This window comes from Xiphias gladius, chromosome 2 (assembly GCF_016859285.1).
Source record: "Xiphias gladius isolate SHS-SW01 ecotype Sanya breed wild chromosome 2, ASM1685928v1, whole genome shotgun sequence".
Classification (NCBI taxonomy): domain Eukaryota; kingdom Metazoa; phylum Chordata; class Actinopteri; order Istiophoriformes; family Xiphiidae; genus Xiphias; species Xiphias gladius.
Genome location: NC_053401.1, coordinates 18,103,866 through 18,392,223, shown reverse-complemented (window position 1 = coordinate 18,392,223; position 288,358 = coordinate 18,103,866). Strand labels below are relative to the sequence as shown.

At 39.4% G+C, this 288,358-nt stretch overlaps 5 protein-coding genes across 22 annotated transcripts in view; all 5 read right to left on the bottom strand.

The window, feature by feature from the left end:
- Positions 1 to 3,385, bottom strand: part of caprin2 (caprin family member 2) — a 23,511-nt gene extending 20,126 nt beyond the window's left edge. For all 6 annotated transcript variants that reach the window (XM_040147567.1, XM_040147576.1, XM_040147594.1 and 3 more), the window contains exons 1-4: positions 3,259 to 3,385; positions 2,342 to 2,597; positions 2,184 to 2,246; positions 1,989 to 2,075 (exon numbers count right to left, since the gene is read on the bottom strand). In XM_040147567.1, the coding sequence (XP_040003501.1) occupies positions 1,989 to 2,075; positions 2,184 to 2,246; positions 2,342 to 2,584 (393 nt within the window). In that variant the 5' untranslated portion in view covers positions 2,585 to 2,597; positions 3,259 to 3,385. The remainder of the gene's footprint in view (positions 1 to 1,988; positions 2,076 to 2,183; positions 2,247 to 2,341; positions 2,598 to 3,258) is intronic.
- A 26,227-nt stretch (positions 3,386 to 29,612) lies between these two features.
- On the bottom strand, positions 29,613 to 46,682 carry LOC120803156 (SIN3-HDAC complex-associated factor-like). The gene is made up of 6 exons (XM_040151529.1): positions 46,350 to 46,682; positions 43,621 to 43,748; positions 41,735 to 41,834; positions 41,488 to 41,602; positions 35,848 to 35,998; positions 29,613 to 33,146 (listed from the first exon to the last, which is right to left on the bottom strand). Exons 2-6 carry the CDS (start codon positions 43,746 to 43,748, stop codon positions 32,897 to 32,899), a joined length of 744 nt encoding a protein of 247 aa, XP_040007463.1. The 5' UTR covers positions 46,350 to 46,682; the 3' UTR covers positions 29,613 to 32,896.
- Positions 46,683 to 56,959: 10,277 nt separating this feature from the next.
- Positions 56,960 to 161,713, bottom strand: dennd5b (DENN/MADD domain containing 5B). Of its 6 annotated transcripts, XM_040141440.1 has the most exons (23): positions 161,409 to 161,713; positions 128,910 to 128,969; positions 123,546 to 123,655; positions 115,723 to 116,413; positions 107,783 to 107,970; positions 99,404 to 99,982; positions 97,499 to 97,730; positions 91,704 to 91,854; positions 91,461 to 91,554; positions 91,068 to 91,178; positions 88,651 to 88,782; positions 87,569 to 87,721; positions 87,030 to 87,111; positions 86,834 to 86,915; positions 85,709 to 85,837; positions 83,239 to 83,360; positions 79,699 to 79,844; positions 76,194 to 76,312; positions 73,373 to 73,560; positions 72,806 to 72,888; positions 67,814 to 67,940; positions 62,253 to 62,427; positions 56,960 to 61,447 (listed from the first exon to the last, which is right to left on the bottom strand). In XM_040141440.1, the coding sequence occupies exons 1-23, from the start codon at positions 161,515 to 161,517 to the stop codon at positions 61,264 to 61,266; spliced, it is 4,047 nt and encodes a 1,348-aa protein (XP_039997374.1). In that variant the 5' UTR covers positions 161,518 to 161,713; the 3' UTR covers positions 56,960 to 61,263. The 6 variants fall into 6 exon arrangements, with proteins under 6 accessions (XP_039997374.1, XP_039997332.1, XP_039997339.1 ...); XM_040141398.1 differs by lacking the exon at positions 91,068 to 91,178; XM_040141405.1 differs by lacking the exon at positions 91,068 to 91,178 and having other exon boundaries at positions 91,461 to 91,551.
- A 7,084-nt stretch (positions 161,714 to 168,797) lies between these two features.
- Positions 168,798 to 180,112, bottom strand: LOC120798680. Of its 5 annotated transcripts, none has more exons than XM_040143197.1 (5): positions 179,637 to 180,078; positions 173,166 to 174,506; positions 169,470 to 172,778; positions 169,265 to 169,321; positions 168,798 to 169,103 (listed from the first exon to the last, which is right to left on the bottom strand). In XM_040143197.1, the coding sequence occupies exons 2-5, from the start codon at positions 174,457 to 174,459 to the stop codon at positions 169,066 to 169,068; spliced, it is 4,698 nt and encodes a 1,565-aa protein (XP_039999131.1). In that variant the 5' UTR covers positions 174,460 to 174,506; positions 179,637 to 180,078; the 3' UTR covers positions 168,798 to 169,065. The 5 variants fall into 5 exon arrangements, with proteins under 5 accessions (XP_039999131.1, XP_039999140.1, XP_039999121.1 ...); XM_040143206.1 differs by having other exon boundaries at positions 173,205 to 174,506; XM_040143187.1 differs by having other exon boundaries at positions 169,470 to 174,506; positions 179,637 to 179,729; positions 179,983 to 180,057.
- Positions 180,113 to 241,951: 61,839 nt separating this feature from the next.
- Positions 241,952 to 287,862, bottom strand: ttll12 (tubulin tyrosine ligase-like family, member 12). Of its 4 annotated transcripts, XM_040146599.1 has the most exons (14): positions 287,683 to 287,862; positions 286,958 to 287,133; positions 284,988 to 285,186; positions 279,401 to 279,560; positions 278,790 to 278,923; positions 274,883 to 274,959; positions 270,874 to 270,990; positions 264,276 to 264,470; positions 264,006 to 264,117; positions 260,114 to 260,265; positions 255,220 to 255,301; positions 254,687 to 254,755; positions 254,148 to 254,286; positions 241,952 to 242,469 (listed from the first exon to the last, which is right to left on the bottom strand). In XM_040146599.1, exons 1-14 carry the CDS (start codon positions 287,821 to 287,823, stop codon positions 242,318 to 242,320), a joined length of 1,905 nt encoding a protein of 634 aa, XP_040002533.1. In that variant the 5' UTR covers positions 287,824 to 287,862; the 3' UTR covers positions 241,952 to 242,317. The 4 variants fall into 4 exon arrangements, 3 of the variants coding, with proteins under 3 accessions (XP_040002533.1, XP_040002553.1, XP_040002542.1); XM_040146619.1 differs by lacking the exons at positions 278,790 to 278,923; positions 279,401 to 279,560; XR_005708990.1 differs by lacking the exons at positions 241,952 to 242,469; positions 254,148 to 254,286; positions 254,687 to 254,755; positions 255,220 to 255,301 and adding exons at positions 255,308 to 257,006; positions 257,141 to 258,343.
- Positions 287,863 to 288,358: the final 496 nt, after the last annotated feature.

The following is a 288,358-nucleotide window of genomic DNA, read 5'->3' as shown; positions in this document are numbered from 1 at the left end:
ATTTTGGATTCCACAAAGTGGATTTGATGGTATTGACTCACGTGTATCTTTAGCTCTGTGTTCTTTACTCTTTAAAAGTGTCTTAATGAGCCAGATAAACTGGCCACCAGAGAAGTTTAACATCAACATGCAAAGAGCCGACTTCCATCTTGTATTGCCGACTTAGAATTGACTTTTAAGCTACAGAAAAACCTCCCAACGTCATTGTCATTTCAGTTGACAGTTGTTGGCTAAAAATGAGACGCTGCGAACATTAGCCTCTTCGGGGTAATCAAGCACCATGCTGAACTGCTATTTGAACAAACACCAAACCTATAGAAAATTACAACAGGTTATTACAAAGTAAATGTGAAAGTAAGATATAGATAATACAACATTTTTGGATTATGTATCTCTGACCATATCTTTCGTTTAATTTGTGTTAAATCAGCATGTAGAATGTTTCTTCTCCATGCGAAAACTATTGGCAGGTCATTTTATGAAATTATTACCAAATTATTGGTCCAGGACCTAAGGACAACCATCTAAAAACTCGTGGTAAGTTTTAGGAAATCGTTCGTAATATGTCAAATATTCTGACAGATTCTAGTTGTTTTCAAATTCATTTTAAGACAATATTCATGCACATTTCCTGTTATTGGTCACTAATGACTTCTCCTGTCCATACTGTCTGAAAACATACACCAAATCTAAAATTTAGCAAAAGGGTTCTGCAGTCAAAAGGTACTCAAGTCTAACTTCGATTTGCCTATTAAACTCCAATACCGTTTCCCTGCCAAGCTGGGGCAAAGTATACCTGTACATCCTGGTAGTTGCATTCAAGTCTAAAATATTGTCCTTTAAAGAGTGGAACTTTAAAAAATTACATCATTGCATCTCACTACTCAAATCTGTATCTGTTCAAAACAAGCAGACAACAGGTGGTATAGTCACATTTCAAAAAAATGCCTTCTGACACATATAGTTCAGGTCACACTACATCCCTGTTTTACCTCAGTCCATGTGGGGCTGCAGCTAATGTCCATTGAGTAATCTAATGAATGTCTTGATTCTTTAATCTAAAAATGTCTGCAACAAATTGCTTAAGCTCAAGGTGATGTTTATACATTGCTTGTTTTTTTTCCCAACCAACGGTCCAAAACCTTAAAATATACAGTTTACCATCACATACATCAAAACTACATGCTAACCAGCAGTTGTTTCTAAGCAATTTCCAAGCTGCTGCTCTGCAGCTACTAAAATCCTGATATTATAACTGACGTCGTCTGACAAAAATCACCATACGTATAAGTTAAAGACAAAGGCTCTGTTGTGATTTCGGCTATATTGTAAAAATGACCAGAGAGAAAGTTAGAAGCTCATTCAGATCTGTCAATTGCCCTGCTGACAACTGAATGAAACCAGAGAGGTGTGCACTTGCGAGGCAATACTGGCAACTCTTCTACGGGAAGTAGCTAAAGTTTGTCCAAGAAGTCAGTTAGATTTGTTGCTTGGTTATTTTGCGAAGAAAAGTCGGTAAAAGGCTGTCAACAATCGGTAAATCTAGGGACAAGGCCACTGAGTTTGCAAAACCCCCTGTACACACCCCCCTGATGACACAATAGAAACTTTTTCCCTATTCATTTTGGTAAATTTATACCATCGGTCGTTGCTCTATCACTCAGTTAGTCAGTAACTGTCATTCGCATTTATATGGCTGGCCCCGCTGCAGCAGTTCAGCATAAGATAAAAACTGTGCGCTGCATTGCAAAAATCCAAATACTTGATTGCATATGTTCGACTAAGCAGGTCTTTGTCAGCCATTACATTTTTTCCTGTTGGAGCAATATCCAGGGTACATTTTGAACTTTTTGCCAACTATAAGATAAAGCTAGCTTAACGATACCTGATGCTCCTGACTATACAGTTGACCTGTCATTACAGCAAAAATAGTCTGACTTTTGCCAGGACACAGAAACCAAAACTATCCAATCACCAGTGACTCTTACAGTCTGAGTCAAGCCATCCAGGGTTTTGTGTAGCTCCCGAGCAAATTCCAGGTTATGTAACACCTCCTCGTACTTTTCCACAGCCGCCTGGAAAACAAAGGAATATCGGCAAAAACCCTATATGCAGACCACAAACATTTGATATTTATATTCATGAGATCATATCTTTGTAGCCATTGCATAGCCAGGTCTTACCATCTGATCCTTGTTTAGTGCCACGCCCCGGTTCAGCCTCTTCTTGTAGTCTTCCAGTTTCAGCTGTGGACACACAAAAAATGTCACAAAATCCAGGTGTCTGCCTCAACCTATCCAGCATGGAAACCTGTTATTCTCTCTCCCCTGATACATCCTACCTTCTTTTTCTCCAGGTTGCGGACTTTGTGTTTGAGGCAAATTAGGCCATCTTCTATGTAGGTTTCGTAGCCATGGTAGGCAGTGGAGACCTCCAGGCTGATCTGCAGAGCGTTCAGTCCACCGGGCGAGCCCAAATTTGGGCTACCAGCAGTCACTGGGTCCTCGTTTCTTTCACTGCCCTCCTCTGAGTGCTCAAGCGGGGGGGTGACATCCAGGGTAGGGGAAGGAGACAGCTGCACCATGATGAGCTCCACACTAGAAGGAGAGAGACACATTTCAGTTGTCAAAAATGCAAGCCGTGAGCCATGCGGTTTCTGTGCCATGCAGCTGCAACAGAGAAAAGATGCTGCTGGTGCCAAGCTGAGCGTTTGAATAGAGATGGAGGTGGATTCAGCCCAGTTTGGGCAGCCGCCAACCCCGTGACATTGCATTAATACCGGCCACTGAACAGCATGCTTTCTCTGGATGAATCATGAAAGCAGCAGAAGCAGAAAGCATCAGCTCAAAACACGCACAATACAAACACCATGCAAGAAAAGAGCCCCTTTTTTTGGACATTCTGCCCAGGAATAAACATGCCTTCCTGCGTGCCTCCTTTTCCGCGAGTCATATTTATCCTGAGGGTTGGGTGGGGACTAATATTAGCAGAATGGGATGTTAAATAAAAATGAGGGATATGAAGAGCAATCAAGGCTTTAGGCACGGGAGTATTTAAGCTGAAATCTAGTCCTGAGGTCATGCATCCGATTAAAAACCCACCCAAACTTTGCTTCAAATGCCTGTTACAAGACAAGACACTCGTTTATGGTAGCAGAATCCAAACTTTCGCTCCATATTTTAGTGATTTGAAGTTTAATCGCCACATACGTCAGCATTTTTATTAAAAACGACACGCCGACAAAAACAGCTGACCCACCTCGTGTCTTTGGCTCGTGCGCTTTAAATCCTCACAGGACAGCCGCTGGACATCCGAAAGCCCCGAAAAAAAAAACCGACCCCCTGCCTACCGTGACGTTTAGCTCGCAGAGGCCACGCCGGTGTCAGCTCATACCTTTATATACCCTGCCGGCCACACACAAGCTCTGCCGGGGGCGAAAAAAAGCCACCACATCCGGTTCTGGCACCTGTCGCGGTACGCACACACACTCACGATCCCGACTAAAACAATCACTATCACATTCCTATAATAGTCCGGCTCTGATTAAACGTTTGTTAGTGGTGCGGAATAGTGAACTTTGTAAATATTTTAAAAATAATTTTATTGTCTCACTATGTGAAGAATACACTGTGGGAATGAATGGTATTTATGTCTCTCATGGTTTAAAGCAGCATCTATAGATTTTATTTATTTATTTATTTATTTATTTAACTACTTATTTTTGACCACGTTTGGGGAAAAAAACAAATTCAATATTCACTCTCCTATAAGCTCTTTTTCGGTCTTCATCATGTTCTGAAGGATATTTGGCTCCTTACATGCTAAATGTGCCACAATTTTCACAAGGCTAAATTTGTCCCTCTGCTGTTTGATGCTGGGTATGTACCATACATAGGGGTTTACTGGAGCCCCCCCCACCCGAAAACAGCTGCATGATACAGCTGGAGACAAGCAGTTTACAGGCCCAAAAACCAAAACAATGAGCTGAAAGGTGCTAAAATGCCCCACGGAGCTGCGTGGAGTTGGGTGGCAATTCTCTGTTGGATAATCACTATGGGCGACACTTTTTACATTAAACACAGTCACATTAATTCCTTGTTAATATTAAAAAATGTTGATTTGTAGAGCCTTAAGTCAGGAGTCAATAATCAATAGAGAATTTACATTAAAGGCACAATCTGTGGTGTCCCAACAGTAGCCTAAGCAGTGATGGTGGAATTCTTGAAATATTTCTTCATTGAACCATTTGTCACTGTACTGAACATGTTCAATAGCAACATTGCATTGCCATTTTGTTTACACATGAATACAGTTGGCATGACAAGCTAAAGGAAATAAAATGTTGAAATGTATATTTTGCCTGTCTATTACATCTAATCTTAGTACTTGTCTCTCCAAACCTGAGCAAGGTACACATCCGATCTCACGAAAGGCCACATGTGCTTGGTATAGTCCACTGGAGTTTTATTTTTATTTATTTATTTATTTAACTACTTATTTTGACCACGTTTGGGGAAAAAACAAATTCAATATTCACTCTCCTATAAGCTCTTTTTCGGTCTTCATCATGTTCTGAAGGATATTTGGCTCCTTACATGCTAAATGTGCCACAATTTTCACAAGGCTAAATTTGTCCCTCTGCTGTTTGATGCTGGGTATGTACCATACATAGGGGTTTACTGGAGCCCCCCACCCGAAAACAGCTGCATGATACAGCTGGAGACAAGCAGTTTACAGGCCCAAAAACCAAAACACTGAGCTGAAAGGTGCTAAAATGCCCCACGGAGCTGCGTGGAGTTGGGTGGCAATTCTCTGTTGGATAATCACTATGGGCGACACTTTTTACATTAAACACAGTCACATTAATTCCTTGTTAATATTAAAAAATGTTGATTTGTAGAGCCTTAAGTCAGGAGTCAATAATCAATAGAGAATTTACATTAAAGGCACAATCTGTGGTGTCCCAACAGTAGCCTAAGCAGTGATGGTGGAATTCTTGAAATATTTCTTCATTGAACCATTTGTCACTGTACTGAACATGTTCAATAGCAACATTGCATTGCCATTTTGTTTACACATGAATACAGTTGGCATGACAAGCTAAAGGAAATAAAATGTTGAAATGTATATTTTGCCTGTCTTTTACATCTAATCTTAGTACTTGTCTCTCCAAACCTGAGCAAGGTACACATCCGATCTCACGAAAGGCCACATGTGCTTGGTATAGTCCACTGGAGTTTTATTTTTATTTATTTATTTATTTAATTTATTTGGATACCCATTAGCCACTACCAATCTAGCAACTACTCTTCCTGGAGTACACACAATGGGTAATGGGAAAGGGGAACATTCACATGTGTATCTGTACCCATCACAGATGTTGGTATGAATGCACACAAAAACACACACATAATAATCTTCTGTTTTTACTTTATTCAACTCTCCAATTCTGATTCTCCTCCCGACATGTTTTGCCCTGCAATGCCCTCAGGTGGTGGAAGGCTGCTACAACATCCTGTCGGAGTACAGCTTCACCAAACATAGGTCAAAATTATTCAAGAGAAAGTGACCTGTTCTCTGTCCACTAAAACAAGTATGGCCACATGATTAGGTAATAATGCAGTGGATAGTGTTGCAACATTTCTGACAAATGTGCAGTTAATTAAAACTCACACACAGTCAAACTGAGGCTTTTTGGGCCCCTAGGAGTCTGAGTCCCTGGTGGAAGAAGTAGATGCAGATCGTTTAAGTAAAAGTGATACTACACTAGCACTCATTATTTAGAGTGGGCCCTTTCATACAGTAGTGCCAGCTATATCATAAGATTATTATCACTGATGCATTAACATCAGCACCGTTTTGTTTTGTTTTTTTCGGTTAGTTTAGGTTATTTGAAACACTACATTGATGGGCAGTTTAATCTACAAAACCTCCAAATATATAAAAACATTTCTAGCTATAAATGAATCGTAAAAACATTATTTTAGAGTGCAGTCTTAATATTTCAACCTTGTTTCAATTTAAATGTTTAAAAATTTTCTAGAAATGAGTCTGTATTTTGAAACAAGCTCTAGAATGATGAAATATTTTCTAATTAGTTGAAATATTCCTTCTAGATCTTTTTCACTTTTTCTATAAGTAAATAAAACATCAATTCCAGATTAAAATGACTAGTGAAGGGTAATACAAATCTAATCTAAGCCTATCCAACAAACTGCAAAAAATGTTAAGGAACCAGTATCTACAGCAATCAGAAAAATGTACTGCAGTAAAAAGTACAATATTTCTCTTCAAAATCTAGTGGAGTAGAAGTATAAAATAGCAGAAAGAGACATTCAAGTTCATATTTGACTTAATTATTGTCGACACGTTAAACAGAACACCATTAATATATTAATATAGACACCCCCACAATATAAAAACTAAAAACCAGAGGTGTAAGAAGCACTCAGATCTTTTACTGAAGTAAAAGTAGTAATACTACAGTGTAGAAGTACTCGATGACACGTAAAAGTCCCAAATTCAATTTTTTATTAGCATTAAGATATATACTTACATTTCCAAAAGCAAAAAGCACTTAATATTCAGAATGGTCGATTTCAGAATAACATACATTATATTATCGGATTATGATTAACGTGTACATCACTGTAATATTGTAGCTGGTAAAGGTGGGGCTAATTTTAATGACTTTATATACTGCTGGGTAGTTTGTGAGTTTTCCCACAGGAATCGACTTATCTTATCTTCACCTATAATGATACATCATATTTTATTTGTTCGTTATATTTTGTATTACTAATCTAAATCAGAAACTGATCAAGAAATGTAGTAGAATTAACTGTATAGTATTTGTCTCTGAAATGTACGGAAGTAGAAGTATAAAGTACCAGAAAATGGTAATACTAATACTACTGGAAATAAGTGAAGTACAAATACCTCAAAACTGCACATAAGTACAGTACTTGAGTAAATGTACTTAGTTACTTTCCAGCACTGCTAAAACCGAACTTATAGCAGACAGGAGTTACTGGATCACAATCAAATCATTTCGTCATAGTTGCATATCGATTTGGTCTCTTGCAGGCCGATTGGATGAAACTTTGGATCACATAGGTGAATTCTTACTGTAAAAACACATGTACAAAATGGACGTGGGGGATTCCGTGGTTGCTATATTTTGTCTCTAGATGCATCATTTCTATAAGCTCCTCATTCAAACACATACAAAACTCTCAACTTTTAAACTTTTCAAATAAAGATTTTCACAAGTTTCACTTGACGATTTCTTCCAAATTGACATTTCTATTAAGACCTTTTATGACAAGGACCAAAAACTCACAAAAGGAAAATAACAAACGTCCATTATGGAAAATGTGAGATTTGAACACTTTGGAAGTCTGTGGTGTTTTCTATGTATTTTATAATTGAGACTTTCAGAGCTGTCAGAAGTCAGTGATCTTTTGCCAATAGGCTCTGCCTGAACACTACCCCACCCTGAGCGTCATGTGGTTCAGAAAACACACAGTTTCAGTCCAAAGCAATCCAAAATAACTCTTTTGCCATAAAGTCTAATTTTATGATGCCTATAATGTTCAGTTTTTGTTGAAACTGTTATAGAGGTGTAAATTCAATTATATATTTTAGCACCGAGATCATAGTTAGTGGTGGTGTTGAGCTGAACACTTGAGGTGTGTCTAATATTCTGAACCTGTCATGTCTGTAAATAGGGGGGACAAAAACTTATAAACTGCTCTCAATATAATGTAATCCAACACAACACCAACTTTAACTATGACTTCAGTCATAAACATATACTTTAATATACACTTTTCTGACAATGTCAACAAAAATGGAACATTATGAGCTTCATAAAGATAGATGCTATAGTAGGGTTGTTGTATTTGGACTTTATTAGATTGTACAGGTGTACTTAATAAACGGGCCACTGATTCCATTTTGAAGAGGAAATCTGGATTAATAAATGGAGGGGTTATATATATGCACGCAGGTGTTATAAACAATGTAGGAGAAGGTCATTTTTACTGTAATGATTCACACTGTGAGAACTGGACTGTACCTGCTCCATTTATCTGTTACTTTAAAAAAAAAAGACCAAAAATGCACATAAAAGAATTAAAATCATCGCCTTACTGACAATAATGTCATCTTTTATAGATCTAATAAAATAATTTATTTCATACATTTATATCATTCAGCTCCTAGAGGGGATAAATAGAGAAATTGTGGATTAGACTCTAACCATGAGCACAATGTGAAGTACTTAACTAAGTAAATAATTCCCAGCAGACATGTGACATTATATTTTCATACAATATATGCCAATACAGTGGATTGTGGTAACTTACTAGGTAAATATCTGACCTTGAACCCCTGTCTTGAGGAGGTTTTAAAACCTTCACAATGGCAATTTTGTTCTTACATGTTGCATATTCCTAAATACATTAAATGTGTTCAGTCAGATAACTACACACTAAATCTGAGGTCATGAGCTTTGGGGCTTGCCAGATTTGTTCATGTACCAAAGTCAGACAGCAGCTTGTCAGCCTCTGGATATCACGTGCTATTACTCTTGCTTCCCTGTAGACTTTAAAGAGACTTGCTGCTGCAGTTTAGTTCAGATACACAACTTTTATTGCCTGTTAATGTGAATTACTGTTTTGGATTTTGATTTAAATACCCTTATCATCTTCATGTCATTTCTTATTTCTGTTACTGTCATGTATATATGAATTGATATAGTTTTGTTTATTTACTGTAAAAATACACAAATAGCATCATCACAATATTATCGCAGCTAGTGAAGTAACACTTACTGATTTAATAAATTTTCTTGTAACCTGCAGCTTCATTGGGAGGATAATGAAGCATTTTGTTTTACTTCGACTGGATACTGACATATCATGTTGCTGTACCCCAGTGGCCTGAAAGGTGAGCAGCACCTGACACTGGAATACTCGAAATACTTGATACATTTAGAGATTTGCACCCAGTATACACTGAGGGGGAAAAAACACCTCAAGATCCTGGCACTACCTCCACCTGTGGAGTATGGCAGACGGCTTCGGCATGAATCTTCATCTACAGCCTCTCCCAGCAACCTGCAGCCACCACCTGCAGATTCTGGCAGACCGCTGCAGGTTGAACCTCCACCCATAGCCTTTATCAGCAACCTTCAGCCTCCATCTGCAGATTCTGTCAGACAGCTTCAGCCAGAATCTCCACCTACAGCCTCTGGCAGCAACCTGCAGCCGCCATCTGGAAATTTTGGCAGGCACCTGCAGCCCAAACACCTGAAGCCTGATCCCACACCTACAGCCTTTTCCAGCTCCTGCCTCCAGTCTACGCCTTCAACTTGCCTCTCTCAATCTCCATCCTCTGCTAGCCAGGTGAAAAGTCCCACTGCTCCTGCAACCTCTACTCGCCTCCACCACTTTCTTAGCCAGCTTCAGATCTAGCCTCTGCCTCCATCCTACAGGAGTAATCTCTTTTCATAGTCCATGCGTGCACTCATGGCCTCCAACAGCAGATTCAGTTGTCCCATTGCAGTCTCTCAACTACCATCAGTCAGCTGCAGCACAGGCCTCCACATTCAGCCTTAGATATATGCAGCCTCATTATCTACGTCTACCTACAGCCACAAGCCAGCTGTGTTCCCAGCCTTTACCCTGCAGTTTCCTACATTCAGCTGCAGCTCCATCTGCCACCTTCAGCCTCTGCCAACCAGTTTCAGCTCCAGACTCAACTTGCAGTTTCCGACGGACGTCTGTTGTCCCCTACATGAAGCCTAGCCTCTAACTGTACCTTGCTTGCCACAGCTGGAGGGAGTCTATGTTTTTATGAAAACACCTGAAATGTAGAAATAATCTCTGCCCTCCTGATAATGACAGGATTATTATTATTACAGACCAGCAAACTTTCTGTTTCCCACTGAGGACAGATACCCTTCCATCTCAGTTCCATCTCCAACAGTTTCTCCTCAAGCAAGAAACTGTCTGTAATTAGCAGTTTTAATGAGGAATGCAACAAGTGATCAAGAGCTACTGTAATGGGTATGTTTAAATGTATAAGGACTAATGTACTACGCTGTAAAATATTTTTGACATAAATAAAGATTATAAGATGTCTGAAGTTAGAAATATAAATTATCAGCATTTAGAGTAAAACCAAGGCTGTCTCTTACTTCAACAGGTCTTCATACTATATAACTTTCAGCTCGGATTCAATTCAAACTGAAAAAAGCATGTATGAATGTAAAACTAATTAAACAAAAACCTGTGGCACTAACATTAGCAGAGTACAGCACATCAATCAATAACTTTCACTTCTATGCTACGCTAGCTGCTGAAGGTACACTGAATGTATACACATGCTGCTTTTGCTTTTTAATTATTTTAACAATGAACCTACCCTGCCTTACAGGAACAGTGTTGCTCCTTAATTTCATAGTCTGTGATGTGGTGGTTAACTTTTACATTGTGATCTGTAGGCTTTAGCTTCTATCTTTAACTTTTTAACTTGTTTTTACTGCTGAGTCAGTTTGACATGCTGGATATATCCCTCAAACACATACTGTGGAGCCTTCTGTCTGTTTCTCTCTGAAACTGCTTTTGTTGTTTTTCCAAAAATTGGATAATATTTCTTAAGGGAGTGCAGTTAGTGTCAGTGTGGGCGCTGACAGCTTGACAGACCAGCAGCAGCTAACATCGAAGGGGCAAGGCTTAGTGAAAGGTTGAAAAGGTATGTTTCACACAGAATACTTTATTTGTACCTGGTACCCTGTCTGATTAAAAAACTTTTACCCTTTACCTGACTGAAGTTTCTCACAGCTCCCTGTTTACAGCTGTACTTTTGGCCACTGACGAATATTCTGAGACCCTGCCTGACCCTGTATCTCTGGGAGCTTCCACCTACCCCAGCATCCCATGTCCCTGAAGTATCCTGCACTCCATCGGCCACCCCAGCAGCCCCGACTTGATCAACAGGGATCAAGTTTCATTATTTACTTACTTTTAACACTGGTTATGTAATTGCTTTTAATTTGTAATCACTACAGAATGACTATGCTAACAAAAATATGAATTTGACTACTTAAGTTACAGTGATCATGAATGCTTTTAGAATGCTTTACACACTAAGGGCTTGGCCTTTCTACCTATGCACGCAAAAGATAGTCTTCCTGACTGAGCTTTTGCTGAAGCTGCATGTACAGCACCTATAGTATATTTAGCTATTCATTCATTTACTGTTGAAACTTAAAAGGAAATGGCTCTGCCAAGAATAACTGAGTAGTTCTTAACAAAATAGCCTTTGTTTTATTTTGAAGAGGAAGAGAAGCAGCCGGTTTGGGTTTCAGAGTCAATAAGTAGGCATGTAAGGCTATGTCGTACTTCCAGGGCACATAACCAGCGGCAGAAGAAAGGTAGCCTTTAAAGACCCCCTGTACAGTTATGGTCTGTTGGGCTGATTTATTGGCACTCACTCTCCTCACATGTTGAAGTGCAGAGATTTTCTCTTCTTCCAGTCAGGCAGGAGCTTCTGGCGTGGTGTTCCACCTCTGGAAGTTGTGAAGGGCCACTGTTGCTTTCGCAATGGCATCCACATCCGCAGGGCTCAATCTAATCCTTCATTGTGCAGCACGGATTCCCAAGGCATTCTCAACAACTTTCCCGGCTCGGCGGAGGCGGTAGTTGAAAATCCTCTTTGGTTGGGAGAGGTTAGGGGCCCTTAGGACAGTCTTTCCTTGGAATAAAATGATTAAAAAAAAAAAAGAGGACATATATAGATACAGGCAATAAAATTCAACAATATAAACCAATGATAAAAGATTATAAAGTTTAACATAGTGCTGTACAAAAATATGAAAACAAGTAATCAGACAGAGAAAAAAGCAACTCTATAAAAATGTGATGATGCAAGTGATTTAAAAATACAGACTATTCCTTAGATGAAGGCTGCTCAGTCATTTCAGAGGAACCAAGATAGATAAAATTCTTTGACACTGTATATATAGACACTAGACAATGTAAATCCTTATGTGTAACTATGAAGACTTGAGGCCCCAGGTGGTCAGCGCCTGGGAGAAGAGTATCTTCTTGGAGATCCAGCAGCAAGGGTCCCTCCATCAAAGTTTCCGTCCATGAGCTCCAACATCCACCTCCCTGGACAGATACTTAGCATCCACAACTGCCAGAAGTAAAACAGAGTATGTTCCCTTGAGATTAAAATACTGGGAGCAAGCCCATCCATTACTCCTACACAGTTGGGGAAGCTCCACCTCTCATTGAAGCTCCAGGGTGATCTCCTGCCAAGCAGCCTTTGGTACAGGCAGAAATTCCTACACCAGGCTTTCCCAGATGGCCTTGGTCACATCTGGCACAATGGCCCAATCCCAAACCAGCCGCTACCCACTACCATTTCACCACCAAGTGTCACTCCAAATCAAGTTACACTAGCAGCTGTGGAGGGCACTTATAATGAAGGGGGAGGGTGTAAATGGATACCCAAATAATGGGACACCCTTGCCACTCTACCAAAACAAGGAAGCAGCAGTCACCATGGGAACAGATAGTCACCATGCTTGCACGGCTGTTATGCTGTTTCACAGTTTACGATAGATGAGGATACGCAAAAGCGTCTACAAAGTGTTGCAGTGTTGCAGTATCAGCAAGAGGTAACTAATGCATTGCAATCGCTGTTGTGTATGTCATTGAATAAACCTGTTAGTTAAGGTAAAATGTGATTGTAGAGACACCTCTCAGTTACACACAAATCGCAATGAGCAGGCATCCTTACCATTCCACAAATATCTCCCAACTCGCCGTAGGCTGTCTCTCCCCACTGCAACATATCTGAATTTCCACATTTCTGGTATCATTCAAGTTTTCGCTATGAGGTTACTTGAAATGATGAAGTGATGATAGACCAATAATATATACATATAACTTGGCTTTTGTTGACATTGCCATTATCCCACAATTTCTATTCACATCTCTGATGTAGACTACATTATCGATACAGCAAAAAAAATACTAATGAAAATATATGTAGCAATGGTTTATTATTATTTAAGCGATATACAAAGTCAAATTGTCACTCTAGTGTATATTAGCTGTTTGGATTCAGAAACTGACATTCAGATATAAAAAGAATATGTCCTGTCTTTTCCCGGGGAGGTGAGATGCAGCTGAACCCAGCAGTGCCTATTCTGCAGGTGTACAATAACCCACAGGCTTGCTTGAGGAGAGATTTTTGGCTCACCAGGCAGTCTGTGGCATTTTTGCAGAGGCCGATCCACAGTCCAAGGGACTATGGCTGGGGCCACAAGTTGTAAGTCCTCATTTTTCTCTACAGCCTAGCACATAGGCTTTCACTCTCAGTGGTGTGTTGTGCATTTGGGGTCCCCTGGTCCACTGTGCACCGGGTGATCCACAGAGTAGCTGGTGAGATCAAGGCAAAGCTGAGCACAATGATTTCACTGCCAACTCGGGATGAACTGCCAAACATCAGTCCAGGATTCTGCCAGCTTGCACAAAGTCCAGTCTTCAGCAGTGTGACTGGTGCATTTGATGGCTATCACACCCACATCAAACAACTGCGTAATCTGCATCAAACTGACTACATTAACTACAAGTTGTTTCAGTCCATCCAAATGCAAGCCATCTGTGATGCAACAGGCAGATTCCTTGACATGCTTGTGTGATACCCATGGTCTGTATATGAGGAAGTGTCCTGAGGAATAGCCCCGTCCTCATCCAGGCACCCCGATCAAGCTTTTTCCTTCTGGCAGATGGTGGATATCTCTGCCTGTAAAAACCATCATCATCACAGCCTACAATATTCCTCTAAGAGGACGGGCCCAGGAGCGGTACAATTGTCACCATTCAAGGGCTCGTTCAGTGGTTTAATGTGCTTTTTGGATAATGAAAGAATGATGGAGGGCAACACACTTCAAGGCAATGGAGGTCAGTCCAGCCTTTGCCCCAGATATCAATGCTTGTTGTTCCTTCTTACACAATCTGTGTCTCAAGATCAACGACATCATGGAGATAGAAGACGACTTAAACCCTGATGGAGATCTCCCGGTTCCTCACCATGACGCACCAGGTACACAGGAAACAACTGGGAATCACATTAGAGACAGGATGACTGCTTTCCTGTCTGTGCCTGCCCTCCTTCCACAGCACCTGCAGGAGCACGACTACCTGTGAACACTTTAATGTTGCTGGATTAACTGGGTTTCCCTTTCCTCTTTCTTTTTAGTCATATTTTTGTAACTTTTTGTTTTTGCCACTGTTTCACAAGAAGTTCCCATTTCTGGAAGTAATGTAGCCCATAATGTGCTCTGATGTCTACTGATCCATTTATATATAGATATCCAAGCTGCCACTTTGACACCTAGACCTTATTAATCTATGAAACAAGATCTCAGTGATCTCAGAAATACAGTGCGTTCAGAAAGTATTCAGACCTTATGCTAAAATAAAAAAAAAAAATAAAAAAATAATATATATGTATATATATATATATATATATATATATATATATATATATATATATATATTCATATATAATTTCCCTCAACAATCTAAGTTTAATGCGCCATAATGACAAAGCAAACACAGATTCGTAGAAATTTTTGCACATGAATTCAAAAGGAAAAACCGAAATATAATATTGACATAAGTATTCAGACCCTTTGCTATGACACTTGAAATTTATCTCTGGTGCTTCCCATTTCTCTTGATCATTTTTGAGATGTTTCTACACCTTAAGTAAAGTCCACCTATGGTAAATTCAATTGGCTGGACATGATTTGGAAAGGCACACACCTGTCTATATAAAGTCACCCAGCTGACAATGCATATCAAAGCAAAAACAAAGCCATGTGATTGAAGGAACTGCCTGCAGAGCTAAGATACAGGATTGTATCGAGGCACAGATCTGCGGAAGGCTACAAAAAAAAATTCTGCTGCATTGAAGGTTCCCAAGAGCACAGTGGCCTCTGAAATTCTTAAATGGAAAAAGTGTGGAAAATTCCAGGACTCTTCATAGAGTCTGTTTACTGGTCTGTTAAAACCAATACTGAACTGTTTGGCGTCAATTCTAAGCGTCATGTCTTGAGGAAATCAGACATGTTTGTCTTTGGTGTAAGTACCTAGTCCTTTTAAGTGAGCCTGGCATACCATGACCCATGAATTAACTTGATCATATTTTCAAAAAACTGGGTTTACAAAGTGAGAGATCAACTTCATTAACAAATAGGCTAGAACTACTTACTCCCATGCCTCTTTGGCAGCATTTCTCTTTAATCTCTCTTTAATTTTCCATTCGCAGCCTTATGTGCTGCCTTGTCTTTTCCACTGACCGTGTGAACACATAACATCTAAAACCATGAGAATGAATTATGAGGTAAATTTGATGTATTTTAATTTATCTTTATGTAGGCTATGCTTACATACAGGCCTTTGTGGGATTGGTACAAGTCAAGCGATCTTAGGGACAGGGTGATATTATTCTAATTTTTGTTTTGTCTTTTTTTGTATTATCTTTTAACACCACAAATTCTATGATTTTGTTTGAGACTGTGAAGTCAGTGTGAGGAAAACAAAGCATGCTTGATCTAAAATACCTGACAAAGTATTCTTACTTTGTATTTTGTTTCCTCCATTCTCCTGTGTACTCGCAAGGGGGGGTAGGGGTTGGTTTGGGATTGGGCCAATGTATGGACTGGAAATGCCCACCCGGTAACTCTAGGCAATTACCTTATTTTACACGGCCGGCCTTTTGAAATCGAAAGCGAAGCTGAGGTGGGTGTCACCCAAAGTGGAAACCTGGAATCAATATTACATTCAAACAACAATGGCTTGTACAACAAACCTTGAGCTGATACCATACTTTATCATGAATGATATTGAAAAATGGGCTGAGGAGGGATGTCAAATACCCAGAGCAATTTTGTTGAAAGGATACAGCAACTGGATAGAGGGATACATTACTGATATCAAAGGTAAATTAAGGATTTTGCCAACTGTAAGCCATGTGTCGTGCGCTAGCTAATCAGCAAACATCAAAAAATTGTTAACTGCGTGAACTGCTGACGTTAGTTATAAATAAGCTTCATTTAATTATCTAAGTTTGTGGCAAACTATTGTTACATCGCAAAAAAAGCTTAAGAAATAAAATGCTCTGAATTTTGTCACAGTGACATTACATTTTGTGTTAATCAACGTTAGGTGTTATATTTCTGACAATGTAATCTAGCTTAGGCTACCATGATTTTCCAATCAGGACGAGTGAGGCAGGCTGTGTTTTGAGGGCAAGGTCTTTTCCCTCATTGAGAAATAATATAAGTATATACTAAGTTTGAACTCAGCATCTCAAATTCAAACTTTACTTTTAAACTTTTACCAGTTAGCAATACATCATTGAAGGAGCTTAAACTTGTAGGCTTATTTTACTAGTTTGAAAAAAAAGACAAAAACAAAAAACTAACTGACAGACTAAGCATTAAAGTAACGTCAGCAATTTCCAAAGAGATTCAAAGGATTATCAACCTAGTTGGAAAATGAACAATTCCATGATGTTGATCTCAATTTAATAAGGAGCATGTATCATATTCTGTTTTGTACTTCCTCAAGGCACAATATGTAGTATAGAGAAGGAAAGTTGGAATGTCCTTTCATTTTCTTTCTTGAAACTTTAGCTCTATAAACATCATTCTAAAACTTAAGGATGTATCTTATTAAAATAAACATTTTATGGCTTGTTTACCTTGTTTCTTTTCTGTCACTGTAGGTGAAGTTTCCACCTACCAATGAAGGCCCCTTCATTGGACAGTCAAAGTGCATTTGCCAGAGATATGGCATATTCCTCCATGTTCATTAGGCCTCACTCAAAAACCTATTAATACATTAAGAGTCTCAAAATTAAAGCCAGCTACTATAAATCCTTCCCCAATGAAATATAAAAGATGTTTTAATGGTACCATACCCAGACTCTGTTGCCCTGTTCCAGTCCGCCTACAAAGTCAATCTGTTCATGACCTTAAAAAGAACCTTGCTGATATTGGAAGCAACTGTTAAATGTATCTGTCTGCTAATATCAAATAGACAGGCTCTTGCCCTGCCCACTACCAATACCACTGACCATCTACCACTGTTTACTCTGACAACACAGACATATAATTATGCCACTGCTCATCAAACTACTGTGGCATAACTGTCACCCTTTCTGATGCAGAGTTGATGGGGATGGAAACAAGGGAACAGAGCATGAGCGTAACCATGGCACAGTGTCTGCTCCCTGCGTTTGACTTAATCAGTTTTCAAAAAGATTGTTTGAAGGATTGCAGACTTCGGCATCTTAACAGCCAGTATGCAAAGACAAAAGAGGGCTGTGCAGACATGGACAATGAAAAGGGGGCTAGAGATGGAGCCTATTGCAGTGGCACAATATGAACAGGTAACAGGAAATCATACATTACCTTGTGGATACATCATAAACCCTAATGAACCTCATTTAAGTGCCTCACTTGATCATAAGGTGGTTGACAGCGCTGGGCTTCTTCAGGGGCTTCTGGCGATAAAGTATCCAGATGTGGAGAGTTTGGTTGAGTGCCATTACCTTTTTGCAGCACCAGATGGTGCTTCTGCCCTTAAACCAAACCATGACTACTATTATCAGGTAATGGGACAGAGGGTCATCACAGGGATAATGTGTGATTTTTTTTGTCCATTGTACCAACGACTACCAACTGCAGCAGATCCATTTTGATGTCGGGAAATGGGAGTCTATGAAAATTAAGACGGACATATTCTTCTTTGAGTATTTTCTGCCCGCCCTGTGCAGATGAGATGACCATAGATATAGGAAGCACACATACATACACATACCTGGCATCATTCATAAATAAAACCACTGGTAATAGTCACGTTTAACTTTTTGACAGCTTTAAGACAGCTTTAAGAAATTTTTTTACAAAAAGTAGCAGAATGAGTACGTATGTTTACATCAATAATGAATTATGATAATAAGGATAATCCAGCATACAAATTGTCTTAAATTCATGTAATTAGAAAAACTTGTTATCGTATTTAAATCTCTTCAGTTCAATAGACTTACATAAGAGCTGAACTGCCAGTGTTGTGGTACGATAAGATTAAATTTTTCTCAGAGGAAGAGGGATTGAACAGCACTTCAGAAATCCACTTTGATGCATTTTTGAGGAGAGAAAAATCACACTTTGTTATTTTAAATTGGAGAGTTTTTGCATTTAAAAAGAAATACAGTAGGCTCAAAAAATAATACTGAAATTTTGAAAAAAATTATATTTTGTGTTGATAGTCACTGTATTTATGAACTACATAGATTGTTAAGAAAATGCAGAATGAATTTTGTATAACCTCTTTCAAATAGATGTTACCACAGGATTAAAAGAAAGGTCCAGGAAAGGTAAATAGAGCACAGACAGTCCTCAGATGGTTAACTGAACCACATAGTGAAAGAGGCATGACACCGTTAAATATATGGTATTCTTTGATGTGCCAGATTCCCTTCTCCATGTGAATCGTCAAGTGAGCAATCTCTTTTGTGTATGTAATTTCTTTTTAACTGAACTGTGGCTTGTGATGTTTTAAACCGCACACACAAATCCAGTGAGTGAAAAACCCTTGCTGCACATAACAAAGTACCAGGAGGAACTGGTTTCAGTGGCATAGGTGTTGCCCATGAAACTCAGCTTTCACATTGTCTTCTTCTGTTTGATTTAGATTTGCATTAGACTTCACCTAAAGCTAGACTCTGCTGTAGCTTTTAAAGCTAGGAGGACTGCTTTGAGGGGTTCATAATCTCTAAATTCCAGTGTAAAACATGATCAACTTCTGCCTCACACTGGAAGCATTGGAGATGAAAATGCTCACTTCTCAGGTTTTGATTTTCTTCCTCCAGACAAGCAATCTCCCTCTGTGCTGCATCAAGCTGTTCTTCCACAGAGAGGGTCACCTGGAATTACAAAAATGAGAGTACAAATGGGATTGCAAAAAAAAAGAAACATACAAAGCAAAGTTATTGTATACATAAGGCTGACACTTTCCAAATATATTTATATCCAATAATTAAAAATAATGCAAGACTTTACAACACATAATAAAAAATAAACTAATAACTAAACAAAAGTAAAAATGGTCCCTAAAAATTTTGAAATTATTGTATAATTAATTTTTCAAAATATTTTCTTTTACCAGATTTTCCTTTTTCACACCTTGTCAGGCAGGGAATACATGGCAGTAGATAAACTATTGCCACACTTCTCTAAAAAAGATGTCCTTCGAAAAGTTTGAATGCCGCACAATGTTAAATTTGTCACACATTGGTCTTAAGGCAGATAAGGCAGTTCATTAAAGCAAATTCTAAAACAACAGACTCAAGATATTACTTGGCTGAGTTGAGGACCCATGTGAAGAAGAAAATCCGAAGACTCAATGAATATCGTGCCATTATTCTAGATAAAAGTTTGCAGTACACCGTCATTCTATGATTTCGCTACAATTAGAACAATTAACTGATTGATTGACAAATAAATGTAATATAATTTTAATAAAGGATTAACCTATTTTTTATTCATGAACTAAAATACACACACACACACACACACACACACACACACACACACACACACACACACACACACACACACACACACACACACACACACACACACATTACATATAAAATGCTAACATTGGCCTAAAGTACTATGGTGCATACCATCATAAAATTTATACCCTGGAGGTTATCAGACATCACTTTAGACTTGAACTAACACGTTATGGTGTTGGACCATTATTTTTTCACATTTTACAGATAAGATACGCAATTAATCAAGGTAATAAGTGATAGATTTATTGATTAATGCAATCAGTGTTAGCAGCCCTGCACATAACTGGTAACTCACTTTTCCTCCTCATTCAGATTTGAAACATCCACTTCTTCCTCTTCCTCATCACAGCTACCAAAGTTACTAAATCATAGCAAAAACACTATTTTTGATTATCTCAGTTCAATGATCTCAGGCAGTTCCTATCTGTATAGCTAAGGTTAAAAAAACATAACTGCAAATACTCACAATGGTTCCCTTTCTGATCCTGATGTTGATCGTCTTGTCCCTTTGACACAAACAGGATCCCTACACAGACCTGATAATTGGGGACAAATTCCAATGCATTTAATATCTTTTTCATGCTGATACACAAATGATTTGGCTAATGTCAGATGACAATTACCTCTGGATCCTCTTGAATTGTCCCTCTGGTCTTTGGCCAACACCATGTAAACAGAGATGGCACACTCCTGTTTTTCAGTTTGTGAGTGATATTACTATGCAGACCATGGAAAAGTGTTTGGAGCACACTCTTGTATTGCCTGTGATGTGAGATGAAAGATTTGTTAACGTGAGTGTTGACGTGTAAATTCATCTTTTGAACTTCTGGGAATTATTATCAGGGTAAGCTTACATTATGTTAACTTTTGCTAACTTAGACACTAGGTTAGCTAGCTCTTTACATTACCTGAAAATAAGGTCCAACATCTCTCTTTATCTTAGCAATCTACTGGTGAGGGTTGTCTAGGTTATTCGGAAATCGATGGTAAGACGGGCCTTGATCACATTCTTGTCTTTGATAAGATCTACAGCCTGGTACACAACAATATGCCATACTAGCATCAGCAGCTCAGCTCACTTTTCTGCTTGATGTAAACGTAAGTCCTACAACACTTCAGAATTCCTCCCACCTGAGCCTCATTTTTGCGCAGGAAATTTTCAAAATGGCCATTGACTTGATACAAGTGAATGGTTGTGTAGGAGTCATAATGCTATCATCAAAAATAAAACTACAATCAATCTAATTTAAAATACAGTTTTAATATAACCTATTGTCAGTCAAAATCCAAGTATTTACAAATATAAACAAGTCAATTAGCTAATTGTTATTAATACAGAGTTAGGAAGCCTAGGCAGGACAAATTCAATTTATGTCTAGTCTTTCATTCCGCTTATGTTAGCCAATGTAGTTACCTTGCTATAGATACTGCTGAAGGCTAAGTTAATGTTAGCCTAAAAAGATTAAATATAAGAGTATTTCCTAGTATAGTGATATCACATTTTATTTTCAAAGAAAACCTACCTCAGACAAATTGCCAGACATTCTGATGGAAAAACTGGCTATCGCAAAAATGACACACAGGAAACCACCTTCCCTATCAATGAACATTCAACAAGGCCTGCTAAACTGGAAAGAAATGCGTTCTTGTGTAACCAAAACTGAATTAAGCAGTACAATGGACTAGCCCCCAATTTGTTATGACCTGCTCACAGGCCACAACAAAGAAGGGAAACGCACTGGCAACTTAACCATAATTAAAGAGAAGTAAACATGGAGTGCGAGGATCAGAGCATGTGGTGCAGTGTGCTGCATGGATCTGTTGCCGTGAGTAAGGCACTTGTTGTAAGTTCAAAACAAAAGATAATGCAAACAAAAGACTATGCTTGGCGCATGGTGTGGAGACATGAACTGGCACACAGAGAAACCCATGGGCAGATGGGGTTCAAATAATCTTGCGGGATACTGGCCAGGAGGTCCAGTTTACAATCATTTCTCCTCAGCTCCATTCAAAGGAAGCCCTTCAACAAAACAACACACAGCAACACAGCACCACAATGAAGAGGACCTTTTAGCTGTTGTCAGGATGATTTGTTTTGTGTTGACACTTCACATACAAAGATTTCAGTGAACTATCACAATATAACTCAGCTTTACCTAATATTATAATACTCAAATTGTTAAATACTGTCTTATCTGAGATGGCTGATCAGTACATGAATTCAGCTCAAAAGAAAGTCAGTGGTGTACAGCAACAATGAACCAAAGAAGGAGATGTTCCTTGTGATGAGGGTTGCACTGAAATCAAACTTTGGGAGTAGCCAGAGAGTCAATCGACAGGAAGGGACAAATCTCTGCAAGCCCAACCAGAGGACTTTGGGTTGTATGGCTTAAGGACGGAAATAAGTACAAGGCTCTTGATGACCCACGTGTCTTTCTCTTTCTGCAATTGAAGCCTCAGAAGGTGGGGGTGTTTGAGAATTATGAGGAGGGGTTGGTCTCCTACAATGACGTAGATGCTGCAACTCTCATCTACAACTTTACTGGCTATAACATCCCTGAGAAACTCTACCCCTTCTTTGGTCCTTGTATTAAAGGGAAAGTCAGCGATTCTAATCTAATACACTTTTTTTCAAATTAAGTGAATATCTCCTCATGGTCTGCTAGCAGTCCGTTCTGTGTGTGGTAAAAATAAATCCAGTGTTCCTATACAGTCCTGGCTCTGTCAATGGGAAACAAACAAAGTGGCTCAGACCGAGCCACACAACACAACACTATAGCCAATCAGCAACAGGGGGTGTTTGTGCTCGTGCATAGGACAAGGTAATGCAGAAGAGGAAGAGAGGAGATACGGGAAAGGGCAGTGTGAGTGAAAGATAGTAAATCTGGTACATGCTAACGGGCTGAACTCAACGACATATCCCCTTTATCAAGAAGGAGAGATGGCCGAGAAACAGCAAAAGAGAAGAAGGTCAGAAGACCAAAAATTGAAAATTAAATGATCGGGCTGATGCGTGGTCCTGGCAAGATCTCCAAGAGTTGAAAGGCATGAAAATGTATGCAGCAGTTGCTCTTTTTCTGCATGTAAGGTGTGTAACATTAGTTTTGCTATGTTTCACAGAGCCTAAAGGTCAGTATTGTTTTGTCCTATTTGCTAATGTTTGTGATAGCCAATCCCAACTGATTATTTAGCAAGCAGGTACCTGTGTTGCATTTGTGTCTCCGGTAACTTTATATTACTTGCCCACAGACATTTAGTTTACTTTCTAGTTTGCAAAGATATGTTGGTTGCTGGGCCCGATGGCATCAGCCCAAGGATGCTCAAGGCCTGCCCTGTCAGGGAAGAAGATGACTGCCATGCGGGTCGATGCTCCTCTGGTGTCCTGGATCATGGACTACTTTACCGGACGTCCTCAGTATGTGCACCTTCAGAACTTTATGTCAGACAGAGTGGTGAGCAGAATCGGAGCTCCACAGCAAACTGTCCTGTCCCCTTTTCTTTTTACCATGGACACCTTGGACTTCAGGTATGACACGGGGACCTGCCACTTACAGAAGTTCTCCAATGATTCTGCACTTGTTGGATGGTTCAGGGGGGAGGATGAGTCAGAGTACCAGAGGTTGGTGGACAGTTTAGTAGACTGGTGTGAGCTGAACCACCTGCAGCCCAACATCAGCAAAAAAAAAGGAGTTGGTAAAAGTTATCGAGAGCTCAAATCTCTTGGGGTCCCCAAATGTTTATATGGGATGCCTTTCTTTTATTCACTGTAAAATTGCACAAAACAAAAATAATACATTAATCTTGCTCAAAATTTTGAAAAGAATGTTTCATCTTTAACTTTATGCCTTTTGGAGATCAGCTCATCTTCTACTCACTTAACTATTCACAGTAACAGAAATTTTGACCGGGATGCCCAAACGTTTTCATGGCACTGTACTGTAATAGAGTAGTTAATTAAGTGAAAGATACAAATGTACAATGTGTTCACTGTCATTTTCAAAAATTAATGAATATTAAGCATGTACAAAAATTTCTGGGTTTGTGTGGGTTCAATTTCTGCATGAACAGCTCCACAATAGGGGAGAAAAAGTAGACAAGTACTGTGATGCTGAATGTGAAATTTGTATTTTGTTTCCTTCCTGTCAGGGTGGTCAGATGATATCTCCAAAGCAGCATCTCTGGAATTTTGTGTTAATTGTTCTACACAGGGGGACTTGAGCAAATGACACGTTGTTGAAAAGGACTTGAAAATGAAAAATGGTCATATGAAATGACAGACCTGAAATTTTAATTGGGCTAGATGATGTTGCTATAATAATCTTGAAATATGTATTTTCAATGAACACATTAATATTGTGAGTATAATGAGAGGCAGGGCAACACTGGAGGAACAGGATGAGCGATCCAGCATCAAACTCTGGCAGTGAAAGTGAAAGGAACTGCTGTGCTTCACAAGAGAAAAAGCCCATCTTACTCCAGAGGAAATAAAACTCCCTTCATCAGGCCTTACCAAGAAATACATCAGTCACACATATACACAGGTGAGTAGAGTCCATAATATTTTAATAACAGAAATCGATGAAACAATTGGAGCAGCTGGTGGGGCGTCACCTTTTGCTGGGCACCTGAGAAGACTGAAATCCTCAAGAGCCCGAAGACCATGCTTTCTCCTGGGGGTTCCAACATGAAGATATCCCCTGAAAATGGCTAAGCAAGTCCCAAGAAAATCCCACTGCTGGCAAATTGTTTATCACTTCCTTTACAAAATGTTTACCATGTTAATGCACCAGGTCTTACAATGCACATTCCATGTTAGTTGGCACACTATGTATCCTTCAAGAACTCCTGGCAATGCTGTTCTAAACAACGCCACCTTAGCACTGCAAATGGTGATTGGTACTTGGGGCAGTCTTTAGACATGGGTGAACTAGGGCACCTTCTGCTGGAAGGGCACAAAAGAGGAGAAAGAAATTTATTTGAATTCATTCAGTTCAGAGTGATATTATAAAACCACTTAATATATGACAATGAGCAGTGAGTGATGCGTGAAGAGCTCCTTTGGGTTCTAAAAACAGCTATTTAGTGTTTATTTCAAGGACATTTTGCAAGTGAACAACACCTGTTAAGTGTTGCTGTTCATTAAAACTTCAGTATTTTGTTCATGCTTGGACTGAGGGGAGTGTGACTACGTTCTTTTCAGACATTCCTGCCACAAGAGATCAAAACATCCAGATATTATACAAAATATCACAGGGCACTATACATAATATTAAAAGTCCCATATTGTAGAAAATGGGATTTCCATGTTTTTTTATTATTATAAAGCAGGTCTAGGGGCTATATAAATACTGTGAAATTATCAAAACGCTCAATCCAGTAATGCACAGTCCATATTCAGAAACTGTGCCCATAAACGTGCTGTCATGACTTCTGTAACTTTGTGATGTCACAACTATACAGTCACCACCCTCACCCATGCCCCCAGCACAGCCCACTGTCCAACCTTTTTTTGTTGTTTTAACTTTATTAACAACACAAACCCAAGCGGTCATTCCCTTGGAGCTAGCAAGCTACAAGACAGAAAAAACGCTGCACAACCTTTGGTGTCAGGGAACCAATATATCATTGCACAACCTTTCCTAGGATAGTAATATTCTTTTTTTTCTGAAATACCAGATCCTTTTAGTCTGAGACATGGACATGGAGAAACTGAGCACACACCACCAGATGTAGTTGCTAGAGGCTTCTCACAGCATCATTCTGCATTTTGTGTGCCCAAGAGAGTTGTCTTTCCTTTTCTTGGAATGTTATGCAGGTAAATAAACCATCATCATCTCAATACTTAAGGGAATGTGTACACTATATATATATATATATATATATATATATATAAATATATAAATCTCCCTCTCACCCCCCTCCCATAGGGGGTGGTGGTGTGTCTTCCTCGACCAGATGCCTGGGAATTTGAGGGTTCTGTGCAGTATCTTAGCTGTTCCTCGGACTGCGCTCTTCTGGACAGAGACCTCAGATGTTGTACCCTTAATCTGCTGGAGCCATTCTCCCAGTTTGTAGCTCCTCTTTCACCCCCTGGTATTTTTCGATCTTGATGTTGCTGTTGCTTGGGATTGCTACGTCTATCACTACTGCCCTCTTCTGCTGTTTGTCGATCAACATGATGTCCGGTTGGTTAGCCATCACCAGTTTGTCAGTCTGGATCTGGAAGTCCCACAGGATGGGCCTCTATCTCCTTCTTTGGCCAGCTTATTATACCAGTGGGGTATCTCATGACTAGCAGGGCGTACGTGTTGATGGCCCGTATCTTGTTCTTCCCATTCAGCCAACTTTTCAGGACCTGCCTTACTCTGTGTAGGTATTTGGCTGTGGCTGACTTCCTTGCGTCCTCCTCAAGGTTTCCATTTGCCTGCGGGATCCCAAGGTATTTATAGCTGTCCTGAACATCTGCAATGCTGCCGTCTGGTAGTTCAACCCCCTCCATTCTGATCATCTTCCCTATCTTTGATACCATCTGACCACACTTATCTAGTCCGAATGACATTCCGATGTCATTGCTGTAGATCCTGGTGAGGTGGATCAGTGAGTCGATGTCTCGCTCTTTCCTGGCATACAGCTTGTCGTAGAGGAGGTGACTGATGGTTGTTCCGCTTCGGAACCGGTACCGTAGCCACTCTTTAAGATGATCTGGCTTAGGGGGTTCAGGCCTATACAGAACAGCAGCGGGGATAGTGCACCACCCTGGTATATGCCGCACTTGATGGTAACTCGTGCAATTGGGTTTCCACAGCCACATTGAGTTCTTGATGAAGGCTCTTAGTGTCCTGTTGATGTTGTACATTTCCAAGCATTCCAGTATCCATGTGTGTGGCATTGAGTCATAGGCCTTCTTGTAGTCAATCCAGGCGGTGCACAGGTTGGTCTGCCTGATCTTGCAGTCTTGGGTGACTGCTCTATCGACCAGTAGCTGGTGCTTAGCACCCCTGGTATTACTACCAATTCCTTTCTGGGCCCTGCTCATGTATTGGGCCATGGGCCTATTCATCTTAGCCGCTATGATGCCTGACAGGAGCTTCCATGTTGTACAGAGGCAGGTTATTGGCCGGTAGTTGGATGGGATCCTGCCCTTCTGGGGGTCCTTCATGATCAGGACTGTCCGCCCTTGGGTTAACCACTCTGGGTGCATCCCATCCATCAGCAGCTGGTTCATTTGTGCTGCCAGGCCTTCATGGAGTGCAGTCAGTTTCTTTAGCCAGTAGGTGTGGATCATGTCCGGGCCCGTTGCTGTCCAGCTCTTCATACCTCACACACGTTCTTGGATGTATGCCATTGTTATGGTTGCTGGATCTTGTTCTGGGAGATTGCTGTGGTCCACTTTTAGATCCACTAGCCACTGAGCACTGGTGTTATGTGATGCCTCCTTCTCCCATATGCTCTCCCAGTATTGTTCAGACACAGCCCTGGGAGCATCTGTTCTCGTGTTATTACCTTGCCACTGAGTGTACACTTTGGATGGTTCAGTGGAGGACATCCTATTTATTCTCCTGGCTTCTGATTCTCCTGTGTATTTCTTCAGGTGGGTAGCCAGAGCTGTGAGCCTTTGCTTGGCAGTCTCCAGTGCCTCAGTTATAGACAGCTTGTTGTACTTCCTGGGTATCCCTTTCATCCCCACACCTTTCTGTAGCTCTGAGAGTCGACTAACTTCTCTCCGTGTTACCTTGATCTTGGCCTCCAGCCTCCTTCTCCATGGGGGGTAATGCTCTTTGTGGCTTATGGTGTTCATCTTGTAGCCAAGCATCTTTAGGATCACTGTTGCTGTGGTGTATATCAGCTGATTGGTCTCAGTTACGGTCCTAGTAGGGATAGTAAATAGTGCTACATTCACATCCTCTAGCAGACTTTCAGAGGGCACTTTGTCACTTAGCCTTGGTATTCGGCTACGGGGGTGCCAGGTGTCCAGCTTAGTCATGATAGTCATTCTTAGGTTAGTTGCCCTTGTGTTAAGGTCGTAAGGGCTTGTTGGGGCTTGGTATCCAATCTCGGAGTGTGGGGAGGATGATGATATCTCCCCTCTAACCTGTCAGCCTGGCTCCCCCTTGCCGTAGCATGTTTGTTGTACCTCATCAATCTATAGTTGTGATAGCAGTTGCCGTTTGCAGATGTTGGAACACTGAGCTAGAAGTTTTTTCTTTGTCAGCTTAGATGTTGGGTTTTGAAGCATCCATATATCCCACAACCTCTGCATGTAGCCCCTCTCATCCGGGTTACTTGTATAGTAGCATTACAACAGATCCCTATTCTCTGCCCTGCTCCATCTATGTCTTGTTCCAGTAGCCCATTTCCCATCAGGGTGTCCTGGTTCCCCAACACCTGACGCGGACCTTGTTGACCCGGGCGACGTCTGAGTTGTTATGACTCTCAAATTTGCAGTTTCACTCAGGTACTAAGGTAGGCCAGCAACATCAAGGAGCTTGCCTGAGGGTCCACACTGGATATGTGTTACCCGTCCTGGCCGGGATTCGAACCCCCGACCTCCTCCGCCAAAGTATGTATGTATCTTGCTGGTCTGGAAATGCTTCTCTTTCCTGAGTCAAAGCTTCAGAAGGTGGGGGTATTTGTGGATTATGAGGAGGGACTGGTCTGGTTTTATGATGTAGATAATGCAGCTCTCATCTACTCCTTTTCTGGGAGTAACTTTATGCCATTTTTGGTCCCTGTATGAATGTTTGTCTATCATATATCACATATCCCGTGATATTCAGATTCTGGTTAACAGAGTTATTGTTTAAAGGTTTATGACCTCTAGTTGCACTGTGGAGCTGTTTTTCTATGAGTGGGTCCCTGTTTTGTTTATCTTGTGTCTGCACAGGAGGATGCACATGTAAGCAGGTGATGGAATACACATTCCTGCCAATACTTTCACACTATTTCACCCACCTACAGGTGGTGGTAACATGCTGAGATGTGCAGCAATGCACTAGCGAAGACAGGGAAGAAAAAGACTGCAAGCAATATGAATGTAAACAATGCTGGATTTAAAATACTGAAAAAGTAGGTTTGAAAGTTTTTATGAAGATTGAAATGCATTTATAGTTCTATTATAGTTCAAGGATACATACAATGCACTTTGGTGAGTGACACTGAACATAAACATAACTTTGGTTTATTTCAAAGAGAACTCCACAGGGTACCTTTAATTATGTTATATCCACTAATATTATGCAATTCCTTCATTTTTTTCCATGATGTATTCCAGTACAAACTGATTCAGTGACACCTTTATATTGACTAATTCAATCATTATTTTTAATGTAGACTAATGTAATCTAGACACTTGTCAATAGTCATCTACAACGGTGTCAGCATAAAACACAATTTCAAAGTCAATCAGAAGCAGTTGATTTTTTTTTAATTTGAAAGATTAAAAAACTACATTAATAGGGTAAAACTTGTACATATAATAGGTGCTGGATTTTGAAATCCTTTTACAAGGCACATAATGCAAAATATGTATTTTTGCATTCTGAGAATCTCATATGAAGACTTGATGAGACAAATGTTTCATTTGAGTGTATCAGTTATTTTCCTGTATCTTTAAATAGTTTGAACATTGACTGATTAAAGCTTGAAAAGTGTTTTTATTCTAAATGATGAATAATGAGTGCTTTCTCATGCATTGAAAACCATCCCATCCTATCCTAACTTAATAGTAACTGAACTGTCATTTTGGCTGGTGACTCTAGTTCATGAAGAACAACCCTTTCTTTTTGGATTAGTCTTTAAAGGTCAATTTGAACTCACATAATACAGCTAAATACAGCTTCAAGTGCAGATATAAAGCTACTGTATTACAATCAGTAAACAATATGTCACATTATTAGACAATACTCAATAATGATAACTGAGATTTATTGAACAAGTACAAATTACAAGTGTATATAAAAATACATATGTTGCCTTCAGAAATGAACTGTAGTGCATCTCTCTCTGCAAAATAATCATATAGACACAGACTACAAAAATATCTTCTAGATTAAGTGCAGATCTACATCACATGCTAATATAATTAAAGACAGATAAAAAAAAAAAATCTGCATTCATGTGGCATTCCTACCTAAAATATCAGGAGTACAAGAATCTCTCTAATCTAGAACTGGTAAATGCAATATTAGATTTAAAAAAAAAAAAAGGGTTTAAATAAAATCATATGGACTGTTTTCAGTCTAAATGGCAGCATTGTGCAGGCATCCTGAAATTTATTTGTGTCCAAAAAGGTTCCAAATTTCAGTGTAGTGAAATTAAAATATTTTAAGGACAATCAATAAATAAAGATTCAGTATTGAGAATAAGGCTCTGATACTATTACAAAAGCCACCGTCGTCTACAGTGCTACAGGCAATTTTGTTGAACAGACTACATTAAATACATTGTACATCATCTGTACTGGTCCTCAACGACCAAATAATTTAGGGGCAGCACTGAAAATACAGTTTGATGCTGTAAAAAACTTAACAGTTAACAGTGCAGTTACCAACAATGAGTATGTGTCTGCTGACATACCAGAAGGTCTGTGATGTTACCTTCTGGAAGGAAATACGAAAGTTTCTGATATCTGGTGTCATTGAAAATAGAAAACAGCAGCAAATTGTTCTAAATAAAAAAAATAAATAAAAAAAATAAAAAAATCATCTTGAAAATACCTATATTTGAGAGCCAAAGCAAATGCAAACAGTGTGTTGTGTATCCCTGAAATCTGAATGGACACACCTATAAGGTGTGGATCTACCTGAAATTTCTATTCTGTAATTATTAATGTAAATTCCGTGACATGATTGAAACGCAGGACATTAAATCTGTAACTGGACAGATGCTTGTTTTCATTTAATTACTTTATATACAAAAATATTATTCAACTGTACAACATCTTATCGACAAGGTACATCTAACCAAAAAATATGGTGTGGACAGCTCACGCAAAAAACTCCTAGCTTTGTGTAAAATGAGCTCTGGAAACTGCCACAAAGCTGCCCCAAAATTTAATTGGTTCTTCGCTGGCCCAAGCCTCACCCTCACCCAGGTTTGGTGCAAAGCAGTTCGGTACTTTTTGCGTAATCCTGCTGGCAAACAAACCAAGAAACAGACACGGATGAAAACATAACCTCCTTGGCAGAGGTAACAAAAGGACAAATCCTCACAGCCCTTTTGGTCTGCAGAAAGACAGGACTTCTATTATATGAGAGAGCTACTGAGCCCCTGCCACCATGACAAGAAAAGCTGCAGAAGAATGGCAGCAGTGCAGGAAGTGCCTCCACTGCGTTTCATTGTGTTGTTGCTACAATTTTCCTGAGGGTTTATTTAGCTTATAATGGTTCACTTAACAGTATTACAACAACAGCTGCATGTGGACTGGTGCTGAGAATTGGAAGCCTCCCTGAATATTTGTTTGTGCTTTCTATGCACACCATGAATCTATCCTTTGTAGCAACAATGATTCATTATTTACAGGCTTAATAAGGACATCAGCACTATGTACAAAAAGGAAACTTCATTAGTTTTTGGTAAAGAAGCACCAAACTATTACTCTACTTCTATCAACCAGTGTTACCTTTAAAAATGTTTGTGTTAATCCAGTACATCATTAATGCTGATACTTAGCCATGTGGGATTGGCATTTGTGTGTTCTTTCTAGAGTGTGTCACATGATAGCTATCAAATTAGCTGTTTCACTGTTTTAAAAAAATTACCTTAGTACAGGTGTTTATGAAAGACTTGAAGCTCAGTCACACCACTAACGATAACGAAAAATTTTTAGACTGAAATCAGGTAATTTAGATTGAATTATTGCATCAGTTTCTTGGAAATACACATGAAGCTTCTGCATCAACTGTTTTAGTGCTGACCTTTGAGGGAATGGAGTCCCTAGGACTCCAAATTGGGGGCAAACTATCACATTAACTGTGTTGCACCATCCAGTTTTATATAACTCTCCTCTTCCAGACTATTACCTTATCCACAAAAGTGATGAGGTAGGATTTGCAGAACTGCGACAGGAGCTGATGATACAAATACAGTATGAATCTTGAACATACTTTTATCTTATTATCCAGTAGGGTTGTCACTTTATGAACTGATGTTCAAATGTTGGAAAATATTAAATGTTCAAATTCAAAATCCATAGTGTATACAGTCCAACCAGCCATGCACTCCTATGGAAGGTGTTCTTAAAATGCACTGTACGTCGGATCCATTGTTTACCCTGTTGCTCAGTAAGCTAAGCTATTATTGTTGTCATCTTTTAGTATTGGACTGCCCGGGTTGTGTCTAAATTACTTTTGAACAAATTATATGGTTAGTCCTCATTTGTTCAAACTTACTTTTTTGAAAATTGAATAATGGGGTATTGTGACTGACTAGTGCTAGCATGTTACCAGTTAGCTCTCCATCAACAGTGGCTTGCAAAATCACTAAGCTTCCCGCACATTTTTTCACAAAGATGTATGAAATAATTTTGCTGTGGCCATTTCTGGTCTGATCAGGCTATCTATCTGCTTTATACCTGTGCAATTACTGTACTTCTCCTAATGCATATTGGTATGGGTCAACATGGGTGTGAAGATACTGGTTATTGTTACTGGCTTCTAAAACCCAAAGCCAAGACACTGCCACCACAACATATTGGTAATGTATGTACTCTGCTTTACATAAAACCAGAAATGTATGGATTGTGAATAGACAATATCAGTTCCTATTTTAGAGAATGAAGTATAAAAAATAATTAAAGCAACATTTGAGAACAAGCTTGATGAGTCAACAAGAGGAAAGGCATGGAGCACAAGGCTGCTTTCCAATTCATGGCTCCCTCCTATGAGTAAAGTGTGAATTCCAGAGGTCTCCCGGTTTCCATGCAGCATTCATCAATCCAGCATTACAGACAGAGAGCAAAATAAAGTATTTAAAAAAAACACTGAGTCTCATAGCAAGCCAAGACACTGAAAACTGAAACAATCTGAGGATCCAGTCCAGGTGGTTATCAAAGATATAAAGTATGTTTGGAAGGGTTGGAGTAGACTGCAAAAGATGGAAAAACTGAGGTTTGGTTTAGACCATTTGTGTTACTGTATGTTTGGTGGAGTGTCATACATCAGTGTTTCGAACGGTTTGTCTGTTCATTGAGAAAGACTATATCAGTCTGGTACTGCCTTCACAATGCTCCCTCACGCAGCTCCTCTTTCTCCTGCACCTCTTCTTTTTGTTTGAGTATGGGGGATGGTGACATTCTCACAGCATTTTTTCCTGCTGCCTGCACTTCCTCCTCCTCTTCCATCTGCCCATCTTCTTCCTGTTGCTGGTGCAGTTTTGGTTTTCTCTGACAGCAGGGCTTATACAGGTGGGGATCGATGATGACTTCTCCGTAGCGTCCTTTGTACACGATCCCACAGCAGACCTTCTGCCTATAACAATCGAACACACTTCTGTCAGTGTGAGTTTGCATAAATTACAATACAAGAGCACTTTTGGAAAAGGACTGAGTTTTGTTAATATTTCAGTCCAATGTTTAAATGAAGAGCCCACTTCCATGAATTTGTTTTAGGGCGGGGAAAAAAAAGCACATAAAATAGCACATAAAAATCAAACAATAGCCCTGTGTCACGACCTTTTCAAGGTAGGTCACGTAATACATAATATACCCTCAGTTGGCAGTTTATTAGGTTCACCTAGCTAAAACTAATGCAGTCTGATACAATAAATCCTCCTCCATTAAGGTTCTAATGATCAGTTTGTGTTTAAACTGTTTCAGAAAGGTTTTGATTCAACTTTATGACCATTTTGCAGGCTGCAGCTTGTGGTGGTGTTGAATTGTATCTTATTATGTGGACAGGTTTTTCTATTATTTGTCCACCCCATTTATATCAACAAGGGTATTCTTAAACAACAGGCACACCTCTTTATATAATGCAATACAGTTCAACAGCACCACAAACTACATCCTCCAAAATGATCACACAGCTGAATCAACACTTAACAGTTTCAACAAAAACTGAACTTATAACCTTCAAAAAGGAGGATTTAGTGCAGGACTGTTGTAATAGACTGCATTAGTTTTAGCTACGTGTACCTAATAAACAGCCAACTGAGTCTGTAATGCAGTATGTATTACTGAATTCAGGTCATTTCAGCCACTTTTGACACACTAATATGCGTTTGTCATAGAGGATGTCTGTCTGTATACCCAGTAAATGAAAGCTGGCATAGACAATGTGCAATGAGTTAAAAGAAACAGATATAATGGAACAAAGCCACAAAGCTTAATTCAGAGTCACCATGCTTAATTATTTTTACATTTTTGGAATGAACAATTAGTTGTTTTTTTTTAAGCATTTCTTTCCTTCAAATGAAATTATACAAAATGAAATCAGCCACTAAAATGAGTCTATTTTTTATTCTCTTTCCAAATGATTGCCATCCAAACCACAATACACATTAATTCAAGAGATTTTTAACCACTTAGTTCCATTTGTGTAAGAAATAAAGTATTACATAACATCTAATATTAGCCACTTTCTGTTTCTGCCTAGCCCTGCAAATGGCAGTGATACAAAGGAAGGGAGAAAAAAATAAAATAAATAAAAATATCAGCCAAAAGCAGCGGTCAAAAGCAAGAGAGCATGGTTGGCTAAAATTTAGGCTGTTGCCACTGTTTGTATTGACTATTCAATATTTGAATTGCTGTAATTATCAAAGGAGCAGTAGCAAGCATATTAAAACCAAGTCAAAGCAATATTTTTAATTTTGGATATGAAAAACAGGAATGAATTCAGCATTTACAGTGGGGTACAAAAAGTGGTCTCAGACTTTTTGACCCCACTGTATGTTGATTTAAAAAAAAAACAAACAAACAAAAAACAAACAACATTTTTTTCCAAGTGCAAGATTTGTTTAGTTTTCTTGATGATGGGAGTCTTTGTGTACCAAGCTAGAAAACATTATTATTATTGTGTAAGCAGAAGCCCTTCTTGCCTGTAGCCCCATCTAGATAAATAATCACCAGCCACCTCTGACGTCTACAGTATTTAGTCTAAACTAAGGGACAGATTTACTAAGGTTTTTGCACCAGTTTCTTAGATGAAGACTTGACTCATTGCACCACAGAAACATTCAGTGTATGTATCAAACAAACACTAAAAGGTGGAGTTGTGTTTCAGTTTGCCTGCCCTTTTAGTGCGCAACTCTCTCCGTGCATATGCATTTGTATATGCAGGGAGGATCCCACAACTAATAGATGGAGACATGTTAACAGGCAAAGACACAACTTTGTCAGTTCAAAACTTGTGTGGAAAATTCTTTGCCTCTGAAAACCAGAATTAAAAATAGTGCAGATATCTGTACTTGCCACGAGGAAGGTGGTGGGAAATAATACATGAATTAGCCTTTATTCTACAGAAATCTCAAAGATACCAGGCAAAAAATGAGTACATAACAAAAATATCAAGTAAATGAATAAAATAATATAAATAGATGACCTACTTAAAAATCAATTATTAGAGAATTAGAGAACAATAATTATAAATGTACACAATTATTATTTGGTAATAGCAAACAAACTGGACAAGCGGTTGTTGAATTTGAACTTGATGCTGCTCTTTCAATTACACAATTGTATTTACGTTAGTAATCTAATGAGACAACCGCATTAATCCATTAATAAACTCCAGCCCCTATTTCTGCACTTTGAGCTGATGGATCAGCTGTGGTTTATGTATATTTTGTGCATCTTTATTATTTTTTGGGTGGAGTGTAAGTGTGCCTGAAGTAAATGTTTCAGAATCAAGATCACTATGTTATCATTTCTTTTTCTGAGGTTGGTTAACTCATAGAAATCCTACCTTTGAATTGTGGCTGCTGAATTCTCTACATTCACAGTTCACCCACAGGTCAGTCCCTGTTACAGTCCAGGAGCTGACTGCGTAATGAGCTGTTGTGTTAGTAAATCAGGCACTGAATAGATGCAGATTTTGACTGCAAATGAAAGAAAACCGCAGGACAAATTCATGCTGCAACATTTTCCAAGTAAATTTGCTCCTTAGTACCATGTTTTTAAGTGACTGAGCTCTATCTGTTGCGTGAAGTGAGTCTGTGGATGAGAGCAGTTACCTTTTCCAGTATTTGAGGTCCAAGAAGGAAAAGGCTGGGGAAGGGATGGTCCCAGGTGAAAGCTCTGTGTCCGAGCCCTCATCTGATTGGTTGCTGTAGCTGGGGGATTGAGCAGGCGAGGCACTGGAGGTGGTGCTGTGGGCGTCTGAGTCTGGGAGTGACACAGAGCACTGATCAACACTTCCTGATCAACACATTAAAGTAGCTTTCATACATGCACTGCAAGCCTGAACTTATCTAGAAATGAACTGGAGGAGCTGTATGTGAGAACACAATTGTCTGAATCAGTTGGACCAAACATTAAACGGACTTTACCCTGCCAGCTCCACAACACAAAGTCCGTGTAATGTCCGATTGAGCCAATGTGTGAATAGAGCAGGTAATTGTCCGAAGAATTCACAGTGAGCAAGTGGACGTGTATGGATGTTTCTATCCTGCCTCCTGCACGCTCGACCTAGTCACAACCCCTCGCCTAAACCAAAAGGACTATTTCCAGTAGGTGAGATGCCTCTCATACGGACAATCTCCTGTTGTATTCTACATGTGTGAAAGGGCAACTCCGGACAATGTTCGGATATTCAGGTTGTGCTTACATTGTACTGTTTACAATAATAGGGGAGTATTTTTTAAGTATTTGCAGTTGTTCTATCTTTTTTATTTTTGGTGCATGGACTAGTAGAACTGTGATAACAGTGTAAATAAAAGTATTTCTTAAGAATTGTACTTGAAATAAAAAAACCTGTGTTTATTAGTGTGAATGGGTCAACACGTGTGATGTGATGTGACTGTGTAACCTTGCGCTTGGGAAAGTTTAACATGGGCTTGACACTGCTCCACTTTTGTATGACAAGGTGAACATACATTTCTATAATAATCATTAACATAGTTACTTGTAACCCTTTATTGACTATGAACCTATTAAAGTATATATTCTCAAAAACGTTACTAAATTCAGCTTGTTTCAGTTGAAAAGATTTAAAATGACTGTAGTCTGCAAGTTGTAAGACAGAGTCACAAAACACAGAAAATAAATCCTACATAATGTTTTTACATCGGATTGTCTGAATACTCCAACTTCTTAAATCTTCAGTGTAAAAACAATACTACAGTGACCACTCAATGACTTACACAAAGCCTTATAGAAATATAACGGTGATGTATTCGTAACTAGAGCTGTATTCCAGATCTTGGTAGAATGGAGACAACCACGTGTTCATTTATGATGTATGAACATGTGTATGAATAGTCAAATGCAGATGAAAACTGTGTTCGATATTCCTCAAAACAACTGCAGTTTCTGTGTCGACACTGCATTTGTGTGTGGACTAGGTTTACTTGTGTGATGCAGGGCTAAATAAAGATGGGGGTAAATTATCAACAGCAGATTATCAACTTTAAGGTAAAGTGTCCTTATTGAGTAAGCCTTTCTAATCTAATACACTATTTGTCAAATTCAGTGAATATGGTCCACTAGCTGTCCATTCTGTGTGTGTGCTGGAAAAAAAAAAAAAAAAAAAAAAAAAAAAATCAGGTGTTCCTTCACAGCCCTGGTTCTGTAAATGGGATATAAAAAAAGTGGCTGTGACCAAAAATTCCAGCCAATCAGCACCTGGGGAATTTCAAGCTCGTGCACAAGAAGGGGAAGGGGACATAAGGGGGCAATGGGAGTGAGAGATGGTAATTCTGGCACATGCTAACATGCCACAAAACAGAGGAGGAGAGGTGTCTGATTAATAGCTTAAGAGTATAAAGTCTGAGGAACAGAAGTTGAAAAAGAAGGGCTATGATCAGGGGGAAGACCTGTGTTAACATCGGTGAGGCTTTCCAAAAGTGGAGATTGCACGTTTGGACTGGGAAAGAGATTCAACCCTGGACTTATCTGATGGGACCTGCTCCGCACCCCGAATGCAAGGTACACAGAGAGGACCAGTAAAGAGACTAATGGGGCCAGTAAAAACTTTAAAAGCTTTATGGATTTTGTAATGGTCCACTGACCCACTGATACGGCAGCTCAATTGACGGCACACTGGGATTTGTCCCGGTAGTTCAATGTCCAGTCCAAATCTGGAAGAGAGACCTCTGAGAGTTGAAAGGAATGAGGATGGATGTGGAGGTTGCTCTGTTTCTGCTTGACAGGTGTGTAAAACATTACTTTTGCTATGTTTCACAGAGCCAGTAGGTAGTGTTTTGTCCTGTTTGCTAATTTTTGTGATAGCTAATCCCAACTAGTTAGTTAGCAAGCAGGTACTGGCGTCACATTTGTGCGTCCAGCCACGATAAATTACTTGCCCACGGACATTTGGCTTACTTTCTAGCTTGCCAAGATATGATGTTGGTGAGATGATGACTAAAAGTAGCAGGAGAAGTGTGAATATTGCTGTCCGCAGCTGGTATACTGGCTATGGGGAACCTTCTCGTCCTCTCTGCATGTTAGCTTCACAGCAGCAACTGTAGCGACAGTTACCCTGTTGTGTTTTGGATACTGTGTTAGTTTGATGATGTTTCATATTATGATGTATGTTTTTGAGTATTCACTTCCATGCTGTAGAAGACGCTGTGGATTCCACAGTTTTTTCATTGCCTTGGCAATGTATGTCCATGAATTTGGGGGAATAGGCACTTCTGAAGGAGCACTGAAGGGAGGATTGGTATTGTTTTGCTGTTGAGTTCAAATATCAACAGTCTTTCTCCAGAATCGCTTACTCTTCCTTTAATAATGGTGAAATGAAGTTTTCTTAAGTGCTGAGGGGTTCTGAAAAACTGTGCTGGAAATAGTTTCAAAAGAAAGCCTTGTAATAATAATACTAATTGTGCTACTACTGCTACTACTACTAATAACAATAATAATAGCTTCATAGGAAACAGTGCACATCGTCATTTACCGGTAAAATAAATGTGCTGCAAATAACCTGGTAGATAAGTACTCTACAAAGACAATGCTGTAGTGTGGTGCAAAAAAGGTCCACACAGAGAAACAGATCCTTCACAGAACCAGTATCAATGTCTAAGATGGTGTTGGCTTCTGAGCCTACTACCTGCCTCTTTGACTCTCTACCAGCTAAAATTACCAAAGATCTCTGGCCAGTTTTGGGACCTACAATAATGAATTCTGTTAATTTATCACTTACATGGCACCATCCCCATTACCTTTAAAACTGCTGTGGTTAAAACTTAACTTAAGATATCACACCTTGATCCAGGATCTCTTAATAATTATCCACCAGGCTCTAACCTTCCATTTTTTTAACAGTACTAGAAAGAGATGTCTCTCAGCAGCTTTCAGCCCACAGTAATCCTTTCGAACCCTTTCAATCTGCTTTCTGGGCCTGTCTTACTGTGGATTTAGACTCCACTTCTGTGCTTCTCTTACTGAATCTCATAGCAGCTACACCATAGATCATTGTATACCCCTAAACTGATTGGAAAACCAATTTGGCATATCTGGCCATGTCTTACTTGTCTGAAAGAACACAGTTTATTTCCTACAATAATACTACATCAGTATTGTCTGATGTTTAAAAGAGGCCTTCTTGTCTGCTGTGAAAATCTGGATGTCACAAAATTTCCTATTCCTAAATTCAGAAAAAACTGAGATGCTGGTCATTGGCCAAGTCAAACATAGACACCAGCTTGATCAAGTAACAGTAACCCTCGACCACTGTGTGATTTCTCAAAGTCCTTGGTATTGCATACAATCCAAACTTAAAACTCATCTATCTGCCTGGTTCCTATTACCATTCCCCTGCCAGTGGGTGAGTCTTCATCTCAATGAATCTGTGAAACCTAGTACGTACAGTATAGTCAATGTGGTCCCGCTGATGAGATTACTGTAAACTTTATGAAAACAAGTGCATCTCTCTAACACTCAGTTTGTTCATTTCCTCAAGCAAATGAGCGACCAGGCTTTCTCTCTCTCCCTCTCTCCCTCCCTCTCGCCCTCCTTTTCTCCAGGTCAACGGATCAAGGTCACAGGTCGACCGATCGACCTGGGACCTCTCTCTCCTGGATGTTGGTGTTTCACTCCAGATGTTTTGGATCTGGATCTTTGCCCTCCAGGACTCCCAGCCTCCTTGGCTTTGTCTCTTGTGTGCTAGTGTAGTCTTTCCTCTTCCCAGGTCTTCATGGTGGAGAGGAGGTTCTGTGATTCAGGTTCTATCTGTTTGTGGCACCTGGGAGTTGCTCGATGTCCTCTCTAAACATATTCTTCGTTAATGTTTTCAATCGATAATTTTGTCATCCTGATATGTTGATTAAAAGGTTTTTTTTGGGGTGATTATCCTTATCCGATTATCTTAGGACAGAGGGTGTCATATGCTGTACAGACTGTAAAGCACCTTAAGATAAATTTGCGATCTGTGATATTGGTCAATATGAAAAAAATCTGACTTGACTCAACTTGTTCCTCAAATTTGAAGTTAATATATCTTTGTGACAAAATCCCTGACATGAAATGTTTTCCTTTTTTTTTTTTTTACTAAATTGTTCCACCAGAAATTAAGTACTGGACTATTTAACAGTTAGTGATGGGATGATGTGTTTTTCTCAATGTGATTTGATAAACAGGCTTGTTTGAGTATTTCTGTATTTTCACACAAAACAGTCTCTAGAGTTTACTCAGAATGGTGGGAAAAATAGAAAACATCCATGAGCAGCAGTTCTGCAGATGGAAACACTTTGTCGATGAGAGGTCAGAGGAGAATGGCCAGACTGGTTGGAGCTGACAGAAAGGCTACGTAACTCAGATAACCCCTCTTTACAACCGTGACGGGCAGAAAAGCATCACAGAATGCACAACACGTCAAACCTTGAGGTGGATAGGCTACAACAACAGAAGACCACAAGGGATTCCACTCCTGTCAGGTAAGAAAAGGTTGCAGTGGGCACAGGCTCACCAAAACTGGCCAGTTGTAGCCCGGTCGGATGAATTTGGATTTCTGCTGAGGCGCGCTGATGGTCGGGTCAGAATTTGGCATCAACAGCATGATTCCATGGGTCCTTGTTAACAGTCCAGACTGCTGATGGTGGTATAATGGTGTGGGGGATGTTTTCTTGGCTCACTTTGGCCCCTTTATACCAATCAAGGTTTGAATGCCACAGCCTATCTGAAAATTGTTTCTGACCATGTGCATCCCTTTATGGCCACAATTTATCCATCTTCTAATGGGTACTTCCAGCATGATAATGCACCATGTCACAAAGCAAAAGTGGTATCAAACTGGTTCCATGAACTTGACAATTAGTTCAGTGTATTCAGGTCAGTCACAGGGGACACAGAGGACAAGTACTTTTACTTTTGATACTTTAAGTAAATTTAGCTGATATTACTTTTATACTTATATTTAAGCAAGATATTGAATGCAGGACTTGTACTTGTAATGGAGTGTATTTACGTCGTTGTATTGGTACTTAAGTAAAGGATCTGGGTAATTCTTCCACCACTGCTGTGCTTGTACAATAACAAATCACGTCTGACACTCTTGAACTAAAACAAATAGTTTTTGTGTCACTCGGTGAACTGTGGAATATTAAAATACACCTCACAGCTCTGGTATCAGACATCATTAACTGTAATATGTCATGTATTAACAGTTTTAATACTACAGTCCTACATGCTACACCAGCACTGAATTGGCAGCTTACTGTTTCTCTTCAGCTTGCTCTGTACCCGATTAATCTCACTTGGCTTAAGCTTCTTCTTCATCTTCTTCGTTCTCAGCGTGGCCTTCATGTTCGACCCAGCTTTTGCATCAACCACCTGAAATCACACAACAGACAATATTCAGAGATTTACAAGATCTAGCTAAATAATGTGACCAAAACACTCTGTGTAAAGCTAGGTGTTTCATAAAAGGTCTGTGAGCATAATGTTGCTGAATATTTTCCTTACATGATTCCAGTTCTTCTTTGATCCAGCTGGAAGTTTTTTCCATCTCTTGACTAGTAGGACACAAGCGTTACAAATGTCCCCACAACGCACCTCACACAACCTGCAGGGACAGGAAGAGTCATACCAGCTAAGCAACACACAAATACAGACAATCAACATGCAGTATCAGAGATTTATCAGCTTTATAGGTTAATTTTTACAGAAATATTCTGGTATCCACTACAATTGAAAATAAATGTAATAAATGTCAAATATGGTTGAAGAGATTCATTTCTTTGCCTCAGCGTCTTCTGAAACTATGTTGGCATCAGTGATGTAGGTCTGGATTGGTTCATCTCCTATCTGTCCCACAGATCCTTCTTTGTTATGCTCCAAGATGCTTACACCGCTCACACTCCTCTTTTGTGGGGTGCCCTAGGGGTCTATTCTGCCTCCCCTTTCATTTAGCACCTACAAGATACCCCCAGGCCAAATCATGTGTAGACATTATGTTGATTTTCATTGCTAAGTGGATGATACACAATTGAATGATTCCAAATCAGAAATATTTATAATTACCCTTTCTGGACCACGCACAGCATGATTAACACTGTTGTCTAGTCTGGCCCCTCAGGTATGGAACTCCCTGTCTGAAGATCTCAGGCAGGAAAACTCAATATCCTCTTTTAAATCTCTTCTTAAAACTCACTTTTATTCTATGCCTTTTTTTGAACTGTTGGTTATTATTCTTTGCTTTATCTCTATCTGCGGGATAATCATGTTCTAAATTTTCGAACTTCAGTTCCCATCACACTTTGGGGGATTTAGATGAGGAGTATAATGTTGCCATGGATTCAGTGAGTTGTGCTGTGGGCTACAACCAGCGCCCTGCTTTTTCTAGCCTATAATTTTTTATATTGTGGTAAGTGTCCCCATTAAAAATGTGGTGAATTAGCAACCCCTTGATTAAGGAAGACGTCTCTTGCTTGTAGACTTTGACATTGATATGCCTGTATCCTCGAGAGTGTTCCTGACCTGGCTAGATTTTGTGAAGGATTTTTTTTTCCCCCACCAAGGAAAGAATTATGTAAGCATCCACTTTCATCGTCTTCCGTGGTCTTCCAGGCCTTCTGGTGTTGCTGTTTTCGCCAGTGCATTCCCTCCTTTTAAGAAATGTTGATTTGGCCACTCCTAAAGTTTCTGCCATCTGTCTGATAGGTTTGTATTGTTTTTTCAGCCTAATGATGGCCTCCTTCATTTGTATTGTTTTTTCAGCCTAATGATGGCCTCCTCCATTTGCATCGACACGTCTTTGGACCACATATTGAAAATTCCCATGAACAGCTACCAAATGCAAATTCAACACTTGGAATCAACTCCAGACCTTTTATCTGCTTAATTTGTGATGAAATAATGAGGTAACAGTCCACACCTGGCCATGAAACTGATAAATTGTCAACTGTCCAATTATTTTTTGAGCCTCTGAGGTTCAGGCCTCAGAACCATAGAGCCCCCCCTTGTATTAAAGCTGAAAGTCTACACTTCAATCACATCTTGATGCCTTTGTTTCAAATCCAGTGTTGGTGTAGAGAGGAGAAATTATGAAAATTGTACTACTGTCCGAATACTTATGGATCTAACATTTTGTGCATCATGTCACTGAGCTTAAATCTGACTGAGTTATTACTCAGAGAAGCAGAAGCTTAAGTACTTTAATTCCTCCATAACCTATGTGTCACAGCCACTGCTGCTGCTGCCGCCTCAGTTTGTAAACATCTGACTGAATAACAACATGTCGATCCTGAAATTCTACAAGAATAGCACCATAGCAGATACTTGAGTTAAATTCTTTTCTCAGTGATCCCTGAGTCAACCATCTGGATCAGTGGAAGGAGATGCTGACTCACCCAAAGCAGCTCTTGAAGTCTGTCTCGTAGCGCTTGCTGTCAGTGAAGCGGGAGCTGGATGATTTGGCTCTGCAGATGCAGCAGCCATCTATGCTGCGGTACATCTTCGGCTTGTGGAAGCCAAACATCTAAAGCAACACAGGCAGACAAACATACAAACAATCAATCAAACGATAAGGATTCTGCAGCTCTGAAAACTAGAGTAGGAACACTGCTGTAAAAGTTTCATTTTAATTCAGATGCCTGCAAGTTTCACTAACTAAATACCAACTACAATGGAAAATGGGCCAATTTCATCATTTAAGAATGCAACTAACTTAAAATTATCAATTAGTCTTTCAATTACTTTTTAAATTAGTTGATTTATTGTTTGGCCTTTAAAATGGTGAAATTTATCCATCACAATTTCCAAACTCCCATGGTAAAGTTTTGTCTGAACATCTGCCCAAAACCCAAATATATTCTACTTACACATGGGTGAAAGAAACCAGCAATTTTGGAAATTGGTAAGCTAGATCGAAGAATTTTTGGCAGTTTTTACTTGAAAAATGTATTGATTATCAAAACAGTTGTTTATTTCTCTGTCAATTGATTAATCACTGCATCTCTAGATAAAAACTTTTACAGCTAATCAAACTAATTAATATCACCACAAGAACACAATTCTGGACGAGGGGAGGAGGAGGAGAGGGTGTGTGTGTGTGTAGTGAATAAGCCAAATTATAGGGCTGTGCATAACCGAGCAAGCAACAGCGTGGCCCGGCTGCCGCTTACGCAACCGTGATGCTGAAGCAGCTGGAGGTTCGAGATGTGTATATGAGCGTTGGTGATCAACAACCACCGATTAACCAGTCTAATCGCCAGCACTGAGGTTTAACAGTATGGCACACTCAATTTACCTCTTGTACTTTATCATCCTTATGTGACTACTGAAAAATGGCATGTTCGGATTGTGATTACATTCAAAATGTCATCTGCGACGCCGCGCGGTGATGCAGGCAGTGGTTATGTAATCCTGTCCTGACTTAAGCCTGGCACATGGCAGAAGAGTGGAAGCAGGGGTCGGCGTGTTGCCGCCTAATGAGTTGGAGTGCTCTGCCTGCTACGGTTCCAGGCTGCCAAACACCCTGGATATGACTGGAAAGTGGACAAAGTTGACAAAAAGCGTTCACACAGCAGATGATTAGCGCAGTTTGTGGATTTATTATTTATCCGAATACCACGCGAGTCGGTAACTGTTGACAGTGCTACGCTGTACATCCTCCAGACTTAATACTGTCATCACCTGCAGATGGAATATGTTGCTACAGACGTACAATACCCAACAGATCACTCTGCAGAAGAAAAAAGTAAATACTGCTCGCTCGAGGTGTATTTTGTTCATTTAGGCCACTCTTCCTCAGATCACAACGTTGGAGCAGCCCTCCTCAATGTGCGTCCATTATCGGACACCAATGTGTGTTCACCTTCTCCTTGCTTTACCCGGCGAAATTATGGCCGGAGTTATCCCTCAGCAGCCAGTCTACTGAATTCAAGCAGGTTTGCTAATGTTTTAGTAACCATAAACAGTTCGGAACGCAAAGTCGACATAATCTCTGCGGAAAAGGAGCCTCCTACTGCCAGGTGTTACACAGACGCGTATGGCTGCTCGTTCGTCTCGTTTCAGGGATTTAAAATATGACTATTAGGGTGACAAATCGCTGAGGAAGGAAGCGGGAAGTGTCGCCAAAACAAGAAAAGTGTATGCTGGGGATTATCCGTGATATGGCTTCGATGTACGGGGCATCACGTGACGGTACTGCTAGATTTTTCACAAATACTGATTGGCAATGCTAAAATCTCAAAAGAAAAGAGCTCACTTCGTGTCCGATAATGGATGCAGATAAAAGTCTCCAATACTGGCAAGACCTTCACCACTTTTTCACCGCACTCTCTTTTGGAAGACTGTCAAATTATAGGGCGACAAAAATGTAATTTTACAGGTGGAGTTGTAGAAATCACTAATCCCCACACTTAATGTCATGCCTGTGTTTGAAATCTCGTGTAGTTTAAATGTTCCTGGGGGGTTTACACTGACGCAGTAAACACACCCACCACTCCAAAACCAGAGTGGAGCTAAGCTTTCTACTCAGTAGGTTTTAGATGGTCGCTTTAATTTAACGTTTACATTCGTACAGCAACTTTCAGCATTTTTAGATAGCCTTATATTTCGATGTTATTTCGTTTTGAGCAGGTATCCAGACAAGGAAAATGAGCAGCCAGTTGGCTTATCCGCTTCGACAGACTAATGTGTGTAACCTATACGAGGAACGGCATAAGAAAAACATAATAAAGTTAATTTATGGCGGATTGTTAGAGTTGAAGCAATATTTAATGAACTAACCGAGTAATTAGCTAACCTTAACGTTAACCAGCTAACAAGGTAAGAGCATCGTCAGACGGATAGACACCATGGATGCACAGTCGCCTTTTCAGAAAACACAGCAGGAAAAGAAGCACAAAACCACCAGTGTTATATTAACTATCACCAACGATTTGGTACGGATAAACCCCAAACTTTATTGTACTAAGGGTCAGCGCTAGAGTTGTTGGAACTGGCTCACACAGCTGGTTATGGTAACGCTATATCGAGATGTGGAATCAGAAGCAACACACTCCGATAACTTTACTGCACACCGAGCTAACTAAAACACCTTTTTAATATGTATAAAGCCAAAAAACACCCTTACCTTTTTTCAGTGTAAAAACCAAGCAAATCACACCTTTGTCATATGTGGTAAAAGACCTTTTTGTAGAAGTGGCTCTCATTTAACGTTCAGCAACTATGCCGCTGTAGACCATCGGTTCTAACGTTGCCCGCCGAAGCATCAAGACACGCGAATAAAAGAAAATACTTTCCCTTCGCAGTTTCAAATTAAAGCTACCGCCACGAGCACGCCTTTCGGTCATGTTCTGGAGCAACGACTATTCACTTATTTTGAAGGCAATGTCATTGAACTTCTGGTCGTACAATGGCTATCTGTAGTAAACTTGATGCAGACACGGTGCTAGTAGTGGCAACAGTCACGCAGGCGCGATAAGCGGCTCGCGCGCCACCATTTTCTGATTTTCGTCAATCAGCATATTTGCATACAGCTGTGACGTATGGTTGTTGCCATGGAGAGGTTGTGGGGGGGCGGCTCTGTTACACTTTATTTTATTTATGCTTAATTTAATTTTAGATTTATTATTTTTCTCTAGCATGGATTTTCGTTCTTGACCGTGGGGTCAGTATGTGTGACAAAATAGTCTTAACTCAATGTCCACTCACCATAATACACTATATTATTCTATAATGACTTTTACGTGCTTTCAACCACATTGTACAGCAATTTTTTTCATTTCTATAATAATATTGTAATGTACATTTTTCATTTTATTTATGTTTATTTTGTTTGGTCCCCCCCTATGTTTCCAGTTGTTTTAGAAAGTTAGACATCACAATATAATGACATACAGGATTCCAATGAAGCTGGTAGTTAATGTAGTATAAATACAACTATTCACCTACTCATTAAACTTCCAATATAAAACTCAATACTCATGAGTTTTTCATGAATTTCCTGTCTAACTACTGTGTTTGATACACTTTTCCAATGACCTGTGATGCCCTCTTATCACCTGCTCTGTGTTCCAAAAAGGGGAAAAGGTTTCAGTATATTGTAACAAGTCAGAAAACAAATAACTATAAGCATATTATGATTCAATTCTGAGATGCACTGTATGCAATTATTATTGTATGTATTACACCACCTTCTGTTTTCTTTTGGAATAACAACTTGATAACAAATAGAAATTGTTCTGCTGTCAGCAAAAACAACTGCAGATAAACAATAAATGAACTAAATGATGTTGAAGTGAAACATACATGTTTCTCACTGAAATTTGGATCTTGCTAAATATAAAGACAACTTGAACACTTTGTTTTTAAAAGCTGCAACAAAATTCTCTTTTTTTATGTGGGTTTGTAGCTGTAGGAATCTTTTGTGACTAATATAATTAACGTTTTACATAATAGTGTCAGTCTGCTATTTCAATACAAATGTCTTATATGAAGTGAGGAAGGATGATCCTCTTGATTCCAAAATCTATATTGTATACGGCCAGTTACAGTATTTTTAAGTTTTGAAATATATTATGTGAGACAATCACTCTCTTTTATAAGAAGCAGAAGGCCTCTCCAGCATGTAGTTATCTTTCACACAAAAAAATGTAATGTGTTAGATTTGACTGTTCACATTATAAATTGTGATAGGAAAAAAAGCACCCAAACTATTTCCACCCAAGCTATTTGGTATATTCTTAGCTCAATCTGTCAGAACTTGATGATTTTTTTTTTTTTTTTTTTTTTTACAGTGTTTATATATTGTATCATTTACATTGCTGTATTTTAAATGTAAAAACAAATAAAAAAAACTTAATTGTCCCATAATATTGGGCAGAGCTTTATTTTATACTAGCTTCCGTTACTTCTCATCACATAAATGTCTCCTGTGGAACAATAGTAATATTACCAAGATTACCAACTGTTTTTACCAGCTTTTCTTTTCTTGGATGCTCAACTATTAAATAATGAACAACAGGATTTTTCTATTAAGTAGATCTATTAACAAACATTGTCCCATCTGGGAAATGTATCCTCTCTAAGTTTGAGAGATTGTTGAGATTGCAGGGACACTACTTTCATTATTGTGGCTTTAGCTGACATAGGTAAATAATTTTATGCAACAGATAAATGTAAAAATTCATATACATATTTTTATATAATATTTCCTGATACAAATGATATCAGAAACTACTTGTAAACTTTTCTTTAAGGTTGACAACTATTTCCAAAAACATTTAAATAAAAAAGATGAGACTTTATAACATGAAACACATTTCCCATGTTTATCAAATATTTATCAGCATTTTCACATGGGAAATATTCATCTCAGATAAGTAAGTTTTAGAAAAATATTATTGTCAGATGTTTTACATGGGAAAACATACATTTTACACTGAATATACAGTGGCTTCAAAAAGTATTCAGACCCTTTTACTTTTTGCACACTTTATTGTGTTGAAATTAATTTTGAATGGAAAAAATTACTGTTTTTGCCCATTAATCTACACTCAATAATCCATACTTACAAAGTGAAAACATGTTTTTATGAATTTTAGCAAATCTATTAAAAAATCAAAAATGGAAAACTCATTTACAAATGTATTCAGACCCTTAATTCAGTACCCTGTAGAAACCCCTTTGGCAGTAATTACAGCTTAAAGTCTTTTTGGGTAAGTTTCTACAACTTTGCACACCTGCATTTGAGCAGTTTATCCCATACTTCCTGGCAGATCCTCTCAAGCTCCCTCACAGTGGATGGGAAGCATCTGTGGACTGCTATCTTCAGGCCTCTCCACAGATGTGCTATGAGGTTTAAGTCTGGGATTTGGCTGGGCCACTCAAGGACAATCAGAGACTTGTCCCCACGCCACTCCAGCGTTGTCTTGAGTGTCAGCTGTCTTGGCAGTCACACTCCACTCTGGAGCAAGTTTTCTTCAAGGGCCTCTCTGCATTTGGCTGCATTTATCCTTCGCTCAAATCTGACCAGTCTTCCTGTCCCTGTCACTGAGGAGATCCCCCATAGTATGATGCTGTCACCACCATGCTAGACTGTAGGGATGGTATTAGCCAGGTGATGGAACAGTGTCTGGACATAGTGCCTGGAGCTCGGCCCTAAGAGTTCAATTGTTGTCTCATCAGGCAAGAGAATCTTTTTCCTCATGTTCTCAGAGTCCTTTACATGTTTTTTGGCAAAGTCTAAGCAGGCTGCTACTCAAAGTGGCTTCTATCTAGCCAGTCTACCATACAGGCCTGATTGATGGAGGGCTGCTGAGATGGTCATCCTTCCAGCAGGTCCTCCCATCTCTGCAGGGGACTTCTGAAGCTCTTTTAAAGTGACCGTTAGGTTCTTGGTCATCACAATTATTGAGGTCACTGTACTCCTGGGAACACTCAAAGTTTTAGAAATGTTTTTATACCCTTGCCCCTGGTCTATGCCTCCCCACAATTTTATTGCAGTGGTCTACAAAGAGTTTGTTGGACTTCCTTGCTTGGTTTTTGTCCAGACATTCAGTGTGAATTTGTCACAAGAAACAGAGGACCCCAAATGCAAGGCACTGAACACTAAGAGTCACCACAAAAAATAGGGAGTTTATTGAGATAAATTAATGTGGAGTGGGACTTTTAGGCTGGGGAGTTGAGGGAAGGTGGCAGTAGGCACGTGGGGTGCGGAAAGAGAAGCAACAATGGCGGGAGTCGTGATTGCCGGGTGGATGTGGTAGGCAGAGTCTTGGAAAGGCTTGATGGGTAGCAGGCTGTAGATGGAGGAAGACGCCCGGAGCTGAAGCAGGGAGAGTTGCAGTCTTATGTGGAGGAGATGATATGGAAAAGCGGGCAGGCAGGTGGAGGAGGAGAATGATGAAGCTGGCAGAGGTACTGGAGCGTGGCACTCGACAGGAAGAACAAACTGGAAGGCAAGTCGTAATCCTGAGCACAGGAAGAAACACATTAGTCATACAAGGAAACACTAGGAAGAAACTTAGGCTCATAAGATTAAACAGCCTGAGAAGTCTACTGGTCTTGTGAGAACAACACTCTGGCGAAGAACGGCTGTAGAACCAGGGAATATAATGCAGTCTTGATGAGAAGATGAGAGGCAGTTGTGCTGGCTGATCTGTGGCAGGTGGCTGAGTGAAAGAGAGGGAGAGATAGACGGAGGAGCGCCACATCCCCAGATAGACAAGGGAAACAAAACAGAAAATACAAGGGAAAGGGGAACATAGGAAACACAAAGAAAACCATGAGTCATGGCCGAGGTCATGACAGAATTGTGGCACCTTATATACACAGTTCAATTAAATTAATTTAAATTTTATTCATAAATCATAAGAATCAAATAAATCATAACAGAAGTTGTCTGAGGGCACTTTTCATATGGGGGGGGGCAAAGGAAGATAGAGCACAGGTTCCACATAACCATGTATAATAATAATTATGATAAGACTAATAATAAAACTAATTTGCCTAATGTAATTAATAAAATAATAATTGAAGCAGTGCGTGTTGAGCAGGATCGTGGGGGAAGTAGGTGGTTTGCTGTTACAGATCCAGACTCTGCAGCTCCAGAGGCAGAAAGTGACAGGAGGAGAGAAGAGAGTTACGCAAAAGCGCAAAACTACAGGAGAGAGAAGAAGCCAGGTTAGTAACAAGCATTGGTGCGATATGAATGCGTACAGATGAAGAGGGAGAGGAGGAGAGAGGAGTTTGGTGCATCTTGGGAAGTCCCCTGGCAGTCTGGGCCTATAGCAGGAAATAACTAGGGGATGGTTAAAGAAAAGCCTGAACCAGCCCTAAGTATAAGCTTTATCTTAAATGTGGAGAATGGTTCTTCCTCCCTGATCCAAATTGGAAGATGGTTTCACAGAATAGGAGCCTGATAACTGAAGGCTCCTTCCCCCACTCTACTTTAGGAGGTTCTGGGAACCATAGGTAAGCCTGCGTTCTCGGAGTGCAATGTTCTACTGGGGTAATAGGGTACTATGAGCTCTTTCAGATATGATGGTGCCTGACCATTAAGGGCTTTGTTGGTGAGGAGAGAGATTTTAAATTATATTCTGGATTTCACATAGAGCCAATGCAGTGAGGCTAACACAGGAGAAATATGATCTCTTTTCCTACTTCCTGTCAGTACTCATGCTGAAGCATTCTGAATCAGCTGGAGAGTATAAAGACTTTTGTTGGGACAGCCTGAATTACAACAATCCAGCCTAGAAGTAACAAAAGCATGGACTAGTTTTTCTGCATCTTTTTGAGAAGGGATTTGCCTGATTTTTGCAATGCTACTTAGATGAAAAAAGGCAGTCCTTGAAGTTTGTTTTATGTGAGAGTAAAAGGACATATCCTGATCAAAGAGAACTCCAGGATCCCTAACAGTGGTGCTCGAGGCCACGGCAATGCCATCTAGAGTAAGTATATCATTAGATAATGTGTTTCTGAGTTGTTGGGGGCCAAGTACAATAACTTTGGATATTCACTGAATTTGACAAAAAGTGTATTTGGTGGTGAGAACCAGATTAAGACAATAATACTGGGTTCTGGATGATAAGTGTGATGTTCAGGTGGCGTCTGTAAAAACACCCATGAAGCAGTCTTCCTTTTCCTTTTAAGCTTTCTTTATTTTTCCAGTGTGCTTATATGGATACTTTGTATGTGTGATGTCAGTAAAGGAACAATAAAGGAAATAGTCATTATCATTGTCTGTGTATTAACACAGCCATTGCTATCATACCACCTGAAACAGTATATGTTAAGATGGGAGTCATAGAGCACTACACTGCTAGTGTAAATTAGCAGATTACCGTGGATGTTACACCAAATAGATCATATAACTCAAATCATACCCACATTATAAACTCTTAACACATCCAAGACAAGTAAGGGTGCAGCCCTCACCATTGTTAATGAATGCATCATAGCTTTCTATTGCATACACTTGGCAAGTAATGTACATTTAGACAGCACACTAACCACTAGCATGCTAACGGCTAGCATACTAACCTCACAGTTTTTTTCCCAACGATGAACTTGACCTTAATTAACTAATTTCGTGTTCACACTTACTTATCATCATAGATGCACGCAGTTCAGCATACAGCACAGACCACTGGCAATTTAGGCAATGCACTTCAACAACTACTTGTTAGTGTATTGAGCGCACTATTGCACTCTGAATCCGAACTGCACAGCGTGTGGCGAAACTCAGATGACGGAGCCGAAGCAGCCATGTCATCAGACAGGGAGCCTTTCATACAGTATTATATTAAATCTCTTACTCTACCTTTAAATGTGAAATTGCGTGATAATTATCTAATATCTTACTATCTTTACCTGGCTTTGGTATGACTGTAATGATGCCTTGTTTTATGCTAACTGGTAGTGAGAAATTAGTTGTAGCTTCTCTGAAAACTTGGAAGAGAAAATTTCAAAGCAAACCCCAAAAGTGTCTATAAAAGTTTGCTGCCAGCCCGTTGAGATTTATCCGATTTAAATACTTTTTCATTAAAAAGTGTATTACTTTATAAAATGCCAAAAAGTATTCTTAATTTCTTAAATCTTAAAACACTTAAATCATCCCTGTATGTTATAAGTTAATTGAAATGTAGTATTCCTGAATTCCTTTATAGGCTTATAGAATACACAACTACTCTATATAACATCTATTGCTGCTATTCATGCCTCACATACAAAGTTTCTCTCTGCCTGACCTAAAGGATCTAACATAAGCTCGCTTGTGTACAACTAACACAGCTAACACAAAGTTAGCAAACTGTAGGTAACGCCAGTAAATAGCAAGTGCAGCAAAACACAATATGTGTAGACTTTTTACGTTACCATGGAATGAGATGTTAGCTCACCCAGGTTTTATGTAACCGTTATTATTTTAGCTTTACATTTGAGCAATCAACATCTTTACAATCACCATCATCATCGTCGTTTATTTAATTCTCTGGTGAAATTGGGGGACAGACCTTCATTTACAATGCTGCCGAGATTACAAGGCAGGATTACAGTGTAAAAGAAAAAGTTGAACAAATATTAAAAAACTGAAATGTAAATGTTATTTACATTGTAAACTTGCATTTCAAACTTGTGAGCTATAATAGACTGCAGTCAAGTGAGGCTTGTGAAATCATGGTCATACAAGCTGATCATTGTATTCTGCTGGGCCCCTAATGATTTAGCAACTGTAGTCGAAGGAGTGTAAGTAGTTGCAGTATTAGCTGTAGTACTAGTAGTAATAATTTTGAAGTAATGTAATAGCAGTAGTAGTAGTACTTTCATAATACCACAACTACAGGTTAATAGTAGTGATTCTTTTGTAAAAGCAGTATGCTGCACTGTATAATATGTCTTTTCCTCCCATTTTCTGTGTTAAAGGCGTGTAATACCAGTTAATTAAGTTTAATAATACCACAATAGCTTAATATGAGTAGAAAGGGTATCATAGTAGTGAAAAAGTGGTGGTGGTTGCTCTATATGAAAACTGCCCTGAGAAAACGTTATGATTTGGATATAAATAAATGATATAAATAAAACTGACTCTACTTGGTTTCTAGGATTTTGCTAAGTGGTCATTAAGGACTCCTAGGTGGTTGAAGTAGTTTCAGTTGTATTGGTACTGGTGGTAATATTAGTATCAGCAGTAGTAATAATAGTAGTACTAGAGGTCATGGTAACTAGACCATGGTTTCAAAAGAGGTGGCTCATTTGATCACAGTTTGATGCACATGGGCTGCAAATACTTTAGTTTTGGAAGACCACATTTTCCCTATTTGAATGTAGTGGATACTGGATTTGGCTTTTTCCCCAGAGCTGTACTAAATTATCTAACGTGAGCTACCTTGTACACACCTACCACAGCTAACAAAAAGTTAGCACGGCACACTCACCCGAGATGTTCCACTTTGTCTTTCAACTCTTGGTTGAAGCCAGGTTGCTATCCTTAGGAAGGTGGCCAGAAGGCATCCTGATCAGATGCCTGAACCACCTCAACTGGCAGTGGCTCTTGTCCAAGTTCACTCCAGATGTCCGAGCTCCTTACCTTATCTCTTAGGCTGAGTCCAGACACCCTATGGAGGAAACTCGTTCAGCAACTTGTATCTGAGATCTCATTCTTTGGTCACAAAACCCAAAGTTCATGACAATAGGTGAGGGATGGAACGTAGATCGACTGGTAAATCGAAAGATTTGCCTTCTGGCTCAGCTCCCTCTTCACCGTGTAACGGTCCGGTACAATGTCTGCATTACTGCCTACACCAAATCATTCCGCCTGTCCATCTCACACTCCATTTTACCATCACTTGTGAACAATATCCCAAGATACTTAAACTCCTTTGCTTAGGGCAGCAACTCACCCACAACCCAGAGAGAGCAATCCACCATTTTCTGGCAGAGAACCATGGCCTCAGACTTGGAGGTGCTGATGCTCATCCTCAGTGCGTGCTGAAGGTCATGATCTGATGAAGCCGACAGAACCACATCATCTTCAAAAAGCAGAGACACAATTCTGAGCTTCCCAAACCAGACACTATCCTCACCCCGGCTGCGCCTTGAGATCCTGTCCATGAATATTGCAAACAGGATTGGAGACAAAGGGCAACCTTGGTGGAGTCAACACCCACTGATGTTTGACTTTTTGCCAAGAATACGAACACAGCTCTCACTTTGGTTATACAAGGAGTGGATAGCATGTATCAACGGTCCCTGTACCCCATACCCCTGCAGTAACCCCGGCAGGGTCTCCCGTGGTACACGATCATAAGCCTTCTCCAAGTCCACAAAACACATGTAGACTGGATGGTCAGACTCCCATGACCCCCTCAGCAAGGGTAAAGAGCTGGTCGACTATTCCATGGCCAGGATGGAATCCGCATTGCTCCTCCTGAATCCAAGGTTCGAGAGTTGTTCAGAGCCTCCTTTCTAGCACCATGGAATGAACTGTCCCAGTGAGGCTGAGTAGCGTGTTACCCCAATATCTGGAGCACATCCTTCAGTTCCCCTTTTTGAAAATGGGAACTACAACCCCAGTCTGCCACTACACACGTACGTTCCCTGACCTCCACATGACACTGAAGAGGTGTGTCAGCCAAGATAGCCCAACAATGTCCATAGACTTCAAGATCTCAGGGTGAATCTTTTCCACTCCTGGCGCCTTGCCGCCAAACAGTCTCTTGACTACCTCAGCAACCTCTGCTGGAGATATAGGTGAGGCTTCCCCCAAGTCTTCAGACTCTGCCTCCTCCACATAGAATGTGTTGGTTGGGTTCAGGAGCTCATCAAAGTGCATTTTCTACCACTTGACAATATCCCCAGTCCGGGTCAGCAGTTGTCCTCCCAGGCTGAACACAGCCTGAGCCAAGCCCTGCTTTTGCTTCCTGTCGACGAACGGTTTGCCAGAACTTTTTTGAGGTCAACTGAAAATCCTTCTCCATAGCCTCTCCGAACTCCCCCCATACCCGAGCTTTTGCTTTCACGATTGCCGAAGTTGCAGCCCTTTTGGCCTCCCAGTACCTATCTGCTGCTTCAGGAGACCCCAGGGCCAACCAAGCCTAAAAGGCCTCCTTCTTCAGCCTGATGGCCTCCTTCTCTGCTGGTGTCCACCAGCAAGTTTTTAGGTTGCCACCACAACAGGCACTGATGACCTTTTGACAACAGCTCCTGCTAGCTGCCTCTGCAATGGAGGCTTTGAACATGGCCCACTCGGATTCCATGTCCCCAACCTCCCTTGGGGGGCACGAGAAATTCTTGAGTTGAAGACTTCATGGACAGGGACCTCCACCAGACGTTTCTAGTACACTCTCACTACACGTTTGGGTTTACCAGGTGTGTCCGGCAGCCTTCCCTGCCATCTAATACAACTCACAATCAGGTGGTTTATCAGTCGACAACTCTGCCCCTCTCTTTACCCCAGTGTCAAAGACATACGGTTGCAAATCTGATGATATGAAATATCGGTCTACAACACAATAAAGTATGCAAAAAGTGAAATTTATTTTCACTTTTAATACAATTATTTGGCATGTGATAAATTCACATGATAAATTTACCTGTTATTTTCTGGTATTTCTTATCAGTCTAGGTGTTGTTTTAATGCACATGTGATAGACAGGTGTGCAGTAAAATGAAATAATGTGCAAGAAAGTGTTGAACTCTAGTAAACTGTTCTTTTAAATGTAATCTTTCTGTCATGGATGCTGAAGATCCATGACCATCCTTCAGATGTGAAATGTAAAACATTACTTGAAAATAATATACCATTATTTCACATGATGAATTCCCATATAACAGTGACAAATAGGAGTGTGTGTACAATTTATACCTCTATTGATGTAACTTCAATACATTATACTCCCCAAAACCTGGAAACAGACAGATGAGGAAAATTGGTGGGGTTCTGATATTAACTTAAATTATGTTTGTAAGTTCTGAAACTGTCTGGAAATCAAAACTAGACATTTTAAATTGATTTAACTGGATAGTCACAAAATCAATATATTACAATATATTAAAGATATTAGTTGATTCCACCAAATTCCCGTGTGTTTACAGAGTAGTATTAGGAATGCTTCCTTGTAAGAATTTTTTTTTTCACTTTTCTCCTACCATTTATAGGTGGACACACTGTACATGCATGAACTGTTTAGTTTATGAGCATACACACAAACACCTGGAACTTTTACCACACTGGGTGTTTTTATTGAAATAGGCATAATAAATATCAGAACAGAGTGGTCAGTCCAAACCAGACATGAAAGTCTATTTGTCTGGTGACACTGTTGCCATGAGCAGGACACACAACCACCACAGTCATGGCTATCAGTAGCATTTCCTGTTTGAGCAGATCCACTCGGGGTTAATACCACTCATCACACTACATGTTAACGTAACAAATCCACCCAGTAAGCAAATTGTGTGGTAGTCTAGGAGGGAATCTCAATGGTCCAAATTGCATGTCCTCAGCAAACAGTTTGTACACAAACAAATCCAGTTATTGTACTTTGGAGCTGTGGATAGTTCCGCCGGTGAGGCATCAAGAGTACAGGAGCAGGAGTACAGAGGGTTAAACCGCGGTAAAAACACATGAAGTGGAAAAAGTGGTTACTGCATTAAAGACGTAAATGTTTCCAGTTATTCCACAAATTTAAAATTACCAGTGTTGCTCTCAGCCTACTACAGATTAATATTAAATTAATAAATACATGAAATCAAGACATGTGAGGCAAACTATGATACACCATGTCCTTCCCAGACTCAATACGGGAAACAGTTAAAATACTACAAGAAACTGGGGTTGCAAAGATGACCACTTTTTGTCCCCTCAAAACTCACCTTCCATCTAGAATTCATTAGTGAGTCACAATAAAAACACCTCAGTCAAAATGTGAACATGCACTAATGACAATATTTACAGCTTCTCAGAAAGGATTCATTTAGACAATGGTAAGTGGCAAAAGTAGCAAAATCTCTCATGCAGCAAAAGAATAAAAAATTTGTCTAAAGAAAAATGAATAGGTCAAGGGTGCCTGAAGGTTTCCGACCATCTTTGTTGGGTGCTACCAACGCAGAAAAAAATATGCAGTTTTTGTGTGTTTGGAGGAGATGGGGGTTGAAGTCTTTAATATAAGGAATAAAACATAAGACCCTATTCCTTCCTTTTATATTTGGAGGAGGTCACGTTGTATTCATGTAATATAGGAATTAACAGTTTGAACAGCTTTCTTATAACAATAATATATTAATAAAAATATTATATATTTTTACTGTCAACAAATCCCATATAATGACCAAAACCAACAATTAACTGATCCTACTAAAAAGTACAAAACATAACAAACAAACAAAGAAAAAACCTTTCATGCAGTAAATGCCCACTTGTCCAAATGCCCATCAGTAAATCAACTGTGTATAAATGCGTTGCTTTAAAAACTCTCTACAAATTCTGTTTCCTCCTGTTTGAGTGAAGTGCCCAACAGTTTAAGGTAATTAGTAAAACTTTAAAAAAAAAAAGAAGAATTAGCTTTATCCTATAAATGTCCTTTATAAACCATTACAGCTATTCTTTTTTTTCCAAAACTTAAACATTCCTGGCCAATGTGAGTTTGAACTTCCATGGTGGAAAAGACACTGACATCTGCTGTTTCCTTATCCTTGTACAAGCACTAGAAATTTTTCACTGTGCAGCTTTAACAAACTAATGTTCTTTTGGGAAATATTTATTGCTTTCTTTCAGAGAGTGAGGTGAAAAGAACAGTATCAATCTCATGTCTGTGAGTAAAGGATGTAGCTAGGCTAGCTTAGCATACAGACTGAAGGAACAAGGAAACAGCTTGCTGGCTCTGTCCAAAAAACAGAAATAACCCTACAAACAACTTTAAAGCTGTTATTTTTGTTTGTTTTAAATCAATGTATCAAGGTATCTTTTTTTAGCCCATACATAAACAAAAATGTAAATATGACAATTTGTGGTTTAGGGCAAGTGATGCTGTGGACCAAGACTAAGCTACCAACAGCCAGGTGCATTGAATGTATGCAGCTTCCTGGAGTTTTATTGTCCACATCGAGATTGCAAGGTTTGGTACCACAGATAAACTGATGTTAGTGAACATTTTTTCTCTTCAGACAGAGCAAGGTCTATACTTATTGCAAAGACATGAAAAGACAGAGAATGAGTGTACTCCCCAAAATGTTGAACTATTTCATTAAAACAAATCCATGATGATAATCTGTGTCACGTACAACAAATAATTTTTCGTATCAGCATAACACCTTTTAAAAGTAACGTTTCTTTACGCTGATGTCCCATTGTGACATGGAGTTTGAGAAAAAAAGACCAAGGCATATTGATTTAAATAAGGATCATTTTTGCTTATGAGAGTAAAAGTTCATTCTTAACCTTGGGAATAATAGTTTTACAAAATTATCTGAAATCGAGGTCCATTTACTAGCTTTTGCAAGAGCTTTCATCCACAAAGTTCCTTACTTAAGTCATTTGATGACAGAAAAAATAATAAATCAATCCCCTCGTGAAGATCATTAGCTGTAGCTGAAATCTCTGGAAAAAGTTAGTAATTAGACTTAGTTCATATTATTTTATTGAGCTGTATTGAAATGACAATAACGGCAATGTGAAATTATAAATGAATGTGTGAGGCATACATGAATCACTCCCATGCACGCACCCAGGCACAATTTTTTAGTAGTACACTACAGAAACCAGTAGATAACTTTGAAAATTTTAAGATGGAAGTTATAACAATCAATGGAGGGCATCACACACCAGAGCACACACATCCTTGGAATATCTCACACACACACACACACACACACACACACACACACACACACACACACACACACACACACACACACACACACACACACACACTTGGATAGAACATTTAAAACAGCCAGGTTGATACCTGTACTTTGGTAGGACTGTCCATGCAGCCGCAGGTTAACCTCCTGACTCTGAGCCACATCACTGAGATCAGTTTTTGTGTTCATCCACAGGCCAGGAGCAGAGGAAATGCCCAACACGAGTCCAGTGAATTAAAAGAAAGAGAGGCACGGAGAGCTGGCAACTCCACAGCACTGCACTTTATCACAGTCAGTAGGTTCCAGAACAGAACTCCATCATCATCATCATCACAATTGTTTTTATAATCCTCGTTTCATTGTGTCAGTGATCGCTCGGTCTCTTCCTGAGGTTGTCTCTTCTTTCCACATCGCATGGGCATAATAATGCAAACTACGGTGTGAAGATACTGATAGTTTATCATACAGTTCATCTATTTGTGCCTACTGGAGGAGAGCTATGTTACACAGCTAGCAGACAGGAAAAGGTCTGCTGCTGCTACTAATATTTTAACCATGCCAGTGGTTTTGCAATCTTTCACTCCCTTTATCTTCATATCAGTATGTATTACTGTCAGCAATTTTAGACTGATTTCCTTCCTTCCAGACTGTTTCAGTTCATTCCAGTACATTATGAAAATCAACTTGCAAAAACATTAGCTGATCATTGGCTTGTTGTTGTTTCACATGTTAATGTGGTTTAGAGAATGGACTGCTTTGAAATTATTTCTTGTTTGTGTAAATTAAAGTATGTCTTTTTTCTTATTGTCAAATGAAAGTGCCAAAATGTCTCCTACTAACCAGTATTGTTTCTGTATCCAAAGCCTGATATATGTTATTTCCCTGTGCCATAGAACTCCATTGTTGTCAAAAAACTACTAAAAACGCATCACTGAGCCACACTGTTTCACTGGGTGACATGTTCCTTCATTACCATGGAAAACACACATTAATTCATTTTGATTCAATCCAATATAGGCGTCCTGCTATAATCCACCAATGTGGATTCATCCAATGCTCAAAATAGTCCCAAACAAATTCACAATTTCTTCCTGTTTGTTTAGATAAATACTACAGAGACCAGTTGTTTTAGAAAATGAATGAGCCTTTTTTTTTTTTTAAATTAACAATATATTTATGAGGTGTTTTTAAAGATTTATCTTCAGTAGGAACCAATGGGCTTGGAGCTGAGAGCCACAGACAGGGTAGGGAAATCAAACAGTAATGTGATTTTCATAGTGTACTGAACTGAACTGAAAGTAAAGGCTACCTGCTAGGTAGGAAGTCAATCTGAAAACTGATGGTATGTTTAGAAAAATTGTACACAGTAATGTAAAGTATTTGGGATTTGTTGTTAATGAAGGAAAACATGATAAAGCAGTGGTTGTCATTTATTAAAAAGAGTCTAGAGTAGGGAATTAAATAGCCACAGATGGGGTTATAATACCACATCCAAGTTTATGGCTGATCCATAGCCCTGAATTCTCACATGAAACAGTGGAACATTTTGCTTTGGAAACTAAATGTCTCTTTAATTTTAATGTCCCTCAACTGTCCCTCATTTCCTCCTTCCCTGGTAATCTAATTGCAGAGCCCATTGGCTAAAAGAGGAAAATGGGTGGCTGCCAGGTTGTCCCCTCCTGGGGCTAAAGGTCAATGCCTTTGACCAGCGAGGATTCCAGTGTAATGGGGAAGTCGTGAAGTGTCTCCAGGACTCCGATGAGGGCGTTGACAGTGGTGCGGTCTCTGAGCAGGGCCGTATCCTCATACATCCGCAGGATCACTGGGCACTCCACCAGCAGGGGAAGCCACTGGGGCAGCAGGCGGTCTCTGCAGAACAAAAAGTGGGGATGAACTATGACAAGATTTTGACCACACAGAAGAATTCCTGCCGGCCAATAACTATGCAAGGTAAAATTAACTGTGAATAATTTAAAATAATGACAGCAGATTAGATTTATCTTTATTTTCATTGCACACAATAGGTACCAAACAAAATACAGTTAGGCATCTAACCAGATGCTTAACTGCAAACAGTAGCAAGGTACATATGTACATATATTAGTATACATTATATAGAGAGATATATAACGTGACTACTATATGTCCAGTATGAACAGAACGTAATAAATAGTATGTGTAATAAAATGGGCCGGGTTATGTAATTTACAGTATGAATAGCAAGCAGTTAAGAGAAAAAAACTACAGTTGAATATGGTCAGGGTTAAATTTTGTTGGTTAAATATAGACAACCAACTGAGGGAATTATAAATAAGGGGCTGTATTCACACAAAATCCCAAGGCTTGCGTAGCTCATAACTGGCTGAGTTAGAACAAACTCCTAAAGTCCTAACTTTATGACCTCTAAATTCTTGGTCTCAGAGTAATTCACAAAGCCTTTTAGCACTATAAGTAGAGCATAAGTCTGTTAGAAGTAAGAGGCAGTCCAGAGGTCTCCTACATCCCTGAGACCTGCTCAAAATCAGTAATGTGCTACAGGTAATGTGTCTCATTGCATCAGCTTAGGAGTTCTCTTTTTTTCTTACTAAAAGTTGGTCTCGGCATATGGACACAGAGATGTACAAGGTAAGTAAGCTTTGACTCAAAAGGACATCAGTGTGGTCCTGACACTTACCTAGCTCCGAGACAGACCAGCAGCTGGAATTTCCCATCCTTGCCGATGTTCCTGGGAGTGGAGTTGATCGAGTTGATGTAGTGACAGAGTGATTGACAGGTCATCCCCAGGGGCTCTGCAGTCTCCTGAAGGTCTCCCATCTGGTCAGCTGACTCCATGTAGGCAACAGCCCTCTCTGCATAGGGAGGAGAGGACATTACAGAGTCACAGAGCAGTTATAGTGGCCATCAGTCTCTCTGAAAGTTTGTCTCCTTTTGCATGTCCTCTCTGTGTTGCCTTTTGTGTCTTGCACAGAAAGCCTTAGACTGTGGTTTAGAAGCCGAACAAACTGTTAATACTTTTAATGGACTGTGGGAAATTTAGTTTCATATACTACTGGATGTAATCTAAATGTAATCATTATTTTCATATATTACTGATTGTGATATTTTTTTTTATTATTGGGTGTATTCAGTAAGATACCATTATAAATAAGAATCTGAGAATTAAGAATGCTGATTCAGAGAAACCTAGGGAAGAATGTGCCTGTGTTAGAACATAACGGTGTATGTAACCAAGTTGTACCAGGATGTATGTATATACCGTTATTTTCCGGAAAGTAACTAAATATAGTGGGAAGCGCCAGAGAGATGAAACAATTGTGTCTACAGTCAGGGTCGGGACAAGGAGGTGTGATGATGGGAGTGTACTTACAATTAGGCCCACAGTTGGCGGAGAGATTCGTGCTATAAAAACAAATGTACAACTGAGATAATTCAGTAATCGTCCCTGGATCAGCTCAGTTTATTGTATTCTGTTTTAACATACAATAAATTTACTTCATATTGAACTCTGAAGATTGCATAGTGTATTATCACTGGCCCTGGTGAAGATTTTCTCCTGCCTTGAATTGGCGAGCCAGCCAGGATAAGCTCGGACGGAGCTGCTGCTAATCAGATCAATCAGATCAATAGCGGCTGCAAAATAAGGTAAGCAGAGCCTTCTTCCAAAATCTGCACACTCTTGTTGTGTCTGAGTGCAGTGTTCATCCGCCAGACCCAAGGCAGTACATACCCTCTCCTCCCAAGAATCTAAATTTGTGGTAAAGGAGTTCAATGTGATATTATGTGTATGTGTTAAATGTTGGTATGAATGGATGAGTGATTAATTAAATATTGACTCTAACTGAGTTAGAGTTAATTTGATGTAAATTGGGGAGAATAGTGTTAGGGAGTATTTAAAGTGTGTGAAGATTCCTGTGGATACTCCTTCTTGTCTTTGTGTAAAGCAGTTAAGGGAAAGTCTGAACAGGCATGTAGTTATAAGTAAAAAGACTGCTGTGGATACCGCTATTTGATGAGGACAGGTCTGCACAGGTAGATTGTCTCTTGTAGGTCTGCTACGAAGGGATAAAGACAATTTGTGGATACTGCTGTAAGAGAATAGGTCTGAATGAGCAGTAGATCTAAAGCGTATGCTAAGGGGCTTACGAGACAGCCACCCATTGAAGGACTTGCTAAGGGTCCTTAGGACAGCCACTAGAGTCTCTAAAGGCCTATGGGACAGTGACCACTGGCCTGATAGTGTGCATTTGATAGCAATATGTGTTTGAGTGAGTAAGGAGTCTTATGTCTTGTAATAAGACATATTTGTTAAATCAGCTGAGAAAGTGGACATTTGAAAAAGAAAAGCTGCAGCAGGCTCCAGACAAAATTTGGAGCTACGGTACAAAAATAATAGTGCAAGACAGGGAAGATTATGAAGTGAATGCAGTGTACTTAATAAGGACAAAGGTAAACTTAAAGTTTGATGCAGAGATAATTCTAGAAAACTCTCAGAATGGGCACAATAGGTAGAAGAGCAAAAAAGAGAAAACAGTAGATATTATAAGGATTTATGTGGGTCAGTTAGTTATTTGGATGTTTCACGGTGCTGAAGCTGAAAAAGAACTGCTTTTGCTGAAACTTGGCTACCTAAAAAAGTTTTGGTTTGATACAGAGAAAATACCCAAAGGACCGTTTAAGTGTTACACCCAAAGTTTTTACAGAAAGTGCATAGCGGCAATAGTAGGATTAGATTGCTGTGATGCTTAGATTGAGTGTCATTTGTTGTGGTGTAGATGGTGGTCATCACCCGGATGGGTCAAATTATATGGGGCATGTAGAAAATAAAGAAACACAAGGAATAAGAGCACATCTCTGGCTAGAACGAACCTACATAACTTAAGAGGGTTTTGAATGCTATCAGAACACACCGCTGATTAACCTAAAGCTCTGGCAAATTACTATGTAATTTGGGACAAGTGCAAGCTAATTTTCCCAATGTTCTGTGGGTGCCATTCTTGCAACAGTTGTGGACTGCTGAAACTTCACAGCCAATATTAGAATAACTCTGTCACGATCCAGATAGAATAGCAACACTCCCCCTTAATGAATTTTTTGGGGAACCAGAAGGGTTTGCTCTTGAAGGTCCAGAGAGTCATCTGCTTATTCCACAATTGTGTCCCACTGTTGAGCCTCGAAAAGTGAGGTGGGAGACAGGCAAGTGGGGTGAATTAATCAGATCTGCCATTAGACCTGATGGCTCAGAAAGGTTAACCCTTGAACTAGATTCAAAAAGAAAATATAAAACAGCAGAAACAGCAGGGAAAATAATGTGCTGATTAAAACTAAAGCGACAGACGAGGAGCTAGAAATACTTAGATCAAATCCAGAGAGTACATGCCAGGGTTGCATCGGAAATCAGGATGGTAAAATGGAGAAAGCACAGCAAGCAAAGGGGTGACTACCCCTGTGGAGGTCCACCCCAGAGAGGAGGATGGAGAGGTCCACCAAGACAGCAGCAAAGATACTCGTACCAAGGACCACAACAGGATCCAATCCAAGAACAAATGCAAGTTTGTAAATAAGGGAATGACAACATCTGCTGGGGACGCAATCAAACTTGATAAAGGAGAAGTGACTGCCCAGTTAAACCATGGGTAGGACCTACTGCAGACTGGAAGCAATAGGGGTGCCTAGAGGAGCCAAAGGGGGACAAGATGTTACCAATCATCCCAAAACATCCACAAGATGAACCTACAATAAGTAATCATCCATCATCGCGGACATCCTTTCATGGTGGATACAGGTGCACTTCTTCACTTCTATTCATACAAGGTGCATTGGCAAGCAATGGTCAAGTCTCCCCCTCTCTGCATCATCTATCAATACTATTGGCTTCTCTGGGAAATTACAAGTGGTACCCCTTACAGAGCCTATACCAATGCTAACTGGTGGAAAAACAGCTAGCAGTGCTGCTATACTCAGCAAGCTCCCCAGTGAATCTCATAGGAAGAGACATACCATGCTCCCTAAAAGCAATCTATGTGGGACCACATGGGGCTGCAGCAGCCATCACATTGACAACTCTGCTGCAGTGGTTCCAAGTGACAGACTCCACGCCTCATACAGCGTCGATGATCGTAGAGGGACATGGGCCACATGAACTTCAGTGAAAGGAGCACTGCAGACACAAGAATGGGTCCCCACAGACAATCCAAAGATCCACAATTCAGCTGACAGACAGTTCATCAGAATAACAAATAAGACCTATGTGATCAGGGTATAGCTGAAATGGTATTGCTAGATGATAGTGTAACACAAGTGTCACTCACAACTGAACAAACAAGACTGCTACAACAGGTGCCAGATAGTTTATTGTCAAAACACAATACTGATGTAACCCATTCAGGGACTGCCCATGCATGTGAGGTGCTCAAGGAAAGGGAAAGTAACTATAAGGGTTAAATGACTGAAAGACCAGTGTATCAACTTAGAATTGGACACCTTTATGACAATTGACTGAGCAAAGCATTTAGTAGGGGTATGGAATAGCAGGTAGCAAGGTATAATTGATATACCAACATGCACAGTGCAGCTAATGGGACTATAGTGCAAAGACCTTTTTGGTACCGAATCATTCAAATGGTAAAAATCCAGTTGCAGACATATTTTGGTATTGTGACAAATACATGCAAGTCAAGACTTGGCTAGAAGAGGGATGGACTGGTAAATGTGCACCAGTTATGTTAACTGGACTGGACTTACCAACCAAACAAATAGGGTGAAAAAGGAAGATCCAGATCCTCAAAAGGAAGCATCAGATCCTCACATCTGGCTTACAGTTACTGGATGGCCATGGGGAATACCAACAGAACACATGGCATGGTGTCTCATGCTTGAATAGACTATTTCACGAACGCAAAAAAAATCTCACTGGATTGTTTACTTTTGGTACAACCAACAGAGATTTATAAATTACACACTATTGGCCATATATTGCTCTAGGGAACAAATGAATGTCACCAGCACTATGACACTACAGAACAGATTCATTCCTGACACTATGTTGGACGAAGAAAAGGGAGTATATATGTGCATTGGAAAAGACTGTTGCACAGTCATGCCAATGCACATAGGACCAGATGGAGATATAACAAAAGCAATGAATAGCTTAGCTAAATTAAGATATGAAAATGAAAGAAACACTCAGATACCATCGCAAGTGCAGTCAAGGTGGAATTGGTTGTTTTCCACATCCTGCAGAGCTATTCTAACACAATTAGGGACAGCTGTTGCCTTGATAATTATCTTGCTGATGGTTGTGTCATGTCGTGTGATCCCCTTAATTCAGTCAGTTATAAGAAGAATGGTGACTACAATAGCTGGCCAATATGTAGTGTTTCCGCAGCTGAAGGTGCTTAACAGTTGCAAAGATGGAGTTGCTGCAGATAGTGATTTTTGCGCAATGGAACTGGTGAGGCAATTGCCAAAAACGTACCTAAAATTCTAAACTTATTGAAAAAGAAAAGTTATTGGATAAAGATAAATATCAGCCTGGTTGTTTCTCGAGAGGGGACATCAGAGGAAGACCTCTTGGTTGATGAGTTTGGAAAATGGGAGTTAGACCCCAACATCGGTTTGCCAAAAAAAAGCATAGGTAGGCCCTGGTCAGTAAGAGCCCATACTTGGATGATTGAGAAAAAAATAATAAATTATAATTGTATAATTGAATGCTGATTCAGAGAAACTTTGGGGAAAATGTGCCTGCATCAGAACATAATGGTGTATGTAATCAAGTAGTACCAGGATGTATTTGATGTGTGGAGATATCAGCTCCTGAGGAATGTAGACACCATTATTTTCCAGAAATTAACTAATCATAGTGGGACGCGCCCCGGAGATGAAACAATGATGTCTATAGTCAAGGTCAGGCCAAGGAGGTGTGATGACGGGAGGGTACTTACAATTAGGCCCACAGATGGATGAAAGATTGGTGCTATTAAATGAATGTACGACTGAGATAATTCAGTGATGCTCCCAGGAGCAGCTCAGCTTACTGTATTCTGTTTTAACACACAATTAATCTACTTCACACCTTATGCTGAGCATTATACAGTGTATTATTACTCAAGAGAATCTCTTGAGAATTACTAAAGGGAATCTGAACCCATCTGGCCCTGGTGAAGGTGTTCTCCCGCAGGACCAAATTAAACGGTTCACTTTTTACTGAAGCAAATGGTGCTTCAGCGCCAAACTCACCCACAAAGTCCCACACAAACATAGTCTTCTGGAAGAGTCGGGAAGACTTGAAGCCGTGATGGAAAAACTGTTCTAGAGCGGCCACCAAGCTGTTCTCTCCACACAACAGCACCGTCAGGCTGCCCCTCTGCATGAACACAACCAGGAGACGAAACATCAACACATAAAACACACAGACAATGGAAATTAGAATGATGAAGAAAAACAACCGAGGTGAATGGCAGATGCCAAATGACAGACAAACACAAAAATACAGACAATAATTTTGGAAATACCGAAATAAATAAATTATATAAATGTTTGAATAAAAGAATGGTTAAAATGGAAGCACCTGAAGCTGACATATCCTTTTAGTCCCAAGTATGAAAGAAAAACACATCCCATAATCAAATGGTGATAATGTCTTTTTGTTGGACACTACCTACCTGGAAAACACCAAAATTCTTTTTTTCTGTAAGTAAAATAATGACTTGTAAAACATATTTTAGTTGGCATCAGACACAACTGGCATGTTGTTACAGTGATATATTTTTGACAAAACAAATTATTCGTTTTATGGGAATACTGCAGTGCAAAATTTAAATTTTAATCCAGTGAGGGCCATAAAATCAGCTTATTTATGTATTGCAGTTGTTGATTATTTAATGAAATTAATTCGCTGCTGAAGAAATTGGAATCTAAGGAACATTTTTGGTTTGATTAATTATTTGGCTGGTTTATCAATGATGCAAACCGTGGGTGTATTTTTCCACAATGCTGAAATGGGGTTTATTACCTACACCTGCCAACTAATTACATGGACATGCTGATGGGCTGTTAAATGTATGGTCTAATTTTTCGTTGTCAGTGTTTCTGTGTTAGTGGTAGCGTATTTTGTTGCTCTGTCTCAAACCCAGTTAATTTTGCTATATTCTGCATTATAGATCCTTTTTACTTATTGATTTATTTTAATTAATTAATTTTTTTATTTAATACAGGTGAATAACACACATGATAATATGGTGACATGGCAGCAAGATATCACAAACAAAAAAACAACAACAATTGAACAAAAAGTAAAAGAAGAAAAAAGAATAATAAAAGGATAAATAAAATCAATAGGATCTCTTCAGTAATAATTGGCAATAAAAATGCATTTTAGAACTGAAATGTACATATGACAGGTAGAGCACATTTACAATTTTCTATTCTCCCACTCTTCACTAGAGCAAAATTTTCCATTTCATATTGTGTTGTGCTACTTTGTAATGGTTTGTGGCAATTATTTTTTCCAAAAGAAATTGGCTTCACAATGTGTTTTTAAAAAAAAAAAAAAGTTAAGATTCAGATTAGTTCTTGATTGAGCTTTAGATATATATATTTTTCTGGGGACGGTTTTAATCCAGAACCCCCAACATCACATTTAAAGGTATAAGTTTAAAATAAATGTTAAGTGGCCCTAACAAAAATTACACGAGTTCTGGTTAAGCGCTCATAGGTCTCTTTCTTTTAGAAACTTTCTTGCTAATCCCACAGTTGATTACACGCTCTTCAGATCTGCTAGTTACTTTGACTTAGCAGTTAGCGATGGCTTCTCTCTCTCTACTCCTCTCTCTTGCTCAGGTTGTCTTATGTTTAGCTATTCCTCTGCCTCCTTTAGCAGTAATGGTACATGTAATAAATGTAGTTTGCAATAGAATGCTTACTGGGAAAAACTCCCATTTCAGACATGTATTTATTTAATTGTTACTAGTCACAATTCTTATCCAAAATGAAAAACCTTTCTAGATATACATAATGCATTTTTGAATTCCCAAAATGCATTGGGACTAGTAAAAATGTCATTACCAATATCCACAATTCGTATTATGACTTGTAAAAATGCAATTTCAGAAATCTACAATTAGAATTATAATTAGAAACAATTAAATTGCTGATATCCATTAATGTATTACATATGCAATCTAACAATTAAATGTTAAAACGACCACTTATATTTTGTAAGGATTTTAAGATATCTGGAACTGAATTTTGACAAGGAGAAATAAAGTTGTAGATATCTTGTTATACAATTTTTACTAGTAAGAATGTGATTGTGGATGTGTGTAATTGCCATTCTAACTATTAAGAATAGTAATTTTGACTACGGGAAATGCTATTATGGATATCTAAAATATAATTGTGGATTAGCAATGAACCTTTTTTTTATGTTAAAATGGCATCCTATCTACCCATCAACAAATATCCAAAATACATTGTTGTGCTCTCCACTTTGAGTTGCACAGATTTTGATGATCCCACCATCACCCCGCCAGTCTCTGAAAAGAACCCTGCTCAAACATCAATGACAGGGCCATTTCAGAAAAGGAAAACAGATTTTCTAAGAAGAACGTAGACGTAATGACATGTACCCAAATGTATCCAAATCTAGTGTATTTCTACATTCCACCTTGTTGAGCCCTCTGCATGTGCCCGCTGGCACTGCAGCAGAAGATGTGAGTCTGAAAAATGACAAATGCATAAACCAATATTGGTCGAGAAATTTCCACATCAAACAGACCTGCCCACTGTGTAAACACCTGCAGGAGTATAAAGAAGGTTTTGCTGTTTTGCATAAATTGTATGTAAAGGGCCTAGTAATTGGTGTGTCTTCAGCATCATGTGAGAGTTCCATTTCCACAAGGTCACGAGTCCCTACCCCTTATCGTCACCACCATGTTTTACATGACAGAAGGAGGAATTTGGTGATCTTGGTCCAGGAGAAATTAATAACAAATACCTTAGACATGAATTTGTTCGAATTTTTGCCAAGGCAAGTAGGAAGACTGATTTTGAAGGTAGGTAGGTAGGTAGATAGACAGTGTTGTGGAAGAGATAGATAGATGGATAGATAGATACATAGATAGAAATAATATGATATGATATGATATATGTACTGATATACATATATCTTTGGGATAGTAGTCTGCTTCTCTAACCTCTGGGCTACCTACCGCCCAAGCTTCCCAACTATTATTTCTACCAGCCCACACTGATAAAGCAGGCTAAAAATAAAGCAGCCCTTTTGCCCTGGCCTCCAGAACCACTGTAAGGAATCTTCAAGTTATCTTTGATCAGGATATGTCCCACATAAAACAAACTTCAAAGACTGCTTTTTTTTCACCAATGCTGCAGGCACATCCTGTCTCAAAAAGATGCAGAAAAACTGGTCTGTACTTTTGTTACTTCTAGGCTGGTTATTGTAATTCCCTATTATCATTACCCCAACAAGTCTCTAAAAATGCTTCAGCTGATCCAGAATACTGCTGCACATGTATTGACAGGAACTATGAAAAGAGATCATATTTCTCCCAATATTAGCTTCTCTGCACTGGCTCCCTGTAAAATCCAGAATAGAATTTAAAATCCCTCTCCTCACCTACAAAGCCCTTAATGGTCAGGCACCATCATATCTTAAAGAGCTTATGAAACCCTAATACCCCAATAGAAGACTGTGCTCCCAGAATACAGGCTTACTTTTGGTTCCTAGAGTCTCCAATAGTAGAATGTGAGGCAGAGCCTTCAGTAATCAGGCTCCTCTACTGTGGAACCATCTTCCAGTTTGGGTTGGGGAGGCAGACACCCTCTCCATGTTTAAGAGTAGGCTTAAAACTTTCATATTTGAACAAGCTTAGGGTTGGCTCACGCTTGCCTCGAACCATCCCCTAGTTATTCTGCTGTAGCCCAAGACTGCTGGGGGACTTCCCATGATGCACCAAGCTCCTCTCTCCTCCTCTCCCTCTCCATCTGTACGCATTAATTTCCCATTAATGCATGTTACTAACTCAGCATCTTCTCTCTCCCGTAGTTTTGTGCTTCCTTGTCTCTCTTCTCTCTCCTCCTGTCACTTTCTGCAGGTATTTCTGCCTCCGGAGCTGCAGAGTCTGGATCTGTGATTGCAAGCTAACCACTTCCTTAATGATCCTGCTCAACACCAATTGCTGCAATTATTATTATTAGTCTTATTTTTGTTACTGCTATTAGTTTTGTTACTAGTGTTATTATTGGTCTCATCATTATGATTATTATTCTTATTATTATACATCTTAATGTACTTTATGGACTTTACATGGTGCTATGCCCCCGCCCCCCGTTGATGTTAGGTCTCTGTAAATAATATTATAACGAGTATGGTCTAGACCTACTCTATATGAAAAGTGCCCTCAGATCTCTTATGATTTGGCTATAAATAAAATTAACTTGACCTGATTTTACTTGTCAATGACTTATGAGTAGATTTTAGTGACTTGTGATCCCTCTGGACTACCTCACTTATGACCTAGTTTTAGCACTAAAAGGCTTTATGAATTACTCTTAGACCAAAAACTTAGAAGCCTTAAAAGTTGACACACCGCTTATTTTCAGGAAAGTCTCTCAAGTGCACCAGTAAGGAGCTACTTTAGCCTTAGAACGTTGGACAGCCCCTGAACATTATCCTGCAGTTTGAGCTGGTTAACAAAGAAAATCTGAGCAGAGAAAAACTGTACATGCCAAATCCTGTAGGATTTTACATCTTGCAGTTTGCTCCTGGCCTAATTGTGGCTCATTTTCCCAGCTTTGAGGAGAGAATTTATTGCAGCCCTTCGAGGAGAAAGAGCTGCTGATTACATGAAACCAGGGTTGTCTGGTTAATGACCTCTTTCAGGGCTCCATGACTCACTTGCCACACTTTATTCTCTCTCCATCACTCTTCTGATTAAGGCCACTTAAAGTGTTCTGGATAATATTGGCATCAGTCATTTGTACATTTGTTTCTCCTGCTCTGCATTAGAGCGGCCATTAAACAATACATTACATACTAAAACATAATGAACACAGTCACTGGATAGAGTCAGAGATGAAAAAATCCATACTGTTTAGTCTTGTGAAAGGTTCAGAGACAGTACAGCAGTGATTCAGCTCATAAAGAAAGGGGTTTATTCATTATTAAATAGAGAAATTCAGACACTATTGAGAATGAGATCAGTCACTAACCTCTTTCTCTGGCTTGTGGAAGTGTTTGACGATGTTGTTCACTGCCTCCCCGATAGCCTCTTGGATTTGGGCTGAAGTTGGTTCTGGAATTAGGAAAAAAGCGTCATCAATATATAAATTGTGAGAACATCTGACATCTCATTAAAAATCAAACATTGTGATTGTCACCAAACAACTTTTTACTGCTGATATTGTACTGGAAATTATACTGTTAACAGGGCTGTAGCTATCATTAAAGATACTGAGGTCATGTCATGTACATTTATATATTTATTTATTTATATTTAGTCATAGGAGATGTGGGGGGAGTTCAAATTCTACACTTAATTAGTTACACACAGTAAACAATAACTGCTGCTTTACAAAATAAAATCTACAAAAATACAACTGAGCAGCTAACTCAATAGATAAAAAAAGAAAAATCCCAATTTACTTAAAACATTTTTTGTGTCGAGTGGGGTGTTGGCAGGACTTTAACTCATGGCCTCAGTATTTCTAAAATCCTGGCTACATCCCAGAATGTATTTTCCTTGATCTGACCAGTTCCTGGCCCTGACAGATACTGACTGTATACTCGTCCAGACAGTGATGTGATGCTGATCCGTCTGGTCTGGGATGGTGAACGCTGCGGTGGGGGTGTACGGCAGCCTCTCCCAGAATCCTCCTCTCCACTGGGCACCACTAGCTCACCGATCAAAACCCTCTCCAGGCTGCCATCACCCACACCCTTACCAAGCCATCTACCACATGGGAACCTGGAAGGGACAGAGAATATTTCATGTTGCAGAGGCAAATCAACACTGATTGTCTCCAACTAACAAGTATTTTGTGTGTCTCAAAAGTCTGATATATCTTATTCCTCTTTGCCATAGAGCTCCATTGTTCTCCAAAAACATTGAAAAAACACATCAGTGAGCCACACTGTTGTACTGTTGACATGTTCCTTCATTACCATGAACACACGCACTATAGTTTATTTTGACTCAGTCCCATACACACTGACCAAAATGATGTCTTCAAATTGCTTGTTTTATCAAACCAACAGTGAGAAACCCAAAGATGTTAATTTTACAGTCATGGGAAGCTAGAAATCCAGCAAATATGGACATTTAAAAGGTTGGAAGCAGTCAATTTTGTTTAAAAAATGATTAATCATTTATCAAAATAGTTGTTGATTACTTTTCTTTTGATCAGCTAATGGATTAATCGACTATTAATCCAGCTTTATATATATGTGTGAGCTGTTTGATTTATGTCTTCAGTAGGAACCGATGGGCTTGGAGCTCAGAGCTCCAGGGGTAAGGAACGCAGAAATTGTTGAGAAATGGACGAACACAATGTTGGTTTTGGTGTTTTTATATTTAGCAGAACCAGGCCATACTGTTAATATAAAGAAATTAATTACACTCCCTGAACTGGGTGCCACTTTCTATTTAAAGAAGGATTTATCCAAATTAATCAAATTACTTAAATTAATCAGTCTTATAATCAGAAGTAGTTAAGCTCTAAGTGCAGGGACCTCTTGTTTCTGCCTCAGGAGAACACACAGCAGCATCTGCTGGCTTCTGAATCTGGCTGAAGCTGGTGTTGGATAAGCTCTGATATTTACACTTTCTCTACCTCGACTCATTAAATAGTCGTGAACATAATGTAGCTGGCCACTCAACAAAACTTCGAAAATACTACAAAACGAGACGCATTGAAGTACAAAAATAATAAATTTGAGCTCATTCAGTTTGATATTGAGGTAGCCTGCAAGCTGAGATTGTTTTCCACTTAAGATAACAGGGCACACAGCCTTAGGTGCAGGGGACGCGCACACTTCCTTGGCACTATAGCCAATCAATTATGATTATAAACAGAAATTATGTGTAAATTCATATTACAAGGAAAATGAAGAAAGGCCTATAACCATAATAACAATAATACTGTGTAGTACATCAAGGAATATTCACTCAGCAACGTTTGCTGAGTAAGGTTAACAGGACTGTTGACTACTTAAATAACAGATTCATGCTAATTTCAAATAAGTACTTTAAACAAATTCAAAAACCATTAGGATGTAACTTTGGTATGCCTAATCCAATTTATGACAAGTCTGTAAAGCCCTTATCAGAAACTCACATAAAGGGTCTGAGAGAGAGTAATGAGTGTTGATGTGTGTCTGTGTCAATGTGATGTGAAAGAGAGAGAAAGAGGAAGACTGCTAATCATTTTGTTTTTACTTCTGATAATTTACACTTTTTTTTAATTAAGTCTCCGTTTCGGTTCCATGAGCATTGTTATCTGGTCTTGAAAAATAAACATGAAATTTGCAGCTTTGGTGGCTCCAAAAGGTCTTAAAGAGCGTTTGTGTCCTTTCGTTAATTTCATTATCAGATGAAATCATCTGCCGTGGATGTCTTCGTCTTATGTTACTTTTGCCACTTTTATTGTGGAAGGTGAGGAGATGAAAGGAAAGGTCCAGTGAATCTTCTGAGAAAATTTGCCACTTGGCAACCCCCCTTATCTTTCAGTGGAATGCAAAAAAAGGTGAAAACAAGCCTTCACTACCTGTGAAGTGAAAAGGCCAGCTTGGCAGATCCTTAGGGTGCCTGAACTTTATTCACCCACCACTGATTTTCTTGTGGAATTAACAAAAAGGTGATGTGTCATCACTACGCATGGAATTTGTTAACAATAAGGAAAATACAGAATAACTGGCCTTATCCTTTAAATCCTATACACCGATTAGCTGATTAGTTGGATTACTTAGTTTGGTCTCAAAAAGGACCCTGGGATTTGGGCTCAGCTAAGGTACTTTTGCCCCCTGTCCTGCTGCTCTAACACTTTGCTTTTTTTCCTCACTTCATAGCGTGAGACATTACTAAATAATTTGTATGTTTGTTCATTCTGTGACTTAATGCCAAAATTAGAGTATCCAGCCTAAATCTCATGAGCTCAGTTTTCACAGAGGTTTTATTCTAGAAAACATTCACTGAGAATGGATTGTAAAGCAGACCAATCAGCAAATTAGATTTGTGTTTAGACGATGTGACTCACTGCCTTGCCAAACTCCCAAACACTATGAACAACTTTTGAAGTTGTTCAGACATAAAACAAAACATGACTCTGAAAATGCTTGCTCTATTTTTTACTCAAACTATTTCTAAGCTTATTCTGGCAGACAGGAATCTCTGCCAAAATTAAGACCAATGTGAGTCTAGAAATGGTGTGTTAGTCTAATCAAATGTTGGAAGACTTCACATTGATGTTTCAGCACAAAGAGATCATGACCAATCAGTCTATTTGAAAGGACACCTGTGATAAAAGACTATATATGAGAGAGATGAGAGTTACATTCAATTAAAATTATAAGAATAAAAGAACTAATGAGAGACACACTCACCTGTATGTGTGTCCTGTGATCTCATTGCGTACCATGACACAGTCCACCAGCCATTTAGCCAGGAGACCAGCGTTATCATGACCCAGCTGCACTGTGGTCAGCTTCCCCAAGTTCTGACACTAAACACAGACACAGACACACACGCACGCACGCACGCACACACACACACACACACACACACATAGACCAGAGATAAAATCTAGTTGATGCAAAGTATTTTTTTTAATTTTCAATTAAATAAAATTCATCCTTCAGTATTAAATCCTACTTTATATAATCCCAGTACAAACTGCTACTCTACAACACTATTACAAGCATTGCTATTACTGGTGCAATCTTCCTGGAACATAAAAGTGCCAACTTCCAGACTGATTTGAACCAAACCAAACTAAAGTAGTTGAATGAAGCCCTTAATCCTTTTCAAGGAGGCTATACTCCAACATCCACTGCACTGATATTTCTGTTACACTTAGTAACTCATAACATTTCACTACATTAAACATTAATCTTTATTCCACTTTTCTTAGTACTTTTAAAATTTTAAACCAATAATTACAGTCCAGGCATGAAATATAATACAGAGTAGTATTTAGAGTCAAGGGTGGGACTACATCTTAAGTAAAAGTGGTGTTCTATTCTGGAAATACTTTCTAGCAGATAACAGACCAGTTATGACCCAATACAAACTAAAATAAGGTTGACTGCAAGACAACGATGACTACAGCAGAAAAAAGCTACAGTACGAATAGAAAAGAAGTATGTCAAAGAGGGAGAGAGGGGGGAATGGAGCGGCATCCTCTAACCTTGAATAAGGTGGAGATGTGTGTGTGAGGCCTGAAAGCAGACTAAGGGAGATGGAAACACTTGTTAAGACACAGTGGATGGACAATAAAAATGGCAATGTGGTGATCACAGAACCAAAACAAGAACATCATCCATCATGCAACAGAAAGAGAAACTTCACCAGTGCAAACATGCACCCACACAGAAATGCAGTGTGAGAGGGCAGGAAAAAGACAGCATATCTTCTATACCAGTTGTCACCCTCTGTCTTAGTTAGTTCCTCAGTCTCTGTGCAGCTCATTTAATCATCACTTTGAAGGCTAAGAATACAACAGCGAGTCCTGCAGATGTCCACTAATAAGCATTATCCTAAAGGTGCAAAAGTAAAACTGGAGCTATACTAGAGAAAACTATAACTATGTCACAAGAGGAAGCACAGCTGATTTGTGTGCCTTTAAGAGCTACGGTGTGTGGGTGATAATTATGTGCTTGGATGGGTGAACTGTGTAAACATATGATAAACAATAATATGTAGGAAGTCTTATTGTAAAACTGTCTGAGAACTTGACCTACCTCTTGAATTCAATTTTTAGTTTAATTTAGTTTAATGGACATTATCTATATAAGTATTTCTATGTGAAATTTATTTATTTATTTGGATTGTATATTGTTTTCCTTTCAATGGATAATTCTTCCTGTTTATTGCAACTTGGGTTGTATTTTTTTGGTTTATCAGATATAATGACAATGTACTCACCATGTTGATTGCTTAGATCTGGGAACATGGTAACATTGCTAACCCACTGTCTAACCACTTGCATTTGCTTGTTTTATGCATGTAGTTGCAACATGAATCATAGTTTTATGCCTTTAAGTCTATTTCCCCTTTGATGTGTGTAAAAACTGACTATTTTAACATTCTACCATTCTCTCTATATTGTACTTGAAAATATTTTCCTTCAAGGATGAGACGTTGTAGTCAGTTGCAGAAATTTTTCACTCTGCCCAATTCATACCCATTTCCCCATTAAAGGTAGAGTAAGCGATTTTAATCTAATACACTTTTTGTAAAATTCAGTGATATCTCCTCACTGTCTGCTAGCCGTCCAATCTGTGTGTGTGCTGAAAAAAAATATGGCATTCCTACACAGCCCTGGCTCTGTGAATGGGATACAAACAAAGTCAATTTCAGCAAATAAGCACATGGGGGTCATCGTGCACCCGTACAAGAGGGGGAAGGGGATAAAAGGGGACAGTGGGAGCGAGAGACGGTAATTCCAGCGCATGCTAACAAGCTACCATACAGAAAAGGAGAGATGGATGAGAAACACTTTGATCAGCCGAGGGGGGACCCGCATTAACATCGCTAATGCTTTCCAACAGTGGAAACCGCACGGTCGGACTGGGAAAGAAATTTAGCTCTGGACTTATCCACTGGGACTGGCCCACACCCCGAATGACAATCACACAGAGAGGGCTGGTAGAAAGACTGATGGGGCCAGTAAAAACTTAAAAAAACTTTAAGGATTTTGTCATGGTCCAACGGTCCACTGATGCAGCAGCTCACTTGACATCCTGCCAGGATTTGTCCCAGTAGTCCCAATGGTGAACTGTAGCAACAGTTTGCTGTCTCTCTGTTTGCTCTATATCATGGTATTTGTCCTTAAACATGCAAGGGAGTTTATAGCCATGAAGACCGAAAAACACAAGTTTGCTAGTACAGTGCAGTTATTTGGATTGATGCATAATTCAAAATGCTATGCCACGTAACAGTATCTTCCTTGTTAGCTTAGCTACGAACCTATGGTCCTCACTTATGTCACTTCTGTAGTTTCATAAAAACAATCAAAACAAGTAACTTTCGCTAGTTTTTACTCTGTTACTGTGTTTTGGATGCTGTGTTTGTGTGCATGTTGTTTGTTTGATGATGTTATATATTGTAAGGTTTTTGCTTCAGCTATGAGAAATAGTACCCACTTCCACACCATATAAGACCCTCTGAGTTCCACCATTGTGTTGTTGCTTTGGCAAGTCAGTGGGCTACTTCGTACATATTTCCTAATCCCACAGACAAGCTTTACAGATGGCATTCATCCTCCAGTACTAACTAAACCACTAACTAACATTGGTGAAAGTCATCTGACTGCTCAAGTTGACTGTCCCAGTTTCTCCAGGTTCCACATCTTTGGTGGTACAACATCATAACAGATAGAAGTGATAAAACAAAAACCAGGCCAGAACAAACCAAAATTATCCTTTAAATGAAGCAGAAAACCCTTGGTATGGAAGATCTGTCTATGTATTTATACATTGAGGAATTTAGGGCCAGTACAATACCTACCCTGCAAGTATATTTATATGATTTAAAGTATTCATTCTAATATTGTATTGTTAATGGACTTTCAATATGATGCTTGACCCATTTGGCCCATCTTTGGTTCTGCACATGGGATCTGAATTTGAGGAATCTGAATCGTATGTTTACAAATGATGTTTTTAAACTTTTTTTTCCTTTTGGAGGTGAAAGTTAAACTACTGGCATGCTGTTAGCATGCATGAGTCTGATGTTTCTCCAGTGAGAGAGGAGGTGAACAAAAGGGGTAGAACTGAGGATTATGCCTAAGTGCCTGACAGACAAACACCAAATTCAACACCTGCATACCACATCCCAGTGACTGACTGTGTGCTCAGCTTGTGAGATGTCAAAAGTCACACTACTCACATCAAAGGTCATCTCCAGGACATTCTTGGGGATCTGCATGATACCTGAGTCTCCCAGCTCTCCTGACACACACACCCAGGGGTTGGAGGTGGTCATGGCATTGCTCAGCTTCTTGATGGGGATGATCACGACTCGATACGGGATCACTACAGGGATAAACGTCAGTGAAAGAACAACGAGATAAAAAACAACAACAACTACAAGACAACAACAAGGCTGAATGTAGCATGTCTACCTGGGTTAATTTAATTGTAAAATCACAGATTCAAATACACTGCAACAGACAGGAAACCGAATAACAGAACAGATATTACAGTAGAGACTAAATCATCAACCTGTGGGTACAGTTAGTGTACACATGGTTGTGTGCATGTCTACATTTACAGTGTGTGTACATGACATGTAGACATGCGATGAACCCTGTTTAATTTTTATCTATCAGGTCTTCAATGAAGTTATCTTGATGAGGCTTAGCTGGACTGTGTGCAGAAACTGAGCTGAATAGTACATTATGCTTATTTACTAAATTTTTTATTGTTTTTATATGCAAGATTAGAACAAACACATGAGCTCAATAACGATACATATATATATATATATATATATATATATATATACACACACACATATACATACATATACTTACACATACATACACATATATACATATATGTATATATATATATCAGCATATATATTTAAATGGAATTATACAATGTTTTCCCAAACAACAAATTGTGTTACAATAAACTAAAAAGAACTGAACAAAAACTAACTTCCATGCATGAGGAGAAGTTTTTCCTTCCCTCTTCCCTGTCTGAGGGTAAAGAGTAATTGTGTGTGGCCCTATATAGACTTAAATTCCTATATAAACGCATTGCTCTCTCTTGGTTGGCTCATAGAAATTATAAAACCATAAAGGAGAAAAAAAAGATGATCAGGTCTGATATTTAGTTCCTTTACTTGTTCAGTTGCATCTGCACTCTGCCTCCCTGTTTGATACCCCGCTCTAGTGTCCTGCATCTGGAATATTGATCCAGTTGCTGTGGTCCTTCATGTCCAGCACTGCTTCTCTGGCCATCTCATACATCGTCATTATGCTATTTCAGTGGATCTAGATCTTGGTGAGCGGCGTTTGGAAGAATCTTTTTAATGCCAGAGTAGGATTTTCTTTTCTGACCAACTTAACTGGGGTAGCTTTGGTCAAATACAATGCACTTTTAATTAATATCTAATTACATATTATTGGTGTCTTCTTTTGCCATGCTTTTTTTAGAATCAGCTGTTTCATCAGAAAATGTAAAAGGTTTACGACAACTGACCTCGCAGTGGAACCTGGGCTCAGTTTCTGATCGAGTGCTCAGTGAGCTTGTTGGATCTGCAGTCGGGATCCTTTGGGTAGTACCAACTCTGTTTTCAACACATGGTCAATATAATTTATCATAGTGGTGCCTTCTGCGCACTTGGGTAGACTAAAGGGCCGCATGTCGTTTCTTTGTGATCTCCATTACAGGTTGGTAATTTTATCTTGCATCCGTTGGGTGTGATTGTTTGGCATTTACAGCATGCATTTCGCCTCAGTACTCCACTCCCCCAGCTCCGCTAAGCACACCTGGGCTTCAGTTAAGCTTGCCTTTTTAAACTAAACATTGAAATCTTGATTGACTGGTATGAAGGGGCCCAAAGTGTGCCAAGAAAATGTTTTCCAGACCATTACACCATCACGACCAGCCTGGACTGCTGACACAAGGCAGGTTGGTGCCATGGATTCATGCTGTTGACGCCAAATTCTGACCCCACCACCTGCATGCCTCAGCAGAAATGCAGATTCATCAGACCAGGCTACTTTTTTCAGCCTTCAACTGTCCAATTTTGGTGAGCCTGTGACCACTGCAGCCTCAGATTTCTGTTCATGGCTGACAGGAGTGGAACCCGACACGGTTTTCTGCTGTTGTAGCCCATGTGCCTCAAAGTTTGATGTGTTGTGCATTCTGAGATACTTTTCTGCCCACCAAAGTTGTAAAGAGTGGTTATCAGAGTTATTGTAGCCTTTCTTTCAGCTCCAACTGGTCTGGCCATTCTCGGACCTCGCTCATCAACAAGGTGTTTCCATCTGCAGAACTGCTGCTTACTGGAGGTTTTTTTTGTTTTTGGCACCATTCTGAGTCAAATAGAAACTGTTGTGTGTGAAAATCCTAGGAGATAAGCAGTTTCAGAAATACTCAAACCAACCCCTCTGGCACCAAAAATCATGCCATGGTCAAAGTCACTGAAATCAAATTTTTTCCCTATTCCTGTTTTAATGTGTACCTGAAGCTCCTGACCTATATCTGCATGATTTAATGCATTGCACTGCTGCCACATGAGTGGCTGATTGAATAACTGTATGAATAAGCAGGTGCACAGGTCTTTTTCTACTGCTTGTGCTGGGTGAGGGTATGCACATATCAGTTTATGAGACATCCTGACCACACATCAAATTTTTTCACCTATTAACATTTTGGAAATAAGAAAGTAGTGATGAATTAGACAGAAGTTACTGACACGATTCAATCTGTGTGTACAAATATTTCAGCAGCAGCTCTGGTGCTCTGTCTGTGTCTACACAGGATGCCTTCCGGCACCTGTGTTTTTAAAGTGCTCAGAGCCTAACCCACAATTACTGTAGTAAAACCAGAGTTGTTATGTGGCCTGCATAGACAGCTAGACTGATTTAAATAGAAGCATATCTGTTCCTTTTTACACACGTGAGACAGATGACTGAAAAAACACAGCTGAAATGCCTTCTTCATTGGCATGGTTTATGAGCTGTATACAGCTCGACCAAAGAGCGACTCTCAGATTGCTTTATTTGAATAGTTTTTAAAGGCTTTAAGAGGTAAAACTACCTCTTAAAGAAATACTGTGTTTTTATTTATTTAATTTCTCTTATCATGTCACAACCTGTCAGAACCTTATAGCCCCGTGAGGAGGGTCCAGGTTTACAAGATGTTACAGTGGATTTATGTAAACCGTTCTGGTATTTCATGTTGTGATGCCCCATGGACTCTGTTACCATGCTGTGTAGCGGTACTGCTGTCTTCCTGTGACTCTGAAGGGAAACTGGTGAGTAAGTAAGTGTTGCAACCAGTAAGAATTATACTCGGTATAAAAACCTACTGCTGTTAATACAACTGCTACTTGAGTGTTGTTCATAATATTCAATGCACAATTTTTAGGCCTCAAACTGAATGAAAAGCATCTGCATGACAGAAATTCATTTATACTTACCTTTACTTTTAAATCATGTACGTCTCCTCCTCAGAATGACTTGCCATGATTAAACTGAGATTTCTGACTGCTTTGTGGAATTTCTTACCATGTCAAATGATTCGTCTTATCTGAATGTCTGACAGTTGCAGCTGATCCCCGAAGCAACATTCTGAGTCACTCCAAATATACTGTATACTGTATGGTCAGCCTGTGACTTGTGTTGTCATGAAATTTTCATGTGAATCTGAACTAATGTCAAGGGTGATATGTAGCTAGGGGAGAACTCACTGATCGTGGTGAAGACGCTGGTGAAGCAGAAGTAGTCGACAGCGTTGAGAGATAGCAGGTGGAAGAGGAACTGCTCCTTCTCCTCTTCACAGCGCAGGAAGGCATAACGCTTGTACAGATTCCTGTGGGCAAACCACATACAGCTCAGGTCATGTTCAAATACAGGAAAACATTATCATTTAATGTTTTATCTGCTGATCAAGTCCATTGTCTCTAAAACACAGAGAAGCCAGTCCATCAGACTGACATTTATGACTTGGGGTCACAAGAATGAAACAAATGTTGAGATCATTCAAGTGTTGTCATTCAAGTGTGGGCTTAATATGTTGTAGTAACAGATTCAACTTCAATAAAATAAAAAACTCCATCCATATTGCTCAATGGCTGCCATATACTATTAGACAACTAATCATTTTTATTTGTTTAAAATGTGTTTAAAAAATGTTATGATAAAAAGAATATAGTTACTTTTTTGTAAAACTCCAAATACCTTTGAAGATATTGAGATTATGATGGAGGACAGTAGTGCTGTACCACCACAAACCGACCTGCCACACAAGGAAAGTACTGGATTTACGTACTAAAGGCAACATTTCATTTGGCTTTGATCGTGATATTTAACCCAGGGTACTCAGTTGCGTGTTACTTTTCTATTGTTTCATAGGACACCATTACATGTAATTGTTGTTAGTGTCATGTGATTGTTCATGTATCCCCAGGGCTGAAATAATGCAGGAGTTGAGGACTGAACTAGCCCCCTTTCTGATCATCTCATTTTTCATGCCGTTCTTTGAAATTTGAGATTATGAACCCAATATTTGTGCTTAAGATGCTAAAAACATAACCCAGCGTGCTGTAGGCTTCATGCCAGACAGCAGACGGACGATGCCTGTGGTGCATATCGCAACCCGTTTCAGAAAGACAAGAACACATAATCGTTCCTCAATTATTATCTAAACAGCATATGTGTCATAATAGGCCTACTATTGTTAAATGATTGCCAGATAAGTCCAAAAGGTTGCAACGATGATATGAAAACAAAAAAAATACCCTAATTCATTGCAGTGTTTTTTCAAAGTAGCGTGGCCATGTTGCTTATGGCTGTATGCATACATATACAGCCATACTCTTGCTATGCGACAGTTAAAAAAAAGGGCAAGAATATTTTCCATAGACATATAATTATGCCCGGTAAGGAGGCACCCCACAGAACCCAGTCCCTCCACAAACCAGAGTGGAGTAGTTGACTAGGGACAGATTAAGTGGCCCCCAGCTAACAACCGGAGTGAATGGTTGCAGTTTGACAAAGGCGTAACCAACATCATTCAGGCCACAGCCAAAGGAGATGCAGATAGTCGACTCCAAACAATGACTGCCATCATCGTCAGCTACACATCCAAAAGATGTGGCCATGTTGAAAAAGGCAACACCAAGCCCACCACCTACACCAAGGGCCACCAAAATACATTAACTTCGGCAGGAGTTTGAACTCACAAAAAGCAATAAAAGACATCCACTGAAGAGGAGAAGCAAACATTAGCTGACCTGCAAAATATCCTAAGGAAAAGACTTATGATACTCCGCAGAGCAGAGTGGCACAGGAGAAGGGGGAGAGAGCCAGGAAGCGAGCAGCGTTCATTACCAACCCCTTTGGCTTTACCATACGGCTACTTGGGGACAAGTGCAGTTGCCGCCGCATGTGCTCAACAAATGAAGTCAATTGTTTCCTCCATGACACCCTGAGTGAGCCAACAAGAGAACGGGAGCTTAATCCCAACAAAGCTCTAATCAGCCCAGCCCCCCCAACAATCGAGTTAAATCTGAGGGGGCCGGGTCTGATGGAGGTTGAAGAGATCATCAAGGTGGCATGTTCAGCCTCTGCTACAGGCCCCAGTGGTGTACCTTATGTAGTATACAAGCACTGCCCAGAGCTCCTCCGACACCTGTGGAAGATATTGAAGGTGATCTGACAGAGGGGGAGAGTTGCCTACCAGTGGAAGTGTGCTGAGGGAGTTTGGATCCCCAAAGAGGAAAACTCAAAAAACATCAATTAGTTTCGGTCAATCTCACTGTTGAGTATCAAGGGGAAGGTGTTTTTCAGCATAGTTTCCCAAAGACTAACAGGGTTTCTCCTCAAGAGCAGCTTCATCGACCCCTCAGTGCAGAATAGGGGAATTCCCGGAGTTCCTGGTTGCTTGGAGCACACTGGTGTAATCACAAAGCTCATCGGAGAAAACCATGAAAACAGAGGTGACCTAGTCGTCCTGTGGTTGGACCTGGCCAATGCCTATGGTATACTGCACAGACTGGTCGAGTTTGCACAACCCCGCCACCATGTTCTTAGCAAGATCACTGATTTTTTTCTGACATGGAATAATATTACTAGTGCTGCCTCTCAGACAAGTAAATTTGAATCGATCTTGTTTATCAAAAGCACAAAGGGAGTGTGTGTTGGCTAGATCACACTCACTTGGTTAAGGCTTGTCGGGACAGCAGCTGTTTGAGGTGCTGAGAAAGCAGCTTCTTTTCCAGGGACAGTCGGATCCAGGCTCTAGCTCGGCCCACATCTGTCTTAATCTCTGACATACTCTGGATATGCCTGAAGAGCCAGAGGATGGAGAGAAAGAAGACAGATTGATGAAAGCTCATTAAAACAGGAACATTGAAATATAAAATCCACCCTCATCGGTCTGATGTTCACTGACTCCCAGAAGTTGATTGATGAACTACTGTAATTTATTTTCAGTTGTTCCCACTTCCATTAACCTGCTTTAACTGCTTTTATTTCAATTACTGATTTCCTACATTTCCTTTGTTGTGTCCCTATTCTGTGCCGCATAAAAGTTCTCTATAGAATGTACAATAAACTAATTATCAAGGTAGATTGCGTTTGCAGCTTGTATACAAACATATTCACAAAGGAGGGATCTTTGAATCGACAACAATTATCTTTTCCTCCAAAGACACTTATCAATAGCAGGTAAAGATAAAACCTTCTGTCTCACCACAATGACACTTTTTCGTTGGCGGTTTTGCAGTAAATCTCTACAGGGGTTCCAGGCAAATCTTAACTTTATGCAGTTGAAGGTTTTCATGTTGGTCATCAGTCACCTGGATTCCCACAATGCCTTGCTAAGTGAATTGCTCATGTCCCACAGAAAATGAAACAGGCTTTACCTTTTTAGATTATCACGGAAAACCAACTTTTGCAAGCACCTCCTCCAATCTTTTGTGTATGTGGTGCATTACAACAGCTCTGCGTGGATGTCTGCGATGCAACAAGTGCTAAATTTGTGGAACTTTGACCCAAGCTGTAATGACCTCTGTGGGTTCAGCCAATCATTGTTGAGCACTGTTTGAACTGAAAATCAATGAACACTTAATTAACTGTGTTTCTTGTGTTATTACTTGTGTTGAATTTCCAGAACTGTACAGTAACATATCAGTCACAGCCACATATCAGACCAGGCATATTCACTTGGTGAAATATCACCAGAAGTGTGAGTATGTCAGCTATTGCAGACAGTGCACACATGGACACAGAGGAGAAGGTGTGACTTTCTTAATATGTCTAAAAAAAAAAAGCAGCATGTACCTCATATCCTGTATAAGAGACACACGCAGAGATGGCATTGATATGGAACAATCAGACTTCCTCCTCTCAGGAACATGCAACACTGTTAAAGAGAAATACATGATATGATGCATGTGTTACATTCAGAAATGTGTGTTAGAAACACAAGGAAACACAATGTGTGTGTGTGTGTGGGGTCTGATTTTGAATGTTTTACATGGTGACTCAGTCTGCTGCTGGTCCAGCTTTTCCTCTCGGGCCTGGTAGTGCAGCAGGTGGGACCAAAGGGCCGACTTCCCCTGGGAGGTCAAAGTATTGTGCATCAGAGAACCAAATTTACAATAAACACACCTGAACAACAGCTAATGCATTCACTGAAAAGGAAAATGGGAAGTTATCAAAGAAGATTAATCAGGCAATGACCTCTTAGCCTCAACATCCAATATGTTCATAAATACCTGATTAACCAGAGTGTGTTTATACTGACAGCACGTATCATCAGATTTGCTTTATCGTAAATCTGATTAAAAGACAGCAGACTTAAACAGTATCATTTATGCTTCCCTGTGTTTACATGTTTGTGTGTAAAAGTCCAAAAAAATATCCAAACTTATCCATTCAAGCTCTATAGTTATCTTAATATTCCACTGATTATTCAAACAGTGTGTGTTTGTATATTGGTGTGTTTGTGCGTGGGTGTGTGTGCGTGTGTGTTTGTGTGTGTGTGTGTGTGTGAGCACTTGCGCTTGCGCCAACCTGTTTGACCTGAAGCCCGTGGCTCCAGATCCTCTCCAGCAGATCACACAGGCTGGCGATTAGAGTGTTCTCCTCCAGTCCGGTGATGTTGGCCTCACCATGGCCCAGCTCCACCGCCTCCCGGCCCATCTTCTCCACCAGCATACGCTTGGTCTGAATACACAAACACACACACGAGCGCACACACACACGCACACACACCAAGATACAAACACACTGTTAGAATAATCAATGGAATATTAAGATAACTTTAGGGCTTAACTGGATAAGTTTGGATATTTTTCTGGAAATTTTTTTGTACCAAGTATGCCAATGAATACAGAGAAGTCTGACAGGAGAATATCGCATCAGACATATGGTATGGAAGATAAGAAATAGCTGTTCTATCCTATTGTGAAGGCTTTAAACTTACTAATTCAGAAATGAATTGATGGATAAATGAATGAATAAAATTGTACTAAACATAGTGAAAACAAGATAAAGAAGTAAAGAAAATGCGGATGCAATAAAGTCTACAATTTGGTAATTTGATATGCAAATGTAAACTGTAAACTATTAAGACAATAGCTGCGTCTATTAGTGGTATGCTTCTCACCTGTAGAAATGATGGCATTATCACTATAAATCACAGTAATAAGTTATAATAATAGTGCCTTCAATTCCTTTGAGTTCCATTGGTTCCAGTTATAAAGAGGATATTTCATCTAGGAGTGGGCTGTGTCTGTCCCTTTGTCTGATATCTGTCCTGATTCAAGTCTTAAAATGACAGCGACTGGCCTGAACAGAGGGTGCTATAATTAATAATCAAAATTTTTTGTATCTTAGATGGGAATTCTTACTTTGATGATCCCAAAACATGGAATAAAGAATGTCTAATGTTGATGAAACATGAGTGATTAACTTTGTCACTCCCTGCATATCATTCATGAGGGATGGTACCTCTCAGAGCTTTGAGGTTGTGAAAACCACACAGGGGCTGTGCATGATCAGGAATGATGTCAGGAGGTATCATTGATTGACTATACTAATGAATTCCAGGTCATTTCTAAGCGCAGGAACATTGCTGTGGTTGTATATTTCACCTTGATACGACACTCCTTGAGCAGCCCCTCCACAAACTTCCAGTTGGTCTGGGCGATGACGGCAGGAGATAGATCAGACAATTTGGGCTGTCGCAGGTTCTTCCCCAGGCTGCGGGCCTCCTGCATGTACTTCTGAACATCAAACAAAACCAGTTAGTGTGCTCTGTATAACACACACTCTGATCAGGCATGAATAATATAGGGAAAACCTAAACCTTATTTTAACTTTTAATCAAGGAGATACTGTAACTGTAAAATCTTCTATAACTTGTAGAAGATTTTTATTGCATTTGGAGTAAACCTGAAAATGAGGAAAGGGTTATCACTTTTAAGCGTTTATTTATATTTATTGCACACGCAAAAAGGTTCAAGACATTAATCCTCACGGACACATAATTTTATCTGATTTGAATCAGCTGTATCTCACTTCTTTTCCTCTGTTTCCTTGCTGTCATTATAAACAGGACAAATGATGCTCATGATCAAATTGTGACAAAAAACTTTAAAAAAAACTTAGTGACCTGATTCCCTTTTTAACATAAATTTTCACATATGATGGTCATCTTATTTAAGAACAAAACTCTTCATATCATTGTAGAATTAATGGCATTTTCACTATTAATTATCATTAAAACAGCTCACAATTTAAAAGCATTGCTGTTATGACTACAGAGTGTGATTATATTATGTGAGAAGCTGTGAAAATCCAACACTTCAAAGGATGACGTCCATGTGAGGTAATAGGAAAGGTTGTGATACAGGAAAGGAGTGAAATCCAGGGCACCCTTTAAGAAGGTGAGTGTATGTGTGTGTGTGTGTGTGTGTTTTGGGGTGTGTTGGGAGGTAAGCAGGGTTCCCAATAAAGCCATAACTAAAGTTCTGCAGATTGTCCATGATGTGCCATAGCACAGAGTGCTTTCCTGAAATAAAAAGGTTCTATCTTCTTTGCTTTTGGTTAAATTTCTCATTTGATCCAAAGAGAGTGAGAGAATGGCGAGAGAATGGCAAAAAAATAGTTATAAAGCTATAGCATATCCCAGTGATGTAAGAGGCAATGTGGTCTACCTGATCTTATTTACAGGCAGAAATTATGTCAAAATCTTTTTACACTAAGTGCAAATAAAGGTTGATATAACTACGGTAACCTTCGACTTTTATCCTCTCTAAGGTAGGCTTCCAGTATTTTAATATGGGACTCTCGCTCTCTATCCCCCTCTCTCTCTTTCTCTCTGTGTATGACATTGGCCTAAATGTGCTGTCTCGCAGAATTAGATCAAATGAATGATTCGTAATCGATATGTTATTCGATAGCCTGGTCATTTTTATACAAGTAATATTTATCTGGTTTAAATAATCAATTTGATAGTATTTCCCATTTTTGCTGAGCAAGAGTTTTGTGCGAAAGGAATTAAAGGCCTGTCCAATATAGATAACTATCCCAAATATAGGCCAGTTGAGTTCAGTGGCTGAAGCAAATAAAAGCCCAGACTATTAATTGAAGTTTTATGGTATTGCTTTTACACGAGTTAAACTTTTGACATGCTAATCTACATCGCTGTAAAAAGTCCTGGCAGATCCCACATTGCCCAATTTTACATTTTACATAAACTTCACCGCAAAAGAGATGTGGCATGGTTTACAGTAATTTATGTGCCCTTTCCCCTGACTGTTTTAACTTATTGCGTGATTACTGACTAACAGTTTGTCCACACTTGGCAGGCAAATTTTTTCTCTGTATTTCAGAGTCCCTCAGCTTTTTATCAGCCTGCTAGTTAACATGTAGTATTTATGAGCTGCGATCAAATAATCATATTTTGTACTTTCTTAGATTTTTGACAACAGAAACAAAAAAACAAATAAACATGGCAACCATCTCTATATTTTGAATTTGGCTGCATTAAATCACAACTTTGGTGTTCACAGAGACCAAGAGGAGACTGTACCAAGATATAACTAGCCAGATATTGTTGTAACAGCATTGAGTGTAATACTTGAAATTCCCTAAACTATTCTTAAAGTATAAAGTATTGTTAAATATATTCATGAAATCAAACCCCATTTTCAGAAAATCAGTTTGAAATATTGAAGCGAGTAATGGAACAGTCAGGAACAGCCACACTGAGCTTTTAGATGAAAAGCTGCAGGTGACAGGCTGTGCATACACACTGGCTGCACTGCGAACAGATACATCCGCTGCTCTGCTGTTGTATTCCAAATAAAATAATGACTCAATCAATGTTTGCTGCACAGGAAATACTCTGGACAGAGTGTTTCAGTAAAGAAGTTTACAAAACCAAACCCAACCTTAAGGAAAGGTGGGAACACTGGCTAAAAGTGTAAGGAGTGATCAGGATAGACTGGGGGGTGGATGGGGACTGTGAAAGGTAGTCCACAACACAGGCAGCTCCTCCACATACCAGGCAGGATGTAGAGGCGGATTTTTTAGGTGGTTTGATAGGCGGAGGGGACGCATTGTCCCACTCCCAAAATGCCATGGAGTTCTGCAAGACCAAACAGCCCTCCACCTGCTGAGGAGGAAGAGGGGTACGACCGGCATGGAACAAACAAGCACGCAGGAGAGGACGGAAAAAAAGGAAAGAATGGAAAAGAAAGCAGAGAAGGCAGCATGCACACAAAGAAAGAAAAGATAAAAAACAAAGAAAGTTCAAACTAAAATCAACAAGAATTCAGTTACAAAACAAAGACAAACAAAAATAAGACACCATGAGAAATACAGAGAAAATATATAGTTGTAGAACAGAGAAGGGGGAGAGAACATGAAGAGGGCAGTTTATGATGAAGTTTTCTACCTCTTTAAGGCCATTATCAAGGTTCAGATGCTCTGTTTGTTGTCTGTGGCGGTCTTTCCTTCGCTGAGCTGTCGCTGTCCTATGAGACCACCTGCTGATCAAAAATTAGACTACTTTGAAATCTTGTTTGCCCCTTGATTGCTGAAACTCCACAACAAGCTTCTTCACTATGTGCTCTTGCTAGTCACTGGTTATGACAGTATTCTTGTGTCCAGTTCAATGATGAAAGGAAGGTTGACTCACTTGTTATTAGTTGGCCCCGTGTTGAGCACGTCGACCTGCAGTTTGGGGAAGAATCCCTGCTCGTATTTTCCCTGACCGATCTTCATGTCCAGGAGGTGTGGGTGGATGGCTGTGTGGTCAATCTTCATCAGCCTCTGCTCAATGGCCTGAGCTGCAGGGGAGACAGAATATGTTTACTGCAAAGTTCTATTATTAACCCCATTCAGGCAACACTGTGAGTAAGAAAACTTAAAATTGAATATGGTCATAGTCAGAATAAGCAAAAGATCATGTTATAGTTACATTACTGGAGGGAATATAAACCAAATACATGTGACACATACACAGATGACACATGCTGTAATATCTAAATCTAGATTCATTAGAGCTGGAAAAGAACATCTTAAAGCTATGCTGAATGTCATCAGTTATTTGAAAAGGTTTGGGGTCCCCAAGTCAAATTCCATATTCAGTTTATTTTCGAAGTGAAAGGAAGTAAATCTAACCCCTGCAGCAAACAGACATTAAAAACTAGGATCCACTGTTTTTGGATCTAGGATACGGATGGGGTTTTTCACCCCATCCCTATTCTCGGGTGAAAAACCTGCCACAGGGACGGGCCACACACTTTTGGTCTTTCCTGGCGGATGTTCATAGTGTTGCACATTGATGTACACAGTCACTGCCTACTTTCTCACCACCACACTTGGTCAATTCGGACGCTGTTTGATTATCTGACAAGCACATGAACACCTTCTTGCTAACACTTTACTCCCCAAAGTAACTGCTGAGATCTGGGAACATGGTGTCATCATTACAAGGTCTGACGGAGTAACAAACACGAGCAGTCAGATAATCAAACAGGTTGTGAACAAGGCCCCCTGGCTAGGCAAACTTATTTGGAAGAGAAAATTAAGCTAATGGTAAAATTGTTATACAAAACGTCCATTGCAAACATCTGTTACCTTAATTTTGTTAAAACCTGTCTCCTGCTTCTTGCCAGGTCAGGCTTCTTTTTAGATGTCACCATGTTCCCAGATCTTACTGAGAAAATGAAGACCTGATTTGTAATAAACAGGAATTATCCTTTAATCAGAGAGACACAAGCTGATCACATACATGAGGATGCAGTGAAAAAGACAGGTGTAACCATGGCCTATGACATCTGTGATGGACAACAAAGTGCTTTGGGGCATTTCAGATGCTAAGTACTTACGGACAATGAAACAAATTACATACTTCTGCCTGTGTACACCACCACAGTGGATGTGAAACAAAGCCATCAAGATATGATTGAAGTTTAGACTTTCAACTTTAATTAAAGGGGTTAAAAAAAATATTGCAATAACCGTTCAGGAATTACAGCCATTTTTATACATAGTTCCTTAATTTTCAGAGGCTCTAAAGTAATTGGACAACTGACATTTGATCAGTTTCATGGGCAAATGTGACCTGTTCCCTCAGTATTTAATGACAAAGCTGATAAAAGGTCTGGAGTTGATTCCAAGTGTTGAATTTGGTAGCTGTTCATGGGAACTCTCAATATGTGGAGTCGATGCAAATGAAGGAGGCCTTCATCTGGCTGAAAAAACAATACAAACCCATCAGACAGATAGCAAAATTTAGGGGTGGCCAAATCAACAATTTGGTACATACTTAACAAAGAATGAATGCACTGGTGGCCTTGTTGACACCAAAAAGCCTGGAAGACCAAGGAAGACAACTAAAGTTGATGATCGAAGAATTATTTCCTTAGTGAAGAAAAAGACCCTTCACAACATCTAGCCAGGTCAAGAAAACTCTTGAGGAGGCAGGCATATCATTGTCAAAGTCTAAAATCAAGAGACGCCTTCAAGTGTAAATACAGAGGGTTTACCACAAGGTGCAAACCATTGGTAACACTCACGAAAAGAAAGTCGAGATTAGACTTTGCCCGAGAACATCTAAAAAAGTCTGCCCAGTTCTGGAACCAGATTCTTTGGACAGATGAAACCGAGATGAATTTGTATCAGAATGATGAGAAGACTATGGAAAAGAAAAGGTAAAAAAATAAAGAAATGGAATATTCTTCCATGGCCAAGTTAATCACCTGACCTCAACCCAAGTGAGCATGCTTTTCACTTACTGAACACAAAACTGAGTGAAGAAAGACCCACAAACAAGCAGCAACTGAAGGCAGCTGCGCAGTAAAGGCCTGGCAAGCATCTCAAGGGAGGAAACTCAGTATTTGGGGATGTCCATGGATGCCAGACTTCAGGCAGTCATTGACTGCAAAGGATTTTCATTCATATATTAAACATAATCCTTATATTTATAATTATGTTTGTTTGTCCAATTACTTTTGAGTTTCTCTAAAAGGTGGACTATGTATAAAAACGGCTATAATTCCTAAACAGTTAATGCAATATTTTTGTTAAACACCTTGAATTAAAGCTGAAAGTTTTCATTTCAAATCCATGGTGGTGGTGTACTGAGGCAAAATTACAAAAATTGTGTCACTGTCTAAATACCTATGGACCTAACTTTATGTTGCCCTCTCTGCCCATCTTTCTCTCTCTCTCTCCACAGATCCACAAACACACTCAGACTGACTCTTCCCTCTGTGTCCTTCACCTGCTTTATCTTCTCCTCACATGGCAGTAACAGCAAACACACTACATCGTCATCTGTCATCCGGGTTAAGTTGCCCGTCTCGGGCACTGAACTTGTTTTGTGTCAGACTGAATTAGTCTGATAAGAGCTGCAGTATTATTCTCAGTCCTGGGGTGAGCATTGAGAGGAGGCGCTGGAGTGAGTTGCCGCAGTAGAAGGCAGGTGAAGGGAAAGACTGCCTATTGTCTGGTTAATTGGGTACACCATCGCCCCCAAATGAGCTCACCCCTGGCAATTAAAGCTTTACATCGCTCAGCCCATTAGCATGAATGGTTTGGGTCACAGACAGATGACAAGTACACATACACACAAAACGGTGGAGAGATTGCAGTGAACATCTCTGGGTGAAATGATAATTCTAATCATTCTTAAAGAAGATAATGATCTAAGCTACCAAACTGAGAGTACTGAGCCAAACTGAAAGTTGATACAGACATTGTCTGTTCTGACACACATAGTTAGTAGCTGTGTTGTCTTGAATTGTCATAATATCTCTCTGACATATCAGTCCAAGGCAATTTACACAGCTGTTTTAGTATGACTTCAAAACATTCCAAAACACCATATTCTGATTTTTTTTAGTTCATTAGGTTGATAGTAAATTTGGAACCCTACTGGTTCAGTCAGCACTGAAATCTGAAATATTTCAGATGGACAGCTATAATTTGTGGAAATATATCTTGTAACACTGTATAAAATTTAATAAATAAGTAAACCTTTTGAAGATAAACACTTATTTGTCTTCCTTCTGAAAGTGAAATGAAAAGACATCGATATTAATGTCATGTCTCTTGGTTAAAATTGCACTAATCAGTGCAATATTAAGTATGGAGAAAATATTTCTGTCTAATGTGAAAGTATCACTTAAAGTAATTAACCCAACTCCCCTCAGCTCTACAAGTTTTAGAATCTTTTAGCTAATTGTTTGGGTTTCACAAAGGCAAATGTATTGTTCTGGTTCAGTCTCGCGGCTCCCATTAACGTTGTTTACAACCATAGCAGCAACTGTTTTCAGCGAAAAAAGCTCAGATAAAACCTTGTGCACTACCTGTTCAGCAGCAAACAGCAAACAGACACAGCTAGCAAGTACCTGGTGAACATATTGGCGCATTTAGCAGCTAAAGGGCCAGATATCTTTTCTCAGGAGTTGGAGGAGATCAAACAAGAGCTAAAAGAATGTTAACATTGGACTTATGCTCAGCACGTTGCCAGAAACATGAATGCTGATGTTGCTCTTCGTTCACTGGCTTTGTAAATAGGAAAAAATTTGCTACCACTTTGGCCATCTTTACAAGTTGATAATATATCAGTGTTATTTTTACAGTTTGTTTCTTGGGCCCAAAGTCAGCAAAAATCAGTCAAGGCAGGTTTAATTACAGAGCTGGAGTCAGGATTTCATTAGCTTAGCTTAGCATAAAAATTGGAAGCTAGCCAGGCTCTGTCCAAAGAGAAAAAAAAAAAACCTAACAACATCTCTCCAGCTGGCTTATCTAATCCCAACGTAAAATATCAAAGCAGCAATTTGTGGTTTTAGAGAAAGTTACATGTTGGGACTTCTTCTTGATAAACAAATAGTTTATCCATCCACCCAGTACTCCTGTGTCTCCAGCCATAGCACTGGTTGTTGGGTATGGTAGGTAGGGTGAAGAGCGTTAAATGAGTACTCAGTAGTCATTATTACATTATTACTTGAGTACTGAGTATGGGTCGGACCACACGATCTTCGAACTCGTCCTCCAGTTTCATGAATGTATCTTGCACGGGTGTGACCGTTTCACAGTGACAAAATCTGTCCAAAGACGGACAGACAGACAGACAGACACCTGCCAAAGTACTTAAAACCGCCTCTCTGGTAGTTCCCGTTACAGTAGCTGTCTCCAGGACCAAATTTTGCAATGATGACACACACACACAGTCACACACACACACACACACACACACACACACACACACACACACACACACACACACACACACACACACACACACAAAGAGACTCATAGGGTGAAAACAACACCAGCCACACTGTCGCAACTAGTAAAAATCTACCCAATTTACATATTCTTAAACAGCCTTTTAATCAAGCGTCATAACAGATTTATTGATTCTTCTTCTTATTATTATTATTATTTTACCTCTTTTATGCTTCACTGTAAACAGGTCATATATTAGCAAGCTAATGTTACTTTTGTCTCTTGGTTCAGTCAGCTATGTAACAGTTATACCTGGCAGTTAATGGGTGTATATTTAACAATGAATCTCTAGGTAAGAAGTAGTTTGTATGGTGCAGCCTGTTTAGAGATGCGTAAATCTCCACTGAGCGAACACTTACATTACAACTTGGCTAAAATTAAACTTCTGAACCAACCTGCTCCAGCTCTGTCCATAAATGCACAGGCAAGACATTGATATCAATCTTCTCATCCCATACTCAGAAAGTAAGCAAATTAGCTTCATGTACTTTTTACACAATCAGACATACTTGCCCCTGTGGTTCTTAATTTCGAAATACACAAGTGAACCTGTAATCCTTAACTTTTACAGTTTTATGCACATCAGTGAACCACAAAACAGACACATGTATCCTTACAGATTCCTTGTTGGCCACCAACATTCTGGCTCACCCCTGAGTCTGACCTCCTGCTTAACACTGTAAATTCAGCACTAATTAAAGCCTTAACAAAGAGAAACACAGGCAACACTGATTGAGTAAATAATTTAAAAAAAAACACAGCCTGAAAAAACACTCTTGCAGTAAGACGGTATCGGAGAGTGTGTGCTTGTATTTGTGTGTGTGTGTGAGAGAGAGAGAGAGTGGAGTGTTTGCTGTCTCGGGATGCAGAGAAATGAGAAGTGGGGTTTTGTGATCACTGTTGATAGCTGAGTTGATTCCACACAAATAAATCAGAGACAAAAGGGGAGGAGGAGCCAGAGAGCTGGATGCAGAGTGTTTATGTGTGGGTTTTAAATTGTATGGCACAGTGCAATCCTGTCTGACCCCAGCTAATGTACTATTGGTACGCTTTGAAGGACAGATAGACTTGTACAGCAGCTGATCAACAAACTCCTTTCCTGCTTTTTTTCCAATTTTAATCATGTTTATACTGAAATAAACCCTACTTTTAACATATTTGAGCACTCATACCTCTCCCTGCTGAGCTTACCAGACTCCCTAAGGATGGAGCATCTCTGGTAGCTGGAGGACCGTAGGCTGGGAGCGCGGACGTTGTAGAGGCGGGCCTTGTCGATGCGGGTGTCAAACACATGGAGCAGTGGCTCCTTCTCCTCCCACTGAGACATGATCTTGTTATCAATGAAGGTGGCGAACATCTGCGTCTCAATGAAGTGGGAGAGGAAGGGCAGGTAGGGTTCTGGCTGGTCTGACAGGAACGAGGCCTGAAACAGGGACAACCACAAGCAAGGAGATAAACAAATATACATATTGTCAATTTTCAAAAATTAGCCAGAAACGTAGGCAAATAAGGGCTGGTCCAAAATAAAAGCAACTTAAACAAAAAAGTACCTGCCACTGATAGTCATTGTCATCACCTGTTTGCTGTGTGTTTGTTAATGCAAACAACACGTTAATTGTTAATGCAGCTGCTTCACTGTGAAAGTCGTCCTGAGAAAAGAAGTTGTAATATCCACTGAAACACTGGAAAACCTTTCCGGCGAAGCAGATACAAAAAGTCTGCAGCGTGCATTGAAATTACATAAACAATATAAAGTATGGCAAAGGGGAAAAACATTTACAATATGTCCACACTAGGCCGACATTTTGCTCTCTCAGAATCTGATATTTTAGTATCCATGATGGATGAATCTAGAAAAGGCCAGTATTGTGTTTTTGTTTTTGGAAAACCAGCAGTGAAGTGAGGAAGTAAACTTTGTGTTGCCTCTACACTCTCGTAATCAGTTTTTTTTTTTTTCAGTATAGTTGATCACATAGTAGCATAGCTTTCTACACCCAGTTGACAGCTTAGTAGGTCAGACTAGCTGAAACTAATGCAGTCTAACACAAAAGTCCTGCAGTAAATCCTCCTTCATGATGGTTATAATGTACAGTTGTTAAAAACTGTGTTAAAGAGGTGTTGATTCAACTTTATGATCTTTTTGGAGACTGCAGTTTGTGGTGCTGTTGAACTGTACTGCATTACACCATTCATCCACAACATCAAACCCAGTTACCAGTTTTAATGTTGTGGCTGATCGGTGTCATTAAAAAGTGATCTTATTGACATAACCCATGAAATACTGTTTGCTTAGTTAACAGGAGGCAGTATTTAGGAGCTGCAATCAAATGTCCTGCTTAATCAGTTGTCTGTTGACAGAAAGAAGAAAAATATGTAAATGAGAAAGACTAAATTGTTTGTTGGTCTGTATTAAAGCACAGTATAAATGGGCACAGAGAGCAGGAAGGAACTGAAGAGAGGTTTAACCAAAGACTGGGCTGTATGTCCCACTGCTGTGGCTGGGATGCACAATTTTGTTATTTTCCTTATTAGTGCGGATGGAGATCTTTACAAAAATGGTCTTATTTTAAGAATCAAACATTACTAACATTTATAAAATATACTACTGCAAAAGGTCAACTTAGATATAACAGCCTGGCCCAAATAAAAGCCTGAATTTCTCTTAAGCTGATTAAATACTGGTGTGAGAATTAAGGGTACAAATATTCATCTATTCATAACAGCTGACCCATTTTCCATACTGTGCAGTAGATGGCATTTCTACAATTCACTAAGGAAATGTACTGCATGTAGTGTAGAAACACGGTCATTTACAGTCCCTAGACTGCTCTGAATATGGGTCATAATCACACTGAATGCAAAAAACTTTTCAAACTGAAACTGTTTTTCAGTATAACACAAATAATGCAAGTACGCCCTTAAAGAATAATAATAATTCAGATGACCAGGTCCAAGTTCTACTTTCTCCCTCTTTTTTTGCTGTAAGACGACAGACACACAGAAATAAACCTAATCAACAAAGACAAATTTGTTGATGACTAATGACTTAGAAACCTAGTCAGCAAAATCTTTCTGCATTTGTATTAATTTCATCACCTTGTCAAAGTTGTGCATCTGCTCCCTGTTGGTTAGCCAGGACTCCAAGTCTGGGGCACTCTGGATGACAAAGGCCTCATAGTCAGCAAACATGGTGGTGAAGCGGCTGGCGAACACCTCTCTCAGCTGGACATTAAGCTTGGCATTCCTTAACTCCTCTTCTTCAGCTGCTGTCCGGCCCCCTTGTCTTTCAGTTGCCTGAGGTTTGACTCCAGCCCTCAGGGCGTCGACACGGGCCACTGTGACCCCGGTGCGTTTGGTCAGCGCCTGCAGTCTCTCTAGGGTGGCATTTCCCTGCAGCAGCTCCAGCACAGCAAGCTCCTCCCCTGCCAGGTTGCCATTACGCCCATCGTCCTCTAGCTGCTGGAGGGCAACAGTCTTACGCTCCCTACTCGGTGTAGAGGGGCTGCTGCCGGGACTGCTGCGGGTCCGTGGTGGGGCTCCTGTGTTGGCAGTAATGCCAAAGCTCAGCAGTACCTCGCTGAGCTCCTTGATGAACTCGGTCTTGTTGGGAAACTGGGGAAAGTCCTCTGGAAGTTCGATGTAGTGGTTGTCGATGTCCACAAAACACAGGTTGGCCTGGGACAGGGAAAGATATTAATAGTACAACAATATTACTCAGAAATAGACAATGATCCCTAAAAATTAATATTACTGTTTCTGGTAGTGCAAAAACAAAATCTCAATCTCTGCATTACAAACAGAAGACAAAAGTCCTTTGGGTGCTGTTGACAGCAAAAACAGGAGGAGGGTGTCCTGGGAGCTGGTACAGGCACATTCATTTTGATCTCAACAACACACCTGTTTCATGTCTGTATCTTGATGGTGTTTGTATTCACCTGATGAATGCAAGTCAAATATTCACTCTCCTTTAAGCACAGTTTTGGACTTTACAAACTAAGTAGTTGCTAGCTGCTAACTTTATTGGTCAGCTGTTCAGTGTTGCAAAGATAGTGTACTGTGGGTTCATCAGAGCTTTCATTTACTGTTTTGGAAAAGCAGTTGAAGAGAGAGGAATGTATTAGCCGAACAAATGAGCTGAAAGAGGACAAAAATTCCATAGAGATAAGGAGAACTGCAGAGGGCGGAATTTCTCTGTGGGTTCATTACTATGAGTCACTTCTTTCACATTACACAAGTTCTTTATTTGCTTATACTTGTGATCTCTACTAGATATGTCAGAGTCAACTCTGGACACAACAAAGGTCAGTAACCAGCACACTGTCATATTTGTTCAAACTCAAATTTCACTCTTCTTCACTCTTGTCAAAGTACTTTTGTCACTGAGATCTCGGAATTTAGTTTTTTAGTAGCAGTAAAGACACTACTGGGAGTTTAAATAAACCTGAATGACATATGATATTAGCATCTCTGTCTGACGCTTTGCACAAGATCGCTCTCTCAGTTCTGGGCAGCCCTTTTGAGCCTAAATGATTGTTTAGTTGATAAACTTAATAAAATTAATCAGGAAGTGTTTTGATAATCAATTAAAATTACCAAGGAAATGCAAAAAATCTTGTTTTAGTTGCTCTAATGTGAGGATTTGTTGCTTTTCTCTGTAATATATGATAGCTCACTGAATATCTTTGGGTTTTGGATGGTTAGTCTAAAAAAGCAAGCAATGTGAAGATGTTACTTTGGGCTTTAGTTAATTGTGGCTAGCATTTTTACTATTTTCTGACATTTTATAAAGCAAATGATTATGATTAAGCAATTAGTCAAGAAAACAATCAGAAGATTAAACAGTCATGAAATTAAGTTTGTGGGAGTCCTACATACATATTAATTCACCTAAAAGGCACCTTTAAGTAGTAAAGCCTTACTTAAGCCTTAAGTAATTTAATACACTGCTCTCTTCTTTCCATCTTAACTCAAACTCAGATACGCTTGTGTCCAACTGATGAAATTCTAATATTGACCCCCTTTTTGCTCTGTTTTTGGTCTCTACCCACTCCTCAGGGAAATATCTGGCGTTCTATCTGCTAAATGCTCCACCATGTTCACGGGATATTCTCTAACTGTGTCTGTCTGCTTCTGGCTGATGCGCAGGTAGTATATAGTGGGTTTTTACAGCTTTTTCACTGTAAACGGCTACAGCTGAATACAACACTATGAGAACAGTGAGAGTGAACCAGAAAAGTAAGTTAAATCAGTAAACATTGAGATGAAACTTACTATAAAGCTCTGTAAAGCAGTGGGGAGCTGCAGATTAGGCTGATAATTCTCTGCAGGTTTATCACTACCACAGACTCCTTTGACATTGTCAAATTGCCCTCATTGTCTATTCATATACTCACTGAGCACTTCATTAGAAATACCTGTACATCTGCCAATCACGTGGCAGCAGTGCAATACATAAAATCATGCAGATACAGGTCAGGAGCTTCAGGAAATATTCACATCAAACATCAAAATGGCGGAATAATGTGATCTCAGTGACTTTGACCATGGCATGATTGTTGGTGCCAGACAGGCTGGTTTGAGTATTTCTGAAACTGCTGAATTTCACACACAACAGTCTCTAGAGTTAATTCAGAATGGTGCCAAAAGGTGGAGACACATCAGATGAAGTCCAGAATGGTGGCTTAGAAAAGAGCTCTGCAGGAGGTGAATGCTATACACCCCTCTAAAATGAACTTAGTACATTTATAAATACCCCATTTGTAAGCCTAATATTCATAGGAACAACTTCAGAATATACCAAACGAAGAGACAAGATAATCCACGGGAGGGACAAAGAAGGATGAGAAAGAGAGCATGGGGTGACTGGGGAGACCAAGTTTGACACAGCCATGGAGCTAGCTAGCATCAAGATCCTGCTACAGGTGATAAAATTGGAATGAAAATGGACATTGATTCTCTTTAGACTACAGTTCAATAGCTTGGTAGCAGAATTACTGAGGCCGAAACTCGTATCTGCATTCTACAAGATGGATGCAACGGTGTGTGGCACAACTTCAGGAGAGGGTGACATATCTGGAGGGTGCGGGATTCTGTGACAATGTATGTATAGTTGGTGTTTTGGAAAACTCAGAGAAAAGAGACATGAACGCCTTTGTGCCTATATTATTGAAGGAGGGCTTAGGCTTGGACATCATTGGAGATTTTGAGATTCAGCAAGTGCACAGATGTGGACCTAAGCCATATTCAGAAGCAAGTTATAGGCAGCACATCCTGCGTAAATTCCTCAGATTCAGTGTGAGAGAATTGGTGCTGAGAGCCGCCCAAGAGTACAGAACCTTTAGACAGTACCTGTCTAAAGACACGGTACAGAAGTTCAAAAATATGACCAAGTCAAACGCTAACTCTGAACAATGAAGGACATTTCATATGCCATGTTGCATCCTGACACACTGTAAATCTCACCGAATAACAATCTCAATCTCTTCATGACCCCCAGGGAGGCGCAGGCTTTCATCTCCACACTGAAATGACAGTTACTACAGAGGGATGATAGAGGATAACTCCTATCCCTAGGGACTCAGATTTAAAGCTACCAGAGACTAAAGCCCCTGGTAAGAAGTAGTTCCTTCTTACACGAAGATCATATACCCTTCATTTTGACCGACTAGTTTTAAACATTTATATAGTTTTCCTGAAGGGACAATACTTCACAATTTTCGGAATTTAAGACTTAATTGGTTCTAAAATTTGTTATATCTTCTCTTTCTAAATAGCTCCAGGATGGTGTGATATTATTTCAATTATTCTCAGGTATGCTGATAAATGTACAATATAACATATGACATAGCTTGGAGTACGTTGTGGTAAAGGCTATTTGATAACATCGTGGGCAAGATGCTGAACCCCAAAGTGTGTCTGTGAGTGATAGAAAAAGCAATGTATGAATGTGTGTGTGAATGTGGCTTTTAGTGTAAAGTTTGGTATTTTAATTTTGATACAACATTTTATATTTCATTCTATGTTGTATATATTTTTTTATATAATTTTCAAATCTAGGGCATAATAATGTCATCTGGGTGATTTTGTGATAGATAGTGCTGCACCAGCGGCACTTGTACTAATGATTGAGCACCTCAGTTTGATCACCATGTTTGGTCTAAGAATTTGCAGTGCCATGTTACATAATTGTGAATATCTGGGGTTAGAAAAGTAACTAAAATGTGCTGCATTTGCTAATTTCATTTTCATAAATTTGTTGTAGGCTAATGCTGAGATTGATGTAAAAGGGCATCACATTACATTTAAACTAGATTAACCTGTTTTTAGTGTGAATGGATGATGCTGGTTTAGCAGACCTATGAAACAAACTTTGCACATGAAGGAAAAAAAATCATAACTAAAATAGTTATAATTAAAGGGAAGTTTCCTAAATATAGTCAGAATTTATATTGATTGAGTTTTGCTTTAGATTTAGCAGTATTTGTAACATATGCAAAAACTGTCCCTATTTTTTTTCATATGAAAGAAAACAAATGAATCCTCCCCAAAACAGTCGTGATCTCTCTCTGCTCCATTTTAAATGAAGAACCAGCTGGCTGGTTTACTTCGTCAGGCTTTAATAGCCTTGTTCTGTTCTTTGTAGTTGTCTTCTTTTTTTTCTACAGTTGTTTAGCATTTTCCTTTTTGCTTGGCTATTTGGCAGCACCACAGGTCTCTTTTCTTGTAGGGACAAAGCCTAAAACAGACGGGGAATTGGGGATATGTGTATTGTGATATCAGAGTAGGGTTCTGAATTGAACCATTTTTATGGCAGGAACATTTAAAATAGATATTTGGAATTTCAAGGGGCTAACCTAGCCACTAAAAGAAGGAAACTCCTTATGTAGCCTAAACAAAAGAACAAAGACAAAGAGGAATTTTTGGGGGCAAAAGATCTCCTGAACTGCTCAGTCCTGCAGTGCAGTGAGATGAGCAGCCCGCTGCAGCTGCTCTTTGCCTGCCAAGATGTTGTGAAGGGGATGGCTAAGATTGTCCAGGATGGCCTGCACCTTCCTCCATGTGCATATTTCCACCACAGCTCCCATTGAGTCCAACCACTGAGGACACTTGCCACCACCGACTAATGAAACGTGCATCATTTACTGTTGAAGGCTGGAAAAATATAGTCTTGTCTGATGAATCTGGATTTCTGGTTAGAATTTGGCATCAAAAGCATGAATCCATGGACCCAACCTGCCGTGTGTCAACAGTCTAGGCTGCTGGGGTGTGGTGTAATGGTGTGGGAAATGGTGGTGTAATGGTGTGGGAAATTTTTTCTCGGCACAGTTTGGGCCCCTTAATACCAATCAGTAATGGTTTGAATGTCACAGCCTGTCTGAACATTGTTGCTGACCATGTGCATCCTTTTATCACTATACTTTACCAGCTTCTAATGGCTACTTCCGGCATGATAATGCACCATGTCACAAAGCAAAAGTCATCTCAAACTGGTTTCATGAACATGACATTGAGTTCAGTGTTTTTCAGTGGCCTGCCAAGTCACCAGATCTGAATCCAATAGAGCACCTTTGGGATGTGGTAGAACAGGAGACCGGCAGCAAGAATGTGCAGCTGACAAATCGGCAGAAATTGACATGGAGCAGAATCTCGAAGTAATGTTTGAATCAAGGCTGTTTAGAGCAAAGAGAGGCCCTACCCAGTATTAGTATGGGGTTCCATGGGGTTCATAAGAAATGTGAGAAAATGTAATTTCTTTTCATCTCTTGATATACGGACCTAAAGCTCTGCGGTGTGAAGTTCTTTTTACTCTTGGGTGACATTATTTGTGAATGAAACCCATCCACAAATGGAGTGGAACTCAGTTCCTCAGTTCTACACTCAGTTGTCAGTTCATCAGGTCCAAAAAATCCTCCTTCATGAAGGTTATAATGTTTTTTGTTTTTTTTAAAAATTGGTTTAGAGAGGTTTTGATTCAACTGTATGATCATTTTGGCGGATGTAGTTTGTGGTGCTGTTGAACTGTATTGCATCATACAGAGAGGTATTTCTGTTGGCCTACCCTCATTGATATAAATGGAGTGGACAAAATAAAAGAAACACCTGTCAACATAATGCAATGGACTTCAACAGCACCATAGACTGCAGCTTCCAAAATAATCATACAGTTGAATCAGCAACTCTTTAACATGGTTTCAACAAATACTAAACATAAGAATCTTCATGAAGGAGAATTTACTACAGGACTACTGCAGGCTTTAGTTTTAGTTAGGTTTTAATAAACTGACAAGTGAGTGTATATTCAGAAAGATAAAAGAGGAGAAATATATGGAAAAAAATGGCAATAGTGCCACATAATGTCCTCTGCAATGCAAATAAAACCAATGATATTTGACATCAGGACAAAAAGAAGACCTAGATTAAAGTACAGAGTTCAAAAAGGCAAACCTTGTCTCATATTAATTCACCAATTACATCCATAGTTTCCTCTGTCATCATCATCTCTCTGATTCACTTTAAGCCATTCTTTCATCATCAGCCCATTTCTAGGTTACCGCCACTTCAAAGAGATTCTACAGTCTAGGCAGACGGGGGACCCCTTGTGGAGGAGGAGGAGGGGAGAAGAGGCAGACGGGCTCATGCATGCTCTGCGGCAGCATTCTGTGCTGGCTGGGATAATTAGAATCCATATGTAATGTGCTGGATTAACAAGCGCTGGGAGTCTGGGGGAGTAAGCAAAGCCGGAAGCCAGTGAGCCTAGATGTTCCGCTTTGTTAGGGCCTTATCTCGCCTTAACACATGAATACACACGCACACACATTAACTGTAACACTGAATAGGGATAAATACTGGCTTAAATCCAGTGCACATTCAACTCTTTCAACTTCATTCAACTTCACTCTCCACTGTCTGACAAATGTTGGGGCTGAAATAAATAGAAGAATGGAGAGATGAAGAAAATCCACTTCAGATTCACTTTGTCCTGAGGTGAATTCATAGTTCAACAATAGGTAATTCCCGGTCCAACTGTGCATGTGTGTGTGCATGTGGCTAAACAAGCGACAGGGGTTTGCTTGTCTCAGTGTTTTTTATAATTTCCTGTCTGTCTGAACAGGAGCCTGTTAGTCTGTCTCTCTGTGTGTATGCATGCGTGTGGACAAATTTTAGTTCGTAACCATTGTTGTGATGACATTTCCACATTGTGAGGACATTTTGGCCGGTCCTCACAACTTCAAAGGGCTGTTTGAGGGTTCAAACTTGGTTATAATCAGGTTCAGGTTAGGGACAGGGTAAGAGTTGGGACTAGGCATTAGGTTGTGATGGTTAAGGTTAGGGTAAGGGGCTAGGGAATGAATTCTGTCAAAGAGTGTCCTCACAATTATAGTAAAACCAACATGTGTGTGTGTGTATGTGTCTGTGTGAGTGTGGCTCTTTTCAATGTTGGCCTGACATTTTGTATTGTCAGCAGCACTGAGCCCTGACTGCAAAATACTGCAGCTTATGCATGCACACACCTACAACACTTCTGTCACTATACTTGCGGGAGCCTTATGTTGTAGTTTACACCCTCACCAAGCCTTAACAGAGCCTAAACATGAGCCTAACTCCAATCACAGGCAAAAACCCAAATCAACTCATAGGACCTTTAGGACTTGCAGTTCTTAGCCATGGGCTGACCTGAACCCCTGAGAAAGCCCAGGGCTAAAGTCCTCATTTCACACTTGTAGTAGCCCCAGGCTTACCAACAGCCCAGGTTGAAGATTCAAATTTGAAAACCCTGGCCTAGATTTAACATCATCACAAAAGTCACAGTATATATACAGATGGTTAGTGAATTAAAGGAAAAACCGGAATAAATGAGTGTAGAAACATAATAAATACAGATGCTTCCATACAGGTATATGGGCTCACTGAATGTTTCATGTGTGTCTGTGTGTAGAACACACCTAGAGTCAGAATATGTTTATCTTCGCTTGGCATAAAGACTGTTAACAGTGGGGAAAAGCTTGCATGGCTCTGTCGAGAGTTCAAAAATACACCTAAAAACACCTCTAAAGCTCACCTATGTGCTTCCATAATATCCTTATGCTAAGGATATTACCATATCTTTTCATGTAAAGACAGCAAATAAGCAAATTTTCCAAAATGCTGAATTATTCCTTTAGGTCTGCTCCAGAACAGTGTTTAGTAAGTCCTGGGTTAAAGGTAGGGATATCCTGTGGTTCAAGTGTAACTGAACTAATGGCACTGTGAGGGCTGAGCTAACAGCAGTTTTAATCCAGGGCTAGGTGAAATGTAACAACTGCTAATTAAGACTCAGATACCGCTGTTATCCAAAATAAAATTAAAAAAAAATCTCAATTTGCTCCACGGAATATTATTTTCATTGGGGTAAAAATAGCTCCGAATGTCTCTGGACCTCTCTCAAAGTGGACATATACAGTATAACTATTTACAACACATAGATTGGCTGCGTACCTCCTGAGGAAGCTCTAGTTTGGAGCGGTCAGTACCCTCCTTTGATTGCAGGCCCATGAGGTAGGGAACAGGAGCATCCAGGAAGTGGAGGAGGGAGGCTGGCAGGATAGGAACATAGACATGCTGCCATTGAAAGGGAAACAGCAGGGTGGTGATGCCCTCTGCCACTGTCATCAGTCGCTGGTAGTCTGAGAAGGAGAAGGCATTATGATGAGGTAAATATCTGAAGTGACAATCTACAAGTTCTGTAGTTTCATCTTATTGGAAGGAGAAACACATATTTAAAAAAAAATCTGACAAACCTTAGAGAGAAGAAACACTCAGTGTGCTCCAGACTGAGAAGCTCTTTATCGAAGGTCAAAATGTTGAACTTGAACCTAATGTCTCTGACACCTCTGAGGTGTGCTTGCACAGTCAAAGAGTGAAACAGTTCAAATTTCAAAGGTCGCAACAGCTACATTACTTGACTGATTTTGACAATGTGGTTGAGTGCACTTTAACTATCGTGTTTGGGGTTTCAAAATTGCACTATAATGAGCCTGATAATTAAAGGTCAAATTTCAATATCAGATATACATTTTTTTTTCATTGTATGTTTATATGGACTATGTTGCTCTATGGCAAAGAGGAATAAGATATCTTGGACTTTGGATACACACACAATAGTTGTTACTACTATACATTCATTGTTGTTGCACATGGGATTTGCTGATTATAAGAAAAATATAGAATTTCACCAGACTTATGTTTTTAAAACAAGATGTACTGTAAATGTGTTTTGCAATTACACTGCAAGGATGATTTTATTTTGCAAATAAAGCTTGACATAAAGCTAAGGTAATGATCCATATTTAGATTATTAAATAAAGATCCTAAGTGTTGTTAAACTGCATTTGAAAATAAATAAAATAAATTGTATATGTTTTGTCTTCAATCATGTAAAGATGATTTTATTGTACTATTGTACTACGAGAACGACTGAGTGGTTTATGAACTACATATATGATGAGACTATTGATATGCCAAAGGGACTTTAATCAAGTGATCCAAATTCAATCACTTGTATTGAATTGGACTGAAGTGAGTTAGGGTTAAAACAAGAGGAACTATAATTCTGATAGACCCTTTTCAATCACGTTTCCACATGTGAGTGTATGTGTCTGAAAGTATTGTCTCTCCTGTTCCTCTCATTGGCTGTGTGCTTGCATTGATGTTGAGTTCAGCAGCAGTTTCATGCGGTGTTATTATGATGGCCAGAGTGAAAAGCATGCGCGATCTCCAGGAAAGGAAAAAAAAGAATAATACACGACAGAGTTATACCAATTTATCCAATCAGCTACTGTCTTTGTTATTTTCTTTCATTCCATCAAGTTCAGTCAGTGTCCTCCTGTCTGTATGTGCACATATGAAATATTAATGGAATCTGATTTATGTTCAATCAGAGAAATTGGACAAGAAGCAGCTGTTCTGTTTGCTCACTTCTTGGAGTGATTGTGTGTGTCTGTGTGCGTACACGTCCATTAAACACACATATTGGCAAAATACTTGTCAGAAATGTCTCTATGCTTTACACTAACAAAATAAGTTGATAAATGCAGGATACGTGCACACAGCTACACACACACACACACACACACACACACACACACACACACACACACACACACACACACACACACACACACACACACACACGCACGCACACACACAAACAGGACTGGGAAAAATGTCCTATACTTTCACAATATGTCCTAACGTGTGTGTGTTTGCGTGCGTGCGTGTGTGCGGATACAGTATGTTTAAGTCTGCATTTGCTTTAACTCTCAAGTCTGAACAGGTTCAAAGTTTCTCCCACACACACTCCTCTGTGGGAAACGCACAGTGTGACTCAAACACTCCTGTTTCTTTTTTCAAGTTACAGCAAATCCCTTCCAACCTGTTCCCCTTCACGCTCACATACACCAGGACAAGTTTAGACTCAGTCTCCTTGCTGGCTTTGTCAGCACTTGGTGTTATAACCCATGTCTCAAAAAGTGCCTGTCTCGAGCAATATTCTTTCACACCTAATGAAATTCATTCCTCTTTCCTTTCCTCACACTGAAACACATCAGAGCTTACACAGCGAGGCCTAAAGAGGAATAACAAGAAGATGATGAGAAAGGGACAGTGAGCGATTTTATTTTCTCCTCTTGCTAAATGGAGTTTAACTGTATTAATTCATAATTTTTTCACACAGAAGTGATAGGTGCTCCTTTCAAAAGGGCCATTCATCTTTGACAACATTTGCTACATTGCCAAAGAAACTACCCTTGAAATATGACAAATACAAGTGCCTTTGATATGTGACTAAGCATATAATTTAAAAAAAAGAAACAAATCTGATATGGCAAAGCCTGGCTCTGCAGAAAGCCCCAGCAGAGATGGGGCCTAGGGATGCTGCATGCTGCTGAAAAGCAGAACAGGACATGTCAAGTCATTGTGAAACTCTAACAGCTCATCAGGTACTGATAAACACCGGCAGCTTAGTCTCAAAAGGAAAGAAGGAAACAGTCTGTGGTGAACAGCTGACATTAGGTGATCTTAATGCAGACATGGTAGACTTCAGCAGATGTGCCATGTTAATTTTGTGGTATAATAAAAGAGTCAGAGAATTACTGTGTGGAGGGAAGATCAAAAAGAAATCAAAATGAAAGAGGTTTAGAGAAGCATCTCATCCGATGATAAATCAAAGAAACAGGCGAGGAAATCATGTAATCAAGTACTGGTCAACTGACCTGGGAAAACACACTATAAACACTGACATCAAACTTTAGCCATTGGGAGAGTGAGCATGTGACAGTTAGAGGCAAAAGGCTTTGTGAGTGTGTCTTGGTGTGTCTTCAGTGTGACTGTCAAGAATGGGTAGCAGAATGTTGATGTTACCTTAAAGGCTTGGTTCACCCAATCCCAATGACGACCGCCTCTACTAATAAATTTTGTGGGGGAAACCCTGCATATGCTGCTATAATAGCTTCAACTCTTGTAGTTTTAGGTTTTCCACAGATGTTGAACCTGGCTGTGGGGATATACTCCCTCAGAGCCACAATATCAATGAGGGCTCAGCATGGTCTTTTAATCAATGTCTGCAACAAATAAACATGTACTCATGTTCATACTCGTGCTATCTTAGAACTTTTACAATGACTGCATGTTCCTATTGGACGGCACATTTTGTTTGATTTTTCTACACGTTTCCTTATTCTTCTCGGCTTAACAATACAATGGCTATGTGGCTGCCAATGTGTTTTTAAAGATGATAGGGGAGGAAGTAATTGGGTCAGGTGTGTTTTCCCGATTTTTGGTTGTTCACAGTTGATACTAACTACTCCTTGTTTAAAAGAGGATTAGTTCAACATTTTGGGAAATGTGCTCATTTGCTTTCTTGCTGACAGTGAGATAAGAAAATTCATATCAATCTTGTATCCGTGCATCAGTATGAGCTCGTGTTAGTAGGGTTTCCTGCTGCATTTTATGTGCCCCACCTGGCTTGAAATAAAGAACTGCTAATCTAGTGTCAGGAGAAATTACTAAATTTTTATGAAATATATAATGAGGCTTATTAAGCTTCAGGAAAATCAAGCACATGACATTACATCACACAGCAAATGTTCTTCATTTAATGAGTGAGGCGATGGCTTAAAGTGTCATAAATGCACTAGTCAGGTTTACATCCTAATTTCAAGCAAATTTCAAACAAATTTCCAGAAGATGCCAATTAAAGTGTGTTCCGGTTGAGTTGAGCACATCAGGAAACAGTTAGAGCTATTTCTGTAGTTGGTGTCATTAAATTACTGTAGAAGAAGAGGACACCACTAGGTGACATAATTAAAAGAGCTCTAGTCAAACTTAAAAGTGCATCACACAGCAGGGCTTGTGTGCTGCAACTATTTCTTGACCAAGTTTAGCCATCGGATTAGTGTTTCTGTGCAGCATCTCTGGCTCTATGCTAGGCTAGGGAGCACAGCTTTTGTTATAAGTCTCTGTAGATGCATGATGGTACAAAACCTGACAACCTGACTGTGACAGCAAGACTTTAGGAAATCACAGTCCCTATGCCCAGCTGATGTTCACCAAAAACTAGTTCTAGTGTGTAAACAAAATCAAAAAATTGTAATTTCTACATGAATTAAATAAAGATTATACATGTTAGATAGTGAGCTTTGGAAGGTGCTGATAGGTGTTTTTGAACCTTGGAAACAGCAAGCCTTTTGAGTCAGGCTAGCTTCCCCTGCTTCCAGTTTTTATGCTAAGCTAGGCTAACCATGTCCTGACTCCAGGTCTGTACTTAACACACAAATAGGAATGACGATGATCTTTTACTTAATTTCCCAAAATGTTGACTTACTCACACTTGATTTGACAATGTTCACTTTTACTGGTGCTGGAAAAAAACAGAATGAAATAAAAAAAACATGAAAAAGTCACTGCCTGTGTGCAGGATGATTTATCCCAGAAGATAAAGTTTGGAAAATAAACTCTTTCATTATTCAAAACAGATGTTTCTTTATATTGCAATGTCATAGAATAATGCTAAAATGCTGACTTTTCACAGTTTCTGTGCAGTTATTAACAGCAGTACCCCAGTAATACAGTATATCCCACTGTAGCCAAAAGACAGTCTGTCCTGAAGCTGCTTTCTAATCTCACCCTTGGCCTACTGATAACTCAAAATCACTCCCTCTGAGCAGCGCCACTGTGCTGCAGTACAATACAGAGCAGTACAGTCAGCCATTCAGATTACAGCATCTAATCCGCAAGTCCTGTGCTGCCATTACAAACCTGTGGGTCCAGAGACACACCATTTCACAATCTGTTGTGCAGACACAACACAGTGCCTCACCAGTGTGCATGACAACATGAAAACAATCCTGAACTCTTGGGGATATTGAAGGGGGTGTATTTCAAGCAGAAACCTGAATACCCCATAAGACTAGAGTGAAATCAACATTCATGTTTACTAACCTGGCCAGACTGTGATGCTTAATGCTTCATGAAAGGCAGTATTTTAATTTTTGTCAATCTGCAGTTGAATATAGCACTGAAAGAAAATATCTCTGTGACAGGCATGACCAGAGTTTCTCAAAACAAAAACACTAAAACTAGTTTACCAGTATACTGATAAAAGCAGTGAAGATAAATGAAGATGCTATACTGTGATCATTCAACATGAATGTGGAATCCAAACTTAAAACAGTAAGCTATTAAAGGACTGGTTGACAGTTGGGAAATACTGTTTTTTTTATGTTTTATTTTGTTTTTTTCAGTATGTAATTGAAGTCAGGAAGCAATTAGGTTAGCTTAGCATAAAGACTGGAAGTAGGGGGAAACAGCTAGCCTTGCTGTGTCCCCCTCTAAACTCTTATTAAACTTGTACACAAACAGAAATGTAGAAATGACAAGTGGTGGGTCATGTGGAAAATCAGCAAATAGGCACACAGGCACCAGGATCAACTCCAGTTTGAGTTTTAAGGCTAACCAGCCACCTCAACATTGCACTGCCCTATCTAGCCACTGAATTGTGAAACGTTATCACAGTGTGGCAGTCATGTCTTGTATGTACATAATAGGTAAATGTTCATGTTAACCTATCTTCATTCAGTTTTTCTGCCCTGGTTTTTAGCTGTGTGTCTTATTATCTACCTTCTGAAAATTGTTCTTGGAACTGTGTGTAATTACACTGAGAGCAACGAAAAACTGAAGTGATATTCCTCGTATGTGTGCACAGACTTGGCCAACAAAGCTGATTCTGAGTAACAGAGTAACAGAGTCACAGATGCCAGCATGATGACACAATGTCCTGCATACCATATACCATGTTAAACATGTCCATATTTCCTAAACCAAAGCAATGAAAAAATATTGGTATGGTATCAGCCAGTATTATTACCAATGTTTTTTGGGCTGTAGTTTCTGATTTCAGCTGGCACTATTTTAATGTAAGTTAATTAATTATTTTTAAACAGTAGCAAAGTGATATCATTTGTTTACATTTTGTAACTAGACTGCACCAAAGGAACAGGATCATTTACAGAATGTGCATCCTGCAGAATAATTTAGATACAGGGTTTTATTTTTGGGTGGTGGATCTGGTTTGCGTGCTAACCTTTTTATATTTACGTGACTCATCCTGCTCAGGAGATTAACAAGCTGCAGAGAAAGTGTGTGAGAAGAGTGTGCTGCAAACTGGAGGAGGCACCGAATGACACTGAGAAACAGTAGGACAGAGGAATGTAGGACGAAAGGTGATCTCAGTCCATAGAGTAGTTCAAAGTTGCTTCTCTGTATGTCGGGTTAACACAACCAGCAACACACACTCCTGCGACAGAGTCTCACTGCAGTTTTAAATAACGGGTGAAGGGAAACCTAGAAGGAGGAAAATCTAATCACTGTGCATGTCAGTTAGTCTGATATGTAGCTGGGGCTTTGGAGATCTTAAGAGATTTTTCATGATAATTTAAGACCATTTTCTTCATTTTTGAACAACTGAGTTTGAATGGGACACCACAGTACTAAGTTTTCCTGCCTCATGCCATAAAAGCACATAGAAGAGGACAGCCTGCCTCTACATTTAAACAAAACGTCTCCACTGAAAAGTTAAAACAACCACCCACAACTACTTACATTTTAAATGCACTAGAAAAATGTGCTGTGAAGGAATGAGTTCCAATGACTAAAAAAGTCTCATATTCTCATATATTTTGTCTTCATCAGAGGTTTGTGTTGTAACTTTCTACTGCAACAGATCCAACTGCTGTGTAAACAAGGTAGTCTGATTGAAATGAAGGACATCTGCATTGCACAGCCTACGGAACAGTCTGCCAGCTAATCTACGACTTATTCCAACATTAAGTTAACATAAGAGCCACTGTAAGACATTTTGTTTAATTTTGTCTTCATTTTGTATTTATATCTATGTAAAGCACTTTGAACATGTATGAAATTGTAGCTGTGGGCTACAACTTGAGTCCTGTTTTTTCACCTATATTTGAGTACATCTAGATTTGTTTACCAAACTGGCACCATAAAAGATATGCTAAATTGGCTCTGATCAGCTCCTGTTTGCAGTGTACCCATGGATGCAGAGAAAACTATAAGTGGATTACAGTGATACTGAAGACAACCTAAAAACCTGATGATTCTCAGGCAAGTTCTGGAGTTGTAAGTCCTCTTTCTATGATTTGAAGAGGTTTATTAATCTTTCATTTTTACAATGGACATCAGAAATAATGATATCCCCAGGCATGTGCGTCAACTGAATCTAAAAATGTATGTATTATGTCTGTGTTCAGATTTGACTGAGTTATGACTCACAGAAGTAGTTCTAATTTTAATGCAAATTTTGGCAGTCTAGCCCTTGTGGTATTAAAGTACCATAAATGTCTCTATGAACTGTGCGTCACAGCTACTACTGCAGCTGCTGCAATTGCCTACAGTGTTGATAATGGCCAAATCAGTGACCAAAAAACAATAACTTCCTATTTTTAGAACACAGGCACACGCCTGTCCCTTTCACCTCACATAGAGGTACACCTCACAGTTTGAAATCCTCTGCTTTATGAAATACTAAAAGCCAAGTTACCATTTTGTCAAGCCTGCAGTTACATCATGTGGAAAGTTCTAGATATGTTGTGTTACATTTTACACACATTTCCCAGGAACTCCGATATATTAGGTATTTTTTAGGCATTCTTGGTTCATATCTGTTTGAATAGCACACGACATGAATTTGTAATAATGGACCCCTGATGGTTCAGATATGCTTGACAGGCATACAGGTGTTTGTGTGTGTGTACAAAAATGTTAAAATAGCGCTAAGAGAAGAATCTTACTGCCTATAATTCTGACCTTATTTACATGCATTCTAAAAATAATAGCAACACATTAAGTGTAGGTGGACTTACCCTGTGAGTACAGGAGGATCTGCATCTCCAGCAGGGTGCAGGTGAACACCTGGACCAGGTTTTCCACTCCCAACAAACTGAAGGCCTCTGCGAGGGGAAAGTCAGCCAGCGGCAGCTCTCCCAGCCCGGGCCGCTGGCAAACAATGGGCGCATATACACCGTGGAACTTGAGCGTGCGGCCAGGGGCGGGCAGCGGTACCTCATACAGGATGTTGTGAACGTAGCTCTCTAGCGGCAGTGGGGGGGCAGTGACTGCTGTAACAGCCCTGTGAAGCTGTGACAGGAAGTGGCGGCAGGCGTGCATAAACGGCATGGGGGTGATCAGACACAAAGCTTTGGACACGTAGAGGGTGTCTTGTGATGAGTCATAGCCGCCTGCTGCGCGAGATGAAGATGAGGCTGATGAGGAAGTGGGGGAGTCGGCCTCGTCCAAACTGCTGGCCAGAGAGTCCATGCTTGAGGAGGAGGAGGAAGAAGAAGAAGGGGGGTTGGCAGAGGCATGCTCTGCATTGTGCATCTGGTAGAGGGTCTGCATGGCAGAGCAGATCTGTGGGCTGGTTACCTCCTCATAGAAGGTGTGGACAAAGCCATAAGTTCGAGAGCCATCCTCCTTGGTGATGATGAAGGAGTGAAACTGTGGATCACGCTGGTCTGCCTGCGTCCGAAATGACAGCCCTTTAGGCATACACAGCTGCAGGAAGAGTGGAGGGAACAGCAGTCAATCATCAGTTCAAAGCAGATTCAGATTGTCAATTCTAATTAAAACCACATTTTTTTAATGATTATATAATCTTTAAAATGATTCTAATAACCTATGATTTCATTTGGACCCGCCCAATAAACACGAATGTCCAAGTGTGAATGTGTGAGTGAATGATGAAGTTACACCATTGACTAGCCCAATGCCATCTGACTGAGTGCTGAAGTTAAACCATTGGTTGGCCGGCCGAGTGCTGGAGTTTCTCCATTAGCCATTGTTCTTTTAAAATGATTTAGCGCAAAGAGTTTCTTTTTGCATGGTCAGGGGAGGCAGTGTTGCCAAAGTAGTGCCTTTATTGCAACATTTGCCGACTTTTCAGACCCCTTTTGCGACCCCCCCCCCCCCAGCCTAGCAACAAATCTAGTGACTCTTCTGACAAACCTTAGATACTTTCCATAGAAGAGAGTCTCCACTACTGCCCAGCAAGTGTGAGGTTGGGCTCACCCTCTATAGGAACACCTCTAAATGCGTCTCATTCATTTGACCTCATGGCAGCTGCATAGTGATCATTTTACAAGTAAATATAGCCAAAATCACAACACAGCCTTTGTCTTCAACATATGTGTATGGTGATTTTGTCAGATGATGTCATGGGTATAAAATCAGAATTTTAGCAGTGCAGAGCAGCAGCCTGAAAATGCCTTGGAATTGACTGCTGGTTAACGTTAGTCTTAATGGGCTGCGCTTCAGTCACTATTTCATACTTGTTCTGTTGCCTGATAACAGAAACAGAAACAATGTAAATGAGAACAGCTTTATTGGGAATTTGGCCGTATTAAATGACTGCAAATGCAGCGCAGACAGTAGGAGAGAAGCAAACAGAGAAAGAGTGGTCCAGCCACATACAAGGTTTTGACCTAGTCTTGTTAATACTACTTCTGGAGGGTGCCACAGTTTGAATTTAAACTTTAAACTACAAAAAAAGTACATTTTAAGATATTCAGTTGTTTTACAACTGTGTGTATTTACAAAGAAAAAAATGGAACCTAAAATAAACTCTTAACTGTTCAAGTTTTTAACTTGACAAACTTAGGAATTGATACTGTTTTAATTTCGTCAAACTATAAACTTTGGCTTTCTGAGAAAATGTAATATAAGGTAAGCAAGATATTGATTCAAGAGTGCAGAAGTTCCCATCTCCCCATTTTACAGACTGACAGCAGGATCAGTCAATTGTATTTAAGTGATCCAGATGTGGACTTTCCAATGGATGACCACCATTTTTTATTTAAGTCACATTTTTAATGTTATTTTATCCAAAGAACAAACTCTGAAAAAAACAATAAACAAACACTAACAGTTATGCTTCACCATTCATTCTTGACCTTGGAAACACGGTTAACAGTTACACAATCTCGCATCAAGGTCGATTGCCTGTTCTGGAGCTTTCGATCACATCACACCACATGATCTACAGTACATGAGCTAAGAGTCTTTAGCTGATGAAGATCATGTGATATGAGCAAAAGCTCCAGAACAACTATAAAACAGACCTTGAGTTGAGATTGTTACTTGTCAAGTAGCAGTTATGATTAACTTATGGGGGTGTATAGTTATGGCATGGACCTTCCAGTCCTTGTACAAAGTGAGAGCTGAGTTCATGAATGCTGGACTCCACCAAGTATGACCCTTGTCACCAACACTTTTTATGATTTTCATGGACATATAGAATCTTGAAGCTCAGTCAAGGAATAGAGAGTGTCCAATTTGGTAATCTCAAGACTCAATTCCTGCTTTTTGCTGATGATGTACAATAGTTATGTTGGTTTCATTGACCTGTGACCTCTGTGCACTTGAGAAGTTTTCAAATACTTAAGGGGTTGGGATGAAAATCAGCACTCACAAGTCTGAGGAAATGTTATTCTGCTGGAAAATGCTGGATTGCCCATTGTTACAAACAAGTTAATGCTTCAAGTATCTGGGTCACCGCCACTAAAACCCGGACCGGTATAAATTGCAAAAATGGATAGATGGATGGATAAAAGTTATGGAAGCTGCAACTTTGCTTGTTGGAGAAAAATTCGATACGGTGATATTCAACTTGATAACTTATTTTTAATTTCTTTCCGACTCACCACAGTTGATCTTCACTGACTAATCAATTAGTTGACTGAAAGGTAATTAATCAGCAGCTACTTTGATAATTGATTAATCACTTAAACAATTTTTAAAGTTAAACTAGAATGAACGCCTCAAGGTTGTATGCCTCTGCCAACCAGTCAAGTTGCAGTCCAGACTCATATAATATACTGGATGTAGTGAAGAATTGGAAGGACTTTAATAAATGGTATTAAGTGTTTTTGCTGAATTTTATGATGTCAAGCTGACCTTTGACATTTTGGATATAAAATGTCATCTCTTCATCATTTTATTCCATTAAACATTTGTGTGAAATTTAGCCATAATTAGCCTATGAATTCTTGAAATATGGACAAAAACATTTTTTGTGAGGTCACAGTGACCTTGAAATTTGATCTTTGACCCCGAAATTCTTATCAGTTCATCCTTGAGTCCAAGTGAATATATATGCCAGATGGGATGAAATTCCCTCCAGGCATTCCTCATATATTGCCTCTACAAGAATGGGACGGACTGGGAGTCAGTGACCTTTACCTTTGAACACCAAAATCTAATCAGTTCATCCTTTAACCAAAGTGAATCTTTGTGCCAGATTTGAAGAAGAGATAACACGTTCATATCGATTGGACAGCCGGACAGACGGACAATGCGAAAGTGTAATGCTTCCAGCTACAGCTGTTGCCAGCGCAGAGGCATACAAATACAAAGATTCTCTGCTTCCAGCTTCTCAAATGTGAATATTTGCTGATTCTATCATAGCAAACTGAATATCTTTGGGATTTTAATATAGTTCAGACAAAACAAGACACCTTAATATGATTTGGGCTCTGGGAAACTCGCATGGGCTTAGTTTACTCTTTTCTGACATGGTATGGACCAAGGGACTAATTGATTATTTTCAAAAAAAATTATCGACGGTTTAATCTGTAATGAAAATAACTGTTAGTTGCAGCTAAAAAAAAACGATATTTACAAGTTTAAGTAATGGTACGACTGATATTGCCAGTTTGTGTTTGTGTTTGATTCTTTCACAGCCAAACTTTGAGTCAAACACCGAGAATGTTGATATAAACACTCAGTCAGCAGCAGCCTGCAATGAATCTGAATTAGTAACCTCATTACATTGATTTGGCTGATAAGAGCTGAACAGGAACTGACTGGAGACAAGAGCTGCTCTGTGGCAACACAAAGAAACAAGTATGCAAGTGTATTAGAGCTTACTTATCAACAAACAAACTCATCAAATACATACGTATGAGGTTTAGTCTGGACACATGAACAAACAAATATATTCACATTAACATGCTTTTTTTTACATTTATACTTATGCAATGTTTTACCCAGTTTTTCTCGTTAATGAATTTTTTGTCTTTGAAGAGAATAACTGAGATACACACAGGCCTGGTGACCTGTTTGGATTATGCATGAGTCATGTGTCTCTCTGATCAACACTGACAGATTATCTCTTCTCCATACCCAGCCTGCATCTGACATCAGTCATCACCATGACCACATTTTTTAAATTTTTTTATTTCTTTTGTGGTCCTAGAAAACAATTACAGTAGAGTAGTAGTAGTGGAAAGCGCTTTGGGTGGTCGATAAGACTAGAAAAGTGCTATATAATTGCAGTCCCTTTACCATTTACATTCCATGTGTTTCACCTCAGTCTTGCCAAACTTAAGAAAGTGATAAAATCAAACAGAGCAGTGAGAAACAGGCCATGTAATTTGGCAAGCGTCGCGTCAAATAACAATCGACTCGCTGATTGCAGAAGGAGCCAGGGCTCGTTCAGAATAGCTGAAAAACATTAATGAGATGTGACAATGCGACAAACCAGATGTGATGTTCTTATATGAACAAATATACATCTGATGTCTATGATTGCAGGAGTCACAGTACAAGTACTGATTCAACTGTTTTCCTAATAACATTTTTGAAGTGAAAAAGAAATGAGGACAACAGGAGCAGTGGAGGTGTAGATGATTTATTGTTAACATTGCAGAAAAACTTCTCAAGCCTTTGTTTAACAGTAAGAAGCTTTTTTCAGATTTATCTGTTGGTTAACTGGAGGTTAACTGGAGCTCTCAGTGTGGAAATGTGGCCCAACAAAACACGAAAAAAAAAGGTAGATATAGATATTCAGTGTCTATTCAGAATCTCTTAGTTCTCCTTAGACCATCTACTGAAGTGATTCTGTTTGTGGTGACTGAGCCATCAATATGCTGTGAACCCAAGATTTCAAAGGGGAGAGGGGGGAGACTGAATGTGTGTGTGTTTAATGGGATGGTAGATATGGTAGATATAAACACCACTACATTCATCATTGACACCTGAGATATTTGAGCAGGGATATTTTGGGAGAGAGAGAGTAGTGATCTCAATCAGTCTCCATGAATAATCTTTCAGGTAGAGACATGCCCCAATTACAAAGTCAGAGAGGGCTGAATCGGCATTAAGGATGCACACAAACACACACACACACACACACACACACACACACACACACACACACACACACACACACACACACACACAAACAGAGTAATCATTCTATTTTACTATTATGCAAAACCAAAAATATGCATATATGCTAAAATAAAATAATAAAAGCTGTATTACCTATAAATGCATTGACGAAACAGAGAGAATATAGAAATGTATAGTGGAAATAGAGAGGGTCTGTGTTGTGGCGGGGGCAATATTGTATGATTTTTCTTAAAAAACTGGAGGTTGTGACCGTAAGTTGCACGTAAACCATATTGCATTATTTATCCACTTTGACTCTGATGAAGACAGAGCAGCGTTGAAACATTAGCCTGTTTTGCACAATTAGAGGCTGTGAATTCATTGGTGTGCTTCAGTATTCCTTGTCCTCAGGAAGTTTTGCTGTCCCCGAGCTGAGAAGAACCTAGTTCAGCTACATTTTGCTGGAAGATGTGTGGCGAACCCTTGTTTTTACGAAGAACAATGTGTGTTTGTGTGTGTGTGTACATGTCTTTCTAGGCTTGTTTGGACAATTTTCTGTTCAAAAACATTGGTGTGAGGACATTTTGACCAGTTTTCACAACTTAAGAGGGCCTTTTGAGGGTTAAAACTTGGTTTTATGGTTCAGGTTAGAATTAGGTAAGGGTTTGGGTTAGGCATTAGGTTGTGGTGGTTGAGGTTAGGGTAAGGGGCTAGGGAATACATTATGTCAATAAGTGTCCAGGGATGAGAGCATTCCAGAGAGGAGGAGAGGATGATGGGATGAGCGGATGATGGAGGTATGATGGAGGACGTAGAGAGGGAAATATGGGGCTGCAGCAGTCACTAGACATACAAAGAAAGAGAAATAATAGAGTTTCCAGAGAATGTCTCGTAATGTCACCCTCGTCAGCTCACAACCATCTGGGTGTCAGGTTTCAGTTGCAACACTGCTGCATAGTGGCCTGTTTCTATTCTGATGTAAAGAGAGAATTATTTAGCATTGCTGACACCAGAGCCACACCGCTCTCTCTCTCTCTCTCTCTCTCAGACACACACACACACACACACGCACAGACACACAGACACACACACACACACACACACACAGACACACACACACACACACACACACACACACACACACACACACACACACACAAACAGACACACACACAAACAGACACACAACTTGTAGATCTACATGGGGAATTTACACTTGTTCCTATTAGGGTCACTGTTCTGACAGTTTGGCACCTTCAGCAGAGCATCATTAAACAATGTCACTTTCCCAAAAGAAAATCAAGGACTTTTCAATAACTCTCATGGCCTTGTTTTGTGAAATAAGGACTGAAAATTGATGTACTTGAGGGTAAGTCACAAATTGGTCAAATAAAAAAAGAGGTCTCATTAGAGGTTTCTATCATTGAAGTGTTTATTATTAATTATGCATTGGATTAATCTCTGAATGTCATCTCTAATCATGGTTATTCTTTTCAGGATGTGAGACAGTGATAGATCCAGACAGATCTTTGATTTTTCACTACAATTTTAAAATGAGAGGGCCATTAATTTGAATCACCTTGCAAGGTTTTTGTTTATTTCTATCTAATAAATTTTTGATGGATGTAAACCAGTGATGTTGCAGTTAATGGTCAACGCCTTAAATCATGAGCCACCATGGTGTCCCATTTTTTTAAGAGTGTTTGAGTCCCCAACGTTAAATACCTGTTGATTTCAAAAAATATTTGTATTTGTACCTGTTATCAGATTTGCACGGAAACTGTAAAGACGCTACGCTGGGGTAGTTTAGACTGCATCATTTTCTCTGCTAAATTGGTTTTTACTGCTATTTATAAACTGCATATGTATCAGTTTATCTGTTGACAGAATTTCTAATATTTGAAGCAAATTTATCAAATAATAAAGCATGAACTTTATTTAACCCCTGAAATCGGAAAAGATCTTTGACCATTTTGCATGCACTTTAAAGATGGTCCCTAACTTCAGCTCATCAGTTTTTGTCTATTGTTAAATTGGAAAAAGATGCCAGGCTTCAAATCAGGAGGTAAAAAATAACAACTGTGAAAAATCAGTCAAGCTTTCTCCTTTCACAGCTAATCCGGAGAAAACTGATGATCTTATTCAAAAGTTATTGATGATTATACATTTTTGGCTATTGTTAAATATAAAACTCAAAATTTACTTTTTTTTACATCTGGAAAAAATCCGATAGTAGGAGATTCTCTGTGTGATTTCTTTGTGGATTTGTGAACATTTATTTTCCTGAACATGGAAGCTAACGATTACTCATTGAGTTCCACTGATTGTAGTGCATATTTGATGTTTGTGTTTTTTGATATTCTGTTTTTGTTTTCTCAGTATCCTCTATTTCCTCTGTGAAGTTCTCTCTATGCCCTGCTGGATGTTTTGTTAGACTCAATTTGTTCTGTTTATCCTCCTTTATCTACCTTTTTTCCCCCTATAATGGTACTATCCATTTTCTCTAGTGGCCACCTACCATGTTGACAGCATCCTGGTCAAAGGGGTTCCACTCCACATTCTCAGGGTAACGTGCCAGAACTTTGGACTTGAATGTCCTCTTCAGGGGACTTTGGTCAAAGTTTTCACCTGGAGAGACGAGAAGACAAGTAAACAGGTGATTTGTGGGAAATTATGATACATTTGTAACGTGTATGTATTTTTCTGGTGCAAATTATCAGGAAAGTGTCAGACAGAAAATAGCATGAAAGTATGAAGCTGCGTAGAATGAAGAAGATTGGCTGCATAGTTTGGACAGGGACAGAAAAGACAGCACCTCCTGTTCAGTATGTGACTCTCTGGATGGAGCTTGCATGCAGTCACTCTTATTGCATGCATGAATACACTGATGCATGTTTCCCCATCCTTCCTATCAAAACACACCTCAGTGGATGCACACACCCTTAATAAGATGAATGTCTCTCCTTCAGTCTTTTCCTCAATTTTGTCAACCTTCAATAAAACTACAGAACTACGCATAATGATCAGCTTCTCTGGAGTTCAAGATGTTCTGTAAACAACAATTCCAACAACAAGTAAACATGTCATATCCTATATATTTTCACACACAACTCTAGAGTTTACTGAGAACGCAGATCCAGTAGAACACCTTTGGGATGTGGTAGAACAGAAGATTCTCAGGATGAATGTGCAGTTGACAAATTTGCACAAATTATGTGATGCAATCATGTCAACATGGACAAAATCTCAAAGGAATGTTTCCAACATCTTGTGGTATCCATGCCTTGAAGAACTGAGCCCGTTTTGAGAGCAAAGAGAGGTCCTACCTAGTATTAGTATGGTGTTCTTAATTAAGGGCTCGATGAGTCTACAGTATTTCTTACTCCTTTGGCACCCCTCCAGCTGACAGCACCCTATGTGACCGCTTAGCGAGCCAATGTCTAAAAACAGCGCTGTCTTCTTCCACCTTCTGTGTGTGTTTGTGTGTGTGTGTGTGTGTGTGTGTGTGTGTGTGTGTGTGTGTGTGTGTGTGTGTGTGTGTGTGAGAGACAGTTGTCACAGCAGCATAACAGAGACAATCTGTGTCTAATGAAGGACAGCCATGTTGGTAGTCACATGTCCAACAGCTGCTCAGGACACAACAGGCATCTACCAGAGCTAGTTCTCATTCAGTCTTTCCCTTCCACTACAACTGACTCCATCAAAGGAGTCCCACTTTCTCCACTGCTTCCTATGTATGCACCACTGAACTAAAGTCACACTAATGCTCTTGGTGATTGAGTAAAAGCGGCTCATTGTGCTGCATGACTCACTGTAAATTGCTCTGGATTGCAGGAACAGCAAAATGCTATACATGTAAAATGGAAACATCCCGAGATAAAGTGTTTGAAAAATTAAAATTGTTTCCTTCAGCTGTGTGATGACAGGACGAATTGATACCGGGGAGCGAAAGGAGAAGCACAAAAGCACAAATGTTAACAATGTAGTTACAATATGGCTTCATTTCACCACCTTACCATTTGCGTTGCCAATTCCCCGAGTCCAAAAGGTTTGTACTAATGGGACAGGGTTCCAGTACGGATGCGCACATTTTCCCGTTAAGTTTGTTTTTATAGATCCCAACTTTTGTGTGGGAATTGGCATATGCCTCTTTCATGCCCTGTTGGGTGTGTACGCCATGGTTATAAATGAGACCCCAGATCTCCAGCAGTTGTGCTACAATGTGGAGACAAACCTACACTGATTTCAGATAAGTGAATGGGAGGGCTGGTGTATTGACTGTAGGCAGTCTGGGCCTTTTTATGATTAGAGAGAGGTCAGAAGGTTAGAGTGCAGGATAAAGGAGGAGGGGCAGACTGATCATATTGAATATTTAATCACTAATCATTCCAGATCAAGGTTTTATGAAAGGTTTTGTTTGTTATGGCTAACATGATGACTATAATTACTTATATAAAGTATAGAGGCCTTTATTTGAAACAGGCTTATGTTATACAGTACCACAGACCTTTATTCCTAATTTCCCCCTTTTTTTTTTTTTTTTTTTTTAAGAATAGTGAAGTAGAAGTAGCCACTGTCGTGCCAACCCATAGCACTCATTCCCATCATGATGAAGTGCTTTGGGAGAGAGGTCAAGGACCACATAACATTCAGACTCTCTGTGACGCTTGACCCGTTCCAGTTCGCATACCGCCCAAATCACTCCACTCACGACATCATGTCATCAGCACAGGAATGTCTGATGCTCTTCATAGACATTCCTGTGCTGGTGTGTGTGTGTGTGTGTGTGTATATGTATATGTAGCAAACAATGTTTTACAGGCTAGGCTGAACTTCCTCCCACAGGTTGATTTCTCATCAGCTCTCTCTGTGCTTGCATACTACGAATCCTACTGTATGTGCAAAATGGCCTCAACCTGTTATCAGCTACTTCATATTGTCAACATACTGCAAACATACATTGGGTCTCACCATTTCTTTGTCTCTCTCTCACACACACATACAAATACACTCAAACAGACATAATGATGTCGCTACTTGGTGTACTCCAGCAGGTCCAGGGCTTTGTGATTTCTCCTCAGCATGAAGAGGACGAATAAAGCCCCATGAGGTCCTTTTTCTCAAGCCCTTCATCCTTTACTTTTATTAACTACCGTAACTATAGAGTGCAAGTTGGGACAGACATTAAAACAAACAATAACCTGGAGGCAGAGAAACAGGATGAGTGAATTTCTTTCATCAGGGTTCAGATGAGTAGCGGGTTGACGCGGGACTGATCTGGATAACAAGCTCAGAGAAAGGTGACCTAAATACTGTACAATGAAGAATGGAAATTAATGTGAGTGAGAGAGAGAGAGAGCGAGAGAGAGAGAGAGAGAGAGGCTAAGAGGATGAAATGGTTTGAAGGGGTGTAATCCAGGTGGAGGTTGTGGAGACAGAGTGATACACAGGTACACATAGACGATAGCAGTGTTGTCAGCCTTACACAAACATAATATGAAGTGATTTCTCTATGGGGAGAATAATTGGGGTTTTGATTCAGCTTTTCTCAAAATCTAAGCCTGGATAGCAGGTTCACTGCAACTAGTTCTATAAGTTTAATACTGTGAATAAAGAAGGAGAATAGAATGCATGAAAGGTTGTTATTGTGCATCAGGCACTATCATCCTCATACCAGATGATCAGCATTTTCACAGTGGCATTTTTAACTCTGTGGAATACAACAAGGAATATAACAATTATGTATATAATATGAACTTTATACTGTGAAAATACTTCATCATATGGTTTGTTCTCCTCGCTGTTCGCGACACAAGTGACAAATGAAAGGAAAACCTGAATAAATGTGGAGAAATGTATGCATCAGCCCTATTTACTGATAAATCCAAGTTTTGGATTATGGCAGTGACAGAAGGGTGTATGTAAGGAGACAAATAGGAGAGAGAATGATACTGCAGTGTATCAAACCGACAGTGAAACATGGTGGTGGGAATATTCATGTGTGGGGGTGTTCTGCCTACTCTGGAGTTGGACGCCTGAACCAAGTTGACTACACGTTGTGACATTCTGTTACATCACAAGAAGCTTTTTGGAACATAGTCAAGTCATGCTGGGATAACATCATCAAGTTTTGCACAAACGTGTGGAGTCCATATCAGCTCGAGTGCATGCCGTTATTACAGCAAAAGAAGGACATACCAAATACTAAGATATTTGGTATGTCAGCCAGTGCTGCTTAACATTTCACCGAAATTGTTAAGCTGATATTTTCATTTGTAATGAAAAGAATTATATTACATTCGAAACAAATGAAAAATAGAATTTTCTTGACTAGCAGTCTCAGACTTTAGGACCCCGATTTAGGTAGATATCCAGTATAAGAGTGAGGACAATTGAACTGTATATATTTAATTTTTTATAATATGCCGAAAATCTTGATGTGATATTCCACTCAAGGTTGTAGCTAACAATTGCTTTGATTTACTCGATTAATCCATTAATCATTTGGCCGATATAATGTAAGAAAATAGTGAAAAATATCCATCCCTTTTACCCGGAGTCCAGGATGACAACTTCAAATGTATTTTTTGCTCCAGAGAATTTTTGGAATTTTTTCTTGAAAATTTACTTAAAACAATTAAATGATTAATCAATTATCAAAATAGTTGCAGATCAATTTTCTATAAATTGACTTAATCGACAAATCATTACAGCCTGAGTTGCACTATAAATACACATATAAAGTTGTAGCAGACTCATTATTTTTATTTGGCAGTGAATGTTGCTTTTCCCCAATTAAATAACAAATGTTTGTTGTGGCAGATTTTTATCAGCTGTAGTTAATTAATGCTTATATTATACAAACTCTTGGCTGTTAGGTTCCTGGTTAATGTGTACTCTGGAGGCCAGTGTCTGAACTCAGCCAAAGGTTGTTATTTAGGAAAAGGAACACCCTCTACTATTGCAAGTGGACTGTGGTTCAACAAAACCAACAGAGTGGTGAGCCTTTTTTTGTGGAACAATCTCACTGATTACGTCATGTCAACTTCAGCAATCAGAATCTCACAGATGAATTTTTATTCATGTAATGTCAATATTTTTATCTTATTAGCTAGTTCTGAATAAGGACCACCCTTATTTGGAACAATGTGCTTATTGAGAATGAGGTGTGTAAACGCAAGTATAGATCCTAACTTTTCTTTCAATGTGTCAGATAGATAATCATCATTTTATATTTCATGCTGCTCATCTCATTTTCATACTTAAGCTACAAGTTCTTAGATCTCTAGTGTTTCTTTGTTGTTGGACTACAGGAGGTGATTACAGGACTCACCTGAATCATTGAAATGAAGTTATTTTCAACTTAACTTACTTAGAAATGTTGAAAGCTAAATGAATGTGGACTCAATGAGGGTTTTGTAAGGATTCAGATTGGATAAGTGGACTCAATACTGGATTTAGATTTGATTTAACGCTATCACGCTTAATTGCAAAGGTTAGGGAGTGCAACTCTAATGACATTCAGTTGTATATTACCAAACAGCATGACTTGCAACCCAGGCCTTAGAAGTTGGGGCTGCCTACTGAGAATGGCCACACACATAAATGGACCCAGTGCCATCTGAGACAAAAGTAGGTTTAAACATCTAAGTTTGAAAAATTTGATAACGCAGTATGTGTCTGAAGTGATTGCGTGAAAGTCCTATTAATTTTCCCCACTGTGCAATCATTTTGGAACTGTAAATCTATACTGGGGCAAGGCTGATGTCAAGTTAGATTGGCTTATAAAGTGTATCTGGAGAAATGAGTAGCTGACTGAGTAAAAGCTGGCATGCATGCAGACAATTTGAGATGTAGCGCTCTGTTATGAAAGAGAGTTTACCTGTGGCTGCAGTATCTGGATCCCTGCCCTGGCGGTCTGCTTCTAGCCATTGGTACAAAGCTATGGATGAGCCACATGCAGAAAAACATGGAGCAAAAAACAAAGAAAAAAGCGCAATGTCAAAACAAATGCACACAGAAAAGCACATTAATAAATGCATGAGAATGAGTAGAGCATGAACATGACACATACAGTATCAATATAACAACAGAGCATGGCGTGGCATACGACATAAAACACATGGGGTTCAAAGAGAATATTAGCATTCTGAAACAGCAATCTTTACTTTTCCATGTTATTTTTATTGGTAAATAAACTGTGAATAGTCAGTGCAATTACTGAGGTTGAATGGCCCAACAGCATTTTGGCCTAAGGAGGCAAAAGCAAGTGTCACAAAATGCAGACATATGCAGTATGTTAGATACAAATAGTGGGTCATAATCTGAAAAAAGTGTGACATGCCTTTTTGTGACCTCATGAGACTTAAATAATATTTGGTCTTTTGGTGAGTAAAAAGTGCCATTTCAGGCATGCAAAACTCAATGAAAATGTTTATATGCATGTCAGCCTCGGCTTGAGGTAGTAGCTTGTGTTTTAGTGTTAGTGAGCAGCCGGCTCTTTGGAGTCAAACCAAGCAGGAGCATTTCCACAGCAACAAACACTTCCAGGAGCAGCAAATCACTTATGCTTTATTTAGATCACAGTCATATTCCAGATGTTTTCCAAGCAAACAGAGACCACAGACATATTAAAGCTCACATCTATAATGTTATGCGACAAACTGCATGAATGGAAAGGTGGGCATTTGTGCTTGCTTGTGTATCTTTGATTAAGAACCTCAGTAACCCATCTGTCCCACAGTCATTATAAACTTATGTTGTACAGCCCAACTTAGTTCAAACACACAGAGCTCAATTTTAAATTTGAGAAGACATCCCAAGGTTTCCAAAGATACTAAATATATGAATTCAGGGAAAAATGCGTCTAAAATGATGCAAGAGACATCTAAAATATTTCTATTTGACAGAATGGTCCGGCCATAAAGAACAAGAGTATTGAATTTAAATAGTTCACTCTATAGAAAAAAAGGAGAGCTTCAATGAAGCTCAATTGCCATTCACCTGTTTGCTTCTCTCCTACTCTCTGTGCTCACATATACAGTAGTATAATATAATGTAGCCAAATTCCCAATAATGCTGTTCTCATTGACATGTTTTTCTGTTTCTTTTTTTAGACAACAGAACAGGTATGAAATAGTGACTGATACGCAGCCCATTAAGACTACCTGTTAACCAACAGTAGCTTCCAAGCCATTTCAAAGCTGCTGTTCTGCTAAAATCCTGATTTCATAACCACAACCTCGTCTGACAAAATCACCATACGCATAAGTTAAAGACAAAGGCTGTGTTGTGATTTTGGCTATATTTACTTGTAAAATAATTACTTAGAGAGAACATTAGAGGCCCGTTCAAGTCAGCGTCAGTTGCCATGTGGTCAATTGAATGAGACACATAGAGAGGTGTGCCTGCGGAGTGGAAACCCGACCTCTCGCTTGCCGTGCAATACCAGTAACTCTCTTCTACGAAAAGAAGAGAAAAATTATACAACTGTTTTCACAAGGTGATTAGTACTGCCTGAGACTATTACAGTGATCTTGGTATGTGAAAATGATAGCATTCCTCTTCAAGACACTGTAAATGTCTTTATGGTAAATAGGTCAACATTGTCTACTGTAAATGTCTTGATTACACCAGAACACAAATAAGATAATCTATCTGTTGATGGATGGACTGTGAGAGTATATAGAGAGTAGGCTAATCCGTGCGAGGGCATCTCTGCTGTTGTGATCGGAGTCACCAGGCTAAAGATTAGAAACCTTAATCAGTTCTCTTCCACAAACAAGACTCCCAAGGAAAACCAGGGCTCTTTAAACTTTTAACACTGCTCGATAAATATCTATATCCAACGTGTGGTTATACAGTTTTGAGAGCAATTTTGAACACAAAAAATGGTAGAAATTAATCTCTAATCCTGCCAGTGCTGGCCATGTATACACATCCAAAATGGTGAGCCAAATTTTCTCTTATATTGTAAAAAATAAAATGTATTATTGTGCAGTAATGTGCAAATAAATAAAATACACTGAGATGTGCACACTGTGTCCAGGTGTAGGTGTGTTGCTTTATCTTACACAAACTGCAAACACAGAGACAGCACTGAGTGGTTTTTCTCCATACTGCTGATCTTAATGACAGATATACACACACACACACCTCTTAGTCAGTATTATGTAACTCTACATTTATTAAATCTCTTGACTCTGCAGTTTCCTTCTCACTCATCATTCTGCTCTTCCTGTCACACTTTCTCATCTATGATTCTTCAACCACCTCAGTGACTATCTGTTTAAATGTGCAGTAATTAGCACTGCACTACTGACCTTAATGGCCAGTTTGAATAGAGATTTAACTGTAGCATAATCTGCCCTTCAACAATCACAGTTCTGAAAGAAAACATGTACTTTCTAGGTTTACTCAAGTACAGTGTAATTAATGTTTTGGGTTTTCCCCAAAAAAGACAGCTGACCGACTTGGCTATAACATTACTTTCGAGGATAATTAACTTATTGAAAGTCTCTAACCTTAGATGAACATAAAACATCACATTCGGATTTTTATTTCTTATTAATATTACACCTGACAACACAACTCTTTGCTATTACCATAACTGGAGCCAGCTCTGTTCATTGTTATCCCCAAACTTTAAAGGTATGGAAAACTCATTCTCATTCTCATTCTCATACCCATAAACCTTATGGGTATAATGACCCTTGTGTTTTGGGGTCATTTTCCCATAGTTGGCTTGGCTCGGACTCCATTCTCACTTAGCAGATGCAGTAACGTAAAGCTGAGACAGTAAAGCTGAGGTTTTTAATACCCCCACATCCAAACAGCATGTATGGACAATTCATTCCACTCAATGCCTGGAATGAATAGGCTAATTAATCACACAGATGGTAATGTGGTGAAAATGAGAAAAGCACCATGATATACAAAACTGAAAGGCCAATTAAAAAAGATTTGACCTTTCTGGAACTGAGTAAAGCAACAAAAGCAATTATATTAGTGAGTCAGTGTAAATCCCAAACCTAATTACCCTCTAGGATGCTGCATTGATGCAGGGGATCGACTTCTTTAGCCAGTTTCATTTTTATTATGATACATCCATTACCACCCTCAATTCCCACTGGGATTTCACTACCTGAGCTGAGCAAATTCAATTTAATCTGATGTCTTTTTTCCATTCATATTTTTTTGTGAGGTTTTTGTGAAGATTTTAATCCTGTTTGCCCAAATTCTGATTTTGTATCTCATAAATAATAATCAAGACGATATTAATTAAACCCAACAGCACTAAACTCAACACAAGACAAACAGACAGCCTTGATATCAGTAACATAATACATGCCACCATTCATAATTAACCCAATTAACCCTGTTACTGTGAGCATTCATTAGATCTGTAATAACAACATGTGTTTTTTTATTGTCCGTGGTATAAAAGAGTCATTTTTGCTTTGTGTACTTGATTTGTTCCACGTGAGCTCTGGATCCATGATCTTCACTCTCTAATGTAGTCATACACACACACACACAGAACCACACACAAACACACACACACACACACCAAAAAAAAAACTAACACACAAATTCATTGATGGTATCAAACAGAGCAAAGCCTTGCAACAATAACAACCATTGTTCACCAAAGTATACATAATAATCTAGTACCCAGTTAAACACTGAGAAATTGTATGACCGTTGTCTGAACGTCCCTTCAAGATGTCCAGTAATGGATCAAAAATAGTTCCAATATGAAAGTTGAACCAACATCCAGGACATTACCTTGCCATCCTGCTTGGATGTTCTAGCATAGTTGAAATTAAATTAAATGTTTTTTTTATGTAAAAAAAAATCAACAGAAAAACGTGCATAGATGTATTGCACAGAGAATTTCTGAGGGTATTTTAAGTTGAGAGTTTGAAGTCAGTTCCAATAGGACCATCACTGGACGTAGAAAGGATGACACCATTTGACAGTCTGCTCATATCTACTGAACAAGCAAAAACAAGACCAAACAGTCATTAGAAGGAGAAAAGGAGCTGTTTTCCAAATATGTGCACACATAAGTCAAAAAGCAATTTTAACTGATTTTCATGATTCAGTTTTCTATGCATGTTGAGGTTTGTGCTGTCCAACCAGGCTGGGGACACAAGGTCAACATTCAGTGGGTAATGACATCTAATTAAGCAACCAAGAAACCACACATACACCATACACTTAAACCCTTGAGTTAGAATACAAAATAACCTGTTTTATTTCCAAACTATCTACAATTATTATACAATGATCTAAAATCGATAAAACAAACAAAATCTCACATGTCACATGCTGTAACCAGCAAATATTTGTCATTTTTTGCTTGACATATTATTTTAAAAATTAATTGGTTATCAAAATTGCTGACAATTTTCTGGTGGGGCGGTTAACCATACATACATTTGCACAACCAACCAGTTCTTCTTCCTTAGTCCTTTCTCTTGAAAAACTGAAAAACTAGGGAAATCTAGAAATGCTTACATGGGGACTGCCTCCATGCAGTGACACCATCTTATCAACAGCCAAGGCTAAGCATGTATACACAAACCTCCAAAAACTACTAGAAGGCCCTGAGAAGAATTTGACCTTTGCATCAGGAGGGAAAGGGGAACAATTGAATGTCTGATTTAGCATGTGCCAGTTCCTGCTGTGATGCTGTGATATCATTTTATTGCCACTTGGAATTAGTTGCTTACAATTTTTTTTTTTATGAAGAAATTCAGAAGTCCGAAAGTCTCTATTCTCTAAGGCCTAATGGGGTAATTAAAGAGCCTGTTAATCACACATTATAGGCCAGAATTCCACAATAAGAAACCTTTCTTGGTTCATAGTTGTTCAAAACACTTAAACTAAAAAGTAAAACTAATACAACCTAAGGAGCAATTAAACAATTAATAATAGACAATTCATGATTCTGACCATGTTTTCTATACCTTTCAAGTTTTTGCTGTAGCCATCTATACCCACCTCTCTCAGACTGAAACTAGCATTTGGCCACAACAATTTGATTTCTACTGCCGTTCTTCCTCTGTATTTCTGGTGATGATCACAATAATGAGGTCATTTCCATCAAAAGACATTCACACAGCCAGCTCAGCAATGCAGGAGGGTTTTCCCACCTTGACTGTTAGGGGTGGGGTAATATATAACACACAAAGCATTATTAGAGCCACAAATCAATAAAAGGCACCTATAATTACATGCAATAGGCCCCAGGAAGACATATAGAGTAGTATCTGAAAGCACACACACACACACACACACACTTAAACCCTTGAGTTAGAATACAAAATAACCTGTTTTATTTCCAAATTATCTACAATTATTATACAATGATCTAAAATCGATAAAACAAACAAAATCTCACATGTCACATGCTGTAACCAGCAAATATTTGTCATTTTTTGCTTGACATATTATTTTAAAAATTAATTGGTTATCAAAATTGCTGACAATTTTCTGGTTGGGCGGTTAACCATACATACATTTGCACAACCAACCAGTTCTTCTTCCTTAGTCCTTTCTCTTGAAAAACTGAAAAACTATGGAAATCTAGAAATGCTTACATGGGGACTGCCTCCATGCAGTGACACCATCTTATCAACAGCCAAGGCTAAGCATGTATACACAAACCTCCAAAAACTACTAGAAGGCCCTGAGAAGAATTTGACCTTTGCATCAGGAGGGAAAGGGGAACAATTGAATGTCTGATTTAGCATGTGCCAGTTCCTGCTGTGATGCTGTGATATCATTTTATTGCCACTTGGAATTAGTTGCTTACAATTTTTTTTTTTATGAAGAAATTCAGAAGTCCGAAAGTCTCTATTCTCTAAGGCCTAATGGGGTAATTAAAGAGCCTGTTAATCACACATTATAGGCCAGAATTCCACAATAAGAAACCTTTCTTGGTTCATAGTTGTTCAAAACACTTAGACTAAAAAGTAAAACTAATACAACCTAAGGAGCAATTAAACAATTAATAATAGACAATTCATGATTCTGACCATGTTTTCTATACCTTTCAAGTTTTTGCTGTAGCCATCTATACCCACCTCTCTCAGACTGAAACTAGCATTTGGCCACAACAATTTGATTTCTACTGCCGTTCTTCCTCTGTATTTCTGGTGATGATCACAATAATGAGGTCATTTCCATCAAAAGACATTCACACAGCCAGCTCAGCAATGCAGGAGGGTTTTCCCACCTTGACTGTCAGGGGTGGGGTAATATATAACACACAAAGCATTATTAGAGCCACAAATCAATAAAAGGCACCTATAATTACATGCAATAGGCCCCAGGAAGACATATAGAGTAGTATCTGAAAGCACACACACACACACACACACACACACACACACACACACACACACACACACACACACACACACACACAATTGCAAGCATTGTTAAAGCTCACCCCTTTCCTAGTATACATTGGAGGAAAAATGCCGAATTCCAGCACGCACACACAAACACACACACTGCTCTGCTCTGGGTGTGTGTGTGTGAGAATCAGTGTGTGTGTGTGGACGCCACAGTCAAGGGAGCATGAATGATTAACAGGCTTTGTTGTATCGCTTCGAGGCCCTGCAGATCCATGTCACTGTGGTACGTGTGTGTGTGTGTGTGTGTGTGTGTGTGTGTGTGTGTGTGTGTGTGTGTGTGTGTGTGTGTGTGTGTGTGTGAGCCGTACAGCAGAAGACTGAGCAGACAAACAGAAAAACAGACTTGGCAACAGCCAGCCAACTCAGAGATTAATCTGTCAGTTCTTCTACAGCAGCATAAGGTACAGACGGTGTATTCGCTTCATAGTGGGGCCCTGGCCGTCATTATTCACAGTCCCAGGGGCTTGCATGTCTTGTGCTGTGTCCAGACAGATATCACACATTTGTCTATGTTCTTTTCCCCTTTGGTTTCTAATGCGCCGTTAAGCCAGTATATATGTCTCCCTCTTGTCTCAAAGTCAGCTAGTTGAGTGAACGTCTTGTTCTGTTAGAAGTGTTTTTGAGTAGAGTTCCGTTGACCTCTTTTAACAGCCCAGTTATTTACTAAACTTGCTTATTTTCATACATCTGTATTTTTGGCATGTTCTTGGGTGAAATAAAAACGATTTTTTTGAAAAGTAGACCTGTGCCTGCTTATCCTTGACTGCTTTGTCCCTAACAATTCCCCATAATGCAATGTGGTCGTTTTTTGTCTCTGAATTCTTTTTGTATCTCAGTGATGTCATTTGTTTCTCTTTGTACTCGTTTTGTGTCTGTGCGGTTGATTTTTTCATCTCTGTGAGTGCTTTTTGAATCTCTGTGAGGTTGTTTTGTGTCTTTTTGTGCTTGTTTTGTGTCCCTTTTTGGTCATTTTTGCATCTTGTGTCTCTTTTTAGTTGTTTGGTGTCTGTGGTCATTTTTTGTCTCTTTGTAGTCATTTTGAGCCTCTTGAGCCTGTGCCCAGTAGGCCCATTCAGTAACCCATGCATGATTTAGGCTGGGTGCAGAATAACAGATTCAGTGAAGGAGAAAATGGACAGTATCTGCACGCTGAATTAGAGCTCCCAAAACTTTTGGTACAAAAATCTCAAAAATAGCAGTAATAAAACATTAGGTTTAATAATAATAGGTTTTTAATGCAAAACATCTGAAAGACGTTTCATCTGAAATCTTTTTGTTGATAGTAGCAAGATAAACTCAGAGCAGCAGAGTGGTTATTATAACATGATTCTGTTGTTATACTTTAATGGGGAAAAAAGGTGCAGAACAGCATTTTCACCTTCAAAATAATCTTTTTCAGCATTTATAATTTTAAAGTCAGGATTTCCACATAATGCAGACCAACAAAGATGACCCCCATCACCGCTATTACTTGCAGCTCTTTGCCCATTAGGCAGCTGTTAAGAAAATAAAATTATCATTCATGGCAAACTCCTTACTACAAGTCAGCAAGAGCTGATCTCCTTCTCCCATAATGCTCATTCATTTTGCTTCACCAATACATTCAACCACCCAGTGCTACACCAGCAGCACCGCAGCACCTGCTTCAACGGAGCACTCAGCCTGACCAAACACACGCTCACAAAGCATCTAAAAAGCTCATATGTGCACAAAACACACACTCAACCGCCTCATTCTCTCTAATTGGAGCTAGCGCATGCTGCACTGAACTCTACTGCCAATGCCAGGCACTGGCTGGGTGAGAGCCACGCCGCATCTGTCTCCATGGCAACAAGACAACTAAAGTTGGAGGCCGTTGTTGCTGAAGTGTAGGGGGGGACAAGAGGTGGGGTTAACACCTTTTAATCTCTTAATCTTTATGAATTATCCTTTCATGATGAGGATCAAGGCTGCAGGGAGCCAGGCTGAGTCAGAATGAAAACACAGGGAGTGCGTGTGTGTGCGTGTATGTGTGTGCGTACGTGTGTGTTTGTGAGTAGCTTAGTCACAAAAAAAATCAGGCATTTTACATGTCCAAGTGCATTCAACCCTTATTTCCTTCGTCAGAGGGAGTGTGTGCGCTCCCAAGAAAGTCCTTTTAAATTCAACTGATTGTCTTCCTCCTTTCTGTATGTCACTGGCAATGAAAGTATGCGTTTGTGTTTATGTTTGTGTGTATGTCAGTGTCCCAGTGCCTGGGCTAAGCTGGCTCTGTCGGCCCTATTTGGCACTCTATGGCCAGTCACATGACGCTACTGTGGTGATGTCATCTTTCTGTCATACTGTCAAACGCTGCTTTGTTCTTTTATTCACTTTAAGATGGTGAGGAGAGAGAGAAAGAGAGAAGAGGAGGGAGAAAAGAAAGAGAAGAGGCAGGAAGAAGTGAGCTGGGACAGGAAGTTTTGAGGGTGGCCGACTCATTTTCATTCAGGCACATGCTCTGGTTGCTCCCCTTGGGGCTTCCATATTGAAGGCTTTTGTGTCTCTGTTTCATGACTCACTGTCACCTGAGTGTATTAGCAGATTAGCAGCTGCTGTTTATCTACACCTTCTTATGAGCTCTCTGAGAAGTGACTGATGAAAGGATCTCATATAACCCTCTCTACACTGGTTGAAGTCAGCAATGAACACAATGAAGGAGGAGGTGTTTGCATATGCAGTGATAAAGGCTGAAAATGCATTGTCACGTCTGTGCACTGGGGGATTTGGAGGGGAAAATGCATCCCCAGAAGTCCTTTTGTCCCAGTTAAGCTGTGGTTGCCACAGTGGCAAGAGTCCAGCATTCTTTACTCATGACACAATCATGTCAGCCAGCTGCCAGTAGGATGGGTGCAAGGAAGAGCTCTGCTGCAACTTCACACACTAACTAAAGCAGTTCCAATTCTATTTATCTTTCATTATTTTCAGTAAGAGTAAGTTTGTAATTTCATACAAACCTACTCAGTCTAGCATTACATCTACACACTAAAATTTAGAGATAAGTTATGAAGGTGTTTCATTTGTCAGCAAAACATGAATCTGTAATGAGAATAATGAGAATAATAAACCAATGCCATCCAGCCAGAGGCCTAAACTGGTGACTGTTCACAAGGTAAACGATATTAACATAGAGAGAAAAATGCCAAAGAACATTGCATAAGCAATAAAAACACACAACATAAAATGTGAAATATATATTTTTAGGCAGTTTTATCATACAGTAAGTAATATGTTTGTGTACACAAACATATTTTAAATTTAAATTTTAAATTTTAAAATTTAAAATTTCAAAATTTACACAATTTATTTATTTGTGCACATGCGCCGACATGCTTGCAGCCTGTTGTAGTTGCTCCTGTTCATTTTCTTATTTTCCAACTTTTTAGATTTCTTCTGCTGTCAAACTTGTTAAAAATGTTATTAATAACTTATTTAAGCTGTGCCCTCACTAAACATACCAGTAGATAGATGTCTGGTCTTTTTTTTTCACAGTGGAATTTCTTCTTTCATTAAGCTACCTTTTTGAATGCTATCATTCAGCAATGCTACCATTGCACTGCAATTCAACAGTCACATTGTTTACACCGGCGACCAGCTGATCACGCTGAAGCTAGCCAGCATGGTGACCAGAACAATGGACTTCCCTGCAGAAATCAGGGGAGGACACACAGAGGATGCAGTGGAGGAGGGAAGAGAGCTGGGTCCAGTCAACACAGGCTGATTGGAAAGGAGTATGTCTCCCTTCTATCATCAAGGGCAACGTGAGATCACTAAAAGGATGGTCTGTGTGTATGTGTGTGTGTGTGTGTGTGTGTGTGTGTGTGTGTGTGTGTGTGTGTGTGTGTGTGTGTGTGTGTGTTTGTGTGTGCCATAGAAATTTCGAAACTAATGACCAGTTAATTGGAGACGGCTTAACCAATTGGGAACAAAAAAAGTAGAAGTGATCAGAATTAAGAGGCTTTAAGAGGAATTATTAAGCTTTTATGTTGAACTTTTTTTTTTTTAAAACTGGGTTGAGTTTCATTAACAGTAGCTTAACAGTGTTTGGAAAAACAGTACAAGCTACTGAAATAAATTAGTGAACAAAAACAGTCTTTCTGTCAAAAAGAGAAACCGTAACTTTCTGAGACATCTTGCTAACAGAGACAGGCAGACAGGGATGAAATCATGATCTTTGTTGGGAGGGATGACAAAAGCGATATCAACCAAGCCCATGGTTGTCTGAATGAATAGAGAAGATATAGGGAGAGTGTAACAGGCATCACATGAAAAGACATAGAAATCCACAGAGTGGGATGTTTTGCAGAGACGGAAAGACAAATCAGAGATACTGAGAGCCTTGCATTAATGCTGGGGAACAACGAGACGGGTGACAGCAAGGTGTGGGAGACAAGCATGAAGCCAAGGGCACGAGAGCTGAGATGAAATCAATGTGAGGAATACAAACAAGACTGCCAGAACAAGAGGAAGCAAGAGTAAGAAAAACTGAAGGAGAGCCGACAGCTGTGGGGTCGGCCGAGCCAACGTTTCATCACGCAGGACAGGAGCAATGCTGCTCTTTAACAACTGGCATAGCAACATGGTAACTGAAGCTCCACAACACAACTGTGGTGAGTGAACCCTACGGTCAAAAAGTATTCAGACCCCTTCATTGTTTGAACACTTCACTGTATGACATGTATAACATGAAGTCGTGATTGTACGACTAGAATAAGTGCTAAATCTACATTTTGCTGAATATACAGTACAAGTAGTTCCACTAATTCTAAATGTTTTTTGCCTGGTCCTCATTAGTGACAGGCCTTTATGTGATAAATGTTTGTTATTCCACTCTTTTTTAAAATTTTTTTACTCTTAAACTACCTCTTGAGAGCATAAATCCAAAACCTCGTCTGGTGTAGTCCACACTCCCTGGGCAACACAACAATTTCACAACCTCAACCGAACCAAATTTTAACATTTAAACACATTGTAAAAACTTTTCAAATTTGATCATTCCCCTTTTACCATGCTGTGCAAAAGGCATTCCAGCTATCTCAGGCCATGCTACATTAAAGTAGGTAAAGGGAAGATTCATTTAATGTAAATTAATTATTTCAACATACATTGATATTTTATTTTCAAACATATCAATGCACTGTGATAAGTTTATTTGAATGTGCTTGCAGGAGGATTGAAGGAGTAAGCAGTGAGAGGAGAGGTTTGACTCAGTCTCCTTTGACATCCACTATGTACAATCAAAGCTGCAGAGATAGAGAAGGCTTTCCCACCTCTGCTCAGCAAGATGCACACACAGGTTTAACAGAAAATAAAAATATTCAGTTGGATGCAAAAATCAGGCTCTACTTACACATATTTGTTTTTCAAAGTCGTACTTTTAGCAGACTTGAAGAGCCTCTTCAAGCACTGCAGAGCAGCATCACTCCTACTGAACTAGCTCAACAAGCTTGTGGCGGACATCTTTGATCTTTAGGAAACATAACTTTATGGGGCAGTTTGAGGGGGCAGCAGTGAAACCAAGAAGTTGTCTGTGACTTTCAATAATGAGTGTTTTCATGACCAGAAAAAGTGATTCTCCCCAGTTTGTTACTGGCACTCCCTCTTATAGCTTAGATCTTGATGTTAGGCCTTTACTTAAAAATTAATTTCCTCTTTAACCTGCTGATTAATTGAGCATTTACTCTATAAAATGCCCATCACAAATTCTCAGATCAAATTGACTGACACAGAAAAAAAAATCTGCAAATCCTCACATTTGAAACTTGCACCAGACAATGTTTGACATAAAAACGCATCAGTGAGCCACACTGTTGCACTGGGTGACATGTTCCTTCATTACCACGAACACAAATACTGTAGTTTATTTTGACTCTGTCCCACAAACACCGTCCTGCTGCCCCAAATACTCACTAGGGCATCAAATATGGATTAATCCACCTAACATAGTTCCCAAATAATGCACTATTTCTTCCTGCTTGAGTAACGTTTGATTAAAACTACAATGAGCAGCTGTTTTAGGAAATCAATTAGCCTTCTTCAGGAGGAACCAACGAGCTTGGAGCTGAGAGCAGAGTTGTTGGGTGCTCTCTATAGCTCATCAACCCCCTTCAGTGATTTGTCTTGCTTAAATGCTTTCTTGTCTCCATAAAAACCCCTCAGCATCCTGTAGCACAAAGAAAAGGCTAAAGGGCCCTTGTTAATGGAGGATATGTCATTCCATTTGAACCCAGGAACATGTTAATTGCATTGCTTCCAAGCAGGCCCTTCACAGGGCTACCTGAGTGCATGGCAGATGATTGATAAACAGCATATAACACTAACCCTCTGCTCCTGCAAAATCCAGTGGATGTGATGGGGCCTGAAATTTAAGGTGGCTGATTGGAAAAGCCTTGAGAAGAGATAAAAAAAAATACAAAGAAAGAGTAAAACAAACAACTTGCATATTTCCTGCTGTTTGATGACTTTGATGAACAATAATGACACTTCATTTACACATCTTATCGATATAAAAAGGTAGGGAAAGTGTATTCATTAATCTAAATAACTGGTATGCTTTGGAATATGTTTTACGGTAATACAAATTAATTGTATGAATAATATGCAAAAACCTCTCTATGGCCGTTTAGTGGATGATTTAATACAGATATCAACACAATCAATGTGAGGACAATTTGGCCGGTCTTCACAACTTCAAAGGGCTGTCTGAGGGTTCCTACTTGGTTTTAGGGTTCGAGTTAGAATCAGGTTTAGGTAAGATTTAGGGTAAGGGTTGGGGTTAGGCATTTAGTTGTGATAGTTGTGGTTAGAGTACGGGCCTCGGGAATGCCTTATTTCAAAAAGTGTCCTCACAACTATAGCTCTAGAGGTGCTTTGTCAAGTTTTAGAAAATAACCCTGATGATGTCATGGTAATATAATCTGGGTCACCTCATTTTAGCTTTGTAGCCTACAAAATTATAACACAAAGCCTGCATCATAAATTTGGGGTGTGGAGTTCAAAAAATTTAAGTGATTACCAGGCATGGTGGGTATGACAAAAAGATGCTATTTGTTGCATTATGGGAAAAATAAAGTTCAGATTATCCTTCCTCCATCTCTCACATTAGAGCACCTACTCTTCCAATCAGTCTGTGCTCCTCTCTGATTTCTCATTTCTGCTGTCCTGTCACGTTTTACCCTTCACTCTGCTGAGATAAACAATCCAAGTGACTGGTTCAGAAATAGCTGCCGATTTTCTCTAATCTGCCTTGACAAGTCCACCAGTGTCCCAATTACGTAACCTGATGTTGTTTTCAGGGGAGGAGAGAGGGCTTTGTCAGGGCCAGGAGTGAATGTGACCCAGACTCACACACAAACACACACACACACACACACCCACACACACACACACACACACATATATGTATATGTATGTATATATATATATATATATATGTATACACACACACACACACACACATATATATATATATATATATATATATAAATATACACACATATATATCCATATATATATAGACATATATAGATTCAGACATTGCTGAGGGCAGCTGCTACACTGATGGTGTTTGGGTTTCTTTAAGGTGAGTGCTGTCCTCCACGTGGGCTGGTAGTTTTTATCTTATTATTTGAACACCTACAAACTTCAGAGCTTCATAGAATATAGTAAAATTATTAAGTGTCTTGAATTAAAAATAAATTTTACAGAGCTATACCTGTTTAAAAAATATGTTATATTGTAATGTACACTGAGTTGCCAGGGCCCAGTGTCAGGCTTTCAAAACCCCTGGATTATTAGATTTGAAATGACATGCAAACGGGTTAAAATGCAAATACCCTTGAGTTTCATTCTTCAGATTAACACTGATTTTTTTCTAAACATTCAGGAACATTCAATACCCTGAGCCAGGGTTCATTTCTAATTGTCAGACGAAACAAACAGTAGTTAACACATTCCACTTCATTACAGACAAGACATCCCAAGATTATCCCTCCTTCACATCAGTTACACTGAGAGCATTACGCTTTGGACAGATATGGCTGCCGGCGGTACCTCTCATCACTCCTGCATGTGTGAGCGCCACGGGGCAGCTAATAGCCTATGCTGGGCCACCCACTGGCAGGTATCTAAATGAAGCCCTGGGGGGCTCCGTCCTGGAGGTCACGACTCGGTGGCTTCATTACATACATCACTGGTTCACTAAATTCACTGTACTGTGCAGTCATTCAGGGTGTTCAACTTAATGGTATGTACTACCAGCATGGGGAAGATGGAAAGACGGTAGAGAAAGGTTGAAAGAATGAGGTCGACACCAGAAGCCACTACAAAGGTAAAAAGGAGATCATTCGATCCATCCTCTGGCTTAAAACAAATAAGTAAATAATAAACATAAGTTTGGAAAGAGTTGAGTTGAGAGTATAACATGGACTAGTTTATCTGATAGCAGTCACGCTTTGTTTACCCGGCTTTATCACATATACCAGAGTTCAGTGGATGAGTTGGAACTTAATCATTAAGAGATCAAAGTCCAATTAACCAGCCAGCAAAAGCGCATGCGCACAGACACACACACCAGACAAACACCATTTTTCACAACTGCGTTCAGTAATAGGTTTGTGGTTCAAATACATACAGTGACTCAAAATACTTAAATGTTACTCTGAAATGTTCTAGACATCTCAGAGGAGTTTATTTCTTCTGTTGTTTTGTTTCTGGTTAGTGACATTCTGTGGTGGCTGAGTTGCTCTGTCTGCTTTTTCCGGGTTGTGGAAAGCCTAAGTTACACTGCTGCTGTGACCAGAGATAATGTATATCAGTGATTAAATCCTTTGACAATTCCAATGACAGTAGTGTATATATATGAGCGCTTACTAAAAAGATATCATAAAGTTTCTTAAGAAAAAGAATAAAGTCAGAAAAAAGCTTCTGACTTTACTCAAAATTCTGAAGTCTACAGTGGGCAGACACTGAAAAAGTAATGTGCATTAAATGTGGGACATCATTATTAGTGTACAGCTTAGTTCACTACTTATGTAACCACCAAGTCCTCACACTTAAAAACCAATATGATGTCGTTTATTGTTTACAGCTCATTTCCACTGGCCCTCAGAAGCCAAAATGATCAGCTAATGAATGCTTAAGATTTGGCTAAGTTCATGCTACTAAAACTACTTGGTTAAAGTTAGATAAATATTGTAGTCATTGATAAAAGAAACTTATACTGAGTGTTGGTAGGAGATGGGATGCAAACCATGGTCTCCAGGGTCAGATGCTTTGTGCATCCAATCCTCAACCCTGATCTCCTCCCTGTTACCTAAGAGGTTTTGTGCTACTTCTGCCTTTGCATCTGAGAGATGGCGCTCATTATTCACAGAGCAAGAACAGGACTGTATAGGACTGAGGAATGTAAATGCTAGTTTTTTTAAGCACTTGACCAAATAACCAATGCTGTCATTTGTTTGGTGAGGACTTAACTCAAAGAGGCAAGTGTGCACACAAACAGTAACAATATCCTGAAAATAAAGCAGGGTTTCCCACAGTGTTTTATAGCAAAAGTGGAACACCACGCCTCAAACAAAGACAAGCTCTGCTAACATTATAAAACATAACCTTTAAGAAAAAAGAGTAGAGGTTCTATTACTATTTATCTACTAACTAAATTGATCATGAGAGGGGATGAGTCATGATATGGGTGATTTACCACCTCAGCTAAAGAATTTCCTGATTTAATCCGTGTACAGAGTAGCTAGAAGTAGCATTTACACCGTTCAGCTATAACATTAAAACCACCTTCATAATATTGTGTAGTTACCCCTCGTGCCTCTAAAGCAGCTCTAACCTGCCGAGATATGGAGTCCACAAAAACTCTAAAGGTGACCTGTGTTATCAGGCACCCAGATGTTAGCATCACATCCTTTAAGTCATGTAAGTTGCAAGGTGGGGCCTCCATGGATTGGACCTGTTTTTCCAGCACATCCCAAAGATGCTCAATCAGATTGAGACCTGGGGAATTTGGAGGCCAAGTCAACACCCTGAAGTCTTATTAATGTTCCTCAAACCATTCCTGAACAATTTCTGAAGTGTGACAGGGAACATTATTCTCCTGAAGGAGGCCACTGCCATCAGGGAACAAGGTTTAGGAAGGTGGTACATGTCAAAGTAAAATCCACATGAATGCCAGGACCGAATGTTTCCCAGCACACCCTGCTTCCACCAACTTGCCTCCTTCCCATAGTGCATCCTGCTGTCATCTCTTCCACAGGTAAATAACACACACGCACCCGGCCATCCACATGATGTAAAAGCAATTTGTGCCACAGTAGCTCTTCTGATCAGACCGCATGAACCAGCATTCACACCCCACGCACATCAGTGAGGCTTGGGAGCTCATGAACCTGTCGTCAGTTCACCAATTGTCCTTCCTTACATCACTTTTCGTAGGTGCTAACCACTGCATGCCAGGAACACCACCCCAGACCTCCTATTTTGGAGATGCTCTGACCCAGTCATCTAGCCAATCACAATTTGGCCCTTGTCCAATTTAATGAGATTATCAACGTTCTTCCCTTCACCTATCAGTGTTTTTAATGTTGTGGCTGATCGGTGTACACGAAAAACTAGTTAAAAGTTTGAGTGTTATTCTGAGTGTCAGCATTTACATGAGGCATTCATATCCTGATTGGGCTACTAATGTGATCATTTGCGAAAAAAAACGGCTCCATGTAAAGCTCCTAGCTAAATATAGCTACAATTAAGCCTCCAAACTCAATCACTGTCACATGTAGTCAGTCTTCAGGTGAAACTTCATTAAATCTAGAAAGAGGACTTTGTGTTGAGCTTATATAAAGCTTGTCAGACATGTCTGTGCATGGGAGGAGGCAGCTCAGTTTGGATGCTACATTACAACATCCCAGCAATCTCTGTCAAACCGTGTTGATTATTATTAGCCTGAAAAGCAATTATATAATAAATAAAAGCATTTTGGCTGTGTAATGCCTATGAAATATAATCCAGCTTCAGCAATGTGTGTCCAGCATGTCTCACACTGAAGTGATGGCCTGTCAGGAGGGAGCTGGGCCCCTTTGCCACGCCGGCTCTAATCTGTCATAAAAGGCCTTAGTTACCGCTATGTGGCCTATCACAGTTATGTAAGGAGGTTTATGGCCTGCCTGACATAACAGCGTGCTCCATGCTGTTATAGAGATGTTGACTGTGTGTGTCCCTGATGATGGTGTCATATTATGGCATTGCATTCAGCAATCAATTAAAATTAATGCAGGCTCATTAATCACAGATGTTTCATTTGTGGTTAGAATCTAGACAGTTTTTCCCTGGTCAAGGCCTCCCTGCATCTCTGTTTTACCCACTCCTGAGTGCACATTAATGTTGTCTCTCTCTCTCAGTAAGCCCAGGTTCTCTCATACAGTCAAATGCCAAAAAAAAAAAAAATAAATAAATAAAAAAAAAATATATATATATATATATATATATATATATATATATATATATAGCTGTAATCATATTGCTCTAATCATATGGAAGGTACTGACTAAAAAGGCAGAGACACAGGCAACTGCTGCTGGGGTTTCACTGTTGAACTACTGTAAGAGGCTTGTTTTTCAAGCTTGGGTACTACTGCACCCAGTCTGAGACTGTAGATTATGGCTTTCTATATAGTCTTTATGATGGTACCTTTTCAAATGGTGGAAAAGGTTTGTTGTATTTCTCGTCTTCAAAGGTCACCTGCATATATTGATATCACTCTGCTGATTATCCAGATTTAGAAAATCCAAAACCACTTTCAAATCTTTTAAATGTTATGTAACCTCTCTTCGCCACAACCTTGTCATGTGTCATTTGACTCTTCTCACAGTCGCATTTTTACGTTTCCAACAATGTGCGTGTGTATTATATTTCTCTTCTTTTTGCCGTACACGTTGCTCCATAACCCTATTTCCGTAACCTAATAGGGTGATTGTGCAAAGGACTGACCCGAATTCAGAGCAGATAGATTTATTGTACATTTATTATCATAATCTTTATTTCATGATAATTATCACTCATCCCTAACTTTAACAAGACAACAGATAAGTTTAATGTTGGCCTGTCATCAAATTAACCTGTGGAGTCATTTTAACTGGTGAAAATCAGACGATCAGTGGCAGCTGAAAGTTGAAAACTGCTACCTAAATGCTCTTAGGGTAGAGCAGCGTGCCACAACACTAGTATGCTGAGGAGGACAAAAGACAATAAAGTTCAGCAAAGAAAGGATTAGATTTGGTATGGATTTACAGCTTTATTTTTCAACTATACTGATCCACCTAAACATGCCTCCATTGGCCCAAATACTGATCCTGTGGATCGGCTCGGGACATCTCTATTCAAAAGGTAGTGTCATCAAGTATGTTGTTTTTTCTGGCCAAAAGTCCAAAACCAAAAGATATTCAATTTAATAAAAGGGATAGAAAAGTAGCAAATTCTTACAACTGAGCAGCTGAAACAAGGGAATGTTTGCCATTTTTGATTGAACAATTTAATCGATTAGCAAAATAGTTGCAAATTACTTTTTTAATTGATGAACTGTTTAATCTACTAATCACTTCAGCTTTAGCTTTGGTATTATTAACCAAACTCTGGAATTGCATAAGTGGCCCTGTGTAGATTGGAAAAATGTCTAAATGGAACACAAGGACTGCAACCGTTATATACATGTTGTAATAGCTGAGTGTACATTCTTTATTGTGGCAAAGGATCACTTGTCATACCCTCGCACTGAGCCCTCCTGGGTGCTCATAGAGAAGTGTGTCCATTCTGAAAAGAAGTGAATAGTGGATGCTTCTTGTCTGTTGTTCATGGAGCCTGAAATTCTGTGCCCAGTGAAGAGGAAGAAGTGAGAGTGACAGCCCACAATTTCCTATGACTCTAAAGTTAGACAACTTCAGTACAAAGAATTCATGATGAAAGACAGCCGTTATGTTTCGTGTACATCTGCCTTTCAGTACATCGCCAAGGTTACTGTATGCCCTCCAAGGGATGTATGACACGTAAGAGATGTGGGCTGAGGAGAGCGCAGCGCTGAAAAACATCAAACTGCCCATTAATCCATGAAAACAAAGACACACAGAGAAGGGCAAAAGCCGAGTGTGGTCAAGCTTTCAAAGGTAACGTAATGGAGCGTCTTATATAGTTTGTCTCACTTTCTGGGAAAACACATGAACCTTTGTAATAAAGGATTTTTGCATCATATGCATTTTGTTTTTTTAGGTATACCAGGACCACATGTGTTCAGTATTCCAATGAAATGGAAAATTCATGCCATGAGACTAGATTTGTGTAGGATTTCAGTCACACTAATACTGCATTACAGTTGAGGGATAAAGATTTCTAAGCATAATGCAGATTCAGTTTAGTTTTCAGGACGGGTTTAAGATTACCTCTTACAAATGAGAACCCCATATACTTCAAAATACACAAGGACAGAAAATGTGTATTTGGTTCTATACCTGCTAAACTAGGTATCTGCACATGCAGAAATGTTCTACACATGTGATCAACATCTCTCCAAAACAAGGTACCGTTTTGCTTTTCTAGTACATTTAGTTGGTTTGTGTACTAATAAACATGTGCAGTCTGCAGAGGTGTCCATGCAAACATGGACAGCCAACAAAATTTATGACGTAAATTTTGCAGACTCTAGCAGACCCTCAAGGCTACATGGAGCACTGCAGCTTCTGATCCTCATTTGTCATTGAAAGAAGATTGCTAGTTGACTACTGTGCCATATATGTGCTGGTGGTCAGAATGCTTCAAATGAATAGAACAGAACAGCTGAGACCCCTCTCACTTGACCCTTTCTGATATCGAAACTCGGGGCCTCATTCAACAATTTTTTGTAACTTCCCAAAACCAACCGTCAATCAATCCTGCCCAATTAAGGCGACTGGCCAGGTGTGCAGAAGAGAGAAAGAAGACAGCGACTGAACTTCTTTCTCAGGATCTTTTTCATTCTTTACACAATTATTCCAACACTTTCTGTCTGAACACCATGAATGTGTTTGACGAGAGACTGTCTGAAAGTGCCTGCAGTTCCCAGTCCCCATTTTAACAATTATGGAATCTTGCCCATGTCTGTGACATGACGCCCTCAAGCGTGCCTGTTTGGAACAGCCATAAACACTCTTTCCTATTGAGGTAGCTGAATGAAAGGTAAAAACTAATTTGTTTCAAGCGACACTGACGTTCAGTGGCTTTCATAAAGAAGACCCTGAATTTCCTTTTAATACAAAAAAAGTTACAGAAAAGTAAAAAGTAAAGTTGAGTTCCCATAGTTATGTCCAATAATCGATTTGTGGGACTCCTTCTGGTCCCTTTGTGCCCTTCCTCTTCCATAGAGACATAACATACAGAGCTCGGGATAAGAGGTCAGCCCGAGGCAGGGGTTGTGAAACGGCTGCCCACACCTCCCAAGATCAACTGCTCACTTTGCTGTTGGAGACAGGAGAGCATTTGCAAAGGGATGAGGTCGCCAGGGCTCGCTGACTCCCAGAGGCAAACAATCCATCATTACTACTCCCTCCTCCCACCCCCCAGAGTGTTGAACTTTGACAATAAGCACATGCCCTCTCCTGCAGAATGAGACTGCACATCCCTGACACTGGACATCTTGTCAGACAGATGATAATCACGTTCAGCGCTCGTTCAGGTCCTTCAAATTAAACCTACAAAATGCACTTGAGGCAACAAAAATCTATTGTTAGTCCAGCCTTCTGTCCCAAAACTACAGACTACCTAGAAACTGCTTTTAGCCTGTAGCTGAGCTCACCAGTGTTCATAAAGCTACCAAAGACATTTAAGAAAGCAGCAAATACTGCAATTCTGCCCATGGTCACTGGTGTAAGATTTTGGCCTCGTCTGCTGAATATGTACTTGCTTTACATACTTTTCATAACTGAACAACCAAAACACAAAAGCCCTGTTCATACCTGGCAGTTACATGTGTCTTGGGTGATCCGATCACAAGTGGACAGTTTACAACTGGCATTAGAATGCATCTCCATGTATGACCACTTGTGATCAGATCTCACTTCCCCACTCTATATACAAATAAACATGTACATCAATTCCATTTACAAAGACTAAATGCGTTGTTGCTTTTGACCAGCGGGGGGCAGCGCTTAGAGTTGTCCACCTGTGATCAGATTACCCAAGACCCGTCTTAATGCCAGGTATGAACAGGGCAAAGTTATTAAATTTATAATGACTGTTACTTTAAGGGTTCAAAAGTGATTGAACCCTTGGTTACTAAATATTTCTTGGGCAACTGTGTGTAATTTCAATGTTAGTTCATGCACAAAAATGTTCACAAGTGGCTCAAAGTTGACTGAAAGTTGAGAGTTGCCATTTAGATTGATAGATTTATATGTTAAAATTGCTTGTTTTTTTTTTCAATGCTTAAAGAAACATTAGGATGAATGCAGAGGTATACAGGAGCATTCTGTATGCTCAGATTCAGTTAAAAATCCTAAACATACGGCCAAAGCAACCACAGAACTTTTCAGGGTGAAGAGGTGGAGCACACTTGACTGGCTCAGTCAGTCACCTGATGTCAGTCCAACTGAGCAGTATTCAACTTGCTGAAGAAAAAAAGAAAAAAAGAATAAAAAAGATGCTATTCCTACACAGTCCTGGCTCTGTAAATGGGATATAAACAAAGTGGCTTGGACCAACAACTCCAGCAAATCAGCAGCTGGGGGTGATCATGCTTGTGGACAGTAGGGGGAAGGGGATAACAAAATGTTAACATTCAACAGAGAAGGAGAAATGGCAAAGAAACAGCTTAAGAGGACAAGGTTTGAGGAACAAAAATTGAAAAAGAAGGGCTATGATCAGGCAAGGGGGAAGACATGCCTTAACATCCGTGAGGCCTTCCTACAGTGGAGACTAAATGGTCGCACTGGAAATGAAATTCAGCCCTGGACTTATCTGCTGGGACTGGCCCGCACCCGGAATGACAGGCACACAGAAAGGGCGAATATACAGAGACCGAGGGAGCCGATAAAAAATTTAAAAACTTTCTGGATTTTGTAATGGTCCACCGGCCTACCGATGCGGCATTCCATCGGGATTTGTTATGGGAGTCCCAATTGCCAGTCCAACTATGGTGGAAAGACCTCAGAGAGTTTAAGACATGCTTGACAGGTAAGTAAAACATTAGCTTTTCTATGTTTCACAGAGCCAATAGGTCAGTGTTGTTTGGTCCTCTTTGTTATTGTTTGTTATAGCTAATCCCACTTGGTTAGTTAGCAAGCTGGTACCAGTGTCCCATTTGTGTGTCCACTAGCAATTAGTTACTTGCCCATGGACAAGCAGGAGAGTTGTGAATATCACTTTCCACAGCCAGTGTGCAGGCTATGGGAAACCATCTCATCCTCTATGCATGTTAGCTTTGCAGCGGCAACTATAGCAACAGTTTGCCGTCTCATTGTTTGCTCTATATCACAGTATGTAGCCGCAAACATGCATAGGGTTTTATAGCCACAAAGACGTAAAAACACAAGTTTACTAGCACAGTGGGATTATTTTGATTGATGCGTAATTTGAAATGCTATGCCAGGTAACATTGCCTTCCTTGTTAGCTTAGCTACAAACCTATGGTCCTCTCTTCTGTCACTGTAGTTCTGAAAAAACAACCTTAACAACTAGCTCTCACTAGTTTTTACTTCATTGTGTTTTGGATGCTGTGTTTGGGTGCATGTAATTTGTTTGATGAAAATTTATATCATAAGGTTTGTTTTGCTTCAGCTATGAGAAAGAGTATCCACGCCATTGTGTCATTGCCTCTACAATGCATGTCCATCTATTTGGGGTGTGGCGCTTCTGAAAGAACACTGAAGAGGTGTATTTGTTTTGCTTTTAAGTTTAAATACCAACGTTCCTTCTACAGAATCGCTTACTCTTCCTTTAAAGGGCTATATCTCCCACGCAGTTGTTTCTAAATTGATGTAAACCTAGACTTGGCACTGTAATTTAGTATCCATTATTTTATTTCAAATTGAATGTGCTGAAGCTCAGAGCCTGAAGAACAAAAAAAAGTGTAATTGCCCAAATACTTCCGGTACTGAATTATCCACAGAAATGAGTTCAACTATTTAATGAAGCACCGTGAGCAAACACACACACATTGCCATCCAGGTTAGTAAGTGAGGGATATTATATATGTGCTGTTTTATGTATAACATTGTAAGATTCATGATTCATTTGCATTTTTGCCTTTGTGTCAATTTCTCATCATTGGTATGATGTTTTTTTTCTCTTACTAATAGCTCAAGTTTCTAATTTTTATTCAAAGTTGAAATGATACAAAAAACACAAAAGCAGCAAACTTGAGAAGCTGCAGAGAATGTTTGGCATTTTCACTTGATAAGTGACATTAACTAAATTAATCTATTACCAAAATTGTTGACGATAAATTTCTGTCGATCAACGCCATTGATTCGTTGACTAATCGTTCCAGCTCTTGTGGGTTTCATAACTTTATCTTTTCAGATATTGTACAAGACTGACTGACTTTATTTTTCTTTTCATTCATTTCATAATATATATATTTTATTTTTCTGTCTTTTCTGTGTAAAATGTATGTTTTTTCTTTAACTTCGCTAAATGGAAGGCATTTCTTCCTCTGAAAATTGGTCACAAAATCATCACATGTCCAATGAGGCCAAAACATCAAGAGCTATTAACAAGCTGACCTATTGTAAGAGGATTTATAAGAAAGACAGAAGGATGTTACTCGTCAGACATTGCATGAGTTCATGGTTATGAGCATGAATCTGTGTGTATGTGTGTGTGTGTGTGTGTGTGTGTGTGTGTGCGCGCGTGCTTATATAATAGACAGTAGTGAGGCCTCGCCATGTTTAACAACACAGTGATGTGTTCAATGTAGCCGGGAGGAACTGTCCAAATGGATTACTCTAACAGGCTTAACAGCAGCCTGGCCGGGCTAATAGAGCAAGAAGAACCAGCGGGGGACAAAATGCAGAGAAATGGATGAAATCACTACAGGGGGAAGAAAGGAGGAAGGAACTAATGAGTCATGAAAGAAAGAAAGAGTAAAGGACAGAAGCTAGAGTTTGTGGAGAAAGCAACCAGGACAAAAGTAAATTCATCATCTGAAAAAACAACAAAAACCCAGATGTGACAAAGAAAGAGGTCACAGTATTGTAATAATGTTGCCAATATCAATACAGAATGAGATAAACAGGGGATTTAGTTCATCCTTTACAATAAAAAGTGTCCAAAGGTTTGTTCTTTTTTTACTGAGCTATTCACATTGTACATGCCATATATTATTCAGGCATACCATTGTTGGCTAAGTCAATAGTGCTGCGTTTCAGTGTTGTTAGCCCCTTTCATCAATAGCATACATCAGTTGGTAGTGTTAGCATGCCGCCTTTGTGCTGACTGACTTTCTAGGTCTGTGTGCAGACAGATGGCCCGAGCCAGAGGGGAGCTTTAGCTGCTCAAATCCCTTTGTGTCATGCTGCAGCCTGAAGACACTCCCACCTCTGAGCTTCACTCATATTTAAAACTACGCTGGGAAACCTCCCAATTCCCAACGGCAGCAAGCAAGCTCTAAGAACAAACTGAATATTAATAGCCAGCTAAACAGGGTAAGACTTGCCCACTGGAGCAGCAAGTTCTCCCAAAGGAGGATCAAATGTCCTACGCTATTGACATTAAAATGGCTGGCCATCTCCATACAGGTGTGTTTTGGGGTTAAAGATTTATCACATTCATCCCACAAGACCAAGTCAAGTGAAGCCAGGTTTATTTGCATAGTCCTTTACTTCAGTATAGCCCCTTTCAGACATGCATCTCATTACATAAATTTTGAAAATGGCACACTCATGTCTAAATAAGTGAAAAAGTCACTTTTGCATAAAAGTCACCACCACAATTAAACTAAAGATAGACACAGTAATATTTCTGTAACATTTTCATCAGCGCACAAGTCTGAATGCCATCAGATAAATGTCCAGACTGCAGCAGCACAAGATAAGACATGCACATTTTGTTCGCTTTATTAAGAGTAATACAATGAAGTCATCAATTATGCAAGAACCAAAAGAACCAATTTTGCAGTTGCTGAGGAGATTTTTCTCATGTCAGGTCAGTCTATTATAGATTTTTCCCCTCATGGTGCAAGACAGACCAGGTTAAAAAAAACTACTATACAACAACAATAATCATCAGACAGTGATTCCCTCCCTATTTTCAATTTCATTCCATTCCAGCTAAATGGATGAGCTAATGAATATCGAGCAAAAAGGTTTACATGTAGCATGAAAGAAAACAGAAATTAAACAAGAGTCCCAAATTAACGTCTTATCATTTTATGCTTTTGCACGGTCGGTCTTGGCAAGACTATTGAATGAATGATGAATCTGGTGAGAAAATCTATCAGAGGACTCGCTCAGTGTGTTCACATGCACTTAAGTAACCTGGTTACTCAGAGAAATCAGGTTATGCATGTAATCAGAGAACATGTTTACATGCTGTGTCTGCGTTGGAGCAGAGTGACAGAGGGGAGCTTTCCCTCCCAATGCGATAATGTCTAAATTTAACGAATTGTCAAATAGTAAGTGTCGGTAAAAAAAACTTATTTAGACCTGTAGCGGTTACTTTGTATTTGTTTCAGTTTTAGACTGAGTAGACAAAATTATCTGAAATACAAGTATGCATCAGTGACTATACTCTCTCTTGCGCATCAGATGCCAAATATGCTAGAATTGTGCCTCATTCCATAAATATCCCATCATGTCTGAATAAAACTGTAAGTAACACTGAAGTAGCTGAGACCTATGTCTGTATTACAAAATAAATTACCTTATATTGGGTATTGTTTTAATTTTATCCATTCCGACAAACAAAAATATCTCTATTCTTTTAAGTGTTAACTGAACATTCACAAATTAGATAGTATTTACTATTTACTAGTAGTTATTACACTTGAAACGTTTGATCCGCAAACATGCATAAAAAAAAATTAAATAACATACATATATATATATATATATATATATATATATGTGCATACACACACACACACACACACTCACACACACACACGTAAACACACACACACGTGTATACATATACATACATATAATAGTATATAATATAAGATGTATTTAACTACTTACTTATTTTTTATTTATTTACTTATTTGAAAATGACTGGCAAGTGCTCTCACTCTTGACAATTCAAAAAGAACTCCTAAGAGAGCTGAACACCTGGGAGAGTGGATCATCTGACAACTGAAACTGAGAATCTGTTGCTTTCAGAAAAGCAGAATCAACAGCCTCCATCCTGTGTCTTTGTGCGTGTGTATGTGTCTGAAGGTATCTGCTGTACATCTGTGTACGTTCATGCATGCATATCAGTAACGATAAATGCAAACAAGCATGAACGCTCTTCTTCCCACCACTGTATCGAACTCATTGCTATACATTACTAGAGATTTCAATGGGATTGTCCTCCAGTTAAAAATGTATAATATGTAACTTTTGTATGTTATATGTATGTTGTATATTTTGTTGAGATGTGTACCTACATTAGCTCAAATGTTTCCAGCAATTTTCAAACCTAGAGGAATCCATCTTTTAAGAGAGGCGACCATTTCACTTGGTCGCCTCTCAATGGTTTTATATCCCCTTTAAGCCTGCGTCAGCATTGTGGTTGTCTGCCAGAAGCGGTCAAAATTGACTTTTTAATTCAGTTTTAAGATTCTTTGTTCGTGTAGATAAATCTACAGCATTTTATCATTGTAATGGGGTAATTCTGCAATTTAGTATTACAGGTCCATAAAGTTGTGGGACTTGCAACGGACAGATTACAAAAAACATGGTCAAAATGGAAGCAGAAGTAGCCACAATATCCTGAGTTTTAGTCTCTAGTATGGGACAGGCTCCAAAAACACTGGATCCTTCCCATAATGCTATTTGATAGCATCTTTCCTTATGATTCAAACAATCCACTACAGTTGTATGATTACAAAGGTGGTTGTGTAAGGCATAATAATAGTGTATATTGCCAACACTATATAACACTATAACCATTAAATTAGAGCTGCATCAATTAGTCGATTAATCAGTCAACCGAAAGAAAATTAGTCAGAAACTATTATGATAATTGAATTGTTTTGTTTTCATTCTTAAAGAAAAACTGCCAAAATTCTCAGATTTACAAGTAGTTTATAATTTATAATATTTGCAGTAGCGGAAAGTATAAAACATATCTAATCATTCAAAACATTAATTTAAAGGGTCACTTCACTCAAATTAAGAATAAGTAAATAAACAAATAAAATAAAACAAAAAAATCTTGTGACCTCTTGCTAGTGGTATCTGGCCATTTGGATAAAAAGGCCAAAAGTGTTGGTACAAGGCTCTGATCTTTCTGAAAAGTGTTGAAATTAAAAGTTGTTTTGTCATAAATTCCTAAATGCCCCTAGGTTTGCCATTGAATAAAACAAAGAAGCTGCGACAAGAGCTGAATTCTTGCTTATTCTACAAAAATCTTCTAAAATGGCCAGACCAAAATTATTGGTACCCATTAGAAGTGGTGATAAATAGGTGGATCCATCCATCCATCCATTTTCTGCTGCTTATCCAAAGTCGGGTTGTGGTCGCAGCAGGTTAAGCAATACAATGGAGGTGAATGGCATTTAGTTAGTACTGCATTGAAATCTCTTTCCAAAAACAGTGCCATTGTTACTCTCAATAATCCACATCAACACAACACAATGACAGTTTTCATTCGAACTACTTTCTACTGAAGAAATACCAAATAGTAAATCTCTATAGAGAACATGACCACTTAAGCTATGAAAAAGTTAACACCTAAAATACCTTAGGAGTTAACAGTTTATGGAAAACAAACCATCTCTTCCACTTTGATCCTTCATTGTTGATTATTACTGGTTGATTAATTGATTAGCTGACTGACCGATAATTAATTGCCAACTATTTTGATAATGGATTAAAAGTGTAAGTAATTTATCACGCTTAAATGTCAATCATTCACTGGCTTCAGCTACTCAAATATGAAGATTTGCTGCTTTTCTTTGTATCATAGCACTGTAAATTAAATATCTTTGGGTTTGGACTTTTAGGTGGATAAAACAAGATGTGAAGATGTCACTTTGTACTGTGGGAAATTATGATTATATTTTCACTATTCTCTGAAAATTTTCAGCCTAAACAATACATCAAAAAAATAATGGATAGATGATGAAAACATTTGTTAGCCGCAGCCCAACATTAAAATTTTGAAATCATGACATCAGTAGTAACTCTTTAATCAGTCTTCCATTCAAAAAGACAAATTAGAACAGAATCTGTTACAGGAAGTATTAAGAAACGCAGGTTTGCTGTTGGACTGCAACCATCATGCCCATTAGTATATTATTGCTAAAGGCAATCAGCCCTCCGGCAGCTACACTGGACTGAACAACTGTCACCTCTCCAACAGGGGTAGCAGCTGGAAAAATGGTATAAATTTCACACTGTAGCCGGATTTACCTCATATCTCTATAACTGACATGCCAAACATCTGCCTCCCCATATAAGCGCTTCACTCCTCTCATCTTTAAACTACACAATGTTGCTGACCCAAAATATATCTGGTGTTAGAATGCAGGGAATATTTTAGGCTCTGCATGCAAGCCAGGGTGTACACCACTGCGGCTCAGTGGCATCATATAGTGTGGATGTCTGGACTGACAAAGTGGCTATTTGTGGTGGAAATTAAAACAGCTAATTAGCATTCAAGTCTGGACCAAAGAGTTTAGCATCTACACTCACTGAGCACTTTATTAGGAACCCCATTCTACTACAGGGAAGGGCCTCCCTTTGCTCTCATGGCATGGATTTCACAAGATAATGGAAACATTCCTTTGAGACTCTGGTCCATGTTGACATGATTGCATCACATCATTTCTGCAGATTTGTCAGCTGCACATTCATTCTGAGAATCTCCCATTCAACCACATCCCAAAGGTGTTCTATTGGATTCAGATCTGGTGACTGGGGAGGCCAGTGAAGTACACTGAAGTCATTGTCATTTTCATGAAACCAGTTTGAGACGACTTTTGCTTTTGTATTCTAAGAAAACATTCCCCATTACCAGCAGCCTTGACTGTTGACACACGGCAGGTTGGGTCCATGGATTCATGCTGTTCAATTCTGACCCTACCATCTGTGAGCCCCAGCAGAAATCCAGATTCATCAGACCAGGCTAGGTTTTTTCAGCCTTCGACTGTCCAGTTTTGGTGAGCCTGTGCCAACTGCAGCCTCAAGATTTCTGTTCTTGGCTGACACTAATGTGGTCTTCTGCTGTTGTAGTCCATCCGCCTTAAGGTTGGACATGTTGTGTATTCTGAGATCCCTTTCGGCTCACTACAGTTGTAAAGAGTGGTTACTGGAATTACTGTAGCCTTTCTGTCAGCTCCAACCAGTAGAGACATTTTTCCTCTGACTTCTCTGTGCGTGATCCCAGGAAATCAGCAATTTCAGAAATACTCAAACCAGCCCGTCTAGCACCAACAATCATGCCACGGTCAAAGTCCCTGAGATCACATTTTCCCAATTCTGATGTTTGATGTGAACATTAACTGAAGCTCCTGACCTATATCTGCATGATTTTATGCATTGCGCTGCTACTACATGATTGGCTCATTGGATAACTGCATGAATAGGCAAGTGTTAAGTGTATAACTCAACAAGCACTTTCTTAAGAACAGGGCTTGAGTTGAAATATAGGAATTGGATACAAGATGGTCTTCTGAAGAGCAGACACACAAACAGACAGAGAGAGAATACACTGTAAAGCATGATGGAGCCCAAGGCAGGTCTCCAGGAAGTCTGGCCCTCTGAGTAGAACAATGGGCTGAGGGAAGTAAGGCTACACTACCACACAAAGAGCAAGGGAATAACAGCCTAAAATAAGTAAAGGCATTGAACGCTGTTTAATGTGGGTCACTGCAATTATGGCTACCTCTCGGGTGGTGAGATGCTGCATGCTTGACAAAAAAAGAGGTTTATGGAGCACCACTGGCAACCTTTTGACATCAATCATGGCAGCATTAGCTGGTACAAGAGAATATTTGGCATTTTGCATGGAAAAAGGATGTAAACAATTATTATTATTATTATTATTATTATTATCATTATTACATAATAATAAAGATAGTTGCCACTTAATTTTCTTTAAATTGACTAATCAATTAATCGGCTAATTGTCGCAGCTCTACTTTCCTGTTAACAACTCTGCTCTTGGCTAACAGCCAGCCTCTGAGACTCCAGGAACCTCTTCGTCAGGAACTTCAGAAGTTCAAACAATAATTCTAACTTCGATTCATCTTCCCAGAACATGCACAGTCTCCTGGGATACTGGGGTCAAAACCTTGATAATATGAACATATATGGTCATAAACGTATATACCCGAGGATTCTTGCTATAAAAAAGCTGGGCAAACTCCAAGACAAATGCATCTTTGAATGGATCTCCTTCTAGTTTCATAATCGCCTTCTAGTTTCATCACAAATTAGCAGCACAGATAGTAATTCTGGGTTAAGCAAAAGAATAAAAATGCTGAGAATTACATGTCAAAGCCCGCAGCAACTATTTGATAACTAATTTATTGTCTTGAGTCATTTTGTAAGAGAAAATGCCAAAATTCTCTGGTTAACCTAACCCTAAGCTTAATCGCTGACCCAAAAATTAGCGTTTGTCGTCCCCAATTAACTGGTCCTCAGTCTGAAATTTGTCCCCCAAAAGTAGCTTATTACACACACACACTCACACACAAACACACACACACACACACACACACACACACACACACACACACACACACACACACACACACACACACACACACACACACACACGGTCCTTCTAAACTGATAGAACATCCAGAGACATAAACAAAAGTCTCACACACAGTAACACAAATGATCTCTGGAAAAGAAAAACTCTATAGAAAGAAAAATGTGCAATCAAAGCTCACTTTCAACACACCAATAAACTTTACTATTTTGAACTTTGGCCCAGAGCCTCAGTTACACAGACAGAAGCTACCAATTTGACTATGATGTAATACCTCAGCAACACAGCATGCGATCCTCAATACTGTTAGAACTAACTACTGAGTTAATGTATATGGTGACAGAGTACACATGCTGCAACACTACAGCTTTACTGACAGGAGTCCCAGCTGACTAGTGCCATCATAGAGTAGATGGAGACGGAGATTTTGCTTTAACAAAGTCTGATTTATATGGTTAATTTTGTCATATAAGTTCCTTAAAATGGCTTTAAAACAAGTAAACTATGGCTCAGTTGTCTACCGGAGACTGTCCTGTATGTTGTTAATGAGAGCGAAAAATCTAAGATGTGGGTTTATTTGGAAAAGACAGTGAATAAAAACTACAGTATAGTTATTAACAGTAGAGTCACTTCGACGGTTTAAGAGCAGTACGCTTAGAGCACTGGATGTTTAAATCACATTATAACATTTGGATACTGTTGAATTTTCACCCTATTAACACACAAGAAGCTCATCTACCTTAAATGACACTAGTTGGCAGGGGTGCTGTGTAGACTACTAAACTGTCAACAAGCCTGCTGACACTATGCCTTAATGCTGCTGTAGCTCTTTATTTTGTTGTTTTAATTTACAGGCTATGTGGACTGCTTATTTACAGTATAACTAGCTCTGTAAAGGGAGCATAAGCCATTAATTAGGTGTTTGGGCTTTTATAATGTGTATGTAGCACTTATGGTAATTTTTTCTTAACTTGCGTAAAGAGTTTTCAAAAAAAATAAAAAATAATAATAATAATAATAAGATGCCTAGAATTAAAAGATCATACCTGCTAACTCGTCCGGTTCCAGTCCAGTTTCTGTGTCTATCCCACATATAACAAAGTAGTGGGCAAAGCGACAGGGCGCCGCGCCGGACACCGCCGAGCTCCCACTCATCCCGGCTTTGTGTGTATCGCTTTCCACTCCTAGCTCTCCAAGCGACACATCTCTGGGGGCAAGGGAGAACTGGATAAAATAATCGACTAAGTGATACTGCTCTTATGCGTCGGTTCCTAGCTGTAAATGAAAGCTGCTTTGTATACCGACGTTCCTTTTGAAAGCTGTTCCGATGGCTTTTGGCGAACCGTGTCAGCTGAGCTTCCCGACACACTACTGACTGTGTTGCAGGGGAGACCGCTACACCGCTGTAAGTCTCCGCCTCGGCGGAGCTCGGAGGAGTCGCATGGCAAGGCGGGGTATTCAAATCTAGCGTCCTCCATTCACTCTGTTCAGTGTGTTGTCCGACACAAAGTATCGAATGTTGTTTCTTTTTGTAATACTATAACAAATTGAGGTTAATTTACTTCCGTCCTGAGTGACCGACTGACTGGGTTTTGATTACCTTACCAGTCTTATTTCGCCAATAAACGCTCCTGCAGCCACATAATACAAATATTAATGCGCTGACAGAAGCCATCGCGCATCTACAACCTACCTCACGTTAATTCATGGTGATACACATATGGTACATCACACCAAAATCCAACTGGAGAAATGTATTGGTATGGTGCTGCCAAAAGCAGGAGGGGACAGGAAATCGCGTGCATGGGGTTGTAAACACAACCTGTGGTAGTACCTGTATGTTGTGTCAAAGTGTCTTCCCCCTTACATTAACCTGAACCTAACCTTACTCTAACCCTAACCACTGAGGGGGGGGGACACACACTGTCTGAGGGGAAAAACAGACTTCAGCTGCGGTCTTATAGTCTTTTTTTGCCAAGGAAGGTTCCTAACAGAGTGAAATGACCCGGAAGCCTCTAAGTGGTAGTTGTGATAAGAGCTGGTCAAATTCCCTAAATGCTAAGGAAAGGTGCTTCAGTGCTTCCTTTCTTCTCTCCTTTAGCATAGGGTAAACTGGACCATCTTTTTCTAAAGGAAAGGGAGATAATACTGCCACACAATTCCTTTAATCCCCAGTCGCATAATTACATAGTCTAGTATATGTGCATTAGCATTCTCTTAGTACCACAGATGTCTTTTCCTAAATCCTTAAGAATTCCCCTTCACATCTTTCTTAGACCCCACAACTTTTTCCATCAAGTACATGGAAAAGTGGTTAGGACAGGACCTATGACGTAATTTTTTTCGACCACAGCCTTCAACACGACACTGCCAACTCCGGCTTTACGCATAGGCCATCTAGGCGGTCTCTTGGGGCGCCAAAGAGGAGGAAGAAATATTTTGTGTTTTGCTCCTGCCGATCTACATTTAAAAGTTTGTCACTGATTTCTTCTGCTTTTCTGATCCCGCAGGTTCATTTGTTCAGGCACTATATATACTGTATATACTATATATACTATACTTAGTATTATAAAAATCATATGTGAGTAACCAGGTTACTTATGTTTCATGCAAACATTATAATATGATCCACACCGGGATAAATCATTACTGGGATAAGGATAATACTGTATGTGCAGGTATGTCCTCAACTGGAGTCATGTGTAAGTGAGTTGGTAGGTTTAACAAAAGAAAGACTCTATGATTAACAATGAGGCTACCCTGAAATTAAAGTAATGTCACTGATGTCATGGGGCAGCAAATCCAGGCATTTTGATATAGACAGCCTATCAGGTATAAATCCAAATGTTTGCTCCTGGAATGACAGCTGTGCTCTATTAAAACACTGAAGGCTTTGAGAGTGAGTGACCCGCTGAGCGACAACATATATATAAAAAAAACCCAGTTAGTTTCAATTTCAGGTATATTACGCCAGCAGTGAATGAAGCAGCACTTGGTTTGCATCTGTTTCAGGGATATTTAGCAGGTGAACACATATCTACAGTGTTGCTGTTAGCAGTGTCCAGACCTTCCTGCTAGAAAAGATTTACAATGAAAACTTCCGTCTTGGTGTAGGCCTAAGGTGTGCACTAAAAGTTGTATAATTTAACAAAAAAAAAAAAAAAGCATTAAAAATAATATTGTATTATAAAAGGTGGCCAGGAAAGCAATGTATGAAAGTCTCATATTAATAACAGCTGAGCTGAGCTGCTCCTCAGTACAAAAATGACAGAGACTTTCTGTAATGTGGAGGCATCAAGACAACATGTTAGAATCATACAGAGACACAAATAATCAGGATTTGTTCTGTATCTTATCCTGAATATGGTTAAAAGCAGGATAATACATAACAGGGACTATTTGAATGTAAAAATACTCATTGACAGATGATGTTGATGACATGATACAGAACAGAAGTTGAATAAAGTTAAATAAAGTATTATGAGACTATTAGAATGAATGAAAGTATTTTGATGAAAAAAAAAATCTGATCCCTCCCCAAGGGGAACCAGCAGACAGCTTGCCTAGGGCACCAAAGCATCCAGAGACGGTCCTGCAAATTATACAGGGATTTATCAAAAATTTTTCTGTCATTAACTTCTGTCATTGTCCTTTCACTCAATGCAGCCAAACATCCCTTCTTCTCTGCTGTTTGTATTATTTTGCTGTGTGGTGATAAAACACAAATATAAACAATATATATTTCCTGAAAGAGAGGGCAGTACCATCCTCTCTCAAACCAACTAGAAATTGGACTGCCTGCATATTACAAAATCTGGAAAACTAATAATGATTTCATTTAATTTTGTATTTATAAACCAGCATAGGTGTTTAGAACATCAATGGCAATGGATATGTTTCAGACGAAGATATTTTTATTGTGGCTTCTTGGTGTAGCCTACTTTCTGTGGCTAGTGTATAGGTGTGTAATTTTAAAAAATATGTAGGCTAACACTAAATTGTTACAAGTTTGTCTTTTCACACATTTTAATCATAAACAAAATAGGTCCTGTCCTCTGAGATATTAATTCAGTCATGAAAATGTACTAAACTGGCCAGGTTCAACAAAGGAGAAAAACACAGAATTCTACAATGTCTTACAGTCATATTATTACAGGAACATAGCCACACTGCCCAGTTAATCCTAATATCTTCCTCAAAGAATTCATTTATTCCATCTTTAATTCTTTTATACTTAAAACCCATTTTTGAAAAAAACAAAAAAAAACTGAAAGACTGACTGGAAGTATGCATAGTGTAATATTCTGTCCAACTATAAAAAAAGAACAAAAAAAACTTTTGAGACTACAAGTGACTTTGTTATGCAGGTCAAGGACACAGTGATAGAGTTTGTGCCATCTTTTTTCAGATTTGAGGAAACTTCATTGAGTATTTTGCCTAATAATTCAACAGTTTAGTAGGTAGCTCCACACATGATTCTTATTGTGCTGATAAATTAACATTCCACTTAAAACTGTACATAATGTATTGGCATTTACTATGAACAGAGCAACAGTGCAGTCCTGGGAAATGCAGCTGAATTACCCTAAAAAGATTATAGACTAATGACCTGCAGTCAAATGAACAAAACTCAGGTTGTGTGTTAGCCTCACCCGCCCTGCTGAAATGCTCACCACCACCTACCAGCTTTAGGTTACCCATGATCTTTGACCTTGCCAGGGGCATGAAGAGAATATTGACTTTCCCGAGATATGTATTGCATGGCACCACTCATAAGTGACCACTGACAAGTTTATCATAAACCTATATTTTAGTGTGTAAGTTTGGGCTTATTTGTTTTGTGTATCTTCACTTTGGTCTATTTTTTTTTTTTTTTTTTTGAAGATTTATATCCTGTACCAGAAAATTTTAGGAAAATTTCAAATAAATAAATAAACAAATAAATTTAAAAAAAGTAAATATATATATATATATATATATATATATATATATATACATATGTATATATATATATATATATACTAACAGCTGATTAAAGGATAGGGAACAGTTGAGAAGGTGCCTGGGGAAGAGTCAGTTGGCTGATAGGTGGGAAGGCTGGGTTTACTGCAGAGCATGGCAATGGCAGCTCCTGAAATGACAGGAGAGTTAGGAAATAGACAAGGCATCTTGAGATCAGCTTAAGCATTTCTATTGGGTTAAGGTCTGGGCTCTGACTGGGGCCTGACTTGGTAATTTTGAGGTACTAGTTCAGGGATGGTTTTTCATGGTGTTTGGTAAATTTTAAGGAGTTTTTACCCTTCAATCCAGATAAAAAAATATCCCATTAATAACCACTTAATACATTAGAAAACCAATGCAGTGCTTGATCTGATCTTTACTGTCTCTTTGCATTATGGTTCTTAAGATGTTTCAGTGCAAAATAGTGTACACTTGCCTGTCAGTCAACCAAACTTTACCAAGATGTGTGTGAATTACATATCAACCTTTAAATAAAGACAGATTAGCTGAAGACTGCAATTATCGGTGTCCAAGTAGATTGGGAGCATTTCCATGCTTATTACTTGTTTAATTGATAATGAAATGTGGATTTGAACCCTCAACCAAAGGACTGAAAGACAAACAGCTTACCAGTGAGCTATTTGGGAAGGCATGTTCCACAGCATGTTTGGACACAAAAAATATTAAAGGCCCATGAAACTTTGCTTTTGTATTTTTTTTTTTACAATTTCATGCAAATTAGAGATTGGAGATTTGGCAGTGGTGGTGTGATGTCTTTCATGACATCACAAACCTATGTACCAATTTTCATGTTGATTGGACGTTCACAGTGGAAATTACAAGATGCTGAATTTGATTGGCTGCTAGCCACCACATTGATTAAGTTATCAAAGCAATATTTTGAGAAAAGTTCGAAAATGTTACTGAGTCACTGCATCAAATTTGAACTTTTTCTGATAATTTATCAATGAAAAACAACTTTTTTGTTATAGGTCCTCCTAGTGGTCTAATTTTATGAAACTTGGGGGAGCGTCCATAGAATGTGTTAAAGACCTGACATGTTGAGTTTCATGAAAATCAGGCAATGCATTGGCAAGATATAAGGCATGTACTGTATTTAGACATTTTGATGGAGATTCATTTGCTACTTTCATCAAAACCGATTGATGTATTGAAATTTCTAAAAAATTAAGGTCAGCAAAATCTGTAGATGATCTTGGTCAAGTTTTGAAATCACTGGACCAGCAGATGCTAAGGAGATGTCGAAAGAAGGTTTTTCAGAAAATTGAGATAAAGTTGCAAAATTTGACATTTGTATAGCAGAGGACCGGTGGAAGAAAGATGCAGATGACTTCAACTTGATATGAAGAAAAAATTTCTACTCTAGGCCACACTGTTCCTGAGATATGAGCCAAAACGCAAATTTGATTATTACAGCCCCACCTATCATCATGCTTTGGGGCCATAGCAGTGGGGGGGATTTGGGACCATGTCACAAATTTTCTTGTTTGTAGGTGTCCCCACAGAAGATGACTTACTTACTACACCACCTGGGAAACATGGTTTTCCATACACATTCTCACAAGTTGAGGCAATGACATCACGTGTAAAACTAGGTTATTTTTGCCCATTTTAACTAAAAAGCTTACAACAGTCAAAATATTGGTGATAAAAATCTACATATAATTCTACGGGGGTCAGGTGCATCATCAAATTCTTTGGTGCAGTCTGATCAAATATTTGGTGAAACAGAAAATGCTGTGCATGCAGTACTAATTACAGTCAGACACTGATTGTCACTGTGGACTCATCGACTTATTTCAAACTTGATATATCCAAAAGAACGTCTTCCAATTTTAGGTAGTTGTCATATTTTAATACATACTTCAATAAGTAAACTTAGTGAAATGGCCTTTAACATATGTGTGCAAATTTCAGGCTGGTATCTCAATGCATTCATGAGTTTTTGCAAATTTTTTAAAATGACTTATTTTGATGAAAACGGATGGGCTTGTAAAATTGAAAGAGTGACAAATCGATATTCTTTGGATAAGTTTTTGTCAGCATTGTCTGTAGATCATGTATTCCAAATTGCGTGACAATCAGAGAAATAGCTTCCGATTAGTTTTGCTTTCACTTTTGATTTTTTTTGAAAAGGGTAATAAAATATGGTATTGTTAAAGCAGACCAAATGAATTCAGAGATTAACGTGTGATAGGAAAATTCGAAAACAAACTCAGGAACACCGTCTGAAATTCATAAGAGTAGGTTGTTTATTCTTGCGGCAAGGGAACAAGTTATACACAGAGAGCCTGCAGTGCAAATGTTCAAAAAACAGAGTTCACATGAGACTTTTACAATGCCAGATGGGCATAGGCTTGATATATGTCATTCTCGCTGACATATATCACAAACGTGGTGAAGATAGTTCTTTGCTTATCATACAGGAATAGACAAGTGAGATGGACTTGAGGAGAGGAACAAGAGTGCCCTGTTCTTCTCTGGTATTCACATCCTCCCCTGGGCGCAGCCTCTGCCTTCATGAGATAGTTTCACAGACCCTCACACAAGTAATAATATAAGGTCAATACGAGGTGATTACACAGTCATGAGCATAAAAGGCATGAATTTTTCCAACATGATGCAAGAATTTTGACTCTAGGCCAAGATGTGAGAGATAATTGCAAAAAAGTAAAATTTGACTATTAAAGCACCTTCAGTTTAATTTTGGTGTTTCCTGGCCTTATGGTTTTTGCTGCCCAATCATTTTGTGGAGAATGATAAGAATAATCAGAATAAACACAATAGGGTTCAAGCAGGGGTTCTCTGCTGCTGCTGCTTGGACCCATAATTACTATACTTACATTTATTTCATCATATATAGATGTCATGATGCTAGATGGCCAACCACAAAAGACTGATGGATTGTACAAATATTTACAGGTGATGTGTCAGGGTTCCACTGATAAGACACCAGTTTCTGCTATCACAGCTGTTTAAATGTTTGACACCATTTCAGTACTATGGAGCCTCAATTTTACAGCTGCTAATTTAACATGTAACCACAATGAAAGCAGCAGTATAAATGCTGCCACTTCTATTCCTAATCAGATGAGAGAATGTGACAGATCACAATATACTGTGTGGTTGAATACAAGCAATGGTGTGTCATTCAAAATGGAGATAAACTTTAAGTGCAATCTACACAGCAATGTCTCCCTCTAGTGGTGAAAGAGAAACACACATGAGCCAAACAAATTGAGCCATTGAAGCTTTATGTAATTAACATTTTAATAAGTAATATATTAGTGCCCTTGGGAAAAAATGTAATGTTTTCAGTACAAAAACAATGTCAACTTAAGAGGAGGAAAGAATGAGATTGTATGTATGTATGTATGTATGTATGTATGTATGTATGTATGTATGTATACATACTAATTATATATATATAAATATATATATACATACAACCCACACATGCACCCATAGACACACAAACGCACACACATATATACACAGTTAAAATACAGATTACAGAGTATTCAGTTTAGTAATATACGTATAACAAAGGCTGTCACTGTATTATACAGAAATATTTTGGAAAAATCAAAGACAGAATCAGTTATAACAACAGTAATCAACAACCTGTCCTTTGGAACATCAGTCCTAGACACCGGCACTTTTTTCTGACCGATGGGGTTTTCAAGTGGATGTATACTTCTGCCTCTCTCTGACAGAACCTGTTAGGAGAAACAGCAGAGAACAGGAGAGAAAAAAAAAAGACTTCATCTGTATCTCAAAAAACTGAAAATCTATTGAAATTGCACAGTGCATTGGGTAGCTGTAAAGGAATTTTTCTTATGCATGGAGCAAACCATGTTAAGGAAAAGCTAAATATTACCTTTTATTGGCCCTGCCACTGGTTGCTTCCACTTGTAACCCTCACCCACGGAGTATGCTACGGTAAGAATGAAGGTTAGGAAAATTAAAAAATAAGTTCTGATTTGACTATCATAAATTTATTGAGGACCATGAAAAAATTAAAAAAACAAAAAAACAAAAAACAAAAAAAGAAACAAAAAAAAAAACAAAAAAACCAAACACACTTTGTTCCTTTAGGGCGGTTCCATTTATATCCTTTGTCCACTGTATGGCTTCATTCTTGGTCCGCTTCATCAGGGGAGTTTCAAACTCCTGAGAGTTGTGCCTCTGTCTGCGTGCCCTGTCATAGCAACTAGACCCTGGCCTCCCTTCTCTCCATGACTTGTAATCCATAGTTCTCAATGCCTCCTCTATCCCCATGCTAGTTTTTCTGTATCTCCTGGTTGGGACAAAGCTCTTCTGCCAGTCATTGGTCACTTGTTCCCTTGCTGATGATTGCATGGTTGCATAGAATGATGGCCCTTTTGTAGGAGTGTAAGGATGATCTAATGTTGAGGGGTTGCTATAAGAGTGAGAACGCCTTACTTCGAGTGAAGACAAATTTTGTCGTGGAACAGATGTGCTCTGCACAGAAAGACTAGAGAAGGTGGTGGTTTCTCCAGACTGAGAAAAACCTCTTGAGGAGTCTGAGCTTTGTCTGGCTTCAGAAAGTTGTCCTTTTGTGGAAGTAAAGGCACTGACGGAGGAGGATGGGCCTTCTTGACTGGGTAACGAACGTTGTCTTGAAACCAGTCTGGGATCTGTTACATTGGCTTGTACCTTATTCTTTGTTGCACAGTGCCTATCATTTGAAGGTTTTGGTTTGTATGCAAATCTTCCTTGTTTATTTCTGTACAAATGCTGAGTATTATTTTCACAGGAGTCTGTGTTTTTAGATTTTAGATTCGATTCTTTTAAAAGTTTCAAGTCATCCTTGGGTTGAGACGACCTCTCACCAAAAAGGTGACGAACCACAGGATCAGAACTTAAAGTGGAGTCTGTGTCCTTGCCCACAGATTGGGGCAGCTTCTCTGGTGAGTCTTCAGCTGATAGTATGGGTTTTTGAGTCTTTTCGTTGGCAGCTCCACAAAGACTGTTCCCAGTTTCACTTGAAAGTCTGTTTTGTATATCAAATAAAGCATTGCCACTGTCTTTTGAAACTGATGAGAATGTTCTCTCCGTCATTACCTTCTTTTTGCTAAACTGACTGTCTTTTTTAACCCCTTTGTCAGAATCATGGAAAACTATTCTTCTTTTTGAGGTTATTTGTCTGTCTGTCTTGTGATTAACATATTTAGAGCCTTTAGCTTCAAACAGCTGTCCACTCTTTTTTATACTGAGTGACAGGTCAGAGCATGCATCCTGAAACACTTCTTTAAACTGTGTGTCATGATGTTTAGACTGACGCTGTGGTGCTGTCAAGTCTGCAGATGGAAGTCTGTTTATTTGGAACTTTTCCTTAACAGGTCCATACTGACTGTCCACAGTTTCAGGTGAATGTCCTCTTTGTTGACAGCATGGGGCATCTGCACTGCCCACTGAGCCTGAGGAGAATAATCTCTTCCCTTTTGCCTTCTTTTTGCAGTTTTGGTCACTTTCATCCTCCGTATCAGAATCAAGGATTATTATATCTTCTTTTTTTGAAACCTTTAAACTGTTGGTCTTGGGTCTGACATACTTTGAGCCAGCTTTGTCTTCAATCAGCTCTCTAAGTTTTTCCATACAGCCCAACTTGTCCGAGCTCCCAGTTTGACCTTTTTGCACATTTGTAGCCTCATGTTCACTCTCTTTTTCAGACACAGAATCATCTGTCTCTAGAGGCAGACATGCTGACCTCTTTTTTAAGAACTGCCCGGACACTGTCAAATAGTTCTGCTCTGTTGCAGATGGGTAATCACAACTGTCTTCAGTGTCACAGCTATCTTCAGGCTCAGAGTAGGACTCTCTCATGTTCTTGGGTGTATCTGGTTCTCCCTCAGAGTCCCTTTCATGTTCAGGTGTGCTCCTGCCTGATGCAACCTCAAAAGTTGCCCCAAATTGTGCAGCTTTTGTTTGTAGAAAGCAACCTAGTGTGTCAAACACCTCTATTTCGGAAGAAGCAGAAGCTGGTACTGGTTGTGAAGCTGGATGTTGTAACTCACAGTGTGTCTGACTTATGTCACCCTGTCTTTTTTTGTCACCGGTTTCACTATCATTTAGCACAACTTCTTCTGGGATGTCCTGGGATTCATAATCTGGTTCAAATTTAAGGTCTGACATGCTTATAGGTATGACTATCCAGTCATCATTCATCTGATCGTCAGTTTCATCTCCATCTTTCAAAACAGAGGAAGGACTACATGAAACAGAGTGGTTTGCTTGCAAACCCAGATGTCTCTCACTGTCACTTTTAGAATATAATAGATTTTCGAAACCATCTTCAGTTTTAACACAACATGGACAATGTTTTGCTATATCCAGCGCTGTCGTATTTGGAACCTGCTTCTTTGGTATCAGTCGTTCATCTGAAATGTTTTCGGTCTTCATCTGGGTCTGACCCTGCAAATTTCCATAGCCTTCATTTTCAGATGATGATTGCCTATTGTTGGGTCCAGGGACTTGTGTAAGTGAAGGCATCGCTACAGTCAAACTCTGAATCTGTGGATTTTCATCTTCACTTCTATCTTCACAGTGGAGATCTTCAAAACTTGGTGGGCAGTTTAATTCCTCATGCTCTGTGATTGGGAGGTTTGTCAACAGCTGTGACAGGTCTTCGTCATCTGAAATGTCCTCATATTGTGGATCTTTCAAAATTTTCACAGAGCGCACGTCCTCACCCTTGCTTTCAGGTAGTAGGGGTGGTTCTTGGACTTTGTTTTCAGAAAGTACAAGCATTGAATCAGTTTGTGAATGCACAGAACCTGCATCCTCCAGCACACCTTCGTGACTTGTTTGGTTCCACAGCCGTTCACTTTGGTGTGTAGGAACTAATATTACGTTATGAATCTGATCATTATGAATTTGATCAATTGATGAATTTAGTTTGGAATGTGCAATTATATCCTGACAGGTAATGTGACAATGTTGATCTTCAGTGTTTCTCTTTTTTTTTGTATTTGTGTCTTGATTTTCATTGAGTGATGGAGGTACAAATGTTTTGTTTCCAGTTACCACTGAACTTGACTTGGTTAGAAAATCATCCAAGAGATCAGTCATACCTTGCACATTGTCCAACGCTACTGCTTCCACTGATTTTGGGCCTGTTTCTCTGTTGTCATTCTCTGTCATGTGGGTGAGAGCCCAAAAAACACCAGGCATTTGGTCAATTTCATCCAAATCCTTGTTGATATTTAACCAAGGAGACTTGTATTCTTCTTGTGATGAGCTGCGGTTCAGCATCAAACCGGGGTGCTTCTCAGTCAGCTTATCCAAAGCCACTGCTGTGAGAACCACTGGACTCTCATCTTCATTCTTTGTGCAAGTGGCAGCAACTTTCGCCATAATTTGTGGATATTCTGTGGATGTAAAGAGATGAAGGTTATCTATATCCCCATTCCAATATTGTTGCAGTATGGCTTTAGAAAAGTTGTCCAAATCTGCAATGGTCTCTGCTTTCTCCAGACTAGCAATCAACTCCTTCAGTGCATTTAATGAATAATGAAGAGTGGTCATGCCATTCCACAAGTACCTATGACACCATTTACTATGGAAACTTTCATCATTGTGACTGACAAATGTTTTACCTTCACAGTAATCTGAATGAACAAGTCTGCTATTACCCTTTGTAGTCATAATTAAATCCAAGTGTATTTTTACTGGCAAATCAAAATATACAGATGGACTATTCTCAGATTCAATTCTATAAGCATGTTTTGAGCTTTCTATAACAGAGACTAATGTACCTGTTGAATGTTTCTCTGATGCAATTGTAGTACAATCACCTGTCTCTTTAGACTTGGGAGTTAACTCAGCATTTGCTTTGCTGTCCTTTGAATAGCCCTCTTGAAGTACCTGTCCAGCCATGGCAGTGCACTGCTCAGCACAGCTGACACTTTGTCTCCTTACATATTCTTTGTCAGAGGCAGATGTTGGGGCTAGACGGGCAACACTGTTGGACTTCGGCAAGTTACAGTCAGACTGTAGAGTGGAGTTCCTGTCATCATTGCAAAAACCCCAGTCCTTATTGGAGTATGCGTGTCCATGTTTTCCTTTTTTCTGAGTTAAAACTGTTCTAAAATATTCACACCGTTTTGCAATAAAGTCCTGTATTTGGTCATCTGTAGATGGTTCAGTTTCTCCAACTGGTGAGCCTTTGTCTGTGCACGGCTGACCACAAAGAGAGGGAGTTGGGGGGTTGGAGGTGGAATGAGTTTCTCTTGAATTATTTTGTTTCCTAGTCTGTCCACAGTTCAGAGCATCTAGTGAACTTTTCATGTGCTGACTCTTACAGTGCCTGCTGGCACTATTTTCCTCTGACATAGAAGATGGGGTCGTAAAAAAAAATTTGAAATCTGAATAATTTCCTTTCAGTAAGGCATGTAGTAGTGGGCAAGATGTCTGCTGTTTGTTCTCAGGCAGAGAAGAAGACTGATCCTGTAAAGGAGATGTCTGTGCTGTTACTCCAAGGGTGCCTGCCTTAAGTGCTACGGGACTGGTACTACCTGAAAAGCCACTATTTAAATGTCTTTGCTGCAGCCCACTATAGCTCAAATTGGACCCTTTCTGGAAAAGTCTACTAAAATTTTGAGTTGAAAATTCCCTTTGTTGTCCCCTATTATAAGCAGATGTCTCAAAATAACTGTTGCATTGTGCAGTGACATGCGGCAATAAATAAAAGTCAGAATTAGCTTTTCTGCTTAGTTGGTGGCAACTGTTCAGAGGAGTAAATGCACTATCCTGGGGTTTTGGGGGCTGGAATCCAGTACTTGCTATCCTTGCCTGTGACTTCTGTTGGTGGAGTCCCTGGAAATTCTGTCGTGATTGTACATTGTCTTGCTGCCTCTGAGCTGGACCATAAACCACCCTGAGCTCCTCAGGATATTGAGTGGCTACCATGTTGATTTGTATTCCACTTGCAGGGTGAACCACTGGTAGAGGTCTAACATTGTCCTGATGTGATGTAAGAGAATCCACATTACTCTGGTGCTGGAATGCGGGGTCCGCTCCTCCTTGGCTCTGTGGACTTCCAGATTGCATTGCATGGAGAGCAATCTTTCAAGCGATGACTTCAGTGTTTCTCAGGTCTACAAAAAAAATAAAATAAATAAAAAAATAAAAATTAGAACATCGAGAAGAAAATCATGCTGCCCTTCACCACTTGATCTCACGGGTCCATGTTCAGAACAAATGGCTGGTTCTAATTCAATATGACATACACAGATTACCCGCAACATTAAAACCAGTTACCAGGTTTAATGTTGAATGGTTTATATTATATACACACACACACACACACACACACACACACACACACACACACACACACACACACACTATACATTCATTCCCACACGAATGCGGAGGTGTCACCGAGAGAAGTGGCCCATTTTTGAGACCCTTAGGTGGCATAGCTCTCAGTGAGTCTTTCATGCCGGGAGTGTCGAGCCTTGACGAGGCAGTGGGTCCGACCCAAAAGGTGAACAATCCTAGCCCCCAATCATAGACCTTTCTTAGATACACTAGGGAGGTGCCTCACTGCCGGGTCAGCTCGATAGTTAGTCACCCTAGTATAACAGTTCCTTGCATACTCCAGCCTTACAGACACCTAGGAATGCCTTGGGGTCCTAGCATCTATTCTTGACGTAATTAGGGTTAACCTCTAGCCATCATGGGGACAGGGACGGAGACTTATCTTGAAGAGGTTGGGAGGACCAAGCCAGGCTGGTGGATAATAAAAACCTTGAAAGAATCAGTTTTTTCTCTGAAAGAGACTTTCAGAACTTTGAATAAAAGGAATTAAAGAGCTGTCTCTGAGTGGTACAGAGTTACTAACAACTATTATGAAAAGAAATTAAAAAAAAAAAAAAAAAAAAAAAAAGAGCCCAGAGTTTCTGTTTGACTTAAATACTGAGGAACTAACCCTCCCCGTGTGCGTCAGCAACACATCCTGTTAGTCATAGTAATGCACTTATGTGGTAAGAGACTACACGTTCTGCTATAAAAGGAAGGAGCACAGTATGCACAACTATTGCATTCTTCACTATGGTAATGAGCTGCAAAGGCAACTAGTGAAAAATACCAACTTATGCAACATCTTTTAGCTGTAAAGGCCCTGAGCAAAATGCACTTCTATATAGTAAGCCCTCCATGACTCCCAAGATAATTGTACCGCTGAGGAGCTACAAAAAGCCCTCCACACAAAATGTACATAAAAATTGTAAAAACATACTCAAAATCAATACACTCATCACACCACACCCAAGTCATAGTGATTGTAATAGTTGATAAGTACATTGACTCGAGCACAACAATGGGCATGACTTCAGTACATCAATAAATTAATACATGTACATGAGTATGTATAAAAAACAAAAAAGATAAAATAAAAAAATGTATTTGAAAAACGAAGTAAAACTTGACTCAACTTGGAGTAAGATAAATATGCAAGTAAATCAAAAAGAATATCAAAAGAGAAAAACACAAAGCACATACAAATAAAATAATCCTAACTCCAAAATCAGAGATCGATATGGAATATAAAATTAATAAGTAAGATAAGGGAATGGTTAGGATGGTGGAGAGACCTGAAAGTTCTCACACTTTTCATTTTGCCTCCAACAACCTACATATGCGCGCACACACACACACACACACACACACACACACACACACACACACACACACACACTTTTGAGGCTGGTATAAAACATGCAAAACTGTGGGACTTTATACTAATATCTCAGGGTTTTAAGAACAATTTGTACCTATGCATGGCGATTTGTATAACGTAAGCATTGTTAACTAGAATGGCACTCAGAGAGCATACCTCACGCAAGGTCAAATATTCACAAAAACTTTGGGGGGGAAAAAAAAACAACAAAAAACAAAAGCCTCATCTCGCAATGCTGAGCAACGTGATAAAAAAATTCCTGGATCCGCCCCTTTAACCGGATCCGCACCAAAATTTAGTGGGTTCTTACCTGGCCTGTGTCCCATCCCTCCATCAAGTTTGATGAAAATGGGTGAGTACTTTTTGCGTAATCCTTCTGACAAAAGATTTAAACCAACCAACAGACACAGGTGAAAACATGACCACCTTGGCAGAAATAACGAGTGCAATAAAATATGTGAAAAACAGAAGCTAAAAGGCAAGCAAGTAAACATTAATTTCCAGGGAGATCAAACTGTAGAATGTACTGCTTAGGTTGCATTAATAACAGCTGCAATAGCGAGCTGGTATTATTTTCATCTTGTGAGGCTGTCTGCCTGTGTGTCTTCATGAAAAAAAAAAAATCTGGTCCTGGAGACCTAGTCAACCAGCCAGTCAACCAGCCAGCGTGCGGACAGATTTTGTAAACACCATAGTTTTACAACTGTACAAGATGATGTCATGAAACTTTACAGGTGTGTAGTCGAGATGGAAATGAAGGCCAAGTTCAAAGATGTTTGTACTCAGTACTCATGTAATAATAATAATGTGGGCCCTCCTGGCTTCCAATTCCCCTACTTCTGGTGCCCTAGATGGGTTTTCCCCAGTGGCCACTTGTCAGTTGACTGAATTACTAAAGCGCTTTCTCTCTCTATTATTTTCTTTGGCAAGTAACATGTTTCAGACTGTCTTTTTTGACCTTATCTGTGACAGACGTAATTCCTGGCTGACAGATTTTCTCCCTGGTTTATTTCTGACGCAAAGACGTTGGGAGACACTAAAAACTTGTTTTGATTCATCATGAATGGCTTTTCCTCTGTGGCAGCAGAACATGTTACATGAGCCTTCGCAAACTCCTGCAGGTTAAATTGGACTAACAGAACACTTAAGGCCGATTAACTCTGAAAGACTCACTCCAGAAAATCAGCAATATCATCACACCCATTTCCAGGATCAACACATTCCAGCCGCTGGACTAGGGCTAAGTGGAGTAGATAATACTGCCCATAACCCCCAAACTCATGGCTAGGCACAGAGAAACCTGCAGGTTGTGGCCATTTTTTGGCTTCTACAGTAAAATACGAGAGAACTGTTGCTCATTTTTCAGCAATCATGTAATTTGCCTGCATTTCACAAAAATCACCAAATTGACCAAAATGCTTCCTGACATTACTTTTTCAGATGGTTTGTGTCATTACATTGCATTTATTTGGCAGATACCCCTTGTCCTAAGTAACTTACAACAAATGCATTCCAACTGGAAAGGAACAAGTGCTAAAACCTCAAGAGTTAGAAGAGCAACCGTCTCAAATAAACATCTAAAAGCATGTTTTAGAATTAAATCCCAAGTAAATTTTAAAAGTTAATTACACCACTATGGGGTTAGAACAAATAAGAGCCTTGACAGACATAAACGATGGTCCTCAGGACCATAACTGAGCAACTGATCATCCAAAGGCTGATGAAGGAGGCTAATCGAGGGATGCAATGGTCAGCCCAGAGTGTTGGTCCATGGTTTGGAGGTAGGAAAGAGCAGTTCTTTTCATTGCTCTGTGGGCCTACACCAGAGTCCTGAACTGGATGCCAGAGAACTATCCATTCTGCATGGCTTTGTGGTTCTCTCTATTGTATGTTAAACAGGACAGCTGTCTAGTTTACTGGTAAAGCAACAAAAATCTATCCTGGAAGGCATTCCTGGTGAGTAAAGAATGAAATTAATATAGATGACAGGAAATAGTGCATCTTTTGAGGACTCTTCCAAAAGCATGGTCGTGTATATTGGATCAACTCAAAATAAACTTCAGAGCTCATTTTGGTAATGAGGAAACTTGTCACCCAGTGCAAGGGTGTGCCTCACTGATGTGTTTAATTTTTGGACAAACATTGGAGTTCTATGAATTAGGAATAAGATATATCAAGCTTTGGATGCACATAACACATAATTGTAAGTAAGACACATTTACTGTTGATTCGGGTCTAGGCACTGGATTAGTTGACAAAACATCCTCGTTATCAAAAAAAGCTTGTTAATTTTACTTATGGAAAAAAAGGACACAAAAAACATTGGTTAAATAAATTTGGTTACATTTTCTGAAATAATTTCTCAAATATTGACCTGAAAAACTCAATATTGATCAGGCTATAATTAAAACCATTAAATTTGAATGTAAATTTGTCAGGATCACCAAAAGAGGTTGATAACCTTGCCGCATACAACCACAACTATCTGCACACCTAGATACCACTAGAAGCAAGTGTTAAAAGGTTTCTTTTTTGTAATTTGGTTGAACCAACCCTTAAAAAGGTTTCTATGAGACCAACATGAAATCTTAAGGTCTTCTGAAGAGAGAAGGGGGAGGGGGGGCTAAGCAGTAGCTGTAGTGGAAAGTTAGAAAAGGTCAGTAATTATACTTTGTGTTTACTGCTACTGGGCTGTCTTGCTATAGGCAACATGCCCTCAAAAGACCTCTCCATAGGCAGCACAATGTGACTGATCACAGCCTAACAACAGTAAACCATTGAGCAACCAGCCACCACCACCTTTTGTATGCAAAAGCTTGTGGAACTTACATATTGTTTTTTTTAAGTGAAAAGTAATAAATAAAATCCCTGCGGATAACTGACATTTAAAAAAAAAAAAAAAGCCTTTCTTGACATGCACTTAGTTTCGCTCAGGAGCTTAAAAAAAATTAAAAAAAAAAATACATGGCATATATAACCTTGGTATATTCAGCATTCAGAAAGCATTTAAATGTTTACACAAATAGCCAAGTAATAAAAACCAAACTACAAACCACAGCTAAATTTAGATATTTTCCTAACGGTCTTGAGTACCATACACCATTAATAGCCATGTATGCATGGTGAATGTGGAGTCGCCCAGCTGCAGCTAATTATCGAAAGACGAGGAGAAGCCATGCTAGCTTCTTGAGATAGTTTAGGTCAAGTCGCATAATCTGCTAGTTATCTAATTAGCAGATGCCTCTTTAATGATTCATACCTACTACAACTGCATTACGTTGCAGGGATGAGACAAGGAAATAAAATAGGGAACAGTAATGTTACCTTCATTTCGGGTGAAGTCAGTCCTAAAATGCTGACAATAGTTACACCGGTACTCAAGGAACATGGGGTTTTACAATAGACGAAACCGAAACTATTTTGTCGACTACGTGCCCGCTTTGTGTGTGTTTTACTGTTTGTTGCATTTAAATAAAAATTCATCAAAAAAAAAAAAAAAAAAAAAATGCAAGTGATGTTTCCTCAAACACCCAACATTACTTACCGAATCTCTGCATTTCACGTTAACGTATTTAAGACATTTCTGTACACTCCAAACATTTCCTCAATACCGATGTTAAAGTCCTCTAATATTTTCCTAGGAAGAATTTACAGAGTAAAATTCACTGCGGACGATGGAAAGAAATTCCACAGGAGTGGCTGTTATCCATTAATTTTAGGAGCGGTTATTATCCGTAAACGTCCATGTCCAAATTTACAGAGTAAAATTCACTGCGGACGACTGAAAGAAATTCCACAGGAGTGGCTGTTATCCATTAATTTTAGGAGCGCTTATTATCCGTAAACGTCCATGTGTCCGAAGCAGAAAAGCCGAGGATGAATTTTCTCACCGATAGTCCCATTGAATTCGTAATCCTAATGTGCTGAGTTTCTTCAGATGTGGCTGACTAGAAGTTTCAAAGTGCAGTGAGGAGCGAACAAACTGACCAGACTGTTTATATGACGTTCAGCGTGAGCTCTGATTGGTTTTGTTTTGTTTTTTTTCTTTCTTTGGAAGGGGGGTCTATCATTGCAGTTGGCGCAGAGGGCCAAACACCAATGAGCTGGGTAAGTTTAGCACCGCCAAACTTAATTCACATGTTATATTCATATATTATATTGTATGTTAAAGTACATTGTCCACACCCTGTCACTATATGTTATGAGGAACTTGAAGCAGAGTGGGATGGGACTGCTGACCAAATGGTTTGACAGATAGACTTAACCGATGTAACAGCCCCTCCCAAGTGTGTATAAGAGTGTGTCACACGTCTGTGCTTTTCGCTGAATGTTACAGAGACCATACTCTCTGATATGCGTGAAACCTATTTGCAAATGACTTCAATAAATGACCGCAAAGAATAATTCTGTCGTTATTCTCTTACGGTAAATATAAAGCATTTCCATCACACTGACTTAACGGGATGCATGCTGGATTTAAAACAATGCAAGCTGGTTAGAACTAGGACTTTTTGAGCTGTAATCTAAATGATATGACGGTACTTTGATGAAAAACATCACTGCTGGTGTTGATACTGATATTTCGTTCCAAAGTTAAATGGCTCAACACGCGATCTGTTGTATTAAATCATCCTGAACTTGTCAAGGCAAATGCTGACATAGACTCAACCGCTTGGAACTTCTTTACGTCATGAAATGTATGTGTATAAAAAGAAAGAATGTCAAGGCCCTTTAATTAGTCGTGGGAAGCTCACCTCCCCCAGCACTTGTCCTTGAGTGGGAATTGTGAGTTTACACAGCATAACCACAACCGGACTGCATTGTTTCCCTTCAAACCCTGATATGGCTCGGCAGAGGTTGCAGATGGCAGCAGATCCCTTGATAGCAACACACTGATTTGTACATTTGCAATCTTCATTTTTCACGAGAGTGCTATTCTAACTACAGCTCTGAGAGCTCTGGCTTTGGGCATTACTGGGGCTGGAACCAACAGCTCGAATTGTACAGCTTTGGACCAACATGGTCTTCCACACACAATGTCTGCATAACTGAGCAACTCCTGCTCATGCATGCATGCTGGACTTAAAACAGTGCATGCTGGTTAAAAATTTTGCTGGCGCTGTAGAACACCAATATGTCAGGTGATATTAAAGCCTTGTGGGAGCAAGGCGGCTGCCATTTTCTGAGTCAGGCGCTGCAGTTGCTCTCCTCCGGCTGTACCAGATGGGAACCTTCTCTGCTTTGACAGAATTTTGCCTTAATTGGCTTAAGACTTCACTGAAATGCATGAAATTAATTAAGACTTCAGATCCATTACTTGTTGTTGTTGGAAATAAAGAAGAAAAAAATAAGAAGTTTCACAGTCATAAAACTGTTACGACGCTTCCGGGATGTGGTACTAGGAAGAAACTCAATGAGAGAAGTCTGCAAGGCTTGATGCGGATTGTGGAAAAAACAGCACGTAAGACATCTGAAGAGTTTCAGGCTGACCTGGAGCAAACTGGAATGGTGGTTTCAGCCTGTACCATACACTGCCCCCAAACCAAGTAGGGCTCCATGGGCAAAGGCCAATGTGGACATGACGACTATTGACAGAAAGGGACAAAAAGGCAAGGGACAAAAAGGCAAGACTAATGTTAGCTAAAAATATTATAGATAAGCCACAGTCTTTCTGGGATAATGTTCTATGGACAGATGAAACCATTCTAGAGCTCTCTGGGAATGCAGTGCATCAGTTTGTTTATAGGCAACGAAATGAAGCCCATGAGGAAAAGAACACCCCAACTACAGTTAAACATGGTGGAGGCTGTATCATGCTGTGGGGCTGTTTTGCTGCCTCTGGTACTGGAGGCATTGAATGCATCAAAGGAATGATGAAATCAGAAGATTACCAAGGCATTTTAGAGTGACATATGTGGTCAGAAAATCTGATTTGAGGTGAAGGTCTAGTGTCTTTCAGCATGACAAAGACCCAAAGCACAAATCCAGCAGCACAAAGGAATGGTTGAAAAGGAAAAGATAGACTGTTTTAAACTGGTTTATTTTAGTGTCTTAGTAAGGTGTTGGGCCACCACGAGCTACCAGAACAGCTTCAATGCATCTTGGCATAAATTTTACTAATCTCTGGAACTCTGATGGTGGGATGGAGCACCATTTTTCCAAAAGATATTCCCTCATTTGGTGTTTTGTTGGTGGTGGAGAGTGCTGTTTAACACGTTGGTCCAAAATCTCCCATAGGTGTACAGTTGCATTGAGATCTGGTGATTGAAGGCCATGAGTCATTTTCATACTTATCAAACCATTCAGTGACTCCTCTTGCCCTATGGACGGGGGCATTTTCTATCCTCTTTTTCCACTCATTTTTCAGGGTTTTCCTTTGGTTTGTCATCCATCTCTGTTGGTGTAAGTTTTACTTTTTTTCATAGGAATGTAACTATTTATTCATTATTTGGTCACCCTGACAGACTTGTCGAATCTTGCATCTACTTTTAGATTTTAAATTCACACATGCACATAAGTGTAGTTCATGCAATGAAAGATATTCTGAAGATATCTGCTTTGTCACAAATATATTCTCTTAAAAGTTGTGCGCAGTCCGCTCAAGATATCAGTTAGCATATTGGGGAACATGCTTTCATCGTTTTGGTTTGTAGATCCTGAAGAAAAAGTAAATATTAACAAATAATACATCTATATTTTGAAGAAAGCAATACAGTGATGCAATTTATCTTACAGTTGCAGCACTCTGCGCAATGCAGATTTCAACCTTTACTTGACATATCGTATATTTTGCAGGTCATAAAGCCTAAACTTAAGATGATTTGTCTTCTTGATTCCTCCAAGCCTAGGGGTTATGGAGATTGGCATTATTTATCCATGTTCAGGTTTAAATCTAATATTGATGGACTGCTCATTGTTCTGTAATACAGATCAATGTTTCAGAAAATAATTGAGTTTTTTGTTTTTTGCATGGCATAATATATTATGTTTAGGGACTGTTCAATGTTCCTACTACAGTTAAGTATGTGTGTATTTAAACCCTGAAAATTGTACTCTTCAAAATGAACCACAGAAGAGCAACTGAAAGTTCACTGTTTAAAGTTTTGCCCACAAATGTCATGGCACATCATTTGTGGTCTTTAATGTTCCATTTCAGCATGCTATCCTTTTGTCTTCTGTAGCATAATTGCAGCATGGCTAGTGCCAGGATCCAGAGCACTTGTTTGTGTTTATATGCCTTGTGAAATGTACTATGTATTTAAATATTATAAATGAAATATAATTTAATTTAATATATTTAAATATTGAATTTTTAATAGCTTCCTGAATTTTTATCAATGTTCCAGCACAAGTAGGCAGTGCTGACTATAGTGTGTTAATCCTAATGGTGAGTTGTAAATGAGTAAGTTATGGGATTGTACACCTTTGTGGAAACTCTGTCATAAAGTGTCATAAAATTCACAAAGAGCAGGTGTCTTTCAGAGCATTTATAGCAGTCTCTTACATATGCATATGGCTCAGACTGCATATACAGAGACAAAATGAATTCAGTGTCTGCTAACACAGAGAGACCCCAAGGAGACTTAAGGAGCATTTATAGCGCATTTATAGATCAGCCTCATCTTCTGTCACAACTGGTTTGAACCAGTTTTCTAAGAGGGTACGCACATAACCACACGTTATACAAGACACATTGTCTTATGCAAAACAAAGCCACCTCATAGTTTATCACCCAATCAACCTTGCTCAGCACTGACAATAAAAGTAACTTGAGTAATATGAAACATTAAGGTTACATAAGAATAGTAGTAGAAATGAAATTTCCACTGCATGGACCTTGGCGTCAGCACTTGTACATAAGCAGGTTTGAAGGGCAAAGGATCATTGTCATAGTCTCTACATAAATCAACTCTACTTTTTTCTAATATCTTATATGTAAACAGCTGCTTATATGTTTTACAGAGTGCACTATACTTGGCATTGGACTGGACCTTTGAATTCACTCAGGTAAGCAATTTAAGTCTGAATTCGTAAATTTACATAATGGCTACAACAGCACCTTGATCTTCTGCACCAATTCTCCCAGACCTGGGCCCTGTTAGTGGATCTAACCAAGACAAAAATTATGATATTCCAAAAAAGATCCAAAACCACAAATATAAATTCTTTCTACATTCCATTGCTCTTGAGCATACAAAAAAAGTATACCTACGTTGGCCTAAACATCAGCACCATAGGTAACATCAACAAAGCTGTGAGAGACCCAAAAGACAAGGCAAGAAGGGCTTTTTAAGCCATTAAAATGAACATCAAGTTGGGCATCCCAATACAAATCTAGCCTAAAATATTGGACTCAGTTATAGAACATATTTCATTTTATGGTTGCAAGGTTTGGGGTCCATTAGCCAAACAAGATTTTACAAAATGGGAAAAACACCAAAATTGATACTCTGCATTCAGAATTCTCCAAATTCATTCTCCACATCCAATGGAAAACTGCAAATAATGCATGCAGAGTAGAATTAGGATGATACCCTCTAACTATAAAAATTCAGAAGAGAGCATTTAAATTTTTTAACTAAAAGAAGGCGACCCTGACATGCTCCATAACAAAGCCCTCACCAACAGAGAGACCCTAGATAGAAACCCCCTAAGCTGGCTGTTCTGGGACTCTGCTCACAAACGTAAGCAGAGCCCCCAAACAGAAACCCCATTAGACTAAACTAAATAATAAGAAAACAAAAAGAAAACTATTTGACACACTGGAAATAATCAACCAAAAACCAGAGCAAACTGGAATTCTATATGGCTCTAAACAGAGAACACTCAACCAGTCCCAGTGGTCAGAATACCCTGACCACTGGGACTGATCCAAAACTTAGGAAAACCTTGACCATGTACAGACTCAGTGAGCACATCCTTGCCATGGAGAGAGGCCGCCATAAGCAAGAGCTGGCTCCTCAAAAAAGAAAGTCTATGCTGGGTGAAGTGCACCCACTGCACTTTTTAATCACCTGCAAATAGTACCAGAGACAAATACTACCCTTGGATTACAACCACTGAAAAAAGACTCTGAAACATGGTTAACTAGACTTGGCACTCAGTAAAGCTTCGCCAAGGTGAAAAATTACCGATCTTACAATGTTGATGAAAGTGATAAATAAAGAATTATTGGGACATCCTGATAATAAGGCATTGCAACAGTCCAACCTATAAGTTACAAATGCATGGACTAGTAATTCTGTGTACGATACTTCTTAGTAGACACCAGATTCAGATATGCCTGAGGTGTGATGCATTCCAGGCTAGCCCCGAAAAGATGCACCCTTCAGGACTAGTTCTTTTCCCACAGCCGTAAATTAGTTGAGGCCATTCATTGCTTGGACCAGACAACAAACCTGGACTGGTGTTTACATTTAAAGACAATCAAAGACCTCTTGGAAAGGGCAGAAGATAAGAATGGATTAAAAAGTGCCCCGGAGGGCCATATTGGAGACTACACAGCCCCATCTAGGAGCAGGTGGGCTGCTGCCCTGCTTTGACCGTTGGTTAACCCCTAGGACTTTCTTTCAACATACATGGAACTTGTGAGGAAAATTATGATTATGATGTGTTTTCATCATGTACAGACTTCACAGTTGTACTTACTTTCTATGTTTTGAAATGGACTTTGGTAGGGAAATATCTGGCAGGAGATGTTAACGTGCATTTAAGAGCAAGAGCAGTCTGTCAGGGACATTGCCTCTGCTGGGTCATGTTGACCTGGATGGGTTGGATGTGTTGATATTAATGTGGTGTAACATTCAGGAAACCTTTGGGATGAGTGTGTTCTGGGAAGAGGGGTCTGTTAGGCTTTATTTGGTGTTGCTTTGTTCCTTTATCTCTGTCAAAGGGTGGTGTTGAGTGTATAAAAGAGAGTTATGATTTCTCTAATAAAAGTGGGATGACACTTGCACATGTACTGAGTGTTATGTGAAACTAAAACCTCCTGTGCACATAAAAAAGATATTAAAGGAGCATTTCTCTGGATTCACCTCTGGGTTCAAAATTCTTTCTTAGCTATAGAGACGATTTTTCCCATACATTTTTGGCGCTGTGAGCAGGGTGGGCCATCTTCTGGGCTGGTCCATGAAAAAGGACGTGCCTGCCCTCCGGGAGGGCTAGTGAAGAAATAGAAATATTCCAGAAGAAATATCAAGGTCTGGGAACTTTAACTAGCCCCTCCTAGGTTGCTCAGGGAGGAAATAGAGAAAAGTTGACAGTGTCTAGAGTGTAAAGATGCACTTGAAAGGTATTTTAATTGAGAGAAAAATAAAAAAGATAACGCTGAGTTGTGGGAAACTCTAGACAGAGCTAGGTTCTGCTCAGGGAGAAATTAAAGTATGGACATGTCTGCAGTGTTTTAAAGGGAAAAGGACAATGTATTTCTTTTGAAACATAAGGCGTCAAAACCAAAAAAATAAAATGAGTAAAGAGGAGAAAGGTCGTAGGAGTAGCTGCGAGAGTTTCTCTCCCCCTCCCTGTATGTGCGCTCCGTGTCACAGCAAAAGAATGTGTGTGTGTGGGTGTGTGTGTGTGTAATCATTAGAGATATAACAGCTGCTGCTTGTAAGGATTGTATAACACTATAGAAAAAAAATGAAGAGGATTTAAATGTGCTCTATAGGGAAAATAGGAATAATTTAAAAAGGATGTTAAATGGTGAATTGTTATGAGAAAAATTAAAGTACCGTACTATATGAAAATATTATAAGCTTGTGTGTTATAAATATGTAGGGAATGCCCTAAAAGCAGAGGTAAAATGCAAACAGAGAAAAAATGGGTTCCCAGTCAGGAAAACTCCAACCCCTTACCACGTCCTTTAACGAGCTCACTAAAAATAATGTCAGATAAATGGAGAAATTCAGTGTGTGATGACGCTTCCCTTTGGTAAAATTTGACGGAGGGTAAATTTTCACGTGGAGGGAGATTGAGTCCAAAAAAGTTAAAGGCAAGCAGATAGGTTGCAGAACAGGAATTAGGAATTGTTAGCCTAATCTTTATTCCACTTAGATTACATACAAAGATATATGCACATTCTAGTCGAGCTAGGTATACGACCTACACCACATGATCCTTTTAGTGGTAGTAAGAGAAGTAGAAAAGATTGGGAGAAACCCACTTATGAGTCATCAATTAGGACTTTGGAGTTTACTATGTGTAGTGCTGCTCTGGGTGTGATTTATTGTCTTACTATTACTGCAGAGAAAGGGAAAGCAGTTTTAATTGGCATGGCATTGGAAGCAAGTGATCTGTTTTGGATGATGGAGACCAGAGAGAATATGACTTTCTCACATAAAGAGGCTTATTGGATAGGATAGATGGTAGTAGCTGATGTAGGGAAGTTTAACACCATCCCCGTAAGGGAATTCCTTATGGGGTAGTTAAATATGAGTGTTCAGTTGTGATTTACCCATGTGGTGTGGTTATATTATTGGACAGTAGTTGTGCATAAATGTGGCTGTTCATTTAACAGAAGAAGGGGTTAAAGAGACAACCCCCTGTTAAACCTCTTCCATTTGTAGAAGCTGAAGAGGATTTGACAAATGAATCTCCTCTTCGATTTGTAGATGCAATATTTTCACGGCTGTTTAGACCTTTCCACTCTGACAGAGTTTATAAGATGTCAGGAGATTCTCACATTGATTCTGAAAAATCTCAGAATTTGATGCTGGCCACAGTTCCTCCTGAATTTAGATTGCAATCTATTCATCTATTTGAACGAAAAGAAGAGTCAGCGATTGCAAGAGAGCCCAAGATGGTCCAGTATCCTGTAGATTTGTATTTAAATTTGATAAAGCTTTAGATTGACTGACCAAGGCAGAATGCTGCATATGTATTCCTGACTTTAATAAAACTGTGCGTGGTTTGTTAGGTGGAATGCAGAAAATAGCAAGGAACCTTCACAGGGAAGAGACTTTTAGAGTCTTTGATTGGATAAAGAAAAAAGATGGGTTCCTCAGGGCATAAGGTTTTTGAAGGAATATTAATTGTGTATGGATTTTTGGTTTCTCTTTGTGCTGTTATGTCTTGTATCAAGCTTGTTATTTCTGCAGCTTGAAAATCAACAGCTTCCCATAGTGTGATGGTAAAGCAAGAGAGACAAGCGCAGGAGAAGTGTGTTGAAGCGGTAGATGGTTTAGACGGAGAGTCAGATAAGGAGAGTTAGCGGCCATATTTGTAGTTTTAGAGTTGAGATAGCTGAGATGCATAATTACACTAGTAACACAACACATACAATATATACAGTACATTCAGAAAGTATTCGGACCCCTTCAGTTTTTTTCAAATTTTGTTAGGTTGGATCCTTATGCTAAAATAATACTAATAAAAAAAATCCTTTGGCAATCTACACTTAATAACCAATATTTACAAAGAAAAAACAGAATTTCAGAAATTTTTGCAAATTTATTAAAAGGGAAAAACTGAAATATCAAATTGACATAAGTATTTAGACCCTTTGCCATGGCACTTGAAATTTAGCTCAGGTGCCTCCCATTTCTCTTGATCCTCTTTGAGGTGTTTCTACACCTAGACTGGAGTCCACTTATGGTAAGAACTTATGGTAAGTTCAATTGACTGGACATGAGTTGGAAAGGCTACACAAAATATTCTGCAGCATTGACGGTTTCAAGGAGCACAGTGACCAGGAACAAAATGGTCATTCTGGCTGAACTGCAAAGATCCTGTGTGGTGAGGGGAGAAACTTCCAGTTTAGATACAGGTTTCTATGGGCTCAGCCACTGCTGTGCTGGGACAAGGTGTGGGGCCATAGGACAATCTGGCAGGTTCAGATAAGTTTGTGATACTACAAAGAAGATGTGATAGTCTCAGTTATGTTTTATCATATTCTATGTGCACTTGTATCTATATTTTACTTTTAATGTAATCTGCATGTCAGACTTTGTTTAATTTCATAATCGCGATATATTAATGGTCATTCTGAAAATCAGAATTACTGTAGTTTGTCAGCATTTTATTCTCAAAGGGGGGAAAGTGAGGGAAATTATGATTATGATGTGTTTTCATCATGTATTGACTTCACAATAGAATTTATTTGCTATGTTTTGAAGTGGATTTTGGTACGGCAATATCTGGTAGGAAATGTTTACTGACATTTAAGAGCAAGCATGTTGTGGTAGGGACATTACCTTTGCTGGGTCATGTCGAAATGGATGGGTTGGATGTGTCGATGTTAATGTTGCGTAACCATTAGGAAACCTTTGGGACAAAGTGGGAAGAGGGGTCTGTTATGCCTTGTTTGGTGTGGCTTTGTTTCTGTATCTCTGCCAAAGTATGTTGTCGAGTGTATAAAAGAGAAATGATTTCTGTATTAAAGTGGGATGACACTTGCATACGAGTGTTGTGTGTAACTGTATCCTTTGTGTGCATATAAAAGAGCTATTAAAGGTGCATTTCACCTGATTCACCTCTGGGTTCAAAATTCTTTCTTTACTAAGTTATAGAGAAGATTTACAATAACTGACAACGTTCAGTTAAGCACTCAACAGTGTTGTTGATTATATTTAAAGGGTCTATAGGTTCAGGGCTGGAGGGGCTTTGGTTTAGCTCGCCTATTAATCCCTGCAACTGTGAACGCACTAAAACTACCGCATAATCGTTTAAAGTATCAGTGGATTTAGAAGAGTTTTGGTTTCGCTTGTTTATTAAACCCTGTAAATGTGAAGGTGCAGTGAAATGTTTTTCCCAGATATTTCTAGCTGTGTACAAAAACCAAAGTAAATGGAACTATAGACCATTTTTCAGTGGGATCACACCAGCTGCGACACCCATCAACATGTTAACGTTCTGACCCATGAGTACTCAGTAGTCATGAGTACTCAGTAGTTGTGGGTTGGACCACAAACAATTTCTAACTTGACCTTCAGTTTGATCTCAACTACACACCTGTAAAGTTTCATGACTGTATCTTGCACGGTTTTGCCCCTATTGCGCTGACAAACAAAATCTGTCCACAGACAGACAAACATATAAACAACGGCCAAAGTATTTAAAACCGCCTCTGTGGTAATTCCTACCACAGTAGGTGTCTTCACGTGGTGTATATATATATATATATATATATATATATATATATATATATATATATATATATATATATATATATATATAATATGTATATATATGTTTTTATATATATATATACTGTGTACATATACAGTACATATACTGTGTACATATACAGCGGCATGAAAAAGTTTGGCCACCCCTAGTCAAAATTTCTGTTACTGTGAATAGCTAAGTGAGTAAAAGTTGAACTGATTTCCAAAAGGCATGAATTTAAAAATGACACATTTCTTTTATATTTTAAGCCAGATTACTTTTTAAAAATTTAATCAATTTAATTTAATTTTAATTTTTTATATTTTCAAAATAACAAAAAAGGAAAAAGTTCGGGCACCCTGCATAGTCTGTACTTAGTAACACCTTCTTTGGCAAGTAACACAGCTCATAAACGCTTTTTGTAGCCAGTTAAGAGTATTTCAGCTCTTGTTTAAGGGATTTTTGCCCAGTCTTCCTTACAAAAGGCTTCTAGTTCTGTGAGATTCTTGGGCTCTCTTTCTTGCACTGCTCTTTTGAGGTCTATCCACAGGTTTTTCTATGATGTTTCAGTCAGGGGAGGGTGAGGGCCACGACAAGACCTTCAGCTTCCACCTCTTGAGGTAGCCCATTGTGGATTTTGAAGTGTATTTAGGATCATTATCCTGTTGTAGAAGCCATCCTCTTTTAATCTTTAAACCAGGGTTTTCTTGGTCTTCCAGACCTCTGCTTGACCTCCAGTATTCCTATTAACTGCCATATCTTAATGACATTACGATCTGAGGAAACAGAAACCTGAAAACGCATTGGTATCTTTGTGGGCATCAATTATTTCAATTTTCAGAGTGCTAGGAAACTGCTTAGAGGAGCCCTCGGCCGGTGATTGTTGGGACAAGGTTTGGGGAGTCAGTGCCAAAGCCCAGCCAGATATCCAGCTGACCGCCTCCAGCTCTGCACTCCAGTGGTCTGCCTGTCCTGCAGTCTGCACCGACCTGCAGCTGAATCTTCTGGTGCCAGCCAACTTTCTGGACCTCCAGCCTTGTCACTGGCCATCAGAGTGGTCCTGCCTACGTCACCAGTCTCCAGGTCATCCTCCAGAGTTGCTCCACAGGTCTAGTTGTCCTTCTGTCCATCCGCCACAATTGCTCCATCTCAGTCGCCCTCCTGCTCTGCCTGCAGAGAGATCCTCCCTTCGGCTTCCTGCTTGGCCTCCTAAGACAACTTGCCTTTGCGTTCGGCCTCCTGCTTGACCTCCCGAGCAGTGCGGCCTTCATGCCTGCCCTTGCTGATGTCTTCCAGAGTGGGCTTGCCTTCATCCCTGCCTATACCTGTCTGCCAGGCCCCCGAGGTCTACTTCTCCACCTCTGCCCTGGCCCTGGGCCATCCAACAGAGGTCTCCTTCTCATCAGTTCCCCAGCCCTCTGGCCGTCTGCCCAAGATCTTCTGCTCCGCCCATGACCAGCCCTTGGGCTGTTCCACGGAGATGCCCAGCTTCATTCTTCAGCTCCCTTTCCACTGGCCCCTTGTTTATTCAAGTCTTTGTTTCCCCTCATTCTTTGTCAGTTTGTCTGCTTTAGTTCCTGTTCCTGTTCCTTAGTGTTTCTGTGTATTTTCTTATGTCAAAGACTGTCCTGACAACTAATGTAACACGTGTGTATGTGTTCTACGTGTTCTACGTGTTCTTATGCAGCCCTGCCCCTGCAGCTGCTGTCATGAAGAGAGGGAGTGGTGACATTCTCAAGTCACGTATGTGATGGGAAAATGTTTATTTCTCATTTGATTTTGTTCTATTTTTCCTTTAATGTGTATTTCCCCTTCCTGTCTAAACGGTTGACCCATGTCCTGTCAACTGAGGCCGATGTTCTGTCTTTTGAGCTAAGGTTGTTTGAATGAACTGTACGAACTGATTCTGGCAAACAGATGCAGGCCGGAACTTGTTGATCTTCTCAAAGATTCTTGAGGACAAGGAATGGAACTTGAACTGTTTGTCTAAACTCATAGAGTGCCTACGTGACCACAACAGTATTTAAAGACAGGATTCTCCTATTGACAGCTTCCAGTCTCTGAAACCTCTGTGGTGGAGAGAGACTGCAACCTATTTGGCCAAATAGTACCGAAGAGCTCGTTTCTGTCTCTGTTTGACAATCATTGCTGATTATTGTTGGTTGTTCACTTTAATCCATTTAATATTCTGTAATAAATTCGTAGAATCTCAGTAGACTCATTGTTGTCTTTACTTCTTCACCATAGAGGAGATTTTTGCCTCTACAGTTTTATTTTCCTTAACTCCCTTTCACTTTTCAGATGTTTGACTTGTAGCAGTTCCACCAAAGAGACATTTTCCCTTAATGGTTTTATTTGTGCAGTTCAACACCCAAATAGATAAAACCCTCCCATATATCAGAGAATAGCTTAGAGAAAAAGATTACAGAAAAAACAAATTAACAGGCTAATAATGTCAGATGTAATGCTGTATCAGTTATAGGTTACATTTTTCCTTGGAATGTTTACTTTTATTATTGTTACTTTAAGTATGTTTAGCTGAGAATACTTCTGTAATTTTACTTTTGTAGCATTCTAAATGCATGACTTTTACTTGTAATGGAGTATTTTTGCATTGTAGTATTGATACTTTTACTTAGGTAAAAAGTAAAAGATTTGTTTAAGTTATTGCCTTTACCTTTCTAGATGCAGTGACCAATGTGCTGGTCCTGCTAGCCTCATATAAAAATAAAAATAAATCTCCCATCCTGAATTTTGGTTTTGGTTAAAACACAGTGCTTAAGAATAGAATTTAAAATCCTCTTCACCTACAAAGCCCTTGATGGTCAGGCACCATCATATCTGAAAGAGCTCATAGTACCCTATTACCCCGTAGAACACTGCGCTTACTTGTGGTTCCTAGACTCACTAGAATGGGAGGCAGAGCCTTCAGATATCGGGCTCCTCTACTGTGGAACCATCTTCCAGTTTTGGTCCTGGGCGCAAAAACTGTCTCCACATTTAAGAGTAGGCTTAAAACCTTCCTTTTTGATAAAGCTTATAGTTAGGGCTAGCTCAGGCTTGGCTTGAACCACCCCCTAGTTATGCTGCTATAGCCCAGACTGCTGGGGGACTTCCCATGATGCACCCAGCTTGGAGGGCCCAAGCCTATCTGGCCCTGGTGAGGGTTCCTCATTCCCACGACAGTTGAATTGGCAAGCCAGCCAGGAGAGGGTGCAGGGTTGCTGGACACTTAGACGGAACTGCTAACGCTCAGCTCACTCGGCGACCGCAAAAAGAAGGTAAGCAGAGCCTATTATAAATCTGCACAATACGTATTGTGTCTGAGCACAGTTTGCATCTGTCCAGGCTAAATCAACACACAGCCTCTCCTCTAAAGAACCTAAAATTTCTAAAAAGTAAGGTGTAATGTTGTGTAATGTTATGTGCGTGAATGAAGGCTTACTTGTGCATATATGTATGGAAAATACCATGACTGATTTATGTGCTGATAGTGTGGTGGTTTGTTGTCTGTGTTGTGTTTGCTGGAGGATTGATTTAAGTTGCGTTGTTGGGAGGAAAGCAGAGCAAATAAGGATATCTTTTGGGATATCTTTATTGCTAGTGAAATCCTATGGATATTGCCTATTCTGTGTTGAGGAAGTGTATCAGGATAGGGTCTGCATGGGTAGGCAAAAGAGTAAAAACCCGAAAGGGTTCAGCCGGCATAGCTTCTGCAGATACCGCTTCTCATCCTGTGAATGTGCAGACTGTTTCTGTGGATTTACATTGAAGGGAAGGGCTTCATTGGCAGGAGGTTATAAAGAAAATAAAGAGTCGCTAAGGGGCCTATGGGATGGCGATACTGGCCAGAAACTGCAACACCGCTGTGTGTAGGGCAGAATCCAGCAGAGTCTGAGATACCGCTACAAACAGGGCAGGGTGCAGAGTGTGAGTGTGCTAGCAATCATGTGTGTGAATAGAAGGGAGTGAGACTGTAGCAGGGTGGGACTGTAATAGTGGATAGAAGAAAAGTAGTGAATACTGTACTTTGTAGAAATATGTAAATATTTGTATAAAAGAAAATCTGTAAATAACAAGAGATTTGTAGTGGTAAAGTGGCTGATCTTATAAAGATTATCCCATTTTTGGCCGTGGTCTGAGCAATTATTCTTGGAGCACTTCAAAGACTATTTTGACATTCTGGTGGTGCAAGAACAAAGTATTGTATACTCGGATACTGAAATTATTGGACTCCATTTAAATTAGAGACAATTGACTATTTAATGAGATGTAGATATTGTTTATGGTCTAATAGTAGAGATTTAGTTATTGGACATGTTGCTGTTAGATATTCTGCTATATTTACACTTTTACTCCGGAGATGAGGTTTTGTTTCGTACTTTTCCTTTTCTACGTGCACGTCTTCCAATGTTAGTTAATTGTGTGCGTGGAAGGGGAATCTTATGAGTTAAATCAGCTAAAAACTGGATGTTTGAAAAAGGAGAGTGGGAAGAGGCACAAGCTATAACTTATAGCAATAGAACAGAGATAACAGTGCAGCCTAAAGAAAAGTATTTAACTAATTGGGTATGGATAGTACAAATTAGTTTCAATTGGAGCTATATATGGCTATCAATTTGGATAGCCATATGTAGATGGACATATGATAATCTATGGTGGATATACAAACACAAGGAATTAGAACACATTTTTGATATGAACGCACATATATAAATTCAGGGTGTTGAGGTTTATAAGAATGAAAGATTGATTAACACGAACATTTGGCATCTAACAAAGTGGATAACTTTGAAACAGGGGCAGGCAGAATTTCCAAATACATTGTGGGTGCAGGTTTTACAGCAGCTCTGTGGACAGCAAACACATTGAGACCATTGTTAGAGTTTCTCTGCCAGGAGCCAGAGGAGGTTACAATTCTCCAAATGAATCCTTTTTTGAAAGTGCCAGAGGGATTTGCCATACAAGGAAAGACCATTAATCAATCATAGATTGCAAAATTATGTCAATCCAAGAGTTAGGTCGGAAACAGGCAAGTGGGGAGATATAATTAGACATAAAGCAAGCAACGGAACAGAGCGCTTGAACTTGGAGTTAGATTCTAAGGGAAAATATAAAACTGGTGTGACAGTAGGGAAAATAATAGTATTAATTAGGAAAAGAGTGTCAGACGAAGAGCCAGAGATACCCAGGTTAGCATCAGGTGGTGTGAGACAGGGATACATGGGCTCAAGAACAGGGAAGATGTGCAGGAATGCAGCAGACGAGGGAGTAATCATTCCAGTGAAGCTGATAATCAAACACCATCCAGGCAATGAAAAACACATATGGAAACACATATGGACCATTACATAAGCGTGCAGGCAAAGGATGAGAGAGAGAGAAGTTTTAGGATGGTTTAAGCAAGAGGGTGAGTGTTAGAGATGTGCGATTAATGCTATGAAAATGCCTGCAGGTGAGCAAGAAAAGAAACAAGAAAACAGACAAAAAGGAAAAGGAAGAATGGTTAGGGCCTATACTAGATCTACCATTCACAACCCTATCCAAACTCACCATCTTATCCAAGTGAAAAAAATCCATCCAAAGCAGGGCCATTTGTAGTACATGAATGTAATGAAGGGAATAGAGAGGACCCTGTAATTATGGAGGGACAAGTGGAAGTGTCGATAAAAATAATTTCACAGGTTACTGAAGGAGTGAATCAACACAAACCACACAAACCATGAGATATTTTTGTGGGAGGAGGCTCAACAGATAGGGGAGAATTCAGAGAAAAAACCAGACAGGGAAAATTATCATAAAGCATTAAAGAGGGAAACAAGAAAGCAGGCCAGAAACCCACATACGTCATGCAGACAAATCACATTTGAGAGTAAGGATGATAGTGACTGTGAGGATGGAAAGTGATGATAGGGGATCTGTTAAATCTGTACCAAAGAAGAAAAAACAAAACTCTCCATCAACTAACAGACGCCAACAGTGTAAGACATCAACACCTATGGATGTCAGTGAAGAAGAGGAGGATGCAGAAACTAATTCGTATGCAAATAGCGTATCAAGACTGTTGCATGGTCAGTTGTGGATTGAGAGTGAAGAACAAGCAAAAAGTAGAAAGCAGAAAAGTGATGTGATAGGAAAATTCGATAACAAATTCAGGATCACCGTCTGAAATTCACAAGAGTAGGTTGTTTATTCTTGCGGCAAGGGAACAAGTTACACACAGAGAGCCTGCAGTGCAGATGTTCAAAAAATAGAGTTCACATGAGACTTTTATAATGCCAGTTCGGCATAGGCTTGCATTCTCGCTGACATATATCACAAACATGGTGAAGATAGTTCTTTGCTTATCATACAGAAATAGACAAGTGAGATGGCCTTGAGGAGATGAACAAAAGTGCCCTGTTCTTCTCTGGTATTCACTCCCTCCCCTGGGCGCAGCCTCTGTCTTCATGAGATAGATGCACAGACTCTCACACAAGTAATAAATTCGAGGTCAATACAAGGTGATTACACAGTCATGAGCATAAAGGGTAAGAATTTTTCCAACATGATGAGGCATTGGAAAGATTAATACATGAATCTCAGATAGACTTGGATAGAACGGAAGCAGGGCTGAGAGGCATTGAGCAGAGAATGAAACATAATAGGGTGAGACTATGCAGTGGAAAGGACAGCCACAATATGTACTATGGTCATTTATGGATATGGTATGGCTAGGAAGGAGACTACCAGACCTGACAGAAGGAGCAGGAAAATGGATTACAGCCCTGGAAGAGAGTACAGGTGGCACAAGACTGGCATTGAGAGGCATTAAGCCTTACTGATGCAACTGGCAGGTTGGGGGTTTGAGAACCCAGTTATGAGCAGAGCTCCGAAAACAATATCCAGAAAAAATGGATCCCTCAAAACTAGAAGAAGAAGAATTGAAAGATGATGAGTGTGAACAGAAGTTCTTAAAAACATTCCAATGCAAATGGAGAGAGGAAACAGGAAGCCCATGGAACGCAATTACGCAAAATCTGTTCAAACCGATGATGAAAAAGAGTATGCCCCAACCATTGTAGAAACACCTGAACAGTGTGGTAGGGTTAATGAAGATGGAGTGGCCAATGTTCTCTGAGCACATAGTGCATCATGCTGAGCAATACAGGAAGGATACGAAAGATGCAGAGGAGCAAAATTGGCAATTGGCCAGTTAACTCACACAATTGCAGCTGGGAAAATTGACAAAATGTAACAAAGACAAAGACAAAAGCAAAGAAAAAATACAAGCTCCAGTAGTGACAGCTGCACCACAAGTGGATGTATCAGCTGAAGTGATTCAACCATCTTCACTAGCCACTATTGCTCCAACACTTCCGACGAGGAAAGGCCAGTGCAAAGGGGTGCAGCACCCTAATGAGGAGGTTGGAAAGGACAGCCAGTACAGCAGCTGCAAGATCCAACCCAGCAGGTGCAAAGTGCCAATCAAGAAAATGATGATGTCTGCTGGGGATGCAATCAAGCTTGACACAGGAGAAGGCACTGTCCAATTAATCCTTGGACAGGACCAGCTGCAAACTAGCAACAATAGGGTGCCTAGAGAAGCCTGAGGGGGAAGTAATGTCACCAATTGTTTCAACACAACCACAAGATGAACCCACCATACCAGTAACCATCAATAAACAGGAACATCAGTTTATGATGGATACAGGTGCAACGTAATCATGCATTGGGAAGAAAGGCTCTAACCTCCCCCCAGGTCATATGTTAAAACATTGGGCTTTGTAGTTTATTAGGTGGTGATGATGATGTGAAGAGGATGAAGGAGACTCCGCTGACACTGTCTCGATTGCATATAAAGGTTTATTACAAAGAAATACAATGTCAAATCAAACATTTGCAGATCTGCTTGTGAGAGGGTGTGAAGCCAATGAACCACTCTCAAACTCAGCCTTGACCACCGACTCTTAAATAAGGCAGTTGTCTTCCTAGGCCACGTCACCAACATATGTTTTAATCATAAAGTGTTACCTCCCTTTCCAGAATGCGAGGCCCCCTCTGAGTCCCCCCGATCTAGGGCCTCTATGATAATACATAAATCTATCCCTGCATATTTAACCATATAACTCAGCTTCTCTGGGAAACTACAGGTAATACCCCTTACAAAGCCTGTCCCAATGCAAATGGCTGGTAAAACTATAGTTGCAGCTCTGCTCTACCCACCTCCCATCAATTTGCTTGGTAAAAAACATATTAATTCTGTTAAAAGCTAACATTATGTGCACACCAGACGGTCTGTATATAGACTTTCCAAATGATCAAGCACACAGAATGATGCCAGCAATGATGCAGCAAGAAACCAAGCTACAGCAACCCATGGTGTATTGGCTATGGTTGATTTCTCAGAATTCATTGCTGCAGAATCTGTGGAAGACATGGCAGCCATGGGTAAGAGCTCAAATGGGCAAAACCATTGAACCACGACTAACACTGCATTGTGCTCTGATGTTTGATGATAATCAAACACATACAGATTACAAAACATCCTGGGATGAGAAAATTATTAGACAACAACATCAAGTTGGTACCAGACTGTGTGTGGGCAAAACATAGAACCGATGATGGACTTAAGTCAGCACAGCCAGTGCGGATCAAATTAAAGCAGGGAGTCAGATTACCATATCAGAGACAATATCCTCGGAAGCAGCTGATACTGAAAGGAATTGAGCCCACTATTGTGGGCTATAATGTTTTAGTAAAGGCAGTTGTGCTAATAAAAACTAAGAGCCCCTGCAACACTCCAATTATTCCAACCAAGAAACCAAAATCTAATGATTACTGCTTGGTACATGACTTAAGAGCTATTAATGCCATTGTTGATGCTGACCCTCTAGCTGTCCCAGATCCACGAACATTGCTTTCCAACATTCCACCAGACACATGGTGGTACACAGTTACTGATTTGTGTTCAGCCTTTTTTTAGTGTGCTGATACACCCTGATTCACAGTACTTGTTTTCATTTACATATCAAGGTCAGCAATACACCTATACACACCTATACAGCCATCATCTTACTACAGTACTAAGCTAGATACAGTGGAGCAAGGACTGCCACTCTGTTATCAAGGATTAGAAACAGCAACATTTGCGTAACAAAAGGCCTCCACTTTGGCAATGGGACATCCACACTGTACACGTCCCTTCAATTACATGCGTTGTTAACAAGCCCACGGTTTGTTTTAAACCAAGCCAAAAAAACTGGCTATGGAGGTCATTCTGTCAGTACCTGATCTCAACATCCAAAGATTCACTACGGTTAATCCAGCCACTAGAATGATTTTGCTAATAGATGGCACACCACATGATTGTGTACATAACATTGATGTTTTTCTTACAGCCTGTGAAGACCTACACAATCAACCAATTGCAGCAGATCTCACACTATTTGTAGATGGGTCATGCGTCAGAGATGAAAAAGGAAATCATGCATGATATGGCATCGCTTGCCTAAATTACAATGGCATAACATTCTCTGAAGTCCAGAGAATGATGATCAATCAGCCATGTTCTGCCTAGTTAGCAGAAATTAAAGTTTTGACAGCAGCCTTTCATTTGGCAGCTGGGGAATGTGCCAACATTTACACTGACTCAGCCTATGCATATAGAATGTGTCATGTTTATGATAACATCTGGAAGCAAAGGGGGTTTCAAAGAGCAGACTTCATGCCCATTATACACGGGGAAGCAGTCTCTCCACTGATTTCTAGCTATGCACTTACCCAGAGAAGTAGCAATTGTTAAATGCCCCAAAAAAAAGCGCACCAAAAAACCCGCATTCTTGTGGCTAAAGGTAATAATTATGCAGAAGAATTGTATGTCAGGCAGGAGGAGGCATTAGCCTCATTGCTCCTATGTTAGCAGAAGAATCTGACCCCTCTGACCTTGGGGCAGATATGACTTCTCTCATACAAGTTTTAAGGAGAAAAGTGTCTGGATTAAAACAGTAAAACTAAATTTTTGTGCAAGGAAGTGTTTCCTAGGTTTAGGATTCCAGCTCAGATAATGCACCACATCTTGTAGCTCATCTGATGAATATTGTGACTAAGGCACTGGGAGTTAGGCGAAGGTTTGGATGTGTGTATCATCCACAATCACAGAGAATGGTGGAGAGGGCTAATGGCAGTTTGAAGACAAAAATAGCCAAAATATGTGCAGATAGCAGGCTTAATTGGGTGGAAGCATTACCTTTGGGATTAATGAGTATGAGAAAGTAAACTAACACAGCATGCATCTAACCCCACATGAAATGCCCATATCTGTGCCATATCTCAGAGGCCCATATAATGGACCTCTGCTTGAGCAGCTTGAAAGAGAGCTATCTGGTTATGTGCAACATCTAACTGCAATACACAAAGCAATATTTCAACAGGTTACACATGCCACGGAGGGAAGAACAAGTGACATTCCTGAAGAGCTGTGCAAGATAAATCCTGGAAAGTGGGTGTACGTCAAGGTTTTCAACAGAAGGTGGAATGAGCCAAGACATGAAGGACCATGTAGTTTATTAGGTGGTGATGTGAAGAGGATGAAGGAGACTCCACTGACACCGTCTTGATTGCATATAAAGGTTTATTACAAAGAAGTACATCATCAAATCAAGCCCCAGCAGGTCTGCTCGTGAGAGGGTACGAAGCCAATGAATCACTCTGAAAATCAGCCTTGACCGCCGAATATTAAATAAGGCCGTTGTTTTCCGGAAAAACGTCACTAACATATGGCTTTAATTCCATAGTATTACCTCACCCTTCAGACTGTAAGGTACCCTCTGAGGACCTTTGACCTAGGGCCTCTATTCAAACACAACTTCAGCTCTACATATGTAACCATACACCTCCCCTGTGATGTCCTTCAGGTGGGTCAGCAGGATGTCAGGATGACAGGTCTTTGGTCACTGAGTTCTGTAATGGAGTGTGATTTGGGGACCGAGATGATTGTGGAGTGTTTGAAGCAGGAGGGGACTTCACACAGCTCCAGATATCTGTTGAAGATCTGAGTGAAGATGGTGCAGACTTGGGAAATTAAGTGCAGATTTTCGCAATTGAGGGTGACATGCCATCCAAACCTGGTTTATACCTGATCATCTGTTCCTGAAAGAGCAAACATACATCCCCTAACACAGAAAAAAGAAAAAAACAAAAACAAAACCTAGACTAAAACACATTCAGGTTGTCAATGAACTGATCGTACTCCACAGTGTGGGGGATGTTCCTTGTAGCTGGTGATGTCCTGCAGGCCTCTCCACACTGACACAGGGTCATTGGCTGAAAGCCTGTTTTTCATCTTTTCAGTATAGCTTCTTTATGATACCCTGATCACCTTTGTCAGAGTGTTTCTGGCCTGGTTATACAGGATCCTGTCCCAACTTCTGTAGGCCCTCTCCTTGGCCTGATGAGGCTGCCTGACTTAAGCTGTAAGTCAGGACTTGTGGTTGTTGATTGTGCAGAGGGTTTTAGTGGGTACACATTTGTCCTCACAAAAGCTGATTCAAGATGTCAGTATCACCAAGTTCATCCAGGTCCATAGCTGCAGCCTCAATTACACTCCAATCAGTGCAGTCAATGCATGCCTGTAATTCCAGCTTTGACTTGTTGGTCCATCTCCTAACAGCTTTAGGTACAGGTTTAGCAGATTTAAGTTTCTGCATGTTTCTTGGGTGCAGATGAACCAGGCAATGAACAGAGTTCCAAAAACAAATACAACCATCCATCAATGCTCCTTTAGAAACTCCACTCCCTATATTCATGGACATGAATTGTCAAGGCAACAACACTAACAATGCTGGAATCCGGATCATTTTATACAGTGGATACTCTCCCATAGCTGAAGCAAAACAAACCCAAAAACGTAATCAAACAAATGACATTCACACAAACAGCATCCAAAACAAAACAAAACAGGGTAAAAACTAGTGAGAGTTAGTTGTTAAGGTTGTTTTTACTAAACTGCAATGACAGAAGAGAGGACCGTAGGTTTGTAGCTAATCTATCAAGGAAGGTAACATTACCTGGCATAGCAATTCGAATTATGCATCAATCCAAATAATCCCACTGTGTTAGCAAACTTGTGTTTTTACATCTTTGTGGCTATAAAACCCTTCACACGTCTATGGACGAATACCGTGATATAGAGCAATTAGACAGCAGACTGTTGCCACACTTGCTGCTGCGAAGCTGACATGCACAGAGGACGAGACAGCTTCCCATAGCCAGCACACCAACTGCAGACAGCGATACTCACAACTCTCGTGCTACTATAGCTAACTTCACGCCAACAACATACCTTAGCAAACTAGAAAGTAAGCTGAATATCCAAGGGCAAGTAATTTAACATTACTGGACAAACAAATGTGGCACAGGTACCTGCTTACTCATTAATCAGTTGGAACTAGCAATCACAAACATTAGCAAATGGAACAAAACAGTACTGAACTATGTTAAACATAGCAAAACTAATGTTTTACACACCTGTCTATCATAAACAAAATAATCTCTGCATCCATCTTCATGCCATTCAACTATCAGAAGTCTCTTCACCGTTGGAGAGCCTCACCAAATGTTAATGTGTTGCCTGATCATAGGAGTTCTTTTTCAGTTTTTGTTTGACCCTCTCCTCCTTGGCTGTTTCTCAGCCAATCCCTCCTTCTTCACAATGCAATTGTGTTTTTGATTGTAAGTCGCCGCCACACAACTGCCAGTAGACATTCCTTCCTTGCACTCGCCTTAACATCTCCGTCGGTCTCTTGTCTGCAGTCCCAATCAAACCCATTCAAAACTCCACACAATTTACCAAGAATAAAGAGAAGGGAGTCTGGGTATATTTGTTCCTTGTGGCTTGAGGTGGGATGTGAATGCTAACCAGAATTAAAAGGGGAAAACTCCAGTGGTGAATAAAATGTCACATCTGAAAACCAATTTTTGTATGTGGAAAAAGAAAGATTCTGCTTCCTCTTGTTTTCCCTGATAACTGTAGTGAGAACACCCCTCATTTTCATCACACCTTTAACACAAATTGGGCTTAAACATAGGCAGACACACATGGAGAGGAAACTCAAAGCTCCCATTTTATACACTCTTTTGTCTACCTCTCACACATGCCATATGGTCCCAGCACCCATCTTTGAGTCTGCCATCTTGTTTGTAGTTTCCCTTGTTTACACCAATAGTCCCAGCTGCCATTTTGAGTCAACCATTTGGTTTTTACACACACACACACACACACACACACACACACACACACACACACACACATGCTTTTTAATATACCTGCTGTTCTATTTAACGTTGCATGAGAGCAAATGTTGCCAAACTCTAGTCTGCAGAATTCAAAACCCTTCAACGTTTACTAGCAATTGATATGGTAAATTTGGTTGTAGTTATATTAATTATTAAACAGAGTTCCAAATTGATAATATATTTTGGTACCGAATCAGTGACTTGGCTATCCTTTTAATGTAAATTAAATTCTATCACTTAATGTAATTAATTATTTTTGATAGCCATAAACTGATTCTGTTGCACCTACATATGCACTACAGTGAAAAGAGGACAGGGGAGAGAAAATAGGGGGAGAGAGAGACGCTCTTGTGCATGAGCAAAAAACAAATGGATGGTTATAGGGATGCAGTGGTTTTCATAAAGTTTGCAGTAATCTCATGGGCAGGACCACATGGATTATACTGTACACATTAGGTGTGACAGATTCACTGAGACTGAGACCGACCCACTGATGGGGGAATGGCAGCAGCTACCAGCCCTGAAGTAATCAAAAGAAAAAGTCACTAATTGAAAGTTAAGGCATAAAGATTAATTTTAAGTTTGGATTTAAATGCCTAAGTCAGTCTGATGTCAGCATGGAGGCTGTTCCAGAGGGACGGGGCACATCAGGAAAAGGCCCTGCAGCCAGCATTTTTTTTTTTTTTTTTTTTAACTCTGGGGACAGACAAGAGCCCTGTATTCTGAGAATATAACGTTTAAAAAGGAGATGAGATAGGTATGAAGGGGCCTGCCCATTTAGGATTTTGTTTGTCATTAGTAGCATCTTAAAGTCTGATCTCAGATGGATAGGGAGCCAATGAAAGGAAGCTAAAAATGGTGTAATGTCAAATTTTCTGGATTTAAATAAAATTCTAGCCGCAGCATTCTGAAACCATTTGAAGACTCAGTGCTAGTTTGAAGTAGGCCTGAAAACAAAATGTTAGAATAATCCAGTCTTGACGACACAAAGGGGTGATTTAGGATTTCAGCATCTGCCATAAACAGAAAAGACCAAATTTTAGCTATGTTGCATAGGTGAACAAAAGGCGGCTTTGGTGAAGTCTTTCATGTACTGAATAAAAAGAGATGGTAGGATCAAACGTAACACAAAGGTCCTTGGCTGTCAGACTTTGAGAAATCACAACTGTTGAGGGTTACATTTACTTGACTGAACTGTTGACTATGTTGAACTGGGCTAACGACCAGCATTTCAGTTTTATCTGAATTTAGGAGTAGGAAATTTTGTGACACCTAGATTTTCACAGCAGATGGAAATTAATTCCATGACTTCGTATAATTTGGCCAAGAGGTGAAAAATAATATATATATGAATGAATGAATGAATGCATGAATGAATGAATGAATGAGAGAGAGAGAGAGAAATTGTTCTTTTTTCTGTTATTTTATACTTGGCTAAATTATATTTTTGATGCATTGACTACATTGTATTTGAAAAGCAGAGAGAGAAGAAGAACAGAGCCCTGGGGTAATCCATATTTCACATCAGGAAATATTAATGTAGTATTATTGTAGCAAACACACTGTGTTCTTTCAGATAAGTAAAATTTTAATCATGTGAGAGCCAGGCCAGAGATACCACATTGGTTTTCAGTGTAGGGGCGGCTGTGGCTCAGGAGGTAGAGTGGGTCGTTCAATTATCAAAAGTTCAGTTGTTTGATTCCTCCAATTAGCATCTCGACGTGTCCTTGGGCAAGATTCTGAACCCCAAATTGCCCCTGATGGCCGTCAGTATTTGAGTGTGTGTGTGTGTATGAATTAGATGTATTAATGTGTATGGTTGATTGGCATGTAGTATAAAACGCTTTGAGCGGTCAATAAGACTAGAACAGCGCTATATAAAAGTGCAGTCCATTTAGAATACAATGATCTATGGTGTCAAAAGCAGCACTGAGATCGAGTAAGAGGATTAGGAGGTGGAATCTGCATCCATAGTGAGGAGAAGATCATTTTTCACTTTACTAACTGCAGTTTCAGCGGAGTGACAGTGAAAGCAGATTGAAAAGGTTCAAAAAGATTAATGTTAGATATGTGGGCTGAAAGCTGCTGAGACAATGTAGTTTATTTGATGGTGTTGATGATGTGAAGAGGATGAAGGAGACTCCGCTGACACTGTCTTGATTGCATATAAAAGTTGATTACAAAGAAGAACAGCGTCAAGTCAAGCATCTGCAGATCTACCTGTGAGAGGGTGTGAAGCCGATGAACCACTCTGAAAATCAGTTTTGACTACCGACTCTTAAATAAGGCAGTTGTTTTCCTAAAAACTGTCACTAACGTATGGTTTCGATCACAAAGCATAAACTTCCTTTCCCAAACTGCGAGGCACCCTCAGAGGACCTTTGACCTAGGGCCTCTATAAACACAGTTCTACATATATAAACATACACCTCATTTCCCCCCTTTGAGGCTTGCAAAGCCTCAAAAAGAAAATAATTATGTTTACAAATGTACCAAGAAAGACAGTTCTTCCTATACTGCTTGTCGCAGCTTAACCTTAGCCAAACAACAAATTTATGGAGTGTGAGAGCAAAAACCTGTCAGGCAGCTTTCCTTTTTCACAAGTTTCATCAATCAATCAAGACAGGAAATTCTTCTCACGGCCCTCGCTGCCTTAAGCGACCACATATAGTACTCCAAGCCAATTAAGAAAAATTTAGGAAAAATATATATATAGAGAGATATTTCCTAGGCAAATACATATGGAAACCTTAGAAAATAAAATGAAATAATGTCCAAATTCCGGCTGGTCGTCCCATCTGACCCTCCAATGGACCTTTCCCTGCCTAGCACCAATCTCCCTAAGCACCGAGAAAAAGAAAATAAATGAGGTCCCATTGTATTTACCTACTGACAAAGAACAATATTCTTAAAGCCATTAAAGCGAAAAGATCCCCAAGTAAAGCAAATTATCAATTTGGACTCCGCATATAAATGTCCTACTTTAAATATTATCAATAGCACCGATTACATCTAACACTGTAAATGTATACATATATATATAAGAGAAGACATAAGAAGGTATCACAATGCAGCTCCTCAGCAGCGTTGACTCGCGTTGTAGTGTTGATGGTCTTTTGAGTCCAGATATTTTAGTCCCACAGTGTCCTTGTTTAGGGCCCTTCATCCATTTTTCACCCTCCTTGTTTTGAGTGCTTGGGAACATCAGGGTCCCCAAACAGTCAGCCACCCTCACAGTGGTTTTTCCCCAATACCATTCTAAAAAAGAGAAAAAAAAAGAGAAAAGAAAGAAAACACCAACCAGTATCTCGCAAAAAGAAAAAACATCAGATGCAGATTATCACATTATCCCAAGTTAATATTCACACTTCCATTTCCCCGTTTGATTATACCTCTCCATAGTAAGACACTAAAAAATAACTAAATAATACCAAAAATAAATGCATAAAGTATAATGAAATCATGTTCAAAAAGGATATTTCTCAGTCAATTTGCATTCTACCACCAGTTCCTCATCTTCGTCGTCTGGGTCACTCTTATGTAGTAGTGGCATCTGTACCTGATCTCCAGGCATCACAACTCCAACCCATCTTAATATCATCGTTTTCGCAAAGGTCAGTAGCAGCGTACAAAAGCAAAACATCACACACAGTGATATAAGAACTGCTATCAAAATTTGAATCAATGCCGCACCTAAGACTCCAAATCTGTCTCGTAACCAAACATTAGCAGCCCATCCAGCTCCTTGTGATGCGCCAAACGCATCCCTAATGTTCTTCAATGCATCTACAACACTAGTGATATTATCAGAGTTGTCAGGAATCAAAGTATAACAGGCATCACCAGTTAAATTCAAAGCCACACATAGGCCACCCTGTTTGGCCAAAATATAATCAAGAGCCATATCATGTTTCAGCAATGTCAGTCTGTGACTCCTTTGGGTGTTTGACAAGTATTCAAACCCTTTATAGTCTCATTTGCAAAACCCTGCAAGGTGTAGGTGATATTATCAATATGATCGGCCAAAAATGTTACACCATACCATGGAAATAGTCCTATACCCCATTTCTCTCCAAGACTAATCCTCCAATGATAGGACTCCAGATTATGAAATTGTGCCATTTCCCTTTTCTTCCTACTACCAGGAACAGCAGTAGATTTGACCTCATCTTGCTTGTCCCTTCTGGACCGCCAAAACTTCATATGGAAGCTTCAATCTTGCCATGTAACAGCATCTGGTCCATCCATATGGCAGAAATAAGTATGCTTTATCACCACAAATCCACCAAATGTCTCTAAAATTCCCTATAGTCACATTCGCAGGCAAAGTTTGGTTCTTTACCTTTACCTCAGTTTTATGTGTATGAAAGGTCACTGTATATAACCCATCAACAGTCTTGTGTTCACGCCGATTAAATTGCATCATATATTTATCAAAGTCTGCTATTCCAATAAACATACCAGGTCCATTATGTGTTTCATTCGAACAAAAACAGTCTTCAGCCTTTACAGGTGTCACGTCCTGTCCATCAGGAACTGCTGTTGTCACATCCTCGTGTTTGTCGAGTAAATTTAAATATGCCAAGTTTCTCAACCAAGAACAATCAAATCTGGGTCTAAACAGATGCACCGATAAAGCCATAACCTTATCTTCTCTTGACTTCTGCTGATACAACAGCCATGATAGTACATAAGATTGACACTTAGGAAGCAGCGGTTCTGGTACTGTTTCCATAATTGCAGGCCATGTGCCTGGTGGTGGAATTCTCACCACGCATGGGCAATTCATGTCCTTAAGCGATCTCACAGAACGAGTCAATTGTTGAAACCACAAATTTCTACCTGCCCATGGGTCTGAAATTTGTAGCACCGAGGAGTCAAATCCATATGCCTTCCACGTAGTTTCTCTCTTTTGTAATGCGCGATAGGATTCAGTGATGTCGTCTGGTGTCCGGTCAAGGTCATCGAGGTCATTGGTCATATTTGACAGAGTTCTCTGAATTGTTACAGATGAGTTTACATTAGTGTTGTCCACTATTAATTCCCGAATTCCAGCTCTCTTACTACTACTTTTCAAGCTAACCTCTATTAGCAACATTGGCTTTTGAGTCCCATTAACAAATTCTTCAGGTGGCAAAAGTTCCATAACAGGAGTCTGTGTCCTGTTTACGAGTTCAGTCAATGTTTTATTTGTGACAGTCCCTGTCACAACCTTACTTGTAGAATTTCCCAAAGTAACGGACGTTTGAGTCGTCACCACCATTGTTGTACTAGTTATCCCCTTCTGAGTCGTAACTAAAGTATCAACCGGAGTTGTCATCTTGACACTCTTAGTCACTTCTGGAGCTAAAGTAGTATACATCACCTGGTCGCTAAATATCCCCTTTGTAGTTGCTGTAGTAAGTTGCTCCTGAACTTTTCTAACAACTTGAACAGGAATAAAACTTATCATCACAAGTGTCACTTTGCGAGTTACATATCCCTCTATCCAATAGTTTCGAAATGATACAAATTTTTAGTGTGGTTCATAATAGGTGTATGTATATTCCCCTTGATCTTCCCAAGTAACATTTCTCAAAACAAGCAAGCAATCACCCTCTATCTTCATCCACTTCATGTCATTGTACAACACATACTTCCTTCGATCATGAGGCACAATGTCGACATCAGGTCCTATTAACACTACGTCTTCACCGCGATTATTTTTCCACTTAGGAGGATTATTGCCACCAACGTTCCATTTACCACACTGACATGGAAGATGAGCTGCACTGCCTAAATTTACCCTAATCACAGAGTTCGAAGAAGTTGGTGTCGGTGAAGTCGTCCGAAGTGCAACTGCGATACATTTGTAAGCTGCAGAACTGGAAGAATAGGTTTCTGTTCGGTTTTCCCAGTTTTGCGGCCGGAGAGTTGACATTATAGTTGTTAACTCTCCTACTTCTTTAACAACTTGAAGTTGTGTGATCTTATTTGCATTTATTACTACTAAAGTCACTATCTTAATTCTAAACCCTGTCTCTGACCCCTCACTCTGAACTTGTGGATCATAATAAGAACACCTATAGTCACCTTGATCCTCTTGCTGAAGCCCTTGTACATAAAGGCTACAGTCACCTTCAATCTTTATTCTCCTTTGATCATTAATTAACACATACTTCCCTAGTGGTGATGCTCCCAACAGATCAATAACCTTGCCATGGTTATCTTGCCACTGAACTCTGAATTTCCCTTCGCCAGTATTCTCTCTCGTACGATTACATGGGAGCTGAACTGACTTTCCCAAAGGCGCTTCAACTCTAGTTCTTGTAACGTTTTGGTATAACCCTTTTCCGAACTGGCCTTGGACTCCTTCGTGTGACTGAATCTCTGGATTCCCCTGAAACAGGCTCACAGCCCTCTGGTGTCTTTGATGCACCATGCCCCACAGAAATGGGCTCTGCTGTTTCTGGGACATATTGGAAATCAATGTCGTCAAATTTTCTTTCCTGTTCATTAACTGCAAAGTCATCCCTGGCATCATCAGGAGTGTGCTTAAGGTCATCACCATTTTCCCCAACATGGACAATCCCCTCAGGCCCTTCAGCCTGGAGGTCTTCATGGACCTCTACTTCTTCTGCATGTTGTTCCACATTTTCTTCCGGCTTTCTTAAGCCTTCAATATTTCTGCTATGTGAGGACGACACCTCTTCACTTGGTGCTTTGACACAATGCGATAAATGATACCACGTCGGAGATCCTTTAACCTGGACCGCAGTTCCAGTACTGCGAACAACTTCAAATGGTCCTTCACGCCGTTCGTTAAACCACTTCCTTCTAAACACCTTCACAAACACCTTGTCTCCAGGTTGCACTGTGTTCCTCTTTTGCTCATCAAGCCTCTCTTGCACTTCTTCCTTCCTTTGCCTGTCAGAGACATATACGGATATTCTTTTATGCAGAGTAGCCATATATGTTACATATGCTCGCATTTCATCTTCCAAAAGGGCCAGACTCGGACCCTTTCCGCTTGTTCGCAAACAAGGCGTCGGCATCCGCCTGCCCATGACCAACTCATGGGGTGTCATACGCAAATCACGCAGCTCACTCGAGCGACACACCAGCGGAAGTGCCACTACCCAATTTAGACCCGTATGCTGGCAAATTTTAACAATTCGGTTTTTCAAAACGCCATTCATTTTTTCGCAAATTCCTTGGCTTTGCGGGTGATAAACTGCTCCTAGATGCTGTTTAATTCCCAGTCTTTGTAAAATTAATCTCACTGTTTTATCCACCAGCTGTATTTGATTAAGTTTTCTGAGAGTCTCCTGGTCCTGTTCTTTCTGGTCATGCTCCTTCTTCCGATATAGCTCAACTTGATGTGCTATATGGTCCATATAGACACCCTTTGCCATACTTCCAAGACCAACCACCTCTTCCAGCTTGCTCCTCACTGGTAGGGGCAACCCCTTCTGTATTTTCACTCGCAAAATTGATTGCTCCATCTGATTCAAATCCGGATAATTTCCTGTGACATTTCTCCACACTTGATGGGCCCTTGACACATAAGCCCTTGGGTTCTCTTCCTGTCCAAGTGGTTCAATAAGGATATTATCAGGATATACATTTGTTGGAATTGTATCTCTCAGTGCTTTCCAAACACGACATCTATTTGCAGCAAACAACTCTGGATCGTTCACAGAAGTTCCCACATATCGATTCAGTCCCGCTTTCTGCAAAATCTCTTCCATAGCTGGGACTCCAAGGAGGTTAGCCAAAAGTCTCTTATTATCTCCTATGGCTGACTGTGTTCCCACCATTATCTCTTCCAACTTTGAAATCCAAGGATGCGCTCCATCTTGAAGAGTAGGTAACTTCTCAAGTATGTATGACATATCTGTATTCTGCCAGGGCTTATACTCCAGATTCTGTCCTCGAATAACCACTGGACACATCCTATCTGGTGACTTTCCCCTTCTTGGGCGTAATGAGTATTTCATAGTGTCTGACTTTTTAGAGTCTTTCTTCCGTAATTCTTTCTTAGTTATCTGCAATTCCTGTAATTGATTCTCCAGTGCTTCCCGACTTTCTAGACTGGTAGAATTATATATGTCAATAAGACATTGATCAATACATTCCTCAACCTCTCTTAAAGTCTGCCATCTGTCTTCTCCATATCTGGTACTGGATGCCCTTGGGAGAAGCCCTCTTAAAAACGATGAACCCTTGCTCTCTGAGTCTCCATCTCCTGTTTCCATTCTCACTTTCATTGGAGCTGTCATCTCCTCGGTCCTTTTTCCTCCACGTTCTGACTCCTTTTCTCTCTGCTTTAGCCAACATCCTTCTGACTGCTGGGTCATATCCACCCATTTTTTCATCCAAATCACTCTGATCATCCTCTCCACTTTCCATCTTCTTGAACCTTAGTCCCCCCTTAGTTTCTAAACGAGCCGTTTTCTTTTTACTTTTGGTGTTTGGATACATCTTTATGGTTGTTTCCGCTCTTCCTGTTTCTATTATTTGCTCATTGTCATCTGTAATGTGATAGTTACCCTCCTGACTAATCACTGGAAGTTGGGGATAAATCTCCTCAAACTTCACCTCCTTCTCATAAGGAGGGGGTTTCTTTATTGGGGCCGTATGTGAGAATGGTGTATTAGTTTCTGCCACTAATTTTTCTATTTCTTTTGCATTCTTCTCTATTTCTTCTGCGCCTTTCTCCCTCTAATCTTTTGCAGCTTCCAATAATTTCTTTCCCTCATTTTCAAACAACTGGAGAATGCCAAGCTCTGTTTGTCTTTTTTCTTTGCGTTTCTGTCCCTTTTTACCTTTCTTCTGATCCGCCTTATATGTAGATATAAGCACCTGCATTGTTTTAATTACATCTGGGTTGAGTGTCCCTTCCACTGGCCAAGGTTGGTCAATTTCAGGCCAACACTTATGCCACTTTTCTGACATTTTTTCTACACCTTTAATTAGGGGATTACTCTTCTGCACAACATCAACCGGAGTGATTGCTTTCAAAGTATTAACGTCCTTCTTCGGCATTGTAATAATTACCTTATACTCCCTTATTATAAATCAAATCAACTTTTTTTTTCTAAAGTTTATTTAGGTAATTCCTCTCTTCAATTTCCTATTTAAAGTAATTACAAACCACTGTATTGCCACAATCAGTAACAAAAAGTGAAATAAATTTTCCAACTTCAGAGCGTCAAAAGTCTTATTTTAATTTATTTCATTCTAATAATATCTTAAATCTCCAAGTTATTCTACCTGAAATAGGCTCACATGTCCTTAAAGACTATCCATTTACTCTAAACCCCTGCTCATCAGTTTTTTCCCTTTTTTTTTTTTTCTTTCTTCAGGTTCTGACCAAGAGGGAAGGGAGGGTGCAGCGCTCTCTCACTCACACACAGAGAGGCAAAAAGTAAAAACAGAGGAAAAACTACACGCTCATCAATCACTCATATTGGTCCCTCATCAAAACCAAATGCGTGTTTTAATATTGGTAATTTTCCCTTCCTATCTTGTTTCTTGCTCATTCCCGTGCACACAAAAAATCCTCGCTGTTCTCCCTACTTTTTTCTACAATAAAGATGCTCTTCTCGGGGCTCATATTTTAGCAGATTCAATACGTCTTCTCAATGGAAGCCCATAGATATGATCAAACGTCCCTCAAGGGCTCATGTATGTATTTTAACAATTTTAATCCCCTTAAAGACTCATAGATCATTACTTTCAAACGTCCTTTCAAAAAGGCTCATGATTTTTATCAAAACGTCCCCCTGAAAGAGGCTCATATATATTTAACATTAAAAGCAAACATATCTGTCCTTATGAATCAATAGATCACTTATTTTCAACCACAACTTCATGTGTGGCTGTCACACATGAACCTTCCACATCCAGTCACACCCAGCTGAAGCACCGCTGACACACCACGGAGCAGACACACACACAGACAGACCAACCGTCGAACAAACAAAGACATAGAGCAGAATACACCAAACAGAAGCCCACAACAAACTCAATCATCATCCCAAATATCTCAACGTTAACTCATTCATACTTTTCCCTACTAAATGCGCATTTTTGCCGCTCACTTTTCTCTTTTTTCCTAAATTTATGCTACCTTAATGAGATGCAGACATTTCAATGAGAGGCTGCTTTAGACATCGTTCGTCAACGAATGTTCGAGTGGGAGCTTACAATTGAATTTTCTCCATCTGCACCTCCAGTTCTTAGAACTGACCTGAAACATCTCCTAGTAACATCCCAGGTTTTATGGCCCGTCTAACACCGCCTTCCTAAGGGCTTCATCCAAATCTGCGGCTTAACCTCTGTATTTCCTCTTTTTTCCTTTACATTTCCTCTTTTACCATGTTTCTTTTACTTTATTTAATTTTTCCTAATTCCTCCAGGCCTGGAGTTACGATTCTAATTTCCAGTCAAATTCCACTATTCTTTAAAAGCCAACTTTCACGCTGCGGCTAAGACGCATTTCTTACCCTTAAGGAAGATAAGGGCCCTGTCTTCATTAATCTCGCATGGCGTTTATTTAGCACACTTTGCCGCTACTAATTAGGCTATTCTACCTACTTTAACTTCTTATTTTATTTACGTCTTTACTACACTACTCCCCCCGTTGCGTCGCCCTAGCAACGCAACAAAACAAATTTAGAACAGAGCACCAAACCAAACATCAACACATCATGACACGCACACACAAATAATTCTTTGCGGTGTGACCAACCAGCAAATACAACAGCCTCAACGAACAAACCAGCGCCCCAAAAATGTGAGGAATGCTCACCTGAACTGCCGGCGTTGAGCGGGAGTCGGCACGCTGATGCTGGTGAAGATGCTGCAGGACACAACACGACCAAGTTTGTGACGCCAAAATTCTTGTAGTTTATTTGATGGTGTTGATGATGTGAAGAGGATGAAGGAGACTCCGCTGACACTGTCTTGATTGCATATAAAGGTTTATTACAAAGAAGAACAGCATCAAGTCAAGCATCTGCAGATCTGCTTGTGAGAGGGTGTGAAGCCGATGAACCACTCTGAAAATCAGTCTTGACTACCGACTCTAAAATAAGGCAGTTGTTTTCCTAAAAACTGTCACTAACGTATGGTTTCGATCACAAAGCATAAACTTCCTTTCCCAAACTGTGAGGCACCCTCTGAGGACCTTTGACCTCTATAAACACAGCTCTACATATATAAACATACACCTAAACAACTCTTTCTGGTAATAAAAGAAAGAAAGGGAGGATAGGACTGGGTGGATAATTAAGAGAAGAGACCTGGATTGTTCAACCACAGCATGGTTAAAGCTGAGGGGGGAGGTGCCAGTTGTAAGTGATATAGTAAATCAGCAATATTTAGCATTGTATATCCAAAAACAGGAGAGATGTTTGGGAAGTTTAGCTGGTAGAGGGTCAAGGAGGCAGGTACTAGGTTTCGAAGCCAACACAAATTTAGACAATGATACCAGAGATAATCTCAATTTGGTAAAACAGAGACTATCTGGGATTAAACATAATGCTCAACTGGCTCTGCCAGAAAGCATGAAAACTAGGAACTAATTTTGCATCAAATCTCCTCTAATTTAATGCAAAAGAATACCCTGAAGCAAAGCCAAACAGCAGATTAGCCGGGGTCCCACACACAATACAAGGAAAATATTTAGAACTAGGAGAATTGGCCATAGTCTCTGTACCATGTTGATACAAATGATCAACAACAAATGATCTGGCGAAGCGTGGGGAGCAGGAAGGGGATTTAAATACTGCAGGTTTCTGATTGAGTTGATGAGTTTAGTGACAGCAGGTGCGCATGAAAATTGGTGGGAGGAGAAAACTGGATTGCCACATCCAGGCCGAGACACAGATACACACACACACACACACACACACACACACACACACACACACACACACACACACACACACACACACACACACACACACAGACAGAGACCAACAGAGACCAAGCAAGAGACACAAGGGAGGGGAAAACAGCAAAAACACTAGGAATGACGGAAAGGCATAGCCTAACCATGATAAAGAGATGGCTGCTTTTGAGCAAGTTTGGCTACAGTGTCAAAAAGAAATATAGGATTACCTTTATTGTATATGTATGTATTATATATTTGTATCGCTTGTAATTCAGTACACACACGTGCCAATGGAGGTGGAAGCTTTCCCGTCTAGATTTTTGCCATTTGCTCTCCAGTCTCCTGCAGGCCTGCTTAAGAGGTTGTGTGTTCTTCAGTAGTGTGTACACCTATATGTTTTTGGTACTAAGAGATTCAATTGAATCAAGGAGACTAGATAAAGCTGTGTTCAAAACACTGGTAAAATTTTAATGGGGCCTGATGCTGCAATGAAAGGAGCCAGCAACCATGAGCAGTTGAAGTCGATGGGCCAATGTGTCTAGTGGTAAATACATTAGCACCAATACTATGAGGACAGGCTAGTATTGCTTCAAATTCAAGAAGGTAGTGATCTGACATAACGGATGTGTTAGGGGAGACAATCAGATAAGAAACCATTATTCTGCGAGATGGTAACAGGTGAAGTGTGTTACCACTGCAGCGAGTAGGTTCACACACAAACTGGGTGAAACCAAAAGTATCAATAAGTGCCAAAAGGCTTTACTTAGAGGATCAGAAGACTTATTCAGGTGAGTATTGAAGTAACCTATAATTACAATCTCATCAGAATAAGTAACAAGGTCTGAGATAAAGTCACCAAATTGCTCTCAAAATTGTGAATAACCAGGTGGTCTGTTGAGTAGCACAAGGTGAAATCAGTCAGAGTCTGTTGGCCTAAACAAAACAATCGATAGAGATAATTTTCACTCCCTGATTGTCTCCCTTACTTTTACCCTGCTCCTTTACACACATGCATGGTCAGCAACATAACTACAACTAAAAAATACAACCTGGGCAACTACACGAATGAAAAGTATGAATTAAAAAATACATTTGATAAAGTTAAAATGAGTGAAATACAGTCTGAATTCTATCGCTGATTCCTGCACACTTCTTCTATGACTATCCGCCAAATGTCTCCCTGCTTCCAGCATTCCTCCCTTCCACGTAGGTGTGGCTAAAGACTCTATGGCAGTGTAGAGAGAAAGGCAGGAAAGCCTTGCAATGAGGTTGGCACACCCTCCCTCACCAATAACAATAACGAAATCAACTACAACTACAACTGTAGAAGCCACGACGTGATGGGTTACTCACCCTTCTACTTACTGTACGGCTGCCATTTTCATTTGCCTGTAGACCTCATATTTGGCCTGGCACCAGAGGAAAAAGTCATGACACCAAGGGAATATGTGGAAAAGTGAGCTGTAAAGATGAAGCAGGTATACAAACTGGCCTCTGAAAACATCCATCACTCAAGTGCTAAAGGAAAACATTTTTACAATCATCATGGGAAAGAAGTGACTCTTCAGCTAGGTGACTGTTTGCTAGTCCATAACCTAGGCCACAAAGGCACTAAGTTAGAAACACTGCCTGTAAACACCCCCTGATGACATAATAGAAACAGTTCGCACTAATTCGTTTCAAAAGAGCAAAGGCCAATGGAGAAACTTCAACACTCGGCTGGACGACCAATGGTGTAACTTCATCAGTCAGTCATGTGGCATTCGGCTGACTAATGGTGTAACTTCATCAATCAGTTAGTCACTCAGTCAGTCAGCGACCAACATTTGCGTTTATAGGGTTGGCCCCGCTGTTGCAGGCCAGCCAAAAATGGAACTTTAAAGAGGGAGTTTGCGCAGTGCAGTTTTTTTTAAAAGGATATATATTGAGTAATTGATGATTCCTACAGTAGCATCCCCAGCAATGTGTGATTGATGGTCGATAATTTCTTAACAGAGATAAAACAAAGTATTATTAACATCAAGGGGCAGAGTGGGAATAAAAATCGGCCTGGGGGGTTCGGCTCGGACTAGTCTACCAAAATCCATCTATGGTCACGCCCATGTCACATTTTACAAGAATCATGCAGTAAACAGGTTAAAATAACTATGATAATTTATAAAACAATACATGAAATAGAAACACCTGCAAATGAATTATATGTATTTGCAATTTTATAGTATAATTGTTATTTACACAGTTCAATTACAGATTCTATGATCATATTATGACTGTAGTTTGTGAAGAAAACTGTATCAGAAACACCTTTTTTCATATTACAGTCCACAACTATGACAACAAAGTAGCTACAGTCTACTTATAACTGAGTCAACACACAAATAAGTATCAAAAAGAACTGAACATTAATAAGTAAGGTAGCTGGTATTTACTACTGTTCAATATGCATTGTATTAAATTTTTATTTCTATTTTTCTAGACTTTCTACTTCTCTAACTACAAGTCAGTCAGAGAGTGTGAGAGAATTCAAAGTGGACAGTACAGCAGTAAATAAAAAATACAGCACCATACATATTTTAATTTTAGTGGCTTTCCTTACTTCATTGGATCTTTCTGTAATAAAATTCTGTAGGTCTGAGCTAATCACACAAACTTCGAGTACTTTTATTAGTGTATTAAATTTTTCTGATGAAACCAGAGCAGAAAATGAAGCTATACCACATTATTCTGCTAAATAAACTTTGACTGGTTTCTTTTTGTCTCGTGCCTAGCTGCTGTAAAACTTGGCTATATGTTTGTACTGGACTCACTAGGAGCTGTTGCCCTTAATAAACTCTACAGCTCTGCTTCTCCATTCTGCCGTCTGCAGAGTTACTGCTGCTAGATGCACAACTATTTGAATCATTACGATTTTTCCAGATTTTTAACTTCTTTGCTCTTACCATGTCAGCCACACCTTTAAGTTTTTAAATTTATTATTCATATAAAGTTAGTCAGCAACAGTTTACTGCTGGCTGCCTCAGTGTTTAAATTATGATATATACGAACACATAAATGGTAATCAGGAGCCGCAGGATTTAACCGAATGTAGTTAGCTGGGGAGGGAGACAGACATGAGGGAGATGACAGTCATGCAGAACCACAGAGGGCCGTGCAAACTGCTTGACTAGGTTGATCACTGTCACACAGCACTATTTTTTTCTCTCCCACTTGCCCACTCCTTCCCTCTCTTTCTCTCTTTCTTTGTCTTTATCTGAGGTTTTCTTTCTTTCACATTGAGCCACCGGCCTAATTTTTGAAGAGGGCTGGTGTAGAGGGTGTAGAGGGTCTTGAAAAGATTGAGCCTAAACCTCTACCCTAGAGCACAGAACATCCTGCCAAGCCTGGCAGACCCTGTCTGAATTGATTAATGTAATAATGTGCAGTAGTGATGCGAGGGTCAGAGTTTTTTAATACCCGCGTCCACCCAACCCATTGTGAGAGCCAACCCACTTCCCCCTGGCCTGCAAAAATGCATTTATCAGCCACCCAAGCCCAACCCACAAACCGCCAACTTTGAACTCTCTCGCACTTTCTATCACCTTTTTGTGGTCAGAAATGGCAAATACAACATTGAGAAAGCACTTGGTTTAGCTTTTATTTAGTATTATTCCTATTAATAAGACTTTGAATTATAGGAATAAGAAAACAGGTGAAATAGCTACTGCTGCCTGCTGTGCCTCTTTCACCATCACAGAGGAGTGGGGAGCCACGAGGAGAGAGAGAGAGATATTCTTTGTATTTCAGTAATAACAGTAGTGTACTTGGTTGCTGAAAGAGAAAGAGAGAGGGACCATTTTACTAATCCACCCCCTGTGGAATAAGTAGACCTTTATATTCCAGAGTGCCACGGTTCATACATTAGTTAACTATTATTTTTCCTGTTTTACAAAAGCGAGAGGGAAAACTAAGTCGCTTGTGCGAGCCTCAAAGAGAGGACTGACTGTGACTCTTGTTGCAAAGAAACACGAATAGCTGCAAGCATGTGGGCCTATGTCAGCACCCCTTATATATAATAATCAGATAATGACCACATCAAACCGCCACATGGCTATCAAAACCAAACATCACAGTATGATCCACTTTATAGTTCTGTAGTGCAGATTATTGAAAGCCAGGGTATAAGAGGATCTGCACACTCCGGTGCCTGTGTGTGTGTTTGTTTGAGAGAGACAGAAAAAGAGAGAAAGAGAGAGAGTGAGAGAGAGAAGAAGACAAGGTTGACTAGTAATCACAGTCTAGCCTATTGCACGCAATGTCTCTATACCTTATTTATAACTTAGTCGAAACATTGATTTGTCACATTTGATCTGACCCACCCAAACCTGTGATATTTTCTAGTAAGCCTACCTGAACCCATGGGGTTGACCCATTACCCGTGGCTCCCGTGGCTTGATCCGCAGGCCCCGCTGGTTCGGGTAGGTTTACTAGAAAATATCACTAATCTACAGAATGATTGGGGTCCTGCTGAGAAATAGGGACCAAAACCATGATTTCTTATATTTAGACGTCGAATCTTTTACTTTTAGGCAAAGTTAATCACACAATTTTGATGAGAATTATCGCAATATAAGTAGTCTCTATATGTTTGTGACAAACAGATACGTAATGTCCCATGTCATGCAATGTGATAACCTCCCCAAACTGACCTGCAAGATCAACCATTCACAACAAGGGTGAATGTCTCATGCCATTTGATGTTGCATACTGTTAGTGTAAAGAAATAGGTGATACACCAAAGATTTGACATAGTTGCAGCATGGAGCCATTCTTCTGTTGAACACACTAACCCACGCCCTGGGTTTAAACCCCAATATGCAAGTCAGGGATGAAAAAAAAAACAGAAGTAATATTTAATACTAAACCATAACGTTTTTGGAATATTGTCAAATTTTGAAGTAATATTAACATACATCTGTCTGAAATGACAGTTGAATCCAGTCAAAACCTGGTCAGTGTTAGAATAATATCCACCCAAAAAGGTTTATTGTAGAAATGCCTCTGTTGCAGGAATTATTACTTAAACATGATAAAAAAGTTTCAATGTGTTTTCATTACTTAAAATTGCTTAAATAATGGAAATATTTGAAAACATTTTTTTAAAGGGGGATTGTTGTTAAATTGTTGCTATATGGCAACAATGTGCAATTGTGTACCATAACATAACATTTTTCTCTAAAGACTTCCTTTTATTGAAAATAACACTAAACAAATCCATCTTATACTTATTGAAACATATGACCCAATATTTAAGCACTTAAATGAATATAATTTCAATTGTAATTTGGAATGTTTGGTAATAATAACATCGTAATAACATAGTTACATACACCTTTAATCTGTCATCAGGAACATAATTTTCTTAATCAAAAACACTTCATATTCAATTTAATTTAATCATTCTCATTCAATATAATTTCTTTCATTTAGTAATCATCAACATGTTTTTCAAAAAAATACATATTCTGAATTCCATTCTGATCCAATTTCACCCCATGTTGAAGTCAAAAAAGGTAGGGCTGTGGTCATCCAAAGAAAGTCTTGGTCAACTGAAATCATACCTACTCTTCAACCAATCAATTGGTCAATTGGTGAGAAAAAAAAAGTGCACATTATCTCTAAATTAAATCTACCTGGTTGCCTTATTAGCCTAAATGAATTATAAATAAACATAAAAAGCATTTCAACCAGTCGACCGGGAGACTACAGCCCTAGAAAGAATGAAAGCAGCATATGTAATCCAATATTAAAAAATATAAATAAAAAAATAATGATTTTCTCTTTTAAATGTGATCTAAAGTTGAAAACATAGACTCAGAGTAGCATAGTGCTATGTAAGTCAATTACAGTCCAAAAGGATAATGCACACAGATCACTTCCATATATAAATACATTTGCCATATGGCAACAAATTCATTTGCCATTAAAAAAAAAAAAAACTTATCACATTTAAACTGGTTTTAATGATGAAAATTAGTTAACTTACCCCACATAGTATTTTAAGTTTTTTCTTGAAGGAATTTTGTCTAAATATTGAACAATTAGTCACCGTTGGGAACCCTCTCAGTGTCACTGTCCATTGAAAAAGGTGGTGATTTCTCAGTCATGTGATGTGATCATTTATTTGCCCTAACAAAGTAAAAAACCACCTTTTCACAACGAAACAGTAAAATTAGGTAAACTTGAAAAAAGTAATTGTTGCCATATGGCAACACCATGCAATAGAGAGTTTGGATCCTCTTTTGTTCTCATCTCAAAATAGAGAAAAGCCTGAGGTGAAGGAATATTATGCCAGTGATTTTACTGATACCCACTTCCCACATGCCATCTAGTTCCAGGTTTTGCCGATGCTTACCGTAAAATCAGAACTTATATTATTCTCAAAAATGGATAAACTTCTGTTCCTTTATGAAATAGCCAAATGTATGAGAAACTTTGAGTGTGTGCTCGATCCTTTAAACTCACTCCCTCAGGCCTGGGTCAGATGTTCAGCTGCAATCAAACTTTTACATATCTTAGGCCAGTTCTTCCACTTTACCAACACCCACTTTTTTCCATTAACAGTGCATTCAGAAAGTATTCAGGCCCCCTCCCTTTTTTCACATTTTGTTATGTTGCAGCATTATGCTAAAATTGTTCAAATTCATTTTTTCCTTCATCAATCTACACTCAATACTCCATAATGACAAAGCAAAAACAGAATTGAAAAATGTTTTGCAATTAAAAAGGAAAAACTGAAATAACACATTGACATAAGTATTCAGGCCCTTTGCTGTGACATTTGAAATTATGCTCAGGGGCCTCCCATATCTCTTGATCATCTTTGAGATGTTTTTACACCTTGATTGGATGATTTGGAACATTTGGAAGTTTGGAACAACCAGGCCCCCGGAGAAGAGAAGAAGAAGAAGATGTCTAATCTGTGTGTGTGTAGAAAGTGCTGTATCTATTGAAAAAAATCGCTGTATGAATGTATGTGTGAATGGGTGAGTGTGATGTAGTGTAAAACGCTTTGGGTGGTTGATAAGACTAGAAAAGTGCTATGTAAGTGCACACCAGCCATTTGCAGTCCATTCTACAGAATAAAGAAGGGCAAACTCTAAAGAAGAAAGCAAGTAAAGAAGTTATCAGCTGCAGCAGTAATCCTTCCAATATATTAATTGATATTAATTAATAATATAATCATATTCTGACAGGTTTACAAACATATTCACTACTGATGGCAGTTTTCCTTTTTGTAGCTCTCTTTCTCAAACCTAAATCTGGCCTAACATTATTTCAGCAGTATATCGCTAGATTTTAATTGAGCGTAGAATGAATTTGTCTTTTCACTTTTTGGTTTATTATTTTGGCACTGATTCCACCACTTTTTCAAAGCTTTGCAAACACTGTATTAGAGTAATGTATTGCAGACTAGTGCCAAGTCCAGTTATATGGCCTGTCAGGGAAACATTAAGAGAAACCCTTCCATTTGCATTTAGGAACAGAAACTTTGAAAAGATAGATAGTTTGCATTATTGACTGTTTTGAAATAATTAATGAGAAACCAAGTAACTTATTACCCAGTGCTCAAGGTTACTCAATGTACAAGTCACATCATACAATGAAATATTTAATTGCCATTTGCCCGCAAGGTTCCATTTGTTTAATTTCCAATGGATGGGGAGGCCTCACAAGTGATAAGTTCATCACAGAGCAAAGTCATTTTTTTAATCTAATTTGCTCCCAGTTTTGGCAGACAGAGGTTTCAATGTCAGAGTCCATCCATTCTTACTTAGTTGAATTAAAGATTCCAGCATTCACTTTTGGCAAAAACAGTTAGATCCCATTGACTTAGAGAAAACCAGGTGCTTAGAATCTCTTGGGATACAAGTCATTGGAGTTGTCTGTCAAAAATACACTTTTTTGTAAAGAACTGCCCCCATAGGTTTCATTGACATTGTAAGAGAAAACAATATGACATACCTCGACAAAATTGTAAACGTATATTGTGCTGTTAGAAACGCCTCTCAATCTGTTGAACCCTTTCAGCAATCCCGTAACAGATGTAGTGTCATGTAACTGACAACAGATGTAGGGTAATGTAACTTAATACAGATGTGGTCATGTAACTCATAGCAGATGTGGTCATGTAACTCATAATGGCCACAATCCGGGTGAAGTACTTTCCCTTTTGTGCAAAGGATAAAAGCAAAATATGTTTTGTCAGTAACAAATAGATGCTTTTGTACTTGGGTACAGTATTCATAGCCCTGCTTCAGTCTGATGGTTCCTTGCTCATCTTGTTCAACGCAAAATTTACAGAGAAGACCTTTGCACAAAATGGGCACGCTATGACAACTGAACGACAGCAGCTGCAGGAAACATCCATCAGGTAAGGCCCCGATAAAATGGGTGTAAGGGTGAAATCCTGAATCCTGTGGTTTCTACCAGGACATCTGAGTGTGAGAGACACAGCTGCATTTCATAGTATTTTCTTGCCAGCCCCTAATGCTTGCAACCCCATCTTAAAAACACAATAAATGAGTTAAGATATCTTTTAGACAGTACTAACGTGTAACAGCAATGTATTAACATAAACATTCATCTCACAGAACACAGGCTTTTATGTGATACACATTATTATAAAACAATGGAAGTTGAGTGGAATTCATTGTTTGAAGTTTGAGTTTAGCATATAAGTCCAACTGCTAAAACTTCTATGCTCAAAAATACCGGGGAGCCTCATTGGTAAAGCTATGAGAGTTTGGGACGCATACTTTCTTACCAGGGACACTAGGGACTTATTGTGTCTGCCTTTGTGGCTGCTCTGAAAGTAGATGTTGTTATCATAGCGCTTCTTTTATCAAGCCAGTTTTTGGATTTAGACTGTGCTCGAGTCTCCTTCTCTAAGATATCGCTTTGAAAATACGTTGATTCAAACTGTTGCACAATTACATTTTTAAGGCAGCAAATGCACCTTTGATTTTTAGACTGACAGCATACACATGCAGTACATGTTTCATTTTAGATTTGACTATTGTTATTATTATAAATAATAACATTGATCATAATGATTTACCCATTCTTTGGTCACAGTTATATGTTCAAACGGTGCTTCTGCTGGGTCTTGTAACTCTGCTAGGTTGACATCTCTTGCCATATCTTTTGTGCAGGGTTTGGGTAGATCTAGCATGACAGCTTTTGGTACATAGGATGCTGCATACTCTCTAACAACAGAGAGGACAACTGCGTTTATGATCTGCCTGTCTCTCTCTTTCTTGCGTCGTTCTTTGTTGTTAAGAATTATGAACTTGCCCAGGTTATATTTCACACTTTTCAGAGATTCCTCACTTGGTGAGGCCCACTTACACTTTTTTGATATTCCAGCTATCTTTTCCTTTCTTCCATGGTTATGCTGCCATTCCCTGAACAACACAGCTGATACATGGGAACAGTTCTCACCATGTCCAGCTGTGCAATTGTAGTGGGTTCCTTACACAACCCCATCATTCCTGACCACCACCCATGGCTTCAACAGAGGGTCATTCAGACTTGGCAATGATTCAGCTGTAAAAAACACTGCTGTTTATCATAAAGGTATAATTTCATGTATGACATATTGCCTTTCAAAAATAATTCTCACAGTGATAATGTAGTTAACTCTTGATAAATCAAAGATACAGACTAGCTAATGCTACATACATTACACTGCCCCCTGCTTATGCTAACAATAACTACGATGAAGTGAAACTTACCGTTCCAATGACGACAAAGCAATTTTTTTGGCGGGACCATTTTTACAATTGCATATATTTATATCTCTTATATACACACATATATATATAAATATATATATATATATATATATATATATATATATATATATATATAAATACACAGTTGCAATCAGAAATATTCAACCCCCTCACCTCAAAAGACATTATAGTGAAAGACATTATAGTGAAAACCCTCATTAAACAACAAAAAATATTGATTGATACATATCTGAGTTATTTTGAAAGCAGAAGTTGAATTAACTTTGAAGTTCAAATGAAAAATGAAACTCTTTTAACATGTGCATGTGCAGTATAATTCAACCCCCAGCTTCAGTGCTTTGTGACGCATTCTTTAGCTTTTATTACTTCTAACAAACGTTTTCGGTAAGTGCGGAAAAGCTTCTTACACCTCTCGATCGGAATCTTTGCCCATTCTTCACGTGCAAAAGCCTCTAGCTCAGTGATATTTGATGGCTTTCGTGCTGCAACTGCCTTCTGTAAATCCAACCAAAGATTTTCAATCAGATTTAAATCTGGTGACTGAGAAGGCCACTCCAGGACTTTCCAGGATCTTTTTCTCAACCAAGCTTTGGTTGACTTGGAGGTGGGCTTGGGATCATTGTCTTACTGGAAAGTCCAATGATCACCAAGTTTAATTTGTCAACAGAAGGCATCATGTTTCTCTTTAAAATGCCCTGGTATTTCTGGTAATCCACGATGACAGCGACACGATCAAGATTGCCAGTTCCTGTCGCAGAAAAATAGCCCCACATCATCCATGACCCACCTCCATGCTTGACTCTGGGGATAGTATTCTTTCTGATCATAAACCCGGCCTTTGGCACGCTAGACATACCACTGGTCCATATGTCCAAACAGGTCCAGTTTGGTTTCATCAGTCCATAGAACTGTCTCCCAAAACTCTGTAGTCTTATCCAAATTCCTCCTGGCATATTCTAGTCAACTTTTGATGTTCCTTGTGGTCAACGAGTGCGTCTTGGAGTCTGGCCATGAAGTCCTTGTTTATTCAGTGCATGTCTTATAGTTGCCACTGAAGCACTTGTACCAGCCTTCTTCAGGTCATCCTGTAGGTGTCTTGCAGTCACATGGGGGTTTCTCTTAGTTCTTCTGACTAAGTTGCTAAGGGCCCTTGATGAAATGTTGGGCTTTCTTCCATGGCCAGGCAGGTTTGCAGCTGTTCCATAAGTTTTAAACTTCATTATAATGCTCCCAATGGTGTCTCTTGGAATATTAGATTTTTTGGAAATCTTTTTATACCCAAGGCCCTTCAGGTGTGATGAAATAATCTCCTCTCTCAGCTTTTGTGGAAGCTCTTTTGTCTTTCCCATGATTGCAACTCACATTGAATACCTTCATGAGTGGGGATTATATATGCATCACAGCTGAAGCAAATGAAGAATCACTACAGAGTTCACAAAGGCTTAATTATATTTGAACTCCACTTTAGGCCATAGAAACTGTCAGACGGCCTTCAAAACAACAAATATATAGGGGTTGAATAATTGTGACATGGCTATCTTAACAAAATATACTGTTACACACAAATACTACATCATACATTTGCTGTGTTGATTTTATGTATCACTCAACTCATAAAGAAGTCATCCGAAGCAGAATCTTGCTCTTTGAGAAAACTTTAATTGATAAATCCTTAAAATCTTTGGGGGGGTTGAATATTTCTGATTGCAACTGTATATATATATGTGTGTGTGTGTGTGTGTGTGTGTGTGTGTATCAATATATAGATACAGCAAATCAGAAAATCATACAGATGCAGGTCAGGAGCTTCATTTAATGTTCACATCAAACATCGGAATGGGGAAAAACTGTGATCTCAGTGACTTGTTTCATGATGGGCTGGTTTAAATATTTCTGAAACTGCTGTTCTCCTGGGATTATCCTGCGATAGGTCAGAGGAGAATGGCCAGACTGGTTGGAGCTGACAGAAAGGCTATGGTAATTCAGATAATCACTCTTTACAACTGTAGTGAGCATAAAAGCATCTCAGAATGCACATGTCCGGCTTTGAGGCAGATGGGCTAAAACAGCAGAAGACCATGTCGGGTTCCACTCCTCTTGTTGTTTAAATTTAGGTGAGTGAAAATAATTCTGGTTACAGCAACAAGTGTTAAGTTAACCCACTTTTTTTGTTTTCATATTTTTATGCAAATAAAACAATTACTGAGACAACACCTTTTGTAACTTAAAGTTAGATTTTTGTCATCATTTTTGAATAAAATTAATTAATATTTCATTACTCAAAAAATAATGAATACATTAAAATGTTGAGAAACTGACCTGCAGCCCTAGTTGATACGGTGATGATAGATACAAAACTGGCCCCTCATCTTCTCCTACAGTCATTTTCAACTCTACCAAGATTGAGTTCTTTTTAGTGTCAACACAATGAATCATTAGAGTATTATAATCTGAAAAACTTTCTAGGCTCATTTCCAATAATTCATAACTCTATTTTGATATCTGAAAAAACACAAAGTTTATGGTGTTTAAACAAAGTCTTCCTAAAATGCTAGAAATGCCAGAGTAACCCCCCAGTATTTTTACAGTGGGATGCTGAAAAAGACATGTTCATATTTTATCATTGGAATCAGTCCATATTGAGACACCATTATGATTGAATATCATAATATCATGATGTCCACAAGTTGGAATGTAGCCAAGGGACGGCCAGAGGCTAAGAATACCAAATGTATGCAACCTAATGGTGGAAAAATCCCCTAGTATGGGAAAAAAAGGTGGGATGAACATGCACAGATGCTGAAGAGATGAAAGTGGAAAAGATCAGTTTCAGAGTGATCAATTAATCAACCTGAGGTTGTGGCAGATAGCAAAGTGGATAAATCTAATACAAGCACAGATAGAATTTTCTAGAAATTCAGTGGAAGGCATTCTTACAAAATCTGAGGGTAGTGACTAGTGTCTGACCAGTGTTGGCCTCGCTCTCCCATGACCCAGGAAGGACTGCAACTCTCTCGCTGACGTCACTCCTGGGAGAGCCGGAAGTACATAACAAAAAGGGGGATAACAGGTGGTTGACTGAGCGTAGATTAGACGTCACTATAATCCCCAGAGGAGTAGAGTGGGAGGTACTTAAAGAAGAAAACCCAAATGGGGAACTTGACTTAGAGGTAAAGCCAGAACAATCAACTCTAAATTCCAGTTCCTCAAAGGAGCGTAGAACTGCCATTACTACATCCACAGACAAACAGTGGCCAATTGATGGTACATTTGACATTGCCTGCTGTGAGGTTCTGGAAGCCAACATCAAGCACCACAAAGCCTCTGATGCCAGTGATAAGAGAGTAGGAAAGAGACAAAAAGAAAAGTAAGTACTGGTATGGTTTGTCCGAGAGGGCAACAATTATAGGCAGTCGATCAAAGAACTGAGATAGATAGTGAACACCGAAACCAAAGAAACAAGAGAAAAGGGGAAATTGGACAGAAGAGAAACAGAGACAAGTAGCACGCCACTGGGTCCCATGCCTGACCCACCACCATATCCTGGGGGCAAGAATCCCTTCAGAGTAGGATAGTATCCAGTAAACCAAGTGCAGGATGGAAAAGACGAGGTCATGAAATTTGGGGGAGAACTAAGAGGAGAAGTACAACGGACAAGAAGCAACACTAGTGGACAAGCACCATCTGCACAGCAACTCTCACAATCATGATATCAGGAAGCATGCAAGGCAGTGGAGGAGGTACTGGCAAGATGGGAAGAACCACTCTGAGAGGAGACAGAACCCTTGGCAGAGAGATGGCATGGAGATGAAGGAGAAAAAAGAGCACAGCCTTTAAAGGAGGGCACAACCTACATACACATCCACACATGATGAAGATGCACTCACAAAATCCAGAAACATTAGTGAAGGCAGTGTCATAGAAATAGATGACAGTGACCTCACAGAAGATATAGAAAATGATTTCAAAGAAAGGATGGTGCATGGTAAATTAAGAATAGAATCTATCAAAGCTGCAAAAAAGAGGCTACAAGAAAATGTCAGAAGAAGAAGACAAGACTAGGAGGGAAGACTTCAGATACTCGAGGAGAGTAACAAGGCACTAGAAAAGATTGATCACCTGCCTGGAAAGAAGCAGCCGTCGAGAAAACAGACGGTTCAAAGAAAGCATGCCATTCTTTTTGCCATTATCACAGTCAGCAGACAACCTAATGCAGTTCCTGGAACGCAGAGAAGAAGAAGAAACACAGGGAAAATGTCATTTAAGGAACACACAGCCGTGAAATGGTTAACCAAAGCAGGAGGGAAGCACGGCCTGCATAGGATGACCATAAGGAGCCAGGTTAGACCTAACCTACTAAGAGCTCAGAGTCTGAGACCATGCAGAAGAGGAAGAATGTTAGGGTGGATACTCCACAGACAGACATTACCCTCTGCTGATGAGGCAAGGACAAGAGCAAAATGCTCCATGGACATTCAGGGACATGGTGGGAATGGCACAGAGACTTCCAGAACTCACTGCAGGAGCCAACAAATTGATGCTGGACCTGGAAGAGAATATGGGAGGATTTAAGTTGGCCCTGGGAGATATTAAGGCCCTACTGATGCATGTGGCAGGGAAACATGTCACAGAGGACGTTTTCGAGGCAGGACTAGAAGTGCTGAAGAGAGAAAACACAGCAGATCACGGGCCATTTGGACCATACAGAGTGTTGGAGGAAATCTGAAAGCAGTTTCCAGAAAAGACGGATGCCTCCAAACTGGAAGGAGAAAAGTTGAAGGAAGATGAATATCCATCCAAGTTCCTGTGCACATTCCAACGTATATGGAGAGAGGAGACAGCAAGTGCCTGGGATGCAAATGTAATAACAGAAAACTTTTTTAAACATGGTAAGAAAAAAAAAGGCCATGACCCTAGAAGTGCAAAAGCACCTGGACTCAGTAGTGGGACTGAAGAAGATAGCATGGGAATTTAAAGGAAACATAGTGCATCATGTGGATCGATTAAGGAGAGAAAAATGACAGCTGGAGGAACGGGAGAAACAAGTATCCTCTAAATTGGCATAACTGCAGTTGGGAGACCTGAATTAGAAGAAGACGAGCAGAGGAAAAAATCCAGCCCCAGACATTCAGGTCCTTGTTGTGTCAGCAGCAGTGCCTCCACAAGTTGAAGAACTAACTCAGGGTCCAGCAAGTGCCACCCAAATGCCTAGAGATAGACATCGGCAAAACACAGGAGTCAGTCCCAAAACAACCAACCAGACACTCCCCTTTGCACCTTTCCAGGTGGTGGTGGATGTGAGACCTCCGGGATGGCTAAGAGACAATTATTGACCTAGGCCCCAACAATCACAAGGGCGTGGAAGGTTTGCCCAGAGAGGAAGTTCCCCCCTGGGAAGGGGAGGGAAAGGTGGAGCATAATTTGCTTCCTATGGCAGATAGCAATATGTGCCAACAGATCAAGGAAGATCCTTTGAATGCGGGCAGCCTGGACACAGGCACAGGGACTGTCCAGAAAAAAAGAAGAACATAGCACAGAACAGGTACCATACAAAGATGTTTAATAATAATGACACTTATAATAAAACTGAACTGAGTGGGTTGTGAGCAGGATCATTGGGGCACCGGGTGGTTTGCAGTCACAGATCCAGACACTGCAGCACTAAGGGCAGAAATACCTGCAGAAAGCGACAGGAGGCGAGAGGAGAGAGATGAGAAGACACAAAACTATGGGAGAGAGAAGAAGTCAAGTTAGTAACAAGCATTGATGGGATATGAATACATACAGATGGAGAGGAGGAGGAGGAGAGAGGAGCCTGGTGCATCATGGGAAGTCCCCTGGCAGTCTAGGCCTATAGCAGCATAACTAGGGGGTGTTTCAAGCCAAGCCTGAGCCAGCTCTAACTATAATTATCAAAAAGGAAAGTTTTAAGCCTACTCTTAAATGGGGAGAGGGTGTCTGCCTCCCAGACCCAAACTGGAAGATGGTTCCACGGTAGAGGAGCCTGATAAGAGTTTTGGAGACTGTCAACCACAAGTAAGCCTGCGCTCTGGCAGCGCAATGTTCTAGTGGGGTTATAGGGTACTAAGAGCTCTTTAAGATATGATGGTGCCTGACCATTAAGGGCTTTGTAGGTGAGGAGGAGGATTTTATATTCTATTCTGGATTTTACAGGGAACCAATGCAGGAAAGCCAACAAAGGAGAAATATAATCTCTTTTCCTAGTTCTTGTCAGTAATCACGCTGAAGCATTCTGGATCAGCTGGAGAGTATTTAAAGATTTGTTGGGACAGCTTGATAATAAGGACTTGCAATTACCCAGCCTAGTAGTAACAAAAGCATGGACTAGTTTTTCTGCATCTTTAAGTGTGAGTTAAAGGACAGATCCGATTCAAAGAAAACTCCAAGATTCCTTACAGTGGTGCTTGAAGCTAGGGCAATGGCATCTAGAGTAAGTATATCATTAGATAAAGTGTTTCTGAGGTGTTTGGGGCCAAGTACAATAACTTCAGTTTTGTCTGAGATTAACAGCAGAAAGTTGCTGGTTATGTCGGTCTTTATATCCTTAAGGCATGCTTGAACTTTGGGTAACTGAACAGTTTCATCGGACTTTATTGGCAAGTACAATTGGGTATCATCTGCATAACAATGGAAGTTTATGGAATGGTTCCTAATAATATTGCCTTAAATAAGGAAAATATAAGTTGAATACAACTGGTCCAAGCACAGAACCTTCAGAAACTCTGTGACTAACTTTTGAGTATATGGAGGATTTATTGTTAATGTGCAAAATCGGTTAGGCTTGAGTTGAAAATGGCTGCAACTCCACCTTTTTGGCCAGTGTGTCAAGGAATGTGAGTATTAATATGACTGGGGGGAGTGGATTCATTTAGGCTAACATATTCATCATGACACAGCCAGGTTTCAGTGAGACTAAATATATCAATTTGAGTATCTGATATTAGATTGTTTACTAATACAGCTTTGATTGGGAGCGAGCTAATGTTTAAGAGTCCACATTTAATTTTCTTATTTTGTTGTACTGTTAAAACCAAAGACCCATGTAATTCACCAATTTTCCCAATTGAAAAAACCTCATTCAAACAATTACAGGCTGGTACATAACCTAAGAATTGTTAATGCAATGGCATTTTGGCAGAAATGCCCATTGTACCAGATCCTCACACATTGTTATCAAACATTTCACCCAGTACACAGTGGTACACGCTGATTGATTTATGTTCTGCCTTCTTCAGTGTACCATTGCATCCTCACTCCTAGTACTTGTTTGCCTTCAAATACCAAGGAGAAAGGTAAACCTACAAACGCATGCCCATAGGTTATTGTGAAAACCCTTCAGTGTACAACAGGGTATTGATGCAGTACTTGCAGAACCTAGATATTGGCAGTACACTGATACATTATGTGGATGACTTGTTGCTTTGCCGTCCCTCAGAAGAACATTGTTAAAAAGACTCAATAGTGGTATTGAAAGCATTGGCCGAGGGGGACCATAAAGTAAGTAAAGAAAAGCTACTGGTTTGTCTCAAAGAGGCTGTCTACCTGGGCAGGCGATGGAGCGGGAAAGCAAGGTACATTGCTCCATCACAGATTAAGGCAATAGCTAAGGCACCCAAACCACAGACTGTGGCTCAGATATTCTCTTTTTTGGGTGAGGCAGAATATAGTCGACAATGGATATGTGACTATGCATTGAAAACAGCGCCCCTCCAAGCAATAATTAAAACAGCAGGACAACAGAGCAAATCAACTAAATTGCTGTGGTCATAGGGGCAGAAGGAGCATTCCATGCTATTAGAGTTACAAAATGTGTCATCCATTGGCATACCAGATTATTCAAAACCCTTTCCGCTATATGTGGCTGAAAAACAGGGGTATGCCAGTGCGGTTTCAATGCAAGACACACCCACAGGTAAACAGCCCATTGCCTATTATAGCACAAAACTAGACACAGTGGAGCAAAGTCTGCCACCCTGTTACCAGCGGTTGGCAGTGGCTGCTTTTGCATATCAGAAAGCCTGCACACTCACTATGGGACATTCAGTGACTCTGTTCACGTCCCATTAATTGCATGCATTGCTGGCGAGAACCAGATTTGTGCTGAATCATGCTAGTAAGACAGGCTATGAGGTTATTCTGTCTGCGCCTGAGCTTGATATCCAAAGATATACTATCATCAATCCAGCCACAAAAATTACAGTACCTTGTGACGGGGAGTCTCATGACTGCACAGGATGTACAGACTCATTCCTGAAAGCAAGAGGTATGCATAATGAACCTATAGAATCATCATTAACACTGTCTGTGGATGGCTCATGCTTTAGGGATGAAACAGGTACTCATTCAGGCTATGGCACAGCCACACTAAATGATGATGAAGACCAATTCTCACAAGTGCAAGTGAAGGGGCTGTTTGACCCTGTTCAGTGCAATTAAGGCATTAACCTCAGCCTGCAAGTTGGCTGCAGGGAAAAGAGTCAATATACATACAGATTCAGCTTACGCTTATGGTGTTTGCAATGTTTTTGGCAATATATGGAAGCAAAGGGGCTTTAAGAGGGCAGATGGCTAGGCCATAACTCATGGGGTGGCCATATCAGACCTATTGGAAGCCATGCAGCTACCAACGGCCATAGCTATCATTAAATGTCCCGCACATCAGTGATTGAACACAATAATAGGTAGAGGAAATAATTTTGCAGGTAATGGGTAACAGACTGACAGATGCACTTGCAGCATTGAATGGTCCTAAACCAGAACAACGGGAGATGGTAGCATCCAAAATAATGACACTAGAGATGAACCAGCCACATGAAGCTCCTGAAACAGATCTAGATTCAGTCATACAAGCACAAGCAGCTACTAGTGTCTATGAGAAAAGTATGTGGATTAGAAGAGAGCCTATGAGAAAATGGGCCCTCCGCACTATGGCTTATGGCGAGGAACATTAGACCACTTTGTAGCACCCTCCTCTGTCTTGCAGACATTGATAAGAACTATACATGGGGAAGAACATTGCACAAGAGGGGAGATTATAAAAAAGATTAAACAAGCATGGGGGTCACCATATATGACAGCTACGGTAGACACGATGCTAGCTGAATGTGAAACATGCAGAATACAATTACAGAAAAACGTTTTTAGCAGCAATTGCGTCAATCCCAGTACCTGATTGGACATTCAAACACATAATGCTTGATTTTGTGGATATGAGTCCTGAGATTGTGAACGGCAAAAGGTACATATTAGTGGTGATAGACAGATTCAGCAGATGAATTGAGGCGGCAGCAAGTGCTAAAAATGATACTCGGGTAGTGGCAAAGTTTCTCAGCAGAGAATTGATACCAAGGTTTGGGATACCTAATTAGATCAGCATAGATAATGGGATTCATTTTTTGAACAGAACAGTAGAGATCCTAACCAAATGTTTAAGAATAAAGCGCAAACTGGGATGTGTGTACTACCCTCAGTCACAGGGGATGGTGGAAAGAGCAAATGAAAGCCTGGAAGCTAAGATAGCTAAAATCTGTGCAGACAATGAATGTAGGATTAAATGGCCAGATGCACCACCACTTGCGCTGATGCGCATGAGAAGTCAAGCTAACCATATGACACACCTAACACCGCACAAAATACTTACAGGAAGACCTATACCTGTCCCATACATTACGGGGCCCTACAAAGGACCTCCACTCAAACAGTTTGAAGCACAACTAGCAAGCTACCCTAAACACTTAACTGAGATCCATAAATTTATCTTCCAACAGGTTAAAGGTACCATCCAACTACGGACTGCTGAAATCACTGAGGACTCAGAACAAATAAAACCAGGAGACTGGGTGCATGTCAAAACCTTCAGGGGAGGGTGGAGTGAACCCAGATGCTCAGGGCCACTCAAGGTGATCTTAGCTACCCCAACCACAGTCATGGTTGAAGGTAAGACTGTTTGGATTCATTTAAATCACTGAAGCCGAGCATAAGAACCAGGAAGATCAGTAACAGAAATCAGAAACAAGATAGAGAAGACAACACCTCCGGTGTCTGATGGGGCAGGTGATACCGCCCTGCAGGGAGAAAGGAGATCTCAGAGACTGGCAGCCCGGCAAACAAGCAGCCAGCCAAGGAGCCTTGAAGAACGGCCACCAGGGACGTAGAGTCCTGAAAATTAAAGAAGAGCCCCTGAGAGAGAGGAAAAAGGGAAGAAAGAAACTAACAGATAGGCTTATGGTGTTACAATAGGAGGCATGCTAGCAATAAACTTTGCAGGAGCAGACAAAACAGACCATCGAGACACAAAGGAAGGAATGGAATAACATACTTAAAGTACAGTTAGAACAGTCACAAAGTGTTCAATCAAATGGCCATGCTGTAAGGCAGATAGAAAACTATGTACTAGCAGCAGGAGACGTGCTGGTGACAAGGGAACGCTTTCCCTAGGATAAAATATTGACCTTGGCATATGAGCAATTGAAAAATAATCAATCCATAACTAGCAATACCAGGCCTGAAGGAAATTCAGATTCACCAGGAAAACTGAGCCAAAAGATTTGTTGAAGGATATGCTCAAATTACCATAAGATGCAGCCAAAACTATAGTATAAACCTAAAGACAAGACTACTTAAACTTAACTACTGTAACCAGTGCAGACAGGTTAATAGAACAGGACCCTGAAAAGATAGGACGAAACTACATAACAAATAAGCATAGAATAAAATGAAACTTGCGACCAGACCAGAATGCGGCCATAAGCAAACTAAGAACCTGGCATTGGGAGTCAAATATGTTTTATCACTGGTTATAATAGTCAGCTAAACAGGTAAGCAGTGATACCTGCATTGCATGTTACAATGCAAAAAAGCTCCCTCAGGTGAGACCAATCGCAGGTAGTAAAAAAGGACATTACGAGGATCTAAGCAAATGTTTTGCCCATTGTACTATGCACATGGCAGGAGGACTGCCGGCATGGAATGGTCACCACCTGATCTGCCCAAAGAAGCTGAATGAAACTCAGAATGAGGACAGTTTTTGGTTGCTGCCAAAATTAACCGAAAAAATAGTGTCTCCAATATGTGTGGTAAGAGGACAGGAATTAGAAGCAGTAGTAACGGGCAACAGGATAAGACGATGACTGAATCTCACAGTCACAAAGGGCCTAATCTGATGTCAAAATAAAACCTGGACCCCTAACAATGCTACTAACGCATATATCAAATTTCGTAACACCATGAAGTTGGCAAAAAATCAAATACCAACAATTGGCTGTCAATGGAGAACATATTATCCATCATGAAAGTGAAACAGAAATAGGGCATTATAGAGTCCCTGACTATTCCCTGGAAACACATCCCTTAGGAGAAGTAATTTGGTTTTGTGAACACGATGGACAAATAAGATCAGTGTTGGAAAGGAATTGGACGGGAATATGTTCTCCCATCCTGCTAACAGGACATGTAACAGTAATTAGTCCTCCAACACAGAATTCAAGTAGAGTTAAAAGAAGTTTAAACACACAGTGGAAGCAGACGATAAAATGTATATTGCTTGGAATCAGGGGCCAAATGAGGTACCAGAGGACCAGCAGGCCATATCAGAAGGATAGATTACCTCAGGTCAGACTGTGGGATCGCAAACAACCTGGGGGGCCATAACCACAGCACAATATACAGCAAAAAAAGCAGATGAATATACTTGTTATGGTACAACCAACAAATATTCATCACTTATACCATGAATGCGCTAGAGGGAGTAAGAAAACAACTACATGGAGCTGCACTGATGGCGCTTCGAAATAGGTTTGTTCTGGATACCATGATGGCTGAAGGTCAAAGGGTCTGTGACCTATTAGGTGACAAATTTTGCACCATTATTCTAATGCATACAGACGAAAGGGGGTACCTGACAGTAGCATTAGAAAACCTAAGAAGGCTGAGAGATGAACATGTAGATAGCTTTAATTGGAATACTGGTGGGAATGGTTAAAGAACAGTACCTGGAAACTGATTTTGTCAGGAATGGCAGCAACTCTAGGGGCAATCATACTGATAATACTGGTGGTTGATAGGGTAGAAGGGGAAGAAATAAAAATGACTCAGATAGACATAACAATTATAGGTTACAATATCTGTGCTAGGGTGGACACAGGACTCAAATGGCAACTCATGACATAAAACAGATAAATAATCAACCATGCATGTTAACCAAACAGGAAAACATAATGCGTCCTCAGTGCTGCATGTGTAGCAACAAAAAAGAAAAAGAAAAAACGATATAATAAAAAGCTCCAATCTCTATTAAATCTCTTCACCAGCAGGCCAATATCATTGTACAAGTCACAAACCAGACTTCGTATAACTATGGTACAATCAGTAGGTTATCCAATACTTCCGCCCTCGTACAACGAAATTCGTGAAGAAACAATGGTATGTTGGGCATGGCAGACAGAAAGGTTCGACTTACCAAATGGACTGCTCATTGAACGGTGTACATTGAAACCCCATTATGACTTTGACCCCATTAATTGGTACTGTGAATGTTGCATGCCTCTATGCACCATAGGCAGAAAAACGGTAATTTAAGTGAAAATATGATCCTTAATATTGTTCAGCACTTGCGTTAAATTAGGAATGCATGGCCGAAAAGGAATAGCACAGACACTAGAAAAACGCAGCAACATATACATACAACATAGAGATAAGACTGAGGTGTATGGTCAGCCATGGACACTGAATTAAGCCTTGTGGAGCTTGGAGGAAAGACTCCTCTGTGTGTCATAGGGCCTGTCTAATTCTGTTGTTGTATTAAATAGACAGTTATGGCAGAAGGTTTGTGGCACAGTTCAGATCCACCCAGAAACTGGCGGGTAACTGGCAGATGCAACTCAAGGAACCCCGACCGAACCCACAGGCCTACAACACCCATTACAACAACCACAACTGCCTAGCCACAATGAATAGTGGTCCCAGTGGATTAGGAAACCAGATGGTGCGGATGACCGAGGTGGTATTCAAGGAATGCCCCTGTATCCCAAACCCGCAGCAGGATGACCCCCTGGTCTCCATTCCCAACTCAAGGGGGATGGTAACATGTTATGAGGAACAGCCGGTTCAAGACCTTTCCCCGATGCCTACACAGTTACACAGATGCAGAACATTAGGGTAATTATCAGAACCACGTAGTATATGGAAATGAATGAGGACTATGGACTTTACTTGCTCGGAAACCACATTTTTAAGTCAAGGTTTGGACTGTCAGATATGCATCTGGATGGACTCTGTGACTGGACTCATGATATTGAGGGGTTTATTGGATATTCTGGATATTCTTTGTGATCCTAATTATATGATTAAAGTTTATTAGTGTAGAGTATTGGTATTATCTTTGAATAAAAAATTGCTATGTCCTAGGTCCATGTAATCCAAACGGACCGGAATAACAGCATATTCTGCAATTGATACACCCTTAAGGTGTTGGACACTATATTTGAAGTAAGTTTGCTCATGTCACATGTCTATTGAAGATAAAATATGTATTACTAATTGTGGTAGTTGACAATTGGCTAAGGTAGTATGACCCTGTCTGATAAGGGAGAGTTCCCCACTCCCCTATAAAAATTAGTCGCATTATGCATGAAAAGGAGTTGGATTATTTATTCGCATATGTGTCAGTTAATCATTTGATATCTATCTGTGTGCCAGTTAGTAACCTTAGGTACTATACGCCTTCATTGTAACCCTATGAAAATATATATGTTTACTGTACCCATCTTTATTACTCCGAGGCTGGTCTCATTTTTGAATGTGAGGTATAAATTAGAGGAAGCATGGCTGGAGTTTTATCTCCTCCTGGAGAGATGTGGAGAGGATGTTTTTAACTGGTCATGGCTGCTGTTAAACGTGTGTTCAAACTGAGTTGAAACCAGCTCCATTACAACCATTACAGTTGAGGCTGTAAAGACAATGTTCTTTTCAATTTGTCTCAGGTGGAGAGGTGGATAGTGAGGCTGTAACAAAGTGAGTAAGGAAGCTGAAGATAATTTTTCATATTGTAGACAGGAAAATTACTAGCCAACTTACCTGCCAGCTAATGAAAGACATGGGAAAGTGTTTGGTCAGCTGGGCTAAAAGATGATTTCAGTTTTAGTTAGATTTACTCACTACAATCTCTCTAAACAGAGTCCTTTCGCTGTTTAAAAGCCAAAATCCAGATGGCAGAAGCTCTAAATTAGTAAATAAAACTAAGAGTCTTAAGCCATGCCAGCAGCTTTGTGAGATTGTACTTTGACGCAGAACTGCTTTGAGCTAAATGCTCTATCAGCATGCCCACATGCTCACAATGACAATGCTAACATGCTAATATTTAGCAGATACCATACCATATTCAACATGTTAGTTTAGCGTGGTTAGCTCAGTAGGTTAGTTTTGTGTGTTGAGATATTTCACATGGAACCAAAACTGTCAACAACTATCCTTACGTGCTGATGAAAAGCCAGGGGATCACCAAAGTCAGTGGGATTCATCATCTGGGGGACATGAATGCTTTAACAAAATTTGATAACAATCTATCTGAGAGCTGTAAATATACAGTCAGGTACATAAATATTTGGACAGTGACACAATTTTCAGATTGCCTCTGTACACCACCACAATGGATTTGAAAGAAAGTGCTCAAGATGTGATTGAAGTTAAGTCAATGACTACCTGAAGTCTGGAACCCATGGACATCACCAAATGCTCAGTTTCCCTCCTTGAATTTCTTTGCCAGGCCTTTACTGCAGCCCCCTTCATTTGCTGCTTGTTTGTGGGTCTTTCTGCCTTCAGTTTTTGCTTCAGTAAGTGAAAAACATGTTCAATTGCTTTCAGGTCATGTGACTGACTTAGCCACTGAAGAATATTAAATTTCTTTGCCTTGAGAAGATCTTGGGTTGCTTTCACAGTATGTTTTGGGTCATTATCCATCTTTACTGTGAAGCACCGTACTATCAGTTTAGCATGCATTTGGCTTAATCTGAGCAGATAGTATAGCCCAGTACACTTCACAATTCATCCTGCTTCTTCTATCAGCAGTAACATCATCAATAAACACCAGTGATCCAGTTATATTAGCACCCTTACATGCCCATGCCATAACACTGACTTGACATGTTTGAAGGATGATGTGGTATGCTTTGGATCATGAGCAGTTCCTTTCCTTCTCCATACTCTTCTCTTCCCATCATTGTGGTACAAGCTAATCTTGGTTTCATCACCAAATAATCTCAAACTTATTTGAAAACTGGGCAGACTTTTTTATTTGTTTTCTCGAAAAGTCTAATCTGGCCTTTCTGTTCTTCAGGGTAACCAGTGGTTTGCGTTTTGTGGTAAACCCTCTGTATTTACATTCATGAAGGCCTCTCTTGATTGTAGTCTTTGACAGTGACACCTACCTCTTCAAGAGTGTTCCTGACCTGGCTAGATTTTTTAAAGGGGTTTTTCTTCGCCGAGGAAAGAATTATGTAACCATCTACTTTAGTTGTCTTCTGTGGTCTTCCAGGCTTTTTGGTGTTGCTGAGCTCACCAGTGCATTCCTTTTTTGTAAAGAACGTACCAAATTGTTGATTTGTTCACTCCTGAAGTTTCTGCCATCTGTCTGATAGGTTTATTTTCTTTTTTCAGCCTAATAATGGCCACTTTCATTTGCATCAACACCTCTTTGGACTTCATATTGAGATTTCCCATGAACAGCTACCATATATAAATTCAACACTTGGAATCAACTCCGGAACTTTTACCTGCCTATTTGTCATAAACAAATAAGCATACAAATAACCACACCTGGACAAGAAACTGATTATCAGTCAACTGTCCAATTACTTTTGAGCCTCTGAAAATGAGGGACTATGTATAAAACTGGCTGTAATTCCTAAATGGGTTATGCAATATTTTCGTTAAACCCCTTGAATTAAAGCTGAAAGTCTAAATTTCAATCACATCTTGATGCCTTTGTTTCAAATCCATTGTGCCGATGTACAGGGGCAAAATTACGAAAACTGCATCACTGTCCAAATACTTACGTACCTAACTGTATTTCACTCTGGACCAGAGTGTTGGACAGGCTGACACTGCAATCTCTCAAGCCATGCTGTTAACATGGCTAAACACTAAATGTATACTGCATGCATTACAAAAATATTTAGGGCCCATTTAACAAGACACAGAGAAACAAACGGATATCCTGCTCTGTACATTACACTTCTCTTTATCCAACCAACCATGTTCTATTTCTGTCTGAATGAACCTTCTATTTGTTTTTTTCCCCCCAAACAAAACAAACCATAGATTACAACTCAACAAAAACTCAACCGCACAAGTTCAAACCAGGACAAAAAGATAGGTCGAGTTCTCTGGGACCTTCACTGGTTATCTGTGGTCTTCAGAATACAGCTTAAAATTCTCCTCTAAGGTTTACAAAGCACTTCATCGTCTGGCATCACATTACGTATTAGATATGCTGTCAGTATACCATCCCAACAGATCTCTCAGGTCACAAGGTGAAAATCTCCTCCATGTGCCTAGAGCATATGTTTATGCACCTAAAGAATGAAAAGAGAGGCTCCGCTCAGTCCAGGACTCACCACAAAAGGTAAATGACTGACACGTGAAGCAACAAAGAAGGAAAGAAAGAATGAACAAAAAGGTGGGTGAAGGGGAGAGGTAACTGTACTCTTTTTTTGTATTTTTACAGCACCACAGATTATTTTACCTGAATGGAAAAGGTATTTGAACCAAGCAGAATCACTTATGATAAAATTCTTGTTTATCCAACAATATTTTTATTGCTTCTCATATATACAGTTGTGTTTTGGTTTCAATCACTGGATTTGTAGTGCTAGAAGTTTTGAGAACAATTTTGTAATCATTTTATTGACATGAAAAAAGGCAACAGGATTCATGAGGAACCAAGCTAAAAAGGCAAACATGTTTCATAGGCTCAAAAAAAAAAAAAAATCAACTGGAAAGTAGATGGCAAAGTGAGAAAATGATATGAACAAACAGATGAACCAGTTACAGATATTGAATGAGAGAGAAGGAAAAGCATTGATAAACGTAAGTGTATGTCTCTAATTATGAAGAAAAAAACTACAAACACACTGTCTAGTGCTGATCTTGAGTTGATTATATAATCCGTATGACCGGGCAGTGCTCGGGCTGATCCAGGAACAGCGTCTGGAACATGTGGTTATAGAAAGATGGGTGGTACTTGCAGGCCCGAGCGCAGTCTGGGCTGAAGTTCAACTCCAAGATCTGAGGCTGCATGACCCGCTCACCTGACCCACAAATAGAACACACACAAATTAGAAAAAAAAAAAAAGGATGATTAGGGTGATTACACAGAACAGAAAAGAGTTACAGGTTTTAGTGTGCCATACAAAGACATCCACAGGTGACAGTACTGTATGTGTGTATATATATTTAATATATATAAATTACAAAAAAAAAAAAAAATACAATATATAAATACTATACAGTATATAGTGAGCATTTCCATCACAAGTTCTGAGAGGCCAAGGATCTTTTGTTTGCACATTGAGGAAAGTCCCTTTGTGTCATTTTCGTGTTATAATTTACAGTTTAATCTTTTAAATCTTTTCTTGCGGTTCAATGTCACACACTAAACCCGATGAGTCTACCCTTGCAAGCATATAATACTTAAAAGGAAAAGTTTGATATTTTGGGAAATACACTTAACAGGGTTACTTATAAGGTAACAGCAAGTTTTTGTTTTTATACTTCAGCTTTTGTGTGGATTAATGTGTTGATTTGTATAATCAGTTTTTCCAGTCTTTATGCTAAGCTAAGCTAACCGACTGTTGGCGGTAACTTAACATTTACAGTATAAACAATTTTGTCTTCTAACTCTCAGCCAGAAAGTGATTAAGCTGATTTTCCCATATTGTTGAGATTTGCTCTCTTATTAATTATAACAATTAAAAAAAACAAAACAATACCATTATAACTCACATGACCTCTCTTGTTTGGCCAGCACAAAGGGCTATCTTCTGTTTTCATAAGTGCTCTCATAGGGCATTATCTTGCTGGAAAAAAGATTTATGGACAATAATTGAAAGCTATACTTCCATTCTTTCCCAAATTCCTACATGCATTAGCAGTAAATTAACAGCAAATAAAGCTCCTTCACACAGTGATTTGCCAGGGGTGTACATCCACAGTAAAGCAGTTTTTCAACCTCTCTCTCAGCCTCCCCTTTTATTTTCTTCACAGAGTTATGTTGGTCACTTTTCTTGTGTACCTCTGTGTTCAACACTATGAATGCCTTTAAGAAGAGGCTTGCCCACACCTGTCTACACAGGATGCGTTCAGACACATTATCGAGTTTAATTCGCCCACGGTTTAGCAGTGATCAGAGCCCAACGCGCAAAATGCAGCTGAAAGACCTTCTGTGTAGACACGCTCTGAGTTGTTAACACTTTTTCCTTCAGCCATAGTTGGATGACACATGGTACGCACTGGTTCTTTTATGACTATACTGACACCTTAAACTCGAGCTTCAGACATAGAGGTTAATCTTATGGTGCTGGCATCATGTAGGGAGAAACAGGGACACTCCACCACTAGCTTTAGCAACATTGTAATTCATGTTGACACCAATAATGTGAGGGTGGAGCAGTCTGTTATCACAAAAGAAAGCCTAGCCAACTTAACTCAACTCAGCTTTATTTATATAGTGCCTTTTGTATAAATATGCAGCCCCAGGTGCTTCACATAGCCAGATAAAACAATAAAATGTTAAAAGAAATAGGACGCCTCAGTTTGCCAGAAAGATGAGTGGCATTGATTAATTGTCTCTGGTCCCTCAACCATGTGGGGTAATGATGAGGTGTACAATAGGCTTACTTCACTGAATGCTTGCTGGCTCATCACTGTAGTGAGCAGGGTTTTGGTTGTGTTGATATCTGGCCTTTTTTCTGGGGCCATCTGGCCTGCTGATAGCAGACGGCCTTCATCCTACTGGTATAGCTGCTGCTACTTTATTGAGGAGTGTAGACAGGAATTTAAGTCAGGTTTGACAGTAGGATCTTAGCGTTTGGCAGGTCGCAGGTGATTATAGAGGCTGCTAGGTTTGTGGGTATTGTGGTTTTGGAGTCCACTAATGTAATTACTATGAGAACAGACTGATCTAGAACATTGAGACTGTCTCTCTCCCCTGCCGTATTACTCACAAACTCCCTAATATGTGGATCACAGAGGCTTTATTATAGTGTACCACAAAACACCTGATAAAATTCTTCCAAAACAACATTCTTAAGGTAATCACATTTCTATCTCCACACTACTGTGTGTGCAGACCACCAACATCTTCCACTAAAAATACAAGATTTCTTATTCCAATTCATACATCTACTACTAGCTCTACAGATTGGCGAATTACTGAAAACTCCAGCCCAACAAATTTGGTTTTATAGGACTTCTGGTTATGACAGAGTGCTGAGTAGTAGTGGTTATTCCTGCACTGTAGCTAATCCTATTGATTAATACTATTTAATCAATCCTATTGATTAATACTATTTAATCATCCCAAGCAACGTCAAAAGTTTCACAACTTGCCGAGAAAAGGAGTCAAGGACAAACATAAGACAACTGAAGAGCTCGTTAATGAAGAAAAGTGTCAGGATCTGACTTCGAAGACAGAAGCACTGCCGGCCTTGCAGAGGCAGGTATTACTGATAATACTGAAAACATGGATAACTGTGGAAATCATAAAGGCTATACAGTCATTCAAACAGGATTTTCGTACTGAAATGGATGGTGTGCTGGCAGCAATTAAGAGTGCCCAATCTGGTATTAAAAAATGCAGCTGTTGCATTGCCGAGGCAGAGCAGCACATATCTACAGCTAAGGACTTGATTTACAAGCTGCTAGGTTTTTTGGAAAAACTTGAAAAGAAGGCATAACTTTTTGCCACCAAAGTAGAAGACTTAAGAGTGCAGGAGCTGGCACTACAAGGTACATATATTATACTCAGTATAGCTGAGAAAGAAGAAGGCTCTGACCCCTGTTCTTACATGGAGAAATGGATTGAGGACAACCTGAATATACTGTCTCCTGTTATGGAGAGGGCTCACTGGATAATGAACCCAAAACCAAACTCCGCTCTGAGAGTATTTATTGTGAAATGCCTGAACTACAAAGAGAGAGTGCATCCTTAGAGCTGTGAGAGAAAAGATAGAGTGATGTAAAAAAAAACAAAAAAAACAATAAAATAGGACTTCTACGGGATCTGTGAGCAGATGTTTTACAAAGACAATATGACGGTGTGAGGAAAAACCTGTGGGACAGGAGAATCCATAAAATCCATATCATTTTTCCCAGCCAGGCTGCTGCTGACCAATAGAGAGCACAAAACTGTCTTTGAAACACCAGCAGGGACAAATACATCGGGGAGCTGGGAGAACCGGTATCTGGAGATTAGTAGGAGAAAACCTATTTTGAAGTTATGGTCACTACTAGTCTATAATATTAATGACATGGCAGATTCTGTTTGTAGACTCTATGCTTAGCTGACTGAAGAGACTTGAGATTGACACATACCTTACTCCTGATATATTTTATGTTTGAGTCATGTTACAAAAATATAAAATATAAATAATTTGTTAATGGCTAAAATAGTTCAAGAGTTATATTGTCTTCATACATACATTATTATGGAAACAATGTGGTTTTTGTTTAAAACAAAAAACAATGTGAAGGAGATTTAAAGAAAATACAGAAGAATGGTTCCTCATAATGGTGTGGACCTGTTCCAAATACTAGATGGAAGATGTTTAATAAGGGTTAGGAGTCGTCTGTGTATTCAAATTGGTTATTTTCAGGTTTGGATTGATGAAATCTCTCCCTGTTTATTATGGTACCCATTTTATTTGTTGACCTTAATGCCTTTTCATCCTATCTTCCACAACAATTTAGTAAACTTAAAGGAACTAATTAAAAAAGGGAAAATGTGAACCACTATGAAAAACACAAGAAATAATGGCAGATATCTTAGTTGAATGTATTTCATGGAAATGCAGAGGCCTACATAAACCTATCAAAGTAAAGCAGGTTATGAGTAGGGTAAAAAAGCTAAAAGCCAAGATAGTGTTCTTACAGGAAACACACCTATTGGCTAATGAGACATTTAGGATAAAACAGAGGTGGCCTGGACAGGTTCTTTCAGTTTCCTACTCCACTAATTCTAGAGGTGTAATGACATTCATAAACTAGTCTATTCCATTCCCAATGGTAGATTTTTAAATCATACAAGGTTGTCTTCTCTCTGCAGTTTTAATTTATTTAATATATATGGACCAAACAATGATTATGTTAATTTTTATAACAATATATTTCTGAAAATTTATACATTGCCAAGCAAGCACATTATCACTGGGGATTTTAATTGTGTCATGGATTCAAGCAAAAGATAGATCTATTTGGGGGGGGGGGGGTAAAACTCACACAAAATCTAGGAAAGCATTACTTTATAAAAGAACCACTTAATAGATATATGGGTACACCTGAACCCATCAAAGAAAGAATTTTCCTGTTATTCTAGTACCTACAAAAGTTATTCTAGAACAGATTACTTTGTTGTGTTAGCAAAACTCCTCTCTAATATTGGAGGCTGCCATTACAACAGCATATTCATCTCAGACCATGCAGCTGTATTTATGGTTTATTTCGAGCCAAAGTTGATATGTCAATCCCCTAATTGGATTAATACAAATAAATACAAATATTGCTGCGTAAAAAATAAAATGGATGCAGGGCTCAAAGTTTCTAAATTTTTTAGGAGAACAAACAAACAAACACGACATTACCCAGACTTAGAGATTTGGAATCCAAAATCAAAGGGCTTGAGAACAAGAATTTTCAGGAAGAGCAGAATAAATATGAAATCTCCAAGCAATTATTATTATTTAGAACTATGTACATTGAGTTAACATCTGATAAAGCTGCCGCAAATTTAATTTTAAAGACTCAAACAACTTATTACAATCAAGGATAAAAGCCTAGCAGACTCCTTGCGTGGTGCATCTAGCTACAGCAGAGAGGGCAATTACTAATATTGAGGAAGCCAACAGGAATATTATAGTTAATCTGTTGGAAATTAATATAGCATTTAAAAATTTCAATGAAAACCTCTGCAATTCCAAGTACACTATCAGAGTTGAAATCCAGGCGGAATTTCTAAACAAACTTAACATTCCCAAGATTTCTGAGGAAAGTAAGAAAACTCTGGATAGGAAACTAAGCATAGCTGAGATATCAGAAGCCATAGGTGCATTGAAGGCTGGAAAAACAGAAGGGTGGAATGGTCTCCCTAATGATTTATATAAACATTTTAAAGATAAATTGATGACTCCTCTTCATGAGATGTATTTGGAAACTTACTTTAATGGTTATGTGTCTGCTTTAATGAGAGAGGCTTTGATTAGCCTGCTTCCAATACCTGGTAGACTAATACTGAAAGTGAGAATATGCATCCTATAAGTCCAATAAATACAGATACAAATATCCTTAGTAAAATCTTGACAAAAAGGCTGGAGGTATACTTTCATGTATAGTTGTGGATGATCAAAGTGGGTTTATAAATGGAGAAAATGATTCCATAATGTAAGACACCGACTCAATATCCTATAGAACCAAAAGGGAGAAATGGATATGTCTCTTCTCTCGCTGGCTGCAAATAAGGCCTTTGGTAGGGTTGAGTGGACCTATCTTTTTTGACGTTATAGCTCAGTTTGGATTTGGACACCCTTTTTGTAACTGGATTAAATTATCACATCTCAACCTGAGATCAACCAAACAGCTGAGGTACTAACAAATGAGGTGGTGTCTGACCCCTTAAATATCACATAATAATATCAAAATATCTAGGAGCACAAACTGCTCATCCTTTAGTGCTTAATATGGTTTATACTTTGTATGAGGTAAAAAAAATAAAATAAAAAAATAAAAAAATAAAGAATATATCTAACTCCTTGTCCAAAATGATCCAATTTGGGGCAATGTTTAATTTAAACCAGGCATGCTGGATTCTCGTTTCCAGCTATGGGCAAAGAAAGGGCTAGGGAAAATATCTGAGCTTTATAAAGAAGAGGTTCTAATGACTTTTGAGGACATCTATCTAATATTTAACATCCCAAGGAAACATTTCTTTAAATTTTTGAAATTGAGAAGTCATATCTCTTCTATGCAAAACCAATAATTGGTCACTTTGGCACATTCATCCTTAGAAGAAATTATTACCAAGGATTGCAATAGTTTGATTTAATTAATATACAACTGGCATGCATCTGGTTCTAATGAAACCTCAGTATCCAAACATGATGCACGGAGGGCAGATTTAAAAGAGGACATTTTAAATAATAATTGGTACATAGCCAGTGAGGAGGCTCCGACACAAAGAGCCAACACTAATTTAAAGCTACTTCAATATAACTGGTTATGACTCCTGTCATATTACATAAATATAACAGTAATATACCTGACATGTTTTTAAATTTAATGGGGCTCAAGGAACATTCATACATTGTATTTGGGAGTGTGACAAAATCAAGATATTCTGAATGGAAGTGATCAATAAAATCATGATCATTTTGTTTGTGCATATTCCACTAGACTCCAAGACGACATTGCGATACTTGTATCCAACAGACCTCAATTTGAGAACCAAAGAATAGAAAATTATTGATTTTGGTATATTGTAGGAAAAATAAATAATAGCTTTTAACTGGAAGAAAACGGTCGCACCTACATTTGGTGCTTGGATCAAGAATATGGCGCAGTGTATGTCAATGGAGAGAATGACTTATATCTTGAAAAAGAAAACAAGTGTTTACGAGAGAATCTGAAAACAATTTAATGATTCTATAAAATATGGAGATATAGGAAAACTCAGGACAAGAAACTTAAAGAATCAAAGATGTGGTAAACCCCAGAAGGGGATGGTTTTGTTTGTAAAAGCTGAAGTAAAAACTTGCAGTGTTAATATATTGCATAACACTGCTGATGTCTGTATAGTGAAATATCAATGACAGTGTTAAAAAAAAAAAGGCTTTAGAAATATCAGATTATTATCTACTAAAGCCTTACTGATAATTTGATTCTTGATCATAATCAGGATATCACTGGTTTATGTGAAACATGGTGTAAACTAAATGTTTTCTTACCAGTAAATGAAGCTTCCCTACCAATATATAACAAGTATACCAATGCCCATAGTGCTTGGGCTACTTAATGAAGTTGGGGCGTTGCCTTAATCTAATCTTCAATTTAACCGTCAAACTGGATATTACTTTTAACTCTTTTGAGGCTTTTGTATTAAAACCATCTCCATCAGATATAAATTGCTTTGTTCAGGGCAACAGACTCCAACCACTCCACCTTGTACTCTACAGACCACCTTGCCCTTACTCACATTTTTAGAACAATTTGGAGACTTTATCTCAGACCTTGTTACTCACTCTAATGAGATTCTCATTATAGGTGACTTCAATACTCACCTGAATAAGGCTTCTGATCCTCTAAGTAAAGCCTTTCTGACATTTATTGATACTTTTGGTTTCACTAAGTTTGTGTATGAACCTACTCACTGCATTGGTATAACGCTTCTTGACCTGATTCTATCCTGTGGGATAGTCATTTTTCTTATCTGACTGTCTCCTCTATGACATCCGTTATGTCAGATCACTTCCTTAATTAAATTTGAAGCGATACTACCCTGTCTGTGTAACATTATTGCTGATGTATTTACCACTTAACACATTACTGGTGGTCCTGGATTCTTTCCTGCAGCGACAGGCCCTGTTGAAAATTGTACCAATGCCTTAAACACAGCTCTGTCTAGTCTCCTTAATTCAGCTGCACCTCTTAGTACCAAAAACAAAGAGGTCTACACCCTGGTTTATGTAAGAAACACATGCCCTTAAGCAGGCCTGCAGGAGATTGGAGCGCAAAGGGTAAAAATCTAAACTGAAAGTCTTATACCTCCAATGGTATGTGTGTAGTGAGTTACAAGTGCACTCTGTCCGCTCCTAGATCAGTATATATCTTTCGCTTAATCAGTAACAATAAAGACAATCCCAGATTACTTCATGAGACTGTAGCCAAATGTACTCAATCGCAGCCATCTCTTAGATGCTCGCCCTCTACAATTGATGATTTCTTAGACTTTTTCTGCAGTTTAATAGATGAGATTTGATGCAAAATTAGTTCCTCGTCTCTGACTTTTTTTTTGCAGAACCAGTTGAGCATTATGCTGAATTCCACATAGTCTCTGTTTTAAACAAATTTTTGGACTATATCTATCAAATCATTGTCTAAGTTGATGTTGGCTTAGAAACCTACTACCTACCCTCCTTGAACCTCGCAGCTAAACTTTCCAAAGATCTTTCGCCAGTTTTGGGACCTACAATCCTAAATATTGTCGATTTATCATTTAAAACTGGCATCTTCCTCACTAGCTTTAAAATTGCTGTGGTTAAACCTTTACTTAAGCAACGTAACCTTCAATGAGTCTCTTAATAATTACTGACCAGTCTCTAACCTTCCATTCTTTTCAAATGTACTAGAAAGAGTCGTGTCTCAGCGGCTTTCAGCCCCCAAATAATAATAATAATACATCAATATTTTCTGATGTGAAATGTGAAGTGGGGCTATGTTCTTGGCCCACTGCTTTTCTCTCTTGATATTTCACTTCTTGGCCAAATTATACACAGTCATGGAATTAATTTCAAATGTAGTGAAGACACCCCTCTTTCTGTTGAATTAACGGTACAATTTCCTCATTGGAGGTGGTGGCCCCCTAAGGTGCAAATCTGAATAAAAGTAATTTTTGCTTCACTCTGTTACACCCTGAGAGGCTGCTCAGATAAGACAGCTGCCAGGTGCCAATCATAAATCATAAATTCCAAAGTGACATATAATGGTACTTTCTTCTTGCTCAGTACATTTTTGAAATAACATGAATATAGTAATCCAGTTAATATTACTCAGCCAATGTTTTTATGACTATTGGTTCAAACTTCCAGGGTTGTGTGATATACAATAACCGAGTTATGAAATGCAAAAATTTAATGCAATGTTTAATGTGTGACTATACTGGTACCCAGTGACCCTGGATAGGTATGTCTCTGTGACCCTTTGAACTGGGCTGTAGACTGTTTTGTATTGTGTTGTTAATCAAACTACTGATTTATTAGCAGTTTTGAAAATTATCTTGACAGTTAACTAGTCCTGCATACTGTACCATTCTGAATAATCCTTTGATATGCTGTAATATGATCTCTATTCAAACCATATGCTTTTCTAAATGTATGCAGTATTATGAAATGTAATCTACGTAAGACACTGTTACATACAGTTTTTGTTTAGAATCATTGTTGACTGACCATGGTGATAAGTGAAGTGTGTGGTCTTTGCGTGAAAAAAAAAATTCCAAATCAACCCCCATTTGTAGCTCAATACCAATCTAATTGAGCCTAAGCTTTTTTATTTTTGCATTTCAGTAAGTCTCGCTATGATGGTATTTAGGAAGTTTTGTCATCTGGCCAATGAGATTACTTTCAAAACTATTTAACAAGTCTAGTTAAGGAAAGGCAATTTAGCAGAGCTCTTTCTGATTACAACCAAAACGGACCAAGAAACAGCAGAGACTGCATGTTCCAACAATTTCTGCCTACTTGCAAAAGTCACCATCAGCCCTCAGCTCTGCTCCACCAATGCTGGATTGAGATCAGTTGATCATCTGAGCAACCCTGCTAACTCATTCTCGATGCTTTGGCAACCATTGCATATTGAGGAGCGTCAACTCGCTGAGAAAGCCGCCAATAAGCCGGCACAAACTCAACCAAACCGGGTACAACTGAAAGGGGTCCAGCTCCAAGACAATGCAGCAAAAGTAGGCAAAACTTCACTTCTGCTGTCTGTTTTAAGAGTTTATGTTGGATAGTGCTATGAATTATTAATTTTAAGTCCTCGAGAAATATTCCTTCCCCTAGCATTCCGCCATTCTCTGGTATTTCTGAATCCCACACTTCAATTCCCTATGGCCAAATCAAACGGACCGTGTCATTTTGTCATTCAATTTTATTAATCTGTTAAGGCACAAAATCCTTATCTTTCAGTTATATCATAATCATGATATGATAAAGGTAATCATTGATGCGGTATGGTAACCTGTATTAACAATGTTTTTTTTATGCACTGGTCAATTTTGAGATTTTGGGGTATTTTGTTTGCATAACATATCTTCTTTCAGACTATTGGAAAGGAAATGTTCAAAATACACATTTGGGTGTTTATTTTACTACAATTTGTCTATTTACATCTGTAGATTTCTCCTAAATTCACCAAAAGTTAGCATTCTAACGCAACATGCAGTACCATGATTGTTATGTGCACCATGTCATCACAGGTATTGTAAATCGCTCTCTCTACTGCACAATGTTATTTTGGGTCCAATAATGGTAATTTCCTTTGCATCAGATATTGTGTCTGTAAAGAGTGGTTTTCAAAAAATGTATGGAATTTTACAAAACATATCTTTAAAGGCTGTTTTCTCAAAATGAGTTTTCTCTCATACTCAAATCTTCTCTTAATTAGCACTTATATCCACCAAACTTTCCACTTTTATTCTTATCTATATTCTGAAGGTTCGTCAAGCTTAAGCATAATGGAGTGGTAGCACAAATAGACAAGAGTCCTAGTCAGCAGACTGACTTGGTAATATTATACAGCAATGTCTGTCTAAACTTTGATAACAGTAGTCTCCATAAGCTTCACACCAGAGTAAGTTAGGCTGTAGGTGCAGAAACCCAGTGTATTGAACTGAGCAACTATGTGTAAGAGAAAGATTGTGTTATTTCTTTTTCAGAAGCGACATAGTCTTGCTTCAGTGAGTATGGAGAGGCAAAAGATTTGTACTGTGTTTGCAATGAGTGGGGAACTCTAGCAGATGAAGAAATCAAATGGAGGCAAAGAGGACACGGATGCTTCACTCACCATTGTCGATAGAGCCTAGAAAAGGTGTTAGTATGCCTCAAACTAAGTGCTTGTTGGATTGTTTAACAGTGCGTGAAATCCTCTTTCTAACAGCGGCATTGGGGAGTGAGTGTTGAGTGGCTGCAGGCAAACATCAATTTTTGTAACTTTCCATAACCGACTTTCACACACATTCACACCCATTTTAGAAACTTGATTGCTTTAGGTTGTGGGTTGATAAAGTAAGAATGGCACAGTAACTGAAGGACTAAAATAAAGAAGTTTAAATGCCAAATACACAATTATGAGAAGAATGACCTCAAAGTGTCAAAGTTTGAGAATGGAATCAGTGGGTTTATTGATAATCCTGAACATTCACCATAAGAAACCAAGGTGTTTAAGCAGTGGAATGTTCTCACCCCAGGTCACAGTAAGTAATATAACTTCCCCACAAGGGTTCAAAAACAAATCTAATTTAAATGTATTTATACCTCTAAAAGAACTGAAGGAGAGGCTTGCCTGGATCTTTGAAGACCTCTAGGCTTTAGAAACAAGGGCAGTGTAGGCATAAACTTGATCTTCTATGAAGGGGAATTCCCACTGCCACAGCCCACACAGCGAATTGAAGCATGCCTATTCTACAGCCTCCTTTCTTCTAGACCAGCAACCCTAAGAATTAAGATCAGAGCTCATTTTGCTGGACTAGCACTAGTTTTATGGTAGTTAAAATGTTTGATTTAGTCCCAGATCTGGAGTATTAACCATCTTTGTAAAAATAACTTGTCAACAGAAAAGCCATGCATGACTCCTGCATCTGCTGGCCTTTAAAAGTTCAAACCTCTTCAGTAGTATGACCTGTGAGATGAAGTGGAGTTATAGGCTCCACTTTCTCGAAGATCGAAGCAAAACCCTAGTGTGTCGTTCTTTACCCTACTGATGTATTAAGTATAAAACACATGCTCACCCTTTTCCCCTGTACTCCACTTCAGCATGAGGTCTACGGCATATATTGCCCGGGACGAAGGATAGGGACATATACCATATGGAGCAGGTCGAGATGAGGCTGCTTGGAAAAGCTCCCTAAATGCTTTAAACACCTTTGCCTGTAGGGAAAGAAAGGAAGGGAAGAGAAAGGAAAAGAGGAGACAAAGACACAGAAATAAGACTGGGTGAGGCTTGGGACACACTGGATGATTTACACCAGATTTGATCATCCTGACAGCGGGAGGCTTAATCAGGAGCTGTCAGAGCTTAACAGATGCAAAAAATTACATCCTTATAAGAGTCCTAATATGTGCATGGATCAGAGATTAAGTTAGTGATTGGTGACTCCAAGAACCAATAAGAGCCATATTTGTAATTAGGTATTACTAAGGTAATACAGCTCAGGGACTAAAATTGGACCTATGTTCCTGCAGTTTAAATGTAGATTAAGTATTAATTCCTTAAAAAGTTCCTGGAAAACTTCCTGCAGATGAAAAAGGGCTAAATCTTGACACTTACTTCCACCTCCTTCCATGGATGCTGTTGGTACTGCTTCTCAAACATGGGGATGAACTCATCATAGTGCACCTAGAAATGTAGGAACAGTGATTCAAAATTACCAGACTTGCAACAGTTAACATCTTCATAAATACTGATCCAAGCTTTGTCGTCATTTTCTACTTCATTTGAGCAAGAGCAGAGGATAATGTCAACTTACTTATTATTTTATATCTAACCCTAACTCTTATTTTGCCTTTATTTGAAAGTTAGTGATTATGGTAATCAGGAAATGACAAAGGTACCCAGCCATAGTTGAATAGGGAACGTTGTGGTTGCACATTACACATCTTAGACCACTAAATAACCAGCATACTGAATAACATCAATTAATTAAAGAAAATATATGAAAAATAACCTTGAGGCAACTGATAAGACTAAAAAGCATCAGTATAGCTGCCAGTGAAGATAAGTATGTTTCTCGTGACCACAGACTGCTTTTACAAATTTACAGTGGTAGGATAAGCTAAATGTCAAAACAAAAATAAACATACCTGCTTAAGCTCTACACCTTCTGCATAGTTCATGACGGTGAAGTGCTTTTGGTAATCATCAAAATTGTTCAAGGAGAAAGGTCTAGATAGAAAGAGAGATCAGTTTCAAGCAAGAGAGAGGGTTCACTCTCTGAATAGACATAAAATACTTTATTATCACTACCAAATTGGTTAATGAAACCAATTACATTGTGTTTAACCAAGACATCCAAAACATCATTACTGTTTATAGCCACATTAGTGGTGTGGATCTCAGAATGGCATTGTGTTTGGTTGGTCAGTCAACAACTTTGGTCCAGACTGAAATATCCTGCTAACTAGTTGATGGATTGCCATGAAATTTGGTGCAGATATCCATTAATCCAATTTCACGTCCAAATTATAACTAACTTTCTTCGTCCTATCTAATAGATTGGTTTACAGCCTCACAGTGCCACTAGTGTGGCTGTAAACTCTAGTTGGTCTTCTGAAACCATAGATCTAAGACACCAACCGTAACTCATACTGTGTTCAACCAAGTCAAAAACCAAAAAAAATCATTCACTCAGATAAAAACCTTTATCTGAATGAATGGGGGAGTAAGAACAGTTTTTGTAGATATCAGAATGCAAAATCTAAATTTAAAAAGTACATTAAGCCATAGAATAGAATAGAATAGAATGCCTTTATTCGTCATTGCACAGCTTTACAATGAAATTTAGTGCTTTCCCTGAGTGGTACATACAGTATATAAAAAAACACTAACAGCAAGTCAGCATACACATATGCAGCATATTAGAGTCTGAATGCATAAATAAGCATAAAAACAAGTACAAAGATAAAGATGTAAATGCACATTGTTGTATACTGCACAAGTCATGTGGTCAGAGCTCAGCAGTATATTATTGCACTAAGGCAGATGTTATTGCACAGTCTCAGAGTTTTTTTTAACTCAGTTCTTTGATGGCACATGGGTAAAAACTGTTCAGAAGTCTGGGAGTGCGGGTCTCAATAGACCTATAGCGTCTTCTAGAGAGCAGCAGAGTGAAAAGGTGGTTGCCTGGGTGAGATGAGTCCTTCATTATGTTTGAGGGCTGACGTAGACATTGGGTTCTGTATATGTTCTCAAGTGAAGGTAGTTGTGTGCTGGTGATTTTCTGTGCTAGTTTAACGACTCTCTGAAGCTCTTTTTTGTAAGCCACAGTCCAGCTGGCATACCACACTAAAATGCCATAGGTTAGCATGCTTTAAACAGAGCAATAATAGAAGGACACCACCAGCTGCCGGGATTAGTTAGCTCACATCAGAATCCTTAGGAAGTAGAGTCACTGCTTGCCTTCTTCATTTGAGAGGTTGTGTTATCAGTCCGTTTGAAGTCCTGAGAGATATTTGAGCCTAGGAATTTGAAATTTGTCACTCTCTCCACCATGTCTCCTCTGATGTATAAAGGAGCAGGTTCTTATTTCTGTTTCCTGAAGTTGATGATCAGCTCCTTTGTTTTGGAGGTATTGAGCGTCAAGTTGTTAATAAGGCACCATCCTGACAGTTTGCGGACCTCATCCCTATAGGCTGACTCATCAACATTTTGTATCAGTCCCATCACAGTAGTGTCACCTGTGAACTTTATGATTGTATTTTTTTTTCTGTTGGTTAGTGTGCAGTCGTGAATATAGAGAGTACAGAAGAGTACTCGGCATGCAGCTCTGTGGAGCTCCAGTGCTGGGTGACAGGGTCGGGGAGGGATGGGTCTCCAGCCTCCAGCGTTGAAGTGAAGATTTAATGTGTCTTAGGAACACCTCTCAAACACTCTGTTACAGGGGAGGTGAGAGCCACAGGTCTGCAGTCATTAACTATTTTGCTTGGGGCAGGCACAATGATGGCAGACAAAGTATTTGGTGACAGTGCATTTTGACAAGGAAAGGTTAAAGATGTTGCTGAATACCTCCTCCAGCTGAACTGCACAGTCTCTGAATGCCCTCCCTGGAATACCGTCTGGGCTGGCGGCCTTCCTGGGGTTGACACTACAAAGCACTCTCCTGACACCATCTGTGCTAACATAGCTTAATTTCCCTAGTCATCCATTGGTTTATTATTTGGAAAGCATCTGATATGTTTGTCAGTGACATTATCAATATAGTTCTTTATGTAAAACAGGACACTGTTTGTATAATCTTCTATGTCATGTTGTGCCAATAAATCCCAGTGAATATGCTCAATAAAGTCCTGAAGTTTAGCGGAAGCCCCCTCAGACAAAGTCTTTATGGCTCTCACAGAAACCTTTGTTTTGTTGATGAGATGTCTACAGGGGTGAGAAAAAGGGACAGGTGGTCAGCCTGGTCTAAGTGAGGGAGGGTGGAGACTTTGTATCCATCCTTAATGTTGCTGTATACATGATCCCGTATATTTTGATCTCTTTTCGGTCATGTCACATGTTGGTAAAATTTAGGGAGGACAGTTTCCATTTGCTTGGTTAAAGTCCCCAGCTACAACTGAAATACCATCAGGTTGAGCAGTCTGCAGTTTATTGATTGACAGCCATAACAACAACAACAACAACCGTGAACTCCCAGGGCATATAAAAGGGCCGGCAACTTAGTGTTATGTAATCTAAATCTGGCGAGCAATGTCAGTTTGTGGTGTTTACATTTTTACACCACTTATTATTAGAGTATAGATGCACAGCCCTTCACCTCTGCTCTTACTGGAGTCTCTGTTTCTATCGGCCAGTGCACTGTGTGGCCTGCTAGCACCTGCTAGCTTCGTGAAAGATCCCTGTATAGAGCAAAGTCTCAGATGACTGAGCAGTTTTGCACAGATTTTTGTGCCTTGATGATCAGCTCCAGTTCTTCCATTCTGTTGCCGTGTGATCTGGCTTTGGTAAGGAAAATGCTGGGCAGCGCAGGCCTTTGGGGAGTTTTATCTAGCCTGGTTTGTTTCTCCAGCCCAGCAGCCCTGCTCCTGCCTCCTTTACCTAAGCTGCCTCCTGCGTCTCCTATCCAGTATAGTAATCCAGTGAGATCCCGTTGGACGAACAACCTCCTTCGGGATGTGTTCATTATGATAGTTCCTGTTGAAGTCCAAATTACTAAATGACATCTGGATCTTTAAAAGATCTTCACGATTATATGTTGAGTTGCTGAAATTGCTGAAACAAAACGAATATAAAACACGACTTCAGGGAGAGATGCCTAATCTAGAACCAGTTCCACGTATTTCCTCCAAAAAAAGTCTGGTGCCGTTGCCAAAAAGCTGGCACAGCAACTGCTGACATGAGCGTCTATTGGAGAAATTTTCAGAAAACATGAGCGAAAGCAGCAGCAGCAAGATGCTTTCTGAAACCTTAAAATTCAAGATATAATGACTTTAAAAGTACATTTATAAAAAGCCAGCAAAGCAGTTGCCTTATGTCAGCCGTGATGTCTTTCCAATGGAGATTACCCCAACTTCCGCTACGTAATGTTCTTTTTTTAAAGATTTTTTTGAAGGTTGGCAAACAACGAATTGTTGCATTACTGCTACCACCTGTATTGGAGTATGGACTAAGTAACGTTTGGTTCTCCAACCTGTCGAAATGCAGCCGGTTCTCAAAAGCAACCATTTCTTAACTGACTCCACACTGGCACTGGCACCAGCCTGGTGGAGAGGTATAAGATGCCCTTAAGAAGATATTTTTAAAAAAACAATGATAATTGTGGTAAGGAAATCTCATAGTTAAAGGTTTTTCTTAAGAAAAATTTGAGAATCTGGCCCAAGACCTTCTGGTTCTTCCGCTTCCTGTCTGTGAGGGGTTTATGAGCCTGCTTTGACACTTCAGGGACTTGATCAGTGGCCATAACGCAGCCTCTTCTTGCTTAATCATAGGTCACAAAAATGACTAAAGCCAGGCTCAGACTACAGGAGTTTTGGCCTGATGTAACCTGATTCACACCTCCCAACAATTGGAGCAGAAATCTGGTCTGGGTCCTTGGTCGGTACCAATGTTTATTCCAGATTATCTGGATCCAGTCTTAAACCCCCCGAACTGCTCAAAGACTCATCAGGGCTCCCCCACTTAATAACAAACATTTGATATTTAGGAATTAAAATTAGGATGATTACGACTATGATTACATCAGTCTCGGAGAAGCTGACGGTATTGCCAAGCAACGGTAAACATTCTAGCCGTTGAAGCTAATGTTAGCTAGTATATTACTGTTGACAGATATTAAGACTGACAGTTAAAATCTCACCCCCAATTCTCGCAGAAGAATATACTATACAACCTTTTTTTTTTTTTTTTTTTAAATCACTTTAAGGTATTAAGTTAAAGCAAGTTGTTGCACCACAGTCTTGATTTTGTTTACATTTGCTTCCCCATGAGATCACAAGATCACGTGAGGTGGTGCATTGCTTCCTGTGTGCTTCCTCTGCAAGATAATCTTAATAATAACCTGTAGTGTGTGATGCACCATTATTTTCAAATCTTAAGTGTGTGCATGTTTGACAGAAAAGAAGATAATTTGTAAAGATTCTCCTTATGTGTGTGGTGCAACTCGATGTCAAAATCAGGTAAGATTTCAAAACTCATGTAGTCTGAGCCTGGCTTAAGCCAGCAAACTCAGGGTTCAGAGAGATCCACGGCAAATAGAACTACCTCCCTATCTGGCAAGGGTCTGTTCCAAAGGTGGATCCTATAATATATATTAAAGTGGATCCTTATTATCGGTAATTTGTTGTTTCCAAGAGTCATGGTTGAACTAGAAAAACCCATTAGCAGGTATTGTACCCACAACTAACATAATGACCAAGAGGTCAAACATGAGATTTTACAAAAAGAGGACACCGAGCAAGAAATATTAGAGACTAGTCTGCTATAGAATAATGAGTGGTGCTATTAATATGTGTACATATGTGTATCCATGTATGTATGTTGTACCTGTTCGCAAAGCGCAACCAGAAGACATTGTAGGCATAAAGACACAGAGGCTGCACAGAGCGCAACATCAGCATGTAGCGAACGTCAAACTTCACCATTCCCACCTCCTCCCTGTTGAACAGCACTGGATCTTCAAGGTACTTACACACAACCTGGAAAACAAAGACAAACAAAAGCACAAAGTTAAAGGTAACAAAATAGTAAAACCTGGTTAAAAAAAAACAAAACAAAAACAAACAAACAAAAAAAAAAAACGAAACAACCCAAGGACCTAATTCAACATTGTAATCTAAAATTTTGTATGAAAATATGTAGCAATGGTTGGCAGGAACGGGTTCTGGTGTCCTGACTCCTTTATATACCTCAGTCAAGGTCAACAAATCCTTGGCCCTTCTAAAAAAAACCAGGTCAAAATCTAGACTCCTGCTCTGGAGTTATTTTAAAAAAAATGCCTTGAGGCTACCTGAAGTCCATTTGCGTGGCCTCCCTAGAATCCTCGGACTTCCACAACCAGAGAAGCTGCAAGCTTTCTAGCCTGCCAATACCAGTCTCCTGAGGTAAAAAGTCCTTTATGTTAACCAAACCTAAACGACTCCCATCACTCAGCTTAAGGTGTCACTATGCTTCAACCAAAGTTCTTGTCAGAACAATCTATATATGAATTTGCTAAAAGGAAAGTTATAATGGGAATTAAGTGAGGGAAAAAAAAAAAATCACACTGTTGTATGAATAGTGCATGAAAAAAGGTTGTATAAGGGTAACTAAGGAAAAGTACTATGCATCAGAAAATCTGGAAGGACGTTATTAGGTTAATGAGAAGGGGGATGCAAAACTTTGTGAATGTACTGAGCAAGCCACATATGTGTGACAGGATGTACTATATTACATATACGTTCTGGGTGTTAACTGCCCATTTTGTCTGTTTTATGCTTTCCTTGTGACTTCTTTGTGGCATCCTCTATGCAGAAAAACACCCAGGGAATTTCATTGGCTGACCTGTTCACTGACAGAGCAGTAACAGTAGCTTACATTAGCATTAACACATCACTACCTGATTTATCAGTTCTAATGTGTTAATTTCCAACACTAGAAAGAGAAGTGCAAGACACAGCAAACTGGAATACACATCTCAACCTGTGGCTAAATGGAGTTAAAGAGAGGTTGGAGGGCGGTAAGCCACATGAGTATGTTAGGCAGCTTGTGACAACTGTTTGTAGTGAAACCGGATGAGAATGAAGTTTAGCAAGTGCACTGTTGGCCGGCACCTATTCCAGATGAGGATTGTTTTCTAAGACCTATTATCACCTTCCATTGGCAGTGGCTTCAATAAGAGATAAATACAAGAAGAAAGTAGAAACAACATGGCAAGGCATTTTTTTCCCCCTGACGTGACAAAGGATGTGGCCGACAGGAGGAAGAACTTTACCAAAGTTAGGCGGAAACTACATGCTCTTCTACCCTGCTCTACCACGATTTTCATGGAAAGGGAGGAGGATGAATTCGATGACGATCACAAAGCTTTGGAATTCCATCACCAAGAAGTCCACACATGGCCCAGTGAGTGCATCTAATGTATCATTTCAATCAATTTTTTCAAGAACTTTTAAATCGTTTCTTAACTTAATTAGGAACTTTCTGTGGAATGGGAAGAAGCCTTGAATAAACATACACAGACAATACAGTATGTACATGACCGAAATTTAGGAGGGTTGGCATTACCAAATGTGGAATTATATGGAATAGCATTTGAAACAACAAAATTGTCTAAACATTGGCATAATGTCATTAATAATCAGCTTGCATGGACAGACAGAAAATGAGTTGGCTGCCTCCTTTGGGCCAGGAGAGGCACTGTCACAAATTGCAACCAGCATGAATACCAATCCAATTCTGAAGCATTCCAGAGATACATGGATAAAAGCTCATGGACTGTTACAGATTTCTCAACAGAAGCAGGGATATTTTTTAATCTGGAACAACATCAATTTGAATAGGCAAAACCTGTCCTGTGAGAATTGTAGTTGGATAAGAATAGTAGTATAGTCAGTGATTAGTAAAAGGCAAATATTTTACGAACCTTCCAAAAGCTTAAAGATGATTTTGGCAACAGACAAGAGGGACTTTTGGCGATATCTACCAATAACTCTTGGAGTAATTGTCATCCAGTTCCAGAAAAGAGGCAGGTACTTTTCTGCATTGAATGTGCCATTGTTCTTGTGTTGCATTATGTTTGTTATCTATTGGAAAACTTAATAAAAAAAACTTGGATTGCCCAAAAAAAAAAAAAAAAAAAAAAAAAAAGAATTGGTGGACTGCTCGAACTCAGCTTGAGGCCTCTGGAGGTGAGAAAGCCCCTGAGAATGGGACTTTGGCTTGTGGTATGGTTTTTCATCCAGCATCTAAGAACAGTGCTGACAAAGTTTTTTGATGTTTTACATTTTTCTAAGCTGATGAATGTGTGTCACCAACTTTGTTCTTAAAGTGAACTGCACTAATGTTACACAAGCAAGTCTGCTTCCAGCCTGGAGTACTACCGCATATGTTTGAAAAGCTGAATAAAGCTTTTAGTGTCTCCAGACGGAGCTGTGTGAAGTCTGACAAATGTCCTCAACTGATGTCACTGGAATCAGTTTGGGTTGAGCTGAAGACTACAAGTTTGAAACAAAAAAAAAATTCTGGGGGTGTGGAGTTAAAATGGAATTATACTTCTCAGGTGCACGCTGATGGACTTTTGTATGTAGTATGTTTATGTTTCTTTCCTTCAACAAGGCTTTGCACATCGGCTCCTCAGTGAGCATTTGTGATCTACGGTTACCCATAATACCCTATTCTGTGTAGGTCTGCGGAGACGTTTATGTGCATCTTCACAGAAGCATAAATCCAGCATTAGAAAGATGGAAGTTTACCAGACCAGATTAGATTAGCCCCTACTAGCATAATGCACTCGAATCTCAGATTGAACTGCTGGCAGTCGAGTTCCATCGTGTTAAATGTAGGCATCAGGTTTTGACAAGGAAGAAGAATGTGTGGAATAGAAAAAGACTCTGCTATGCAATGTTATTGGAGTACAACATCAAATTGGTTGAGTGCTCTTTTAAAGACTTGGTTGTGAGTAAAATATGAGTAATTAGAACACGTCTGTATTTTGGCATAGGATGTGTTTTTCACACTTTGTGAAGTATTTTAGCTCGATACTTTACATAGATTGAACAGTACACAGCTGGCCAGTGTGTACAGAGAGGTTGCTAGCTTCCAAAAATTGGAGGCACCAATTGATTGTCATACGAAACAATTTCCTTGGTATAAACACTAGAGGATGGCAAATTTCAAATAAAATGCCATTTAAAATCAGCAATCACAGATAAAGTTAAAGGTGACAAAATCATTACTGCCACAGAGTAATTCTTATCATATCATAGTAATTTATGCATTTCAGATTCCGTACTCTGTGCGTTCGCCGAGGACAAATTTTCCACACCAATCTGAATGTTGTACTTTTGCACAGGATGTGTTCTTCACACTTCTTATGCAGTTAAGTAACATTAACATAAACAAACCACAACTTCAGCTGCTGTTTGGTTTGTAGTTTTCAAGTCTGGGTAGCAACGGCTAGTTTAAAAAAAAATGATGAGAAAATCGCAGCAGTTGTGGTTGAAATGAGCAAGCCACTTACTGGGTGCCAGTGGTACAAGACGTTACATAAAATAATTAATGGTGTCAAGGTAAATGCTGAACATTGACTGGCTCATATTAAATAGGCTAAGCTAAGTCTTGTTTTAGTGAACTGAAGGCCTAAAAAGAGAACATGCAAGTGTGATGCTTAGTCAGCTTAATATGGACATGGTCTTAGGCAAGCTGGTTTCATGGTATCTGTTTGTATGTCTGTTGGTACCTTTGGTGTACTCTCTCTCTGTCTGATTATGTAGTCAAGGTTGTTAGTGATGTGTATGTCCAGTCCACGGGCCAAGTTCCAGGGCTTACAGATCCAAAGGTTATCCTCTCCGCTGAAACATACACCCAGACAACTTTTATGTAGCCAGCATAATTTACTGCTGATCAGACCACCAACTCGTACAAAAGCAACATGGTTTTGGTTATATCAAAGTACTGTACACCATCATATTCAGTTATTACTTTAAAAAAAACAACGTAAAATTCCAACCATTGTTGTCTCTGTTGGTAATGCTTGATGAACTGTGGCAGCTCTGTCTGGAGGTTGAAGGTCTCTGGTAGCCAATCAGGTGCTGGGCCACCTTTCACTCTGCGGGCCACAGCAGCCAGGCATCCCTTCACAGTAATGATGCTCTCACAGGGAAATTGGTTAAGCATCACGTAAGGTCGCTCCTCACTCAGTTTCCTGTCAGAGAAATGGTTCTTAAATGCAAGTCAATTTGGAGTTTCAGAAATATGATGACTGAAAAAAAAAAAAAAAAAAGGTCATGGTCTCCTATACAGGGGTGTGGAATTGAGATTAAGTCAGGTTTAAGTCACAAATTTAAATTTGACTTTAACCAACGACTTCTAACTCCTATGTCTAAGGTTCCTCTGAGCTCTAAAAAGTGCAAACTACAAAAGTGTGGGTGATGTGGAATATACAGATAGGTGACAAATTGTTTGACCATGTGAATGTCTGCAGGGAGTTTAGCTGATTTGGCAGCCTTTTTAAGGGGGTTAAAAAGGCTATTTTAGGCCAATTAATCTTGAAACCTGATAGGTTGGCAAATTATTCTATTGTCCTAAGAAAATGAGTTTCAGATGTCGAGGGATTATGCTTTGAATTTAGTACATCATTCGCATAAAGGGCAATACTGATGAGGTGTGCCTCGGATAGATACAGGGCTGATATTCTGTGATTGTCTTATAAATTGAGCCAGAGGCGCGAAAGATAGGGCAAAAAGCACTGTACTGAAGGGCCAGCCCTGTCTGGACGATTTTGCAACAGGAAAGGGCAATGAACAAATTTTGCCTGTCAAAATCATTTGTGATGGATCAGCATAAAGTACTTAAAGCATATGGGTCCCTAGTCCCATTGTCTCCAAATCTGCCCGAAGATAGCCTTCATAGATGTGACAGCTGTTGGTGTTTTATCATCTCTTCTGGAATAAATTATGTGCAGTAAATGTCTGAGATTAACAGTAGCTAGGCGACCTCTTATGACACCAGTTTGGTCACAGTCAACCACAGATGTCATATAGTATTGTAGTCGACGAGCCAGTACCTTGGCGTAGATTTTAAGATTGGCACAAAGTAGGCTTCAGGGCCACTTGCCGCCACAATCAATTGGATCCTTATCCTTCTTTAGAGGTAAGGAGATAAAATTAGATGTCACTGGATAATCTACCCTGCTCTATTGAATATCAAATCATAAAAAGCAGCAGGAGGCCCAAAAGCTCCAATAAAGTCAAATAGAGCTCTCGGGGAATGCTGTCCCATCCAAGCACCTTACCCCTCTGCATGTCAATGACCACATCTAAGCTCTTCCAGAGAAATACGCTCAGCCAATTGTTTGGAATCAGCCTCGTATTTCAAAGATTACTTCTGATCTATACTAATAAGAATAAAAAGATCTAAATGTATCACAAATCTTTTTTGGGTCAGTAGTTATCTCCTCCTGCTGGGTTCTCATATATGGGATATTAGTAAATTGCTCATTAGCACAGATTTTCATAGGCAGTAAATAACTAGGTCTAGAGCCATGCAAATAACAGCATTGTCTTGTCCTGTGCATCAGAAATTCGGAGCGCTGGTTAAGAATAGACTTTGTTTAAAATAGAAGCGTTTACAAATTTAACTGGCCTAATGAATGTAGATTCAGGCCACTGTTAAAATACATATCTACTGGAAAGTCATTGAGCACTTGTGTTAGTTGGCTTTCTTACAGAAAATGGCACTGTGTTAAAAAAAAGAGGCTGGATTGGTGTGGGTGCGTGACTACAGGTACCACTGAGAAGATGAACACAAAAAGTGCGATTTGAGTAATGGATCCATTAGTTTGAAGGCTTATCAGACAACCACTTCAGCCAACTTGCAGCACTATGTGCCTTCCAGGAGAGACTGTCTGACATTGTGTGCCATTATCCCCATACTTAGACAATATACAATATTGTGTCTGCTCCCACTCTAGTTCAGCAAGTTTTTCACTCTGCCTTTGAGTGTAGCCATCCCGAACAGTTATGAACACTCTTGCCTTCTTACGTGGTCAGACAATATTTCGTACAAACTGTTTTTTTTTCGTAGCATTTGTAGGATATTTCTGAGCAGAAAACCAGATTCTGATATTCCTGAGGTGCGATCCATTCCAGGCTACCCGCAAAACATTCAATCCTCCTTTAAACAGCAGGTACCAAACAGGGCCTGGTGTTTACATTTGAAGACCTCTTGGAAGAGGCAGAAGATAAAACTGGATTAACAATTGACTGCTAATGGCCCTGGAGGGCCATAGTGGAGACTACACAGGCCCCTCTAGCAGCAGGAGAGATGCCACCCTGCTTTGACCTTTGGTCATCCTCTAGAACTTTTTTTCATCATAGATGGGACTACATACAGAACGATATCAAGATGGGATTAAAAGAAAATGGGTCTGACATCACTTTTCGACCAACAGAACCAAGGACGGAACTGTCCTACTCGAATGTGTGCCTGAACATACATTCCTCACCCTAGGGCTACCCCCCCGGACATTCTAAATCCCCCTCCTTCTGATTGCCTTTTCTTCCACTCTCCTTCAAACAAAGAACTCTTTTCAAAAGAAACATCTCTACTCCCAAAATGCTGCAATGCAATTAGTTTATTACTTTTCTAATTGTTTGAATGTGTACATTTATATTCTTACTTATATTAGAGATTACCTATCATTCATAGCTAAACTCTGCAAGTTGTATGTTTATTAAACGCATGTAGGGCCAATCAATATCTCCATAACCACTTACCTTTACTAGACAATGTGCCCCAATGGGGTGTGAATGTTGACACCGCCCTGGGAGGCTGAGCATGTCTGTCGATTGGTCAATTGCCCCTCTTAATCTCTGTACAAAACTTTCCGGTTTTGTACAGAGAAGTACACTTCTCTAACCGGGTAAACTCAGAAATTATAACTGGTTGCTTCATCCAAAGTGAAAACCTTCATTGAAACATTCTTTTCAACATTTTAAGCAAGATTAGTGTATCGTTTTTGTTTTGTGCAAGTAAGTGAGAGAGAAAAAAGGAAAGGAGCACGATACAAAAGTTTGGGCACCCAAAGAGATTTGGGCTCTCAGATGACTTTTACCAAGGTCTGAGACCTTAATTAGCTTGTTATGGCTATGGCTTGTTCACAATCATTGTTAGGAAAGGTCAATTGATGTCAAATTTCAAAGCTTATTAAATTCTTGGACTCCTCAAACCTTGTCCTAAAAATCAGCAGCCATGGGCTCCTCTATGCAGCTGCCTACCACTCTGAACATTTAAAATAATTGATGCCCTCAAAACAGGACGGTTATAAGAAGATTTCCAGTGACCCTTTCCTCAGTTTGTAATGTAATTAAGAAATGGCAGTTAAGAGGAACAGTGGTGTCTGGAAGACCAAGAAAACGTTCTGAGAGAACTGCTCGGAGGATTCCTCGAAAGGCAAATCAAAACCCCCGTCTGACTGTAAAAGACCTTCAAGAAGATTAAGCAGACTTTGGAGTGGTGGTGCACTGTTCAATGCAGGTGTGCACTGACACATGCACAAATATGACCTTCATGGAAGAGTCATCAGAAGAAAACCTTCAGTGCATCCTCACCACAAAATTCAGCGCCACAAGTTTGTAAAGGAATATCTAAACAAGCCTGATGCATTTTGGACATAAGTCCTGTGAACTAATGAAGTTAAAATAGAACTTTTTGGCCACAATGAGTTAAGGTATGTTTGAAGAAAAAAGGGTGCAGATTTTCATGAAAAGAACACCTCTCCAACTGTTAAGCATGGGAGTGGGTCGATCATGCTTTGGGCTTGTGTTGCTGCCAGTGGCATGGGGAACATTTCACTGGTACAGAGAAGAATTGATTCCATTAAATACCAGCAAATTCTGGGAGCAAACATCAAACAGTCTGTAAAAAAGCTGAAGATGAAAATAGGTTGGCTTCTACAACAGGATAATGACCCTAAAGACAACTCAAAATCCACAATGGACTTCCTCAAGAGGCACAAGCTGAAGGTTTTGCCATGGCCCTCACAGTCCCCTGTCTTAAACATCATGGAAAATCTGTGAATAGACCTCAAAAGAGCAGTGCATGCAAGACAGCTCAAGAATCTGACAGAACTAGAAGACTTTTGCAGGAAGAATGGGTGAAAATCCCGCCAATAAGATTTTAAAGACTCTTAGCTGCTACAAAAAGCATTTATAAAAACAAAAAGTGTGATACTTGCCAAAGAGGGTGTTCAAAAGTACCGAACACGCAGGGTGCCCAAACCTTTTTTCATGCCATTTTTGTTTTTGTTATTTTTAAACTATAAGATGGAAATAAAAAGTAATCTTGCTTAAAATATTAAAGAAATGTGTCATCTTAAATTTTATGCCTTTTGGAAATCAGTTAATCTTTTACTGGTTTAAAATGTTTTCATGCCAATAAAACTGCGTAAAATGCACATTATAGGCCAAATTGAAAACACATTTCCTGGTTATAAAACTGTGGATCAAGGATTTATTTTCCTTGGTAAATTCAAAACGACTAAAACATGACACATCTATATTTTTAGGTCTACATGTGCACAACAGTTGAGCAAAAATAATTAAAACAAGCGCCATCATTGTGTATATTAAAAAAAAAAAAAGATACCGCAACATATGGACTGTCAACAGCAGATGCTTCAACTAAGTACAGACATCCACCTTAATGATCTCTGAGAGAACAGACAGGACAGGACCCGAAAGTCTGCTCACTGATTAATCTGCACTGTTTGTGCTGACGAGACATCAGCCCGATATCTGCAGACAGCTGGTAGCTGGAGTTTGCTCCATAGCAGCACAGACTGAATAAGTATAGTAAAGTATAATACACACACTGTTCACTCGACTTCCATGCCCTCATATCTCATGGCCGGAGATAATATCTCTTCAACAAACACAAACAGAGCTCAGATCAGTGTGCAGCTTCTTTTTTTCCATTCTGTCCCTCTCGTATATGCCAGAGTAAGCTAACCATCCCGAGTCACCATAGTCCTGTAAACTGTGGTGGGTCCATATAGACTATAACTATTCACATCACAGTTTATGAGACTGTCTTGACTAAGGGCAGCTCATATAGCAGCTAAAATCTACATTACTTTTTAGCATATTTTGTAGCATTCTTGGAAGTGGAGCATATCTAAACTTTCATGGTTTGACTGTTAAAAAGGTTAACATTATTGTTTGTAATCTAAAACAAGTTTTATTTCATATATGTTCTAGAGTATCATTTGAACTTTGTATTTTCCACAGGATGGGATTCATGGAAGTGCATCAGTCACTTGAAAAAAAGGTGAGCAGCAGCCTTGAACTTGAGGTCATGCTACAGTGAACCAAATGTTTTTCATCATACAAGAGGAAGTAAAAGCTGTACATTGTCAACCATGCACACCTCAGCAGCAGTATATGTGGTAAAGTTTCGATGAGCCATCTAAGGTACAGTAGCCTTTCTGTCAGCTCCAACCAGTCTGGCCATTCTCTTCTGACCTCTCCCATCAACAAGGGTTTTCTGTCCGAAGAACTGCCGCTCAGTGGATGTTTTTTGTTTTTTGCATCATTCTGAGTAAACTCCAGAGACTGCTGTGCATGAAAGTTCCAGGATATCAGCAGTTTCAGAAATACTGCCCTGGCACCAACAAATAATGCCACGGTCAAAGTCACTGAGATCACGTTTTTTCACTATTCTGATGTTGATGTGAACATTACCAGTAGCTCCTGCATGAGTTTATGCACTGCAGTGATACCACAATTGGCTGATTGGATAATTGCATAGATAAGCAGGTGCACAGGTGTACACTGTAATGCCATCCAAAGAAAATGAGCACTGTATTTGTATTAACCACTAAAGACCGTATGGAAAAAAAGAAAAAAAATGAAGTCAATGATAGCCCCTAGATAAGTTATATGCAACTACATAACATATAAATGATCTAGATATGCAGTTAGCTGCAGAACACAATCTGGTGCTTGCATCCATCCAAGTTACAGAAGCATCACTCACTAATGCCATTCACTAACAGACTAACATTAAATACAGAAAGTCACAAAGAAACCACTGGTTTTTGATAGTGCAACTGTTGCCATCAAGGCGATATTTGAAAAATGTCACCTTGATGCCATTCAAATGTCTTTTGCTTGATAGCTAACATCGAAGGACTGTTTGCCGATCAATTTCTGTCAATTCCCAAAATGAGTTATTAGCTACAGTATTTGTTTTAGCTTTAACTATGTAGACTTGCTCAACATTTTAGTCACTAGACCATAAAGGTCTCAACTCTTCTGATCTCAGTTTGTAACATTCAGTCACAACCATTTATTATACTTAGAGAAGCAGCTGGCCAAAATGCAAACTTGAGGCTGACAAACTAAGCCGCTCAAAATCAACATCATTGATTTTTTGCAGAGATAGAACCAGAGAGTATAAAATATGAACAAATAGAATGTACGAAAGTACAGGTTTTGCATCTCCGATTACTTAAGAAGCAGTGTCTAGATATGTCTGACATGTGAAAAGAGTTCAACTGAGCCAATGGAGTGTATGAATGTTGTGTGTGTGGGTTGCTTATTTCTGACCTGTAGTCTTTGATGTGATCATAGCCCCAGATAATATCAGCCTCCTCCTCTTCCTCCGTCAGCTCGAACTGTGGGTGTGTCAGGTTGTTTGTTACTTGTGACATATTAGAGTAAACTCTGGAAACAAAATACAGAAGAATGTAAATATGTGGAAAATTGCACAAAAATAAGGCAACAGTCACAAGAGGAAAAAAGTAAAAGTTTTACACATAATGTAGTGGGTTTTAAAAAACAAACAAAAAAACCCCCACTACTGCAGGACGGCAGTCCATGAAAAATAAAAATGAACCCAACTGACTCAACCTGAGCTGTAAAATTGATAGATGCCCTTTGTTTAACACCTCAATGAACAAGTCAAAAATAACATTGTTAAAGGAATAATTCAAATTAGGTGTTAACTGTATTGGTGATCATGTCATCAGCTATTACAAGTGTTCTTGATAGCTTTTAATGGCTTCAATATTTTTTTTAACTTAAACTTTGTCACATTTATGTCTGAGTGTGGACATGAAAAAATATGCTCAGATCACGTTCAGGCAATTTTCAGTGCTGTAGTTGTCAGAGGCAAAAACACAGACCTCTCAAAAATCACAAAAAACCTGTCATGTATCCCAAGTTGTGACTATTTCAGTTTGCTTCACATTTTTTACCAAAATACATTTTTAATGCGATTAAGGTAGTGTTCTTAATAGGCAGATTAATGGCTGAGTCTAAACAGTTTCACTTTTGAGTTTTACATAAACATCAATGATGACGTTCTGTTCAATGAGTGAGTTGCCCACAACAACTTGTAGATGTGAAGGGATTTTTTCTTATTTAGGTCTTTAGTTAGTATTAGGCTTATGAGACTCACAAGTAGCCCCTAAAAATAAGTTCACTGTCTGTCTTAAGGATAGCTCTAAAGACACTGATTGAGTAAAACTATCCCAGTCCCCAATGGTAGTTGCCATAGCAACCAAGATCGCATCAAAGTAATTGACTGGGAATCCAGTCTATGGTGGGGTCTAGTCATACACAAGAGCCCTTCAGTTCAGAGACAGAGACTATATTCCCTTGAAATTCCTTAGACACAATTAGGTGACATACTGCATTGTTTATGAGTGGTACCAACTAGAATCTTCACACATGTTTGGATTGCTGTTGTGGCCCATGAAGAATAACCTTAAATACACCCTGTAAGGAGGACAGCTGGCAGATTTGGGTTTAGCATTACACTGATTAACTTGTTGACATCTGTATTGCTCATCTCTCTTCTCCTCAATGCAACAAACACCAATAAATGCTTCTGCTTAAGACATCCTTGGTCTCCTGACACTTCTTCCAGCAGGTCACAAGATTTTCATCATGGTAGAATGTCGGAAATTTTCCATGCAGTTGATAAAACACCCCTTGCCATCACACAACAGCAGGATGCGTGTGTTTCATTTGCAGTTTCTGGTTTTAGAGAGCACTGTGTGCATTTTACTTCAGTAACTGTTTTCTATAAGCTTTAATCAGGAAATCTCAACAAGATTAAGATTTCTTCTACATGAGAAAGTCAACTAAAGATGTTAAATAACTCAGTAACATACAGGTATGTTGATACTTCTAGATGCCTTGAATTCAGTGGTGAGTGAGGTAGCTGTCTACAGCGACGAATGAATTAAAGAGTAGTAGCAGCAGCCTGATCATACAGGGTATCTCCATAATCCAGTGTAAGTATACCTGAATTAAAATCTGCTTCACCCACTAATGTCTGATTGATGACATGGCCTGCCTGAATGCTGAACATTCTGCTGTTCGCAGTCTACTGAGAGCTTAGATGCACCGCCAAGCTCCATGCTGCCAGATGACGATGTCCATGCTGCATGCCAACAGGCTGTAAAGTTTTCCTGCCCGCATGCTGCCAGATGACTGGATGCCTGTGCTGCATGCCAACAGTCTGTACAGTTCTCCTGACCTCAACCTTCACCGCACCCTGCCATAGCTAGTGTCTAGTTATTATTTTATATTCATTCAGTCATTGTAAGCAAATTTAACCATGATAATGAATTTCATCCTCTATTAGTAGCAGTGGGGAACCCTCTGAGCCTACAAAGTATTCGTTGAAGGCCTAAGGAAAATTACTGAAAGAATTTTTGTACTCCTTATAAATATATTTTTTTAATTATTTTATCCATTGGAATAATTGTTATAATTTCTAAATCATCATTATAAACTTGGACTAATAAGTCTTGGCAAACAGTGACTTAATATAACGAATTGGAAATGGACCAATCAAATTTTTTCTTTCGATGGTATCTGGGTGAATCAGTGACTCCCCTGTGCCAGTACCTTCATTAGCTATGCTGAATCTGTGTGTAATTCAAGTCAATGTGGACATGAATTTGATTTTGACAATTGTCTTAGCCAATCATATTTATCTGAGCTGTGGGCGGGACAATATCCTGACATCTTCCGGCCACTTTTTCCTGAATATGTAGTGGATAAGCGACCGGCGTAAGTAGTCAGTGAGTAAGGAGGGAAGAAAGAGTCGAACAAACGACAAACCACAACAAAGTACTTAGAGAGCAGCTAAATGGCTGGAGTTGGTTAAGAAGAAGACCATGTGGCTGAATTTATCAAAACTCCATTTTCAAGATTGCCTTTTCAGGAAAAACTACAAATTATCCAGAAAGGTCGACCATCACCCATCTTTACAGGATTGGTGCAAGCTAGCAAGAGTGACCAAAGGCGTTTTCAAACTAGCAGCTACAATGGGTAGCCCCCGCACCAACAAGCTATACTGCAGGGATTGCTTGCTTTTCAATCCTGACAAGGGGCCCTGGTCCAGCATTGGATGTAATAATTTGAGCTGCTTAACTAAAGCAGCTATGAAACATCAGTCTACCCCTGGACACCTGCGTGCCACTGTCTCTCTGAAAATGTTTGGAGACATGCATATTGACCTGCAGTTGAGGTAGCAACAGCAGAAAGAGACCATTGCATACCACGAGAAGATGAGCAAGCTATGGGTAGAAATAGAAACTGAATTTGAATCATTTGTATTTGAATTTGAATTACTTGAATTATTGCATTGAAACTGAATCTGAATTGCATAATTTGAAATTGAATTTATTAGATTGGAGCTGAATTGAAACTGAATGTGATACTATGAAACTGAATTTAGTTGATCTGAAACTGTATTTGATCCATACATTTAAGTTACAGTGGGGCGGCTGACTCTGGAAACATAATAGATATAATGGTTGGAAAGCTACTTACTGGAGCTTGCAAGTTAAGGACAGAAATTTTTGTTAGCAGTTGTGATGAAGAGCAGTTGATGAAGAAGGGTTCGGTGGGTCTGGGATTCGAACAAAGATGTCAAAAGCAAAATTTTCTTCTTAGAAGCTTTACTTCAAAATTCAAAAACAGCACAACAATTCTCACCACAGCACAAAAGTGGCCAACCATTCAGTGAGTCACTGGGGAGAAAATCTAAGCAGAAGGTCTTCTGCAAAGGTTCCCTAAGCTAAAGCCCTATCTTATACCTTTCTTCAAAACAGGCAGACTCACTCATTTAACAATCTTTCTCACCGTATAAGGAAATGTGTATAGCTCCAACAGACCCAAGTTTACATATATGTATATATCTTCACCTGTGCCTCGCTGCTGCATGTATGTGCGTGCATGTGTAAGCCTTGAACATTACAGCAACTGCCTAATATGGGATTGTATATGTTTGCACACAGGCTGCCTCAGCAATAGGAGAGGAATGGGGGGAGAGAGACTGTACATGATTATGGATTCCAAAATCATTATGTTTCTTGCAGAATCAAACGGTATTTCAATGAATCCTTGATAGTTTGTCAGAGTGAGTGAGTGGGTGAGCGAGAGTGAGGGAGCGTCGGTGTAGCTGCTGTCAGGGCAGAGACATGTTGTGATCGGTGCAGAGCTCTGTGAGATGTATGAACTATGAATGTAGCTGTATTATGATCCACATTTATCTCTTTAGATTTCTAATGAAGAGTCACTGACATGAGAGTCTTACTTGAGGATTTTGTCCTTGGGCACACTGTAGGGTTGGATTTCCACAGGAGGCTGCTCCTTGTTCTCCCGTGCAATGGTCTGGAGAAACACAGAGAAGTTAAGTCGTAACTGTAGGAAATTATAATGTTTCATTCAAAATAAATTCCTGCTACCTAAAATGAAATTATCAATCTAGTTATCCACTATTCAGCTATCCAACCAGATCATCTTGATGGATAATCCTCAGTGTCCCTAGAGTCTGTTCACATCTTGGTAAAACTGTGCCTTTTTAGTATGCTCAGGGCTTGGAATAATTCACAGGATACACTTTGCCTAGTAACACTGCCTTTCATAACAGATATTCAAGCATCACATTCATTAAATGTTTGAAAAAAAAAAAGGTTCAAAGTTACTGAACAACAAAAAAAAAAAAGATTTCATATTGAGAAATAACATATACAGACATAAAATGTACGCTCGACACAATTACTGGCACCCTTTTGATTAATTTAAATTAGTTCCTCAAACAAAACAAAAAACAAGTAAGACTCACCTGTGCTTAGTTTTCAGTGTTCACATGACCTGAATTAATTAATTTGCTAAGGAGAAACTCAATGAGAAGTCTGCAAAGGTTGGTGCGGGTTGTGGAAAAGAAACACCACACAATATATTTAAAGAGCTTCAGGCTGACCTGGAGCAATCTGGAGTGGTGGTTTTAGCCTGTACCATACACCAAACACTAAACCAAGTTTAGCTCCATGAGGTAGGCCAAGGAGGACACCACTATGACAGAGGAGCACAAAAAAGCAAGACTAATGTTCACAAAAACTTGTCTTTTTTGGATAATGTTCTATGGACAAATGAAACCAAAGTAGAGCTCTTGGGGAATCAGTTTGTTCATATGTGACGAAATGAGGGCCATAAGGAATAGAACAACCTACCTACAGTAAAACATGGTGGAGGTTATCATCCTGTGGAGCTGATTTGCTGCCTCTGGTACTGGAGGCACTGAAAGTATCAAAGGAATGATGAAATCAGAAGATTACCAAGGCAATTTAGAGAAAAATGTATTACCCAATGTCAGAACACTAGGTTTGTGGCGAACGTCTTGGGTCTTTCAGCAGGACAATGACCCAAAGCACACATCAGGCAGAACAAAAGAAGCAATGAGTCCTAACCTAAATCCCATCAAAAACCTTTGGAGAAATCTGGAATCTACCTTCGCAAAAATGACAACTGCAAACTTAAAAGAACTTGAACTCATAACGATGCAAGAGTGGCAGAAACTACCAGCAGACAAGTGCAAGAGGCTCCTAGATGGCTACAAGAAACATTTAGAGGCTGTCATTGTTGCCAATGGTTCTGCAACCAAATATTAGTGAAGGGTGCCAATAATTGTGTCAGGGGTACATTTTGTGTTTGTATTATTTCCCTATTATGCAAGTTTTGCTTTTTTTAAATTTTTATTTTATTTCGATTAGCAACCCTGGACATTTAATTAAATATTTTGATAATACAAAATTGGTTAATTTGCATTTATTTATGAAGATTTTCTAAATTCTTTACTTAAAATTCAGGGGTGCCAATAATTTCAACCAAGACTGTACTTTATTCCGCTTCAATATGCAAGAGCCACAGGCAGACAACCCGTATGCCCCAACTGCCGAGAAATAATCAGCGGTGCCAAAGGAAGAGTCTGCTAACAGACTTCCAGAGACTAAAATAGCAGATAAACATTTGCAGAACCTGTTGCCTGGGCAACCTACAATGCCTCAGGGAGGATCCACGAAGGGTCTGCCATTAAAGGTTACCAACTTCAACCGACCCAACTGATTTGGGATCTGGCCGGGCATCTCCATACTGCCAGTTGAAGCAAGCAAAGCCTTCTTTTCTTTTGCTCATGACTTTGTTGATGTCGAAATACTGGTAACATCTTCTTGTCCTTAGACTTCATTCATAGACATCTCAAAATCCACTAGTAATATAACCATACCATACATAGTTTAAACACATTCTCTCCATTGCCCATTTTATCACATTACTCACTTATCAGCTATTGATTAACATTGTTCTTTTGCTCCACTTTGGATCTTAATTTTCAGTCATTGCCTTTATCCTGTGTTAGCAGACAATAGTATATAAATTTTCTTTTATTTGGACCCAATCATTAACCGTGTGTTCCTTTGAAGTAGAGAGCAGAGACCCATTGAATCGTGAAACCATGGCTTCTGGCATTAGACTGATACACGTTCCTCTTCGGAGGTGGTAAACTAAACAAGGGCTTATATTTCATAATTCTGAATAAAAGTAGTTAAGTGATACACTACACAGGTTGCGTTCAGGCTCAGTTTTGAGTGTAGGTTACCCACATTTTGGCAGCACTCAAGAGTCAAACACGCAACCACTGTAGTTATGTTTCTAAAACTGAAGAACAGACACTCCAACAGAACCTGCACTTCCCTAAGTTCAACATCACTAATGAATAATTATAGGCCTATAACAAATCTCCCGTTTTTAAATAAAATTGTACAAAAAGCTGTTTTTCAACAGCTCAACAACCTCATGGCCCTAAACTGACAACTGTCAACAACTGACAACAGAACAACTGTTTTGATGTCTCCTAGTCAGGATTTCGTCAACACCGCAGCACTTGACTACACTTGCTAAGATCTTTAATGACAACCACTTCAGTCTTAGTAATACTGGATCTCAGTGCTGCATTCAACACAGTAAATCACAACATATTATTAGACCTACTGGGAAATTGGGCAGGAGTTTCCATCATGGTACTAAACTGGTTTGAATCCTAATTAAGGTACAGTTACTACTTTGGGTCTATAGGTAATCACATATCAGAGTGGACAAAAATGACATGCGGAGTTCCCCAAGTCTCCATTCTGGGGCCTCTTCCGTTCAACATCTACATGCTCCCACTAGCTCAGGTTATGAAAAACAACAAAATATGTTACCATAATTATGCAGCTGACACTGAAAATTACATAACCATATCACCAGGGGACTGTAATCACATTCAACCTCTGAGTAACTGCATCGAACGAATCAACGATCGGATGTGCCAGAATTTTCTCAAATTAAACAAAGATGAAACTGAAGTTATAGTTTTTGGAGACAAGGAAGAACGATTAAAACACAGCACTCAGCTTCAATCAGCAATGTTAAAAACCACAAACCAAGCCAGAAATGTATGTGTAGTCATGGCCTCCCACCTCAATTTTAACTACCACATTAAGCCAATTACAAAGTCAGCCTACTATCACCTTAAAAAAATGATCAAGAATTAAAGGACTTATGTCTCAGCAGGATTTGGAAAAAAAAACTTCTCCATGCATTTATTTACAGTCGACTCAACTACTGTGTGTTTACAGATCTCTCTAACAAAGGCTGGCTTCCTGTCTGTAAAAGAATTTGTTTCAAATTACTGCTGCTGACCCCTCAGCTTGTCTGGGACAGGTCTGCTTTCTTTCCCCAGAGTCAAAACTAAACATTGAGAATTGCATTAAGTTTTTATGCTCCACATATCTGGAACAAACCCCCAGAGAACTGCAGGTCTGCTGAATCTCTCAGTTCTTTTAAATCAAGGATAAAGACTTTTCTATTTGTCATTGCCTTTTATTAAATCAGAATTACTAATTTTTTTACACGGCACTGTACCTTTTACTTTTGTATTTTTTTTTCATTTATATCTTGAAGCTTTTACATTTTGTCTTGATGCCTTTCTGTTTTATGTTTTACGTAAAGCATCTTTAATTACCTTGTTGAAATGTGTTATACAAATAAACTTGCCTTGCAATACTTTTAAGTGACCTGTGGAAACACTGCCAGTATACTACGTAAAGACCCCAAGAAGGAAAAAATTCCTTCTTAGACGTGTTGTGCTGTGTTTGATGAACCACATTCATAGTATTCACCTCGTAGTATGAGTCCGGGGGTTCAGTGGTGGCATTGCTGACCCCTTCCAGATCAGCGGGTATCCATGGTAACAGGCGGCACCGCCTCACTAGGGGGTTTGTCTCTCCATATGTATAATCGCGGGTTACTTCATCTGTGAAAATCATAAGATGTACAATTCTGCTGTGTGGAAATAGTGTCTCATTACTTTCTGACTTCCCTACTCTGTCTGTGGCTCTCAGCTCCAAGCCCATTGGTTCCTATTGAAGACATAAATAGTTTCATTTTTGAGAAAGGGCTGATTAGTTTTTTTTAAAACAGCAGGTCACTGTAGTTTTTAACAAATAAACAAGAAGAAATAGTGCATTAGTGAGTATTTGGGGCAGCAGGAAAGTGTATGTGGGACTGAATCAAAATAAACTATAGTGTGTGTGTGTTCATGGTAATGAAGGAACATGTCACCCAGTGCCCAGTTTTTGGACAACAATGGATCTCTGTAGCACAGAGCAATAAGATACAGCATATAATGCTAAATTGACAATGTGAAAAATACACAAAAATCCCCTTTGTGTCCTTTAAAATTCTGACTTCCTGATCACTTTCTGTCTCGTGTGTGTTGATGTGCTGTCACCTCCTTCCTGCAGGTCCTGCAGGGGCCAGAGTACAGTGTAGGTTAGTTGGCCATGTATGTAGAAGAAGGGAGCCATGCCACAGCTGGGCTGGTCAGAGTGCTGCACCTGGGAGCCAAACTCATCCATGATGTACCACACAGGAACCTTCTCCTCTTCTGACTGCACATGAAAACACAACAGGGGGAGCAGAGTGAAGTGAAGGAGGACAGAGAGTGGACTGACATGACGAATATGTCCACAGACTGTTGTGTTTCAATGTGCAAATGCAGTTTGTTTTCTGTTTTAGCCTTACATTACATTTATTTAGAAGATGCTTTTGTCCAAAGTGACTTACAATAAGTGCACTCAACCTTTATAGGAACAACAGCTAGGCCGTGCTTAGTGAGCACATTTAAGTCACATCTGACCAAAATCCAAGCAAAAAAACATTTTTTTCTTTCTTTAGACGCTCAAGTAATGGATTGGGGTAAACCAGTTAATCATTTGGCGTATGACGTCAGACACAGGACACACTAGTCAAACTGACAAAAAGAAGTCTGCACCTCTAAATGATGTCCCCTCAACCCAAGCCCTTTAACCAATAGCATTGGTTCCACTTCCCACAGTAAATTCTCCAACGGTTCTAGGCTATGGTCTGTAAACCCCACTCCCCCTACACATGCCAGTATACCTGAATGAATACCACTGGATTATATTCCCACCAGTACAGCCGAACTACTGCTTCCAACGCACATAATCTGATTCATATTTCAACCAATCACAGGGAAACCATTCTGCACTCTCCTCAAACTGCACCTCATGCAAAATGGCACCTTTAAATGTCAGATCACTCTCCGACAAGTCCTTCATTGTATATGATTTTACTTCAACGCACCTTAACTCCCCACAGCTTATTGGACGTGGTGGGGGCATGTTATGGTTTTTAATGGTGATCTATATAACTGTAAACCAATGTCAACTGACAAATATGCAATTTTTGAATTCCAGTGCTTTGTGCACTTTTTTACAGACACCCTATATTCAAAAGGTTTTTAAGCGATTAATTCTGACTTTTTGTCTTTTATGGTTACTAAATGTGATAACTTTTTAATTTTAGATGATTTTAACATTCACCTTTGTTGTCCATCAAACCCAGTGGCTCGCAATTTTTTACATTTAATTGACTCTCTCAATCTCACTCCATCAGTCATAGGTCCAACACAAGTACATGGTCATATTCTGGACCTTATTTTAACTTTTGGCATTCTGGTCTCCAGTGTCCAGATACACGATGTCAGTTTATCTGATCTCTGGCCCACTATATTTTCCACCCCACCCTCGTCCCTCACTCCTGAACCCAGTTTGTTGGGAAACTATGCCAGTTCTATTATCCCTTTCACTGCCAGGCAGAAACAGCCAAATATTTTTCAGATATCATTTCAAACATGCCCATAGATCCAAATTTTATTTAATACCATAAATACAGTACTCAACCCTGCAGTCACACATTGTCACGAAGCAAAACCGGATACCTGTGAATATTTCCTAAGTTTCTATATTAGCAAAATTGACACTATATGATCTAAGATCTCAATGCACTCCTACGATCCATCAGAGTTAAACTCATGCTCTTCACTTTTCATCAACTTTGAACCAAATTCTATCTCCTCTTTGAGACATATCTCACATATGAAACCTAGTACATGTCCTTTAGATGCTATTTTCACACAACGACAAATAAGTGCTGGACACTGTTGGGCCTTGTATTTCGTCAATAATTAATAGCCAAGATTCTTTAAAAAGTTGTTTTCTCTCAACTGAGAAAAATTCAGGATCCTGGACAAATTTCAGTAAGGTTTTAGGGCACGCATTAGCACAGAGTGCCCTCTCCCGAGGGTGCCAAATGATTTGTCTGTAGACTCAGGAAATCACACTATTTTAATTCCTTTAGATCCCTCTTCTGTCTTCAACACATTGGATCACTCCATCCTCTTGGACCGCCTTAAGCATGTTGCTGCCGTGCTGGCATTTGGGCCCTTCAGCGGTTTGCCTCCTACCTCCAAGACAGATCAGCCTCTGTTAGAATCAATAATGTGATCCATTTCCTCTGCACCCATCTCCTGTGGAATATCACAAGGCTACATATTGGGCCCTTTTTTATTTACCTTATACATGAAGTATTTAGACAGTGAGACAATTTTTGTAATTTTGCAATCAAGATGTGATTGGAGGGTAGACTTTCAGCTTTAATTCAAAGGGTTTAAAAAAAATATTGCATTAACTGTTTAGGAATTACAGCTATTTTTATACATAGTCCCTCATTTTCAGAAGCTCAAAAGTAATTGGACAAACCTACATAATTATAAATATAAGGATTATTTTTAATACTTGCATGAAAATCCTTTGTAGTCCGTGACTGCCTGTGTTCTGGAACCTATAGACATCTAGATTTCCTCCCTTGAGATGCTTTGCCAGGCCTTTACTGAAGCCGCCTTCATTTGCTGGTCCTAGAACAGCCAGGCTAGATAATGGGTAACAGATGAGTCACTAGTGACCAGTGACCACTCCTTTTGTCAGTTGCCCTCTGAAGGCATCAAACAGATACTTGGCTTTCAGATACGTTATTTGTCTCTCAGGAAACAATCACTGCACGAGTATCTGCCCATTTTTGTTGATATTTACTGTATCTTTATTCACTAATTTCTTATTTTATTCATAAAAGTCCAATAATCCATTCAAGTTACAACTTCACAGTAGTTTGTTTGTATGTTGCCTTTTGTGTTTGTTTATTGTGTTGCTTGTTTAGTTGGAGTTGGAAAGGGGAAACAGTAACCGGAGCACACCTTCGGTCGCCTCTTTCAAATATGGGGACCACTGTCCCAGTCTTCCAACCCAGAGACACTGTCCGGACCTCCATGCAGCATTGAGGTGTGTCAGCCAAGAGAGCCCAACAATGTCCAGAGCCTTCAGCATCTCAGGGCAAATCTCATCCACACCTGTTGACTTGCCGCTAAAAAGCTTTTTAACTACCTCAGTGACCTCTGCCAGAGATATGAGTGAGGCTTCCCCGGAGTCTTCAAACTCTGCCGCCTTCTCAAAGGATATGTTTGGATTTACCAGGTTTGACCAACAGCCTCCCCAACCATCTAATCCAATTTACCACCAGGGGATGATAAGTTCACTGTAGTGCTCCTGTCTTCACCCGAGTGTCTAAGACATACAGCCACAGATCTAATGATACGACCACAAAGTCGATCATTGGCTGTATTAGTACAAAATAAGCGAAAGAGTGGAAAAGGCGAAAGAACCAATACACCATACCATACACTAAAAATCAAGCAGTTCATAATTTCCCAAAATACAAGACGACAACGACACTGATGTGTTTTCCAAGGGTTTGGTATTTCAACTATCTAAAAAGCATTCTCACAGCTATGTGAGACTGTATTTTGAGGCTACTTTGAGCTAAATGCTAACACCAGCATACTAACATGCTCACAATAAAAATGTAAGCATGTTGATCCTGCTCTTTTCAAGAAATCATTTTCCAGGACATTTTTCCGGTAGGTCTGGTATGTCCGATGGGGATAATTCCCTAGAATAAAATTTTTCTTTCTGCGAAAGTCATCTGTAATTACAGAACAACAACAACTGTTTAAGTATAGAAACATTTAACTATAGGGCTAACCCGAATCCCACTGAAAATTCTATTACTTCAACAAATATAATAGCCTGATCTCTAAAACATGATGTTGAAGATTCAGCAGTTACGGGAAAATCTAAGAGAAACTAAAACGACATTATAGTGACCGATTTTTGATCCACTTATTGTTGTGAAAGTGTGTTGGACACCCAGGTTAAAGCCTTAATGTCGTTTAAAACCCACTTTCAAATTTGTGAAACTTTTATTGTATTTATGAAAGCAAAAAAAAAAAAAAAAAAAAAAAAATGTACATGTCACTACATTTTGACCAGGTCAATGATCAAGCACCCCCACATTTACACTTGTAAAATCTGGACTAGATTAACAAAGTGTTTCAATGTAACACAGGACTCCTATGCTAACTTTAGTCCCTCCCATATTGATAATCTTTTCAATAGTGCTGCAGGTTCAATGAGAATGACAATCGACTCTACTTCCCCTCTAAAAAAGGCAATAATTAAAAAAAGAGGTAGGCCCCTTGGTTTAACTCCCAAACCTGCATATTAAAGCAAACAACGCGAAAACTTGAAAGGATATGGCGTTATACCACACTGGAACAATCCCGCTTAGCCTGGCATGACAATCTTAAAACATATAGGAAGGCCCCCTGTAATGCCAGAGCAGCCTATTACTCATCTTTAATAGAAGAAAATATAAACAACCCTAGGTTTCATTTTAGCACTGTAAGCAGGCTGACAGACAGTCATAGTTCTATTGATCCATGTATTCCTATAGCTCTCAGTAGTAACGACTTCTTAAGCTGACTACTAGAGTGAAAATTCACCACCTCCTTCCCTCAACCAGCACTGTTTTATCAAACACAGGACCCTTAGAAACAGCTTTAAAACCTGATATATATTGGGACTGTTTTTCTCCCATTGACCTTCACCAAATAGCTTCAATGATTTCTTCATCTTAACCATCAAGGAAGTTTTACCTTTGGTTAGCACCTCTTTAATAGATATAAATCAATCTGTCTTTATTAACTGGCTATGTGCTACAGTCCTTTGAAGTAGCTGTAATTAAACTTCTTCTTAAAAAGCCTATTCTTGATCCATATGTCCTAGCCCACTATAGACCCATATCCAACCTTCCCTTTCTCTCTAAGATCCTCAAGAAAGCTGTCGCCAACCAGTTGGTCAACTTTATACATAATAATTGTTTATTTGAGGATTTTCAGTGAGGATTTAGAGTGCATCATACCACAGCGACAGCACTGGTGAAAGTTACAAATGATCTTCTAATACTTATTCTACTTGTCTTCTTAGATCTTAGTGCTGCATTTCACACTAATGACCATCAAATCCTATTACAGAGACTGGAACATTTAACTGGCATTAAAGGAACCGCTCTATGCTGGTTTAAGTCCTGTTTATCACCGTTGGGAATCTCCCACATAAAACCATCTCCAAGGACTGCCTTTTTTTTCACCTATGTAACAGTGCAGAAATCAGGCATATCTATCTATCTATCTCAAAAAATACACAAAAACTAGTCGATGCTTTTGGTACTTCTAGGCTTGATTATTGTAATTCCTTATTATGAGGCTGCCCCAACATGTCTCTAAATACTCTCTTACCCTAGGAACCACTTACTTGTGGTTCTTAGAGTCTCGTAAAGTAGAATGGGAGGCAGAGCTTTCAGTTATCAGCCTCCTCTACAGTGGAACCATCTTCCAGTTTGGGTCCGGGAGGCAGACACCCTCTCCAGGTCTGTTCTATATGAAAAGTGCCCTGAGATAACTTTTGTTATAATTTGGCGCTATACAAAAAAAATGTCATTAAAATGGAATTGAATTAAAGACTGTTTAAAAAAAACAGTTTAAGGTTTGTGAAACCTTCATTATATTTGTGAGCAGGTCTTTGAATTAGACCTAGGAGGGTGGATTATGTTTCCTAACATACCCCCTGAGAGAGTTGGTAAGTCTGGTTGTACTTCCACATGCACTCAAGCACCAGCTCCACCGTGTCTGGGTCAGGGGCCTCGCCATGGAAGTCCACCCCCATGAGGGCAGCCATTCTGGGCAACAGGCCTGGGATCTGGTGCAGCTGCTGACGGGCATGATCTACAGAGTATGTCCAGGCATGATCCACCAGGAAAACACTGCAGAAAGATATAAGTTCAGGTTGAAATTATTTTAAAAACCCAATTTAAAGTGTCTTTTAAAAAAAATCAGTATATGCTCATAAAGGTTTTTTTTTTGGGGGGGGGGCAGTGATTGCTCACTGTTCAGTTAAAAAGGTACAGCCTGACCCTCAGGGATAAAACAACCCAGCTGGTACCAGGCAATTGTCCCTGAGCTGCAATCTATCTCACCAATTAATTATGGAACTAAGTATATGTGTGTGTTTTACAGTTACACAGCAACCCCTCCCTTCTGTACTCACTAAGGGGTGTATATGCTCTACTAAGTTTGATGCTTTTTGCTCATTGTTATACGTTGCTCACTGCTATATTATTATTATTATTATTATTTAGTTTAGGTTTGGATGGCTGACTGAACAGAATTTTGTAAATGAATACCTCCCAAAAAATTAATAAAATTAATATTCCTCACATCTTAACTGTTTATAGTACAAAAGAAAGTTTTTTAGATTGTGTGAATCGCTCTGTGTAAATATCATATCTTCTATAAATAACTGCATTTTTTATGTGCAAAAATAATTATAAATACTAATAAATTAAATAAAAACTAAACAAGTCCTTTTGATGTTGTAAGTAGCATTTTACTCATAATTAAAAAAGTGTGTATTCTGTTTTAAAACACAAGCACATGACTTTGTTTCCATCTCTGCTTGAATCGCCTTGAGTTAGACCAAAGCTCAAACTCTCAGCAGGTCAACACCTCCTAAACAATATACACAATGTGTACCACAAGCAATTATCACGACAGTTTCCTTTATGGACGTTTTTTTTTAAATTAATTACTGTTGTAAATTATTTATGCTTCAGCATTTTATCCTCCATCTTTTTCTTAGTTGAAGTTAATTTCGCATGTGAACGGCACTTATAAATACAGCTGTAGATATCTTGCTTGACAATTCCTATTTTTTCTAACTTTAGTCATAGCAGATTAAAATTTCATTCCTGCACTCCCAGTCTAAATACTCTCAAGCCCCAAAATGGTTTATAACAAATAAGTAAGTAATTACAAATGATCACATGACTACATTGTGTAAAAATATAAATGAAACTGATTTGTGAAATAATTGTTAAATCTTATTTCGCTATTATGAAACATTATATCATCTTTTTTTCACAATAACAGTTTTACAAGAGTTCATTTTTATTTCATAATACCCTTTTTCAAAAGTCTGACTTTATTTTATAAAGATATTTTACACACTTTTATGCTACTTAGCTTCTGGTTAGTTGATTCAGAATGACTTTGACATTTTTATTGCTCTAGCTAACATATGCTAATGGCTAAGTCTGCTCGCAGTTGTTGAGTTTACTATCTTAAGGAGCAAGGGGACGTGATTGGCTGAAAGGTGAGGGAGGAGTGACAACACAATTAGTGTAAAAAGCTACAGCATGAAATAAAATGTGACATGAAATAAAAGTCATTGGGGAAAAGGCCATTATGAAATTAAAACAGACTTTTGAATGGGCATTTTGAAATAAAATATTCTATTATGAAATCATAATTAAGTCCTATAAAATTCCAATAACATAATATGAAATAACATTTCATAATATTGAGCTGAGTTGAGACATTTCTTCTATTATTTCACAAATTGTTGGTTCAAGTATATATTTTTACACAATTTTTATACTATATACTATACTTTTTTTTTTTTTTAACTTTGGGTCTCCATATAATAATGCCAAAGTCTTCTATCGAGAGGGATGTTTTTGCCTCTGTCGACCTCACCTGGATGGCTCCGAGGCTTGCAGCCCACTTTCTCGAGTCACAACCACTTTACAGCGGATCACTGTTCCAGGATTGTCCTTCTTCTTCGCCCCTTTCTCTCTATTTTCCTCCTGGTCATCCTCGTCGTTTTCTTGTTGGAACTGCATGATTCCGAAAACTTCCCCAGCATCGTAAATCTATGATATATAAAATCATTGAGCCTGTTCTCGTATGGACATCACCAGACTCCACTGGAGAAACTGTCAATTTAAAGTTTGCCTGCCTTTTATCTTCAACAAACGTCATTAATAAAGGTGCTTTGACATGTTCAACATGTTGTTAATTCCACTCTTCAACCCGGCACATTTTAAATAGCCAAAAGCAAAACTAGTTTTAATAACATTTCAAACATCAAGGTTAGTCAGCCTTGATTCTCAAGGCTCGCCTACCAGAAATGCCTATAACATGGCATGAAAACCAACCATAAAGGTTGAAAATGCATTAAAACAACATACTGATTGGTGCCTTAATTATACACTGAGTTTACCAAAGGGACACACGCATTTAGTAACGGGTTTTAGATGTGCTCTAACCAATGTTTACATTTGTAAATAAAGGAAAAATTAAATCATTAAATTTATCACGCAAGTTGTTGACGATCTGACTTTAATTATTAATTAATAATACACATATCGCGCGTGATGCAGCGCTTCATACTGGTTGGATGTCAGTTCGCCAACACAAACCTCGCTGGTGATTTTGTGATGTAGACTCCTCCAGTAGATCTGGGGGATTCCCGAGGACCGCAGGGCCCCAGCGTGAAGAGCTGTAAAGGCACAAAACTCCTGGTCCTCGCCTCCATCCATAGTGATCCGCTCTGCTGACATTACTCATGTGAGGACGGTCTGGGAAAACCCGGAAGAAGGGGTGTGACACCCTGTCCAGCAGTGCATTGTGGGGGAGTTTTATTTATTTATTTATTTATTATTATTTATTTTATTTGCAAAGACATAACGTTGACAGCAACAACAAAACAAAACAATAAGTACAGGACAGTAAAATTAAAAAAGTCTGGCCAGGAAACAAAAAAGAAAACTGACATGTGATTGATATAGTGTGTCTGTGTTTGTGTGTGTGTGCACAAGCCTGCTTGTGTCCCACATCATAAGGTGGATAAGAGAGAGAAGAAGGGGGAAAAAACGCTAGTACTAATACTGCCTTTGACACCTCCAAACAAAATGTTCATCCTATTATTCCTACTGTTATCTAATAAAGATAATAATAAAGTCAAGGAGGGTGGAAACAGCACATCCGCCCCAGCCACTGGCAGCGAAGCAAGAATGAGCACCACCTAGGGGCTCATGAAAAGGCTGGCATGGTAAGGCATGCTAGGTCAGCAGCTACCGATCCAAAAACAACCCC

Excerpts from the sequence above, each read along its gene's own strand:
- LOC120803156 (XM_040151529.1), bottom strand. The coding sequence starts at position 43,748 with ATGTTTGGCTTCCACAAGCCGAAGATGTACCGCAGCATAGATGGCTGC. Across the intron at positions 41,603-41,734 it reads CAAAGAAGAACTGGAATCAT|GTGGTTGATGCAAAAGCTGG; the intron begins GTAAGGAAAATA and ends GTGTGATTTCAG. Across the intron at positions 33,147-35,847 it reads GACCTCAAATACTGGAAAAG|GCAGAAGGTCTGCTGTGGGA; the intron begins GTAACTGCTCTC and ends CGATTGTTATAG.
- dennd5b (XM_040141440.1), bottom strand. The coding sequence starts at position 161,517 with ATGAGTGGGAGCTCGGCGGTGTCCGGCGCGGCGCCCTGTCGCTTTGCC. Across the intron at positions 86,916-87,029 it reads GCAGCAGACTGAGTCACCAT|TGTTGCATGTTCCTGAGAGG; the intron begins GTAAAACATTCA and ends TCTCTTTAACAG. Across the intron at positions 72,889-73,372 it reads ACTGTCTGGACGAGTATACA|AACCAACTTCAGCCCAAATC; the intron begins GTCAGTATCTGT and ends TCCTAATTCCAG.
- LOC120798680 (XM_040143177.1), bottom strand. The coding sequence starts at position 174,459 with ATGCAATCTGGAAGTCCACAGAGCCAAGGAGGAGCGGACCCCGCATTC. Across the intron at positions 169,322-169,469 it reads AACCGCCCTAAAGGAACAAA|CATACTCCGTGGGTGAGGGT; the intron begins GTGTGTTTGGTT and ends TTCTTACCGTAG. Across the intron at positions 169,104-169,264 it reads AGTGGCAGGGCCAATAAAAG|GTTCTGTCAGAGAGAGGCAG; the intron begins GTAATATTTAGC and ends TTCTCCTAACAG.
- ttll12 (XM_040146599.1), bottom strand. The coding sequence starts at position 287,823 with ATGTCAGCAGAGCGGATCACTATGGATGGAGGCGAGGACCAGGAGTTT. Across the intron at positions 279,561-284,987 it reads CTTACCAACTCTCTCAGGGG|TCAGAAGAGGAGAAGGTTCC; the intron begins GTATGTTAGGAA and ends TTTCATGTGCAG. Across the intron at positions 278,924-279,400 it reads GCAGGACCTGCAGGAAGGAG|ATGAAGTAACCCGCGATTAT; the intron begins GTGACAGCACAT and ends TGATTTTCACAG.